Source organism: Argentina silus (genome assembly GCF_951799395.1).
Source record: "Argentina silus genome assembly, chromosome: 14".
Lineage (NCBI taxonomy): Eukaryota > Metazoa > Chordata > Actinopteri > Argentiniformes > Argentinidae > Argentina > Argentina silus.
In genome coordinates, this window is record NC_139668.1 from 15,672,964 (window position 1) to 15,955,463 (window position 282,500).

A 282,500-nucleotide genomic window follows, 5' to 3' on the forward strand; every position below is an offset into this window, starting at 1 on the left:
CTTCCTCTCTCTCTCTAACTCTCCCTCCACCTTCCTCCCTCTCTCCACCTTCCTCCCTCTCTCCACCTCTCCCTCCACCATCTCCCTCTCTCCACCTCTCCCTCCACCTTCCTCCCTCTCTCCACCTCTCCCTCCACCTTCCTCCCTCTCTCCACCTCTCCCTCCACCATCTCCCTCTCTCCACCTCTCCCTCCACCTTCCTCCCTCTCTCCACCTCTCCCTCCACCTTTCTCCCTCTCTCCACCTCTCCCTCCACCTTCCTCCCTCTCTCCACCTCTCCCTCCACCTTCCTCCCTCTCTCCACCTCTCCCACCACCGTGTCTTATCGCCTGCCTCTTGCTGCAGACTGACAACCACAAACAACCAAATGTTTACTAAACAGACATCCCAACAGTCTCCCGCCCTGACGTCCAAAGGACAACCTCTCTGGCTGTATGTCAAGGGTACGCAGTTCCACCCAGATGACACAGAAGAGGATAACGAGAGTGAAGTTCCTCATGTACGGATGATGAGCTAACCTGTCCTACCAATATCAGGAGTGTCTGTTACAGCTGTCCGATGATGAGCTAACCTGTCCTACCAATATCAGGAGTGTCTGTTACAACTGTCCGAACTGACAGATGTCTAGGCCAGCATGTTAGACGTATACACTGGCTCCTCTTGTCTGAAGGGTGAAACGAAATGAAGAAGCAAAACGTCACAATAGTGCTGCAAGCAGAAATAAAATAAAAGAAATCACTGTAATGTCAATGTAGATGTGTATTGTAAAGACAAGATCATCCACTATTCTTATATGAGATCAGGTTATCACGCATTCTCTCACTTCATTCATTGTTCATAGACTTTTTCCACCCCACTCCACTGTTTCTACTGTAAACTTTAGACATGGAGTCTTTCTCTTAGGGGACACGTCACAATGACCTACCTGAACAGATGAAGGTTGAATATATAAATAAATTAAATGCCACAGGCCCTTCCCCCCGCCCCCCCTTTGCTCCCCCCTCCACTCACCTTTCTAATTTCCCTCAGAGCTCCTCCCCCTTGGGCAGGTACACCGGACTGGTATAAAGCTATGCAAAACTGAGTTAACCATCCAGAGAGCTGTGGGGCATCTGCAGACAGCGGGATAGGAGAAGAAGGGGTGCAGGTGGAGTTCTAGGGATAAGGAGGAAAAACTTTTAAAAAGCAACAATGGGGCTTGGAGTAAGTTTGGTTTGGCATTTTGAATATCGAGATTTAGCTCGATTTTGCTTTTGGGGCATTTCTTGGTTGATGGTGGTTTTACTGTTTTGCTTCTCTCTCAAAAGTTGTGTCTTGCTTTTAGTTGAGTGCATAGAAATATATTGCAAACTCATTGTCTTCATGTGTGCCCTAAATAGGAAATAGGCCCTTAAAGAGGCACATAGTCTACTGAATATTCTCTCATCTCTTGCGTGCCCTTTCATACAGAAGGGGAAAGATGATTACAAACTGGCGGCGACCTCAGAGGATGGGGGAAAGAAGGGAAAGAAGGGAAAGAAGGCAAAGCAGCAGAAGGATATGGAAGAGCTAAAGAAGGAAGTCGACCTGGTGAGTAAAACCATAACTGAAAAAGTTTAATTCATTCATTCATTCATTATTTCTATGTAATTTCGTTGACAGGTAAAATGCTCTCTGATCAATATTTAGTTTACACATGCTTGAGACGGCTAAACAGGTTATTTTTGTCAACTCTGGGAAGGCTAAAATAAATTAAATGACAGCATCAATGACATGTGCATAGACATTTTCAGCAAGTGAGAAAAGTTCAAAATGCTACCATTTATATGGACCAGAATAAGCACAGCATACAACATATCATACATGAACTGTATCTGGCTCTTTGGTTTGTCATTTTGCATGTGGAATTCATTTCACATTCTCATGTCATAATTGACCTTCTACTTCGAAAGTTATTTTACATATTGGGTGCTGTTAATTAACAGCCTTAAGGCCTGTTAGATTTACACCACCAGTCTAGGAACCACTACGATTCCACTGAAATAAACCTACGTCATGATTTACCTGAAATCTAGACAGCACGACCTTTTAAGATTTATTTCTAAATGTACAGTCATTTCAGGAATGCATTGTACCATCCTACGTGTTCTGCACAAGCGTCCCACAGGGAAAAGACAAGAGAACTATCAGATGATAGTTTTACTGGGGTAAGATACGCTTTTCCAATGACAAGGATTTGTTTTGCTTCTCTCTCTCTCTCTCTCTCTCTCTCTCTCTCTCTCTCTCTCGCTCTCTCTCTCTGGCTCTCTGTCTGTGCTGTAGGATGATCATAAATTGACCTTGGATGAACTTCACAGGAAATACGGCACAGATTTAAGCAGGGTAAGTGAGTGAATGTAATGTCGTGTCTCCCACAGAGCTGCTAGGCATTCTGCACGTGAACCATTCAGTTGCTCAGTGGATCGTTGGTGTCAGTCCCACAAAAGCCATTGAGGTCATACAGGTTACTGCACAAGGTCATACAGTACAACTCCATTGACTAATAACTGTTTAAATGACAATTAATGGCACTCAAATGCACATTAACCATGCATCTAACAAGCAGTTGAGTAACTGGCATACAATATCTGTAACTTTTAATGCTATGTGTGGAAAGGATAACAATGAAACACTATTTTGGTGTGATGGAGCAAAGATAATGATATGCTGATATTTGATCTGAGGACTAAGCAGAATTTCCACTACAAGGGCCATATTCACACAGGAACATTGAAAGCATTATATAGTCAGGAGGAGGGGGTTGGGGGTGGAGGGAAGCTTGCCTTACAAGTTTTTCTACTTTCAGAGGACGTGAGGTAGTTTTATATCCATAAGCAAAATCTCTCTCTCTCTCTCTCTCTCTCTCTCTCTCTCTCTCTCTCTCTCTCTCTCTCTCTCTCTCTCTCTCTCTCTCTCTCTCTCTCTCTCTCTCTCTCTCTCTCTCTCCCACCTTACTCTCTCCATTGCTCCACCTCCCTCTCTCTCCACCTCTTTCCCACATCAAGGGTCTGTCTTCGGCTCGGGCAAAGGAGATCCTTATCCGTGATGGTCCCAATGCCCTGACTCCTCCTCCCACCACGCCAGAGTGGGTGAAGTTCTGCAGGCAGCTCTTCGGTGGGTTCTCCATGCTGCTGTGGACTGGAGCTATGCTCTGTTTCCTGGCCTACGGAATCCAGGCCGCCTCGGAAGATGAGCCAGCCAATGATAACGTAAGAACTGTGACAGAGTAACTTTTAACAAAGCTTCAATTTTAGAACACTATTTCTAATATAGTGTCATTGGTGATCAGTAATGATTTGAGTGGCAGGTCTAGTGTTAAATGTGATTCATCTGACAGAATCACAGAGATTTGTCATAACCTATCTGCCTCTTCCTCTCTGTCCCATGCAGTTGTACCTGGGTGTTGTACTCTCTGCTGTCGTCATGATCACTGGCTGTTTCTCCTACTACCAAGAGGCTAAGAGCTCAAAGATCATGGACTCCTTCAAGAACCTGGTCCCACAGGTACTGCTGTTTCTGAAACACTTCTAAGAATAACTTGACTTTGACAACACTGTTATGTCTACAGACACTAATCCTGCTGTCTGTCTTGTTGTCAGCAAGCCCTGGTTGTCCGTGACGGTGAGAAGAAGAACATCAATGCTGAGGAGGTTGTGGTTGGAGATCTGGTGGAGGTGAAAGGAGGAGACAGGATCCCAGCTGATCTTCGTATTGTTTCTGCCCATGGCTGCAAGGTGGGTACTTCAAAGTCCTCTTGACCCAAATACGTCATGTGCCACCTACTTCAGTGCCGTTCATTGTCTGATTTATTAAACCTCTCTTTTCTTCTCAGGTGGACAACTCCTCCCTCACTGGTGAATCTGAGCCCCAAACTCGTACTCCTGACTTCTCCAATGACAACCCCCTGGAGACCAGGAACATTGTATTCTTCTCTACCAACTGTGTTGAAGGTGCAGAACTCATTGCCCAAGATAATAGAAAAACAGAGGAAGGAAATATTTGGTTTAGCTTTCGTTCATGAAAATGTTGTGGATTATCTGACATCGTCAAACATATTCAGCCATTTTGTGAGCCATATGTCTCATGTCTCTCTTTTCATTCAAGGCACTGCTAGAGGCATCGTCATCAACACTGGTGACCACACCGTCATGGGTCGTATCGCCACCTTGGCCTCAAGCCTGGATTGCGGGAAGACTCCTATTGCCAAAGAAATTGAGCACTTCATCCAAATCATCACCGGTGTGGCCGTTTTTCTCGGTGTGTCCTTCTTCGTCCTCTCCCTTATCCTGGGATATGGGTGGCTGGAGGCTGTCATCTTCCTCATTGGAATCATTGTTGCTAACGTGCCAGAGGGCCTCTTGGCTACTGTCACTGTGAGTAAAGGTTCTAATTTCAACAGTGTCCTAATTAAATCGAGTACCTAAACATGATAGTATCCATTCCCAATTGTGTGTCCTGGTTGGTTGACACATTAGAGAGATTTTTGGAGGATATGTCAAAAACTGAAGATATGCTACTGTATATGAGGGTAAGTGAATTTTGTGACTTACGCAGTAAGTTAATCTTTATTAACTTTGAATTGCCCGACGGTTAGGCAGTATTAGACATTAACTTTGAGTTGTTAAGGTAAGGGGAAGTCGTCAGGGGAAGGCATTAGCAAACATTAGCATTAGCAACAATAAATACCAAATATTTGTGTCCATAGTGCAATTCAAACCGGTGTTGTGAGGGTTGCAAGGCAAGTTGTTAATGTCTCCACCACCCCACGAACCTCCTTTTATGGCATTCCGCCTTCCGTATTCACCTGCCATTATAGCTAAAAGCATCAACTACGACAGGCAATTGGGAATGCATATTATCATGTATAGGTACACGATTCATAAAAACAAAATTATTATATTGAAATGTGAGTCTTTAAATGTGTGACCCTTTAACTTTTGGGTATGGGCTGTCCACCAAAGGTGTGTCTGACCCTGACTGCCAAGCGTATGGCCAAGAAGAACTGCCTGGTGAAGAACCTTGAAGCTGTGGAGACCCTGGGCTCCACCTCCACCATCTGCTCTGACAAGACCGGCACCCTGACGCAGAACAGGATGACAGTGGCCCACATGTGGTTCGACAACCAGATCCATGAGGCCGACACCACAGAGAACCAGAGCGGGACCTCCTTCACCAGGAGCTCTGCCACCTGGACTGCCCTGTCAAGAGTCGCTGGCCTGTGCAACCGTGCCGTCTTCCTGGCAGAACAGAGCAATGTTCCTATCCTTAAGGTAAGTTCCCAGAGAGCTACTATTTCCACCCACATTCCACACAGATATTATATTGTTTAATGATGCTATTCATTTTTGTCTTTCACTCATTGAGGATTTAACACAATAAAACACTTTTAATCATTTTACAGCATAACATAATACAGTGTCAATAAACGTATCCCCTATTGAGGCTTTGAGCTTTGATGTGTCTGATCCACTAAACCTAGTGGTAAAATGATGCATATATTTAAATCATGGCAGATCCATTCCAAGCCCATTCATCCTCTTCCTTGTGTCCCTTTCATAGAGAGATGTGGCTGGTGATGCCTCAGAGTCTGCCCTGCTGAAGTGTATTGAGCTGTGCTGCGGATCTGTCAAAAGCATGAGAGACCAGTACAGCAAGATCTCTGAGATCCCCTTCAACTCCACCAACAAATACCAGGTAACCAGTTCATTTCTTTATCGTCTCTGTAGGCTAACGAAGGGTTAAATTGGGGTCTTAGAGTTGGTGTGATGGCCTTCAAAATAACAGCGGTATGTTCAACTGCCACTAAATTCAAAATTAGTGGAACTAACAAACCTTACATGTAGTGAATGTTGTATCTAAAATGGCCGCTCATGCCTTTTTGCCCCTCAGCTCTCCATCCATAAGAACTCCACGGTCGGGGAGTCCAAGCACCTGCTGGTGATGAAGGGAGCCCCTGAAAGGATCCTGGACCGCTGCTCCACCATTTTGCTCCAGGGCAAAGAGCAGCCCCTGGATGACGAGATGAAAGATGCCTTCCAGAACGCCTATGTAGAGCTAGGAGGACTGGGGGAGAGAGTACTGGGTATGACTTTCATACCAGTATGGTATGCTGTGTGCAGTATTTAGGGAATATTGGTCACAAAAATGTCTTGAGTATGCAGAATTCTAACACATGCTTGACATGTGTCTGTGTGTCACACTCAGGTTTCTGCCATTTCAACCTCCCTGATGAGCAGTTTGCTGATGGCTTCCAGTTCGACACTGAAGATTTAAACTTCCCCACTGAGAACCTGTGCTTCGTTGGCCTCATGTCCATGATTGACCCTCCCCGTGCCGCTGTGCCTGATGCTGTGGGCAAGTGCAGGAGTGCTGGAATCAAGGTTATTTTTCCCTCACAAACCTCTCACATATCTGACATGTTAACTAATAAGCATAAACAAGCACAAATAATGTCCTCAGTAAGTTTCTCTCAGAGATGATCCTACTGTGTTTCAAGGTGTGATGTTGGTCTTTATTAGGCTAACGACCAATCACCCCTTCCTCAGGTTATCATGGTGACTGGTGATCATCCAATCACTGCTAAGGCCATCGCTAAGGGAGTGGGTATCATCTCTGAAGGCAACGAGACTGTTGAGGACATCGCCGCTCGTCTGAACATCCCAGTGACAGAGGTCAACCCAAGGTACAGTATGTTAAAACACTGTTTAGGTTCTAAAGACCATAGCTTAACTTACATACTGTACCACACTGACATGATTTACCTCATTCTGATATGCAATTTATTTAACCTTTATTTATCCAGGTTAGTCTCATTGAGATTTTCTTTTTGTAAATGTGTCACGTATCATAAAAAATGCTCTTTTTGAGGTCTTTGTGCAGCAGATGTGAGCAAACGTGGGTATTTAGAGAACCAACACAAGTTAGTTATATTTCGTGTTCAGTACATTTCCATCGTTTCCCCATCCAGGGATGCCAAGGCCTGTGTAGTGCACGGAGGAGAGCTGAAGGAACTGACTACAGAGCAGCTGGATGATATCCTGCTGCATCACACTGAGATTGTGTTTGCCAGAACTTCCCCGCAGCAGAAGCTAATCATTGTGGAAGGCTGCCAGCGTCAGGTGACATTTCAAAACCAAATACAATACCGGACACATTGAATATTTCAGACACACTGTGTTTATGTCACAGACTGTCAATCCTTGTATCCAGAGTTCTGGTTATGAATGTGAGAGTGGTAGCATTTCTCCAAACCCAACTCTCAGCATTATGTGGTGGGGATGAAGTTGTATTGCTTTTCAACCAACAACTCTTGCCCATGAGTCTGGATGGATCGATCTTGCTTTCTGAGTTGATCTCTTGAGCTGATATCTCCTTATCCACAGGGTGCCATTGTGGCTGTGACAGGTGATGGTGTGAATGATTCTCCTGCTCTGAAGAAAGCTGACATTGGTGTTGCTATGGGTATCGCTGGATCTGACGTCTCCAAGCAGGCTGCTGATATGATCCTCCTGGATGACAACTTCGCTTCCATTGTGACTGGTGTTGAAGAGGGTAAAAGAAGCTGTGTGATAACCAGCATTTTGCCAGCTTATTTCATATCATAGCTCAACATCCTCTTAACCTTTTGTTTCTCTTTCTCCTGTCCTCCATTGTCACTCAGGCCGTCTGATCTTTGACAACTTGAAGAAGTCTATCGCCTACACCCTGACCAGTAACATTCCAGAGATCTCACCTTTCCTCCTTTTCATCATCGCCAACATCCCGCTGCCCCTGGGAACAGTCACCATCCTCTGTATCGACTTGGGAACTGACATGGTGAGGATTTGTTGATAAAAAGGTTTTTATTCCTAGTTTATTGTTTGTTGTGAGTCTAGTCTTTGAAACCACCTCTACCCTCAAGGTTCCCGCTATCTCCCTGGCCTACGAAGCAGCTGAGAGTGACATCATGAAGAGACAGCCAAGATGCCCCAAAACAGACAAACTGGTGAACGAGAGACTTATCAGCATAGCCTACGGTCAAATCGGTAAGGACAGCCAATGGTCTCTTAGCTGTAGTTTCAGTCTTCAGTCTCTGGAGGTCTCAATAAAGTCCTACATGGCTGCTACATCACTGGTGACTTTTAAAACTGCGAATGCCAATCAGAAAAAAAAACAAGCATCGACTTCACACTTCAGTAAAACATTGCAGTGAATGACCCGTCCCCTTCCATAGCCTATTTAATGTCTAAGAGACACAGTTATTCCTCACTGATGAAACCGTCCACTCCGCTCTCCACAGGCATGATGCAGGCCACCGCCGGGTTCTTCACCTACTTTGTGATCCTGGCTGAGAATGGCTTCCTGCCCATGGACCTGCTGGGCGTGAGAGTAAACTGGGACAACAAATTTATGAACGACTTAGAGGACAGCTACGGCCAGCAGTGGGTCAGTATCCAACTGCCAGTGGGCTTTGTGTTTGTGATGATTGCCATCTGTTGTGGTAAATCCCTAATCTATTGCACTTTCTCAATCTGTCTGTCTTCTCTATCCTTTTTGCCCCAAATCTCCTTCTCTGCACTCCATCTATCTCTCAGACATATGAGCGCAGAAAGATTGTAGAGTATACCTGCCACACAGCATTCTTTGCTAGTATTGTGGTTGTCCAGTGGGCTGATCTGATCATCTGTAAAACCAGGAGAAATTCCATCCTTCAGCAGGGAATGAAGTGAGTACACATTAGATATGCCTTGAATAAATATGGTCTTAGGTCTCAAGGAGTGTTAGGTGTCTTGGTCAGGGGTTTGAGGGCTCTGGGTCCATAAAGCAATGTTCATACAGTCCTGTTCAAACACCGCAGAATCAATATCCCTCTGTTGGTGTCAATCGATGAAAATAATTTAGTTTGCACCTCCCACCCCAGGAACAAGATCCTGATCTTCGGCCTGTTTGAGGAGACAGCCCTGGCTGTCTTCCTGTCCTATTGCCCTGGAATGGACGTTGCACTCAGAATGTACCCACTCAAGTGAGTAAAAACCCCTCAGTTAGATTAGCTTAATTTTCTTTGTACATCTACTTATCATGGACTTAACCAAAGCCTTGGTCGTTCTGGAAACAGTTCCTTTCATTTCACCTCACCCTCACTTTGTTGCCTTTGGAGGTTTTGTTCAACAAACACTGAATATCACACTTTTATTCAGCGTTTTATAAGACAATCTAAAAATGTCCGAAAAGATCACTCACAGATTAAAAGGAATGTCATGGTAAAAATATGTAGAGTTAAAATAGATAGATAGATGTTGAAAAGGAAGTAGACTTCTGTGTTCTGAGCTGTAGTCAGGTTTCACTACAGCAGCCTGACAAAGCCTGATAGAGTTTAACGCAATACCAAGAGAGAAAACTGCATTCGACCTTTATGTGCCCTTTAAGTGCATTAGCTACCAGTTTAACATATCCCTCCCCATTTGACCTTCTCTTGCCCTCTCTCTTTGCCTCTCTTTACACTTCTCTTTTCCTTTTCTCGTCATTTCTCTCTCTCTCTCTCTTTCTCTCTCTCTCTGTCTCTCTCTCTCTCTCTCTGTCTCTCTCTCTCTCTCTCTCTCTCCTCAGACCTTGCTGGTGGTTCTGTGCCTTCCCCTACTCCCTGCTCATCTTCCTCTACGATGAGGGTCGGAGATACATGCTGCGACGCTACCCAGGAGGTAAGACCTCGTGACGTTTCAGACAGGCACAGGAGCGCTGGTCACAACAACAAATCGGGGGGGGGGTCAAAACAAATCCACAGCAGACGTACACCGTCTGGGAAAAAAGCAATGATTCAAACAATAAAATAAAAATGTATAGCAAGGTCATGAAAGAAAAAAGAGCATCATGACACACATTAAGACAGGTATATGCCTGTCGATGTTGCCACAGTTGACTGAGTTCCTCTACACAGATCACTGGGCATCACTGGTTACCCCTGGTGTGTGATGTCTTACACAGCCCAACACACTGAGCTCCGTCACAAATAATACCATACGCAGCTAACTGACGGCTTACCGTGAACTCTGGATAGCTTATTCCCAGAAAATCAGTTTTGTTAGGCAGTATACAGTAATTACAAGACAAGTAGGATTGTGTTCCTGAATCAAATTACATGTCAAATGACATTATTTAGCTTTGCTGCTGGATGAATCACAACTCACAACTCAAATGTTCTCTTGTTTCAGGTTGGGTAGAACAGGAGACGTACTACTGAGGGAAAACAACAACCACGTGATCACCAGATCTCAACATTACCATGTTACACTTCATTTCAATCTGTCCCCATCATTGAGAATGTCTTGATTGTGACAATGTAATTTTGAATAAACATCACTTCATCACAAATGCTTAAGGCTATATTGCTTTTCTGTTGGTGTTGTGTGTGCTGGGATATGAGGCACGTAGGCTGTGTTGCTTCCCTATAAAACCTGAGGAGCACCGACAGCAATATTGTCCATTGTATTTGTACTGTTGGTTGGGGCAATGTGCTAGAAATATTAAGGTTGTAGGTCTGAATCCCACACAAGCCACATAATAAAATGCTAACACTAAGCAGTTAGTGTGTCAGTTAGTGTGCCAGTTAGTTAGTCAGTTAGTTAGTGTGTCAGTTAGTTAGTGTGTCAGTTAGTTAGTCAGTTAGTTAGTGTCCAGATAAACAGAACCAAAGTGTGGATTGAATTATATCCTTGTCCAAAGACTCCCTTTAGGGTAAGGAATCAAATATGTGATTTTGTAAAAAAAAAAAAAAAAAAAAAAAAAAAGAAACTATCCATTTAAAGTGCCCTTTTTAAAGGCTTTATGCATTATTTATAATTTCACTTACAAATCCTTTATAAATCATTAACAAACAGTTAATAGAAGTGTTGTGACACCCTCCCTATCATCACACCATGTCCACGTCCATGTTTGGTGGATTAGCTCGCTGGATTTGTTTGTTTTTCAACTAAAAGTTTGTTAGTCTCATCCTATTGCTTTTTTCCTTGCCTACTTGTATCATCTTAACCACGCTTTGGATATTAATAGCAGTTTTAGCTTGAGTGTTTTTAGCGTAAATGGCAAGTGTGGAGGTGTCTGCAAACTCTACAGAGGGGTAGTGGGGGGCGAAGAGGTTATAACTAATTTATAAACCCTTTATAAAGGACACCTAAATGTAAAGTGTTACTGAAAAGTGGGTATTGATCTAATATGCAGACAAAAAGTAATTTGCAAAAAACAGCTCTGTAGAGTCTGTCTTAACTTATGGTATTTGATGACCCAAGGAATTTCTATAAATAGCCTATGGATTCCAAGGAGAGAATCATTTTTGGACATGGAAAAACTTTCTGTGACCATGTTTTACTCATTGGGTTACTGGACAATGAATGGTGAATCCAGAATGTAGTTTTCTCCACTTTTTAACAGCAGGCTTCTCCCTACTGCATTCAAACTGTCCTTCACTCTTGTTTATTTTGTGTACGCCTTAGGAGAGTCCAGTTTCTGTTGACAGAGTGACTATCATCCCAACCCCCCTCCCTTGCCTGTCTCTCCTCCCCCTTCAGTCCCCATCTATCCATTTGATCCCCAGCCCTCTTCTCCTATCCTCATTGTCTAGGAGGGTGTAAAACAACGTCTGGGATGGGGTTTATGTTACGGGAAAGCAAACACTGTGGAGATAGCTGAGAGGGGATGGAGTTAATTATCACTAGGGGCGTTAGTAGTCAATGGGAAATACCATTCTGATAGACTGACCCTTGAGATAATGGAAAGTATGGGGTCAAATAAAGGAAAGTGGTCACCACATTCTTAAACCATAGCCAGAAAAGTCTGATTACAATGTATGTATGTATGTATGATAGCTAATGTAAAACACAAGCTGTTTCATATATTAATAGGCTCGAATACAAAAACAGAATAAAAAGTCAGAATAAATCATTAACCTGAATATTGGGCTAGACAATTCATGATACTGCTTTTCCTTTTGCAGCAGGGCTTGTTTATTCATCCCTAGGGCCAGCAAGAATTATATAGAGGCAGAATTTCCTCAAGCTTCCATGAATGATGGCGTGTGCCATAAGTCCTGAACACCAGGAGAATAAACTCAAATCAAATAGAATAAATAAATAAATAAATAAATAGAATACTATAAGTGTAGGCTAGGACCCGGTAGGATCTTCGGCATAACAAAGCAGGCAACTCCTTTTTCGTTGGTTCATGTGCAGTTATGGAACATGTCTTTTTTATTTTTATTTCTGCAAATAGAACTAAGTGCGTAACATAAATCTTGTTTGAAAGTGTAAAATAAATAATGAAGTTGCCCTCCGAAGAGAGGTGGTGGTGGGTGAATAAAACAATATATCTGCTGTGTGCAGATTAAAAAAAATCTCAGAATTGTTTTTCAAATCTTCAAGTCTTCTTCTTTATCATCCTTTCTGCCCAATTTTACACCCCCTTACGGTGACCAACCTCATTCATTGTCATCTTCATTTGCATCTGTCCTACACACCTCTTGTTGACAGTTTATCATTCAAGTATCCACCACTTCACATAACAATAGCCACACTATTGAGCCCAAGTGGTGGTGTGTTTGGATTGTTGGAAGTTCAGCTACAGAACTGTGCCACCACCCGGGACACATGAGAGTCACTCCTATGCCTGGAGCCAATGTTTGTGTGTGATGTTAATAGCTGGAGGGCAGGGCAGGGGTGTGGTGAGAGTGGGGCATTGTAGGGTCTTATAGACAGTGTTTTGAGGATGCATAGACCACGCAGGGGCAAAGATAGGTGTGGAGAGGCAACTTCTCTCTACTCCAAAGTGTTGACTCCACACTAGGGGGCAGCATACCGATGAAGAGCATCCTGCTCGCTCCGTGGGGGCTGGGACGTGATAGTTTCCATGGCAACTCATTTATAGGATCGGGCTCACAGCATGTAAATAAAATGTGAGATATTTTTAGTTCACTCTTTGAACATGCACACACAAACACAAAAACACACACACACACACACATTGTGCCTGCCATCTGTCCATCTGTCTGTCAAGTCTCTAACTCCAAATTGCATTGCAAAAGTTTTCAAGCACCGGGGGTCTAAGATGAAACCCCAAACCCAGAAACTGTGAAGCAAAATATTGTGTAAACATATTAAGTTCAGCTAATTAGGAAGAGACGTCATTTGATTTGACTTGGACAGAACATGGTAAAAATTACTAAATGTGATTTCATTGGAGTTTTGCAGAAATAGTATGTATGTATCTGTGTCCTTATGTAATTGTGTAGGCCTACTTTTAATATACATAGTAAGTATGTAATCCTAACTGTTTATAGTGTAAGACTATTCTATGTTACTTTTGAGGTCCAGCCAAAGGCATTTTTAATCTCACGGTGGACAATAAAACTGTGTTCTGTTCTGTTCTGTTCTCCCTCAGTCAGATATCATGTAAAGGCTCTCTACCCTGATCAAGGATTTGTTGGAAAACCAACACTGTAACAGTGCAGACTCACATTGCAAATAGTCATTATTCAAAATCCCTTATATCCAAACCTCCAAAGAAAATCTATGCAGATACAGAGATACCAGTCATTTTGTTAGGACGTGCTTGATTCAGCCTGTCACTGGTTCAGCCATGACATTCTTGAGCATAAACTGGCGTAAAGGGGGAGGTTAAGACATAAGACAGGACCTTGAGACAAGGGTTAATGGTTAGGACGACAACGTTAAGGAGTTAATCATTCATAGATATAACAACCTGCCATCTTGTCTCATGTCATGGAGGCTTCCATTATTCGTTTGACAAGGTCACATTGTCCAGAAAGTGTATACTATGACATGCTCAGGCAGAAACATGTAGATTCACAGTCTAGTTTAATCTGTTCTAGTTTAAACATCCTTGGGTTCAGTATAACATTTCATTAGTCATAGTCATATTGTCATAGTCGTAGTCTGTGTGTGTGTGTGTGTGTGTGTGTGTGTGTGTGTGTGTGTGTGTGTGTGTGTGTGTGTGTGTGTGTGTGTGTGTGTGTGTTCTTAGCCTGTAACACATAACGAAAATATTATATTAATAAATGACTGAATGACTGAATGACTGAAAGACTGAATGACTGAATGACTGAAAGACTGAATGACTGAAAGAAAAAAGAAAGAAAAAGAAAGTAAGAAAGAAAGAAAAAAAAGAAAGAAAGAAAGATGGTGAAAAATGGTGAGGGATATGGACAGAGATTGAAAAGAACAAGTGACTTTCCATTGGAAATATTTGAATTTGCAAGGATTAAAGTCCATTGTCACGCAACACAATTCTACATACTTTATGGAGGCCGATAATCGTAAAACACTCAATAATGGAGACTCCGCCCCTGCTTTCTATGTTACCATGGCAAAACTGCAGACGTCACAATCGAAGGAACACTGTCTATAAGTATTGGACCTTGTAACGGGAGGGAGCTTGGATGCGTGTCCGGGAGGAGTGACACGTGTGGATAAGGGCACATCCAGGGGCAATTCATTTTTTAGGGGAAAAAACTATTTGTTTGTAAATTGAATTGGGATTTGATTTGTCAAGAAGTTTTGTCATCCACAACATCGCAAACATGGGACGAGGAGTAAGTACACTTTTCCTTTACTTGCTTTAAAATGTGTTTCTTGCATGAGATGTGCTCTAATTTGTTCTGTAAATTGTGTTTTTGATCATACAGGTGGTTGTTAGTAACACAACTAATCGAAGTTTTTTTCCCAAAGTATCACATGTGCGTGTATGGCCGCATTCTTTCAAAATGCCTGCTATGGGAAAGTATCTTGACTTCCGCGTTTTGTTCTGAACAAAAGTTGCTTTCATTCAGTCTTAATCGAGTACAAATAGGTTAACACGTCTGATTTTGCATTATGATGCTTACGTTCTACAGGTTTTCGGGTTAGAGTCGTTGTACGCCCATTTCAAGGTATAGAAACCCATTTCAAGCACTGCGATGATAACATAACTGTCGCTGTAAGAAAGTTCAAAGATTGATACATGGGTGCAAAGCAAACTGCTATCGAGATGGCTACAATGTAGCGTGGCCTGTTTCAATTCGAATCGCGGGGACAAACATACAGCCTTGTGACTTTCTTTTTACGGCCACTTATAGCCTATTGCCAATATGATGTGATGTTGTCTTTGGGGGGAAATTCGTTTTTGACGGTGATTTGTTTAGCTTAGTCTAAGTATTGGCGGAATCCATTAAATTATTCGCAACAGTTACATGTTGCGATTGTGCGACTCTGTGTCTATGGGGTGGCTTATTCCAACAATTTACAAAGTTGTCCGACCCCGTGTCACAACAACAACGTAACCTGTTCGGCAGTGAAGATTTTTTACATGCGCGGAATTTCGTTATGACGTAGATAAGCTTCACGAAATGTCCATTGATTTGGCGGATTTGTATTTTACAGATGACCTATTTAAAAAAAAAAAAGAAGCAAAAAGGTCTTTGAATGTTTTTTTTGTTGATCCCTCAAAGGTCTACTGGGTCCGGGGATTTGGTTTCTGGCATTTTTTATTACGTGCATTCTGTGTACGAACATTTTAGGTAGACAGATCTGTGGAGTCTATTTAGCGCATCTTGTCACATACACTTTTTTTGTGTTCTCGACAGTGATGGCTCTACAGATTGTTTTAGCCTGTAGGTTGATCATGTCAAAACAGTTATATGAAATTGATACAAATTCTCTCCAGCGCCTCAATGGTGTAAAATACAGTCAGTCTACTTATTTTCCTCACTTGGCTTTTATGACATCACTGCCATAACGGTCTACCTGAGATTGTTGAATAATGCTCATGGGATATTGGGGTTGATTTGGTTCCTCCATTAGGCTACCCGTGTCTGCTATATTGAGTTGTTCTGTCTATCAACACTTGACTCTTGTATTGCAGGCTGGGTGGGTTTTTCAGGGTGTCGGGTGGGTGATATAAAAGGCACGCCACTCCCTGCTTTGCTGCGCATCGCGCACAGGGCTAAATTATGCATATCCAGCTGGAGGGAGAGATCTGATGTGAGATATGAATGGGAAGAAGCCAAACTGTCATTTGTGCTTTTTGCCCAGGTGTTTTTATTTTTTCTCGCGGCGAACACCCTGCCCCCACCCTACCCTACCCCTTCTCCTCTCATCTCCTCATTGCTCTGGTCCACTACACTGTTGGCACAGATGCCTGGACACAGCTAGGACAGCCGGACTAACGCTTTCCAAGAGTCCACAGGGGGGAGAGATGAGAGAGAGAGAAGCAGGCAGAGGGATGAGGGGATGAGAGAAAGTGAGGGAGGTATAGGGATGAGGGGGGGGGGGGGAGAAAGGGGGACGACGACGTCAGACAGATTGAAAGATGGATACCAGTTGCTGCATTGCTACCATTCATTAGTTCAGGCTCAGAGGCCCACAACAGCTCAATAGCCGGCTTTCCACAGCGGGGTTTGTGCCAGTGTGTGTCAAGGCCAATTGCTTTTCCACAGTCACTCCCGGGCTTCAGCGGTTCTCACTCCGGGCCTTTTCTACCCCGGCCCTTATGAGGCCAAACTGGGCTAGGAGCGCGGTTTTGAGCGAGGGTGCGATAGTCTTATCTTGTCTTATTAAGTGCTTTAATTGACTAGCGAACTTGGTGGGTGGCAAGCATAATCCAAGTTAGCTCGCTGTAGCTACACGATACAATTGATTTTGAATGGCGCTTTTTAGAAAAGCAATTACCATAAACTGGAAGGAGTTTAAATGTTTTGCTCGTGTCTCTGAGCTTGCCACCTCACGAACTGCAGAATGGAAACAAACTACATTACAGGGCGGGACTTGAAAGCCCAGCTGTGGAAATTAAAAAAAAAACGGCTTGTTCATTAGGGTTAGGAAGCGCCAGGCTTTGGGCACTAGCTGGCCACTTGGAAGCCGTGGCACGGGCACGCACTGGCACCGCTGTCGAAAAGCGGCTATTGTCAACCACTTCCAAGTCGGGTCATATGACATGACTATTTCCATTTATCAATCAGCTGAAAGGCACAACAAAACGAGGCTGTTCTGGTATATTATTAGGCCATTCTTTTTAGTTTTTTTAGTTTTTTTATGTTTGCTCTCTCGCCATGACCAAGAAAGGGGATCATTTTTAAGCTTTCACCACTTGGTGCAATGAAAGTGCCATGTGGGAATCTCCACTGTAAATGAATGAGGTTAGATATGTTAAAAACTAAGCCTTTCATGTAGTGGGAGTAATTAGGGAATTCTCTTTGTTATTTCTCTTGGCTGTTCCTTCCTACCTCAGAGGGGAGCTACTATCAGGTTGTGGCCCCAGCTGCCAGTGCTTATCCCCCAGGGGGCCAATGTGGAAGCCCCTCTCTCTCTCCTGAGGATTTAACATTCTTTCCGCTCGACAGTCACTATGTATTAGGCAGCCCTTTTGTCACACACCACCATCTCTGTGACAGAATATACATCTCACCCCCACCCCTCTCTCCCTCTCCCACCGTTGCTCTCTCTCCCCCTCTCTCTCTTTTTTTTTTTCACTCCTGACAAAACCTATATAATTGTAAGTTATACTGGGAGAGTAGAGCTCAGAGCGTTCCCACACCTTCAGTATCCTTCCCATTATTTTATCGCATTTCAATGATGGAACAACTGTCTCATCAGGCCACATGGCTAACTACATGAGCCTCCTGCAATCCAACATGTATTTCACAGTAACTGCGACAGAAGAAGTTGCCTTCCATTGATTTTGGCGCTTTTTTTTTCGTTAACCAAGTTTCTTTAGGACTTGGGAGTAACACCATTCACATCCTTTTGTTCTGGTTCTGAACACAGACTCTTCCAGAGGACGTGGGTGGAGTTTTAAACACTTCATGTGAATTAATGAACTTTTTCTCCAGAAGAAAGGGGGAGAGGGAGGGATGAGAGGAAAAGAGGGAGGAGAGTAACATGTGACTCTGCCCATTCAGATATCTGAGAGGTGTGGTTATGTCGCTGGTAGCAACGGGGCAAAGTCCCAGGACGAGGGGGAGCCAGTATGCTTGAGTGAGCAGCTTTTGTATTTGGCACACGTACAGGAACAGACCCAGGAATGGTGTTCACAGGAATTCGACCCTAGCTGTAAAATATGCACCCGCTCGACCGTCTCCTATGAACTTTTGTGGAGCTGGAGATGGTGTTGTTTTTTGAGCGTACAGAAAGAGGCCCCTCTCTCTGAAGCTCCGCTTTGTCGCCGTTGTTTTTCTGGGTAGGGTTGGTGTTCTTTCAAAGTTTTTATTTTTTTTATTAGTTTTTTTTATTTTTTATGTCCTTTTGAAAGGAAGTCTTGTCTCCACACTCTCCACCCGTGTTCTCTTGCTCTCTTTCACACGGACAGTTCTATCTCATGCTCCCCTTCCCTCACCACATGCAACCACCAGAAGCCATTGCACCATTTTAATATATTACTGTCAACTATTGCAGAAGTGACATGCAGACGCTAGCCTGGTTAACCACATAATGGTGTTGCTGGCTTCTAGATCAAGTCAGTACAGTAATCCCACATAAGAATGTGGTAAGCTCGGTATCGTAAGTGTTTTGCTAAGAGGGTCTGAATTCCATTTACTGTACAGTTCAAATCCAGAACAAAGTCACAAAAAAATGTCTCTGCCATTTTTTGTCCCCTTGTTTTGATGCAGACTGAGAGGCACAAAGGTTCATTGTTCTCTGGTTAGTGGTGAGAAAACTGTTGTGTGCTTGAAAGCTCTGTGTGAGATTCCACACAGTTCCAGTCATCCACGCATCTTTCCTGTTTTCAGTGCAGTGGCTTCCTGTTAACACTGACGAAACACTTTGACCCCTTTTGAAAATGTTTAAATGCTTCTTCCTCCCTTCCTTGAGGTTTCCACTTGTCTAGGAGAGCGGGAGAATGAAAGCGAGGGGTTGAAAAAGTGCGATAGATGGATAGATAGATGGATAGATAGAGTGGTAGAGCAGGACCAGTTAGTGATCTCAAATAATAGAAAGACCACAGGGGACTGCCACAACAGAGGGGGGGGGGGGGGGGGGGGGGGGGGGCAAAAACAACAGCAGAACCTGTTGATACAGATCCACCTCTCTTTCTCTGTCTTTCCCAACAGCAAGGAAATTAGGCTAGTGATCATGCATTTGGGTATAATCTAATGTCAAGATACTTGTGATATTCAGTCATGCCCTTTAGTTTGATTTCCTATTGTGAACCAGGGAATACTTGGTTACAATCAAGCTGCTTGTGAGTATTCCCATCGGGCCATTGTAAGGAGAAGCCTGCAGAGCTGTCTCTGGCAGCCAAAACCCCTCCAACCCTAGATCCTGAATTGTAAATGAGGGCTAACCGCTGACCGATGTTTATCTGGTAATGTGCATTGTCCTGTTGGTGTACCAGTCTGGTGCAGTGTTACACCACCCTCCCGGTTTCAGCAGTCTAGCCGATGCTCTCTTTGGCTGGCCTTTGTCCCTCCAGCAAAAGTGAAAGGTTGATCATGGAGAAAGGGAAGGCTTAACCAGGTGTTGTTTGTAGTCATTATTTTGGACTTTCTATTATCTTTGATGATAGGAGTCCAGAAGAAGCAACAGGTGTGTGTGTGTGTGTGTGTGTGTGTGTGTACACAAGACAAGAGATAATGTGCTGCCTCCAAACATTCAGTGAAGTGTTTGTCCTGTCCCCCTGGAGATCCAATTTTGCCCCCTTTCTGGACAAAGTACTCTGAAGAAAGTGTGGAATCATCTGACTCCTGAGGGAATAAACGTTTCAACATCGCCCTCCTGCCCCTCCCTTTGGCCCCTGTTATTGATGCAGATGAGCAAACTGACAGTCTCCTTGTGAACTTCAGACGCCATTTCCAAATGTCTTGTTTCTTCTGCTGAGCAGTGGAAATAATTGGCGTGTCACAGGTGATAATAGGCCAGGTGTTAGAAGGTTGAAGTCTGAGCGGTGGTGGTCGTTTCCATGATGTTTTGTAGCCCCTGCTCTTTGGACAGTCCTTGTTATAACATCATGCTTGTCCAAATAACTTTTCTTTTTAGCTATGTTGGTTCCATAGCAGCAGCAGGTGAGAATGAATGGAGTGTACCTACTTACTCCATTCCTGGTCAGGGGGTAACTTATGCCAGTTCACTTGTATGCATTCAATCCTTTATTCAAATGTGTGGCATTCAAGAAATCATTATCAGGATGATAAAAGTGAGTTTCCTTTTAAGAGAGTTTTTGGGTTCTAACCATAGGGCCACACACTACCTTATCTCCAGGAGTGATTAGCAAGAACACACAAACCGTATGTTCTGAATTTAAGGCAGGGTTTGGTGATTTTTCAAAATGTCAAGTCAAACTTGTGTTTTTGAAATCACTGTACATCTGTCCATCGTAGAATGGTCAAACGATGATGACTGGTGTTTGGGTAGGTCTGCTCTCGGTATAAGCTTTGAACAATCTCTCTGGTATCTTAACAGTCTTTTCCTCTCTCTCTCTGTAGGAAGGACGTGAACAGTATGAGCTCGCTGCGACCTCGGAGCAGGGCAACAAGAAGAAGGCCAAGGCCAAGAAGAAGGAGAAGGACATGGATGAGCTGAAAAAGGAAGTTGATCTGGTAAGTCATTCTCTCTCTTTTGCTTCCTTGCCTTGTGTATTTGATGTTACTGACCTTTTGCAATGACACATTGAGGTTTTATAATGATGTTCTGTGACTTGCTTTGCCATTCTTTGTATATGTTTGGATAATGGTTTTCATAGCCCATTTTTGCATTGAAGTACACAGAAGCAACACAGCTTGTACAGAGTCATATTATTGTCAAGTGACATGTTTCCCATCTGTGCCCCATAGGATGATCATAAACTAACCCTGGATGAGCTCAACCGCAAATATGGGACTGATCTGAGCAGGGTGAGTCACTGAAGCTTCGCCTCATGTTACTTCACTTGTTTCACTTTATTTAATTTATTCTGATGATTCATGCCTCTCAACATCCTGCTTTCTGTTAATAACTTTGTTGCTTATCAACCGTAGTTTAAGGTAGTTCATTAAAGTTTTACCCAACCTCTTACTGGAAGCTCTGCTTAAGTTAAGGGTTTTGGACTCTTGGATCTTTCTTAAGCAATTAGTCCTGGGTTATCATAGAATTGGAAGGGAATAACCTCCACTGGTGATCAGAGAGCAGCTAAGAGAAGAAACATGGTTTTTGTTGGCCTTTTTTCCTCCCTCCACCGCCATCCACCCCTGTTAACACCCATGCAAATGTGCTCTTGATCATGACGTGGAGATCAAGGAGAATGGTAGATTACCGCCTCTAAACTTCGTTGCACAGCTTAGCAGTAGAGTAGCTGTTAAATAATTCACAAGCAGCGGGATTGAAGCACCTCAGCCCAGATTTCAGATGCTCTCCCAATGGAGGAGATGGCCCTGTTTTCACTGTTTGCACTGCGTTGCCTGGCAACTGCTAGCACCTAGACACCCCAGAGCCCCACGACTTGTTTCTCCATTTTCTGCCTGAGTTAAAGTCGAGCGCTCGTTGAGGGCTATTATTGTAGTGACAAATGTCTTAATCTCTCTCCTTATGAAGCTTGAGATGATTTATTACATTGGAAAGATTCTTACCACATATGACGTAGGAATGTGTAGAAGAATAAGGGGGACAAATGATACCTCATGTCGTGTTAATTTATGTAACACCGCCATCTTGTTTTTCTACAGGGGTTGACCAATGCTAAGGCTGCAGAGAACCTTGCTCGTGATGGTCCCAACTCCCTGACTCCTCCCCCCACCACGCCAGAGTGGGTGAAGTTCTGCAAGCAAATGTTTGGTGGGTTCTCTATGCTGCTGTGGACTGGGGCTATCCTCTGCTTCCTCGCCTATGGAATCCAAGCCGCCATGGAGGATGAACCAGCCAATGATAACGTAAGAATCATAGAATGTTGAACATGTGGAATATGGCAATGAGAAGCTTGGGTGTTAGGCTGCATTGCTGTTTCTGTTGTACTAGTTCTCTTTTTCTGTCCCATACAGTTGTACCTGGGTGTTGTACTCTCTGCTGTCGTCATCATCACTGGCTGTTTCTCCTACTACCAAGAGGCTAAGAGCTCAAAGATCATGGACTCCTTCAAGAACCTGGTCCCACAGGTACTGCTGCTTCTGAATCACTTCTAAGAATAACGTTGTCTTGACAACACTGTTGTCTACAGATACTAATCCTGCTGTCTGTCTTACAGCAAGCCCTGGTTGTCCGTGATGGTGAGAAGAAGAACATCAATGCTGAGGAGGTTGTGGTTGGAGATCTGGTGGAGGTGAAGGGAGGAGACAGGATCCCTGCCGATCTGCGTATTATCTCTGCCAGTGGCTGCAAGGTGGGTACTTCAATGCCCTCTTGACCCAAATGTCATGTGCCACCTACCTCAGTGCTGTTCATTGTTAGATTTATTAAATCTCTCTTCCCCCTCAGGTGGACAACTCCTCCCTCACTGGTGAATCTGAACCCCAAACTCGTACTCCTGACTTCTCCAATGACAACCCCCTGGAGACCAGGAACATTGCTTTCTTCTCTACCAACTGTGTTGAAGGTACATCAATATAGCCAAGTTGTTTAGATGAGAAATGAAACAAACTAAAGAAATGGAGACAAACCCTAACTTAGATTTGAATGAAAGGGATCAAAAAAGTAGCTGAAACCTGTAGCTCAAAGTGTCACATCTGAGGTTTTAAAACTGCATGTTGTAGAACAGTTGTGTGGGTGTGTATATGGTAGTAGATTGGAGGATGCCTAAATGTTTACTTCATGTAATTTCCTACAGGAACTGCCCGTGGTATCGTCATTAACACTGGTGACCGCACTGTCATGGGTCGTATTGCCACCCTTGCCTCCGGTCTTGAAGTCGGACGTACCCCCATCTCCATTGAAATTGAGCACTTCATCCACATCATTACCGGTGTGGCCGTCTTCCTGGGACTGTCTTTCTTCGTCCTCTCCCTCATCCTTGGATATTCTTGGCTGGAAGCTGTCATCTTCCTCATTGGGATCATCGTCGCTAACGTACCAGAGGGTCTCCTGGCTACCGTAACTGTATGTAATTGCTTTCAGCAGTGCTTTTGTCTTCATTTGTTGTATGCTTAACATTTGATGAGTTGGCATCATGACTGATGATGCATTGTCTTACCAGGGTGTACCTTCGATAGAAGTTTGATATGGTCATTCTGACTCAAATGTATTTGATTATTACCCACTAGTTTTTTAGTACAAGCTGGTGAGTCGTCTGAATTTGTCAACCATACTGATCCCTGCCTTTCCATCAAAGGTGTGTCTGACCCTGACTGCCAAGCGTATGGCCAAGAAGAACTGCCTGGTGAAGAACCTTGAAGCTGTGGAGACCCTGGGCTCCACCTCCACCATCTGCTCTGACAAGACCGGCACCCTGACGCAGAACAGGATGACAGTGGCCCACATGTGGTTTGACAACCAGATCCACGAGGCTGACACCACAGAGAACCAGAGCGGGACCTCCTTTGACAGAAGCTCTGCCACCTGGGCTGCCCTGGCAAGAGTCGCTGGCCTGTGCAACCGTGCTGTCTTCCTGGCAGAACAGAGCAGTTTACCCATCCTCAAGGTTAGAGGCCGTTTTGTTTTTTTCTGTACCATTACCACTGGGTGTCGCTTGTTTGTGTCTACTGTGGAAGACAGACTTGCAATGGACAGTAATGTAGAAATAATGCAGTGGAGAGGATGTCAACATGCAATTCTGTTGAAAAGAGCCATACGATAAGATGACATACAATACACAAGCTCTTCTTATTGCATTTTTAAATTCAGTTTTCTTCTTGTGTGCTGTTTGCCACTTGTCAGGTTGTTTTTGTGCTCGTGCAATTTTGCCCCTCTCCCCTGGGCCCCCCCGTCGCCTAGTGCTTCTTGTTGCCTGAGTTCTCGCAATCCCCTGGAATATAACCTCTCATTTCCACTCACTGTTAATCACCTGTAAATGTCTCACCATGGACAAACTGTACATTTACCAGGCTTAATTTCACCCTTGTGGCTATTTTCAGTTTCTCTGTCAGTGTAACAAGGGTGTGGGTGAGGGAAGGTGCCTTTTGTTTTCTTCTGCTAGGCTTAATATAGAGACATTTATTTAAACAGCTATAACATCTGGATAAATAGATGGAGGAAATGTCATCTCCTGGGGCACGAAATGACACATTACGTGGCAGTTATCTGTTTGAGAGATGCTTGGCAGTGGTCACATAAATATTCCTTCTTGTTTGCCTCTCACAGAGAGATGTGGCTGGCGATGCCTCAGAGTCTGCCCTGCTGAAGTGTATTGAGCTGTGTTGTGGGTCTGTGCAAGGAATGAGAGACCAGTACAACAAAATTGCAGAGATCCCCTTCAACTCCACAAACAAATACCAGGTATGTCAATAGTACAGTAACACTATCTCAATGAGAGGGTGGGGGCGGGTGGGAGATGCAAGGTGAGAAATTCCCTCCTATGGGCACTGAGATGAAAATGGTGAACCCTCTTGTTCTGATCTGTGTTCAAAATCGCTGACCCTATATTTTGTGTCCATCAGCTCTCCATTCACAAGAACACCAACGAGGGTGCGTCCAATAACCTTCTGGTGATGAAGGGAGCCCCTGAGAGGATCCTGGACCGCTGCTCCACCATTTTGCTCCAGGGCAAAGAGCAGCCCCTGGATGATGAGATGAAAGAAGCCTTCTCGAATGCGTACCTGGAACTGGGTGGTCTGGGGGAAAGAGTGCTGGGTAAGAGTCCATTTCCTAAGAGAGGTGACCAAAGTGACTCCAAGCATTGTGATTCTATCTGTCATAGCATTAGGTTTAAAACTGCAGACGATCCAATGGTAATTGTATGATTTCTGAATTGCTTAATTATTTTTTTTTTTAATTGCTTACCGTTTGGTGTCCATGCAGGATTCTGTCATTTCAACCTTCCTGATGACCAGTTTGCTGAGGGCTTCCAGTTCGACACTGAGGAGGTGAACTTCCCCACTGAGAACCTGTGCTTCGTTGGCCTCATGTCCATGATTGACCCTCCCCGTGCCGCTGTGCCTGATGCTGTGGGCAAGTGCAGGAGTGCTGGAATCAAGGTATGGCAATAATCTTACTCAAGACTCTTCCTTCATCATACATGGTAGCAACTCTGATCAGAGCGCTTAGAGTAACTTATCTTCCCTCACTCAGGTTATCATGGTGACTGGTGATCATCCAATCACTGCTAAGGCCATCGCAAAGGGAGTGGGTATCATCTCTGAAGGCAACGAGACTGTTGAGGACATCGCCGCTCGTCTGAACATTCCAGTGACAGAGGTCAACCCAAGGTGATACTCAAAAAATATCTCGTCACTCCTTGCCAAGACTGATATGAAGAGGTCTTTTGTTGGAAACATCGAGCACACTCTGTAGTCTTGCTGTGTTATATTTCAAGGCCTTCTTTTAAAGATGATTATATTCATCTCCATCTTGAATGTAAGGTCATTCTGAACGAGGAGAAAAAATAAATGTCTGTGGGATATCCTGGTAAAATAATGGGTTTATTAAAATACTGTTGTTTTCCCCAGGGATGCCAAGGCCTGTGTGGTCCATGGCGGTGACCTCAAGGACCTGACAGCTGAACAGCTTGATGACATCCTGAAGTATCACACTGAGATTGTGTTTGCCAGAACTTCTCCTCAGCAGAAGCTAATCATTGTGGAAGGCTGCCAGCGTCAGGTAACATTGATTTCAATGCGATATTTGTATCTATTCATCTCACATGGGTAGATTGTGCGGGGAAAGCTGTGCGAATGCAGATAAATGTCATTCAAACCTTGGTTGAATATCCCTGCTTTTTTTTCGTGGAAATGTCTACCAAGAAGGTTACGATTTTTTAAACACCTTTCCTTCTTATCCACAGGGTGCCATTGTGGCTGTGACAGGTGATGGTGTGAACGACTCTCCTGCTCTGAAGAAAGCTGACATTGGTGTTGCTATGGGTATCGCTGGATCTGACGTCTCCAAGCAGGCTGCTGATATGATCCTGCTGGATGACAACTTCGCTTCCATTGTGACTGGTGTTGAAGAAGGTGGGGTTAAGTGAATTTACAAAATGGGAAGTGTTAAAAGTGTGCCTTTTCACTAACTAACATAACATGCATTTTCTAGGCCGTCTGATCTTTGACAACTTGAAGAAGTCTATCGCCTACACCCTGACCAGTAACATTCCAGAGATCACCCCCTTCCTCTTCTTCATCATCGCCAACATTCCACTGCCCCTGGGAACAGTCACCATCCTCTGTATCGACTTGGGAACTGACATGGTGAGGATTTGTTAATAAAAGGTGTTTTTTCTTTGTCTTAGTTTGTTTGTTGTGACTCTAATCTTTGAAACCACCTCTACCCTCAAGGTTCCCGCTATCTCCCTGGCCTACGAAGCAGCTGAGAGTGACATCATGAAGAGACAGCCCAGAAACCCCAAAACAGACAAACTGGTGAACGAGAGACTTATCAGCATAGCCTACGGTCAAATCGGTAAGGCCTGATTTCACTTGGGTTGGGGGGGGGGGGAGGGAGAGAGAGAGTGGTGGTTCTAACTAGGTTCTAGACACTTCTTGGAAAACAGTTGACTGTGGTCTTGGGATTTCTAGGAGTGGGGCATGAACCAGAAATAGCCTCCCTGGTGATAAGAGAATTGGGTCTGAGTAATGATGGGGCCAGGTCTCTGTCTCAAGAGTTTCCCCACATTGGTGGTGGGGGCCATACATCGTTTTCACCCAACGGTTTCCACAATAGCTGGAGGAGAAACTGTAGAATCTGATATAGAATTTGACACACCGTCTCCCCACTCTCCACAGGTATGATCCAGGCTTTGGCTGGATTCTTCGCATACTTTGTCATCCTTGCTGAGAACGGGTTCTTACCATCCAAACTGCTGGGTATCCGTGTGGACTGGGACAACAAACACTGCAATGACCTGGAGGACAGTTACGGCCAGCAGTGGGTCAGTATACAAACACTGTGTTTTGACGGTTAAAAAATATTTTAAAAAATGCTATATTTTCATATAGGATTATCACTCAACATGTTTGGGTTGTCAGCATTTACAACTGAAATGACAAACAGTTTATCTCTCCGTGTAATTCGCTGCGTTTCGATTGCTCCGCCCTCTAAATGCTTCCTTTGTTTTCCTCAGACCTATGAGCAGAGAAAGATTGTAGAGTTCACCTGCCACACCGCCTTCTTCACCAGTATTGTGGTTGTCCAATGGGCTGATCTGATCATCTGTAAGACCAGGAGGAACTCTGTCTTCCAGCAGGGAATGAAGTGAGTACAGCTGCCATTTTCAAGGACACTTGACTGTACTCTCGGCTCTCCAAGTGTGTCAAGGGAATGTGACTTGATTTTATGCCATTGACCCATTTATTCTGTATTCTGTGCACCCCAGGAACAAGATCCTGATCTTCGGTCTGTTTGAGGAGACAGCCCTGGCTGCTTTCCTGTCCTATTGCCCTGGAATGGATGTTGCACTCAGAATGTACCCACTCAAGTGAGTTTCAACACGTTGCAAGAAAGGTTGACATCTGTTTTGGCAGTTTCTGGTCTGATATCAATTCTAATATTGTTATTTTTTTCCTTCTGTGTTTTTTTTCCCCCTTTTTCTCCTCAGACCAACCTGGTGGTTCTGCGCCTTCCCCTACTCTCTCCTCATCTTTATTTATGATGAAATCCGAAAACTGATAATTCGACGCAGCCCAGGAGGTGAGCCTAAATCCTTTCATTTATTAAGTTCTATTTTATAGTTAAGTTGCTGTGCCCATGTGCCATATCTGTTCATAAAAAGGCCTAAGCTCTTCAGTTTAGCTCTCAAAACCACCCAAGAGCCTAGCCTCTACCCCCTGTTCTCACGCAGATTGTAAGACAAGGTATTATGCATAAGGTCTTTGGCAATGCCTGTAATTCTCAAAGAAGCAGCTGCATTTATTGCCAGTGGAGACGGCACAGTTCAAAGTTTTGTGGTCTAATCCTTTACATTTTATTATTTATCAAACTGCTCACTGAGACAAAGCTGTTTGTTAAAACTACAACCTTAATTTGACAATCTTATTGGACCTTGGTAAGTAAGTCATCTCACATGCCTTGTTTTCTGTTTTCTCCTCTGTTTCAGGTTGGGTGGAGAGGGAGACCTACTACTAGAAAGCATCCAGTCTGCATCGTTCGAGTTTTCCTGCATGGTTGTCTTGCTGCTCGGAATTTTAACCTCTGTCAAATTTGGATGTGTTTTTATATAGGGAATGCTTGATACTAAACTCTGAGATCGTGATGAACCAAGACAGTGACATTGCGTGCCTTGTTTCTGGAACAGGACCAATTTTATACATGTTTTTAACAGTAATATAAATAAATGCTCAGTCAGGTCCCACTTTGGCTTCTGTGGTTTGTTTGTGTGTGTGTGTGTGTGTGTGTGTGTGTGTGTGTGTGTGTGTGTGTGGTTGATTCCTTTAACTGTTGTACATTGCACGTAGCAGAGCTCTAAGTTGGTCATGAGCCAGAGGAAGCACAGTATCAACAGACCTCCAGGTCATAACTTTCCGAGCCCTATAACTTTAGGCTTATGAATTTCTCGACATCTTCACAAAAATGTCACTGTTATTTATAGTAGAGCATATCATAGCACCGTTTGAGATTTCTGCTCATTGACACCCTCTGCCATTTCCTGTATGTGGCATGACCTGACCTTAATGTTCATACTGGGACCTACAGTATTAGGGGGTTTTGCAGTATGCAAGATTAGAAAGTTTTGCAGTATGCAAAATGTATTGAAATTGACTGTAGAAAATGCCAGGATGTCATGCTAGAACCACCTTTCTGTGTAGTATGAATTCCCTGCACACTTCAGGAAGTCATTTCCGATATCTTTTCAATGGCGCAGATAAGGGAGGCGGGCAGTTGTGAAACTGAGCCAATTACCATGAACAACATGCTTGAGCTACGTGACTTTTTTTTCTCTATAAATGAGGTTCTGTATGTGTCAAATAAATGTGTCACTGTACTGCGTACATTTAAATAAACAGTAGCCTCTAAATAGTATGGTTAGTATGTACTAGATACTTTCAGTAAACAGGAGGCAGCATAAGCTTTCGATCATGACCTAATTTGATGTCAAAGGCAAACTGCTCCTATCAGTAGCACGAGGGCAAGTTTTATCAGCTAGCAACACTTGACTGAGGGCCCGCTGGTGACATTCCTTTGGCTTTTATTGTACTTCATTGAAGTCTGCACTGTAGTATAAAGTTTACAGTAGCAGTCTTCTCTCAGTGCACGGGTGGGCAATTCTTAAGTAGCTATGGAATGCCTAATCCCATGTCCTCAGCTTGAGGTTTGCAACAGAGCTAAATGGTTTCTATCCACCCACCGTTGGTGAACTCCCACTCCTGCCTCTGACAGCATGGCTGAGATAAGAGGTTAGAGGGGGGAGAGACTGAACGCAGGACCCCACTTAAACTCCACTTAAAGACCGCCAGGAGTTGACTGCTAGTTCAAGATCCTGACGCTGAATATTGACGAAAAGATAGGGCAAAAAGGACAAAAGATCAGGTGCAGCAATAGCATCAACAACAGGGATATGCAACGTCTATAATGTTGCTTTTCAAAAGCTGAAAGCTGGCTTAAATAAATGAGCAATTATCTACCCTACAGTTCAGGAATTCAATCAGAAACATTGATAAATCGGCATGTTTGCAGTCCCCATTCACTAAGCACATAGTTATTGAGCCTATCACAATGAAGTATGCTAGTCGCCTCCCGACTGACACTTGAGAGTCATTACACCATTTCCATCTGCAAGAAAATAAATGTTAATAATCCCTGTGCCATGTGTTTCTCTCATTGCAGACTTCTGCCAGCTTTGTCAGGTCACAGATCTGCATGTCAGCCTGTGTGTGACAGTGTGTGACAGTGTGTGAGCAGACAGCGCTGTGCTTGCTCCCCACACCTCCCGCTCCCCTCGCGCTCTCATAGGACAGCTATATGTGGCTTTCTATTAAAGGCCCACGCCCGCCAGTTTTGCTTCCTGGCTTTTCTTGAACAAAAATACCCAAAGAACAGAAACACCGAGTGGTGACTTTAGGCATTCGCTGAGCTATTTGGGAAAGCAACGGCAGATATAGCTAGGAGCAATTCTCAACAAATTGTGTCAAAAGGTTTTTTTTCCCTGTGAAGGGGGGTTCAGTGGGTTATGTTTGACTCTGGTTGCTAACTGTGCAAACAGGCTAGACATGTCACACTTGTTCTGGAGCTGTATGGAATGCCATACGTCACAGCAAGTGGGTTTTTAGTAGGAAATTAAAATATATATAATGTATAGTATGAACTCCTAACTTCTAGCAGTGCCACTGTCTCTGTACCAGATCTGGCGGGAGGACAAAAAGAGAAGGATGAGAGAGAGAAATTAGCATAGAAATAGAATGGAAATGGCAAGAAATCCTTTTGAACATTTCTAACGTTGCAGTTCTACCCAGTATCCATCTCTGGTAGTAGGGGTGAAGGTTGGTGCAATTCACACACAGTAGGCATGGATACCAATTTCCATCCTGCTGCTTGAGTATCGCAGGGGGTTTCTATAGTGATTTGTGTGAATAGAGCCCATTCACATTATGTTCATTCAAGACTGTTTGTGAATGCATAATAGCAAGATAGTAGGGTGCAAATACAAACCCAGGTCCTGAAGAAGATAAGAATGGGTAGTTTTTCAGTTGTGTCGTTACCCATTCACTGAAAATTGTGGTTAGAATTTTGCAACCAACCTTGGCAATGGGATGATCACGTGATGGTTGTTAATTTAAACATGCTATTTGACCAGACTAGGACAATTCCCTTCAATTTTGTCAATTCAATACATGGATTGAAATTCCGATTCAACAATATTTTAATAATGGCTTGTGTTTTCAGTGTTCTTTTGCTTATTCAGTTCAATAAAAAAGGGTGGTAAGACTGTGTTGATCATAACTTTAACGTAGGCCAACTTCATTGCGGTGAAATTGTCATAATTTATGGCCGTGCAGGGCAATAGCCTGTATACGTGATATCCCATGTAACTTTCTATTTGTGAATTAAATGGGGCATGATGACTGAGTTTGTCATAATCTACTTATTTTTGTCTAATCCAGTGATTTCATGTGATACTGAGTAGGCCTCTGTGACAATAATGTTTTTTACCAATAAGATACAATTAGACAGCTTTCCACAGGTCACAAAAGCATGCAAAGCATGCAAGGTAAACACTGCACACAGGTCTTTTCACATGCACTTTCCATGGGGAGTCATCTGATTTGCTTGCAATCACCCCTATGTATTAAAAAGACAGCAACTATTGGGGATGAATCTCTGTAGTATCTTTACTTCATGGTTCTGTTTGTCCTGGGTACTAACATGTCTTCCTTTGAAATTCACCAGAACTTCACGCGTACATCGTAAAGAACTGAGTGTTCCGGAACACCCTCAAGTGATACAAATGGTTATTTTGTAATCCCTATGAATGTGCCCTGTTTGATGACATCTTTCGAAAGGGTCAAGAAATGGTCACGTAGGTGGAGCATCTTTCCTTATTCAGTGGGAGTGAGGGACTTTTTGCAAATGCTCAACCCACGTCTTATCGACCACAGTGGGCGACATTTGTATTCAGTAAAGCTAGTTCTAAACTAATTTCACCTTTACTGTATTTTGAGGATCACTGGAAATCATTTGTGCTGTTCTGAAAACCCTGACTAGAATCGAACAGACTAACAATGGGTTTTAGCCTGGTGAAGTTGGAAAGAACTCCAGTGTGCCTGAGTTGTACAGTAGACAGTACATGTATGCCTTGATATGTATGTGTAGGCTATGGACTTCAGTATAAGGTGTGAAGACATTCAACTGCTTGTGTCATCCTCTACCTGTCAAACTGTGTCTGTTTCTCTGTAAGATTTCAGCTATATTCTAATGAGTACAGATAGAAGCAGTAAGGCATATCTCCGCCATGAAGGCTGCCTGTAGCCCATTAGAGCCACTGGCTCCACAGTAAAGATAGCCCCGGAGAGTGGAGGGAGAGAAACACATCCACCTGACGTAGCCCCCCGAGACACAACAGACACAACAAAGGGAGGGGTCCTCATCAGAACTCCCTCAGTGTTCTTCACCTCATTTGAGCCTTTTAGAAAAGCAATGAACACTATTTCTGGGGAAGCTGCAGAGACACTGGCTATGACTGTTGTGAACAGATGTGATTTATGTATATAAATACTTACATGAATTTTTAAACACGAAGTGACTCCTGCTAAGTACTCTGGATGCCAAATGGAACTCTCTGCGAATGGAACGGAACAAACCAATCAGAACAGTTGGCGCCCATGAGTACACAGTAACCCCTTTTTACCTCATTCTGAGCCGTAAGCAGCCTTCTCCTTCAGGGGTTCTGGTTCAGCAGGACCCCCCAGAGATTCAGTCAATGCCCCTGTTGAAATATGCAGCCATTTCCTGGAATTTGGATGAAGAAGCAGCAGGTGCTAATCAATAGGCAGTTACTGAAGGGGAAAGGTTGTTGTAGCCTCTCTAATGGGCATTGTCTTCTGCACGGCAGCATTTAAGATGGTCTGGTTTGTTTAACACGGCTGCAGGCATGGAATGAGTTTTACCATGACTGTGGATATGAGAGGATTGCTTCTACCTGACCAAAGTATAGGCTACTGCACTATAGCAGTTGTTCAGCACATGCCTGTGAGTTTGCTATTCAGAGCATATTGACTTCCCCCACCCTTTTGCGTAACAGTTTTATTTGAACTCTTTGTCATAAGGTCAACATCAGGTTGTCATGACAACTACAGTACATAGCATCATCTACGGTATTGTCACAACCGAGTCACTCATGTAGCTGACGTCAGCTTTCACCAAGTCCCCCTATACTGTCACCATGACACAATCTGCCGTTAACGCCAGCTAATGTCAACTAGACAATAACGGTCCTTGTAACTAACCCAGTCGCCATCTGACATCAGTAACGGCCGTCCATTGTTATTTCTGTTACTGCAAGCATTACGACTGCGGGTTCAAATAAAGTGTTAGCCTCTAACTCTTAACTGGTCTTGATGTCTCTCTGTAGCCAGGCCCATCTGATTATTGGTCATCCAGACCCCTCAGCTGGCTCTGGATTCCCTGTTTAGTGCTTCGTCTGGCGCTAGGCCTCTTTGTGGATAAGATAAACCGTCTCCTGTCCTTATATAGCCTGCTGCCATGCTAGTAGCTGCGTACAGCAGCAAGGCACCCTGATTCCATATAAAGTTTAGGTGGTTCAGCAAACTATGACTGCGTGATGACGATGAGTAACCTTGTCTGTGACTGACAGCCTTGTGTTAGCCCGGTCACACTTAACAATCTCGCGGTCACAGAGCAGGGCTACATGTTGGTATGGCTGTATGATCTAGAACAGACACAGTAGGCTTACTACGAGACAGATTAAGGGGGTGACTGCAGGTCACTCGTGTTTATCGGTGCTCTACACCTCTGGGCCAAAAGGAAATAATAGATGAAAGCAATACAAGGAAACTAGGAGAGAGCATACATCACATCTGTTTACAACAGTCGTAGCCAGTGTCTCTGCAGCTTCCCCAGAAATAGTGTTCATTGCTTTTCTAAAAGGCTCAAATGAGGTGAAGAACACTGAGGGAGTTCTGATGAGGACCCGTCCCTTTGTTGTGTCTGTTGTGTCTCGGGGGGCTACGTCAGGTGGATGTGTTTCTCTCCCTCCACTCTCCGGGGCTATCTTTACTGTGGAGCCAGTGGCTCTAATGGGCTACAGGCAGCCTTCATGGCAGAGATATGCCTTACTGCTTCTATCTGTACTCATTAAAATACAGAGAAACAGACACAGTTTAAACAGAGAAAAAACAGCACTATAGAGAATCTCCCTAATGATATTCTGAGTGTACTGTATAGTGCGGCGTGAAATGGATGGTAAAGGGAGTAATGGTGTCCCGAATAACGTTAACCTCGGGCCTTGTTCAAATCCATTCGTCCTTTCTTCTTTTCTCGAAGTAGTCACCACATGGATTGGTGAAAGCAATGGCTCCACAGCATAGCTTTAACCCATACAGTCATGTCAGAGCACTGATTAATTAAAGGAAAAAGGAGTCAAACATTTAAGAGCATAGCCTACACATAAGGTTCTATGTGTACAGCATGTAAACTTGGGCACCGAGATTTCTATATGTATGTATGTATGTGTCTCATTGAATCAATCCAATCCCTGGGCCTCTGGACTGTCCATTCTTGGCCATAGCCTCTGTCAGAGCAGGGTTTTGTCTGTCTCTCTGGATCAGAATTAATGGCTATGGAGCCAGAATGCATCAACTCAACATCCACCCCAGTGCAACACAGCAGGAGTTACCCCTAGAGGCACAGAACCACCGTCAATGATGGAGGACAGGCACATAGAGGCAGCTGATACTGTCTCTAGACCATCTTAAGAAGGATGTGAAAAAAGAAAGAAAGAAAGAAAGAGGGCGAAATGGAAAGGAGGGGAGTGTGCCAGCCCCAAACACCCAGAGGGCCTTACATTTCCTGCAGCTAAGAAGCTCGGAGAGGTGATTAAATTAACACTAGCTTGCTTTCCCTGCTACAGCTTGCTAATTACCTGCTCTATGCAAACAATTTTGTGATGTTCTAATGAGCAGTTTCGTTTGAAATGGATAAGAAACCGTACCACAGGCATAATAAACACTACTTTCCCCTTTGTTCCCAACCTAATGGAAAAAGACATCAGCTGTATTAAAGTCCCTCTTTTGGCAGTAAGAAGCGTTGACGAGAAAGACATTGGTGGAAGTGATGAATAGTGTCTTAGTACAAGTCGTTTATCTTAACTATACAAACGTCATCCCCGCTGGCCCACACATTTTCCAATGTACTTGCCAAAGTCTCCACCGAGCAGGCCTTTTATGAAATAAAGCAAGCCATAGCACAGCCTGGCCTCCGAAGGTGGCAGCAGGCTATGGTTGGTTGTTTTCTGGCTAAACGTAGCCTAGCTGGCTGGCACTGGCAGTGGCACCATGGCAAAGGGGGCAGCACCAAAACAATGGAGCTCTTGTGGAGCTCCGAACAGAAGCAGTGGGGGAATAGGGTTCACTTCTCCCGGACTGGGAGCGTTTTGTCTGTTGGAAGCTATTCATTATTGCAGTGGTGGTCTCGCTCTTCAACCAAGAGGCCTTTGTAAAAGGGGCTTCCCTCGCAGGGACTAGTAATGAGGAGACCCAACAACCTGGAAAACTACTGTAGTTGCTCAGTACATTGTGCACAGTTGAGGATCATCACCAATATAATTTGCTAAGTGGAAATGGGCAACTGTCAATTTGTCAGGCATAAAATTAAGACTGGTGCAAAACCAGATTTTCAAACGTTTCCATTTAATAATAGGCCTACTTCATATTGTGGATACTGTAGTGGATATTTTACACCGTCAAAGTAGAACTGTCTTTGACTAAGCTTTTGAGTATTTGACAAACCAATACGTTTCCAACACTTTTGGTCTAATCACACTGCAGAGTTGAACGGAGCGCCCACAATAGTTGCTGTAACAGTGCTAGAAAGGACAATGTGAAAAGAACATATCTGAGCCAGCACACTAGGCCTATGGCTCAGTGTAAAGGCCCTCCAGCCCCTTTTTATTGAGTTAAGGGTTTCCTTAGCCAAGGGTAGGCCTATATGTGTGCAGTCTTATCTTCGTTCCTTGTGTTTCTGGGAACTAGTGTGGTTTCCTGGTAGTGGCTAACCTCCATTAGAGTCAAAGAGGGGGAGATGAAATGAGATTTGAGGATAATTTCTGGACATCGCCACGGGCAACCCGGTCCATTGGTAAAGAATATGACCCATATGAGAGATTAATGATTAAGATGAAAATTGGTTTCGGATGAAAATGTCTCAAAGTTCTCTTATGCAGTTTCCTCACATGGAGGGATGCACTGGTCTTGAGAGACTGTGGTAGTCTTTTGTTTTCTTGACTGAATAACGAGATTAAAGGCCCTATACTAGGGTGACTAGGCTTTCCCATTTTCCAGGGACAGTCCCTAGATTGTGTGCTTGTCCCCGGCCAGAGCAGTCCCTGGAAATGTCCTTGGTTTGCCTACAGAGAGGAAAAACTAATTCTGAAGTGTATTCACATATAAAACGTGGAATTACCAAGCCCTTTAGTTAAATCTGGATGTTTATTTGTATTGTTAGGGCTGGCACTTGAAAGCTGTTTGTTTCTCCATTGATAATTTTCTCCTGTCTCTTGTCCAGTAAAGGCAACTGGTCTACTCAGCAACTGTTTGATAGTCACATAAAAAGAGTAATTAGCCAGCGACAGTCTTTTTCTACTGTAATCACATAAAAAGTGTAATTTATAGCCTGCAATAAGTAAGTACTATAATGCAACATTTTCTGTTTTTCCGTCCGTAATTTGAACATCGCCCGCGCCCCTCAGTTTTGTCTGCACTTTTGCTCTCAGAAATCTGGTCACGCTGGTCTAGTTACTCTATAGCTACAGGTATTGGCTAGCCACAGACGCCAAGTGAAATGGCAGACAGTCTGTTACAATTCACAGTTCCAGATAACAGTTGGTGATGCCAATGTAGCAGAGGTGACTCGGGAGACCTAGGTTTGTACCCCGCCTGCCACAACAATGTAATGACTAGGTGTACATGTGATAGAGGTTCACATGCAGGAGAACACTACAAGAACATTTTCCTTCCACCAACTAAGAAGAGGATTTGTACCACGAATAATTGCCAGCTTTTACATTTCTGTGTGTGTGTGGGGGGGGGGGGGGCTGTGTGTGTGTGTGTGTGTGTGTGTGTGTGTGTGTGTGTGTGTGTGTGTGTGTGTGTGTGTGTGTGTGTGTATGTGTGTGTGTGTGTGTGTGTGTGTGTGTGTACGCATGTTTCCATGCCTTAATAACTCTCCCTGTAAAGCATTGCCCGCCACCAGCCAGTGTAGCAGAAGTCAGGTTTGAGAGACAGCTATATCCTCACATATGCTCCTCAGAGCCTTGGCGCAGACAGGCCTTTCAATAGGAGAGCGAGTCCCACAGAGAATATCCCTTTTGCTTGGCATTTGGTAATTATCACGTTCACCATCTGTTACTGAGGAATACAGCATGACAAGGCGGGGAAAGTATCTGGGCCAACGCTGGTAGATTGTGGCGGTGAAACTGTCATGTTTGAGAGAAAGAGAGAGAGAGGGGATGTGTGTCTATGTGTGTGTCTGAGAGAGATGGCGGGGGGAGGGCGAAATAGTTATTTTTAGAACTATCGCCTGCTCAGGGGAGCTAACAGACCCTTACCTTGCATGGTTGGGTGTTTAGAATTGTATGATGAACCCAAAAGGGAATACAAAGACTCATAGAAGCACAACAGATATTTTGCAGGAGCGCGCGCGCACGCACACACACACACACACACACACACACACACACACACACACACACACACACACACACACACACACACACACACACACAGACACACACACGCAACGTTGAGTCTAGGAGATAAGTAACTGTAATCACAATATGGCTGACCTACCACTATTCTTTTACTGTTATCAAGCTTTGTATTCTCCCAGTTTAATGGGCCTCATGTGCATTATGCCATCTGCCATCTTTCATTAAAGGTGAAGCATGTCTTTTTGAGCTTTGCTGCCCTTTTTGGCCACATTGAAAATGAGAAAACTTATATGTGTTCTCTAATAGTAATTGTAATACGTACATATTCTTCTACAAACTACGCAGAAAATAGGTACCTACTGGACAGTAAAGGTTAGTGCTTGACCTCGACAACAGATTTGATTGGACCAACACGATCTCATTCGTTGATCACTACAGATTATCATGGCCATTTAGCACGATTTTAAAGCTCAAATCTACTTACTAGATCTTAATGAAATATAGTCATATTGTCAATCTTAATATGCTTTATCTATTTCTTGCCTACCTCTAGCTCCTTGGAAAACAATTGATCAACCAAGTTTATTTTCTCAATGCTAGGTACTTATAGTACATGGTTGTGGGTATATTCTGGGGACCTTTTAAGAACTTTCTCCGAACTTTTTAGAGGACATTTTCAGGACATATTTAATATCCTCTATTGTTAGGAATTTAAAATAACTACAATTGCTTCCCCTCGCTCAACTCAATTATTTCAATGAATGAAATTCAAGTATTATTTTCTAAGCTAATACTCAATTACATTCTGGACATTGAAGAGAGGCCATTCCAACTAAAATCTTAAATTACTGTAAATACCACCTTATTGATATTTGACTTACCTCTGTTCTAGTGCTATGTATTTTCAATGTTATTGTAACATATACCTGTATATGGAGTTCTTACCTTTCATCTCTAATAAAAATGACTCCAGACCATTTTTACATATGTTGCTGTCCTCTAAATGACCAAATAGAGGTACCATGAGTCATGTTAAATTGCGTAGAAATATGCTTAAAATTGCCAAAACAAAGCTGGGGGAGGACCCCCGTAAAAAACCCCCGAAAAAAACCCTAACCTACGCCCATGTCCTGGACGATACTGCTCTGTGTGGGTGGTGGTGTGTTGTGGCAGTGGTGTGGTCTTGGACCAGGTCTCTGGAATGACGCCTGGCTACACAGCAGGAGCTGGGACTGTGAATCTCTGAAAGGCTGAACCACATAGGAAAATAAAAAGAGAAAAAAAGTGAGCAGTAGAATGTGGAGGTTGCATGTCCCGTGATATTTTAATATTTTGGAGCTCCGTGGAGACTAATCTATAGCTGAATTGAGAATTGATTTGTTATGCAATGTGCAACAACACCCTGTCTGGTATGAGAGCGTGTCAGCAGCATTACAACAGCATACAGATACGGAGCCTCATCTGCCACAGATTCACGTGCCACCATGTAAATCTTTATTAATTTATATCTGTTCCACATTCATGAATAATAGATGATCTGGGAGAGAGAGGAGTCTGACAAGCCTCTCATTAATAACAATGTCAGCGACACCCACAACAACAACACAGGGACTGAGGAGAGGGGGAGGAGTGAGAGAGGAGAGAAAAGAGAGAAATAGAAGGAGGAAAGGAAATGAAGGATAGGGAGACCGAGAGCAAAACAAGAGTTTTAAAAGTTAGAGTAACAGTAAGATAAATAGAGAGTGACAAGGGAGGAAGAGAGATAAAGACAATGACAGAGGGAGCCTGTTCTGGAGAAACACATAATGCAGGCCTGCCTACACACAGAGAGAAAAACAACCATGAAGTTGCAAGAACATTTTTTTTTATATAATTGTTGATCGTTGTGTGTTTTCTCTCCCTCATCAGCAGTCATCACTCATCACCCTTTTTTTTTTTATACCATCATCAACAGAAAAGTGAAAGACGGAAAGAACAGTGATGAAAGAAGCCATTAAAACCCTCACTCTCTCTCTCACTCCCTCACTCCCTCTCTCTTTCCTGTGGGCTGAGAGTGCAGAGGCAGAGCTACATTAAATCCTATATATGTCAGATGTAGAAGAACAATGACATATCCTCAGACTTCTCCCTAATGCTCATAATTTAATAACCCCGGGTCATAAATTAATGTTTGTGGTTTTTCATCTTGGTCGGAAAGCTCAGCTGCACAGGCTCATTTCAGAGGGGTGTCTGGTTCGGGTTCTGATTTGATTTGTTTTGCTCTGTATGGTTGCTCCCTTGTATCTGCACAGTGCACATCCAAACAGACTGATGGAAGAATGAGGGAGGGAGCGAGAGAGAGAGAGAGAGAGAGAGAGAGAGAGAGAGAGAGAGAGAGAGACGCCACAGATGTTCCTGACAGTTTGCACTCAACACAACACAACAGAGAAACTGTGAGGATTCATCAGCTGCTACCACAGAGCCTGACATCAACTGTACCCTACAACGCTAGTCTTCACTACATGAGCATTCATCTCCTGGACAGGGCTCTCGTGGAAAATAGATTAATATCTCAATGGGACTGGGGCTGGATAAATAAAGGATACAAACAAATATCATACAGAAGTCTAACCCTGTTTGATTTATTGATTGCTTTCCTATCTGATGACGGCTGTAATTTTTTTTGTTCCTCAATAACAACGATGTCGTTCCTATAATTTGACAGTTCATCACCAATGCAATCCATCACTTCTTGGCTTGAAGCGGTAGTGATGGAGCCATGTGATCAATAAGAAAGGAAGTATCAATCTCATGTCCTTCCTACTTACGACCACGGCCACCATTCCACCACACAATTCATGCAGTGCATCATTTGCTCATTTGAGCAGTAGCTATGTGCAGCATTAGTTTTGCTCTGCTTCTCCATTTTCATTTCAGCGTAAGGCTACGGCACGTTAAAAAAATGTTGCTCCTGCGAATCTGAATTTTCCCATTTTTTTATTTTTTTACTTTTTTTTATTTTTATAAATGTTCTCCTACAATGTTTGTGTTGCACTTTGGCATCTGTGCAGAGGATGAATGGCAGCGATGGTAGGCGATGAGTGACATCACTTTTTTTTCAAATATGTTTTTAGGCCATTTCTGCTTTATTGGGACAGAGACAGTAGAGATGCCCCCTCATCCATTTACTGTATCAACTATTTCTGTCTGCCTTTTTGTGACAGCTAGCCTCTCTAGGCTTCATTGATTTTTTATCTGTGTTTGTTCTTACCACTGACTGCAGAACTGGCCCCTGGTGCTGACACGGTGAGGTCCATTCAAGCACTCTTAAACAGCTGTGAACAGATTTAAAACAAAATGCTATTTGAATTTACGGGACTCACAAAATATCCAGTCTATGAGGTGGAAGCTGAAATGTTGCACATCGATGTGCAGCATGTTGTTCCTGAATACGGCCCAGGTGCTCAATCCCATGCCTGATATGAGTCCATCCTAACTGGATTAAGTTGATTAGATTGAGCTCCAGCCCCGGGCTACATTTAAGGCCCACCACCCACCTTGCCACAAAAACCACAACACCACACAGGGTTTGATCCCTACCCAGCCCTCACTGAAAATCCTATTTTCAATAAACAGGTTGGGTAAATCCTCTCTTGAGTGAAAATGCACATGCAAGACAGCTTCGTGGGTGGTGTTTGTAGTGGGCTCTGAGAAGCTGTCAGCTTTGGTTTCAAGTGTTTCTTCTCTATATATACACAGTGCCATGCGTAAGTAATGGAACAGTGAAGCATTTGTTCTTCTTTCGGCTCGATACTCCAAAACAATTATTATGAGATTAAAGTAGAAATTCTCATCTTTTATTTGATTGGTATTTGTGTACATAATGGTTTCACCATGCATAGTCCCCCTATTTCATGGTACCCAAAAGTAATGGGACAGATTTATCAAATGTCCAAATTAAGCACTCATGTTTAGTATTTGGTTGACAATCCTTTGTATGCAACAACTGCCTGAAGTATGCGACCTATTGACTCCACCAGATGCTAGGTGTCTTCTCTGGTGATGCTCTGCGAGGCCTGTACTGCAGCCATCTTCAGTTGTTGTCTGTTTCGAGGTCTTTTTGCCTAAAATCTTATCATCAGGAATTGAAATGTATGTTCAATTGGATTTAAATCTGAAGATTGACTTGGCCAGTCAAGACCTTTCCACTTTTTGGCCCTGAAAAACCCCAAAACATACTCCTATGGCAGTATGTTTTGGGTAATTTGGGTATCTGTCCATAAGACCTTTTTCTGTACCTCGGCAAGCTTTTTAGGTACTTTTTAGCAAACTGTAACCTGACCATCCTTTTTGAGGAGAACTAGTGGTTTGCACCTTGCAGTGAAACGTTTGTAGTTGACAGACTACAATAGCTCCAAAGGCAAATTGTTTGATTCATTGCCAAAATAAGAAAAAGTGCTTCACTGTCCCATTACTTACGCAGGTCACTGTGTATATATATATATATATATATATATATATATATATATATATATATATATATATATATATATATGAATTATTATTGCTGTTCTAAACCTCATGTGGCATGTTTCATAACATTATCACAATAATGTTATATGTGTGACAGAAAGCAGTATCTTTAGGGTTAGTTTTTAAAGTGGGGTCTGAACAAGAATCTGTTGTGCCCTCATCCATTACAATTTGAGATTTCACTCTAACTGTAGAATGTACTGTATGTCAAGTAAAATTATGATCTTAGTTGGGACTCTCCACCACATAAAACGTTCAATGACTGAGCATACACATGAACTGTGCAAATAACCCGACAATTCTGTCTCTCCATACGTCATAAACTGCAGAATGTAAATAATTGAAGACACTTAGCATTTTTGGGGACAGGCAGGCTAAGATTGCTTGCAGAGTCGAAGCGGTTGCCTGTTAATGGTCAATACGTGTCAATACAAGTACAAGTCTAAATATTTAACTGGCAAACGTTGTTAACCTCGGGGTGAAACAGTCCACATACAAAGTTTGTGCACGTGTGTCCTGTGAGCTAAACAATCCGCAGGCAAACGCTATTACCTGGAGGTGAAACAGTCCACATCCTGTATCCCGTTTACTGACTACCGGTCTGACATGTCTCCAAAAGTCAGTTTCAAAGGTCTGCTGTTTGTGAGGTGGAGAACCCTGTCCTGCTCATATGATGATTTATTTTCTAAGCTCTACAAGATGCTAAATATGGCGGTTTTCATTAATTATTTCTGTGCAACTAATAATTCATACGCTGACGAATGCTCTTGCTCAACACATTTTAATTGTTGTTATGCAACAAACCAACAGAAAGATGCTCTGCATACATTTTTTATAATTCAAGTAACAAATGCCAACACTGATCATCAACCATACAGACAACACTTAAGTCTAATTTTTATATAAAGAATTAGCAACAAACATTCTGTAATACATCTTTAACCTTTATAGTAGAAAGAATGTCTTGAATTTTGGCTACCTATTGTTTGTGTTTTTCAATTAAATCGACTGTTTTCAAAAAGCACCTCTTATTTGACCCACTACCAATGCTGCGTATTTGAAAGAGCATGCGAAATAACATTTCGGTTCTTCAGACCGTTTATTTGCTAAAATCTGTAATGAAACCTGGCTAATGTTAGAGGAAGATGTTTGTTGGAGACTGCAGTTATTGCAAGTTGGGGTAGGCTATATCGGGCTGGTTTTATGGGGCCAGGCTATATCCCCACTGGTAACAATGGATTATTCATAACAGTGGGTGTGTGTCAAATAAATGCTGTGCTGCTATGAAAAAGGCTCTTATTTATAATTATACGGTCTACTTCATGCAAGTAATATACATCTACTGGGAGAATAGAAAAGATATTGAGGTGGCGGTCCACAGCCAGGGGAATGCTATATTTAGGGGCCTTGACATGAAAAAGTTCGAGAACCCCATATCTATTGTGCCTGATGATGAAGAGATGGAGAGATACTGTAGATAGACAGATACCGTATGATAGACAGACATATGGAATGAAAGGTAGAACGGGGGGGGGGGAGGCGGGGACAAACAGAGAGACATAGAGAGAGAGGCAGGAGACAAAGAAAGAGAAGGAGAAGAAAAAAAAGGATGAAAAGAGATTGAAAGAAAGCAGGAGACAGAGAGGGAGAGAGAAACAGAAAGAAATAGGACAGCAGAATGTAAATCAGCAACACACATACAGCTACTGCCTCTCTCTTTTTTTTTCTCACTCATCCTCTCTTCAGTCTCTTCCTTCCCCCTCTCCCTTTCCCAATCTCTCTAGGCCAACAGGATTTAAGTGCAGCAGCCTAAGGCAGTCAAAGGAAGTCTGCTGTTCACTCAGCGATGGTGTTTTCACAGAGCCAAGCACAAGCACCGTCTCTCCCCTGTGGCACAGCTCAGAAGTGGCTGCCTCCCCATGTCTCCTCATCTTCTTTCCTTCAACCGACATGTGAAAGAATCAGACAGGTGAAAGCCAACACTCTACCTCACTGATCCTGTCTTTACAGAGCAGTACAGATGAGAGGGGGGGCGGGAGGAGGAGGCAACCTCACACTTTTGAGATACACCCATTGTCTCCCTGGCTCCATCCTGGCTCCTCCCACACACCTCCGCTCAAGAAATTACGCGGCCTACGCCACTGCTCTTTTGGTGAACAGACTCTTTATTCTCCAGAGAGGAGCAAGCCTACGCTGTTATTCTCTGTAAATGAAGATAAACGCATCATCAACTAAATCAATTTACAATGTAGACCTGATCGGTAGAAGGCACATGTTGGGGGAAAAAATTTTAAGAGGGGAGAGATAATGGTTTTCGAAAAAGACAAGAAGAAAAAGAGCAGGGGGTGAGGCAGAGAGAAGGGAGAGAAAAAGAAAGAAATGGGGTGAAATGAGGGATGTCAATAATGTACTGTGGATATACCATCCACCCTCAGCTTCTGTGGGACCAACCCTTTCTCCCCCCATGTCAATCAGTTCTCATACAAGGCATCAATATTTTTCAAATAATTTCAAATAATAATATAATTTAACATAACATTTGTCACTCTGAGGGAACAAGCAGCCCCCTATTCCCAGCATGTCTGAGGTTGCACACGTAAGCGCTATTATAGATGAATGAAGAGCCTAATGGAAGCTGAAGGCCACAGCTGAGACATTACTAAACCATGGCCCCATACACATACACTGATAGTGTATGCAGGGAACAATGTGTATTTGACCAAAGTGGGAGAATTGTCTATGGTTGATCAATACCTTACGGATTCACCGATACATAAATCATCAGGATTATCTGGTGCTCTCCGTGGAGGGAAATCAATCGTTGCTGCATTAGGAACAACTTGACTCTCGGGGCGATTAATGCTGGGCATCGTAGGCTCCTGCACACGTCTTGCGCATACACATTCACACATTTACGTTGTACATACACACATAATCTCTCTCTCACACATATACACACACACACACACGTACACACACACACACACACACACACACACACACACACGTACACACACACACACACACACACACACACACACCATTGTTTTCACAGATTTCCCTCTGCATTAGGATGCTGTGCAGTGGGTCCCTATTGCTAGGATTCCCACAGATTCCACCAATGACTATCATTAGAGCTAATGTTTGTTTTGGTGGGAGCCTAGAGTGGGTGGGTTTCTGCCGCCATGCCAAGAGAGGATCTACTTGAGCTAATGAGTCTTCTCAAGGTAATATACAGTAAGAATGACAACAGCCTACACTGAGGGCTGGTGTTTCTTTCGACGATTATCTTTTTACTCAAAACAGCGATTGCGGTGGTGTGTGTGTGTGGGGGGGGGGTTAGGGTTCACTAACTCCCCACACATTCACTTCACTAAAACTTTTCCTTCAAGTTAAACAGCAAACAGCAGAAAAGGGTAAATCATCCATCAACACCCCTGATATGCCTTTCATAGTTTCCTATTTACCTAATAGCTTTTCCTTGTTCAACAACCAGCATGTTTACAAAAAAGCCAATCGGCAAAATCCTGCCGATCGTGGGTTTTCCCAATTCAAATAAACCCCCTTTAGCTCCCATTTCTTTCCATCTCCCATCCCCTCTCTCCTAAATCAACAGGCTACATTCCCTCAACACCTCTATAACACTCAGGCTAACATTAGAGCACTGCAGCAGGGGCGCTAGGTTTGTCGACAGGATGGACGACAGAACTGGAGTCTCTGCAGTGTTTTTTTCCCCTGAGTGTCGTAGACAGAGGCTGAGACAGCAAGCAACGCAGTGCAGCTGCTGTCTGGTGATGCACAAGCTAATACACCAATCACAGCCCAGCGATAACATGCTAATGCAGATATATACATTACATTACATTTATGGCATTTAGCAGACGCCTTTATACAAAGCGACTTACAACAATACATTTGTTTAAGTAAGTGAATCATCTATCCAACAGTCATCATAAGACAAAGTAATCAATGCTTTTTTTTTTTAAATATATTTTATTAGCAGGAGAGAACTTGTACAGGGGAGAAGAGGTCTCGGGGTTGGGGTTAGTATAGGGGGGGTAGTGAGGGTGAAGCGGTCTTTAGGAGGGACTGTTAAGATGTAGCTTGAAGAGATGGGTTTTCAATCTACGGCGGAAGATCGGAAGTGACTCTAAATGTAGGGAAACAGCCAGAGCAGGGCTTGAACCAGCAACCCCATGGTTCCCTACCCACACTGCACACCTAACCAGGACTGTGCTCACTGATGTTATTCTGATCGAGCCAAATCATCCTCAATCAAACCGTTTCCTGCTAAAACCCCATCCCATCCTATTCCCATCTCTGCTGTCTGCTCTCTGCTCTCATGATAATCCATCATTAATGATCCAGTCAAACTAGCACTGCAACACTCACGTATGAATTTTGCAGAAGCTGCTATCACAGCCAGTAAAACCGGCCTGTTAACTATAAAACAGCCCCACAGTAATATGCTAATGATGCTACCTTGCCATCTTTCATTGTTGGACCCCTCCTCCCTCACAGCTTTACCCATGTATTGTACTCTACTACAGTGGCTGGCATAATGGCTGATAACATGTACCCATAAACTACAGCCCCGCCCAAACACAAGCACTTACATAATAAACTAAAGCAGCTATAACAATCGAGATCTCTGACTATATTCATAAACAAACCATACTGTATGCCCCCCACCCCCACCCATAATCCCCTATCTAATCCTGATCCCTATTCCCAATCCCCAATCCCAACATCAGATCGTCCCCATGTCCTCTCTCTCTTCTAAGTCCATGTACTGTATGTCCCAATCCATCTTTAAGTTGTCGTCGTGACTTGACGTAGAATCGACTCCGGATATGAGTGAAGTTGTTTTTGACACCCTCCACCCGGTCAAGCCCCGCGACAATCCAGTGCCATGTTTCCAAGCGAACTGTAAAACGGTGAAGTCGGGGAGAGAGCGTAACGTGTTTGTGCCACTGAGCTGAGGCTATAATGGCCATTAAGGATTAATAATTAAATACCGAAAGTGTTTGGATACTGCAGCTGTTAACTAGAGCTTATGAGAGAGGGGGAGAACAGGGGGAGAACAGGGGAGAACAGGGGAGAACAGGGGAGAACAGGGGCTCCAGCTAAGAAATCATTACACTTCTACTACTACCCTCCAGAGGGTAAGGTGTGACACCCTGTCTTTGCATTTTGTTCCAGTATCTTTGTTCTTTTATCTCACTCTTTCATGAGTTTTGGAGAGGGCTGTAAGAGCGATGTGAGCCCTGTCTTGATAAGGCTATTACTTTACATGATTACATTGCATTATACACGTATTACATGACTTAATCTTAATCACATTACTCTATTACTGTCTCTTAGAGGCTTCCCTTCAAATTCACCACATCGCTTTTACTCTAAGTCTTCTGTGAAAATAATCTTTACATTAACAACACTGTGCATAGTACACACACACACACACACACACACACACACACACGCACACACACACACACGCACACACACACGCACACGCACACACACACACGCACGCACACACACACACACACACACGCACACACACAGAGTATATACACACACAAAGACAGAGTAGCAGCGGAGTGCCAACTATACGGCAGGTTGTTCATGCCACACTGTGATATCTGTCACCCTGAAGCTGGGGTCGCCGAGCTGTTAGCACAATTAGTTAACATGTCCCCTTGGCTGATCTACGAACTGATGATAGATGGTGGCAAGTCGCAAAATGGCCGCCGTGGCTGGACAGGGTCATTTACACATGATTAATGAGGCTGGGATGAGGTGGGGATTGTTTTGTGCACGGGTCGTGTGGAGGAGGGAAGAAGGGGTAGCCTTGCTTGCCGGGATTATAGTTATTACTTGTAGTAATAGTAGGCACCAGCACACAGGGCTAGGAACGTGATTAAGGAAGGGGTTAACAGTTGCACCCAGGTGAGGGAGGTGGGCCTCTAAATGACCTGACCTTGGCAGCGCTGACAAGAACGCTCTGTGCAGTTTGGACCCTCTCCTTCCTCCCTCCCCCTCCTCTCTCTATCTCTCTCTCGCTCTATCTCTCTCTCCCTCCCATCCTATCTCACCCTATCTCTTTCTTCTCCTCTCTTTCTTCCTTCCTTCACTACCACTCTCCCTCACAGCCACCTTGCATAGACATTTACTACTACGTCCTTGGAAGTCACATTCAGCCACAATGCTATAGTAGAGTCATCGGATCAGCATCCAATGACTTGTTGCTTGGCATGGACACTTGTCCATAACAACCTGCCAACTCAGCAGCAGTTCATTGTACCGGTATATAATGTCTCTTCTCCTCCCTCTGTATGTTTCTGCGCTCCCTCCGGCCCCCATGTTGGCATGCCTTTGCAGTTGACCTCTGACATTTTGTCACATGGATGTGAACAATGGGAGGTCTCTCTCAGATTCCAGGGGCCTAATCAGGTTACGCAATCCCACAGCCCTCAGCCAGACCCGGAGCCTGTGGATACACGCTCTCTGGAACCACTCCTGACTTGAGAAGTGCATGTATAACGCAAAGTTTTCTGTAAGTCAATTGTGTCAATGAGAATGAGAGAATGACGGTTTGAGAGAATGAGAGAATGATGGTTTTCATATCAATATCAGCACACACTGCATAGTCTGCCAAGTAATCAATAAAAGTGTTTTGTAGGTTAGCTTTTTGGACTCATTGTCTTCTCTTTCTCTCTTTCTCTCTCTCTCTCTTTCTCTCTCTCTACTACTCTCTCACTTTCTTTACTCAACCAGGCACTCACACACACACACACACACACACACACACACACACACACACACACACACACACACACACACACACAAACACCAGATAATGACATGAGCGTGCGTGGGTGTGGTATGGTGTGCCAAGGATGGGAGTCCGCATAGAGTGAGAATTGAATTGATTTCTCTTAGAAATTGCAAAAGCAACAAGTCCAGGGGACAAGTCCCAACAATTGCCAAAATCTCAATTTCATCCCTGCTGTATAAATGAGGGCTCCCACCTGTGGCTGGTCCATTGAAGTACCGTATTCCTGAGCATCACAGTTGATTACCAAGGACTGCATCCTTTTACAGGTGCAATATGTCGCCTAGTTCATCAAACACCGTAACTGATCTCTCTCTAAGTTATAATGTCATCACATCTCGCCACAAAGACCTGCCGGAATAGAACACAGGAATACAACGAGTGCAATGATAGTTAGGAACCCACTCTTTGCAGGGTGAAACCACAGCAGGCCTGCATCCCACATGCTGGCTTTACATTAGCTCATTTGTGGGCAGCGGAATCATCTGAGGATGCTCAAACTGTTACCATGGAGGCACTCCGTCCAGGGAAATGAGAGTAGGGATGTAGTCTGGTGGTTGCTAGATTTATTAATAGAAAGCCTGTTGAAAGAAGTGTTGAGCAGGCAACATTTTGGAGGATAACCCGTTGTGCAGTGTCTGGTTAACAATTTGCGACAGAGGGGGAAAAAGTCATTCATGTGGAACTTGTGATGCTGACACCTGAACCTGTGCTGTCAACAGCGGAAAATTGAGAGTTGGCCAATGGCTCTCATACTGATTCATAGGAAGAGATGAAGGAGGATTAAACATCAACTCCCAGGAGGAAGACTGAATTACATCAATGGAGCAGTTGCCTCCCATGTGTGCTACTTCCTGGTCTCTATTGGGACATAATCTCTGTCTAATCCTGCTTTATCTCAATCTAGATTTAACCAGGAAACAGAAATCATTACAAGGCAGTAATGCAAAATGTAATTGTAGGTTTGCAATATCTAGTCTATAGAAGTGTTTCGAAATACATGTATATATGGAGTATATATGGAGACTGGGATAGACTAGTCAGGCATACATAGTGAAGTATTACAGGCTCATACTAGCTGAGTCAAATGGCTGGGGCATGGATGACCAGATAAAGAGGAAGTGCTTTCATGTGAAGCTGGTATGAACCTGCTGCTAGTTACGGTACAGGAGAGTTGTGTTGGCACCGGTGCCAATGGTTGGCTGAGTACTGCCCCCTCCTGGTACTAATAAGAAACAGTCCTGTTCCCTTCAAGCACACTCTCTCTCTCTCTCTCTCTCTCTCTCTCTCTCTCTCTCTCTCTCTCTCTCTCTCTCTCTCTCTCTCTCTCTCTCCTTATTTGCAGTGAAAATTTGCTTTAGTGATACCCAACAGATGCCATGGTTGTGTGAGTGGGCAGCACCTTGTGCTCCTTGGCAGAACTTCACACACACGCGTGTGCACCCACACACACACACACACACACACACACACACACACACACACACACACACACACACACACACACACACACACACACACACACACAGTCCTATCATCAAGTTAGCTTTATTGCAGGAGGGTCAGCTGAACGACCAACCATAAAGCCAAAGAACAATTCAACCTGCCATATAACAGAGTAATACATTAATAAAGACAATTAGTACCAGGCTATAAAATCTCTATCAGCACGGTAGATGATATTCCACCTGAAGTCTATGACTTAGGATATTGGGTCAATATGTGAGTGGCTGTGAATCATACAATAGGTCAATAGACTCGATCATGGGGTGTAATGTTACGTGGTGGGTCATATTATAGTCTATAGCACACTGCCTGGAGCTGGAATCAGAGCTCAGTTGGAATCAGAGCTCAGCTGGAATCAGAGCTCAGCTGGAATCAGAGCTCAGTTGGAATCAGAGGCCCATATTAGGCATTACCTATCCTACAAAGAATGGAATAGATTTTCTAATATATTTTATTTTTCATCAGAGGAGGCTGCATTTCATTCATAAGAAAGCCCCATTGCAGTCCAAAACCTCAAAATGGATAGTCCAATGTCACTGAGACTTGTCTTGCAACAGAAGTATGAGATTGTACCTGTGGTGAACTGTTGGTCATAAACCTTGACTCTAGAAAGGTTCAGAAAAACAGCTCTTAACCTGTTCCTAGTCTAGAATTAACTAAGGGGGTCATAAATGTATAGAACACTTTGTCTGTTTGCTTTGAAAGATAACTCTAAGAAGGGTCAGCCGCTGGGAAGGACAAAGAGTCTTAAATGTTAAAACTGAATAGAAGGAGTGGTGAAATATCTAGGTATGTATGACTAGGACCTTTGTGGTTTATTAATCAATGAAGTAATGAATGGCACTTCAAGGTGAGTGAAGGGTAAGGACTCAAACAGGTGGGGCTCTACACACACGCACACGCACGCCGGCACGCAGACTCCTTCATCCACACACACACACCTGTTCTTCCAACAGGTAAAGTGCAACCATGTCCGTATTAGGACTTTAGGAGCTTAGGCAAGGACATTGGGTTAAAATGGAGCAAGGTGTTACGGTTCCCCCTCCTAACCAACCCTCTGGCACCACCTTGAGGCCGCGGCGGTCATCACTGGAGCGTCTTCCCAGTCGACAGCGCACCTGGACCCGATCCCCCATCATCACACCTGCGACACATCCCCAATCAGCACCATACATAAAACCCTGCCTGATCTTCTCTCCAGTGCCAGATCGTACTGCGTCCCACGGTAACCCTTCGAGTATTCCTTACGCTTCTAGCCCTAGATTACCTCTCTCGAGTATCCTGTGTTTGTTTGTGTTGTCACCGCGTTCCCTTGTGTCCACATCCAGATACCCCGTTCTCCCTGGTGCTTCCCCTCGTCGACCCTTCCACGGACCTAGCCCCCCCCGACTACTGGACCTCCCGGCTTCCCGACCATCTGCTCGTCTGACTACCCGCCTGCCTGCCGAACCCCTGGTCGTCTGACTACCCGCCTGCCTGCCGAACCCCTGCTCGTCCCGACTACCCGCCTGCCTGCCGAACCCTGGACCGACCCACAACTACTCTTTTGGATTATCCTTCTCTCCCCTACCCCTTTCCCCCCCTCTATAATTAAATACGCCTTCGGGCTAAACCCCCACCATCTCTGAGCGCCGTCATTTGGTTCCGCTGATGTTCTTGAGTAACACAAGGCCCAGCATTTCTTCTGATTTCTCTTGGACAACTCACATAAACTATAAACTGCGCATAGTGTCTATATAGCCAGCAGAGTGCATCTGAGAGCTATCTGAGTGAGTGCAGAGGGAGGCAACATGGACAATATTGAGAGAAATTGCTGCCAGAATTCTTGCCAGAATTGACAAGTAGGACTACACAAGTAGGCCCATAAGCTTCATGTTCTTGATTTTGGGTTTAAGTATGGGTAAGATTTTGAATTTGTGGTAAGAAAATCCCATTTGTGGTTTGAGAACACTATACATCTGTCGCCTCTGACAAGAATGGACAATGACAATAAGGCCACACCCTTCCTCTTCAGTAAACATGTTGCAGTGATAGTGAGGGTTCACTAGGAGGTGCAAAACAGTCAACTTGTCCACCTCCGCCCATAAGAAAATAACCTCTTACTTTTATTACAACTATTCTGAGTGTAACAATTTTACAGCTGCATATCAAAAGATTTTAGCCATTTTCTCTTCAAAAACTATTTGCAGTAATCCCTTACAGACAGCACATACAAAACAACCAACATTTACCCATATTCATGATATTCAACAACACAAATATTAGACTACAGGATATGACATTTTAAAATCATATCTACATTCCGCTTGAAAAGCACTGTGTACAAATAGGGACAAAAAGGGAAATTTGGGATGATAATGCTTTTTTAAGCATTTTGTCATCATGACATTAAAAAAGCACGCAAATACATTCACATAGAATATCAGCCAAAGTTGGAAGCATATGCATACATAAGAGTAGGACTTTTAAAATTAATGACAGTTAGCCATTGATTCTTGAAGAATATAACATGCCTCATGATCATAACTGTCTTACCCCATCAGAACATTTAATCCCAATTTACTCCATTGTTAGTAAACATTTTAAAACTATTTCGGCAACGAGAAGTAAAAAAAAAAAAAAAAAAAAAAAAAAAAACTTTCTAAATGTTAAAAACAAAAAACAAATTCCAATCCCACTTTTCCTTGGTTTCTTCAGTGCTGGGTAGAAATGATTAGACATGTTCCTCTCGCTCTCCATGATCCTCTGAGTTGTTCACAGCTCTCCGATCAGAGAGACATCGCTCATAAATATCCTCTTTTCACACTAACATCCTATAATACTGACGTTTACTCTGCTCCACTGTCGTGACGGTCCTTGTTTGGCATCATGACCTCTTCTGCAAGAAAACACAACAGGAGAGTTGGATAAAGATTGTAACTTTATTTTCCCGTCTCCTGCTACACACATTCACTCATTCCGAGTGTGGAAGTAAGCAGTGCTTCTACTTTGTTGATAACACTTCCTTCTTACCTTCAAGCAAAATCCCAAGTTCATGGAACAACAGGAAGGCAGGACTTCCCGTTGTCCATGAACTTGGGATTTCACTTAAGGTCAAAGCTGTATACGGCAGGGCACCCAGCCGATGGCATAGTCAGGTAGAACACCTGCTACACTCAAGAACACCTGTCTTACCTTCAGGCACACTGTCTTCTCTTGGACTGTTGGTTCCATTGGCTCTGGCTGCATGAAACCAATTTTAGTTAGTTGAGTTAGGAGCAATGCTAATCATTTGATTCCCTGTTTTCACTGATAAAATTACAGCAGTGTATGCCACTTGTAACACATTTCAGAGACATTTCTACACTATCCTTCAATGTTAGAAATGATTCAGTTACAGGAATCAAACAGGAGTCATACACCTTCATTAGCTTCCACCAACCGAGCGTCACTCCCACTTCTAGTGGTGGGCTTTTTCCTCAGAGTATAAACATAAACACAGTCTCTATATAAACTATCACTATCCCATCTGTAACCCTTCTATAAACCATATATAAACCATCTATAAACCCTCTACATTGCAAATATCCTGACTTTGGTGACTGGGGTGATGGTCACACTGTAATATTCAAAGACAGCATGTGCTTCCAAAATACAATGAATGAACCCTCTGTGATTGTTGTAAATTGATGGCTGTTGTAACATTGCACAGGCTGCAGAAAACATCAGAACAAGTGTTCGACAAACATGTTCCCTTACAGTTCACATAAGTTTGCGATGTGTGTCATGTGACATGGCTGCAGCATGCCCAGGTAGTAACTTATGCTCCCCAAAATGTACGTTGATGGAAACCAAACTTTTGTTACCATTCAGGGAACATTCTGGATTGTTGGGATCATTGCGCACACACACACACGTAGTGGTTAGCAGTATTTTATAGTAGTTAGTCTCCACCATATGAAAGACAGAAGAGATAAGGTCAGATAACCTTAGTATGGGTAGTACTAGTAGTATGGTTTGTGACCCGTTAGGTGAACACATACTTGCTGTCTTAGTTTTATCCCGCACACCAATTTAACAGGTTTGATTGATGGACAGGACCCCACATCAAGTCAAGGACTTACCATGCACCCCTGTCTTTTTTTTCCAAAAGTCTGTGGAAAAAAAGTATTCACATTTAGACATCCCATCAGGCCAATAAAGTCAGCATGGTCAACCAATCGAATGCAAGTATTACAAGTTAACAAATGGAATCAAACAATCAATTTCAGTTTTACACATTTTTTTTTTCAATAACTTTTCTTTTGAGTGGGCGCCTACTACTGTACCTCCTTCCCAAGGCATTGCTCCTGTGGTGAAAAACAGGAAAAAAAATGTTAGGGTTACAGTAAAGATGACGATGTGTCACTTGTTTTCGTGGAAAATCTCTAAACATTACTAGAAGAACTGGGTGAGAGGAAGAGAGAAAATGTTTGCAGAAAGAGGGAGGGAGGGAGGGAGGGAGGGAGGGAGAGTGAGTTATCTTACCTGCGTCAAAGAACCATACTCCTGAAAGACAAACAACAAATATTTTTAGGGTAAACCTTTGAGCAACATTTATAGAGATTCTGCGTATGATTCACAGTGAAATAACCATTTCATTCATTCTTTAAAAGGTGCAATCTGTAATTTAAACAACAACAAAGCGGGCTCCCCGCCACTTTTTTTGTAAACAGATGAGGGAATTCATAGACAGACTCTCAAATTCATAGACAGAGCTATGGATGCCAGGATAAAAAAAATATTTTTAACAATGTTTCGAAGCTATACAGTGTTTGTTTACAATTGCATTGTTTACAAACAACGGAGTAACAAAAGCTTATATTTTGGGTTCTTTAGACAGTTGAAATACGCTCATGAGGCATATATAAGTTATATTCTTCAAGAATCAATGACTATATATCATTCATTTAAAAGTCAAAAAATCTATGTACCAATGACACATTGCCCCTTTAAGGTTAACCTTTCCAAAACTGTGCATCAGATATCCAGCTGTGATCGTATTCTCTGTCAAGTACACCATTTAAAAACGATATATATATATATATATCAAAATATATATATAACATTTATATTGAATAAAAAATGGTGTTGTGTTTACCTGTCATAAATTTATGCACAAGGATGAACAATATGAGTCCAGCAAACAATAGAACAAAGACTATAATTCCGATCTTGGTCTTGGGTTCATCTGTAAAAAAAAGAAAAAAAAGAAAAAAAAAGTGATTACGTACATTACACGTTGCAACCCTGCTGTAGGGACAATTTCAAGAGTCTATTTTTCTATGATACACTCACGTAAACACCATGCAAAGTGTTTTAAATTATAGGTTTCAATGCTTTTTGGACGCTATTGATAATAGTAGTACATACACACAATAGTGGTACCTGTATGAAAAACAAGCTAATAAGCCTAAATACAGTGGTGTTTTATTTGGAGGTGGAGGACGTACCCCAACTAAAACATACTCAGATCTGACAGGGCTCTCAACATAAGAAAACAAGTTCCATGTCAGGAACCGTTTCATACATTTGAAGTTCCTTGCCAAAACAGACTAGGAGGGTGGATGCATTTATTCTGCATCAACACGCAAAACTGTTCAAGTCTCTGGTGTAGCAGGTTCGATGATCTTGCTGACGGGTATTTGCACATGCTGCATAGACTGTGTGGGAAACAGGGTGACAACCCTGTTGGTTACATATACTCAAACGTGTCTTTAAGGAGTGAGTGTGAAACGCACAAACATCCCACTCACCTTTCATGTAGTTTATCAACAGGTTTTTATCAAAGGGTCCACTGGTCTCCTCACTGACTGCATTCTTCAGCCCACAGGTGATCTCAACACTCAAGTCATCAGTTGCATCGACAGTCAGTCGTGGACCTTGAGTCTCGACCTGACCCCTTTTCCAGCTGTAGGCTACATTCCCGGCATCCATGCTGTTACCCTCACAGGTTAGATTGCAGGAAGTTTTGTCACTTTTGCAGGAATGTCTGATTGTGGGTTTGGGGACTGCATCTGTTTATGAAGGAAAGAGACAATGAAGGGAATCATTAGGAAAGTGCCCATGACATGCATGCATGCATGCATGCGCACACACACACACACACACACACACACACACACACACACACACAATGAAACAAACACACACTGTACATACAATGAAACAAACACTTACTAATAACAGACAGTGAATATGTCTTTTGCTGTGAATTGTGCCCATGACATACATGCGCGCACACACACACGCTGTACATACAATGAAACAAACACTTACTAATAACAGACAGTGAATATGTCTTTTGCAGTGAATTGCTGTTGACCTCCAGTGACAACTCTCCACTGTCCGCTTTAGTCAGGTTGTTGATTACCAACGCCCCGGTAACATTATCCAGCGTTGTGCGGCCAATGAATTCACCATAATAATCCAATGTTTTGTAGTCAGAGTCCCACTCTGCCAACTTGTTCTTGCCGTGCTTCCATAGGATGATTCTGATGTTGTCATTTACACTGGACAGACCTGGGGTCAGCTCAAGTTTGTCTCCCACTTTGCGGATCTCACCTGGAAAAAACACAGCCATCATAGAAGTAACAGAGGGCCACGCAATTACTGTGTAGGCTATACAACGCCTTCTGCAGTACAGAGAAGTGGAAATCCCCTAATTCCCTCTCAAGTGTTTGAACGCCTATGAATGACATAAACATTAACCCACCATTATCTTGATTCTCACATTCTTTATTTAAAGAAATCAACTAACTATGTTGCCCGATACACACAAATAATCTTCTGTAGGCCTGGTTGTTGTCTTGAATTACAACAGACCTATGCACAGAGATAAATAATATTAATAATAATGCATTTATTTTGTATAGCGGTTTTCTTAGTGGTCAACGAGACTACATTCCAAGGAGAGAACAAGACTAGATATATAGATAGAGATAGAACCATAGAGATAGAACAGTATTGAACAGTGTTCTCTATGTATGGGCCTATTCATGTGGGTTCATCACCGATATCTCAAGGTTTCCGTTCTGGTTTAGCTCTAAACACTTTAAAAGGGCGATCTGTGAACACGCAATAGACTAGTAATGTAGAATGCTTGTCGAAATGAATTTCCTCTTCGGAGGACATGTTAGGTAAAATTGTATGGAAAAAAAAAGCCGCACCCAAACAAAAAAAGCGACGTGCAACAAGTTGGACCTACCTGAAACAACGCCCACCGCCACCAATACGCAAAGTGCAATGAGACTTATGTCGGTCATCTTTTTGCTTGTTTATCGAGTTTACACAGATGTTAAAAGCACATTTGCAATATGGTGGCTACACTATCAGCCTGACATTTCTCCTCCCCTTCTGCGCCAAGTGCGATAGTGAAAGTAAGAGGTCAAATGCTTCCATTGCTTCCTGAGGTTAATGACTGAATTTGATTGACCCCCCCACCCCACCCCTCCCCTTTAAAATAAATCAATACCATACATTCCCTTCACAATTTATACCAACCCCAGATATTGTTAGATTTTTTAAAATATTTGTTGTCATTGCATGTCTTGTCTTTGTCTCCTCCCTGTGGCATTATAAATTGTGGCACATGGAGCATGGAAAATACACTTACCATAGAGGCCTCTAATGTACCCTAGTATGGATAAATATATTCTATAATTCATATACATTTCTTGGCATCCTGCTGGCATAATAGTCATAATAGTTTACATATGATTACAGTAAAACCTATTTTTATACTTTTATTTTTACAATCCTTCGCATTTTACACTTTCAAGACTTCATACAACTATAATTTTCATTGAGATGACAAGCCACAACTCACCATCCAGTACATTCCACCAGATAATGTATTGCTTTTGCAAAAATCTAAATAAACTACACACCACATTCTCAGGGACTTAAAAGTTTACAGTTTTAAGCGCTCTAATGCGCTTACCACGTAATCGCAAGGTTCCTGATTCGATTCCGACCCTCGACCTATCTTGCATGTCATCCCTCCTCTCTCTCCCATCCTTCCTGTCAATCTCTACTGTTTCTATCCCAATAAAGCAGAAATGCCCTAAAAACATTTAAAAAAAAAAAAAAGTGATTTTCTTTTTTTTTTAAATGTTGAACCCATTCACAATTCAGTTGTACTACAGGCAGCAGTCTTGGATGTCCGTTTTGGATTCGCTCACAGCTCAGTTCAGTGTTGCCTCCACTCAAATTCAACTATTCCCTAATCAGTGTTCACAGACGTCAAAGGTCCAGACTGAGGTAAGGAATATGGTGATGATCCACCTGGGCCTGCAGTGGGCTTTAACCTTTCACCTTAAAGCCAATTTTGTTAGTGTCAGGGTATTTAATTAATTAATCTTTAATTACCCTTTCATCTCAGTTACTCTTTCTGTAGCACATTCAAATGTTGTTGCGTAATGAAAAACACTAAAATACATTCATGAAAAATACAAAAAATACATTTGAAAAAGAAGAGCTATATTAGCCACTTTATTAGGTACACCTTGCTGGTACTGGGTTGGTGCCATGTGATTGGCTGATTAGATATTTGCGTTACCGAGCAGTAGAACAGGTGTACCTAATAAAGTGGCCGGTGAGTGTATCTACAGTGTTCAGCTGGCTTATATATGTGGTACAAAAGCAGCAGGCACAATAACACATCAATGCAGGGAAAAGCAGGAGCACATATTTACATGTATGGCATTTAGCATTTTGGCATTATCCAAAGTGACTTACAACAAATACATTTGTTTAAGTAAGTGAATCATCTGTCCACCATCGCCCGGTAGGCGAGCACCAGTGTCTTGAATCTGATGCAAGCTGCTACCGGGAGCCAGTGAAGGGTGCGAAGGAGGGGGGTGACATGGGAGAGCATACAGTACAAAGAGAAATTTGGAACACATTTGGTCAGGAACATATACAGGATTCCTAATAAACTAATAAAACTGTAATTCATCTGACAAAGGATGTTTAAAATGTATCTTATAAAATCATGACAAAGAGTGGAAGACAGCTTGGAGGAAAGTGGAACTAGAAATGTATTTGTGTAGATAAATATCCTATATCCTCCAAATATACTTTACCTATGTATGTACACACGCACACACACACACACACACACACACACACATAAATGACGTAATGTCTCAGATCTGCAGAGCTAGGGCTGAATTTCCCCCTGGGATAAATAAAGTTTCTATCTATCTATCTATCTATCTAGCTCTGAAGTCTGGCTTCCTGTGCTATCCACCAATTGGACTGTTTCCCTTATACTCACCCTTGACTAGCCCTGGTAGTATGAGGGGTGCATAAATACTGAGTAAGTATCCAATTTACAAACTACAGTCTACAGGGCCCAGAGTTGTTTTTAGTCAGGTCACATGGGATATTTTTTTGGGAGGGATTGTCTAGTTAAAACTAAAATGCTGCTTTCTGTAACAGGTCATGTTGATTGAAGGAGATTTGGCTCCACCTTTTTCATGAATCAAAATCAGAATACTGTGTTTTCTTCAGCTTGAGAATTTCCTGATCTTGTCTGGATGGCGATGTCAGAGTCAATGGCATCTCCGTTCAAACCTGTGTGGGGATATTGACATTTTGAAATTCAAACAATGCTAAAAAATATATATATTTACAAAACGTCAAGAGGAGGAGAGCCATTTTAAAGCAGGGGTCTCAAACTGGTGGCCCGGGTGCCAAATACGGACCATGACCTGCCTTCTTGTGGCCCCTAGGCTGAAACTGGCATCATATTGAAATCAGCACTCCAAAAGGAATTTCGCCACTTTCTTCTTCTCCTACCCATGTGCAAAACTAACAACCATGACACTGATCAGACTTAAATGTAACAGGAGTAGTCATAGACCACCAACATTTGTTTTTGTTAACAGTGGCTAAAAGTTATCTTAAATTAGTAGTGGCTATTTAAACAACTCTGAACCATGGATTACAGTTTCTACTGGCCCATAACTACTTTCAAGGTAAGGAACTATCTGATTATAAGGTGTAAAGTAGTGAATTATTCCTTTAATGTATACAGTGTGAATTTGTATGACTCGTGTTTATTTTAGACTCACATTTATGTACAAGGTGGAGGTTTTATATATCGCTAGTAATTTAACTGCGTCATGTTTCACATTCTCTATCACATTGGCGCTAAACCAGGTCATACAGAGCATCTCATTAGTACACTGTGGTACACTTCCTTGACTTAGACTGCCACCTTGTGGTATTAACGTGTAATTTTTTATTATTGCTAAAGGTTGTTTCTGCATTGGAAAATATAATTACAACATTGTGTAGATTATTGTGTAGAATATTCAGATTGTACTGCCTTGTTTCCTCCAAACTGACAATATGATTGTATTGCAATGTTATTTATATATATCTATATTCAAAAGTTATTGTATTCTATCTTCATTACCTTTACGCCATCCCTCACACAGACAAACATAGTACCTGTCAACTACCATCATGTGGAATAAACAAGTTCAAATTGAAGTCCAGGGGTTGTGGCATTCTTTCTGACAGAGGAAAAGGCCAGCTTTTGCACAGCCAGCTTCAGCTATGCGTACTATTCTGTACAATGACTATGTTTGTATCAGACTCACCATCATCCTCTTTTGAAACTCTTTCCTCTCTCTGTTCCCCTTCTTTGTCCACCTCTGCCAAAAAATAAAGAGAGTGGACTTAATCACACAGAAACACACACACATACACGGTAAAAAACTGGGATTTACTGGTTTACCTCCTCTTCAGTCAAACTGTACATCAAGTCAAACAAAAAGTAAGACAAAAATCCATATCTGCAGATAATATCACATCATCTCGGTAACCGTGGCGACTAACAGCACAGCAGCTAAAACGTTAAAGCCGACAGTGGAGCAAGGGAGATAATTAGTTTGGATTTACATTACCTGATCAATAAAAACACTAAACTACAGATTTCATATTTCGTAGCTCAACTACCTTAGAGCTGTGTTATCTGTTCAAGGCAAAATAGGCAAACTTGGTTGGCTGTGGTCTTAAAGAGGAAGTGTTGTATTTTAGGAAAGACAGTGAAACCGAAAGATTCATCATTACTCATCATTTGGCCACCATTTCATACGCTTTAGAGGTTTCAAGTCAAACATGGCCGACGTTTAAATAGCAGCATTTTCATTCAAGCCACAGTCTGGATTTTGATAAATATGAAACAGGGCTGTTAAATAAAAGGTTACCTGACATCTACCACAGATGGCATTCAAACACACCTCAGAAGTGGCTTTCTGTCTATAATACCACATTCAAATGTTCAGATCATGTGAAACTTTAAGCGTGCAGGGACCTAATAGGAAGCAGCATGGGAACAAAGCGTCAACTGCAGAAACAGCTCCTGTGGCAAAGAGCTCATGAGCTCATGATGCCAGTCTTATGTCGTATGTCAGTGGTCCACTCTGGTTAAAGCTGCAAATGATGGAAGGCTTTGTCATGCTGACTGTACTGCACTACCGATTATTATGGTAAATATCGACACATTCTTCAGTAGAATTTGGGTGGAATGATCTATGGGCAAAATTTGTGTCTTACCCTCAGCAGGCATTCCCGCATCTCTAGGACCGTGTGTTCCATTGGCACCAGCTGCACCTGAGGACAGAGGAGCAGTCAGTTTTTTCAGTCAGATTATTCACAAGTAAGAGATCTAAAATGACAATTTAGATTTAGGGGCCCCTTCAGATGGTCAAATATAGCAGGGGTAGGAGTTGGTACACACCTTCTGTTGACAGCACCTCTTTAAGTGCGTGATCATCACCATCTCCCTCTGCCATGCTGGGAGACTCAGTCGTCACTGTGGAACCACCAAGAAAATGAACAGCGTCTTGATAAACCGTCAAGCCTCTAAAAAGCCATCTACAGTATCAAGCCTCTAAAAAGCCATCTACAGTATCAAGCCTCAACCAACTCCTACTTGACATATTTCTGCGTCTGATACTGCTACTTCTGCTCAAATGAGCTCTATCATGACTTGCCTGCTTTTGGAGAATCTTCCTTTGGTGCAGCACCAACATCAGCTAATGAGAAGAAGAGAAACAAATTCAGCTTAGTATTCTCCCACACACACACACACACACACCTTTGTTGCGTTAACTTCTGGGAAGCTCGCTAGCTGGAAATCTACGAGTGCACCCATCTCTCAGCGACCTCACATGCGGACATTGGCTCATGTAGTAAAGTTTCATGTAGTAAAGAGCTGTACCTAAAATCTCTAAACATAATTTGTGGAGGATAAAATATAAACGGTTTAAAGTAGGCCTACTCAGGAGTATACAATGTTAACGAGGTGAATAGAGCTGTCCAGTGCCAATGTTTAAGTCAAATACTCGTATGTGTGGTGGACCCACGAACATCACTAGGATTATGCCTGTCTCCCATGTGCATCATAATCAAATGTTCAGATCATGTCAAACTTTAGATGTGCATGGACATAATAGAATGAATAAAGTGTCAACAGCAGAAACAGCTCCTGTGGCAAAGAGAAACATTTGTGTCTTACCCTCAGCAGGCATTCCCGCATCTCTAGGACCGTGTGTTCCGTTGGCACCAGCTGCACCTGAGGACAGAGGAGCAGTCAGTTTTTTCAGTCAGATTATTCACAAGTAAGAGATCTAAAATGACAATTTAGATTTAGGGGGCCCCTTCAGATGGTCAAATATAGCAGGGGTAGGAGTTGGTACACACCTTCTGTTGACAGCACCTCTTTAAGTGGGTGAGCATCACCATCTCCCTCTGCCTTGCTGGGAGGCTCATTCGTCACTGTGGAATCACCAAGAAAATGAACAGCGTCTCGATAAACCGTCAAGCCTCTAAAAAGCCATCTACAGTATCAAGCCTCTAAAAAGCCATCTATCAAGCCTCTAAAAAGCCATCTACAGTATCAAGCCTCTAAAAAGCCATATACAGTATCAAGCCTCTAAAAAGACATCTATCAAGCCTCTACAAAACATCTGTAAAATACATTCTGTGACAGACCATGGGACAAATACAGGATGAAGGTGATTGTGTCCAGTATGCCTACTGCACTGATTCAAGCTCAGTTACGTCAGCTTATGACATCTGTAGAATTAGATGAGGCTGATCATTCCTATTCATTTGGAATTGTGGCCTGAAGGTTTATCTTAATGCATGCAGAGGGATTTGGGGTTATATATCCCTTTGTCTTCATCATCCCCCCCCCCCCCCCCCCATGCTTAGCACTGACAACCCCCCCACACACACACACACCTACCACACACTTCAAATATCACTTCAAGCATCTGTCAACCAACTCCTACTTGACATATTACTGCTACTTCTGCTCAAATGAGCTCTATCATGACTTTTGTGTCTTACCCTCAGGAATTCCTGTATTTCCACCGGCACCAGCTGCACCTGAGGACGGAGGAGCAACGTTTTTTCAGTCAGATTATTCACAAGTAAGAGATCTAAAATGACAATTTAGATTTAGGGGGCCCCTTCAGATGGTCAAATATAGAAATAGGAGTTGGTACACACCTCCTGCTGACGGCACCTCATCCTCTTCGGCCTTGACCTTCTTGAAAACTGTAGAACCTAGAAAAGGAACCACAACTCTATAAACCATCAAGAGGCTGGGATTGTGGCCTGAAGGCTTATCTCGGTCCTCTGTGGCTCAGTTGGTAGAACATGGCGCTAACAACGCTTCGGTTGGGGGGGTTCGATTCGAACTGGGACCATATATACTGAAATGTACGCACTCACTGCAATGTTAGTTGCTTTGGATAAAAACGTCAGCTAAATGGCACATTTAATGCATGCAGGGAGATTTACATATGCCTTTGTTTCATATATCCTTTTGTTGTTGTCGTCGTCATCCCCCCCACCCATGCTTAAGCACTGACAAATTCAGCTTAGCATTCTTTGTTGTGTTAACTTCTAGGAAGCTTGTGATCTGGCAATCTACAAGTGGGTTTATCCTAATAGCCTTGTAGAACCAGCTGGATCATGCGATAGTTCACATTCCGTTTCACCTCATGTATCCCTCTGGCCTTTGGCAAATAAACTGGCCAAGGGACATTTAACCAAATATTAGCATTGCTGTATGTATATTTTTGACCCAGCAGATTTTGTCACATTTTCAGAAGACCCATAATAAATTCATAAAAGAACCAAACTTCATGAATGTTTTCTGTGACAAAGAAGTATGTGCTCCAATCAGTCCATCACAGAAAAATAAGAGTTGTAGAAATGATTGGAAACTCAAGACTGCCATGACATACATGTTCTTTACAAGTGTATGTAAACTTCTGACCACAACTGTAGATAGATAGATAGAGAGAGAGAGAGAGAGAGAGAGAGAGAGAGAAATCATCCTACCTTTCTTGGGTAACCAAACTCCTGGGGTTTAAAAAATAAATAAACAAGAAAGAACAAGAAAGTTTAGTTTGCAAGATTATCCATGTAAATGCCCTAGCTCACATGTTAGTTGGTGCATTTCCTGAGTAGTCTTCATCGAGTCTTCAAGTATTACCTCTGAAACTACTGTAAAACGGCATTTATTTTATTGACCCTTGGTTCTTCAACATCGCCTGTTTAAAACTCTGATGTAGACCTAAGAGATATAATCTATATTGTTATACTAAAAACATTGGGGGAGCACAAACTGCAATACAGTATTTGGGCTTTTCCTTTTTTGCTGAACATTAACGTTGATATCCAGCACCTACAGTACTGTACTCAGTCACTGTATCTGTGTGTGTTCTATCATTGCCTGTAATACAGTAATGAGACATTTTCTGAGGGCACATCGGAGTACGCCATTACACAACCTGCGTACTGTTCCTGAACACCCAGTCACCACTGTAAATACAGGTAGGTCAGGTATCACATTGCAAGGGTATTAGGTCACTGTTGTTACTGTGTAGTAACCTGTCATCTTACTAATTTATATGTCAAGAAGTGTCTTTTATAACAGAATAACAATTTGATGGCCTCACCTGTTTTCCACCGATGACATAATACAGCTGCTAGAACAACAGCTATAACAGCAACAAGAACAGCAGCAACAATACCACCAACAGGTGTTTTTCCTGAAATTAAAACAGAATTTCAAATGGATATTTACCATATGGAAACAAAACATTTACACCAAGCTATTTGTCGATCATGTCACCCTCAAACAATCCATTGGTATCACTTAATTGACAGTATATAATAATGATAACAATATTCAGTATATATCTTGATGGCAAAACATGGTCTTGGAGGGTTGCCGTGTAAGGGTTGTTCCACTTCAACATTAACACACCTGGTTTATATAACCAAATACTGTACGTTGTATGTTAGTATGGTGCGCTCGAGAGTGTGATGTGTTGAGTGTTTTCCGTTCAGAAATCAGACCACATTACATTAGAGCTGGGCTGGAACAAAAATCTGCACATACTTCTGGATAGGGCCACCCCTGTCCTATGGCATTGCTTTGGACAACTTTGAAAGCTCAATGGCACCCTTAACTGATAGAATTTGGCTTAAATTGAATCAATTTAAATTAAATAAATTACTCACCCGTAACATTTTCTTTGAAGGGTTCACTGGTCTCCTCGCTGACAGGGTTCTGGAGCTTACACGTGTACTTTGAGTACTTATCAGAAAGAATAATCTTTTGACCTAAAGTCTCCCAGTCTGCCTCATCCTTTCTCCAGCTGTAGGTGACAGGCTCGGCACCAGTGGTGTTTCCAACACAGGTGAGAGTGCAGGTGTTGTCCTCACAATAGTTTGAGATTGTGGGTTTCTGGACCGCATCTGTACAACACACATACACAATACTCAAGCCTCACACTTGCAGCGTACAGGCAACACTAACGTTCAGAAATGACTACAGCAGATCATCTTATACCAATCATATAATAACCCTTTTTGCTTTGTGACCTGTACATGCAAAAGTAGGGCTACTTAGCATGTGATAGGTACTGTGCAAGCACATGAACACATAACCACATAACCACGCACACACACACACACACACTCATAAAAGTATATTGACAAACTTACCTATAAGAGACAATCTATATGTCTTCAGAGGTTCTTTGTCGTCGAACTGAACTGTGTAATCGCCGTCGTCATCTTTTCGTAACTCAGTGATTGTGAGCATTGCGGTAGCCCTATCCACCTTGGTGCGTCCTTTATAATTACCGTAGTAAGAAACTTCTACACCATAAAAAGGGTCGTACTCTGCAACCTTGTTCTTGTTGAACTTCCATAAGATGGTCTTAAAGGATCCAAGCTTGGCGTCTGCAGAAAACTGACGCTGGCCTCCCACTTTACCATAAACGTCCTCACCTGGAAAACCATTCATTTACATGAAGGCATAGTTTGAGAAGCAAGGATCAGGGGTAGCACTTTATTTGAATTGGTAAACATTATCAGCAACATAAAATGCATGCCAGTTGAAACAAAGACGCAACAGTAAGCTGTGTCAGCAATGTATTCAGGATGTCTTCGGCTTCTTAGGAAAAACTCACTGTACACTTGTGGCACTGTCTGGTGCAGCCCCCACGCCTCTAAAAGTCCGACTTAGCCTCATTAGCCTGGGTGTGGTAATGTATTGTGCACTGTAGGAGTTTCCCTTTGTAATGCACGCTATTTAGACTAAATGTGATCGTCGTTACAACAAAAATGTCCTTCAAATTGTTTTGATAATTATGGTTATAATTCCACGTTAAGCTTATAATGAAAAAGTATAATATCACTGGTATCACAGTAACAGTAAGCAACCGATCAGAGGCCAAAAATGCACCATGTACTATAGCCCGGAAACTTCGACTGCAATAGCTGAATCGATTGTCAAAGGCAGAACCTACCTGAAACCTCTCCGTAGATTACCAGCGAGACGCACCACAGATAAATCCATATCTTTGAAGTCATGTTGTTATAGTACATATGACTAAATCCTCGTTAAACTAAATGATATTCGATGAAAACATCTAACAGTGACAGCGTCTTCCTCCTCGTCCTTTCGTCGAATTTGAAACTGAAAGTAAAGCCCTAGCGTTTTAGTCGGTCTGTGGCGCCACCTCCCTGATAATTACCAGAGTTGATGAGAGAAACTTGTACAGGGGAGAGTGGGGCTGAAGAGGTCTTTAGGAGGGACCGTTAAGATGTCGCCTGAAGAAATGGGTCTTCAATCTACGGCGGAAGATCGGTAGTGACTCTGCAGTCATGACAGCAGTGAGGGCGCCAGGACAGTGAAAAGCCATGAGCGAGTACTGCGGCTGCTGCATCCACGTAGAGGCGGCGGTGCCAGGCGGCCAGCCGAGGTGGAAGAGCGGAGTGATCGGGCAGGGATTTTGGGCAGACCATTGCTGTGAGTCAGAAGGCGGGGAAAAAGAGAAAGAGTTGAAGTTTACTTGTTCTAAGTCGCTTTGGATAAAAGCGTCTGCTAAATGTCAAAAAATTTAAATGTAATTCATAGGACGTTCTATTGGGGATTTAAATAGCGTTAAGAATGTTGTCACTGGCATATTTCAAGCTGTGCAGTCAGAATTTAAGACTGTACAGATGACACTGCCCTTGCCTGTTCTCTCCTCGCGTCATCAGAATTCCAGTCAGGTTCAATCATCTGGAACTCAAACAAGCCCAATAACTGTGATGGACAGATCACCTGTAGCCACCACTGGCGGGTGTCACTGAGGATGCGCATACATATCAAATTATACATCTTTGCAACTATATGCGGTGTTGCACATTATACCAATAAAAATAGAAGGGTAGCCTAACCGGCCGTTAGCTCAGGCACTGTTTCATTTCAGGCACCGTTTTCGTTTTTTGCATATTAAACAGTAATGCATGAATCATACATGACTGGTTCCATTGGTCTACCGGTGGGTAAATGATGAGCCTATAACAGTCTTTTTGCTAATAACAGTCATTTTTCTTTAACTTATGTAGGCTATCTATCTGTCTCAGACATACTCATACTGAGTAACAAGTGATTCATGAGGGCCAGGAATTTAAATGAATGATAAATCATAAATGTCTCTGTCTTGTAATACAGATTAATATTGCATTTTATTTTAATTTACATACAATTCAAAAATAGTAACATATTTAGATTACATCACAATACATACAGGATATATAGACTGACAGTGTATATGATACAAAATGGCCCAACTGAAAAACAAAGCTGAATAGTGCAAAGAGTCATAGATATATGTATAAATGTGATGAGGAACAAACCCCAAAGTGGCAACAGAATCTGACACTTCTCAAACCACTGTGTGTGTGTTGGCTATATTCTAATGAGAGCACGTCAACTGGCTTCTTCTGGGGTAGAGGTCGTAGCTGCCCTGGTCTCTACAGAGAGAGAGGATTTACCCACCCATTGCCCTGGAGTAGAGAGTGTGTCTGAGCCTGTCTCCACTGCACCACATGCTGCACCTAAACTGGTGTCTCCTTGTTCAAACTGTGCGCTTGAACTATTTTTCACTGGAGTGAGTGGCGTTCCTGAACTGGTTGCCATTGGTACAAATGGCTTGGCAGTCAGACCTGGCACTGAGCTGGATTCATCCTTCTGGTTGTCCGACCCTGGCTCAACGTCAGGGATGATGTCCTCTTGTTGGTTATCACATCCACCTTTTCTATTTCCCTCCCTGCCCTGCTCCCCTTCCAATCTCTCCTCTTCTTCCTCTATCCCCTCATCCTCTTCATCATTCCCATTTTCTCTGCTTCCTCTATTCGCCTCTTTCTCATCTCCACCACTTTCGTCCTTCTCCACTTTTTCATTATCCTGTCTCCTCTCCCCCTCTTCTCCCTTATCTGCGTCCTTTCCTTTCCCCTCATTTCCCTCTCCTTTTCCTTTGCCATGTGTCTCCCTTTCTGTCTCTTTCCCCTGTCCCTCATCATCCCTCTCTCCCTCCTCTCCAACCTCCTCTTTCTGTGACTCACCCCCCTCTGCTCCTTCCTTCTCCTTCCCTCTTTCGGTGGTCCTCGGAGTTATAATTTCTCCCTCTATTCCCGTGTCATTACCACCCAAACTTTGATCATTTGACCTCTGCTCAGATAGTTTCCCACAATCCTTTCCCCCCGAATGTGTGACCTGAGTGGGCTGAGTGTGTGTTGCATTGGTGTTCTGTCTGTGTCCACTGTTACCACGGTCAAGCTGTCTTGGGGGCTTCTGTGGGGGCCGGGCAGGGGATGCTGGTTGAAGGCATGCTGGTTGAGCCTGTCTTTTTATACAGGGCTGTTTTTCTCCCTCAGTCTCTCTGGTTCTCTGGTTGATCTCCATGACTCTATTCTTAATACTTACTCTATTGTCGATCTCCTTCAGTAATGGCTTCTCCTCATCCACGTTCAGCCTGTAGAGGGTGCTACAGGACCGTGGCCAAGGTGCGGAAGCGAGGCCGAGTGTACCTTTTTTGTAATATAATTAATATCATGGTTGATAAACAACATTTTCATTCTTCACATTGGATATGGGTATGTCAATTACAAATGTATCTAATGCCATGTCAATGGAGTGCTTTTCAAAGACCTGAGCCTACCTTTGCAATCCTTTTTTGCTGAACATTAACGTTGATATCCAGCACCTACAGTACAGTACTCACTAGTCACTGTATCTGTGTGTGTTCTATCATTGCCTGTAATACAGTAATGAGACATTTTCTGAGGGCACATCAGAGTACGCCATTACACAACCTGCGTACTGTTCCTGAACACCCAGTCACCACTGTAAATACAGGTAGGTCAGGTATCACATTGCAAGGGTATTAGGTCACTGTTGTTACTGTGTAGGAACCTGTCGTCTTACTAATTTATATGTCAAGAAGTGTCTTTTATAACAGAATAAGGATTTTATGGCCTCACCTGTTTTCTTCCGATGACATAATACAGCTGCTAGAACAACAGCTATAACAGGAACAAGAACAGCAGCAACAATACCACCAACAGGTGTTTTTCCTGAAATTAAAACAGAATTTCAAATGGATATTTCCCATATGGAAACAAAACATTTACACCAAGCTATTTGTCGATCATGTCATCCTCAAACAATCCATTGGTATCACTTAATTGACAGTATATAATAATGATAACAATATTCAGTATATATCTTGATGGCAGAAACATGGTCTTGGAGGGTTGCAGTGTAAGGGTTGTTCCACTTCAACATTAACACACCTGGTTTATATAACCAAATACTGTACATTGTATGTTAGTATGGTGCGCTCGAGAGTGTGATGTGTTGAGTGTTTTCCGTTCAGAAATCAGACCACATTACATTAGAGCTGGGCTGGAACAAAAATCTGCACATACTTCTGGATTGGCAGGACTGGCCACCCCTGTCCTATGGCATTGCTTTGGACAACTTTGAAAGCTCAATGGCACCCTTAACTGATATAATTTGGCTTAAATTGAATCAATTTAAATTAAATAAATTACTCACCCGTAACATCTTTGAAGGGTTCACTGGTCTCCTCGCTGACAGGGTTCTGGAGCTTACACGTGTACTCTGAGTACTTATCAGAAAGAGTCATCTTTTGACCTAAAGTCTCCCAGTCTGCCTCATCCTTTCTCCAGCTGTAGGTGACAGGCTCGGCACCAGTGGTGTTTCCAACACAGGTGAGAGTGCAGGTGTTGTCCTCACAATAGATTGAGATTGTGGGTTTCTGGACCGCATCTGTACAACACACATACACAATACTCAAGCCTCACACTTGCAGCGTACAGGCAACACTAACGTTCAGAAATGACTACAGCAGATCATCTTATACCAATCATATAATAACCCTTTTTGCTTTGTGACCTGTACATGCAAAAGTAGGGCTACTTAGCATGTGATAGGTACTGTGCAAGCACATGAACACATAACCACATAACCACGCACACACACACACACACACTCATAAAAGTATATTGACAAACTTACCTATAAGAGACAATCTATATGTCTTCAGAGGTTCTTTGTCGTCGAACTGAACTGTGTAATTGCCGTCGTCATCTTTTCGTAACTCAGTGATTGTGAGCATTGCGGTAGCCCTATCCACCTTGGTGCGTCCTTCATAATTACCGTAGTAAGAAACTTCTTCACCATAAAAAGGGTCGTACTCTGCAACCTTGTTCTTGTTGAACTTCCATAAGATGGTCTTAAAGGATCCAAGCTTGGCGTCTGCAGAAAACTGACGCTGGCCTCCCACTTTACCATAAACGTCCTCACCTGGAAAACCATTCATTTACATGAAGGCATAGTTTGAGAAGCAAGGATCAGGGGTAGCACTTTATTTGAATTGGTAAACATTATCAGCAACATAAAATGCATGCCAGTTGAAACAAAGACGCAACAGTAAGCTGTGTCAGCAATGTATTCAGGATGTCTTCGGCTTCTTAGGAAAAACTCACTGTACACTTGTGGCACTGTCTGGTGCAGCCCCCACGCCTCTAAAAGTCCGACTTAGCCTCATTAGCCTGGGTGTGGTAATGTATTGTGCACTGCAGGAGTTTCCTTTGTAATGCACGCTATTTAGACTAAATGTGATCGTCGTTACAACAAAAATGTACTTCAAATTGTTTTGATAATTATGGTGATAATTCCACGTTGAGCTTTGTAGTGTATTTTGCTCTGACCAGAAGAAGGCCTGATGTGTTAAGAATAGCCTACAGTGTTGTGCACAATGGAAGATGCAGCATGCAGTTGGCCACTGTAGATTGAGGAAACGATGCAAGAGAGACAGTGCTAGGAATAGCCTTATTTGGTTAAGGCTATGAACATCATCATAAGGAATAGCCTTATTTGGTTAAGGCTATGAACATCACCATAGTATAGGTTGAAAAGGTTTAGAGTAACGCGGGCCTAGGGATTCCATGCCCAAATCTGGAAGACAAAGCATGCTGTTTTGTATATAAGACTGAACGGCTAGACTAGACAGGAGGGGGACATCATTGACTGTATAGGAGCCCCCACATCTGGCCGTGGATTGTAACGATGAAGTTATGATTAATAAAAGACGATTAAACTGACTCATCCGGACCTCTGCAGCTTCCTTTCTTCATCTAAGTTTATTAACTACAGCTTATAATGAAAACGTATAATATCACTGGTATCACAGTAACAGTAAGCAACCGATCAGAGGCCAAAAATGCACCATGTACTACAGCCCGGAAACTTCGACTGCAATAGCTGAATCGATTGTCAAAGGCTGAACCTACCTGAAACCTCTCCGTAGATTTCCAGCGAGACGCACCACAGAATAGTCCATATCTTTGAAGTCATGTTGTTATAGTACATATGACTAAATCCTCGTTAAACTAAATGATATTCGATGAAAACATCTGACAGTGACAGTGTCTTCCTCCTCGCCCTTCCGTCTAAAACATTTGAAACTGAAAGGAAAGCCCTCGCGTTTTAGTCGGTCTGTGTCACGCCTGAGGTTGCTGTCTGGTGACGCTGGCGCTATCACACCTGTGTTCTGTCCCCTGTTTGTATATCTAGCCTGTGTAGTACGTATACGGACGAAAGCCTCTTCTGGCTATCCTGGCACCATGGCCGGTGTTCCAGCAATCAGAATGCAAAGATGGGGTCTCATCCTCATGGCGCACAACTACAACATCCTATACAGAGAGCCACCTGCACAGTTGCCATTACGCGCATCACGGAGTCAAGTTTAGGGTAGGCTACAGTATTAGATCTCAAGCTATAATATTTGTGCTTGACATGTCTAACTTAATACATATGAAACTGTTTTCGTTTTTTGCATATTAAACAGTAATGCATGAAGCATACATGACTGGTTCCATTGGTCTACCGGTGGGTAAATGATAAGCCTATAACAGTCTTTTTGCTATTAACAGTCATTTTTCTTTAACTTATGTAGGCTATCTATCTGTCTCAGACATACTCATACTGAGTAACAAGTGATTCATGAGGGCCAGGAATTTAAATGAATTATAAATCCTAAATGTCTCTGTCTTGTAATACAGATTAATATTGCATTTTATTTTAATTTACATACAATTCAAATTAGTAACATATTTACATTACATCACAATACATACAGGATACATAGACTGACAGCGTATATGATACAATATGGCCCAACAGAAAAACAAAGCTGAATAGTGCAAAGAGTCATAGAAATATGTATAAATGTGATGAGGAACAAACCCCAAAGTGGCAACAGAATCTGACAGTTCTCAAACCACTGTGTGTGTGTTGGCTGTATTCTAATGAGGGCACGTCAACTGGCTTCTTCTGGGGTAGAGGTCGTAGCTGCCCTGGTCTCTACAGAGAGAGAGACTGAGCGTGTCTGAGCCTGTCTCCCACATGCTGCACCTAAACTGGTGTCTCCTGGTTCAGCCTGTCTTTTTATACAGGGCTGTTTTTCTCCCTCAGTCTCTCTGGTCGATCTCCATGACCCTATTCTTAACACTTACTCTTTTCTCGATCTCCTTAAGTAATGGCTTCTCCTCATCCATACTACCTTCCTCTCCAATTCCCCCTTTCTTCTCTGTATCCTCCTCAGTACGGCTGACCCCGCCTGTCAGTTTGGAGCTGTCTGTCCCTGAGCTACAAACATCGGGAGAACCGGGGACGTCATAAACGGGTTGGGCAAATTCTCCAGATGAGGGGTCTCCTTTGCCTGGTTACCAAAACAAGGAAGATGAGAGAAGAGAGATTTAGTTCTTTATCCTGAGAGAAAGATCGGATTGTTGATATAACATACAAAATATGAATTAAACTACTGTAAGCCTACATACTGTATGATGCTATGTTACAAAAATATATATATGATAATGCCTACAATATAAATACAATATAGCATTGCAAATTACTTTTAGTGTACAACATTTTCATTCTTGAACTGGTTGCCATTGGTACAAATAGCTTGGCAATCAGACCTGGCACTAAGCTGGATTCATCCTTCTGGTTGTCCGACCCTGGCTCAACGTCAGGGATGATGTCCTCCTCTTGTTGGTTATCACATCCATCTTCTGGGGTAGAGGTCGTAGCTGCCCTGGTCTCTACAGAGAGAGAGGATTTATCCACCCATTGCCCTGGAGTAGAGAGTGTGTCTGAGCCTGTCTCCACTGCACCACATGCTGCACCTAAACTGGTGTCTCCTTGTTCAAACTGTGCGCTTGAACTATTTTTCACTGGAGTGAGTGGCGTTCCTGAACTGGTTGCCATTGGTACAAATGGCTTGGCAGTCAGACCTGGCACTAAGCTGGATTCATCCTTCTGGTTGTCCGACCCTGGCTCAACGTCAGGGATGATGTCCTCCTCTTGTTGGTTATCACATCCATCTTCTGGGGTAGAGGTCGTAGCTGCCCTGGTCTCTACAGAGAGAGAGGATTTATCCACCCATTGCCCTGGAGTAGAGAGTGTGTCTGAGCCTGTCTCCACTGCACCACATGCTGCACCTAAACTGGTGTCTCCTTGTTCAAACTGTGCGCTTGAACTATTTTTCACTGGAGTGAGTGGCGTTCCTGAACTGGTTGCCATTGGTACAAATGGCTTGGCAGTCAGACCTGGCACTAAGCTGGGTTCATCCTTCTGGTTGTCCGACCCTGGCTCAACGTCAGGGATGATGTCCTCCTCTTGTTGGTTATCACATCCATCTTCTGGGGTAGAGGTCGTAGCTGCCCTGGTCTCTACAGAGAGAGAGGATTTATCCACCCATTGCCCTGGAGTAGAGAGTGTGTCTGAGCCTGTCTCCACTGCACCACATGCTGCACCTAAACTGGTGTCTCCTTGTTCAAACTGTGCGCTTGAACTATTTTTCACTGGAGTGAGTGGCGTTCCTGAACTGGTTGCCATTGGTACAAATGGCTTGGCAGTCAGACCTGGCACTAAGCTGGGTTCATCCTTCTGGTTGTCCGACCCTGGCTCAACGTCAGGGATGATGTCCTCCTCTTGTTGGTTATCACATCCATCTTCTGGGGTAGAGGTCGTAGCTGCCCTGGTCTCTACAGAGAGAGAGGATTTATCCACCCATTGCCCTGGAGTAGAGAGTGTGTCTGAGCCTGTCTCCACTGCACCACATGCTGCACCTAAACTGGTGTCTCCTTGTTCAAACTGTGCGCTTGAACTATTTTTCACTGGAGTGAGTGGCGTTCCTGAACTGGTTGCCATTGGTACAAATGGCTTGGCAGTCAGACCTGGCACTAAGCTGGGTTCATCCTTCTGGTTGTCCGACCCTGGCTCAACTTCAGGGATGATGTCCTCTTGTTGGTTATCACATCCACCTTTTCTATTTCCCTCCCTGCCCTGCTCCCCTTCCAATCTCTCCTCTTCTTCCTCTATCCCCTCATCCTCTTCATCATTCCCATTTTCTCTGGGAATTTTTTTACCATAGTCAAGCTGTCTTGGGGGCTTCTGTGGGGGCCGGGCAGGGGACGCTGGTTGAAGGTGTCTTTTTAAATAGGGCTGTTTTTCTCCCTCAGTCTCTCTGGTTCTCTGGTCGATCTCCATGACCCTATTCTTAACCCTTACGCTTTTCTCGATCTCCTTCAGTAATGGCTTCTCCTCATCCATACTACCTTCCTCTCCAATTCCCCCTATCTTCTCTGTATCCTCCTCAGTACGGCTGACCCCGCCTGTCAGTTTGAAGCTGTCTGTCCCTGAGCTACAAACATCGGGAGAACCGGGGACGTCATAAACGGGTTGGGCAAATTCTCCAGATGAGGGGTCTCCTTTGCCTGGTTACCAAAACAAGGAAGATGAGAGAAGAGAGATTTAGTTCTTTATCCTGAGAGAAAGATCGGATTGTTGATATAACATACAAAATATGAATTAAACTACTGTAAGCCTACATACTGTATGATGCTATGTTACAAAAATATATATGATAATGCTACAATATAAATATAATATAGCATTGCAAATTACTTTTAGTGTACCTTTTTTGTAATATAATTTATATCATGGTTGATATACAACATTTTAATTCTTCACATTGGATATGGGTATATCAATTACAAATGTATCTAATGCCATGTCAATGGAGTGCTTTTCAAAGACCTGAGCCTACCTTTGCATTTCTTGTAGAGGTAATAGGCCATTATACCTCCAATTACAGCAGCAATGCCTACAATTACAGCAGCAATGACTGATACAGGGATCTCTGTAAAATACACACACACACACACACACACACACACACACACACACACACACACACACACACACACTTAGATAAGATAAATACAAATTACAGGCCATTTTACTCAGATTATTTATTGAATTATTTTGCTGAGATTACCTGAGGTTTGGCACTCCTTACTGTGGATCGTCTGTTTCCTCTCACTGACAGGGTTTCTGGCCCAACAGGTGTAGACTGAATCTGCGGAATGGGTGTTAAAGCTAAGTCCAGTGTGCTCCTCACTCCACGTCGCCCCCTCCTGGCCTGGCCCAGACCAGCGGTACTGGACCTGAGGACCACTCGCAGTGCAATGGAGTGTTCCCACGGTGCCGTTAAAACCACAGGTGATTTTAGGCTGTGTCACGGGATCTGTGGGGACAGGGAGAGTGGGCTTTGTAACAAACCAGTGAAGAAACATGCTGTTTGATTTTAGTGCTAGAGGGGAAGAAATTGTCATTAGAAACTGCTACTACTGCACCATTTTAATGTCTTCTCTCTCTCCCTCCCTCCCTCCCTCCCTCTGACACTCCAGGGAGGGTAACATTAGTGTGTGGAGAGCACTGTACAAGCCACCGTTAATATGACATTACTGTGTTGTACCTTGTTGTTGAATTTATTTGGTTTATTTTATTTCATGATCTTATCAGGTCTATATAGCTGTTGTGCTCCATTGTACCAACATTCCTTAAGTGTATAATAAAGGTGTGTTCAAAATCAAACTCTCTCTCTATCTCTCTCTCTCTCTCTCTCTCTCTCTCTCTCTCTCTCTCTCAATGGGAATGGCATGATGATTATGAAGGTCTTGGGCAATTGTAGAAGTTCCTCTCAAACCTCAATAACTGGTTCTGGTTACACACTCCTATCAGGGACTTTTGGAGAGCGTTAAAAAAATATTTAAAAAATCAATACCATCCACAGGCCAGCTTCTTAACAAGACAAATAACTTACCAATGACCTCTACTTTCTGCTCAAAGGTGTGTATTTCCCCACCAATCGTGAACTCTGCCTTGTACGTCCCACTCTGTTTCTTGGTCAATTGTCTGATTGTGACTGCTCCTGTCACGGTGTCCAAGGCCGTCTTTCCTACAAAATCACGAAATTCCATTTTCCCTGCCGAGTCCCATTCAACAGCCTTATGCAGCCCGTGTTTCCAGAGAATCTCCTGCAGAACTCCACTAACCCGAGGACTGAGAGTCACATTCCCGTTCGGGATGGCGTATAGAGTGTCTGATGCTCCAACTCCAACTGAGAACAGAGCCATAGCACAGAGTATTGTTAAATCACTCATTTTATTCACAGATAGCAATACAGTACATGGCAAGTCATTAACATGTAACTACAGAGGAATTTCAGTAGGCTACACATGTTACCAAGTATTATGTTTAATGTAATACGGATGTAAGGCACTGTGACCGTTTCGGTTCGGACATAGGCTCCAGAACGGCACTACTCCTGGTTCCCAGCAAATGTCCACCTCAAAGCACACACACTTCCGACTTAGCTCAACAGGTTTTACGTTTATGTTGGTTCGTCGTTATCCCAACACTATTGTTAAACCATGTTTGCGAGAAGTGTACACAACATTAATCGTGTCATTCAGGGAAAACTCTTAAGCGCGTCAACGTATCCCTCAAAATCGTTATGAACGGAAACAACCACGACCAGCAAATGAATGGTTAATATGGCATTATGATACACTCACCGAACACTTTATTAGGAACACAATACTAATACTGGGTAGGGCTTCCCTTTGCTCTCAAAACACCCTCAATTCTTCGTGGTATTGATTCCACAAGATGTTGGAAACATTCCATTGAGATTCTGGTCCATGATAACATGAATGCATCACGCAATTCCTGCAGATTTTTCAGGTGCACTTTCAAGCTGTGAATCTCCTGTTCTACCACATCCCAAAGGTGTTCTATTGGATTCAGATCCGGTGACTGGGAACGCCACTGAAGAACACTGAACTCATTGTCATGTTCATGAAACCAGTTTGAGGTGACTTTTGCTTTGTGACATTATCATGCTGGAAGTAGCCATTAGAAAATGGGTAAATTGTGGCCAGGAAGGGATGCACATGGTCAGCAACAATACTCAAATAGGCTGTGGTATTTAAGCGATGATTGGTTGGTATTAATGGGCCCAAAATGTGCCAAGAAAACATTCCCCACACCATTACACCACCTCCACCATGAGAAGGTGTACAGGTGTTCCTAATGAAGTGTTCGGTGAGTGTATGTTGTATGAGTGTACACCTCTCTGTTTAGTCGAAAATCTCTACTTTCACACAGCGAGTCTCAAATTACTTAAAATGTGTTTATATATACATATCCACTTACCTATGATGAATTCTCCGCCATAAATCCAATGAATTATAGTGATTATTAGGGCTACTGCTGATAAACGTAGAGAAGCCATCGCGTCAGTGTGAATAGCGAAAGTAAAACATTTAATGGGTGTGTATGGGTCTAAGGGTTGTGTTTACGACCTCTGGATGCGAAGGACATAACAGATTATACACAATTATAATAACAATATATACAGGTTATAACAATGTATAACAAGATTATAACAGGATAACTGAAGGCAAATTGCATTATTGAACACTAGATGTCAGCACAGCATCGAATTGTTTATCATAGACAGTAGCCACGTCAAATCTTTAATCCATGAGTCCTAGCTCCTACAAGGCACTCGATCTGAAAAGTTCGAGTGACTATTGCAGCTCAAACTACACTGTAGTAGCCTACTGTAGGCTGGATGAAAATTGCCCATCCTTTTATTTTAGATTGACAAGAGGTGCATGTAGGTGATATGAAAATTAATATGGAATCGGGCAAAGTGCTGAGTGAATAATGTATGCAATTTCGCTGACGCTTTCATCCAAAGCGACTTACATTGCAGTGAGTGCATACATTTCAGTATATATGGTCCCAGCAGGAGTCAAACCCACAACCTAAGCGTTGTTAGCGCCATGTTCTACCAACTGAGCCACAGAGGACCACAGAGGACCACAGAGGAGAGAAGTGTGGCTGCTCCCACCACCCCAGAGACCAGATCATTTTCATATTCTAGTTTTAATGTCTACTGGCATTTTTAGACTGAAGTAGGGAGAGCTGCTATGAGTAGGCTAATATCAAAATAGTTTTTTCCATTATCCACTTAGCTACCAAACATGGAGTTTTGTGGCATTTTATGTATCAGAATGAATGTAATTGCCTTTGCATGGTTCTTGTCACTCAGCAGGAAAGCTGTGTTTTACCAGACATGCCCAAGTAGATGCAACTGATTGGATCATTTCCTCTTAAAACACACACACACACAGACACAAACACACACACACACACACACACACACACACACAGACAAACAAACACACACACACACACACACACACACACACACACACACACACACACACACACACACAATCCAGGAAATCATCTAGTTTCACAGAACTAGCCAAAGTGTTCACAATGGCCTATACAATCCCTCTTACAATCATTGCCCTTTATGGATTTATCACCTTTTCAGGTAAGATACAGAGCCTTTTTTGCCTGTTTGCTTGTTTATTTGTTTGTTTGTTTTAAAAATAAAGAGAATTAATTGTTCATAATATTATTTATCATAATAAATTAGTTGCTTTAATACACCTACTGCACTCACTGCTCTTGTGTCCTTTCTATAAATCATCAAATAGGGTGTTAATGATTGTTTGGTTTCTATACTATGTTTAGGTGGCAGATATAGGCCATGGATATTTAGGTTAGGGTTATGGATTAATGTAGAGGGAGGAATTGCAAAGGTGTGTCCAATGAGGATTTTAACCTCTCTTGGTTTCAAAGGGTTTTAAAATGTGGTAGTTTAATCAGTTTTCAAATTTGTGATGTGTACGAATTGGTAGCTATTGCAATCTTAATCTTAATTAATGTTATTATGTTCTATCCATTGTTTGATTTGAGCGGTAATATGTGCTTACAACAGGCAACACTAGAATGATTTTATGGATGCAATTCTTTATTCAAATGTATTTCTCCCTTTTGTGTATTCGGGAAAACTCACTAATGATACAATAAAATAAAGTGTTTTTCTAAAGAAGTGATATTATGGATGATTTTATACATTTAATTTCTTAAAAACAGGTAGATATGTAAAGACATGTTTCCCAGCATGAAACTTGCATTTGTTTAAAGTAGGCAAATATTAGGTAAACAATGGACTGTAAAATAAAGTGCAAACAATAAAGTCAGAAATAGATACGCAATAAAATTCTAAATCTGAACTTTATATCCAGATATGGTGTTGGAGTATCTGTGGCCTTTTCAGACAGCTGCGGTTTGTCAGAAGGGTTCTGCGTTTGAGCCCTCAGAATAGAATAACAGGATGTTAGAATAAAGCACTTGCTTTCAGAAAGTATTCAGACCCCTTCACTTTTTCCACATCTTGTTGTCTTATAGACTCAATTTCAAATGGATTAAATTAAAAGAATTTGCCATCAATCCACATACAATACCCCAGAATGACAAAGTGAAAACACGTTTTTAGAAATTTCTGTAAATTTATTAAAATTGAAATACAGAAATACCTCATGTACATAAGTATTCAGACCCTTTGCTATGACACTCTTAAAATTAGCTAAAATGCAAAAAAAAATGCAATAAGTTGAATTGAGTCCATCTTACTGCAAGGATAATAGTTCATGTAATTTTGGAATTAATATCTTTGTTTTTATAGGGTCTCTGATTTACATAGGAATCAATTACACACTGTGTAGATTAAGATGTCACTACCAACTCAGCAAATTTCATAATTTTCTCTTGATCTTGACAAACTCCCCAGTCCCTGCCGGTGACAAACATACCCATAACTTGATGCAGCGACCACTATTCTTCACACGAGAGATGGAGCGGAAACTGCATTGCATGTGCTGGATTTGCACCAAATTTAATGCTTTGTAGTAAAACCAAATAAACACATTTCCAGCCACTTTCTTTGCTGTATCACTTGAACTAATTGTTGCAAACACAATTATGGATATGACATAGATTATTTTCTTTTAAGTGATTCTTTTTGGCCACTTGGTGATAGACCAGTTTTGTAGAGTGACTGAGATGATGTTGTCCCATCGACTGTGCTTTTTCCTCTCCACTATTCAACTTTGTAGATTTTTCTAAGTCTCCCCAGGCCTCAGGGTCGCATTACTGAGCAGTTTTGTAATGACAAACTGAATACTTATGTACATGAGGTATTTCTGTATTTCAATTTTAATAAATGTAATGACATTTCTTACAACCTGTTTTCTCTTTGTCATTCTGGGGTATTGTGTGTGGATTGATGGCAAATTCTTTTAATTTAATCCATTTACATTTTAGTCTATAATACAACAAAATGTGGAAAAGGTGAAGGGGTCTGAATACTTTCCGAAGGCACTGTAACTTGGTTGTTGCTAACCTAAAACTATGAAGATATATTTTCATATGGTACAGTTTGAATTTGACCATTAAGAACTTTTAAAATTCAAACTGTCAAATTAAGAACCCACTTTGAATACAGAGGCAGTGCTTTATTTTCACCTGTTTCGGGTGATATTTGCCCGGTTTAAACTCAGAGATTATGTGTCATTTCTTGTACTTACAGCACTGTACCTAAAAGAATGTAGTTACAGATGATCATTTAAAGTAGATTAATTTAAAGTAGATGAATACTAGGCAAACAATGGACTGTAAAATAGAGCACAACCAAAGTCAGAAATTGATACACAGTTAAATTCAAACCTAAAAATAAATCTTTGCGGACCCCAAAGGTAAATTGATTTATTATACAATTAAGAATAAGTAGTAAAACAGTGAGAATACACTTTTTAAAATGTATTTCTTACTATAATGCAGTAATGAAACCACATCCATTATGAATATGAAAAAACATTATATTTTTATTGTTGTGAATGTACAGTACAGTGTGTATATGAAACCGACCCTTTTTCTTTCCTTTTCTCTTTTCTCTTCTCTCCTTTTCTCTTTTCTCTTCTCTCATTCTCTCTTCAAGGTGCCTGTGACCACAACGCAGGCATTGGGGATACAATTACTATCCCCCTGGGCTCTGGGACTAAACTGACAGACGAATTAGAATGGAAACATGACACAGCGGTGATATTTAAGAGACGGGGTGGCAAAGCTAAACCTGGTGATCTTAAGGACATTGATGAGGCTGGATCTCTAAAACTCAGAGACCTTAAGTCAAAGAGCTCAGGGACTTATACAGCTAAGGTGTACGACAAAGATGGGACGTTTCTCAAGGAGATGAAGACCAAGCTGTGTGTGATGGGTGGGTAGCAGACGCAGGCCTAGCCTCTAACCACTTTTGTAGACCAGAAAAGATGAGATAAATGTACGCAATATGGCTACATATCCACTTGGCCTATCAGAGGGCATGGTGGTGTCACTATTATTATTAATATTATTATTAATTTAACAGTTCCATGTCTGACTGTAGAGTGTAGTGGTTTTATAGTTAACCTTAAAAGGGAGAAAAGGTTGATGAAGGTTTTCTATCTCAGTATCCCTCTTATAATCTTCCCTGGGGATTAATAGGCATGTGCTGTACGGTACCTGCTGCTAACCCCTTTGACATGTTTTGTGTTTCTGTTGACTACACTCATGGCTCAGTACTAGTTTCTGCGTTGAATATTTTCTGGGATTGACAAATAGATGTATCACAATTGTCTGAAATCTGAATCCACCACCTGAATCCACACCACCTCCACCATGAGAAGGTGTACAGGTGTTCCTAATAAAGTGTTCGGTGAGTGTAGACACGTGCAGGGAACTTTTCAGAATCTCACAGAACGCCTTGGCCCCTGCACTTTGTCTGTCAGTGAGTGTCGGTGTTGGAAAGGTAGTACGATGGAAGTTGGAAGTTGCTTTCCCCAGTTCTATCACCAATGTACAGTGCCCTGCGTAAGTAATGGGACAGTGCCCTGCGTAAGTAATGGGACAGTGAAGCATTGGTTCTACTTTGGCTCTACACCCCAAAAGTTTGGATTTTAAATCAATTACTGTGAGGTCAAAGTAGAGATTCAGCTGTTATTTGCTGGTATTTGCGTTCATATTAGTTTCACCATTCAGAAATTACAACACTTTTTATGCATAGTCCCCATATTTCAGAGCACTCAAAAGTAATGGGACAATTGGTTTGGCAGGTGTGTTCTGCCACATAATTTGTGCAGGCATAAGAGAGCTTTCAATGCCTAGTATTGATTCTAGGCTTTGCGTTTGCCTTTGGAGTCTGCTATTGGTCAACATGAGGACAAAAGCGCTGTCAATGAAAGTAATGGAAGTCTTTATTATTTATTATTAGGCTAAGAAATCTGAAAAAATCAGAAACATAGCCAAAACCTTAGGCTTGCCAAAATCAACAGTTTGGAACATCATTAAAAGAAAAAAGAAAAAAAGCACTGGTGAGCTCGCAAACGGGCTGGTAGGCCAAGGCAGACTTCAATAGTGGATGACTGAATAATGCTCACCATAATTAAGAAAACAGGTGTCCCACTGATCAGGAACACTCTCCAGGAGGTAGGCGTGAATGTGTCAGAGACTACCATTCGCAGAATACATCACAAGCCAACCTACACTGCAAGGTGCAAACCACTAGTTATGCTAAAATAGGATGGTCACCTCCAGTTCACTAAAAAAATACCTAAAAGGCCTGCAGAGGTCTGGAAAAAGGTATTGTGGACAGAGAAGATGAATACTATCATGTACCAGAGTGATTGCAAGTGGAAAGTTTGGAGAAAAAAGGATCTGCCAAAGATCTACAGCATACCACCTCATCTGTGAAACATGGTAGAGTGGGGTAGTGTGCTTAATTTGGACATTTGACAAATCTGTCCCATCACTTTTGGGTACCCTGAAGCAGGGGGACTATGCATAAAAAGAATTTCTGACTGGTGAAACCAATATGTACACAAATACCATCACATACAAGGCACTCTATTTCAACCTCATAGCAATTGTTTGACTTTGGAGTGTAGAGCCAAAAGAAGAAAAGATGTTTCCTTGCCCCATTACTTATGCAGGGCACTGTACAGGAAGAAAAGGAGATGAGAAGAGCCAGCTATTTTAGACTATTGAGATGCACCCAGTAACAGAGGCCATTTTTACTCTCTCCAGACAAACCCATGGTGACTTTTAAATGTTTATCTACGACAAAAGTCTCCTTCAACTGCACTGTGGCCAAACCTCAGGAAGTGACCTTCGAATGGAGCCAAAATGGGAAAACAGAGGGCACAGCTCAAACTCTGACCAAAGATCTGAAAAATCTGAAAAAAGATATCATTGTAACTTGCACTGTAACTGACATGGTCACTAAGGCGATCAGGAGTAATGCTGTCAACCAAAAGTGTGAAGGTATGTACTGTGTCAGTCAATCTATTTACACAGTAGAGTTTTTTCCAGTGGCCATGTGGGACTGCCAAATGATATTGTATTCATTGACATACAGTACCAGTCAAAAGTTTGGACACACCTTGCCAAGAGTGTGCAAAGCTGTCATCAAAGCAAAAGGTGGCTACTTTGAAGAATCTAAAATATAAAAAATATTCTGGTTTGATTAACACTTTTTTGTTTACTACATAATTCCATATGTGTTCCTTCATAGTTTTGATGTCTTCAATATTAATTTACAATGTAGAAAATAATTTTAAAAAAATAAAGAAAAACCATTGAATGAGAAGGTGTGTCCAAACTTTTGACTGGTACTGTATACTCAATTATTTTTTACACCACACTTCTGGAGGACCAAGGTGATGAGATGTATTTCAAGGAAAGGAAAAGTGAAATATATTTTCTGGCCAATTATCTTTTTGTAAAGATAACTCTCTAAATAAATAAATACATTTCTTTCTCTCTCTATCCCTCAACTATTTAAGTTGTGTTACTCCAAAAAGTCCCATTGGTTTACATGGAGTTAATAACGAAATAGGACTCCACTGAACTACCGCCAGGCTCTTTGACATTTTTAGAACCCCACTGCTCTTACGCTGTTGAAACTAGGAGCACCAAACCAACTTCATAATGTTCACAAAACAATAATTTTGATACTGTTCATATTGTACAACTCAACATGGGTATCATTTATCTTACTTGAAGATATCTCAAAGATAGAACAATCTCACTAAACTTCCTCCACTAGATAATTCGAACCTATTATTGTTCTATTTGTCCTTCCTCATTTGTTCTTACAAGCCCTGTTTCTTACAAGCCCTGTTTCTTACAAGCCCTGTTTCCTACTATCCTCTCTGAGTAGACTCCAGTCCTCTATTTGACCTGTTTGGGTTAGGGTGGGTCATGGTGGCCATCCTAGCCGGAGGAGGGACCTTCGTTCTTCTCCTCATCATCATCATCATCGTGTGCTGCTGCTGCCGTCGCCGTAGGAACCAGATGCATCTGGAGGGTAGGCAACGGAAATTCACACAAGAAATTATGTGATTTATGTTGATAGAAGCAAAGAAAATGGATGACTGCTGGTGCTCCCTGTTTCATGCCTGAAAGGGACAGATCAACTTAAAATAAAAGTTTGTCAGACGTTTCATACTTTATAAATGGTCTAGTTAAATTGGGTCAATCTTTGTCATTGGTTGTAGACTGAGGCCTGCAGATTTCTTCTAAAACATAACAAGATTCATGTACCGTGGAATGTGGATCCAGCCAGACTTTCTTTACATATGAAAATGTCTGAGAAACTTTGAACTTTCCTTCTAAGAAGTGCCCTACTGTAAATAACTATGTCTAAAGCTGCAGTAGCCAGGAGTCTGGAGAAAGCAAACTTTGATAGCAATAGAGCTAAGTAAGCTGGAACGCTGACGATTTTCAACATGACTGGTGCTATCTTGGCCAAAAAAACAAGCTTTGTTCAGTCACTTTACAAACTTTATTATCCAAATTAATGAAAAACATCAGGCATGTTACCAACAAACAGGCAAAAGTGAAAAAGTCGCTGCTCCGCCACCTGTTTTGTGTGTGTGTGTGTGTGTGTGTGTGTGTGTGTCTGTGTGTCTGTGTGTCTGTGTGTGTGTGCAAGCAAGTGGCTCAGCCACATAACTAGCTTTCCATGTGTTCTGCCTGCAGACAACCTTCTGAAATAATAATAATAAAAAAATAATAATATAAAAATGATATCTCATTATTCATGCACATTATTTGGGTACATCCCTAGTAGAGAGCCGGCCTGATTGGCTGGAACGGTCAGGAGCGCAGACATTTTTCAGAGCGAGGGGCAGTCATAGAACTGGATTTTCTCTCAGAACATTTTACATGCTGATAGCTGACGGCGTGTAGTGACAATTTCACCAAACTATAATGAAAAAATCTTACCGACTGCAGTTTTAAACCATTGCGGCCTACATTGGGTTCAGGTGAAACCTGATGAAAGCAGTGCTTGTCTTTTAGTTTCCGTTACATCATTGCAATATAGGGCGGTGCTGAAGGCATCAAACAGTGAACAGGTATTTAATGTCTTTGATTACATTATTCCACATGCATACCACAGCTCCTGTGGTTAATATTTCAGGTGCAACTTGTGTCTTTCTGTCTGCCTGCCTGCCTGCCTGCCTGCCTGCCTGTCTGTCTGTCTGCCTGCCTGCCTGCCTGTCTGCCTGCCTGCCTGTCTGTCTGTCTGTCTGTCTGCCTGCTTGCCTGCCTGCCTGCCTGCCTGCCTGCCTGCCTGCATGCCTGCATGTCTATATCTGTCTGTCCAGATCCAACCAACCAAGCATCCATCCATTCATTGGTTATTTTATTCATTCACCTCCACAGAGGAACATGAGCTCAGACTGGCACCATTGACCCAGCAGCAGCAGCACCACTACCAGCAGAAGCAGTCCCACCCAGCTGGCCCCCAGCACAAGCAAAAAGCCCCAACTGGGACCCACCCTACATCCAACCCTAGGCCCACCCAGGGGGACCGTGGCCAAGTCACTCCCCAACCCAGAGCCCAGGCTCGAGGGAGGCTTCCACAGACACCCAAGGATGATGAAGAGGAGCACCCCCCACCTCTACCTCAGCCCAGGAAGAAGGGTCCTCGCCCCCCAAGGCAATAGGTCTGCCCCCCACCTCCCAGGCACTATGGGTCCATCTCAACAGTCTAAATTGATTGGAAACCACTGATAGAGAGAGGACATGTGAAAGGTATTCATTTGCTTATATCTGTCAAGTTCTTTCAGATCCGTACAGATGAGGGAAAAGAAATGAGGAGAGGATGTATTTTCTGATTATAGGGACAGAACGCCTGTTTGCAGGAATGCATATGTTGGAAAAACAGCTCATGTGCAATTAGAACACAATAAGAAAAACCTTGCACACTGTTCAACTGTGGAAATGAACGTGGTTTGTGTTTACACTCTATTTCATGAATTACTTTTAACTTCCTCATTTGTAAGTTTAGTGTCCATTTGATTTCATAATTTCACAATTGTTTTATACTGTATATGCAGGCCACTGTAGTAAATGATCAAATTAGTTGACGGATGTAAAAGTATTAATTGAAGTACAAGCACATGTCTGTCTTGTCTGTATTTAATAAATGTACTGTACAGTATTTTGTACCTAATTTTAGTTTTGTACCCACCCCTACCAGTTCTTGAATTTGTGCCAGTATGATTTTGTGTTAATGCTTGTTGTTGTCTAGATTTAATAAAATATGTTAACAAAATAAATCCAGGCACATGGTAAATCACCTAAGAATATGTATCAGTCAATCACTAAGAAAAGGCTAAAAGATGAAAGGCCTACATGTACACAGTGTACTTATTTCAATAAACTCTCAGTCGAGAGATTTGAGAGTTCCGAGATGATTATTTCAACGAACCTAACTATTCAATTCAAGCTTTTAAAAGTCAAGTATGTCATCTTCTCAGATGAACAGTTATGACAATGTTTCTGTTCCTCCATTTGTGCACAGTGGTGTCAAGACGTAGGTGCGATCTATGTGGTTTTAGCATTTTGCACTGCACACAGGGATGTTTGGTGCTGAGAGCAGCATTATCTGAAGCCCTTACATCCAAACACCTTACCTCCTTTTCCTGTTTGTGGGGGAGGCATGTCACTGTGACAATGTGCGTGTGCAGTGGGGGTGGGGAGAGAGAGAGAGAGGGGGGGGGGGGGGGGAGAGAGAGAGAGAGAGAGAGGGGGGGGGGGGGAGAGAAAGAGAGAGTGTGTGTGTGTGTGTGTGTGTGTGTGTGTGTGTGTGTGTGTCTTTGCTCTTATGTGCACTGCTGCTATGGGCTCTGTCTGTTTTTTCTGTCTCGCGGCCATTCAAATGAACCACTAGATGGCGCTTAGGCTCCATAGCTATGTACCTGCATGATGCAAGCAAAAATAAAATGTAAAGAAGGCAAAAACACATAATATGTTGATAAAACTACTATTTTCATTATAGGACTTACTCAGCTTGAAGTTCTAACCCAACTCAAACCCAAAGCTGATACCACAGTATTCCTGAATAGGTCATTTAGTTATTCTTTAACAACATAACCTGACCTGACCAGAAAAAAACATGGGCCCTAGTTACAGTGAATTGAAGCCCATTCTGTGAATCACTTTTGGGTCAGATCTAAAGAATAGTTGATTTGTGTATTTGGTGGTAATCCTGAAATCCTGGTGGATGGATAACATGAATGGCTGAAAGAAAACAGCCACAATCTGTTAACACACTCAGATATACAACGGGGCATACTTTACAGTCTCTACTCTGACCCACCTGGGTAGATGTTGCCCTTAGGCACAGATCTGAGATCAGTGTCAATCCTAACCTTAACCATTAAGGGGAGGATGCAAAACTGACCTTAGAACAGTGTCAAGGACCAATGCCACTCTGCTTCATAAAACAAAGTGATTTTTTTTTTTTTTATGTTATTTGAATGGGACAGTCCCACTCAAATGTTCTATTTTTATTTTTATTTTTTTATTGGATAGAGATAGTGGAGAGAGACAGGAAAGAAAGGAGGAGAGAGTATGTCAACAGGGCAGGGGCTGCCCATGCCGACATGGGCATATGTGGGCACTTTAGGCCACCCCAAGGCCACCACACAGTTACTGATGGGTGAGAAGAAAATATATCTGTAGGATTAGTGTGTGTGTGTGTGTGTGTGTGTGTGTGTGTGTGTGTGTGTGCGTGCGGTCACTGGTCAGTCAATCTGAACTGCAGTGAGTCTGTCGCGTGGCTCAGTATAAATAGAGGGCGTGAGAACAGATGTCTGTGTGCTGTGTGACCATGCACACCCACCCTCTATTGGGCACCTGGCAGCCTTGGGCCTGTACACCGCACACGCACGCACGCACGCACAGACACACAGAGTAAGGTAAAAATAAAACATCTAAACGCAGCAGACTGAACATACAACCCCTGAGACCACATGCCCTTTAACCCCAGAGATTTTGAGTCCTGACCTTCCACCTCCTCTAACCCCAACTTCTCTCCCCCCTCCACCCACTTTGTCCACCCAAAGGCTGGTTCAAAGCTAGTTTCTTTCTATGCTGTGTGTCTGTGTGACTTACCGTATAATAGACTTTGATTGTTATTTGTCTTTGTCCTGCAGGAAATCAAGCAAGCAATTATAGTCCAGGGTTTGCCTCTCAAGGTGTATTCTGTGTGTGTGTGTGTGTGTGTGTGTGTGTGTGTGTGTGTGTGTGTGTGTGTGTGTGTGTGTGTGTGTGTGTGTGTGTACGGGTAGGGCAGGCAGCTGTAAACGTCAACCTTTGCTCTGCCTCACACAGCAGGACAGTCTTAGAGGTACAACAGTCGGTTAAGTTGCCCCTAATAACAGATCTAGGATCAGATCAAAATAGCCCAGTTTCAAGACATGTATTGTATCGAGATAGTCAAACGAGGCTTTCGGGTCTACATGGTAGATAATGTCCATTATGGGCGATAAATGACCCACCTAACAGCATTATTGTCGGCCCATCTTTGGTGATGTTGATGATGTCGTATTTTTGTGTGAGCACGAATTTAATAATAATTTGCTGACGCCTGTGCGAGTCATTGACAGGGCTACCTGTGAAGACACCGCCACACTGCCCTCTCCATCCAAAAACTAACTTCCGGACACGGCGACGCGTTCCTCTCTCTCCTTCGCCCTCCTCCCAGTTAAACCAAATACCGATTAACAGCAGTCAGTATGAATCATGCGAACGCTTGCGGTCGCTCCCACTGGACTGTCACTCCACGCATGTTCATTTAACGGATATCCGCACGTACACTCGTCCTCTATTCCCGAGTGCGGTAATTTTACGGAATTTCTGAACAGTCGCGGGTGGTTGAGTTTTTGCACAGAAGGTCCAAGCGGACTTCTTTCACACCGTGTCCGATTTGGATGACAAAGGAACGGGGAGACAGAAACACCCGCGCTTGCAAGATGGAAAATCTCCCTTATACATTTCTACTTTTCTTTTTATCTATTGGTAAGTTCTGCATATTGAGTTTATCAGTGAAATAGTCTGATAGCCTCACGTCGCGATAACGCGGGAAGAGCAAGCATACATTCTTTGATTGATTCGTAGCCTTTGACTTCATGCTGGCGGGTTAACACTCAAAATCAGAACAAGGCTATCAAATTCTCAATTTAGAGGTCATAGCCACTTATCTTGGTGACAGTGTTACAATTCACTCCACAGTGGGACTGTCGTTTCAAGATTCCCAGTTTATGTTTTTCCCTCTTTTGTAATGACGGTTTTCTCCGTCTTGATTTTCCCACGCCCAACTTCCTCCTCTTTACCTTTACCACCACCCTACAGGTGACAGGTCATTTTCGTTTTTCGCTGGGGAGTTCAAATCTGTCCATGCACGGGCAATCCCATTCTTTAATTGAGAAGAAATTATTAAAATCGTTTTTCGCTTTTGTTTTAGGACAGCGAACGAGATAATTTCGGTCCAAAAGGGCGAAGAAGTCATTAGTTTAATTAAGAGTCCTAATAAGGACAATTGTCCTGTAAACACGCAAGATGACCCGCCAGAGCACTTTAAGCTCAAGGGCTCTAGCCCGTCAAATGCGTATAACTCCCCCATTTCATCATTTGACAAATTGTCGAGGTTTTAAGCTCTTATCAAAAGGATATGTCGGTCCACTACTAAGGGTCTCCGCGTTAGTGATTGACAGCAAAGCATTTAGTTTTAGAAAATATTGTTAAGGTAAATTTCCAGTATCATACCAATTTTATTTAATTTAACAGGTTTATTTTATGAGTAAGAGAGACACTTCATTGTGTGTGTGTGTGTGTGTGTGTGTGTGTGTGTGTGTGTGTGTGTGTGTGTGTGTGTGTGTGTGTGTGTGTGTGTGTGTGTGTGTGTGTGTGCGCATGTCTAAAGCCTATTCTGTGTGTTATTTGTGAGTGTCTAGGCTGAATTTAAATAAGGTGTGTGTGTGTGTGTTTTGAAGTGGCTAAAGAGAGAGGGTATAGCCTGCACACTCCTCCCCAAACAACAGGGTTTCTGATGTACACTCCCATTCTTCCAATGTGTGTGCTTCCCATAGCCCACATAATAGTTTGGTGGCATGACACTGGATTGAATAATGAATAAAGGAGTCAGACTTTGGTCGGTTCAGATGCTGTGTATTGTGTTAGAGTATGGGTTCTCTACTCCTTCACTGCAATAGATCAGCGCAGTTCAGTCTCCCCCTCCCCTCAGCTAGACTCTTAGGACTGCCTGTGCACTCCATGGCCCTAAAGGAAAAGAGTTCGGGTGAGGGAAGGAGAGAGGGAAAAGGAGAGAGAGGGAAGGAGGGAGAGAGAGAGGGGGAGACAGACAGGGGGGGGGGGGGGAGACGGACAGACAGAGAGGGGGAGACGGACAGAGGGGGGGGGGGGAGACGGACAGACAGACAGAGAGGGGGGGAGAGAGAGAGCTGGCTCATCACACACAGTCCTAAGTGTCAAGCTCTATTGTAGCAGTTGTATAGCCTCCCTGAGTAGAGTCATTCAAAACACTCTTAACAGCTGATGTCACTAGAACCTTTCTGGCACATTCCGTGTGAATTTGGCACAAAAATCCCCATGATGTCTAAGATGGTTCTGAAAATATCTTCAAAGGAATATCCTGACTTGGTTGGAAGGAGTTTTGAAATGCATTTCTTATTTTCATCTAAATATTTAGTGAGAAACAATTCATCAAAGTTGGGGTATTCGTGATGTTTTGGCCTTACCCAGGCTTCCCCATTTAGTCAGGAGATGGTACCAAGAAAGTCACAATGGCTATTGAAACCTTATTTTATCCTCTGTAGTATGAGCAGCATCTGAATTTTGATGTCTTTATTCATATTGTCGTTTTTATAAGTATGAACATGAATAGTAAGCTATACTTTTTTAGTTTTTTGGATAAGAAATACAATTATAATATCCTTAAGATGTTTGAAATGGAATCGAAACTCATCAAATGCATTTGTGTGGGCATTATGGAAATGTTCTATGAATGCTGTTTTTTGGTTGGTTGAACTGACTCTGATGAGTGGTCAACTATTTCTAGGCTTCTGGTTTGTTCCTTGAAAGCTGCTAGTGCTGGAAGTCTTCTTTTTGTTCTTGCCAAATGATGCGGTGGGTGGGTGGGTGGGTCGGTGGGTGGGTGGGTGGGTGGGTGGGTGGTTGGGTGTGTAAGTGGGGGCTATATGGTGGCAATATGGTGGCAATATGGTGGCTATATGGTAGCTATATGGCATGTGGAGTTACGACAGATACTTCATTCTGGCCGAGGCATGTGCACACTGTTTCTGTGTGCTTGTTGAGACGGGCCTGCTGTGTGTGTGTGTGTGTGTGTGTGTGTGTGTGTGTGTGTGTGTGTGTGTGTGTGTGTGTGTGTGTGTGTGTGTGTGTGTGTGTGTGTGTGTGTGTGTGTGTGTGTGTGTGTGTGTGTGTGTGTGTGTGTGTGTGTGTGTGTGTGTGTGTGTGTGTGTGTGTGTGTGTGTGTGTGTGCACGTGTGCGCATGTGTGCACTCACACTTGCTGTTCTCTAATGCTCGTCCAAACAGGCCCAACAGAGGTGTTTTCTGTCTCCATTTAGAATGAGTGGTTTAGCCTGTTCCCTGCCTCTGCCGTCTCTTTCTGTCTAGAGCCTGAGGTAGCTTCCTCAACTTTTCCTTCATCAGCACTAATCTGAAAAGACGGGATAGGTGGAATCCTCGCTTTTCTCTCACTTGTCCCATTCTGTTTCCGCTGTCAGTGTGAATAAAGGAAAGGAGACTAGGAGATGTGCCCTTTGAGTGCAGCATTGTACCAGTTTCGCTGTGACGTGGATGTTTTCCAGGATCCACACACACATTCATCAGTGACACGTTCTGTGTGAATTTGGCCACGGAATTTCTATGATGTCGCAGATTGTTTCTGAAACTTCTCCTCGGAGGAAGGATTTGCAGGACCCGCACATGGACGACACTTACACACAACTACGTCATAAACACAACTCTTTTACACATCTCACCATAGGTAGTTATCGGAGAGGAACCAAACCAACTATTAAAGTATGATAAGCACAAGCTAAGAATAGAAACAGGTTTATCATCAGATACTTATAAAACAGAAAAGGTTGGAGGATGAGTCAGCGTGCTGTCAGCGTGCATGCGTGTGGATACATGTTTATAATGTGTTGGTTTCTTTTCTAGGCCTGGCCTCTGCTAGGGTGGTCTCTGTCTCTCCTGGTCCTCTAATCCGTGTAGAGGGCCAACCCGTGTCACTGCGCTGTGATGTCACAGCCTATGAGGGCCCCAGAGAGCAGGAATTCGAGTGGACGATGAAGCGGGGGGAATCACTTCCGATACAGATCATCTCAACCTTCGACCTCAGGTACTCAGACACGTCACTGAGAGACCGTGTTGCCAGCGGTGACATCACATTGGTGCGGCTGGACGACAATTCGGTGGAGCTGAGGATAAAGGAAGTGAAGTCATCAGACAGCGCCACCTACCAATGTACCACCACAAGTACTGACTCTGTCTTCAGCGGGAACTATGTAGCAGAGGTGCAGCTCACAGGTGAGTCACATCCAATCTAATTGTCTTATGCATGTGACAACATCACTCCCTCACTGAAGTGTGTGTGTGTGTGTGTGTGTGTGTGTGTGTGTGTGTGTGTGTGTGTGTCTGTGTGTGTCTGTGTGTGTGTGTGTGTGTGTGTGTGTGTGTGTGTGTGTGTGTGTGTGTGTGTGTGTGTGTGTGTGTGTGTGTGTGTGTGTGTGTGTGTATTAGATCACACACACTCGCTGCGTTGGAGCACAGTTGCAGTCCAGTGTGGTCTATTGAACATGGACCTCACAACTTAGTTATGTGTGACTTGCTCTCTACGGTTGTCAGCCCAGGCTCCCCCCTTTGTTAGGAGAGGTCTGGGGGGATGCCCCCCTGGGAACACTTTTTGTTTTGAGGGGGACCATGTTGCCTGCTTCTAACATTGGGGGGTGACATGTCCCCCCCCCCCCCCCCCCCCCTACTTCACTTGTTCCCCCCCCACTCACCAGCAACATTAAACTTGTGTCCAAGGTAGCAGTATGTTTCATGATGGGAGTACACTCTGATGGGTTTGTTCATTATTGTAAACGTGGTGGGGGGGGGGGGGGGGGGGGGGCTGATCAGATTTAGATCTGTACCCACGGTTGCCTGCGCTATATCTCAAACACACACAGCAGATGCCAGGTGGGTGTATTTGGCTCATGTCAAATGGGGGAGGGGAGGGGAGGGGAAAAAAAATCTAGAACCTGTCGGAGGTGTAGAGTGGTGAGATGATCAAATCTGCTGCAGTTAAGTCTGGTTGAGATTGTGAAACATGGGATTTTCATTATGCTGGAGCTGAACTAGACATGCTGGCCCAGGGTGTATCCTAACCCACCGTGAGTGGACCACCATGTAGGCTGTCTTTACAGAGTAGTGGAGCACCCTTTCTATGCTGCCGCCCTTCCACACTGAACAACATGCTATACTCAGAATGCTTGTTCTGCTATGACAACCACTCCGCTGAGTGGTTGCGTGACGTTCATGACCAATTATGCTTGTTCTGCCTCTTTCACTTTCTCTGTACCTGAGCATAATGGAGAACACGTTTAGCTGGTTGGAGAAAGGAGGATTTGTCATTGATGGTTTTGACAGTCTTTTGGCAGCTCCCTTTTAGCAACGATCAAGTGCTTTGTTTACAACGGCAGCTCAGAGGGAGAGAAAGAGCCATGTCAAAATATCAGAGTCTGAAAGCACAGTAACCGTTACTGAGGGAGGGAGACACCGAGTGAGTGAGGTGAGATTGCAGGACACTGGGATAAAAATACGAGCAGGAGAAGGAAGTCCCAGCTCTCTTTGGCCCCCCTCACAGTTTACCCAGCTGTGACGGTTCAGAGTAAACTGGGCCTCTCGCTCGTTTGATGGGATTATCACATCTAAATCCTCTCTTACACGCGTGTCGACATCACTCCTGCACTGAAAGGTGTGTGTGTGGCTATTTGTGTGTGTGTGTGTGGGGGGGGGGGGGGCGGCTGTGTGTGTGTGTGTGTGTGTGTGTGTGTGTGTGTGTGTGTGTGTGTGTGTGTGTGTGTGTGTGTCTGTCTGTCGGGCTGTATCTCCTTGTGTGTGCGTGTGCGTGTGTGTGTTCATTGGCATTTGTTTATCACAGCTTATGAAACCATAAATGACTTTTGGCGATGAGAGAGGATCATCGAAATGGAAGGAAATGAAAGGACACGGCATTTGATTGCCTAAGTGGTTCACGGCGGTATATCTCAGCATCTCCGTCGCCGTCTCCGTGACGTTTTATGTACTGTAGAGTTGATATTATAATATTTGTTTAATTTTATGGGTGCATTCAGCAGTCAAAGGTAGCTTTGTCTCCTCATCTTCCTTTCCTTCATTTGCATTTGTATCAAATGACAGAGGTAAAATAGCCACTTTCACGTGTTCTATTGCCAGTGTTTGAAGTGGATTGAATGAAGTGCCAAGACTCATTTACTGTAGGTAACCTACTGGTGGTCATATTGTACATTGGATAACCTATAAGAGACGTGTGTGTGTGTGTGGTGTGTGTGGTGTGTGTGGTGTGTGTGGTGTGTGTGTGTGTGTCCAGTAGTAACTGTCTCCTTTCCCTGCAGTGATCACTGACACCCTCAAGGTGTCCCCTGAAGCCCCCCAGCCTGTCGTCCCTGAGGGCGGTGACATCACCCTGTCCTGCAACCTCACCCGCCAGCTCACCCACCCCACCTACCTGTCAGTCACCTGGTCGCTAAGGAGAGGAGCTGCCCCATTGGAGGAGATCCTGACCTTTGGCCCAGAGGGGGGGGTGACCACCGGGACTGGCTCCGCCCAGCGTTACGCAGATGGAGGGATCCGATTGGCTCTTCGTGGTGACGGGGCCTTCGGATTGGTGGTGTCCGGGGTAACAGCGTCTGACGAAGGGGTGTACGAGTGCACGGGGAAAGAGTGGACGCACGAGGAGGGGCAGTGGAAGAGCATCGTAGAGAAGACTGTTAAGATGGGGGCGGTGACTGTCACACCTACAGGTAAGGGGGGGAGGGTGTGTGTCTTATGGCTGCATTGGAGGGAGGGGGAGGGACCTAGAGGGATGGTAGAGTCATTTTTGTCCATCACAGTCCTTTTTTCCCCCCCATCAGTGTTCCTGTCTGCTCAAGAGGCCCTTGACACAGAGCATCTTAGCCTTCTTCTACCCCCCTCTTCCCTTTGTTAGCACACTGAGGACCCCCCTCCCCCCCCCCCCCTCTCTCTCTCTCTCACACACACACACACACACACACACACACACACACACACACACACACACACACAGCACTGGTTGCGCTGCAGTTGCCTTGGACACTCTTACTGGGTAACCATATCCCCATAAAACTCTCCTGCATGGGCTTTCATTAAGCTGGGGGATAAGACTGAGAGTAGCTCTGTAAAGGCCAGAGAACAGATACGAGAGAGAGAGAGAGAGACAGGAGAGTGTTCTGGCTTTAGTCTTTTAGACTGTATCTAAGTACAGTGTAGCCAAGCAGCCAGTATTGACTTTTGAGAGACTCAAAGAAGTCAAGAGGATCGGAGGAGTCGCACAGTGTGAGCTTTGTTCACGGTTTTCTTTTCTAAACACACACCGCTCTCTTCCATAACACATCTATCCCACCTACTACCTGATATCCCAGGGTTGGTTATTGTTGAAGAGTCCAGGACTTTATTTGATATTCACCCTTCAAGAGGGCTTCACATTTTCCTGCAGTTCAGTCTCTGTCTCATATCAGACACTGTAAATGTTCCACTAGTCCTCAATGATGAACCAAGCGTTATTGGGGTTTTTTCTGTGAAGCCTGAAGCCTTTTTTCCACGTACAGCAGCTTTTAATTCTTACCCTTTCATACTTGACATTTCAACATTTTCTAGATGTTCACAATTGGCTTTTTAATAAACCATAATCCCTTTTTTCTATCTTTGGGTATTTAGACTCACTGCTGGCAGTTGGGACTTGGATTTAATCAAATTTGTATTAGATTTTAATCTCCCTTCTTCTCTATTTACTGTTTGGGGTATAAGACTTGGCACTCTGCACCGCTGTGGCAGAATGTTTCGTCACTTGGTCTCCACCAGAAATACAGTATATGACCAGTCACAAAGCATCCTCAAGCCCAGTGGTCTTCTCTGGTGGTCCCACTGGGGACCCACAGGGGTGTGCAGGCTTTTGTTCCTGCCCAGTTACACACATCTGATTCAACTAATCATCAAGCCATTCACCAGCTGAGCCAGGTGTGTTAGTACTTGGGATGGAACAAACTGTGCTCACCCTGTGAGGTTCTAGAATGAGGATGGAACACTGCTCTAGCCCCCTACCCCCTGTTGTTTGGTTCTAACGTCAGCCATGTTGTTGTTGTCCCCCTGCCTCCCTCCCCCCAGCCCAGTCCTTGCTTGTCTCCGCCCACTCCAACACCACCCTCAACATGGATGACACCCTGACCCTCACCTGCACCATCGCTGCTGGCAACCTGCCCTCCCTGGCCCTGGAGCTCATCTGGCTGGTAGATGATCGAGAGGTGGTCAGCCTGGGCCGGGATGGGGTGGTCTCAAACGGGTCTGCCCTAGTGGGGCTGGAGCGGGCGGGGCAGGGGGAGTTCAGGCTGTTGGTGAGGGGGGTGGGGAAATCCGACGAGGGGCTGTACACATGTAAGGTCCGTGCCTGGGTCAGGAGAGGAGGAAGAGGAGGGTGGTACCAGGCTTCTGAGAAGACCTCCAACCCAGTCCAGGTGCTGGTCACCCAGATAGGTGAGTCTGCCTTTTAAACTATCACTGTTTTGTCATGTTAGAATTCAATTAAGATGACCATGTATAGCTGACAGTTGATAGCTTGCTAAAGGTTTGACATTTACAGAATACACATTTTGTGCAATATAATCAACACAACATTGTTCATTATCAACCCACCCTCAGCGGTTTGCCAAAAAATATTGACCAAAGTGACTACTTTGTTGTTGTTTGAATCCCAGATTGGCCCTTGTGGTGGTTTTTAAGTGCTTACCTTTGTTCTTTAGTTATGTCCAGTAGCTGTGATCGCTCAACTTGGAGATAAATGAGAGAAAACGGGACAAGTTTCTTGCTCCATTAAGCACCAAAACATCCTTTTAGAAATTCCAACGCTACTTATGTAACAACTATATGTCCTCTGAGGGCTGTAACTAGGCAATTGGCATATTCGTAAAGTAATATTTAAATCAAAGAATATCTTCATATTTCTCTTCCTGGGTACAGTGTCTAAGGCCGCCCAGAATTCCTGCCAGAACTCTAGTGAGCTTCGCAAGAACACTAATAAAAACGAACCGTTATGCATTATGTGCTACAGCTAAAAGGATGTTGTGGTGCTTAATGGAAAACTACTAGAAACGACTTGCCCTGTTTACTCCCGTTCTGTCTACAACTTGAGGCTGCTAAGGTAAGCACTTAAAAACCATCTGGGTCGATCGTCAACATATACATCCCTCTATATAGGGCCTTAAAATGAATGGAGCTGTCAAAATAGTGAACCAACTGTCAAAATAGTGAACCGTCCCTTTAAGCATAAAGACTGATCCTTTGTTAGCCATACCCTCTACAGGCATGCTCAATCACACCATGCCTTTAATTAATGTATTGTCCTGTGTGTACACACACACACACACACACACACACACACACACACACCTCGCAGCAAGCCCAGTCCATTAGTCAGGCCTTTTGCTAACACCGCCCCCCCCCCCGCCCCCCCTGTGTGAAGAGGATTGATTAGTCATGCCTTCACTGTTCACTGCTGTGCTAACTCCTGTGTCTGGTCTCTGAGAATATTCTGCTCTTTCACTGTGTGTGTGTGTGTGTGTGTGTGTGTGTGTGTGTGTGTGTGTGTATTTCCTGTGGTGTAAGGTGTACAGTGTGATCTGACGGTGGTTCTAAAGACCCGTGGTGTCGCACGCGTACAGTACAACACCCCCAGCCATCCATCAGTGTCAGTCGGTGGTCTGGTTGCCTGGTGGATAGAGCTCTGGAGTCTGCACCCCAACACCACTGGTTGACTTGTTGTAGAGACAGTGGCGTGGAGGTTGTTTCGTGTGTCTAGACGTGTACCGAATTCAGATCGACACCGCTCCCTTTTTCTTTCAGTATCAGACGCTCCTCTTCTGACTATCACAGTCTGTATGAATGGAGCGGCGTCTGCCGGCAGGGTTAGTTAGACATTTACCGGAGGTGCGGACGGCTGCCTGCTGTATAATATGTCAGAAGGCACCGTGGGACCGTCGTGGGTCCGCGGGCGTATACAACGGACAGGCCTGTAGGCTGCATGTCGCATTTGGCTGCAAATGCCACTGAGATTCACGGTGTACAGTTAGGATAATAGAGGAGCGGTGCAGTCAGTCGTGTGTGCGTGTGTACGAGTAATGAGCACTCCGCGCTGCGCTGGTTGTGGCTGTTTCCAACGCTGCAGGGCGAAAGCCGGTGTGAAAGTTGTTCTGGTACGGATTCTCATGGGAGACAATAAAACATGATGCTTAGATACTGTATAGCCCTAACTCTCTCACACACACACACACACACACACACACACACACACACACACACACACTTCAAACACTGCTGCTAAAACATCTATATAGGGAAGGAATGCGTAGCCCAAGGCCAGAGTGTAGGAGTTCCTCTCTATCCCCATAGAGCCCTACACAAACACAGACGTACCACCTCTAAGCTTGGAGGGGTGGAGGGGTACTGGATGGTTGTTTCTGTCTGCCATTGTTTATTCTGGAGGCCAGTGCCCAGGGCAAAGCCGCGTGGGAGAGGGGCACGCTCAAGGCCAGACATCAATGGAGGAGGAACTGACTGTGCCTACACATTGCATACACACACACACACACACAATCAAGGCTTAGGAAGTGCACACTCTCCAGAATACGTCACAATGTACATCTTTCCATATACTGTAGCAGCAGAGGTGTAGTATTATGCTAAAGGAGGAAACCAACCGGGAGCCACAGTGGCCTTGGTAACTCCCTTTACTATGGTGGCCTTGACTCAGACCTCTACTACTACACGCTTTTAAATCAGTCAAACAAACAACAGTTCCTCTGTCTTGCGTACACAGTCACACAGCTGGTTGTTATTCATCCTCCTGGTGTGTCCCACAGCCCCCCTGGGGTGTGTTAGTATGCCTCCTGTAGAGTCACCACCAGAGTTCTGTCTGCTCTTGTCATGGTGTTCACTGTGCTCTGTTTCCATATGTAGATACCTGACTGATTTAGTGACTAAATATGTAGATACCTGACTGATTTAGTGACTATTTTCTCTTGTAGTTCAATCCCCCAGCACCAAGAGGATGACACAGCGTGCCCAACCCCCCCCCCCCCCCCCCACACACACACAAACCATGTGTTGATACACCACAAGTTGCAGACTTGTAATACTCACAGCACTTAAACCAGAATGCATACGCAACCATGCAGGTGGTCAAGACCTCTTCAGGTTCTTATCCATGCGCCATGCATTGGGTTAGGTTAGGTTATAGTGGAGATTGGGAAGAGGTGGGTGGAGGGGGAGGGGAGACTAACATGTAGTTATTGGGGGAATACACGATGATGATGATGATAAAGAAGAACGTTGTCAGAGGTTGTGCAACTTCTATACCAGCCACTCAAAGCTGTAAAAGTTGCTTTGCTTGATGGGATGGGATGGGGGGGGGGGAGAGGGGGGAGATGGAGAAGGGACAGAGAGAGTGTAGGAAAGGGGGATTTAGAGGGAGGTGTTGACAGGATGGAGACTAGGTGGAGGAATGCACTGACTCTCTGGGTCATATCTGGTTCACTTCATGCATACACACTCTCTCTCACTCACTCTCTCTCTCTACAGTGAAACCAGAGACACTGAAGCAGTGCACGTCAAAGCGTTTTGGCAGAGACGAGGGTCCCATGAAACTCCGTCTCTGCTCCTCGCCTCTGCCTTCTCTCCAGATAGAAGCTCGTCCCCGGGCTATTGCATGTAGGCCTTGAATAACAATGACTCAAACCTGGCCTCTGTGGAAGTGAACCTAAGTGAACTGAGTCAAGCATTTGTCTTTATTTGATTGTATTGACTCACACCACTGCAAGGCATGACTCTGAATCAGATGTGTGGTGTGCAAAGCAATAGGGAGCAAGTGTTGTGGGAGATGATTGATGTGAGGTAAAGCCAATGGCAATAGGTCTGGAGTTTTTCCCCGGTCTTTGTATTGGGTAACTGAAGGCCACATTTAGTCCACCAGACCTTCCACGCATATTTGGAAAAAGATAACTGAAGATCGAACATCTGCTCTTCTCTGTTGAAATGAATGAATCTCCCCTTGGCGTTTCGTTTGAGTCACTCTGTCTGTCTGTGTGTGTGTGTGTGTGTGTGTGTGTTCTGAATATACTCCTATAGGATGAGGTGTGCCTGTGACATTGGTATACGTGTGTGTAGAGACATGCAGGGCTACATTGTTTTTGTTGACACTTGTATTCAGAGCAAGGTGTCAAGTAAGGAAGTTGAAACAGCCCCACAATTAGTAGAAGGACTAAGTAAGCTTCAACACATTAGAGTGGAAAAGTAAAGTGAGAAATTCAACTCTAGTCTGTCAGACGCCGTTTGAGTTGAGACTGGCAGGTAGTTTTCGTCCGTTATAAACAGGTGTTTTCTCTATGGCAACGCGCCAAACCACAGAGCAGAACGTACCCTGAGTCTCACACCCTTTTGACTTCCAGAGGAGTGACTCCACTCCAATGGTTCCCTCACTAGTCAATGATTGTTCTTTTGTATTGTACAAGTCACAGCTTGGATTCTATTGTGTGTTTAGTCATTTTGTCAAACTTCCTGTTGTGTTGCTTAGTTCCAAAGTTGTGCGATTCTATGACCTATTTTCACCACACAAGTTGAGCCCAGACTTGTGTGTGTTTTACTTTTGAAACTCCAGTATGTTATCAGTGAATCACACACACCTTTGAGATTTCTCTGGCAGTTACAGTCGCTCAGTTCTGCTGTGTGTTTATGGAACTTGAGACGTCCCTTATCCAGCTGAAGTGAAATGAGAACCAGTTTTATCAGTTTTTTGGATCACCTGAAATATTTCCAAGTGGACCTATTGTTTTGGGAATGTGTTTGCAGCTGTACAGGCAGTCTTAGTTACTGCTCAAGGAAAACATTTTTCCGTTGCGTTACTTTTGTGGTTTAGTTTTTTCCAAGTAGATAGTTTCTGGTGTGATTTACCTTTTTGTACCATTTTTAAAACCATCTTGTGAGCCTCCAAATAACCAATGTTATGCTTTATACCCACACCAGACCGCCCAGTCTTGAGCTACGACCCCAGTAGAAATTAGCGAAGACACCGATCAGTGGCCCTCACCCACTACTTGAGAACCACTGGGCTGGATTCCATTCCAGAACGTTGTTCCCTCCAGTGTTCCCTCATTCACTTCCCTTCACAGTCTTCAACGTTCTGGAATGGAACACAGCCCTGGTGTAGAGTGATACTGCCGGAGCTCTGTGTGGTTGAGTTTAGACATTGGCAGTAACTAGCTTTTTTGAGGGTGGCCATCTTACCACCAGAGCTCAATAAGTGTCCTTCACTGGTATCAGTGGATCAGCTCTCAGTGGATATCGGTTTTCTTTTGTACCTTTTATTATTCTGTTAACAAATAGCCCTGGACCGGTTCCTGTGTCGTGTATAATGGGTCAGATTAGGGATTGTGTTGTGGAGCTGAGCTCCAGTTTTTGATATGCAGATTGTAACTGGAGCTGTGCTTTTCTCATCTGTAGTAAAATGAGATGCAGGGTCCGTTAGCGTTGTTTGGCTCACGATGGCGAAGGTGAAAGTGCAGTGCAGGGGAAGCTTACCCTCGATTGAATGTTCTACTGTCCCCATAACAACTGTCCCCATAACAACCCCCCCCCCCCCCCCCCCCCATTCTCCCAGAGACCCTGACCTTTTGGTGTCTCTATGCATGAGGTTCAGACTAAGTCACATCACTCAGTCTGTTTTTACAGCTTGTGGAAGACTGTGTTTTATTTCGTTCCATTTGTAGGCTCTTGCTGAAGATGGCATGCGTGTGTTTCCACAGTGGGAGAGTGTGTGTGTGCCTTTTGCTGTATTTTTAGAACAAAGGCGCACACACAGCGTGTCAGAAAGAGAGGGTGATAAGAGAGGGAGGGAGGGAGGAGGAGGAGGGATGAGCAAGGAGGGAACGGGCACATGGGTAATTGGCGGGGATCCTCTAGTCACGAAGGAAGTGGGGAGGAGGAGGAGGAGGAGGAGGTGTGTGTGTGTGTGTGTGTGTGTGTGTGTGTGTGGCAGATGGTGACAGTGCATGATTCAGCCCCTGTGACGTCCAAATGACACGATGCAAACACTGATCCACACACACACACACACACACACAGATGGAGCTAAACGAGGTCTTGGAACCGTGTGTGTGTGTGTGTGTGTGTGTGTGTGTGTGTGTGTGTACTGTCCAGTGGAGCATGAAGGGCCAATCTGTAGACTGGTGGTCTGACTTGAGACACCTGCCTCAGTGTTCACACCTACAGAGAACTCACATCCACCTCACCACAGACACTTAACACTGATATACTGATATTCTGCTGTCTGCTCTAACACACACACACACACACACACACACACAGACACACACACAAACTGCCTGTTGGAACCGTGCTTACACACAGGGAAGAGCTCACTGTCAGTGGATCTGAAGTAGCTTACAGATGGTGACTGCTCGGTGATCAGTGTGCTGCAGGAGAGTCTGTGTTGTTATTATTGAACACTAAATGCACTATAACGGCTGGTCTGTTGTGTCCATTGAAATATGCCCTCTTTCTTGATCTCTCTCTCTCTAGAGCCTGATTTCAGCGTGACCCTTGAACCTTCGTTGACACCCCAGGTCACCGGTGAACCCACTGAGCTGACGTGTCACGTGACCAACATCACCCACCTCCCTGCTGTGGGTCGGCTGGGCGTGGCCTGGGAGTACACGCCTCTTCCCGGCCCTCCCGGAGACCGCCCGGCAACCACAGAAACGAGCCAGCCCATTGGTTCCTTGGACGCCCAGGGCAACCTACAGCCGGGGATGTCGTACAAAGACAGGCTGGACTCTGGTCTCATCGCTCTGACGCGACTGGAACCTGATACATTCAAGCTCCGCTTCCTACGCACACAGGTGTGTGTGTGATGTGTGTGTGATGTGTGTGTGTGTGTGTGTGAAGTTACCCCTAACCACTGTTGAGAGCTGTGGTTGTTAGAGAGTGCTAACTAGTTGTATGTGTATCTGTGCCTACAGGAAGTGGATATGGGGGGGTATGCATGCAGCGTGGTGGCGTGGCGCCCATCCCGGCAGGGTGGGGTGGAGAGGGCAGCAGAGTACCTGACCCCTGCTGTCACCGTGCGCTGGGAGCCCAAACGTTAGTACTCATCTCTGTCTCTCTCTCTCTCTTTCCACCATTTCTCTCTCTCTCTCTCTCTCTCTCTCTCTCTCTCTATACATTTCTTTCAACCTCTCTCTCATGTCCCTCTTTCTCTCCCTACTTACATACTCTCTCTCTCTCTCTCTCTCTGTCTCTCTCTCTCTTTCTCTCTCTCTCTCTCTCTCTCTCTCTCTAATCCAGTTTTGCCAAAGCAGTTTTACAACAAGTTTTACAACAAGAGTACAGTATTACTACAGAGCTGCAGAGGTCAGATGTGGTTGATGTGTGACAGTCGAGGCCCGTAGATGTGAAGCCCTCCCGTGTTCCTCTCTTTCGTCTGGGCTGTGGTGATGTTGTTTTTTTGTAGATTGTTAAAGGCGCCACTGTTGGTCTGAGAATAGGAAGCTAGAACCATACCCACCAGAAGCCTGAGACAAACAAACACACTCCTCACACACACACACTCACACAAACACACTCCTCACACACACACACACACACACACACTCACCGACGGATGCAGCAGTCCCTAGCACACATCAGAGTCGGCGGTAGTCACAGTTTGATGTGAGTGACAGCGATGAGTCATATTTTCCAGAGCCTAAATGGTTCTTGTTGACTTGTGAACGCCACAAAAAGACCACTTGTTATAAACCACCGACACACACACACACTCACTCACACACATACACTCACTCACACACATACACTCACTCACACACATACACTCACACACACACATACACTCACACATAAACTCACACACACACACACACACTCATTCTGAACTCCATATGGCTAATTAGATCATTGAGTAGTTCTGCATAGCTATGAGTGTTGATGAGTGCGCAGGAAGTAGGAAGTCTGTTCTCATCTCTCTCTCTCTCTCTCTTTCTCTCTCTCTCTGTCCTTCTGGACACTGGTGGAATTCCCCTTCCACTCTCTCTCCCTCCCCAAAAGCTGTGCTCCTCAGTCAGTCTCTTTGTCCATTCATGTCCATTCATGAAGTCATGACGTCCAGGGTTTGATGATGTAGAGATGATCTCTCTGATGTCTGTCCCTGGGGTCACTGACAGCTGGTTGCTGTGCCCCAGCAGCTCACAACCAGACTCTATGGTTTATTGTTCATCCTGTGTCTGTGGAAACCCATTACCTACTCAGACGTGGTGGCATGGTTGCTTCCCCTAGTCCCCACCACCATTATCATGCCAGTCTCTGTTGCCCATCCTCTTGCAGAAACAGTTTTCACTTCCATTTTGCCCCCAGACCGCTGTGGAAGTTGATGCGAAGCCTCACATCCCTAGCCTAGAACATAGGGTAGCGCTCTGATTGATTGATTGACTGACAGGCTAATTGATTGATGGGTCAATAAACTTAGCTTGTCAATGTCCAGGTCCGTCTCTGAATGTGGTGGCCAAGCGTGTGCGTGAGGCTTCGGGGGGCGGAGCCACCTTTGAGATGAGCTGTTCCGTATCCAATGAGCACTTGCAGGACCCAGGCTACTCAGTGCTGGTGCAGAGCCAGGAGAGTGTGGAGGGGACCACCCGGACCATTGTCTCCCTCAGCCCTGACTCTGTCTTACAACATGGGGCTGCCACCGACCCCAGCCGCAGGTGGGCCTGGTGACACACACACACACACACACACACACACACACATACACACACACTGAACTGCAGGTATCTTGAGACACACACACACAGTATATAAGCCACACTATAGAAAAGGATTTAAATGAAGATGATGATAAACTTGGTGGTCCACAGGGATAGCTTGGTGCTGAGTAAGACTGGGCCGGCAGAGTTCCGGTTCCGTCTGGCAGGTGTCCAGCTGGCGGACACCGGGTTCTACTGGTGTATGATCACAGCCTGGACCAAACAGCCGGGCCAGGCTTGGACCAAAGTTGCCAACTCTGAGTCCAACAAGGTCCAAATCAACTTCCAGGAGACTGGTAGGTGGAACCACCAACACACACACACACACACACACACACACACTTAGTTGTCTCCCTCATGTAAGACTTTCTCCATGTCATAATTTACTCATTATGCACACACACACACACACACACACACGTACTGTAACACATTTTAATCTCACACACCATTGGCCTACTTTTTTTCTAGCTATGTTTGATGTTGTTGGTAGAGGGCTACAAATAAACCATCCCCTACCACTGTCCCTGGGAAGGTAGGCCCCTTGTGTCCCCCCCGCCCCCCCCGGCTCTCTCTGTCTCTCTCTCTCCCTTCCTCTCTCTCTCACGGATGGTAGCTTAAAAGTAGTACCCCATGGCAAATCTTTCCTGGACAAATCAATAAAAAGCTGCAAGTGTGTGTGTGTGTGTGTGTGTGTGTGTGTGTGTGTGTGTGTGTGTGTGTGTGTGCGTGTGTGCGTGTGTGCGTGTGTGCGTGTGTGCGTGTGTGCGTGTGTGTGTGTGCGTGTGTGACCCCCCACACTGTCCCTGTGCCTCATACTTATGTGTGTTCCTTCCTGTAGGTCCCTCTTTCCAAGTGGCCATCCGCTCCGACACCACCAGTGTGTATCCCTGGGAGACGGCCAAGATGGAATGTGACCTCAGTGTCTCTGGCTCCTCCCCCAAGACTGGTAAGGGATGGACATACACAGTGCACCACTACACACGCACACACACACACACACCCTCTCTACGATGTCAAGTGCTTTGAGACCTAGTGAAGATCTCAACAATGCATTAGATGTCTTTTTTGCAACATACACACACACACACACAAAAAATGAATTCCTTGCCATTAAAATGATCCTAATATATGCTGATGTCTTCATCTATTTCGTCAGGTGATTAGTCATTTACAACAGAAACTCATTCACACCTCGTTTATCATCGTCAGTGTTGAAAGACATGGTGCTGCATGGTAGATTCTCTTATCAGCTCTCCTGCTCAGATCTCACCCTCCCCCACACATGAGAACAGACCCTACCTGCCCCCCCCCTCCTCCACCACCCCCCCGCCCCCCCTCCATCTCTCATCACACATCACGCTCGTCTTTCTGCACACGTTCTTTCCTGTCCCCGGCAGCCCAGATCAGGGATTGGTGGAGTGTGAACCCCTCTCTCTGGAAGGCAGCGCCCTCAGTCACTCTGTGCTATTCTCTCTTTCTCCCCTCCTCCTTTTGGTTCCTTTTTTTTTTCTTTTTTTTTTTCTTTCTCTCTTTCAGACCTCTGTTTTCCGTCTCCCTCCCTTACGTTATTAGAACTAGAAGAAGACATCACACCCCACCTCTCGCTCTCTCTCTCCTTCCCTCCTTCCCTCCTTCCCTCCTTCCCTCCTTCCCTCCAGGGTTGAGAGGGAGGTTTCGTGCGTGCGCGTGCGTGCGTCTTTTAGGAGTGTGTCTTTATGTATGTATGAAGGTCTGTGTATTCTATGATGCACATGCTTGTATTCACATGCGTGTCGTAGATTATACAGGAATGTTGTGGTAATTTTCTCGGCAGTTGCAGCTGTTTCAGTACACTCACTGATATTGGAGCATGGCTAACATCCAGGGAAACCTGATTGGCTGGAATGGCATGATGGTTATGTAGCATGTTAGCCATAGAGTGGTGGACACCACCCTGGTCCCGGAGAGCTACAGAGCAAGCTTTTGTTTCAGACCAGCACTAACACACCTGACGCAGCTGAATCAACCATTCTAAAGCCACTATGTCGTTACAATGACAAACAGTCCCAGGTACATTGACGCACTTTAAATACCGGTAAGCCTGGTTGTATTGACACTGCCATGTCTCATTTCCTTCAGGAGTGGCAGTGGTTTCATTTCGGTTAGTCATGTGCCGGAAGGTATTGCCCAACCCTTGCCTCCGGTGTCCTAAATACACACAAGCGTGTACATGTGTGCGGTTATTTTGTTTTGTCATTTCACCTCTGGCAAGTTTTAGTTTCGTCATGGGATGTTTGGTATTACCCAACCCATATCACCTTTGTGTCTAAGTGTGTGCACACACACACACACACACACCAAAAAAAAATACACACAAAGGGAATACAGTAACTGAAGGTAATGGTTGAATGTTAAGTAGTACAGTGCAGCACCTCATCCAGCATTCCCACCTCAGTGGCAAGCCTGAACAGGAGCAGCCTTTTTCTCCACTGCTTGGAATGGAGCAAGAGGCCAAGAGTCAGGGAGAGAACTCCAAGGTTCCAATACTCACTTTAAGAGTGGAGAGAGAGAGAGGGGGGGGGGGGCAGAGAGTGGGGGGGACAGAGAGTGAGGGAGCACATGTTTTGGTGGTGTTGTTTGTTGCCCTTGTAAACTGATGTTGTTGAACACCGTTTTCACTGCCTGTTGATGCGTGCAGACACACAGACACAGACACTCAGTTCTTGGAATGCCAGGAAATATGTCAAGAATTGTGTGTGTGTGTGTGTGTCCTTCAATGTGTAAGAGCAGTTCTGACACAGAGGATGTAATCTTCAGATCTGGAGAGCAGTCAGAGCAGTAGAGTGACAGTTGTTATTCCACTAAATGTTGTTTCCAGGACCCAGTGTTCTGCCTTTTTCCTTGGAGTAAGTGAAGACTTTTACAAAATGAAAGGGAAAAATGAACTGTGAAATAAAGATCTGGAGACAGAGCATCGTGTTATGTGTTTTCAGCTGTACTGTTGTCTTTTTATTGCCCTTTGAAAAGAACAGATGCTCACTGTGCACAAAGTCATACATTTTAGTCAATCTGGCCCTGCTGAGTTGTCAAACTTTCCGTAGTCTTCAAGTCCTATCAGCAGCTCCCATCCCTCCTCCAGCGGTTAGACTTACCCAACAGAATCAAATTACCCAGCTGCCCCTGCCTAGCCCCAACAGCCTGCAATTAATTACACCATCCCATGGTCCATTACTCTCGGAGGGAGGAGAGGAGAATAGAGAGCTCTTAGGAGTGGCAAGAGGGAGAACAGGCCAATTCACTGGGAAAAGAGTCTCAGACCATTAAGTCCTCTTGTTAATAAGGAGAGGCAAGAAATAGAATGAGTAGAATGGACATGATCATGGCCCCTGGTCCACATATCATGGAACATTAATTGGGAGTGTCTGTTCTAGTCATTCTACCTCTGAGCCCAGTGTGGAAGCAGTCATTTAGTATTCCTGTGTGGTGTGCAGTAATAGGGCTTTATGGGGCAGATGTAACACACTTTGTTTCATTAGTATCCTTGTTGATTTCAGCGCTGTGTATCCTTGTGTGTCTGCACTGTTTGTCTGTGCTGCTGGTGGCCATTTTTGGGGGGGGGGGGGGAGAGAATCAATAAGGACAATTCATTTCTGCTCATTTGCACATGCAGCCACTGGTGAGATGTGTCTTCAGTGAGGCCACGTGTTAAAGAGGTGTATACGGGTGCAGTGGAGGGAATCGTGTAGGCGGCATCCCGATCGTTACTGGTGAGATCACACTGTTGATGGTGGTAATGTTCTCATTGGGCTGTCTTTGGTTGTTGTGCTACTTGTGGTGAAAAGACCAAGGAATGGTGGTTGTTCTAAAGGGGGGGGTACCGCGGCCGGGGCCATTCCTGTAGGTGAGGAGAGGGTTATCTACAGTGCCTGGTACAGGGGGTCTTGGCATGTCCAACCGAAACCCATGGAGTCTAGAATGGTCTTATCTGTGAGACAACCGAGTCAGGACATTCATATGACTCCTGTATGTCTTTATCCTCTCCCCCTGCATAGTGCTCGGTGTTGAGAGACACAGACACTCAAATGGACTAATCGTGACATAAGAACATACAGTATCTTAAGACAGATAGCTGTGTACCCTCACTCCCCTCTCCTCTCTCCCCATTGATTTGAACTTGACTGGTTTTAAACAACAGCTACCAAAGATCCCTTTATAAATACCAATGCATATACCAGGATCTACAGTTGACACAAAATGGGGTGGAATATAGGGCCTTCAGACCACTTTTTAGCTGTGATAACGTCTTACCCCACTTTTGATTTCTTGGAGGACTAGCCTCTCCCATAGTTCGGAGTAAGCGTTACTGGCCCATGGGAGCTCAATTAGAACCGGAGGAATCGTCCTGAGTGGCCCGAAATCCCTCTGGCCCTTTGCGCTGAGACCCATGTCACATCCCGTCACCCCTCGCCTCGGCACTCCGCGTTCACATCCACAGATACGAGACGTAACCTCTCCTCTCTCCACCACGTCCGCCCCCATCTTCATCACGATCATCAGACAGTAGCGATATCTTCGTCTTCGTCGTTATCAGAAAGTAGGCCTTGTATTATTAGCATTAGGGCAGTGTGGATATCAGGAACAGCACTCGGGGAGAGAAAGCACATAGTAATGTGGGACTGTATCTTCAAGTCTTTCTGCTTGACTTGCTCTAAGTAGCCTAGTCCAACTCCACAGTGTGGCCATGAGGTCCTTGCACAGTGGCCTAGTGAGTTGCGTTACATGGGGGGGAGGGTGCCACTGATGTGTTCATTGATGTTTAAAACTCTGAACAAAACTGTTTGTTTTCCACAATTCTTTTCCTTTTTTTCCAGCTCTTTAGCAAATTCAAAGAACACAATAAATAAGTGAATATACAAAACAAAAACAGTTCATACAGTATCATAAGTTATTAAATAATGTTATGGCGCATCCTAGAAGATGGTCCCACAAGGCCCCCAGGCATCAACACATCAACCTTCTCAATTACTGGAAAATGTGGGCTTCAAAGAAATCAAGCCTGCAATTGTTTCCCACATCTCATTATTACGTGAACCAACTTTGTTCACATTACAGGACACCACATTAGATTAAAAAAACTAACGTTTGTCAGGCGTTAATCCATGAAAAGATCCTAAACAACGGGTTCAGTTTGTACTTGGTCCTCTTCACACAAAGCTTCGTTCGTCATTTTGTCTTCAAATTATATCCTCCATGTTGGAATCAAACGATCCATGACTGTAACATTCTAATTTGCATTCTGATTCAGAATGTTATTGTCTTTGTCTCCTAGTTTAGCGCCAACATGGGGGCCATTAGACTGGATATCAAACCGAGCGAGCAGAGGCCCCGTACATGTTTATCACGCTGTGTGTCCACTGAGGTGGGGAAGCGGTAATTAGGAAGGCCACTGGAGAGGAGATCAGATGTGACTCTACCCTTCATTCTGGGTCACTGCTCTGCTTCCTCCGTCTTCTGTACCCGTCACCCTCTCTCTGTCCCTTTCTGTCTCTCGCTGTCCCTTTCTATTTTGCCGCTCATTGTTTTGCTGCTCATTGTTACCACTCTTCTCTTATTGCCTTTATCATCCCTTCCCTCTCTCTTTGTCTCCATCTCAGAGATGCCATGTCTCTAGCAGCTCACGGGGGTGGTGTGTGTGTGTGTGTGTGTGTGTGTGTGTGTGTGAGAGAGAGAATATGTGTGTGTGTGTGTGTGTGGGAGGGAGGGAGGGAGGGAGGAACAGTGCTAATAGCTCCTCTTTGACACATTAATGACCAGTTAGAGGTTCTCCGAGCCGCAGGCTCCAGCTCAGATCTCTCTGATAGAGAAGGAGAAATATGGAACAGCAATGTAACCATAATAGAAGACATGCCTGTTTTTGTTTTATAACCTCAGTGTGTGTGTGTGTGTGTGTGTGTGTGTGTGTGTGTGTGTGTGTGTGTGGCACCACAAACTACATTTTTTGCATTTGTATACGCCTCTCACTCTTGCCTCCACACATGTCCTGTGGTCCTCTGTGGCTCAGTTGGTAGAGCATGGCGCTAACAATGCTTTGGTTGTGGGTTTGATTCCCGCTGGGACCATATATACTGAGAAATGTATGCACTCACTGCAATATTTGGATAAAAGCATCAGCTAAATGGCATATATATATATATATATATATATATATATATATATATATATATGTATATGTGTATATATATATATATATATATATATATATATATATATATATATATATATATATATATATATATATATGTATATATATATATATATATATATATATGTATGTGTGTCAATAAGGTATAACAGTATAACAATGTAACAAAGCGTATATGCTGTTCTATACTGACCCAATGACAAAGTGGTTTTAGAATTCACATTTCTCCTCTCTATCTCCTCAGACGACCTGTCTTATGAGGTGCGTTGGTTCATGACGCGCCTTAGGGGAGGGGACAACGCCACCCCCCTCGCCAGCATCGACCGCTTCGGAGTCATCAAGAAGGGGGAGCGTAACTCCAGCAGCGACGTGTCCCTGGAGCGCACCGACACCCACGCCTACACCCTGAACGTCCACGCCACCCAGGACAGCGACTCGGGGGAGTACCACTGCTGTGCCACGCCCTGGTACCTGTCGGCCTCCACGGGGGCGTGGACGCAGGGCACAGAGCTCACTTCTGCCAGGGTGTTCCTCACCGTCCGCTTCGCCAGTGAGTAACTCACACTGAGTGCGTGTGCATGTGCGTGTGCGTATGTATGTATCAACTAACGGTGTCTCTCTCTCTCTCTCTCTCTCCCCCTCTCTCTCCCCCTCTCTCTCTCTCTCTGTCTGTATTTTCTCCACAGTGTGGGACTCTATGAAGCTGCCTCTGCTGTATGGGGCCGGGGCCTCGGTAGCCGTGGGGCTCTTCTCCCTCCTCCTGGGCCTCGTCTGTGCCCACTGCTGCTGCCGCAACACCACACACACACCCCGCTCACGCAACAAACTCATGGACCTGGAGATGGACTGACATACACTCACACACACGCACACACACACACACACAGACACTTTCTGGAACGACTACAACCCCGCAGCCGACGAAACCAAGAGCTCACGCTCACGCGCTGAGATGTTACCACGGCGACGGCAGCCAACTGACCAATCACAGTGCTTCTGGTGCGCCACGTTGAACTTTTTAAATGCACCGACGGGAGACGAGGAGGAGATGCTATAGGAAAATATACTGTGGAAGTGGGGAGGAAACAACCACTGAGCTGAACACACTGATCAAGAAGACTGCAGTGTTTGTCTGCAATGTGAACGCAACCTGAGGTATTGCACTAAAACCCTGGAGTAAACCTACCATAAAGTGTGGGCTCGCGGTCTACGTTCATCCTGAACACTAGTTTTTTTGAAATGAGACTTTTTAAAGCTTTAAATGGAGATTATGTGTATATTGTGTGAGTGTGATCACTGGGAAAGCCAGTTGTGTTACGTGTTGTGTCCCAGACCTGTCCCCTCCGCGCGCTCTCGTCCAGGTCACTTGAGAATGACCCAACAGCAACTGTCCGGGTTTCCTGGCGCACGGTGATGACATCAGGATACTCTCTTAAAGAGAGGAAGACTTCTGGACCCCACCTTCTTTCCCCTCCCTGTACACTGACTGTGGTGCTACCCCCACTGTGAATGACACTGATGTTGTGAGTTGTACACAGTGTGACCTGGAGCATAAGATGGGGAATGTTCGGAACTGTGAGAGAGAGAATGAGACACATGCTTGTGACTGAGAGGAGTGACGTGACTTAAAGGATAGTACCGGTTTTTTGATGCTATACCTCATTTTCCACTTACTTGGAATTTTGTTGACTCATCCGGTGACTTATTTTGATTAGTAGTCGTGCTGTATGTACTGCATGACTACTTAAAAACCAAACAGGAAGCTTTCTCGGGTCGAATATTATACTTGTAATAGTGGGAATAACTAAGTGTTTTTATATACGTGTGTGTGTATAGGCCACAACAATGAGATGGCTGTAGAATGTCTTGTGGAGATGTTTTTTAAGTAGTCATGCTGAGAGTGACGGTTGCTGTCCCTGTCCACTTCCACTAGCATTGCTAATGCTAGCCTTAAGCCCAGCAAACGTTGCTCAAGAACTCACTCCAAGTAAGTGGGGAAAATGAGGTATAACATCTACAAGAGAGAGAAATAATGTGCGAAATAAAGAGAAGAGAGAGAAATAATAGAGAGAAATAAACGTTTTTAAACACTATTCAAGGGGGAACTGCTATCTAGCCTGGCTCAGAGGGTCTAATGGAGGGCTTGGTGCTACGCCATAGGCCTTATCTACAGTATCTGCTTTCAACTGCTAGACTCACTCTACACTGGTCTGGAAAACACAAGATAAAGGAAAAGCCTACTTGTGGACACCCAGCAAGAGCCCTCCTACCGGGTTCTTTCACATCGGTACACAAGGAGGACGGGAGGTGACGTGAGGTGGCCATTTTAGACTATTGAGATGCACCCCAAGAATGAAGTGGGAGAAGGATGAGTCGAAACCCCAGTCCTCTAAGGGTTAAAGTGGCCTCCTTGTTTAGTAGGGCACAGCCCCTCAGGGGAGCGTCCTCCCCTCTTTCTCTGGTCCAGGCCTCTGTGGGCCCATAGAAAGGCCTGGACAGGCTCTGAGGGTTCTTGTCTATGTCCCTAGGGCATCGGTTAGTACAGCAGTATTTAACAGAGGGACAAAAACCTGCCCTACCCCCCCAACTAATAACCCCACCAGGTCTTTTAGAGGGTCCGATAGTTGATATCCTGCTCTTTCCACACACACACACACACGCGCACAGACAGACACATAATCAAAAGCATTCCTTATACTTCACACACACCCCAATATCAACACACACACAAAACTGTCACGAACACGCTGCTTAAACACACCCACCACCAGACCCTATATCCTGTATTCTGACCTTTTTACGAGCAAAATCATACTGCTCTCTCACCCACCCACACACACACACACACACACACACACAACCACACAACCCTAACACACTACACCAGCGTTCTCCAGTATGAATGCACTTCTTGTGACCAGCTGTGTCTGGGTTCTGGCAAGCCAGCGCCACCAACAGGAGAGGAGCCATAGTGCTGATCAACATAGGACTGTTTCTCCACAGGCCGACACAGAAGACGCCCCCCCCCCCCCCCCCCCCCGACACACAACACTGCAAGTTTTTATTAAGGATCATCCTTCCTATGCTGTTTTTATTTTTATTTTTGTAATTTTATTGTGTTTTATGTTTTTAAATAGATTTTTAAGTCCTTTATTTTGTAAATGACTATAAAGGCTGATATAAATTGTATCTGATTTTAAATATTGTACAGTTGTGCCGATGTTTCTCTGGGTAACGATCAATCAGGTTTTTATATGACCCACAGATGCTTCCAGTCCTCTGAAAAACTTCAAATATTTCTGCCAGAATAAATGTTTTATAACAGAGCATTGAGTGAAGCTGGTTTGTTGTATCACCCCTCCCTCCCTCCCTCCCTCCATCTTGTAGTTCTCCAGGGAGTAGTATCTATGTCCGCTCTCTTTCTCTCTCTCTCTCAATTAGAAATGCAGATTCATTTTATGTTTAGAACTGAGATTCTATCAGGCTTCAGTCTCTCGTGAGTTAATTTTCACACTTCCTCTCACACACTCTCTCTCTCTCTCTCTCCCCATCAATCAATCAGTCTCTTTTCTGCTTTCTCCTCTCTTTTGTGTTCCTTTTCTCTCCATGTCTCTCCCTCCCCTCTGTATCTCTCCCTCTCTTTCTTTCTTCTCTTCTTTTCTCCCTTTCTCTCCCCCTCATGATCTCTTGATGCTCTCTAATACATGGTCCAACTGACCCAGTTTTTGTTCCTCCCTTTGGTGATGTGTGTTTCCTCTGGACACAAATCATTTAATAACGCCTTGTTTGAACTGCCTGTTTATGGGCCTCCTACTTATCTCTGGGATCGGCTTGTTTGCCTGAAATCCATGAGCAGGAGTTTACAACAGCATCCGTGAGCGGTGTGTTGGAAGTCTAGGATTTGCCACTCTGTACTTTAGCTCTTCGGAGGTAAGAATCAAGAAATAAGTCCTGAGTAGCCACAATATCTGAGTCCGGTATTTATTGCTTGCAAACAAGAGGCAATTAACAGCAGCCCAGTGTAATTCCGGGGGTCTGTTCAGCACAAGACTGAAGAGGCGATTATCAGGGTTGTCTTTTATACAGAGTAAACATAATGGTAGGCGCCGCCAAGGCTATCACCGACAAGCTTGTGCTTACGTGAGAGGGGGCAGGAGAAAATGAACAATGGGAAGACTTTCTTACTGATCAATCAGCACTTTTTTACTGATCAATCGGCGTTCAACACTTCACACTTATCCACCTTCCTGGCGGCAATATGGGCCTGTTCCTTCGTTCTTGCTCTCCCCCCACTACTCCCTCCAAAACCACCGCTATCCATATTGTAATTATCCGCCATTTCTCAAAACAATGGCTATAGAACTTTAGAGGTGTGGCAAGAGAAAATGTAATCACAGTATTTACACAAGTTATATCAGTCATAAGAAAGTGTATAACCTGAAAACAGTTCTATCCGTGTATTTTCCATAACAGCAGCTCTTCCCCCGTGCAAGACCAGTGTGTTCTAGCCAGCTAGCATAGAATAAACAGTGTGTGTGTGTGTGTGTGTGTGTGTGTGTGTGTGTGCGCACTCCATCAGAGATCCTGGTTGTGGAACCTAGAGACAGTAACTTTGACCCCCATACAATGTGGGGGAGAGAAACACTAATTAGTGTAGTAACAAGCGTATTTCTTTTAGAGTGTGTTTACGAGGGCGAAGTGCTGATGGCTGACAGTCTTCTACTGTATTATATATAAATATAATTCTACTGTATTATATGTGTTAGTTCACCAGAATTCAGTGACGGTCACTCGCAGATCGAGCTTCTTGAAATCCCCCCCAAGATGACGCATACCTCACACACACAGACTGGTGTGAGCACAGAGTGGTGTCATGGTGCATACTGACTCCTTAGAGTAAATGTTAAACTTGAGAGGGGGGGGGGGAGGGGGGAGGAGGGGGGGGGGCCTTGCCCCGGAATGCGGCGGCGACTCGTCAACACCTCTTAGTCCCCATGGCAACTATGTCAACAGACTGCAAGTGTGTGGCTGAGGGGGGAAAGAGCAAGTTGAGGATAGGGTAGGACATATGGCTCCCCTCATACACACACACACACACACACACACACACACACACACACACACTCATGCGCATACACTGTATTAGTGTTGACTTTACACGCAGGCAGTTATGATACAGCTGTGATTCTCACAGTGCACACAATTTGACCACACACACACACACACACATATCCACATCCACACATTGCAGTAGTGTGACACTGCTTGGTGGAGTATGCCTTGTCCATGTATGGTTGTGTAGGACGGCTTACTCCCTGTGCCAACTTCTCCTGGGTCCTCGTGTCAGAGTCAAAACTCTACTGCGTGCTTCTCAGTCTAGTCTAAAGTGGCTTCCTCTCCCTGACTCCAGTATCTGTGTACAGTATGGACCAAGTCCATGACGCGTGGCCCATTGTTGGAGTTCGCAACGGCCACAAAGGGTATAGAAACTTCATCACAATGCAAGGAAATTAATTAACTTGAATGCAATGTGCACCTGAAATAAAGAGGCTGAAATGAGCTCGTTAATGCAGTACTAAAAATCCTATGGGTTTCCTATGGGTGGACATATTTCCTGTACCCTGTGTGAATCGTGTTGCCTGGGATGCATGGTTGGAATGTTACATACTTGACTTGGTCCATACATCATTCGCTATATGTCCCTTCAGGGTATAAACTCAAGTGACTATAGTAAAAGACATCATGTATAGAGCAAATTACACATCATGACCAAAGTCGAGATATTCCATTCATATTCAATGCACACACACACACACACACACACACACACACACACACACACACAGACTCAGTCGCCCTACCATCATCAATTTCCATGATCAAATGTATTCTTTTTTCAAACGTAGTTCTCTGAACCTCTGCTACTGTGGCTACGTCTGTGCAATGTTTATCGTACTGCAGATCCATTCATACGGTTGTCATAACCCATTATGAATGCTCTGTGACTGCTCATATCCTGCCTGGTGGTAAGGTATTGATTTGGCAATGCATTGCATACTAGCCCCTATTACCACACCACTGCGAGAGAGCGCCTCAGACCACAGCCCACACATAGTGGTGCTTATTAGCCGTCAATCGGGCCTACACACACACACACACACACACACATATATATACATATATATATATCAAGGCCTACGGTTACTCTGGCCATTGTTATGCCTTCTGGCCCCATGGGAATATTTAGGTCAGGTTCTCTGCATGGCTCAGCTGTTAGCATTGCGTCTCAGAGATGCACAGGATGGCTCAGTGAACCAAGGCCTCTTATTAGATTAACCCCACACTTACTCCCTCACAGGCTCTCTGCGGCCATGACCCATTCATCTAACCTAGCTTCCTTTCTTTGACTACTTTCCTTCAACACCGCCTGATCATTGTCCTGCGACAGATAGCGCTACTCTGTCCACACTGATAGCAGTTCAGGCATGGCGGCATCGCTCCAGAGTGACAACACCCGTCAAAAGACAATGACCCGCCTGGTTTGAGAGAATGGGACAGCTGGCTGCTTTAGGGTGCATCTCAATAGTGTAAAGTGGCATACTCTCTTTGTTTCCTCACCCTCATTTGGGGTTATCTGAGACCCTAGAGGTAGTGAAAGCAGTATGTGTTTACCTAACGTATGCCTACGAGGAACTGAGATAACCAGTTCAAGAGGAAGACGCCACTTCAGACAGCTGAGGAAAGGAAGCCATTTAACACTACTGGGACTATATAAAAGAGTATGAGCTCAACATACAGTAACAGTATGCTGCTTGTCCATCATTTCCTCCCACTCTTTTCTTTCACCATTTCTCCATATTTCTTTCTACCTCTCTTTCATCCTGTCTCTCATGTCCCTCTTTTTGATCCTACTCACATACTCTCTCTCTTTCTCTCTCTGTTTTTCTCCCCCTCCCCCCACACACACATACACTCTCTCTCTCTCCCTCCCCCTCCCCCTCCCCCCACACACACATACACTCTCTCTCTCTCGCCCCCCATCTTGCTGTGAGTTGAGTCTAGTCAGGGGGATCTGCGTGTTAAAACAGCTGACTCTCTAAGTTCCTCTGGTCAGTGAGCAGATCGGATGTCTCCAGACAACAAGACGCCCTCAAATCCCTTCTCCTTTAAAACAACTCTGTCTGGCTTAAGGGAAAGAGAGAGGGTGGACAAAGTGCCAGTAGACAAACCATTGTCTTATTGTTCTCCGCACATAATTGCATTGGGACAGCTTATCTTTGGGCATCTTACTTTTATTCACATTTTGTTTTATTTTATGCTAGAAACTAGAAAGTATTTTTGAAAAGGGGGTTTCTCTTGTGATGTTCATATAATATGCACTCTGCTCCAAAGTACCACAGATAAAGTATAGAACTGATCGTGCACTAACCCTAACCCTAACCCTAACACAGGACAGAAACATTCCCACACTAACAATGTTCTCCTCTATTGAGTGTTAAGGGTCTTAATAGTCTTGTGTATGTCTACATCAGATGGCATGTAAGGATGTCTGCACTGTCAGAAAGGCTTTCTCACACACACTTACACTGCTATGTAGGAAATTAATTCCGGACCGGGTTCACTGAGGTCAAAGGCCCTTTGTCTGTTCCTCAGCTATCCCTTTCTCCTGCTCAACGCTCCCAGACTGAGTATCAATATAGCCGATGTTGAATCTACTTTTCTGTGTCTGTCAGGTTTCTTTCTTCTTAATATTCTTTTCTATCTCTCCCGCTTTTTCCCATGGGCCTCTTGGTTCCCCTCACTGTCGTTGGGGGACGAAGGCAATGATATAATGTCAACACGCTTGTTTCCATGGTAACGGTGGACCATAAACATTGCATGACCTTTTGAAGTCGTCTCCCTGCTAGTGTGAGTGTAGAACATTTAATGTACAGTAAGTGAGTCAGACGTTGGTTAGTAAGTTGGTAGAGCATGGCGCTAACAACGCTTAGGTTGTGGGTTTGATTCCCGCTTGGACCATATATACTGAAAACTGTATGCACTCAATGTAAGTCACTTTGGATAAAAACGTCAGCTAAATGGTGTATATATGTTATTCTATTGCTATGGCCTGTGGTGAGAGAAAGACACTTGTTGTCTTCACAATCATTATAATAAGGGACTGTCTTGGTAAATACTGAGTAGTGTCAGTATTGTTTGTCCGCACATAAGTGAAACAATGAATGTACGCCTACCGTTTTGATCTGCCAATACTGTATATTACCCATGATGCACTGGATACCTTTAGACCTCTCACCTGTCACCACCTATAGTATACACAGACCGTAACTGACACCTGGCTCCTACTCTATATCTCTCTTATAGACTTCCTTTTACACAATAACGGTTGAGTTAAAAATAGCCACTTCCTGAACACAAGTGTTTCCTGCCTGCTCCACTTTTGTTCTCTGTATAGGCCTAGGTATAAGACATATTACCATTACTTACAGTCAAGGTGTTGACTACTGCTGTTATTAGCAAAGCAACACTGCCATCTAGTGTCTATCTGGTGACATTGATCAGCCAGAAGGACACTAGAAAATAGTCAACGGGGGGGGCTTCCTCTCACTCTCCGTTTTCCCTCATCTGCATTGATGTGATGGAGCTGAGTGGGTGATTCCCAGCTTTCACATCTCCTGACATCTAAATCAAAGAGAGAAGACTGTGAAAGGAGGCACACAGACTTGAGATGCGCCCAAGGAGAGGAAGCCTTTAGGTGTAGTTGGTGTGTCCTAAAGACCTCTTCACCCCCACTACCCCCCCTGTACAAGTTTCTCTCCTGCTAATAAAAAAGAATAATAATAAAATAATTTTAAAATCCTTCTTCTAGCATTGTGACTGCCTATGGCCCCTGGTCTGAGCATTGATTACTTTGTCTTATGATGACTGATGGATAGATGATTCACTTACTTAAACAAATGTATTTGTTGTAAGTCGCTTTGGATAAAGCCGTCTGCTAAATGCCATAAATGTAAATGTAAATGTAAATGTGTAGTGGAACTCAGCCCAGCTCTCCTGATCCAGGGAGGATGGAAGTACATTTACCATAAGGGTGCAGTCGAATGAAGTGTCACAAAATCTGGTCTCTTACAAATGGGACAAAACCAGAAAGGATTTAGCATGTTCTGTGTCTTAACTGTTTAACTGATGGAGAAGTGGTTGGTTACTGTGGTGTGGCTAGGGTGTGGTTGTAAAAATCAATCTCTATCTGAAAGACAGAATTGAAACTAAATAACTATGAGATTGCATGTATGAGCTTGTCACTGTGGGCCTGACAGAATATTGGAAACAGGCTCATTATTTGGAACTGCTATTAAGGTAAGTACAAGCTTGCATTTATTTTCGTTTCTGTGTGAAAGATGATCTAGACACACTGGGTCATTGAGCTAGGCTGCACACAACTCCATAGTAAGCAATGGTTGAGGGATGAAAAAATGCACATTCATGATGTAATAATGACTGACCAGGTCAGGGTAATAGGTAATAAGATGTAGGGGAGTTTATCAGTGACTAACTATGCCAGTGTGTGTGCTGTCTCAATTGGGAAAAAAAAAAGTTTGGTTTAGTGATTAAACCATTTTCGAGGGAATGGGATAACATTCTACATGTGTAACTTTAACTAACAGTTATGAAGTGTAAAGAGGTTACTGGCTGGCAGTTATGAAAGGATGTCAATAAAGGATGAAGGCCTGAATGCCCCAAATGATTATCAAGTGCAACCATGTTTGGAACTGTAATTCCATGGCCAATGACGTATTGTTCTCTACAGAACATTATGACAAGATGATTGTGTGCACCTGAGCACAGGAATATGAATTAGAAAATGAATGCATTTAACCCTGAGGAAATATTTAATTTCTAAAGCCACACAAAAACAAGCCAAACAAAAACTCGTACGATGGGAACTGATGGGGCTAAACCAAAATGTGGTTACAGTGAGAAGATCTCAGCAATTGTGCGTAAAACCTGCGTGCACTTACGTCATCGCCAAAGGTGGGGGACTGATCATCCTACATAAACGGAACGATGCTGTCAAACGAAATGTTGAAACGTCCAGTTGGAGCCGACATGGAGAGTCGTCCTACCTTGAGCTTGATTGATGCAGCGCGCACCTGGAGACGTTAGCGGTATCTGAGAGATCAGTCGGGGTTCTGGACAAGGTAAGTTCGATCAAAGATCGTATCAAAGATATAGTTAATTGTTGTATTGTCGTGAAAACATGCGATAAGACATATTGTGCTGAATGGGAAGAGCACCGGTAGTCTAAAATCCAATTTGGCACCCAGTTCTCAAACAAACGAGTTCTATTGTCACTTTTGTATCAGTTCAATAGATCGATCAACTCCGTCTATTCTTCACCCTGAGGGCGGGTGAGCGCCCTGGTTAGATGTGCGCGCTTTTACGCGCATTTACGCACAGAACGATTACAGTTCCAACGGAGAATTCCAACATTCCAACATTCCACATCTCAGTTGTTACCATTACTTCCTGAGTAGGGTTCGTTTGGGAGTAAATTATGAATACTGTATATGCTATAATATTGAAGTATTAGAACGCATTGATAGAGCGGAGAGAATTACTTTAGGTCTACACTTTTGTAAAGCTGATAAATAAATTACTGATGAATACATTCTAATTTTCAGGCATTGACTCCTCACTAATCCTGAACACCAAGTTGCTAGCCTGCAACATTTTAGCAAAACCAAAGGCAGGACACATACACTCTATAGCATCGTTGACCTATTTGACTTCTTGTAAGTGGGGGAAAAAGTAGAAAGATAGGCTAGTTGTTCAAGGCCATGATTGTCATACAGATAAACTTTATATAAGTCAACTGCAACACGTTGACTCCTACATCAGAGCCATTGATTCACGAGCACATTAGACTACAGTAAGTAAGACACATCGCTGTGTGACAGGCAGCTCCAAAAAATAACCCACGTGAACAAACAGCGTCCTCTGGCACTATTAGAGGAAACCTGAGTCACATCTGAATACAACAAATATGTACAAACTTTCTACAGTACCTCAAGACGATGGGCTAGTGTACGGTTATAATTGGCAGAATATTTGCACAGCTATGTAGAGCAGTCGTTGGTTAACCTTTGAGTGTTCAAATGTGAGGCAGTCTAAGGGTGAACCTATTGAACTGTGCAGAGCTTGTTGGTTTGAGTACACAAATGTGAGGAGGTGCCTTTGGGCTAAGGACATGCCCCATACTGTTATGTTTGATATTTCCGAAAGTGTATGCACTGTATTCATTGTGCTCAATCATTTGCGGTCTTTCTTTTGAAATAATTCTCATTTAGAGCTCCCACAGAAGAGTCTGTTGTCTTTAGATTATTGCAGTTGAAACGAATCATCAAAGCATGGCAGTGTTGTACAGGATTCCTTCTCCATATTTTCCTAACTTTTTTTCTGAGTGTTTTTGTGTTTGTGCTCTCTTGCAGGACTGTCAAGGATGACCTGCTTCCTCCAGTTAACTGATCTGACAATCCTCAGGTTATTGTATGGATATTGGAATACCTCACCAAAACTTGAACTGGCCCAGAAATAACAAGCTTCATGTGTCTTTCAACTTTCTCTTAATCTAAAAAATATATTTTGGCCATATATCCCATTGGCCGTGAACTGCATTTTATACAGTAACACAAAACAGTGGAGTTTGTGAATTTGACACTGTCATCTGACATAGAATTGGGATTGGTGGAAGAAGTGAATGACTAAAGTGGTAGGGGTCCTGATCACTAACTCAAGCAGCGATCTCCACAGCTACGTCCGGTGACTCCGCCACTGTCCAAGATGGCTCCCACTATGGAGGCAGCGGACATCGTAGTTGTGGTGCTGTACTTTATCCTGGTTCTCGCTATTGGCTTTTACGCCATGTGGAGAGCCAATCGGAGCACAGTCAGCGGTTACTTCCTGGCCGGCCGCTCTATGAACTGGGCCGTGATCGGTGCGTCTCTGTTCGTCAGCAACATCGGCAGTGAGCATTTCATTGGCCTGGCCGGTTCTGGAGCAGCTAGTGGATTTGGAGTTGCTGCCTGGGAGTTCAATGCCATCCTGTTACTCCAACTCCTGGGCTGGGTCTTTATCCCAGTGTACATCCAGTCTGGGGTCTACACCATGCCTGAGTACCTGGCCAAACGTTTCGGGGGTAGACGACTCAAAGTGTACTTCGCTGCTCTCTCTCTTCTGCTCTACATCTTTACCAAGCTCTCTGTGGACCTCTACTCTGGAGCGCTGTTCATCCAGGAGTCCCTGGGCTGGAACCTCTACCTGTCAGTCATCCTTCTCATCACCATGACCGCACTGCTAACCGTCACTGGTGGTTTGGTTGCGGTCATCTACACAGACACCCTCCAGGCGTTCCTGATGATTGGCGGAGCGCTATGCCTGACCGCTATAAGCCTGGTCAAAGTCGGTGGGCTGGAAGGGGTCATGACCAAGTACATGCAAGCCACCCCAAACATTACTGGCATATTATTAGCATCACCCAGCAACCTCACCTACACCAACTCGTGCCACATCGAGCCTAAACCCCAGTCTCTGAGGATCCTGAGAGGGCCTCTGGACCCTGATCTCCCCTGGCTAGGCTTCCTCCTGGGTCAGACCCCGGCCTCCATCTGGTACTGGTGTGCTGACCAGGTAATTGTTCAGAGGGTGCTAGCCGCACGTAACATCGCCCATGCTAAAGGCTCCACACTAATGGCTGGCTTCCTGAAGATCCTTCCCATGTTCATTATCGTCATCCCTGGGATGATCTCGCGGATCCTGTTTGCGGATGAGCTGATTTGCATCAGCCCAGAGCACTGCATGGAGGTGTGCGGCTCGAAGGCAGGATGTTCAAACGTGGCATATCCTCGCTTGGTGATGTCAGTGATGCCCGTTGGGCTGCGTGGTCTGATGATGGCCGTGATGATCGCAGCTCTCATGAGCGACCTGGACTCCATCTTTAACTCCGCCAGCACCATCTTTACCCTGGACATTTACAAAATGGTCCGTGAGCGAGCGTCGTCAAGGGAGTTGATGGTGGTCGGGCGTCTGTTTGTGGTTTTCATGGTGGCGATCAGCATCGCCTGGGTGCCCGTCATCATCGAGATGCAGGGGGGACAGATGTTCTACTACATCCAGGAAGTGTCAGACTACCTAACCCCGCCCATCGCTGCCCTCTTCTTGTTGGGCATCCTGTGGCGTCGCTGCAACGAGACAGGGGCATTCTGGGGAGGCATGACAGGGTTTGTGCTGGGGGCGATAAGGCTGGCCCTGGCGTTTGTGTACAGAGAGCCTCACTGCGATGAGCCTGATGATCGGCCATCTTTTATCAAAGACATCCATTTTATGTATGTGGCGGCTGGGCTGTTCTGGATCTCTGGGCTGGTGATGGTGGTGGTTAGTCTCTGTACCCCTCCACCCTGCAAAGAGCAGGTCCACACTACCACCTACTGGGGGCTACACACGAGGAATACAACCCCAAGCAAAGAGAAAGACAAGGAAGAAATGTGCAAGCTGAGCCCTCAAAACCACGCCCACAGCGATGGGAACGGCTGTCTGGGAAAAAATACGGCTAAAGACCTTGATAACGGTATCAATGGGCTGGATGACAATCTGCGGGTTCACACCGGTAAGGGTGACATCACACCCACAAATCTGGAGGCCCAAAATGGCGGCCATGCGACAACACTGACATGCCCTGGAATGGTGACGGAGGAAGAGGAGTTTGGGGAAGAGGAGAGCGGCCGGTGTATGAAGATTCTGGAGTGGTTCTGTGGGTTTAAGGAGAAGCTAGAAAAGGCCCCGCCCAGATCCGCCCAGGAGGAGGAGAGTCTGCTTCAGGAGATGCTCCACGAGCTGCCCAGAACCAAACTCATCCTCAACCTGGGCCTGCTACTGGTCTGCTCTGTGGGAGTCTTCCTCTTCATCTACTTCTCTTTATAGTATGTACTGTTGTATTGTTCATTACAAGCACAAGTTGCCCGAAGTGTTCAAACATGAATTTGCATTTTGACATCAAGCTTAGCAACCCCCTGACTAAATTAGCCCCAAGACAAAATGCTTAGTGTTTATTACATCAGAGATGATTAACAACTACTTTGACATATGCATTGAACAAAAGTAAACTAAAATGTATTCCTTTCAATTGTAAATGTCCTTTTTCAGTGCCCCAACAATGTACTTTCTTTAAGTTCCCTGAGGTTTTACATGGCTAAGTCTGTATCTACAGAAATACAGTGGATGATCAATCCTTTTTGAAGGATCCATTCTGATCATGTTGTTTATGTAATCATTTTCAATGTGTATACAGTATGTTGACGTGGTCTCAACTGTTTAACTTTGGTCTAAGTTGATGTAAGGTTTTTAATCTGAGGCCTGCAGTTTGTGGTCATGAACAAAAATGCTAAATGACTATTGTTGATGAAGCTAATGTCAACAGATTCTTTATGAGTTATAGCTGTCTTTGATAATTCCCAATGCAATATATTGTGTATGCAGAACGTGTCATTCAGAACATTTCTGTAGTGCAATAAGGACACATGCAATTTACATGAACTGTGCATATTTACCAAGATCCGTAGAACAATGGTCTCTTCTATAATAAAAAAGAATCTGATTCTTATATAGACCAATGCCCTATTGTTTTTTGTTGGGTGTATGTTTGCCTGTCCATGTGGGCTTTTGTACTATACACGTACCTGCATTCAGGGGCTTGTGGTTGCCCATGACCTAGATCAAGCGGAGGTAGAGAACTCCTGCTGTAGTAGGAGAGTACTGTGTTGGTGAGCTGTGGTGGAGTCTCAAAGTGTCAGTTGACTCAGTCATTCAGTTGTACTCAGAGGTCTTTTGACCAAAGATGAGCAGTGGGAATACTCCCATTACAGTGTAACATGTTATTGTTAAAAAGCTCTGACAATACACTACTATGTACAATCTTACCATGTAAGTCGCTTTGGATAAAAGGCATATATTATATTATTATATTACTATGTTAATCACTCTGACAATAATGTATGTGCTGCTAGACCACTGGCACGTGTATGAAAGAAATGAATAGTGGCATTGCAAAAAATATGCCTTGTGTGTATTAATCCTGTCAGCTCACACTGTCTCAGTGTGCCTGGGGTCATAAATAGCCCTGTGTAACCGGTGCCCTGAAAAGACCCAAGATGGCTTCCTGGCTCCAGTCTGTAGGGAACCACTAGTCTGTAGAAAGCCTCAGTCACTATATAAAGGGCTTGCATTTTCAAACTGTCGGTTGTGGTTTGTTCGTTCGTTAGACCCACCACCTCTTTCCCATCAATGTCTGTGGTTGTGGGGGTAGTTCCAAGTAAACCTACTCAGAATTCTGAGAAATAATAACCACCTCCAACAAGATGTTTCCATGTTATGTTCCACTATTGACCTATTTCATTGACACATACCATAATTAAAGGTTAAGTGCTGATATTATTGGTGCCTGTCAGATGTGTGACTTCTCAAAGGAAGTACCCTCGGTGACAGGGTGAGATTTCAAGACAGAGCTGGTAGCTGGTAAAAAAATCCTGAGAGTGACACATATTTGGTCCTACTTAGGACCAAATCAAGATTAGTTAATATTAGCCTTTATAACTAAGTAGGATAAACCGTAGGAAGCACAGACGCGTCCTCCATTGAAAAACAATGAGCTTGTTTGACTTAAAAACTACAATTCAGACTAGGCTAGGAGAACAGGTGGAGGCAGTGTATCTGTGCAGTCTCTCGTTGGACAATTAAGTGCAATTCTGATTGCAGGGCTATTGAAATCTTCAACAAAACATTGTTTCTCTTTGAATAACCACCAAATAACACAGCCATCAACTGATGGTTGGCCATGAGAAGTGCCTCCCGTAACGAAGACACTTGCTGCTTAATGCAGTTTGTGGCAGTGGTAACAGGTGAAGTTAGCACAGCGCTGGAATGCTGTCTCTGGGTGGAGTAGCGGTAATAGAAGCGTATTCATGACAATGAGCAGGCCGAGTGCCATCCGTTGTGCTGAAAAAATTCTGACCGTGAACATAGTAATAATATTTCGGACACACACCCTAGCGCCACCATCCACCGCCTGCGCCCGCGTTTGCGGTAAGACTGTTTTTTACGATGTTCAAATATAGCCCAAAGGCTCGTTCGGCACAACACCGTTCTTGCGCTTTTGCTGTGAATGCCAACTAAGAGTTCAAAAGAACGGCTGCCCCCCAACTGTTTATAGAACTGCATTGATTCCTCCAAACTCCTTTTACTCTCGTCTGATGCCGATTGCTTTGAGTCGCACAGTTGCAGCTCATGTCTCATGTAGAACCACTATCAATGGTAGGCTTATTATGCAGACTTAATTTATACATTAATTAAGAAATGTATAAATTCAATTTTATTATTATATGCATGACATGTTTATTTACAACAACAAAAAATGTAGTCATTAATTTATGCAGTCCAATAAAACATGCTTAACAAAAACATTGAACACCTTCCCATTGGCCATTTCCTTTAATATCTCAGCATAAACAGTCCTATCCTATTGCACACACAACATGAGGCCCCTCTCTCCACTGACTAAATGATTGTCATCTCAGGCACAGGATTGCATTGTCATTGCACATGTCTAGTTCAAATAAAACAATACCAAGCATTCATATTCAAGTATAATTCCCAAATTGATGCACATAATAATAACAATATCATTTCTCAGACATGCATGACAGCCATGTTGTTGTGCTGGGGACTATACACAGATTTCTTTAAACTTTCACTGAAAGTTCCATGTAATGCTGTTTTAGCTTCAGCAAACCCTAAACCAAAACTTCTCACAAAACACATGGAAATTGACAATAATGGAACAAAACAGCAGTACAACTTTAGCATGTGGCCATTTTGTTAAATATAACCCAACATGGAGATGGTTCTAAATCAGAAAAACAGACCAACATTAACTGTACATCCACAGTACAATTCAATCAAACAATTATGGACTCTTATCCTCGGTACTAAAAATGAACACATCTGGTATTTTCATGAGGAAACAAGACATTAAAGGATGACCCAAAGATAAAATAAAGATCAAAGGGAAAAATAAGAACATGAGGTCAAGTGTCAAGACAGTTTCATGTTTCTTCACTTTTGTTCTTTATTCCCTTCTGAAAATAAAATAACAAGTGCAAACTTTGCACTGGTGGTAGTGTTTAGGTAATCCAGCAATAGTTGCAATTAGAAATACAATTGCAAACCACATATTTATAATACAAACTCCAATTGGAAATGCTATCATATGTTTTACACTAACAAATTAGTCTCTGGAGTTACTATCTTGAGCGGTTTTTGATGTGTCCTTAATGTCACATCTCCCCCTCGTCGCTCCATGATTGGGGAGGGCTACTGTGCCATTCATACAGTACCTATCTGATCAGACCTACACATGGATCAAGTAAGTGTGCTATTCAGTTACATGCACAGGCAGGTAGTCACTCCTACACTCTTCTATATATTTCGGTGTCTTCCAACATCCTCCTCTTCATCCCATCCAACTTCCTCCTCATCTTCCCCCTGTGAGTGAGTGGAGTGGAGGGGATTGACCCTTTAACTGTGGGTGTCACAGTGTTTCCCTTCCCCCTCAGTGGTGTCACAGTAAATGTGTTCCCCTCTGCAAGGGGTCAGTAGCGTCCCCGGGTACCTCTGGACATAGTGAGTGGCAGCGTGACGGAGGAGAGAGAGGAGACCTCCCAGTACAGACTCCGAGACAGGAACAGTTGGTAGAGGATCACGACCGATATGGACTGGCACAGAATCACACCGATGGTTACCACCTATAGACACAAATACAACACGCCAACCAAAATGTATTCAATTTCATTAAATGTCTCGTACTTCGTAAACATACAGTGAGTGTTCTGTATGCAGAGTGTGTTTTCATCTCTCACCTTTTCTCTCTGATGCTCACTGAAGATGGCAGAAAGGAGCACTAGGACAGGATGGCACAGGAACCAGAGGAAACAGCCCTGAGAGAGAACATGTTGGAGTCAGGCAGATGGCATTGATTTTGTGTTAGATCGTCGGGTGCCTACAGTACATGGAGGACAGTTTGCTTAAGTCTGATCTGTACCCCTAAATGGGTCCAACATCACAAAGAAAGCTGAAGACGGGAATTCTATGCATTCTATTTCTCTGCGGCGTGCTTACCTTTGCAAAGCTGAGGTAGAAGTCTCTTTTGAGGGCGCTCCTCTCTGAGCTGATGATCTGGTACAGCACCGAGGCCAGAAGCAGAGCCAGACATATACGTAGAGCTATGAGTAATAGACCTGCTATGCTGCGCTGGGCATGGTAGCTGTGGTGTTCGGTCTCCTCATACTGCTCCCACAGCAGCAGCGCCCCCTGAAGGCCAGACAGGTGAACAGGCAGGGAGTCAAAAGGAGCATTGACAATCACAAGCATGCCCTGAGGAGGAACTAATCCAACTCACTACTACTACTACTACTGATACTGATATTAGTCATGGCAATGGGGAGCATGTTGAGTGTGGGGGTTATGGGTTAGAGTAGTATGAGAGTGTTGAACAGCTTAGGGTTTAAAGTGAGGGCCTGGGGGGTCAAAGGTCAGGGTTAAGGGTCATGGATAGGCTCTGACCTGTGTGGCGACCCCTCCCATTGCCAGGGCCTTGGATGCAGGGGAGGAGTCCCACTGTAGGGGTCTGCTCTGGGGCTTCCTGCCTCTGCTGAGGGTCCAACCCACACACAGACTCAGCAGCAGGTACAGCATGGACACCTGGGACACCATGTCAGAGACTGGAGAGGGAACCACATATGAGCACCGTCAGAAACTTTTTTTTTTCTCCATAAAATCGGAAGCAGGAGAAAAGAGGTGGTGGTGGTGGGGGGGGGGGGGCTAAAAGGTAAGAAACACTCACACTCAGCCAAGCTGCCCATGAGGGGTATGCCTACCCCATCCCTAGCATACCTGTGAGGAGACAAGAGTTTGGTTACTCACCATACACACACACAGCAAAAATGTACTCACAAAAACAACATAGTAAGACAGAAGTGAAACAGTTCAATACTTTGTGACCTTTCACACAGTAACAGATATAAACCAAAGCAGGGCTGTTGTTATGCAACTGTGGCTGTCTCTCACCTGGCCAGGTGCATGAAGTTGAAGAGGGAAGAGACCCCCTGCAGAGCCAGGGCTGTAGAGAGCACCTTCAGTACAGTGTGCATGGGACCACCCTTACGCAGGGCCTGCCATAGGGGCTGCACGTAGATACAGGACGCCACAAAGTACGCCAGGATCAACAGGAAGTAGAAACTATGCAGGCCTGAGACGAGAGGGAGAACAAAGGAAGAAGGGGGGGGGGGGTTGCGGAGTGAGGAGCGAGGACTCATCATACATGCTATCCTATTACCGCTATTTATGATGCAGTAGAATTGAGCGTGAAGCAAAACAGATCCCTTGCAATGTGAGGGACAGTTTGCCTAACTCTGAGTCGGTGTACGCCCCTGTTTGTAGGCATCGGGAGGTTATTGAAGCTGGCAGGGAGTTGTTAAGACTCTTGCTGACCTGCCTCCTCAGCACTGAAGTGTTCCAGGGGGTTCCCTGCAGCGTCCGGGTTGAACAGTAGGATGTGGAAGCTCAAGTCTCCCTGCGCAGGGATGACTTCACTCTCCTGGCAGGTGTAGCGGTCTGCGTAGAGGGCGTGCCACGCCTGGGGGGAGGACTGGTGGGGGATGGTCTGGTTGTGCTCCTCCTGACTCAGGTGGACTGAGGAGAGGGAGTGGACATGGAGAGGTACACCAGTTCATGACAGAGACAGTGAGGTCCTGAATGACACAGAGTGTTTCTTCTAAGATAGCTGTTACACACCCTGAGGAAGGCTATTGAGGCGGGTAGCTCTGTGGCTCAGCTGGTAGAGCATGGTGCTAACACCCTTGGGTTGTGGGTTTGATTCCTGCCGGGACCATACATACTGAAAAATGTGTGCAATCACTGCAATGTAAGTCGCTTTGGATAAGAGCGTCAGCTAAATGGCATATATAGGCGTAAGGTTAGCGGCGAATAAATGTCACAGCAATGAGGAGAGTGTGTGGCTTTCACTTTCATTACGTTTCAAGATAGCTGCTACTAACTGGGTATACAAATGCTCAATATCCAGTTAGTAAAACCCTGGTGACAGCAATATCGCTCAAGAACATGGTGTAAAAAAACACAAGGCAAAACAATATTGGCAAATGTTTAACTCCATTATGCTGCGTACAACTCACTGGAAAGCTCTGCTTTGGAGAGGCGGTCAAGGCAGCTGAGGTTGTCGAAGCCTTCCTCCATGTCCTGAAAGAGCAGCAGCCTAGACTCCTTCTCCACAGCCAGGGGAGCATTCTCCAGCCTGCACACTATCAGACCATTACCCCCTGGAAGAGTGAGACAGAGAGGGAGAAAAACAAGAGATGAGAAGAAGGAAAAAGTTGCCTATCAGACTATCAGGTTGCCTATCAGACTACCAGGTTGCCTATCAGACTACCAGGTTGCCTATCAGACTACCAGGTTGCCTATCAGACTTGGAAACCTGTTTCTCTCAGGGCCAGATTTGCATTTACTGTGATGGGTCTCTGAAACATAGGTCTGGACAGCAACCAGCTACAATCACTGCATTTGTGGTTTGAACTTTGAACCATGTGGAACCTGCAATTTCCCATAATCTGCACACAATGTGGATCGCTCCACGTCCTTAGTGAATGTGACTGTGACTAGACAGGGTAGGCTAAATTAAGAAAACATATACAACTCTTGTTGACTAGAGGTAACTCAAAGCAAGATGTGTTGCTTTTAACAAAGCACTGACAGCAATCACAGATCCGAGCATGGTATTTCTAAAATACCCTTCAAAAAGCATGCATCATCACAGCATTTCATTGATGTGTGCGCATCTATATATACCCGCAAGCCGCTCGCCACTACGTCAAGCTGCTGTCGCCAGCCGTAGACCTACCATGGTACATGAATTTTGTGATGTATTGCCCATTCTGCTCTCTCGCTGTATCGCTCTTGAAAAGTCCCGATACAGTTTTCCCAAATATAACCGGACTGCAGAGTAAGACAGCTGTAAGTGTGGCTATTAACCGATACATGGTCCACTAAATGCGTCTTCGCAATTTAGATATAAACAAATATCATAGCTACGACAATGAATCAATGGATTTGGGAGAGTTCCTTCTGCACTGACAGTTTGATGGATGTAGATTTTACCCAGTCATCGACGGACCTCTGCAGTACGTCAAACATGGGAACCAATTAGAGTGAGGAAAAAGCATGAGCAAAAAACGGACCAACCCAACGCAGGCCTCTGGTTTGATACGTGTCAACATTGCCGCATTACAGTATGTGACTGTCGCAAAAAATGCACTGCTTTTAGTTTGTCTGCCACCTAATCGATAACGCCGTGCTTTTATTAGTCTTTGACGTAACTGGTTGGTGATAGGAATGACAAGATGACAACTTTGATAGCCATCTTCTTATGACTATTGACTATGTCTTATCATAGTCGTATTGACCAAAAAGCTAGCTACCTATAGTTAGTTATGTCACTTGGACATGAAGCAAGGAAGCAGAAGACTGATGATCCTGTAGAAAACTACTCCAGCTTGTGCTGAGATGAACTTCAATAAAACTGTCCTCGTGACTGGGGGTTCAGGCTTTATGTGAGTAACAAATTGTACAATATGACAATCTTAAAACGTCATTGGAAAAATGAAATAACAATCACCATGTAAAGAAAAGATCAGATTGCATAACTGTCTTAACTCTTAACTGTTAGATGTTGTTATTACCACTGTTAGAACTGTTGCATATTGTCTCTACAGTGGATCCCACTTTGTCTGCTCCCTGGTCAACAGATACCCAGACTGGCACATCATGAACTTGGACAATGTGAGTCTTGTGTTGCATCCTCATATCCATATACTCAGCCATACCCATGGCATAGTAGGGTGATCGCCCTGTAACTGCAGGCACAATCAGTTGGTCACAGTGGAAAGCCATGATTGCTTCCCCATCTTTTCCTTAAAATTGGATTACATGGTCCATTTACCACATACTGTAGGAGTGTAGCTTTGCTCTTCCACTCTGACATCCCAGACACTTCCATTGTACACACACATTGACTGCATAATTATAAGGGCTTGTCACTATGATGTGGTTCTGCTGAGAAATGGCCTCATCCAGAACTTTTTCAATCCCTTACAGCTGGATTATTGTACCAATCCCAGGAGCCTGGAAAGTGTTGAAGACAGAGAGAACTACACATTTATCAGGGTGAAAACTGCCAAGTCATACACACTGTTGCGTAACCCCGCCGTAGACTATAAAGTGCCCGTGTAAATATTAATGTCAAGAGAGACTTCCAGTGCCAGTAGATATGTCACCTCTATCACGGTAAATGCAAAACACAGGCACAACACAACAATTCCTTCAGAGATTGATTCCCACAAACCCCCAATACTCATTTGTATCCTGAGATATTATTAGACAAGATATGTCATTATTTGAAATATGCTCCTTTTGTGTTAACAGGGGGACATATGCAACCCTTGCTTGGTGAACCACATCTTTGTTACAGAAAACATTGACATCGTCTTTCATTTTGCAGCAAAAACACATGTTGGTGAGAAGCAGTGCCTTTTAGTTTATTATTACACATAGTATATATTATTATTATAATTATTATATATAATTATTATTGTTATATATTATTATTATTATTATTATATATGATTATTATCATTAATATTATTAGTTTGTATTCTAAATGTGTTGTTACTACACCACCCGTGTTGGAGATAAAATCAGTCGTATAAAATCACAATAGGCAATGGCCAGTAGTTTGGCAGTGTGTGAGCCCAACGGCGCACGCTATATGGTTTGACTGAGTTCTTTCTTTGCTCTCTCTCCCAGAAACCTCCTTCATGTTCCCGTCCGTGTATCAGAGGGTGAACGTGGAAGGAACACGTGTGGTACTGAAAGGAGCTTTTGAGGCCAAGGTCGAGAAGTTAATTTACATAAGCACAGATGAAGTCTATGGAGAGAGTCTGGATGAGGTTAGTTCTATCCCTTTACTCTGATTTTCCACTGAGGGAAAGGGTAGGCCTGTGTCACTTTTTCTTTCTACAAGTTGTTGAGCATTCTTGGATCAGTTATCTGGACAAAAGTCTCTCCTGTTCCTTTGAAATTAAGGTTTCGTGATTTTGTGGATTCTGTTCAGCGCCCTTTCTTTATGCTCCTATAGAGTGTTCGGTAAAAGGAAGAGTGGTGTCATTGAAGGAGTCAATTTTCCTCTCATAGGGTGGAATCCTAACTCAAGATCTGCATGCATAACTCCGACATTCGTGTAAATCTTGCATTGATGTCAACAGGGAAATGTACGTGATGATTCAAGGCAGGATTCCACCCACAGAGACCGATCTCAAATATTTAGCCACAAGTTTGTTCACATATACTGTAGACTTAAGTTCAACTAACAAACTTTATATCTAGAATGGTTTGTTTGTGTAAAGTGTAGAGATACTGTCTCATCCTTAGTCACCCCTAACAGCTGTCTTTCACTCCAGGCATTTGAGGAAAGCAGCCCAAGGAGACCCACCAATCCATACTCTGCCTCTAAAGCAGCTGCAGAATCCCTCGTGTTGTCCTACTGGGAAAGGTACAAGGTAAATACTGTGAACAAACTGAGTACAATTATATAAATCTATTTCTACGCTCACTCATATTATACCTCAGAACATGGACCTACTGTACAGTTCCTCCTCCCTCCCTGTACGCCGATTGATATTTGTATTCTTTGTTTCAGTTTCCTGTTATTATAACAAGGAGCAATAATATCTATGGGCCCAGACAGTATATAGAGAAGGTAATCCAATATTCAAGCTCTATACATTTCGGTTGTATGTCTACCCTTTTAAGCTGTTTAAAAAATGTTTCCTGTATTTATTTTTTCAGGTCATTCCAAAATTTGTATCCCTCCTTCAAGTGAACAAAAAATGGTAATGACTGGACTGCCTTTGGGTCCTGTGTTCACAAAAGATTTTTCATGTGAATTTTAACCTTGCTCTCTGCTGCAAGGGGATAACCTTTCCCCCTTGATTTTAAGAGAGCAATATAGCACTGCTATCATTTCAGACTATGCCCCCTACATCTTATCCTCCTGCCATCTTATCCTCTTGTATAACACCTACACCGTAGATTGAAGAGCCATCTCTTCATCTTAACTGTCTTTCCTAAGGACCTCTTCATCCCCACTACCCCCCCTGTACAAGTTTCTCCCCTGTAAAATATATTTTAAATTCTTCCTTCTTCTAGCATTGTGACTGCCAATAGCCCCTGGTCCTAGCATAGATTACTTTTTCTCATGATGACTGATGGATAGATGATTCACTTACTTAAACAAATGTATTTGTTGTAAGTTGCTTTGGATAAAGGCGTCTGCTCAATGCCTAAAAATATAAAAAGAATTATGTATAAAAATGTAAACATATCCCATCCTCCTCCTTGCCACAGTACCATTCAGGGCAGAAGCCCTCAGTCTCGCCACTTCCTGTATGTGGATGATGTCACCGAGGCATTACTTACCATTCTGGAAAGGGGGGTTGTTGGGCACATCTACAACATCGGGAGCGATTTTGAGATTCCCATCATTCAGCTGGCGAGAGAGCTGATTAAAATGGTGGGTCAAGTGTGTGTGTGAGTGTATGTGTGTGAGTGTGTGTGTGAGTGTGTGTGTGAGAGAGATACATTAGTGCTTGTGTGTTTGTGCATGCATTTGTACTCCTTGTCCTTCGTTCTGGGCATCATTGCCAATGATAATGTATGTAGTCCTCCTCTGCTATTATCTGAACCACTGAAAAATATCCACTTCTCGGCAGAGTTGCACCTTATACAGTATGTGTCTGTGTGATTGTTACAGGTTAGGGATGTGCCTGACACAGATACGGACGATTGGTTGGAGTTTGTGGCTGACCGGTGAGTAAAGTATAACATCCTTACAATTTGACTGGATATAGTGTCTATGGTCCTGCTCAAATTCTTCCTCCCTCCCTGCCTTGAGTCAATCACTGATCTCAATGTACCGTCTCATATTTGTTAAATACATTTTTTTATTTTCATCAAATCTTGTCAGTTCAGCAACAACTTCAATGCAGGAATGGAGCATGCATTCTGAAAGAATAAGAACTGGGCCTGTATGACATATGTAGTGACTGTCACCTCTGACCTCCCCTCCCTAGTCCACAGGTCGACCTCAGGTACCCTGTCAACTCTGAGAAGTTGCGGAGACTGGGCTGGAAGCCTGCTGTGACCTGGGCAGAGGGCATCAGGAGGACAGGTGCATGAATTGCCATTTACTGTATAATATTGTTCTCTCACATGCATTTTAGTAGTACGAGGTGGTACACAGTGCCCTGCATAAGTAATGGGACATTTAAGCATTTCTTTCGGCTCTACATTTCAAAGGTTTGGATTTGAAATCGAACAAGTACCATGAGGTCAAAGTAGAGATTCTCAGGTTTTATTTAATGGTATTTGTGTACATATGTAACAGAGTTGAGATGGTAAACTCACTCCTCAAGTTCTTTTATATCTTTCATAGTCAAGTGGCACCAGGAGAACCCAGACTACTGGGCAGATGTCGCAGCAGAAGATGAACCAATCTGCTACGACCCTGACAACGGATCAATAAGCACACAGATCCCTGGAGAGCTGCAGGATCTACAAGGCTTTGCTGTTTGTACTAACACACTTGAACAACTTTGAGGGCTGGTGACCTCACCAGATCTATCCCAGCAGTCATTCTCAGTAACTCTGGGTGACACTTTTGTATCATTTTTGTATTTATTTTCACAAAATGTTTCTAATGACCAATGTTGAATGTATGATTATGCAACTGTTTACAGTCATTGTGAGTCAATAAAGAGAACAATAATGTAGATCCAACTGAATCTGTTACTTACTCAACAATAAAGAGCATAATAAACTTAAGGCTTTAAAAACCAAATCAAAGTCCAAAGACAGCATGGATAATTAGCTTTCTTTGCTGTCATACTGCATGTACAGTGCCTTCAGTAAGTATTCACCCCCCTGGACATTTTCCACATTTTGTTGACAACCACACTTATGCCGTTATGTAACACAAATATTTATTTGAGATTTGTTTGGTACTGATCTACACAAAACACTCCATAATGTCAAAGTAAAAATATTTTTTTCGAATTTAAAATGAAAATCTTAAATGTCTTGAGTCAATAACAATTCACCCCCTTTGCTATGACACAAATCAGGTTGTAACAACAATGTGGAAAAAGTCCAGGGGGGTTTATAACTAATAGATTGTAGCTAACATACTCAGTTGGACGGGTTGTCCACTTCAACAGCAAGGGTGGTTTAAGACTCATGGTCATTCCCTGGCAGCATTAAAGCTGACAACGGTTTGTGTTTCTCAATATGTACAGTGCCTTCGGAAAGTATTCAGACCCCTTTACTTTTTCCACATTTTGTTTTTATATTTTATTTTATGGACTCAATTTAAAATGGATTAAATTAAAAGAATTTGCCATCAATCCACAAACAACCCAGAATGACAAAGCATCAAAATTTCAGTAAATTTATTAGAATTGAAATACAGAAATACCTCATGTACATAAGTATTCAGACCCTTTGCTATGACACTCTTAAAATTAGCTAAGATGCAAAAATGTCATCAAGAAATCACTCAGTAAGTTGAATTGAGCCCATCTCAATGCAAGGATAATAGATATTAATTCCAAAATTACATGAACTTTGTTTTTATAGGGTCTCTGATTTGCATAGGAATCAATTGCACACTGTGTGGATCAGGTTGTCATTACAAATTGAGCAAATGGAGAGGAACAAAACTGAATGCGACCCTGAGGCCGGGGAGACTTACTGAGTGATTTGTTGATGACATTTTTGAATTTTAGCAAATTTTAAGAGTGTCATAGCAAAGGCTCTGAATACCTATGTACATGAGGTATTTCTGTATTTCAATTTTAATACATTTACTGAAATTTCTATTTGCTTTGTCATTCTGGGGTATTGTGTGTTAATTGATGGCAACTTCTTTTAATTTAATCCATTTTAAATTGAGTCTATAACAAAATGTGGAAAAAGTGAGGGGGTCTGAATACTTTCCGAAGGCACTGTATAACAGAGCATCCAAATAACACAAACACACAAAGTCAAGACAAAGAAAAACAGTTGGTTAAGTATTTGCAAGTCCAAACTTTTAATTTTGGTAAAATCATACAATAAATGCACAGATAAGTCTTTTCTCGTGCAGTGCACAGCCTCTAAACTAGTACATAAAGCAAATACTAACTAACGGGCAACTCATTGAGTTCAGGGGAGCGTTTGGCAATCTGAAGCCCTCCAACGTCTCCCATCAGCTACAGATTCCTATATTCACCTTTAAAATGCATTCCAATCTGTACACCCAGTCACCACCGTCTCTGTAACTGTAAGACCAATTGCTACAGTTAGCCAAACACTCCACAAAAAGAACACAGATGCCCAAATATGCAAATACAACAAGAGCAGAACCACATGTTTTTGTTTTTTTTAAGATTGCCATGTGCCAGACATTCGCTGGGGAAAGGGGTAGGAAAAAAAACTCAAAAACAAAGAAAATAAATGTAATTGGAGAGAATCTGGACACTTTTCACACTAGTACATGTTTTATTAGAAAATGGTTTTGATCATTTTTATCCAAACCTTGGCATTGGTTTGTTTCAAATTTTGATCGCCAATTTAACGTTTTATCACGGTTGATTAGACGTTGTGGCCGTGAGGCCAGTAGTAGTAGTAGTAACAGGTGTGGATTTTGATATTGAGTCCATTATGACTTTGACATTAAAAAGCTCACACTACCCCGAAAAATATAAATTTCCACGCATACCGGTGACATTCAACATTCAAGTGCCAGTGTTTTTGTACTGTCTTTTGGTCAAGTTTCTTAAACTATCACTTTAGGCTTATAAAAATAAATATTTCTCAAAAATGCTTAATAAATTACACAAACTAGCAGCAAAAGTAGAATCTAGAAATCTGTGTGCAAATAGCTAAATTCTGAGACTGCTACTGTACTAACCCCTGGTCCCAAATAAATCCTGGTTTTAAATAGTGATAACCCTTCCCCTTTCGTAAACAAGCTGCGTTTCTCACAATCTCCTCACACACAAAATTCGGAAGCTTTAAGGACACGCACTCAAGACATTTATATAAAACTAAATGTGCGATAAAATAATACCTTTTTTGTAAAACTTGATGGGCGTTAAGTAACATCACAAAGGGGCCTAGACCTAACTTCAGTAGCACCATTCAATCTTAAGTTATCACAATACTGTCAGTGCATCTGCTTCACAACCACCATCATGTCATTGTTATTCATTTAAATGTCAAGGCACGACACACTTTGAGAATATATATTTATCTATTGCACTTAAAGTTAAATGCCATTTCCTGCCAAAGTTGGGCCTTCCTCATTACAAGAGAAAGCCTGGATGCCAGCAATAGAAGTACACTGGCCAGTGATTTTACATAATACACCAAGGCAGCCCACCTTGACCCACAAAGGGAAGAATAGCTGCATTGGTTCTGTGTCAGGAATAAAGGACAGAGCACCCCGTCTTTGGCCAGGTCGCATGGGATAGACGCACCAGCCAGCGGACACTGGAAACCTCATCGCCTCTTTTTCCAGTAGTGTACCGGAAAATAAACAGCACTTCCCATCACCCCTTGCTACATATGTGTGCAGTTCTTCAGTTCGCTCATCTGTACATTACTGACCCTCTGCTGATCCCTAACCCTTGACCTACTAGCCCTATGCTCTCTGAGGGGAAGAGCTTGTGTCGTTAAACAGTTAACCCGAAAAGGTATTTTTCGGATTTGAACGCAGCTTGAAAAAGAGAAAGACGAAAATAAGGTGTAAGAGAACAACGTTTGTAATTAAATAAAAGCCTGCTGCAGAATTTCAGTTTGCTTATTTTAACTCCTTGACCAAAAAACAACAACACTTGCATGCGTATTTCGTCCCAGGATAGCCTTGACAAGCAAAGCCACCCAGGTACTGTGTGGTCCTATGGCAACCATTCGAACTTAACTTTCAATATGGCAAGTGTTGTTTGTTGAGAATTGAAATCAGTTCAATACGTTTAAGAAACATTCTATCAAAAGATTGATGGAGTTTATCCATATTTATCAATTGCCATCCTCCAAAATGGTTCAAGTAAAAAACTATATAAAAATCAAATTACTATTCACCCACTAGGCAGCTAGGATAAGTTGCTTTAACTAGCTGCCACAAAGTCAAGTCAGTTTTGCGAGTGGGATTTGAACTTCAAGCATAGAGTTGTCCAAATACCTTGCATGCATGGACTTTCCATTTCGATTTTAAACATTCCATTTCCAAATATTAAGATTGTTGAACTGGAATGACTTATTTAGTGAAGACTACCATATTCCTCTCCAGGATAGAGTGAGCGAGAAAATTTTGAACTCTTTTCTCCTTAAAATGCGCTTTGTCACACAAAGGTTTGAAAGCCTGTAGTGGAATTCTCCTATGATGGCTAAAACAGGCAGCTGGTGCTAGTTTGAGCCATCAGAATACCCTGTGACAAATTTGAAGCTCAAATGGGACGAATGACTAGCTAAAAGTCATGTCATCTCGGTGTTTGCCAAGGTTTGATTTAGTTCAAGTTTATTTTGTTTTCCTTCCAAATAAAAACAAAACAAAAACACGTTTAAACCCAAAACTCAACAAAAAACATAATTTAGTTCTTGTTGGCCAAGTTTCAGCCAGTAATGACGTTTTAAATAAAATAAAATGAAGAGAAAACAATCTAATTGTTAAAGGCACAGTACATTAACAAACAAATGATCCTCGGTTTTGTTAACAAAGAAAGAAAATGCAGTTGTAGTGAAGAAAAAACTACAAGTCCCAAGATTCTAAATTTGCTATTGTCGCTATGGGCGATCATCCAATAATTCTGGAGCCTGGCGTTGCTAGGTGTTGCTATGATACGCTCGGTGGCCTTGGCTCTCCTTCGGTCCCCCATCTCTCTCGCTCTCTCTCTCTCTCCTAGTTTCTCTCAGCTCCATTTTTGGAAAAGCGGTCAGAGAATCACAGCTGGTAATGTACTGCAGAGTCTGTTTGGAAGCTACACAGGGGTTTATATAGTCTGGCTTAGGTTACACATGTGGTTTCCATATCAGTGAGTTGGGCGTGGCGCGACCCACTGCGATCGTGGCGTGGGGGCAGGAGGAGGAAGGGTGGAGGAGGTGTATGGAGGGGGAGAGGGGGGGGGGAAATCAGGGTTGGCGGGAGTTTAGTTGCCCCACCAGTCCACCTGGGAGTGGGAGTAGTTTCCACCATAGCCATCGCTGCTGTAGAAGTTGCCAAAACCGCCTGTAGAGGGGGAAAGAGGACAGGAGGGCAGTGTAAGGCCAGGGTTTGAATTACACAATAACTATTAGGGTTGGGCTTTGACCAACCTTACTCCTTGTTTATACCGATGTCCATGTTACCATTCGCTGTATGTGAGAGTGCTCAGCAACAATGTAATTAAAACCATATTTAAGGAGGGGAACAGTCACGTATGATGCAAATATTTACATGTAGGCAAAGCAGTTTGGAAATAACGGCTGTGATCCTACATTGCTCACTATTGATATGTCCTGTAAGGACTTAGCCCATGTCTGCATAGGCGAGCGAGGGACAAAAAAAAAAGAAGACCAAAACGTTTATTTTACACCCTGCCGATGATCTAACAAGCGGACATGGACTGAAGCTGCATCACCCAATGATCTGACAGCACACATGGGACTGACGCGAGCGAGCGAGAGAAACAGAAACAAGGCGAAGAGCCGTACATCTTAATACCCCCGCTTCTGCTTCCCTGATCTGCTGAATTCAAATTAAGTCCAAAACCTAAAAAACCAAGTGAAACAGATACTGACCGCCACCAAATCCACGGTTTCCTCCATGTCCCCCGGGGTTACGTCCCCCACGGTTACCAAAACCACCAGTGCTGTTACCGCCACTACTCTGACGGTAGTCCCTGGCCCCAAAGCCACCAGAGAACCTGAGAGAGCGAAAGGCAATGAGAGAGAGAGAGAGAGAGAGGGGGGGAGGGGAAGAGAGAGACACTATCAGACTATTGAGTTAACACGTATTCTATGCTCTGTTCTATGTGATGTCATAGTAGGTGCTGTATAAGTAAGGCCGTGACCAAATGCTCATCCTGCTACCTATTACGTAGCCATTTTCAGTATGCAGGATTCAAACTACGTTTTCTTGATTTGCCTTTGCATGTACTATGATTTCACTGCACTAATCAGAAAGTAAATCCCACAGTCAGTCCCATAATTCAATGGAGCAGGTAAGGGGGGTGGGCTGTATAGAAATTGCTTTACCAACTGAGCCACAGAGGACCACAGGAACAGTAGGCACTAAATAGTGTGTCGTATGGTTAGCATGTAGTAGATACGTTTACTAAACAGTAGGCAGTGTGAGCTTTTCGGTCACAGCCTAAGGGGGTGTGTGTGTGTGTGTGTGTGTGTGTGTGTGTGTGTTTGAGTACCTCTTGGAGCGACCGCGGTTGGTGCTCTTGTGCTGGTGTTCATAGGCCAGGCTCTCCAGCCAAGAGGGCACTTCCTGTTTGGCTTCCACCAGGATGTCCAGGAGGTCTTTAGTGATGTTCCCGTTCTTATCATTGAAGAACGACGTGGCAAGACCTACACACACACACACACTTATTAAATTCAGAAGCACCCCTCCAATCAAATTCTCCCGTACACCTTTTCTGAATTAGCGTCTTGTGTGTTGAATGTACCGATACCACGATAGTGCCTAGATACAAAAAATAGTGTTCGGTCCAACACTGCTGTGCGTCCACGTTCAGTAGTACTCAATATTGTGGCTACTCAGGACTTTTATTTCTTGAATCTTACCTCCGAAGAGCTTAAGTACAGAGTGGTGAATCCTAGACATCTACCACAGGGGTGAGGCCTGTGCTGATGCTGCTCTCTCTCAGCCTAGACGCTGACAAATAAGCTATTTACATGAATTGTGTCTACCACTGAGTGCCCCATTTTTCACTGACAATGAGTGAAACGGAGACTTGGCAGCCCTGCGCGGAAAACCAGGGAAGACGTGCCGTTGCACTTAAGTCATTGTAATGAGGCAGTTTCCGCGTCTCTGCGCTGGGCATTATTCTCTCCTCTCCACCCACGAGGGGTGGAAACAAGCACCCAGACCTCACCGCAAGCAACTGTTGAAAGCGTCACAAAAGGTCGGGAACAATTAATCAGCTCCACGAAATCATTAACAGGCTGTATTGGACAAAACGTTGATATAACATCAGGCAATGATCATAAACAGAATGGCTGGTCGATAGGGAGGGCTGTGTAATTGCAACGGGGAGTGGCAGGAACCTGAGTGAGAGCGCACAACACACTTTCGGTAACAGGCTACGCAATTGGGGAGCCGGGGGGACAGCAAGAGTAAAAAGAGGGAGTCGGTTTGACGTTAATTACGGGCTGATTGATTAGGAAAACCGTGACGCCCACATCAGAATGGAAAGGCGGATTTACGTGCGAGGGGAGAGAGAGTGAGGGGTGTACAGTGCAGGTATGAAGTTAAAGAGAGATAGGCCCAGGGGTGTAGGGGGGGGCGCACCGGCACTTACTTTACGGATGAAGAACAGAGCTCGTATAAATATTTCTGTGAACAATTCCCATTAATAGTTGAACTGCACCCTGAGCTGAAACGTCGCCGCAGAGTGTAGGGGACACGATGTTCTCGGGAACAATAACGAAATGTATTTTGGGGGAGCGCGCCGGCACAAAAAGAAGTGGCGCTACACCCCTGGGTAGGCCTGGAGACGCACAGTGATCCAAGATCGCAGTCAAGCAAGCCAAAAACAGTGTGACGGATTTGCTTTGAGTTTCCCCATGCAGTGGACAACTAAGCTACATGTATACATGTAATATAAACATAATGCAGGCTTCTGCAGTACACCATTAAGTTGGGTCTATTTTTTAATGGGGTTTCTCTCTGCTGGTATCATGACACTAACCTGATATCAGTATCTTAGTTTACATTTCTGGTATCGTGACAACACCAATGTTCCTGGTATCGTGACAACACCAATGTTCCTGTGCAATCCTAGAGAGTTGTGTGTTCATCATCTTGGGTCTTCAATCTACAGGGGCTTACCCAGGTTCCCCACACGTCCAGTACGGCCGATGCGGTGAACGTACTCCTCGATGTCGCTGGGCAGGTCAAAGTTGATGACGTGCTTCACGTTGGAGATATCCAGGCCACGGGCAGCCACCTGTGCAGGAGACACAAATGGTACTTAATTGTGTGTTTTGTTGAAACTGATGTTTCGTTTGTCCTTTCCTTAAGGCAGAGTGACAAAATGTAGAACGTTTGAATCAGTTTCTCAACAGTTTCACAACTGCCCTTGATTGCTTTCCCCCCCCCGCCAAGACTGCGCATTGATTGTTTGGTTATGTTTAAATAATTTGAAAGAAAACAAAATGCCTCCTCACCGCTGTTGCCACGAGTATTGGGCAGCGTCCCGAGCGGAACTGGTGCAGAGCCTCCTCGCGGTCTCTCTGGGAACGATCGCCATGGATACTGGTGCAGGCATAGCCCTCACGGTACAGGAAATCCTCCAGGGCATCTGCTCCCTTCTTGGTTTCCACAAACACCAGCGTCAGCGAGTCCTTACCTGGGGAGGGGGGGAGGGGTTACAGCTTAACCAGGTAAGACATTCGCACCAAGTAGAAGTTGCTCAAAGGGAACAGCTTCGCTGTTCATCGTTGAAAAGATATGCGTTGTTGCAATACTGTGGGGATGAGAGCATCAACATCCAATTGGGCAACATTGGAAAGTGTGATGGTGCCCTGGTTAGGGTGGGTGACTAATGAACCAGGTTGGATCAGGGTGAGACAAGGCCAACAGAGGGAAAGCGGGAAAGGAGTAACAACAAAATGAAGCGGCCAGACAAGGATGAACGGAGCTCAACTCCTCTGTCTAATAGAACAGCAGCTTGACAACTGGGATCTAGTCTAGACGCATGATGACCCGCATCTCACGTAATCAATGAAGCAAAGGCCAAATTCTATGATAGTGCGTCCCATCCTTTCCTGCTTGAGTTGATTACAGGGCTAACATGCCTGGATTGGTGAAACCTGTGTCGAGGAAACGTCCAATCATGTTAGATCAATCATTGCACCAAGAAAGGGATGAGGAAAGCGTTGGAAGTGTCGGAACTGGGCCAAGAGCCTAAATTCCATTGGTGGATTGGAGTCACTGGCCGTTTGGATGTTTTAACATGCTGGCCATCATGCCAAAAACAGAAGCAGAGGGTAAAGCTGATGTAGCACACTAACAGGAGGAGGGGAGCAGGTGTAGGCACACAACAAAACTTTGGTCACTGATCACAAAATGATTTGTTACAATCGAACCCTCAAAACAAAAGAAATCCTTTCAAATAATATACAATAACTGACATCACAACGACAACACAGGATGGTCAAAGCTAACACCAAAACTAAAAGACCTCCATGTCTGCAAACAAATGAATGGCTAACATGGGTAACCAACTTAGGCCAAGCAAAATCAATAACATTGTAAATGATATATAGGCTTTAACATCCACTAAAGTAATAATAAATTCTTACTTACCGGGTCTCTCTATGTTTTCACCTGCATTGTCCTGAACCTCGCTTGGAATGACTTTGGATAAAACCAAACCCGGCGATAAACTTATTGCAGTTTGAAAAATCAGGCTCAACAATTCATAAGTCACATTTCAGTGGGTGGTCATGATAAGACTCATAGGAGTCAGATCAGCAAAGTCAAGTTTTAGATTTAGGGTTAGCTTCAATGGCCACTAAGAAGGGAGTCTGAGTTAAATTTAGCATGTTACAGTCATTGAAAGTTTGGTGCCAAGATAGCAGACGGTCTACCAAACCCCTCCGCTTAGGAGTATCTGGAGGTCGGTGGGGTCAGTTAATGACGACCTTCTTCCCTAGTCTTTTTTGGCAAGGTCTCAGAACGGTCAGTAGTTTGCATTCATTGGGCACAAAACGGTTTACTTGTTTTCAAACGGAAAAAGAAAAAGAAGTTAACAAAACGCATCAGCCGTGTCCCATTTCCTGCCTAATGAATGCAAACAACTAGGAAATGTAGGATAACATAATACCTAATGCAGTATTGACTATACCGGACCAACACAGCTGAATGGTTACCCATCATTTCTATCTTAAAAACAAGCTTAAACTATCCTAACACAAGATAAGCCAGATATAAATCTCCACTGCAGGGAGGTTCGATCAGTAACCATTTTAAATTCATTAAATAAAACACAACCTATTTTTTGCTTTGTAGCAGCATTTAGTTTGATCGATTCAACCAATTCCATCCTGTCATTGCAGGTTTCACTTGGCACCTAACACACCGTCAAATACATTAGCAACGGGGGCCACACCCACAGTACAGCAGTAATAGTTAGTAGCCAGCACACGCTAACAGTGAGGGGACAGGAGGGGCTGAGCAGGTGAGTTACCTGTGGCATTGAGCAGGTCCAGGAGGAAGGACCTCTTGTCACTCTCCTCCACCCACACCACCTTCTGGGTGATGTTCTCCGAGGTGGAGCCGACGCGCCCCACTGCCAAAAAGATGTACTCCTCCAGGAAGTCACGAGCCAGGATCTGAGAGTGAAAGACAGGAGAAAGTCAGATGGGCTTCAGGTGAATTTCATTAATTTCTCTCTCTTTAATTTATCGAGTCTCTTCTCGCAAAATCGAGATGTCTAAGAGTCTCGGTCACACGGTTCTGTGTGTGTGTGTGTGTGTGTGTGTGTGTGTGTGTGTGTGTGTGTTTGTACATTTCTGTCGACACCCCCACCTGGATCTCCTTGGGGAAGGTGGCGCTGAACATCATGGTCTGGCGGATGCCTTTGGGGGGCATAGTGTCCTGTTCCACAATGCGTCTGATCTGGGGCTCAAAACCCATGTCCAACATGCGGTCAGCCTCATCCAACACCAGATAGCTGACGGAAGGGAAAAGAGAGGAGGAGATCAGGCCTGCAGGCTTATATGAGATTCTGTGGTTGTGTGTTAGGGGCATGCAACCAAGGGTTTTCTTGAGGTTTGGGTGGAGACCAGTGTTTCCATGGGCCCTTTCTCAACTGTTAAAAACATGATTCCTCACATCCTCTCCTCGGTCCTCCACTTGCTTCCTACTCAAGACGCATTGGAAGAGGCTCCTCCCTCTAAGACACTCTCCTCCAATGCCTTTTGAGAAGGAGAGGACGCAAGGACTGTTAAGAGTTTCTAACAATTGAGGAAAGGAGCTGGAGTCTGGAAGGGTGAGTAGATCCACTTACTTGCAGAAGTCCAGGCCAACCTTGCCTCTTTCCATCATGTCCACCAGGCGCCCGGGTGTAGCCACCAGCAGATGGCAGCCTCTCTCCAGCTCTCTGATCTGCTGTCCGATGTCCGCCCCTCCGTACACCACACAGGGACGCACGCGCGAGCGGTAGGCAACCTAGAGAGGTAGGAGAGGAAGAGAGTGACGAGGAGAATTGAAGAGGGGGGGGGGGGGGGGGGGGGGGACACAGGGAGCGTATAAATGCGGGGTACAAAAAAAAAAGCGGGAGACAGAGAGAGAGAGCGAGAGAAGACAATGATTGTGTGTTACACTGCAGTTCCGTAATCCCAACCTTGGCTGTTTGGCAGTGAACACAAAAACACAGACAAAGAGGCAAGAGGCCCACTGCCAGACCGCAACTGGCCAGGCTGCTGCTGATGGTGGTGAGCGTATATATATTATATATACACACACACACAGCTGATGGTGTGTATGGCTGCGCGAGTGTTGCTGTTGGAGAGTGACATTGCGCTGACAGGTGTGTGTGTTGTGAAGGGGACACACGGGGGAGAGTGGCGTAGCTACCTTTCTGGCCTCCTCGTAGATCTGCAGGGCCAGTTCTCTGGTAGGAGCCAGGACCAGAGCGATGGGGAACTGCTTACGGCGGCCATATTTTCCATTGTCCTGCAGAAATAAATAAATAAATAAAAACATGGAATACTCCACTGCTGGAAGACTACCCGCTGTTAACTAAAGATGACGACATCTGTCTCCTGACTATGTGCACACAGGTGTGTTACCTGTCCTCCAGCTTTGGCAGCAGTCAGGGCCTCTCCTGGCCCCTCAGAAAACATCTGACTCAGCACAGGAAGCAGGAACGCAGCAGTCTTACCCGAGCCTGAGAGCATAACACGGTTATATACAATCCTCAATCTGCTTGCAGGCAAACAACATCCAGATGTCTCTTTGGTCATTTTCAAAAACCCTAAGTTCATATTATTGAATCCAGAAGTAAACGTTCAGCTTCCCCCCCACCCCTAGTTAAGGTTCTGACCTGTTTGGGCACAGGCCATCAGGTCCCGTTTGGACTTGATGATTGGAATGGCGTATTTCTGGACTGGAGTGGGTCGAGTGTAACGACTCAGGGCAATGTTACCCATGATGATATCTCCCATCTCCACGTCTTGGAACTGAGACACACACACACACACAAGATTCAATCAAGTGAACCCAAATCCAACACTAGTGCTTAAATCACATATCTACAAACATGTTAGAACAGTGCACGTTAGCCCTGGTCCAGAGAACTAACAGGTTTTTCCTTTTGCCTTGTACTAGAACACCTGATGCAGTAATCAAGGGCTTGATGATCAGTTAATCAGATGAATCGGGTGTCTTGGTACAGAGAGGAACAGGCCACCATGTGGGTCTCCGGGACCAGAATTGAAGAACCCCTCAAAAGTAGGCCATGCAAAAGTAATCATTTATTCAACGGACTTCATTTTCAGAAGAGTGAAGTGAGTGGAAAAAATAAAAATAACATCCAGTTTAAATACACAAGTCGGAAAAACAATCCATGGCTGTATTGATCGATGGAGCCTGAGGTTTTATAGGCTGTTAAAAATTTATCAAAGCCACAGACTTTCTGCATAGCATCAGAGTAAGCCACCACCAAAAATCTAACTAAGAGAAAAGGCATTAAACATGCAAATAGCACTTCTTTTTTTTCCCACCAAAAAAATAAAATGAAGCAGGTATTAATTTAACATTGAATCAACTTTGATACAAGGATACTTGGATCTGATCATAGCACAATTTGAACTCACACTTTCAATGTGATGGGGGCAGTTTTGGCCGGTGGCCTCAACAGGAATGTCGTCATATTTCTCAAAGTTAATTCCTGTGTTGCTTGCAGAGAACAGCTCCCTGTAGGGGAAAAAGACACAAACATGGCATGTCAGGGAAGAAAGATAGTCTTCCAGTTCATTTCAAATAACATGGGTATCGTGTGCTCAGGAAACAAAACATCACTAGGCGGAGAAGACTCACTGTTCCAGGCGCTCGTTGGAGGGAACAGGTTTTGACCAGTCCTCATCATCCCTGGAGTCTTCCACCCAGCGGCTGTTGCCACCCCCGCCGAAACCTCCGCGCTCGTACCTGACCACAACACACAACAGCATAGGGTTCAGACACGTGGAGTTAAATAGAACGGATATTCCCATTCAAAGCCGCATTCCAAGGTGGGAAACGCCAGACAAGACTCTGCATTCATTCAAGCTTCTGGACTTCACCAAACCATTAATGCCACTAGTTGGGCAGAATGCACCGAGCGGTTTTCCAGATCTAGTTGGCTCAATGATTGAGAGGGAAAGAAGCAATGCCAGTACTCATCCCTGGACAACAATGGTGGGTTGGTTTAGCTTAGGAGTGGGAGATAAAACACCAGTTTCCTTACCGTCCTCTAGACGCAGACCCGCGGTCATTGAAGAACGCAGACTTCCCCCTGTTCTGCCCGCCAAAGCTGTTGTAGGCGTCTTTAGCTGTGTTCCAGCCGCCGACATCTTTGTTCTCGTAGCCGCCGAACCCTCCCACGTTCTGCATGGGCTGGATCGGGTTGTAGGACCCGCCACCCCTGTTTCCACGGTAGCCTCCGCCCCGGCCCCTCTCCATGCGAGGGGGGCCGCGCACAAACCCGTTTCCGCCATTCATGCGGTTGTCGTGGTAACCATTCACAAACCCGTTGCTGCGTCCGCCATCCCAACCTCCTGGGGCATCTTGGGTAAAAGAAAGAAGAAGAGGAGATGGTGTTGGCACAGTCAAAAGGACAGCGTTGTGGGTGGAACCTGTGGAGAGATATTTGGACCCACTGAAATGCTCCAGGTGGAGGTTGACCATGGGCACAGGTGTAGGGTCAGCTTAGTTGTAGTGGGGTAGAGAACAGAACAAGCCAGCCACTTAGACCTTCTGGTTTCTTACATAAATATGCTATGCTGACATCCCAGACACCCACTTCTTACCGTTTGGCTGCCTCTGAAAAAAGAGATTGTGCATGTTACTAGGCCTGTTATGGCAATGCAAGTTGCTTTGTTTTGGTCAGGAGGACTTGCAATTACATATACAAACTTTTTTTCCTTTCCTCACTGAAATAATAATAATTTTAAAAAAAAGAAAGTAATCTGGGCAAGTAGTCATCAAGCCTCTAAGGAACACTCAAAGGAATTCGAGCTAAAAGCACAGCTGAGGCAAAAAACCACCCTCATAGCTCAGAGGAGGCAGCGAGAGTGAGTCATCAACCTTCTTACTCACTGTGTGAATAATGAGGAGGATCAACTCTTAATGAATAGATTTTACTACATATTTCGAGCCGCAAACAACATTTAGATGACATTCCTGTTCTCCTATATATTGGGTTCCAAACATTGAATACCCAATGGAGTCGTAGTGACACTCTAAATTAAAGTAATAACATGACTGATATACTACCTTGAGGGTAAATCAACGGTTTATTTCAAATAAAAGACCAAATTATCATGGTATCACAAAATGGTTATACGCTATGAAGTTTTTATTTTATTTATTACGGTTCAAGGGATTATGTTACACTGACATGCATAGGCAGATTGTTTGCGGATAATTTGGTGTTAAGTGCTGGGGAAATTAAAGTCTTCGGATGATGTTTGGCGCTGTAATTACTTAATGTTTGAGTTATTGCTGGTAATGGTCGTCTGTGATCGATCCAAATCGCTGCTATTGCACTGCTGCATTTTCCCTGATGCCAAAAAAAATTTTTAATTCTCCGGAGAGCGCAAAAGACCTCCCCGTCGATGGTGAAGTGACAAAAAAGATTCCATCTCTATCCAACCAGTATCTTTTAAGGAGCTCAGCGTTGCCAAATTGTGTCTAAAATATATGCATAGAATTAGGACCAAATGTGCACCACTCTCTGAATTTTCGAGCACTTATGAGAGGTTTCCTACTGAGAGGCTTGATACCTACCAGCCATGATCTTTCCTTAACAATCAGCTCACAAGCTAGGTCCCAATCAAGGGCATATCAGAGTTATGCAAGCAGCATTAATTTCATACAATAACCATCACATGGCCATACACAAAATGGAAATATAGCCATTAGGAAAGTGTGCTAGATCCCCCTCAATTCCATATGCATTAAGTTACCGTGACCTTTTCTCTGTCTGTGATGCCCGATAACGACAAATCTAAGAGGCTGTTTATGTAAGCAGGTGTGAGCGAAGGCAAACACTCTTGATGCAGGAAAAAAAGCCAGTCATGTCTTGGTTGGTTCCACCAATGAGAATTAGATTTACCCCCCCCCCCCCACCCCCAAGAGACACAATTTGAGTCTCCAGTGCCCTTGTTCAAATACATCACACTCGTTCTCCAATCCCATTAAGACCACTGTTTTAGTTAGTAATGAATTGAAACATGCATGGTGAAAAAAAAAAAGAAAGAAAGAAAAAAAGAATGCTGAAATAAAGAGAAATTGAAAACAAAATGCCAGAGCTCCCCCTCAGCCAAATAGCTGTCTAAAAAGGCACTTACAGCTCATTCCTGGTGCCATTGAGTAAGCGCTCTGTCTACCAGAGGAATACGAATTTCCTGCTGCAAGAAAAAAAACGAACAATGTCATGGGAGTGTAGTGACAAAAACCAAAGGCTTCATGATAAAGGAAAAAAATGTTGCTGCCGTTGCAAGTATTTGCCATAAAGAGCATGAGGATGGGTTTGTTGTTGAGTTCATCGATGCAATAATTTCCCCCCCGAAAAAGGACTCCAGGGTTCTATGTAAGGTACCTAACCTTCCTGTTAGATTTCATTTCAGTAGTGAAAATGCATTCATCCTGAACTTTGTCCTCGGAGGACCTGTGAAGATAAATCTGAAGCTTCCCGCCTAGTTTTTGTGTTGGGGCAATTCACTACAGCAGTGGTGAGAGCATTTGGTTGTGCAATCAATTGAGTGAAACGTTTCTGTGGGTCACTTTACACTGCGTTAAGACACCCGTGATCACCAGGGGGCGGGGTTATTTAACGGAGTCCAACTGGTACACCTCTGAGAGAGGTGGGTGGATGGGGCTGGTTGGGACTTACCATTTGAGGAAGCCTCGTTGTTCCGTAAATGAGGTGGAATGTAACGCCCTAGAGAGACAGACTTGTGAGAACAGGGGCAGCACTATTACACAAACTGACAGGCACTTTATAGGGAGCTATTGGGCGTCTTATCTTAGTCTAAGATCCCATTAATTCAATCTGAGTTAAATTAGGCTACTCTCTGTCTGTCTTCTTGACCAAACAAATAAACCAAAATATGGACTTTGCCAAATGAGGAAACTGACTGTGCTAGTGTCAGGTATGGCATTCAGTAAATGATAAAGGCACACTGAAAGAAATCAGCCCCGTTTGGGTCCCAATAGTTTAAAGTTTGCTCTGCTCGTCTCAGTTCCACAACCACCAGGACATGTCATAACTAAAAATGACCTCCAAATAATTAAATATTGAATTGGGGACTTAAAGGGACACTTCACCGATTTTTTTTTTAACCTCGAAATTGCTGTCCAGATCACGAACTCATCGACATGTGAAAACAGCTTCCAAATGCGATCCGCAGATCAAAACCTAGGTGTTGCTAGTTTGAGGATTTCACCCCCGAGTCACGTATTTGGGGTAATCACATGGTTTTGGAAAACGACGAAGGAGCTTTAGGGAGGCGTGAGGTTATCGGTTCTGAACTAGCTTCTGCCTGGTTTGTTTACGTCCATGCGCACCGCGCTACATCTGTCACTTGCGTTTACTAACATGCATCTTATCTTAGACGTGCCTCCGGGGCTGGCTGGGAGGCGCAAAGCACTACGGGCGTCGCAGGAGTTCATCATTCGGACCCCTAACAACTTGCTGCTGCGTCGGTGACAATCGGTGAAATTTTCCTTTAAGATATTTCCTAATATGGCGAGTTCTGCACAACAGATATGTACAGTACAACTCAGGTAGTCGTCAGATAACAATAAGGGTATGAAGACACCTGGGTGAAAAAAAACTTTGGGGGTTATCCAATCGTTTTAAGTGCATGTGGTGGATTCAGTCCTTTCACAACTCAGTGGCCATGAAGGGAAGGAGAAGAGGCTGAACAGGCTTCAGGCTGTTGGGACACAACCTAGATGTGGGTCTGCCCAAAGAGTAGAGATTACTTACTGCCAGTGCCACCACCCTGGCTGTCAGCAGAGGCCAAGTCTAGGACAGCAAGCTGCAAGAGAAGGACACAGTGTTAAGTATCACCTGAAACCAAACATGCATCTGCCTTACTGTAAGTTCACACAGCTCACAATTTCATCTTTTCATCGGCAAGCCTCCAGGTCTTCCGGGCAACGCAATCTGGGTGGCAGCCAATACAGCAGCTAGCTAGCGTGACATTCCCTCCCCTGTTTTGAAATCTTTTCATATATTCTGAATCGACAGATGAGATTCTGGGTTCTGAGATTAGACACACGTCTCGGATTCCCCAACATGGGTTGTCAGGCCGTTTCAAAGTGACTGTGCTCTGTAAGAAAAAGACCTGCCCCCCCCCCCCCCCACTGTCCCTTTTTTGATCCTGGGGTGATTAAGTCTCCTGCCCCAGAGGATCAAGGGCACGAACCGGTATATAGGGCTGAATGAGATCAGCCAACTAGGATGGTGCCAACCCATGAAGGGCTTTAAATGTGATTAGGGGCACTTTGAAAATCAACCCTGCCCCTTATAGAAAGCCAGGGCAGTGACTTAGGGACAGGGGTAACATGATGGCCAGTGCTATACAGTACCAGTCAGAAGTTTGGACAAGATCCATGTGTGACACGTCAGGACCATACACCATAAACCGCAGAATGCAAACATAAACAAACTGGGGACATCATTTTTGGAGACACCAGTGTTACAATGTTACCAGTCCTACTCGCTTCATCTTAGCAATCATAACATTCCTGCCTGTCTCCAAAAATAATACTTCAGACAAACATGAATGAGATCCCAGGTGGCGTCCTTGGTTGAACCCACACCCACTGTGATGTATAGCAACGCCCACTGGGTGAAATGGCATAACAGAGTCGCCATCAGACGTCACGTTTCAGAGCTCTATGCATGCGATTCTTTCACACAATAGACTATAATTTGATCGTGTGTGTATAGATGATAGAAAGCATTGCGCTTGCACAACATTGCTATTATATCAATCCTATATCTATTTGTGCTCTTGATTTGCCATTCAATTTCAGACAATACCATATCAAAACATTTTGAGTTGAGGATGGTAGCAGTCCAAGAATGTCTGCAGATTGTGAGTCAGGGCAGAATATATTAGCTAGAGAGAAGACTCTAGCTTTAATGCGTGTCAGGTGCATAGATGGTTGCATGGCCAAGAGTATATGCAATTCTCTCTAGAGCATGTTCAGGGCTAGTTTACAAGATATTACAAGCATGTTCAGGGCTAGTTTACAAGGTATTACAAGCATGTTCAGGGCTAGTTTACAAGGTATTACAAGCATGTTCAGGGCTAGTTTACAAGGTATAACAAGCATGTTCAGGGCTAGTTTACAAGGTATTGGAATCAGGAATCAATTAATGTTAAGGATGTAGGACGACTTAGTGAGGATAGCGGAAAAAGGACCAGTCAACAATTACACAACATTATGCTAATAGCTTGTAAACACCTGAATGCTAGATCAGTCATTTCTATGACTCAGAGTGAACATTGCCTGTACGTGGTAAGCTGCATGTCTGACGTGACACTCCATATCATTTCATAAAACAAGCCTGCATTCTAGTTGTAGCCCTTTGGCTAGTTAAATTGAAATCGGTAAATAAATGCCAATTATAGTAAGGTCTGCAGTCATTCTCTCAATTGTTAAGCATTGATTATTCTGGCTGCACAGCTGTAAAGAATATAGCTGTCTCCAACAGTATAGGCTAGTTATTCATTTACCAGTGATCATTGCCAAATATAAAGTACATTCTCGGGCAATTTATCTAGCTGTTAGTGCAACTTGCGATCTGTTTGACCGCTGGTGCAGTATCAGATAGCCGATAAACATGGATAGATATACTAGTGTCATGTCTCCATTTATGACAGAAAGATGTTTAATTGAGCAGAGTTGTACATTATGAGAGGACCAGAGAACGCTGCCCTTGCCCCCCAGACAGAACGTTCGCAACCTATAGTGCCATGTGATCAATAAGGAAGGAAGTGTCCATCTCACGTCTTTCCTACCAAAAGTGATTGATTTCACAGGTGATGAAATGTGTACTACAACGGCACGATTGACATGACAATTGCTTACACAACAGGATTTTGTCAACAAACGCTATTATGACAACTATTCACCGTCATATTAATGAATAATGATCATTTGCTGACTATAGTCTGGACTATTCATTGTTGAATAAATAGCTAGCTAGCGCATGTGGCTACAATCCCGTCGTTACTAACCAGCAACAAGGGCCATGGCAAAGCATACAATTACTTGACAGTGACGCAGAAGAAAATGTGTTGCTAGGCTAGCCACCTAGTAGCTTGCAAACTTAGGTATAATTTGGTACCAAGTAAGCCGACAAGTTACAGACAGTGCAATGGCACTCAAACCAGGCATAGTTAGTGAATGTTAATCAACGTAGCAAGCTAACTATTCGTATTTATTTGTGTTTTCATGATTCAGCAATGAGCATGGGGCAGTGAGATTAAAGGTAGCTATTGTCACTTAGCTACCTTAAAACCTAGCAAGCAATGAGCTCACTGTGTCAAACGCCGCATTGTTGGACGTGAAACACCGCCATCGTCACCATTATCCCCCACTACACCAGCACCACCGACCTCCATTTTAACCAGATTAGACAACACACGCACGCAGACAGTAGCTAGTTAACTAGCTAGCCAACTAGCTTGGTGTCCACGACTGCACATTTTCCAGACATGTTTTAGTCCATTTGCACAACAGTAAATGAAACAAACACAATGGCAAAATAAACTCTCACCTGCTGCTCTAGACCGTGTATATTTTCGACGGCCACATGACTCATAACTAAAGAATATTGAGGAAAAATGTTGTCGTCTAGAAAGGATTTCTTTGTTTGCCGGCTTGGTATCGTCCTGATGCGTTCCGCCTGTCTTATTTCCTCCTTGTGTTTATTGAATCGTTAGTTGGATGGTAAAGGAACAGTTTAAACACTCAGTTATTAAATATTATTGCTTATCCTTATTTTGACGTAATTAGCTAGCTACTATGTTGCTTAAGGCCGTATCTGAACTTGACTGAAGCCTTGGCTTGACTGACACCGCAAACTGATGGTGCGCGCTGTGGCGTGGTGAAGTGGGGCACTGACAGTGAGGTTTTATTGGTCGAGCCATCCGGATAAGGCTTTGCGCATATCGCGACATTTTGGCGCAAGTCCTTACCCATCATCAAAAGTCATACAAATAGCACAATGTATTACAGTAAACACAATGCAAATGTTTTTGTCATCAATATTTATTTTATGAACATATTTATTTAGCTCGCCATCCCATTCTTTATAGTAGCCTGAATACAAGGTCAATTTCCACTACTGTACATGTGTTTCTCATTCCTCATGTGACATAAGTGAGGCTACTGACAGACACTCCCAAGTTACGATTTCCGTAATAATAGGTTTATGATTATTTCGTGTACTCCTGTCTTGCCATGTGATGTGACTAGGAAAATATCATCATTGCAGGGAAACCCGTTACGTCACAAAGACACATCTGACTACGAAGATATTGTGATGTCATAATTATGAGATAGTAAGTCATAATAACAATAATTATGAGAAACATATTGCCTAAATGTATCCCAAAATGCACTTCGCATCAGGCCCTCCTCAACTTCCATATAACACACTCAATTCTACTAAGACCTTGTTGAATAAAGATCACCAGGCTTTCCATTTCATAAACATTAGGATGAATTGGACAATGGATTTACATGATTAGGGTATTTGTCTCTTCAATAGTTACCCAACCAGGCTGTGCTGATCTAGGATTTCTGTAGTGGGGCTTGCGTTACATATTTAATAATGGGTGGCTGTGAAAGGCAAGGTTTAAGATAACAAGGTGTGCATTAACATAAGGTGTTTGTTCATTTATTACCTACCTGGCATCAGATATGTTTACTAAACTATCAACAAGGATTGTAATTGCCCCCATTAACAGTGATTAATTGCATTTTCTATCTTGGACTGGACCAAAGCTTTGCATAGAATGAATGTTATTACTTGCCATGCCAATCTCTGCCAGCCAGAGATTGTTAGAGACAGTATGCCCACACATGCATATCCCCGGAGAGATCATCGAGATCCCCAAAGCCTGGATTCCTTTTTCACTATCATACGATCTGGGTTGTATTTTTTGGTTATTAAGGTAATAACATTACGGCAGTGTAATCTTCAATTTAAGGCTTAGTTTACATGTGTGCGGGATGGATAATGTGCTGTAAATGCAGAACTGTATCTCATAAGTCTGATTTACTATCGCATAATTATGATTTACCATCTCATAACTTCTAGTCAGATATATTTTTTGGGAGGTGGGATTGGGCTTCCATATTGGGAGTCTTTCTGGCCTTCTGGCTACGACAGCTGATGGAGAAACAGCAGACTGCGACACAATGAACTCCTGTCTGTAAGTGCCACAATCACAGTCCACAATCCAGTGCATTGGAGGGCAGATTCATAGCATCAGTGGCGTTTGTCCGGAAGAGAGGGAGACGTGCCATTTAGGACACTGCTGAAAAACTGAAATTGATACGGTGTATTCCGTAGAGACGCTAAATCTTAAAAGTCATTGCCTCATTACTTATACAGCTAGAGACATTTAGGTCATACCTGCACTGTGAACAAATCATGCTGAACAAAAACGTAGTCTTGAGCTAGTGGATTCATGCATACAGTATGTGAGAATAACAGTCTCCTCTTGCACCAGTCTTCTGGGCACCCCTACAACGGACACTGTTAGTCAGACGCAGCTGATGAAAGATACAGATACTATGAATGAATGACTCCTCTAAAGTCTGTCCCCCTGTGTCAACAACACATCCTCTCTTTGCCTTTTTATCACTGATTTGACATTCCTCTCACTGGTCACTACGGTCCTCCACTGCTGGTCACCTCGACCCCAAATCCAACCTGCAGTTTTGGCGAGAGGGCTTTCTCCAGGGCTGCACCCCCACTGGTATATACTGTAGATAAGTGCCCTACCCAGGCTCTTAAACCTACCCCCCCCCCTCCCCCCGCCCCCCCCCATCTGTCCATAACTCTGAATCCATAACCATCTTTCAGTTCCACCTCAAAACCCACCCGTTCTCCCTAGCCTGTTCATAAATTCCATGTCATTGCAGATCACGCCCCCCCCCGCTATATAAAGAGCTATATATGTTTGATGTATTATCATTATTATTATTATTATTATGATAATGAATGCATTAGATAGAATGGTAGAATGACTGCCGCGTAGTTTAATGAAGTGGCCCCTTAGGAACATGTCCCGATGTTCAAGGGTATGATTGGGTTAGGTATAGCTGACTGTGGATCAGCTGTTAAAGGATTACTGTTGGCAGGCTGAGCTGATCATAGAGATAGAACAGTTTTCTATATCCATGGAGCAGATGCTCAGAAGGGATCAGCCGAAGTGAGCCAAAGCTTACAGGTGGCATTTTAAAGCTGTGTTTAATGCCTTAGTTGGGACAGGGAGATGGTTATTGTAAAGGAGGCAAAATAAGGCTGACTCCCCTTGCTTATATCCACTCAGCTGTGATGAGGACAGACACCCATGTATGCTCCCTTCTGTACAGCTTTCATCTGTGCTGTCTTTTTAGCCCAGACACTGCTGCTGACAATCCATCTTAAAACTCTTCATCTCAGACAAAACCCCATCGACCATCAGCCAAACAAACATGACATTAAGCAGCTACATTCAAGTTATCATCTCATATGGCATTGTCCGCATCGAGCCATGCAGATCTCATACCATGGTATCTACATGACAGATGGGGTGGAACATGGAGTAAGCTCTACTTCAGGCCACTTTAGAAGAGTGAAAACGTCTGACATAACTTCTGATCTTGAGGTGAACTATCCCTTAAATCAGTTCAGCTACAAAGACAACCACGCAACTCTCTGAAAGACGCAATAGTGTGGCAATGAGTGGATACGTACGGCAGAGAAATAATAATTCAAATACCATTTATTCTTCCTTTTCTTAAAGTATAATTTTACAGTGTGCTGGGTTTGTACAGTGCTCTAAGGCAGATTGGGGGGCTTAATAACCATCCATGCATGTTTCTCAAAAAAAAAAAAAAAAAAAAAGAACTTTAGAATTATTCAAAATCAAAAATCAGAAGGAAGATCTGATCCTGAATTGACACTTTACAAAAAGAAAACAAACATAAAAGGAAAGACTTTGCCGTCTTAAAATGATAAAGCATTCTTAAATGGAAGAAGAGAAAGGAGAGGTGACCTGTAGTGCTTTGGGGCAGGGCCTTGGAAGGGTGACATCAGCCCTTATGGCTTTCTTATAATGCCCCCTTATAGGTTCGAGACTCATTAGACTCAACTCCCCTGTTGTGAGGGTCCGGGGCTGCCCATTTTCTCCCAGGATGCTTTGGGAGGTGGTGGTGGGGGGGTGGGGGAGGGGGGGGCAGTTCACTCTTCACTCTTCGTGCTTCCACAGCTTGTCTGTATAGGCCACAGTTTTGGTTTTGGCAGACATGTTGTCGGTCCCTGGGGCAACGCCATTTAATGTTGGCAATTACACTCAATAAGATCTGGTTTCTCCACCAGGAGATCTCCTGTTTATGACTTCTTTTTTTTTTGCGTGCATTACGTATTTACAATGTACCATAGATGAAGTATCAGAAAAGCTACAATGTCAAGATTGCTTTTTCCATGCATTCTTGGTAGTGGGCGCATGGCTGTACTTCTGTGCCAAAAAGAGCAAAAAAACGTTTAAGTGTCAACCGAAGCTCCGGAGTTCAACGTCACACCATAGTCAAAACTATAGTCTGCGAAAACAGTTCAGGGCAGATAGAACTCGGAACAGTTAATAAGTCTTTTAAAAATAATAGACAATAATAGACAAAAAAAAAAAAAGTTCCTCTTCAAGTCATTTCTATTACCTTTCTTCTGCTCAGCAAAAACAACATCTATGACATTCAAATAAAACAGCCTAAGAGTCTTCATATCCTGGGCTTATCTTTAAACTGGGAGTTTGGTAATTTCAGACAATTATACCCCAAAACAGAAGAATTACAAACAAACCACACATTCATGTTGCCAATGAAACACAGTATCTACTGGTGTTGACAAAGGGAACCGAAAAAAACACTCAAAAAGCACTTTGCTTAGCGAGTCAGTTTACCAGCAGTTATTCCAGAACACAACCCCGCTTAGTACGTTTCATCTGTTACTCTTAACCGACAAAGAGTTGTAAGACTGCAGCTTGTGTTCAAGTAGGACAATAGAAGAAATAAGAAAGACAACCAAGAATCAGCAGGGGTAAATCTGAGAAGTTCCTCTTGCTTCAAAATATGTGCAACCACGCACCCCGCCACTGTAAACTTGTTCACACGCGGGTGACACTGTTTCATCACCCTTGAGTCAAAACGTCCTCTCACTTTTAAATGACAAAAAGAAAGTGGCTCTGGATGGGGAGGGGGGGGTGGGGGGTGGGGGGGTAGGATAACGACTAAGGTTTCAGAATCACTCAATTCTCTAATCCAAGGCCACCCAGCCTAATGACGATACACAGTATAGTGGTAAAGAAGACGACTACGCATCGGACATGGAAGTAGTCAAAAAGACCCTGTCAGCTAAACGGTCGGCCAGACCTCACCTCCATGCATTAAGTACAAAGCAGAAAAAAAAAATGGTTGTTCTTTCCTTCCTTTGTGGTTTTTTTTGTTATCGTTGTTTCGTCCACCGTTTTAGAGTCAGAGGAGTGACTGCAGCGACCAGCATTGCTGCTTCGTTAGAGTGAGGTCGGGCAGGGGACACAGGGTTGGAAGGTTGTTAAACTGTCCAAAACATGAACATACTATGTACACCTTCATCCATGTTGTTTAAGCTTGCTGTCCCATACACCGTCGCCTCTTGTCTCCATGGTACTGAAAACACATTGTACGTTGTCGCCTGCGGGCGGGCAGAGGTTCGTTCCTCTGTTTTCTGACAGCAGCACTGTCTCTCTGTATGGGGCAGGGAGAGAGAGAGAGAGAGTCAAGGCTCTTCCCGCTCTGGAATATAGAAAGGCTCAACGAGCAACGAATATGGTCCAGGGGTCAGAGGTCACGGGATGTGGTTTCCCAGTAGAGAAAGTGGGGGAGCGGGTGCTACGGCCTGGGTCTCCTCTCAATCAATCAATCAATCAATCAAGTCAGATGGTCGGTGAAGAGATCAGGCGAAAATGGTGCACAGACAAGTTTTGCGATCTGTGGGGAGGTGGAAGTTGAGGTTGGACATGGTTGCTGTTGTGTTGCTACTCTTTCGTCTGGACGGGAGGGGCTACCCCCTCCTCAGTGGTCTCCCAGGTCTCCTGTGCTCTCTGGGGGGGTCGCTGGGGGGTGTTCATGTGCTGAGCAGCCGGACCCGTATATGGCTGGGCGTGGGGATGGTTATTCTGCTGCAGGGAGGGGGAGAGAGAGACAGGATGGGACAGTCAGCACTGGGGAGAAATAGGCATTTTCAGTACAGAAATACTGTGAGGTCTGGGTCCTGAAGTGCGGTGTGTGTGTGTGTGTGTGTGTGTGTGTGTGTTACCTGCTGATACTGTGTGCCTGGAGAGTGGGGATACAGTGCAGTGTCCTCAGGTGGAGAGGAGTCGTGATCGTCTGGTGCCTCCTGATCATCTGGCTCCTGAAGAACAAGACCAAAGGAATCAGCCTGATTCATTACAGTACCATTCCAGAAAACAATCAACAACTAATTCATCATTGTCATTTGTTTGTACGATAGTTGACAATGGCATTTTGCTCTCCCCCCGCCTCCCCTCTCTCCCCCCTCTCTCTCCCCCCTGCCCTCTCTGTTTACCTCTTCAGGGCAGAGTTCGCAGGCCTTGGCCAGGGTCATGCGTGCGCTGTGTGAGCGCTCCAGGAAGTAACCGTTGGAGGTCTCGTTGCTCTGGACGGGAGGGGACCAGTTGTTGTAGGTGTACTGGGGGTTCCCCGTGTACGGCCTCCTCTCCAGCTCATCCCCCAGCCACTCCACCGCCCACGTCCACTTACGCTTCAGGTCCCCGTTACTCTGCGCACGCGCACACACATACATACGCACGTGTCACACACACACACACAAACACAAACACACACACTTCAAACGTTAAACTTTGCACACGCGTTTGCACAAACGTTTAACTTCTGCACATGGGCACAGCATTCAAAATGTGTCATGCCTGGTCTACTATTCCCACTGTATATCTGGGTGATCTGATAGGCCACAGGGAGGGTACCTGAAGTATCTGGTAGGCCACAGAGCAGTTGCTGAAGAGGGCCACCATGCACTTGATGCACTGGTAGGCCCGTTTCTGGTAGTGGTTCTTGGAGCGCTGGATGGTGTCAAACAGCCCGTCCCGGTCGTCAGGGATGCCCTTCAGAACGTTGTGGATCCTGAGCAGAGGTTGCATTCAGTATTGCTATAACAGAACATAACATTCACATTTCTCATGGAAATATTGACTACAGGAGGTTTGAGGAAGGGCCTTTCTCCGGAGCTCACCTGTGTGTGTGTGTGTGTGCATGTGTGTGTGTGTGGTCACCTGTGTGTCTGCCAGGAGTCTTCGATAAGTAGGATCTGAAGCAGCAGGTCCAGGTAGGGCCTCAGCTCATAGGTGTAGGAGTATGCCACCTAAAGGCCAACAGGTAGACAGGTAAAGGAAACACACTACTCACCTGGACATAATCAACTGCATTGATACAAAGAGCACATATCTACACAGTAAGATGAAACTAAAATAATGGCTTCAACCACCACTTTTAACGATTTAAAGAAAAGGCATTACCGTACCTCTCTTTGTGCACAAATCTGGTAAATTCTTAGTATGTTGATACAATGTTGGCATACACGACACTTAAGCGTCAACTCCCACCTGTATAAAGCCAGGCCTGTATGGAGCCAGTAACCCCTTACCTGCCAGAGCAGTTCACTGAGAACAGTGGATGAGAACTGGGGGTTTTCCCAGCAGCTGAAGCGCAGCAGTTTAACAGTCTCCTCAGAGTTGCTACAGTCCTCAATGATCTTCTTCACGTAGCTGGTCCGCACAAACAGGATCTCTGCCACCAGCTGCTGTAGTGGCATAATGGGAGCAGTCAGGTTGGGGTCTCCATACAGGTTGGCTAGAGCCACGTTACCTAGAGAGGGGAGGGAGAGAGGAGGGGTGGAAATGTGTGTAAGCCATAATCACATACTAATACATTCTTAATTTCCTATAATTAACCATATTGCTTTGCTTTCATATGTCTACCGATCATCTCGTCAGGTAGCACTTGTGGCACTTTATCTGCATTGGACTGTCTCGTAAAAAAACACGAAAGATGATCAAAAGCAGCCCGGCTAAAAATTTGATGTCATATCGTTGGTAGATTACTTTTTTTCTACATTTTTCTCCAATTCAGAGAAAGTGAGAGGGAGAAAAGGAGAAGTAGAGAGCGTTTATAGCAGCAAAATGGTATAGAGTGAGACAGACAGACAGACAGAGACAGACAGACAGAGAGAGAGAGATAGACAGACAGACAGACAGACAGACAGACACCACAAGGGAGGGAGTGATAGAGAGACTGACCGTTGATGGAGGACTGCATGCGTGTGGACAAGTCACAGCAGCGCAGCAGCTGGGAGACCACGGTGTAGAGCTTTCCCAGTTCAGCATACTGGTACTTAATGGGAGGGCCTGGCCCCTCATCCAGAGCCACCAGCATGAAGGTAGAAGGAACACTCAGCTTCAACAGCTGGGTCTTCTCTGCTAGACCTGCGGAGGGTGGGAGGAAGAGAAGGAGGGAAGGAGGGAGGAGGGAAGAGCGTGGCGAGAGGGAAGGGAAGAGTGAAAGAGGGATAAGAGATGGAGGAGGGAAGAGGAACGTAAACAGGGAGAGAGATGTTATTAATAATTCACCACAAACATTCATTAATAGCGTTTTTTTTCTTCTAAATTTCCAAGTGATCTGGTAAAAAAAAAAGAAAAAAAAAAGTAATTTCACTATGAGAACTAGTATGTCATTAGAGATTTAGTCAGTCCTTCAACCACAAATGACGACATGACATGACACACACACACTTACCCAGATTAGCATACATGACGAAGAGGTTGAAGTACTGTTGGAGGTGGCGTCCATGTTCAGACACCTCCCTCCTCAGCAGGTTCAGCACAGCTCTCAGCAGGTGGTCACTCATGCTCAGGTTTTCGCATGCCTAACACGGGGGTCAAAGGTTAAAATATTATTAGCATTATACTGTATATGACTAGTGGCACACCGTCCTACGGATGGTCAAAAATCACTGGATCTGATTCCTGTGACTAAATGTTATCAGGCTACCTGTATTTCAGGCCTCACCATTTTGACAATGGCATTGTCAAAAAAGCAGAAAAAAAAGCAGACAGTGGAAATGAACAACCCTCCAAAGGTGTCATGTCATTCTAAGAACAGGTCACAGAAAAGGTGTGTTTCACATCCCCTGGCTATCAGCAATTTTCCCTCCTGTCTCGTCAAGTACATTTTGCACTGACCGTGTAGGCAAAAAGAAAAAAGAAAGAAAAAAAACAAAACATTTCTAGCTCTTATAGACATACAAGAGCCTATTATTTAAAAGCAGCCCAGGGACAGTATTATTTGAAAGCCATTAACCAATAACCCTAACCGAAGTATGAGCTCCTAAAATAGGAGCATTAAAAAGAGCATCCTGCAGAGTAGGTCTCTCTCCACCTCACAGTCTCGCACCCTGGGCCCAAAATTGCTTCTGCTAAAGAGTGCTGCGCACCACTAAAAAATTAATGAAATTTCAAAACAGCGGAAATTCGTAGCCCAAAAAGTAGCCCAGTCACTGCTCACGGGCAGCCCAGTTTATTTGAGCCCAAAATCACGACAATCGGCTTAGAATTATAGGAGGAGATCCGTTGCATTCCCCTTGAGCTTACAACATTATATCATAGATTATTACACACACACACACACAGAGCTGCATCATTTTGTTTTCTGCAGGTTCCCTTCAATGGTCTTAACTGTTAAATGCTTAACTTTATCTTCTCTCCTTCATCTGCACTGATCTGACATCCAGCAGTAGGTGGAACCAACATGTCTACTGGGAATCGTCCACGTCAGACACCCATTTAGAGCACTGAGATGCACTCTCCCTCCCTCCCTCCCTTCCTCTGTACCTGTGTGGTCCCCCCTGGTGAGCTGGCGGGTGCAGGGCACGGCCCGTCCTGCAGGGAGAAGTGGGCGACGAAGACGATGAGTTTTGAGAAGGCCCCCCTGACCTCGGCGCTGGGGCACTCCAGCAGGTACTCGGAGAAGCGCGTGGGGTACGCAAACAGAACGTTGTGAGCAAACCAGCAGCGGACGTTCTTACTGTGGCGCAACAGGATGCATAGGGCGTCGTACCTAAGGGAGGGTAGAGAGAGAGAGGGAGAGAGAGAGAGAGGGAGAGAGAGAGAGAGAGAGAGAGGGAGAGAGGGAGAGAGGGAGAGAGAGAGAGAGAGAGAGAGAGAGAGAGAGAGAGAGAGAGAGAGAGAGAAGAGGAATAAAGGTTGCGTGGAGAAAGACAGAGAACATTTTATTCAAAAGCTCTAGTTTTGAACAACTAGTGTCCATGGAGTTAATGGTTAATTATTGTCACAAGCAATGTTAATCCTCGTCACCCACTCACCAGTCACTGGCAGGACCCCGGACTACTTTCTTTGTGTGGAATCCTGTACTGAACAGGAACCTAGCAGCCAGCTGTATGCTGATCATAGCGATCTCCTCCGCCTCGGGCAGCAAGTGATCCTGACCTGGTGACACCAGAGACAGAAGGCTATGAAGACAACAGAGGTGTTTCACACCATAGAAGGTGGAAGGGAATTCAGACTGCAGCGTTGCCATCTGTACAGTACATAGGGGCTTCCTCTCCTCATCTCTTCTCCCTATTCTGCACTGACATGAAAACAAAGAAGAGGTGAAAGCAATATTGTGGACGCCACCTAGCTCTGGTCCGGGGGCATCCGTGTGGCAGATTGCTTTCACCAGTCCGCTTCCTTAAAATCAGTGCACATAAAGGAAGTAGCACTACTTCCCAATGGTTTAGGAGTATCGGTAGGGTAACCTGATCCCGAGATCGGTGGTTAGGGGGCAGGTACCTGGGGGTGGGTTGAGGTAGACGCTGTTGCAGGTGAGCAGCTTCTTGACGAACTGGAAGTACTCCAGGCTGAACTGCATGCGGCTGTGCATGAACTGCACGTTCTGCTTCCTCACGCTGCACTCGATGACCCCGGGCATCTTCATCTGGCAGGGGTCAAAGGCAAGGTTAAGAACATCACATCAGTCATTTGTGCACACACACACACACACAGTCACACAGAGGGTCACACACACACACACACAGTATCGTCACCTGTCTTGCCGTGGTCGGCTGCGACACCGTCAGCTCCGAGATGCACCTGGCCAGCTCCGAGTCGGCCTCAGCCCCTCCCACCACGTCCATGCGTTCGTAGAAGAGGATGTAGGCGTTCCACCAGCGCTTCTGCCTCCTGTACGACATCCTCTTCATCATGTGGTCGAACACCTCGCCCATGTACTCCCCTCCGAAGCACTGGCTCTTCATCTCCTCGTCGTCGTCCATCTTGCATTCCGTCACGTCCCCGTCGTCAAACTTGTACCAGCGGTCCCTCTGGCCGCTGTCGCCTCCGCTGAGGTCGCGCTGGATGATGTAGGAGTAGTAATGGCCACCGCTGGCCTGGCCAGAGTGGACCAGCACCCCCACCAGGCGATACCGGGAACTGCAGCCCGGAGGGTCGGGCTCCGACGGCTCATTCTGCTGGATCATCTGAGAGAAGGGAAAACAGACGGGAGGGGTTGAATGAGTAAAGTGACCCCTGGCTAAAACTGTAAAATACATATTGGTGATGTTGGGGTGAATATGGGTGATGCTGTGCTGTATGAGATTATATGACATTGTATTAGTTCTCTACCTGGCTCTCAGGGTTAGGGTTAGGGTTATACATTGTATTAGTTCTCTACCTGGCTCTCAGGGTTAGGGTTAGGGTTATACATTGTATTAGTGTTCTCTACCTGGCTCTCAGGGGTAGGGTTAGGGTTATACATTGTATTAGTGTTCTCTACCTGGCTCTCAGGGTCAGGGTCAGGGTTAGGGTTATAAATTGTATTAGTTCTCTACCTGGCTCTCAGGGTTGCCATCGTCCCCCTCGAGCTTGGCCACCCCTGCAACGGTGTAGGGCTCCATATCCAACTCCCTAGGAAACTCAAAGTAGTCGTTGAACTTGATGGCACACTCCCTCTCCCAGTCGTAGTCAAAGCGCTTTAGCTGGATGGCCAGGACTGGGGGCAACTTCTTGATGAGCAGGCGCTTCACTGTGTCCACCTGTAGGGGGCGATAGAGAAACAAAACAGAGCAATAAGAACCACATAGGAGTGTACTATAAATTATCAATCTAACGCACTTGCTACACTACAAATCTGATAATGTTCTCATATACCATTGTCACATTTAGCAGATGCTTTGGATAAAAGTAAAAAATGTAAAATGTTGCAATGTCAAAAATGTAAAATGTAAATGTAATATTGCTAATGAAATTATTAAGAATCAAAAGGCCCATACACAGAGCGCAAAAAAAAGTCATAATCTCACTCGACCCTACTCCTCATGAATGCAAATCTTGCCGGCTGAACTAGTAAAGCGCAGGTCAGCTGATAAACACAAGATGGGGAGAGAGCAGTCAAGCACCTTCTTGTTGCACTTCTCACAGTGGTATGCATTCGCTCCCTCCAGCAGATCTCCTTTGACGTACTGCTCCATGGAGTCCAGGAGGTTCTGATGATTCCTGATGTCCACATTCAACGTAGTGAAGGACTCCTCACACTCATACCTGTGAATGGAGAATGTGTCCAGAAAATGAGACCCATGTTTCAGAAACCAGAGGCCGTGTGGGATCCATGTTGAATCCACCCCGCTGTTGGAAAGAGAGTTACATTTTGGCTAAAAGTCACCTGTGTGGGCAACCCTGGCAGATCTTCTGGTCGGCAAAGGAGCCACCCAGAACCCGGCTGAGCATGGAGGAGTGACCCATGGCCTTCAGCGCCTCGTCCAGACTGTCCACCAAAGAGTTAAAGAACTCCAGAGCATCATGTTGCTCCCGTAGGTTCACTGGCTCTCCCCATAACCTGCAGGGGGAGGGGGGTTATTTTATACAAGTCATTAACAATTGATATGTTGAAAGCCTGCACCATAGACAGTTTCTTGAACTTCTTCTCAGGCATGATATTCACTTCAGACACAAATGTAAATGTATGTAAATGTATGTAAATTATGTAAATGTATAAATGTATGTAAAATATGTAAATGTGTAAATGTATGTAAATTATGTAAATGTGTGTCATAGATTTCAAATGTATTTTAACCGCGCGTGCTCATGTCAACTCACCTAAACTTTTTCCAGAACCCTCTGGGCACGTAGTATTGTAGCCTGGAGGACGCCAAGTGGCCGAATATGACCTGTAGGTGGCGCAACACCCCGATGTTGTACTCCTTCCGGTCTTCTGACTTGCTACCCGGCTTGTCGTCAAACTGGTGGTGGTAGCTGAACACCTCGTCGCGTTGGTCAGCGTTGCTCTGAAGGGGAAAAAACAACCCAAAAAAAGCACTGCCGTCACCACACAAATGATTACTCTGAATGCCTCCAGGCAAGATCGTTCCCTGACCCTAATCATACCACACACTGTCGCTTTGGATAAAGGCGTCTGCTAAAAGCCATAAATGTAATGGAACGATGACTGGTGGATAGATGATTCACTTACTTAAACAAATGTATTTGCTCTAAGTCGCTTTGGATAGAGGCGTCTGCGCTAAATGCCATAAATGATTACTCTGAATGCCTCCAGGTAAGGTCACTCCCTGACCCTGTTCCTACGGTGTTCAAAATCACCTCGTTCTCCTGCTTCTCGTCACCGGACATCTCGTCGTCCACGTCGCTGCCGGTGCCCTCGATGGCCAGGATGCCGTTGCGGATGGGCGGGATCATGTAGAGCTGCTGGATGACCGAGTTCATGTAGCAGGTGGCCCCGGCGTTCTTCAACCCCACAAAGCCTTTAGTGGGCCGCGGCCCCACAGGGGGCAGGTACTCCCACTCTGTCAGGGTCTCAGAACCTGAGAATGAATGAATGAATGAATGAATGAATGTCATCATCCTTCCAGGGAAAAAAACTATTCTATCTGGAGTTCACTACGGACAACACATACACGGCCCGAAGCGTCCCTCACACTCACAAACACACATTTGAGTAAAGACGAAGGAAAGAGGAACGCGGTCTAATAAAACATCCATTAACACATACGCTATTTGAGTGCTTACCTAAATAATACATGTCTGTGAGTGTTTCAACGATCTGCTTGAGGTTCCTGACGCAGCCAACCGCAAGCGCCACCAGCAGCTCAAAGCCAGCGTTGATGGAGGCTGGGCTGCTGCAGACAGGGATGGCCTGCTCTGTGGGAAACTCCCCACTCTTCACATACTGCAGGTACACGTTTGAAGCAGGGAAGATGAAGTCATCTATCAGCTCCTGGAGTGAGAGAGGGAAGGAGGAGGAGGAGGGGGGGGGTTACCCAGAGAACTAACTATACAGTCTTGGCCACCAGATTGAGCACCAGAAATCTCAAAGATCAGTCCATCAAGAGGCTGTAAAGAGGAGAGGTAATCTCAACAGTGACACAGTTGTATTTGTATTCACAATAACGTGCCACACACACCCTAATGAGGTTGGCCCCGCCTTTCTCACAGCCGATGTAGAACTTCTTCTCTGGAGTCTGGAAAGCTAGCAGCTCCTTGGTGACCCCCAGGTGACCTTCTAGAATGGTCTCTTCCACCCCGGTCTCTCCCGTCCGCTTCACTTCATCCTGGGATCAGACATGAACCAGAGACAACGTGATGAGCCTAACCCTAATGCTCGCCTTGATGATTTCCATATGGTTTCCTTGGTTGAAACACAATCACAAGGTAAAAGAGGCTAACGTCATCTGCAGGAGTCATGTCTACAAATGAATGACTAGATATACTGTAGATACTCTGATGTCAGGCAAGGCAATGCAAGTTTACTTATATAGCACATTTCATACACAGAGCCAATTCAAAGTGCTTTACATAAAATAGATAAAAAGGAAAGATAAAAAAATAAAATAAAAAAAAGCATATACATATATAAAAAAAAAATAATAATAATAATAAAACTCAGTGCATTTTAGGGTCAGAGTGCAATTATTAGCATCACGTACCCTGATCCGTTTGAGCCAGTCGATCTCGTTGTTGAGCAGCACCTCTGCGTTGGGCAGGTTGATGTTGCTGTTGTAGGCGTAGTTCAGTAAGTGCCTGAGCAGGGTGAAGTAGTCCCCAGCGTGCTTCGCCCTCTCCTTCGCAGTGGTCTGGAGGTGAGAGGGAAGACATACTGAATTGAGGGGGAAAAAAATAATACGTGGCGCAGTGCAATGATTTTGCTGTGGCAGGACGAATACAGGGGAATACAGGGGAATATAGGGGAATACAGGGGAAACACCGAAGGCTGATTCTCACCCCTAGGACTGTGAAGAGAAGGGTGATGAAGAAGAGGAGAGGCCTGTGTCCCATACAACACCTAGTGGCCATGAGGAAGAACTGCTCCTGGGCCATCTGCCGAACAGACCTGCAGAACACAACAGAGGTAAGTCAGAGGGACGAAGAGAAGAGCAAGCGTACCTTTTCAAAACAATATATCGATAGATGGATGGTGCTAGAACAATGACAGGCAGGCAGGCAGGCAGGCAGACAGACAGACAGACAGACGTACTTGCTGTGGCAGTGCAGTAGCAGGTCTATGATGAAGGTCTGCCAGGCCTTCTCTTTACCGAGCGTGTCCAGAGCCGTGGGCAGGAGGGCAAAGCAGAGGGTCATGACCTCCAATGCCTCACAGCACACCTGCTCATCCTCCCCATCTGGCTCCTTACCTGCGTTGGTCTACAGAGACGCACACACACACACACACATACACACATACACACATACACACACATACACACACATACACACACATACACACACACATACACACACACATACACACACACATACACACACACATACACACACACATACACACACATACACACACACACACATACACATACACACACACACATACACACACACATACACACACACACACACACACACACAAATGTATAAGACACCCTGACTGCCAGGGTCTAATAATTAAGATTAACAATCTATCCAAAAGACTGGATCCTGGCTAGAAGCATTGGTTTGTTAACTTTATATAGTTAACAGCGTAAAAAAGAGAACCACGACTGTTTCATCACCTTCTCGTAGATCTGGCTGATCTCGTCGTTGGAGCTGAAGACAAGCTGGACAGTGCCGCAGCCCGACGCCCAAACAATCTTCTGCACCGCCCGGATCACACAGATGTCTGGGATGTACTTAGATGCCTGGAAGAAGTTCTAGGGGGACACATCCAAATGAGGTTGAATCAGGGTGATGCTCTGAAGAAGGCCTTGCAACAGCTTAGCAGAGTAAAAGTATTTAATTTGCATTGATTCAAAGTGTGCAGAGAAGGAAATTAGTAAAGAACAGCAGACAGATAGAAGACACACTTCTGGTTTAGATTAGGCTTGCTCTCTGGAGACCTGGCACATATTGCCAACACCTGCACTGCAGCAGGTAAATAGAAGCAGCAGACGACGCCTCTCTCACCTCGTCAGAGATCTGCTGGGCCAGGCATATGGCCACGTTGCGAAGCATGCACTCGGAGGCGGGGTTGGGGATGTTCTTCAGGGCACTCTGGAGAACCAGGGCCTGATCATGAGTGGCCTGGTTAATCTGGACCCAACACAGATTAGGATTAGGAATAGCAGGTGACTGTTCACTGACTTCGCTTGAAACATTGACATTGGTGCTAGAAGCCAGACAAGGAGGAGGCTCCGAGTGACACACCAGGCCCACCTTAACTACTGGGATGAGATCTAAGGGCGATAATTTACCGGTGATGCGGGGCTTGTGCCCTCCACTACGGGTTGGCAGGCCTCGGCCACAGCCTTAACGTGTCCGAAGCCCACGGCGGTGAGCAGCAGCTTGGCGATCTTCAGCGCGTTGAGGTACGCCCCCCTCCGCGTCTCCATGTCGGCGCTCGGCAGGAAGTTGTTGCGCGTGAGCATGCTCAGCACGAGCGGGAGGCCACCGCTCTTCAGGAAGTTGTACTGGAAATCGCTGGCATCCTCTCCCAGCGTGCCACTGGCAGGCATGAGCAGCGCATATACCACCTGGGGGGGGGGGGGGGTAAGAGCAAGAGCAAGACACAACCAATCACACCACTGAGTAGACAAATGGCCCACTGAAGACCATGGTGATCAAGACCTGGAAGACATACATACAGTACCAGTCAAAGGTTTGGACACAAACTTGCCAAGAGTGTACAAAGCTGTCATCAAAGCAAAAGGTGGCTACTTTGAAGAATCTAAAATATAAAACATATTCTGGTTTGCTTAACACTTTTTTTGTTTACTACATAATTCCATATGTGTTCCGTCATAGTTTTGATGTCTTCAATATTAATCTACAATGTAGAAAAAAAAAGAAAAAAAGAAGAAAGAAAAACCATTGAATGAGAAGATGTGTCCAAACTTCTGACTGGTACTGTACATGCGACACAGTGTGGTGCTTGTTACCCACCTCGGTGAGATAGAGCACTTGTGAGGGTGAGGGGCCAAAGAAGCGCGAGTCCAGTGTGGGACTGAGGCTGTTCTCCCCCAGCTTGGCATGGTCCAGGCAGATGGCACGCAGGTTCTCCACTGTGCTGTTATCTACACAGACAATAATTAAATCAGTCAGTCAAGACTCATGACCTTCATTGGTACTCACAGTGTGTGAGTGCGTGTGTGTGTGTGTGTGTGTGAGTGTGTGTGTGTGTGTGTGTGTGTGAGTGTGAGTGTGAGTGTGAGTGTGTGAGTGTGAGTGTGTGTGTGTTTACCTGGGGGCATGAGCTTCATGAGCAGCCTGGCCCCGTCTCGGAGCAGAGGCATGTTGAGGGTGCAGCCCAGATCTGCCACCTGCCACAGGAAGGAGATGTAGCGCAGGTGCAGAGACATGATCTGGAGGGAGAGACGTGGAGATGGTGAGGTGGAGAAAGATGTTACTCTGAGGACTGAAGAAAGTCCAATAGACAAAGTAATTTAGGTTTCTGTAAGGTGTGTGTGTGTGTGTGTGTGTGTGTCTCACCACTCCAGGTAGGCAGCTCTCCACCTCGGGGTTGGGGCCTTCGCTGAAGTGGTTGCCATGGTTACCGGGCGAGCCGGTGGAGGAGTCCGAGGAGCTGTCGGGGCTGGAGGGCATGTTGGGGCTCACCTGGGTCAGCTTGGCCGTGATCAACTACAGGAGAGAGTGAGAGAGAGAGAGAGAGAGAGAGAGGGAGAGGGAGAGAGAGAGAGGGTATTTTATAAACAGTAAATACACGTGTAAAGGATTCATCCTGTAACATAACATTCTCCAGTGGTAATTAGGAGGTACCCCAAATCACATGGTTTCAATCCAATGGCTTTGAAGCCGAGGATTGCTCACCGTCTTGTCTTTGAGGTTGAGCTGACCAATCAACTTCCTGTCGTCGGCCGGATCGACAACCTCCCCACCAATGAAGAGCTCTATCTTGGTGTGTGTGGCATTGGCCTTGAGCCTGGTGAGGATTCCGCGGCGCACAGAGCCGATGGTGTCGTTGGTGTGGGACCAGATGTCCAGGTCGTCCACCTGGCGGCCCTGGTTAGGGAAACGCATAATCAACGTGATGTGCTTCCCACGGAACGCCCTGAGAGAGAGAGAGAGAGAGAGAGAGAGAGAGAAAATGGTAGGGGGACGATAGGAGAGGGGTAAGTTAGAAATTTAGGCAGCCAAAAAACTCTCAACAACCAAAATGGATGGCAATCCTCAGTTGGAGAAGGAACTTGAGTGCAACCCCTCCATGTACTATAATAAACTACATAAGCGGGGGCACACAGAAAGGCAAGTTTCTGTCTGTGTCTGTGTCTGTGTGTGTGGGGGTCTGTGTGTGTGTGTGTCTGTGTGTGTGGGGTCCTACCTGGACATGGGCAGTATGGTTCTCTCCTCGTGGTAGTCGCTGTCACACTCGTTGATGTACTCTTTGAGTACGGTGAGCACTCGGACCATGCGGATGGCCTCCTGGCGGGCGCAGTTGATGCTGTCCTTGTCTCCGTCCAGCACACACAGCGTGTCGTAGGACGCCTTCAGACGGTCGAAGCACGACTGGATGAAATCCTCATGGATCTCCACCTGGTTCACCACGCACACACAGGGTACACCGTTAGCAGTCTTAAAGCAGTGTAAAAAAAACTGCAAACCATGTGCTCACTTCAAGTTAGTCATGTGTCTTCGGTAAGGAACAGGGGTGCTGCTGAACGTCCTTGACACCACTTTACCTGGTTGACTTGGAGCTTGGGGCCCAGGTTAGTGTAGATCTCCTTCAGCAGGTCGATGGCTCTGCTGGCGATGTCGTCACTGCCCTGGATCACCACCTAGAGGGAGGGCAAGGGGGTAAATGACGCAAGTCTCCCTCCCTTCCAACAATGCAAAGCCTCTTGGCTGTTCGTGGAGGATTAACAGGACACCCAGGAATCCTCTGGTGACAGTGTCCACTCTCCCTCCAGAGGTAGCTCAGGCCTATGAGTGTTGGGTTTATAAAGCTTTATAACACAGTGCTATAAAAGACATTATAACAATGACAAGAGGCTACATAACTCACCCTCCAGAGGTAGTCCAGGCCTATGAGCTCCAGGTCGTCCATCATGTAAGCCTTGCGTTTGGCCACCAGCTTGCCCTCCCTGCAGTTGACAGCCTTGAAGAACCTCTCGAAGCACTTCATGCCGTTCTCCGTCAGCAGAGACGGGTCCAGCTGCAGAACGTTGTTCTCAAAGAAGTCCTTGTTGATGTCCGGGTCCAGGTCGGGCTCATCTCCCATCAGCTTGGAGTACCTGTGTAAGGTACAAGCATGTTGGTAACCTGTTCTGGAGCCGTGTTTGTGTGTGTGTGTGTGTGTGTGTGAGAGAGAGTGTGTGTGTGTTCTTGGAAAGTACCATTTGAAGCAGGCCTCGCGGTCACACAGGAAGACGGCGCTTTCGGCCAGACACCTCCAGATCTGCTTGGCCTGTGGAGCACACAGCCACAGCTGGCCGTCCTTCAGCAGGAACCTGGAGAAGGCAGAGACAAAGTGGAAGACGTCAGAAACAGACAGTCAAACACACACATAGAGAAACACGACATTAACCTACACACGCCTCAGAAACAGACAGTCAAACACACACACACACAGAGACATGAACCTACACACACACACACACCTCAGAAAGTTGAGTCTCTCCTGGACCTCCTGCACATGACTGTAGCGACTGCCCACCCGCACTGTCTGGGGGTCGAAGTCTGGATGCTCTCCTGAGGACAGGACACACACACACACACAGACACACACAGACACACACACAGTTTCTTGGTAAACACAAGGTAAATGCCACCTGAAGCGGGACTATGCACAACAGTGTTGACCAGGCCCTTCTAGACCCACCTTTAGAGAACTGCCTCATGGTCTCCATGTAGGCAGACAGGTTCTCAGCCACCAAGGTGACCAGGGCGTGATTGTGCTGCAACTGGTTGATCAGGTCATGACGATAGAACACATGAGGACTCCTCTGTGTCTGACTACAGGATGGAGGGAAGGAGAGAGAGGGGGGGGGGGGGTAGAGAGGGAGACAGAGAGTCAATGAAATGATCATCTCTATGCAACATTCAGTCGCGTATCAGTCACAATAATCAAGTGTCCTCCATAACGATGTAACCTTCTAGGTCCACCATGTGTCATAGCCAAAATCTTCTCACCAAATAACTAACTTATCAACAAATCCTTACCTGAGGTTCTGAGGTGCTTCACCGAACAGACTACATATCTCTCTGATCTGCTTCAGGGCAGGTATGACCCATTTCTCGTTGGTGCGTAGCTCCTCAATAAAGCGATCTATCCACTGGATCTTCTGTGTGTCTCTGTCCTGTTGGCAGAACATAGAGCAGATGTCATGTGGTGAAGAGGACGCCATGCACATACTGGCTATACATGCCCAGTCATCATTTCCACATGAGCAACGGTGGTTGCGTATCTTGCCCTCATTCGAGTATCTTTGGTGGTGTAAGTCTGTGTAACTCCCACCTGTGAGCAGCTGTAGTCCAGCATCTTGATATCATTAGAGTATCTTTGGTGGTGTAAGTCTGTGTAACTCACCTGTGAGCAGCTGTAGTCCAGCATCTTGATATCATTAGAGTATCTTTGGTGGTGTAAGTCTGTGTAACTCACCTGTGAACAGCTGTAGTCCAGTATCTTGATGTGGGCGCTGAGGGCCTGGTCCATGATGTCTACCGGCACGTCGTCGCTGTGAGCCAGGTTCCACAGCAGGTTCAGGACCTTGTGAGCCATCACCCCATCCTTATCGTCCTCCGCAAGACGCCTGATCAGCTCCAACAGCTTCTCACGCTGCTTCTTGCTCGCATTCGTCCAACTCGCCTATACACACACACACACACACACACACACACACACACACACACACACACACACAAACATAAGCCTCAGGTGAAGTGTGTGTGTATGTGTGTTAGTCTTTAAACTAGGGCTGTGACAGTCATGGATTATTATTTATTTTTTTCCACCTAGAACCATGTAACCGACGGTTACCGTGTCAGACAGACACACACACGATACAGAACTCATGGGGTGGTAGCAATATGGTGTGACAGCCCATTTGGTTCTGCAACATAACATTAGACAGTGTGAATAGTGACCGAGCCTCTCCTCACCTTGAAGCAGTCGAAGAGGTGATCAAGCTGCTCTGGAGAGAAGTCCCAAGCCAGCTTAGCCAGAAGGTCATGAACGTTCTTCACAATGGCCTCGTGCTTCCCAGCCTACCATTGTGAGAAAAGAAGTTAGGGATACCGGGGAGTGAGTGAGTGAGAGAGAGAACACACACACACACACACACACACACACACACACACACACACACACACACACACACACACACACACACACACACACACACACACACACACACACACACACACACACACACACACACACACACACACACACACACACACACACACACACACACACACACACACACACACACACACACACACACACACACCTGTGCAGCCCAGATGTTGTCCAGGTCCTGCATAGTCAGGGCTTTCTCCTTGATGACGAAGCGAAGGATCTTCTCCAGTTTCTCCACATACTGCGGCTGGTGCAGGCTGTCCCTCAACACGATGGACAGAATGTGGTTCTGCTGGATCCACTCCTGAGAGAGAGAGAGAGAGAGAGGGAGACAGAGATGATGGATCCCCTTGTCAGTTCTATCATGGCCATCTAGCAATGGCAGGTTAAGAAGTGAGTGAGGCTCACCGCCATGCGTTCTGCTGTCAGCCACTCCTCCTCCTCCGGGTTGCCATGCCGATGCGTGTAGTAGGACACGCTGGAGATGACCTTGTTGACCTCGTTTAGTGCATTCATTTTACCGTTGAAGGAGGAAATTTGCAATAACCTGTGAAGGAGCCAATCAAGGACGTGACAGGTTGGGATTACCGTTTACATAGTGAAAAAATGAATAGGCAGAACTAGTTTTGAATACACAACACAATCGAAACAAAAGACAAAATTACTCTTACCTAAGAATCATCTTTAACCTGAAGATTTCTAGGTTCTTCACTGTCTCCTCCTGCCCGGGTACCCTGGAAGCCAGGTTCTTCAGGGACTTGATGATCATCGACAGGGCATCGTTCTTGGCCTCGTTCTTGGCCTCTTTCTTCAGCTCCTCGTCCGTGAGGTTCTCCAGGAACTGAGGAACCATCTCGATGACAGGGAGGAAGTACTTCTTTACAGTGTGCAGTGTCAGGAACTCGTAACACTGCCCAAAAGGCCTGGAGGGAGGACATGGACGGACACAGACAGACACAGACAGTTAAAGAATTGACAAATTAAATAAGTGAATGAGCCCAATTCCATTTCAGTGCTTAGTGCATGTGCGTACTTGATGAGGGCAGCGATGATCTGTACGTTGAGCACCTGACCACTTATGAAGCGATCGTGCAGAGTCTGAAACCCGTTCAGTGTGCCAAATTTATTGATCAGGTCTACCAGCCAGCCCTTAGAGAGTACGGGAGAGAGAGAGAAAGAAAGAGAGAGACATCAGTCACAGCTCAATAACATTTAGTGGTACTGAGAAGACTTTAATTTTTACTTCAAGTACAGAAATTATACTGGATTTCACATTTGCAAAATCTCTCTTCCGTTGTTATGAGATCTGTACCTTGGGTGAGCGGGGGTCGGGGGGACGGGCGAAGAGCTCGTCATCGGCCAGCTGAGCCCCAGCAGGGATGGTCTCGGAGGGGCGCGTGCCGTTGTAGATGTGGAACTTGCAGTGGGGGTTGGCGGCCATGGCGAGCAGCTCCAGTAAGGGAAACCAGTCCTGCGAGAGCTTGGCCACACACAACTCCACCAGCCGGTGTGTGTTATTGATGATGCACCTCTGGAACATTTGATGAAATGATGCAATCAAACACACATTACGTTTATCCTCTGGCGCTGGGTGGTGAGAGACTTAAAAAAAGGCGAATAGATTATACCGCTTCTATACAACGATATACAACCTGTTTATTTGTTTTATTGATCTTTCATTTATACAGCTAAAATCAGCTTATGGGGTCATAAGTCAGGTCGAACACCACTCAAAGTGCATTTCTCTGTGTGTGTGTTCTGGTCTCGGACCTCAGAGGACGGCACTTACGTGAATCTCAAATTTCCAGCCACTCACTGCCTCGTCAGTGAGGATCTTCGTGAACGAGATGGTCAGGCCGTCCCTGAAAAACCTCTGGCACGCCTCACACTTCACATCCAGCCCTGGAGGGAGGGAGGGGGGGAGGGAGGGAGGGGGGGAGGAGAGAGAAAGAAAGAGAGAGAGAGAGAGAGAAAGAAAGACAATAAAAGAAGGAAAGAAAACATAAATGCCAATGTTCCTCCATCAACTCCTGGAGGGCTATAGGGTGTGCAAGTTAAGTCAAGCCCAGCATTAACACACCTGATTCAACCAATGAAGAACTTGAGGCTTACCTTTTTTACAAAGGTCTATAGCAGCTTCAAGCAGAACCTCTAGTTCCCCCTTTGGCAAGACTGGCACCACCCAACGAGGCCTAAAGACAAAAGATAAGAAAAAGATGAGCACACATGACAAACGGACAACAAGACTAGCTATGAAATTTGGCCTTCAACTGTTTATCAAACTCCTTCAAAAGGCCTCTATAAAAGCACTAATTACCCCCTAGGCTTCCTTTGAAGCTGCATGACTGTCCAGAGCTCAATCTATACACCTAAGCTGTTTTAGGCATGTTCTCAGAAGCAAAATGTGTAAGGAGGTATTGAAGACAGGTGGGTGAAGAGTTATCCAGATCTGTGTGTGTGTGTGTGTGTACCTGTTGATCATGTCGTCCAGCTTGGCCAGGTCTGTGTGAGGAAAGGCTGGCTCCTCCTCCTCCAGAACAGGCGCGGCATCGCCCTGTCCCTGCTCCTCTGCCGGGCTCACTGGAGACGGCTCAGTGGATGAGTTAGGGGGCGTCTGAAACACACAGACAATGGCACATTCAGAACAAACACACAAATACTACAAACACACACAACATCCACACACACACACACACACACACACACACACACACACTCTCATACCTACAGACACACGCTCACTGACACACAATTTAAGACAAAGATACACTCTCTTAACATGAACACACAACAAGCCCTCAGTCGGTCACACATCAACAACACACACACACTCGGGGCTCCAATTAGCTTCGGCTAAAGAGCGCTGTGCAACACTAAAACCATGTGCAAAGTGCATCTGCCCCGACCAACACAAACTTTGCACCAATATAGGCAGGGCAGTAGATGGACGTTTTTGGAGGCCACAGGGAGCTGGTATATTCAAGCACCTACAGTATGACATTCCACGTTCAATCATTATACTTATTATATAATTACCAATAGGCGAAAATAGACACTTCTTTGATCATAACGGCAGCCGTTGTCTCCTGACGGGGATTATCCCTCATGCCACCAGTACATCCTCTAGAAATATTCGTAAATAGGCCAAGTGTATATTCTCGCATTACAACATTCTGTGAAGCCTAAAACATCGAAGGACCAATTTCGCACACATCATTTGCTCTCTGTGCCAATTAAATCACGGAAACGTGTCTAATCCATGTCTTTGATGGGGAATAAAATCAACTCGCATATCAGGCCTACGTAAGTCCACCCCCACACTGCATGATCACCCACACTGACTATTGAAATCACGCGCATCGCTGTCTTAACAGGTTCGAACAATGCGCTACACACTGATCCAGCAACCCTGAGAAGGCCCACAATAGGTTATTGTAATAACAACCATACAGCCCTGACGGGGATTACAGAGAAGAACCAAGGAAGTAGGCTACGAAGTGACATAAATAAATGCATGTATGCAGCTGTGAGACTTCACTAAAGTGGCAGGAAATGACGGTTATGAGTGGGGGTGGCGAGAGATAAAGGATAATTGCCTATTTATTTAGCCGAGCTCAAACGATAAGAAACATGAGAAAAGTCGTGACAGGCTCGTTAAACCATTACAGCACTTGGAGACGCACAGCAGGTTGAATCTGGCACGCCACTGGGGGTCCGTTGAGTGCGTGGATTATGATGTCACAGGCATCATAAGGGGGGCATTTTATCTGACAAAAATGCTTATTCCATTCCAACAGTCGCAGTGAAATCCTGATTGTCGAGCACAATGGACGTCTTCGTATAACAGTGAATTATCCCCAGCCCACTCATTGCCGAAGAGTTTGCTGCATGAAATTAGCAACCGAAACTTTGCTGAATAAAATGAGCAACTAGGTAGTGTTTAGTGGTGTTGCGCAGCGCTCCTTAGCGGAAGCAAAGCCTCTATAAAGGAAGCCAGTTTAGTCCGTCGGGCATCTTGAGACGAATTAGAAACTTTTCCTTTCAGTTTTTCATATCACTGAAGTGTACAGAAACATTTTGCGCGGTCATTTGACCATGTCTTAAAAAGATACTTCATTTGTCTCTGTCCTATCCTTCCTAGCCTCCCACTCTACTCTTACACACACGTTGCCAGGGGAAACGGCGCGAGAAAAATGCAATCCTAGCAACGCAAACCTAGCAATGACAACTGTCAGCAATGCTAATCTGTAACCGCATGATAACTGGTCAGAAATGTATCCCCACATGGGACTGGCACCATCTTCCCAGTGTCTTGCAAAGTGGAGTGGCATATCTCAATACAATCTCTAGTGGATGCAAATTGAGAGACTAAGCCTTACTTGCCAGCGCACACGCACACACACACGCACGGGAAGGCGTGAAATGGGCCTTTAAAGTTCAGACAAATCTTAAAATCAAACACTCTAAATTCACAGAGCGTGGAGGATTGCTTCATTATTAAAAAGTGATTGATTAGAAATGAAGCCCAGCGGCATCGCCCTACACCCCCCCCCTTAACGTAGCTTATTAAATTCTGTGACAGTGATTAGGCTTCCGCCATTGATCCTGTTCACAGCTCAGTGCCTCTTTAAATTACAAAGAGCTTCCCACAACTTTATAGGATGAACCAGCCGTGAGTAACCCAACATGAGTAATGCTGTTTCATACAAAAGCACATAGGACATGCCATGGCATTCTCGTAGACAGGAAGACATTTTGGAAAGACAATCACTCTGCGTAGGATAGGACAGATATAGAAACAGACAGACAGACAGACAGACAGACAGACAGACTCACCTGGTTCTGGGTGGGCGGGGCCTGGCTCTGAGCGTCGGGTGCCTGGCCCTGGCTGTCATTGCCGCCCACAGGAGAGCCGCGGGTGGTGGCCGTCATACTCGCCACAGGGCAGATCTTTGCAATCTTGTCTGCTTTAGGAGGCCCTGGCCAGGGGGAGAATCACTGCCTGCTCCTGGGCAGGGACGGAGAACCAGCGGCCAACCAAGAGGGAAAGCTCCACCTGAGGCTCAGGGAGGGTTGCAGAGACCATTGCAGAACCTGAGGGAGGGACAGAGAAATGGGGAGACATTCATTTGACCATTAATTTGGGAAGCCTGCACTGACATAGACAGTCAATCTCTTGTCTATGTTATTCAACAAGAGGCAATGATTGGAAGGTAGGTCAGGGCAGTTTTCCCCAACTGCAAACACAGGTGCACTCAAAGGCCATGGGGTTGTCTATGTCTCAGTGTCCAACTCCACACGATCAAAGAGTGAGAAGACCAGCTCAAATGACTCTCACTCAGTCACTATATGGGTCTGCTAGACCACATGCTAATCTGCAAGCTTGATTACAAGGGTGAGAGGTTCGCGCGCACACACACACACACACACACACACACACCCTAAGGCAGATTGGCAGACACACCACCACCTTAGTGTTACCTCTCATATTTCCAGTTTAGCACTGCTTTTTTTTTTTTTTTATTATTCGTACGTAAAGTACCTTATACTCCCGTATAACCCAAAGGGTTCCAGGGTTCTGTGGATTTTTTTTCTGCTGGATTGCATAACAAATAAAATGACGCTGAATTAACGTGAATAAAAACATCATAACGCTTTCACTTTCGTTTTTAATAAGCCTCAAAAAACCCGTCCAGCCAATACACTATACTGAAACTAGTGGCAAAGACAGTTTGACTAATTAAGACATATTTACATGTTGAGATATTTGGACAGCTAATAATGGTTTAACAAGAGCTTGCCACAAACCGTCAACAATGTGTGAGGCAAAATGAGACCGTCATAACTGAATGATCATATGTATAAACTACTGATAAGTGGCAAGCGAAAGCGTGAAATTATTCCTGTCACAATCCACTTCTTTGATCCACTGTTTTCGTTCTGGCGACATGGACAGATATCATGAAGTAACCTGAATCATGTCGGTTATTTCAGGAATGTGTCTTCAGAGAAATACAGCGGCCGCAAATAAGCCCAGAAACAAATGTCAAGTACTTCATGAATGTACACTTTCCAAACATAGTACATACTGTTTGGAGCCTGCTGTTCAGTAAAATGTATGCAGTAATCCCCACATTTTAACATACTACACCTCATTCACTGAGAAACCGTCAACTGTAGCTCAACCATGTTGTTCAAAGTAATTGGTTCACTTTCGCTAGTACTGCCCCCCTGTTTACCTGCTCCATTGAACTGTGGCACTAAAATAGGAAAGGACTTCCTGAATAGTGTGCAGTGAATTCATACCACATGGAAAGGCGAATCTAGTATGACATCCTGGCATTTTATAGATATTCCACTTATTTAAATTTCGCATACTGCAAAACTTTCTAATCTTGCGTAAAGAAAACGCCTACTAAAATAAATAGGTCGCAGTATGAGCATTCGGACGTGGCCAGACACTCAGTAAATCTAATGTGACTAAACTATTAGTGCAATTTTAGAAGATCAGGACAATAGCCTATGAATATAGCCAACTTAGTTAGCTAACACCAAGGCCCTGTTTGACCCAAATGCAGCTAGCTAGCACTACACAGCTGTGTTGGGCCTGCTACTGGCTGCTGCTTCACACCGTTCAGCCTGGCTAGCGCAACCAGCGCAGCTAGCCAGCTCTAGCTGTCGCTCCGGCGGTGTAACAACAACAGTCAGTGCATAGGTGGCTGAACAAACACAAACTACTGGCCCCGTACCTTTCAATCCTACTACTGCCCCACGAAGTAGGCGTCTTGTTGTCAGCTTTGAACTGACCTTGAACTCTTAAAACCGTCACATTCAGCCCCAAATGCAAACATTTAACAGGTTGGTAGGGAGACGTCAGCCATTTTGCCACAGACAAAAATAATACCGAAAACAAACCGGCATCTCAACACTTCCTAACACAGACAGCACACTCTTTCTGTCAATGTCAGGCACCTTGTATGTCGTTTTTCAAATGCGTGCTACACCTCACCCCATTAATCTGTTGTTAGTGAGTGTACACTGTAGAAAATTGCAGAAATAAAACAAAGACATTTAGCTAACTAACGTTAGCTAACCAGCTACCATCACTGCCTGGCCAGTTAGCCAGCTGACAAATGTTACTTACCAGAAATTTGATGCAACTTCCTTGTGTTCACTTTAATCCCGTTAATAAATGAATCTCTTTATTTGGGTTTCTCTACGTCAACGTGTCTTATGTAGATAGTCTTGCATTCATTCGGGACCATGGCAAAGATCTTGCTTCCTTGTGTTTTTGGTCTGCACTTGGGTGTTTTTCCTGCGTCACCATAGACCCCCCCTCTCTCTACTTAATCTAGCTCCGCTCCTGACAGTTTTCTCAGCCACTCAGCTTCAATATGGCGGCAGCGCAGCTTTTGACAGAACGTTATATTATCCGCAGTTATGAAGGCAAAAGTGACCACAAACTTGTGCCATCTTGCTACTAACACATAAGGTGTCAAACCTCTATGACCTCTCGTTAGATCGATTTCAAGACCCCTCAACCCAAGCAAGTGCTCTACTGTAAAGTCGAGGCAACAACAACACTTCGGATTGTCGGTTTGCAAGCAAAGTAGTTGTGAGCGGTCTTGAAATTCATGTGATATATTTGGTTGACTTGAGTTTGCACTGTCTTCAGAGTTCCCCCCCTTAAGAAAGATTCGAAGTAAGATGTATGCTTTATAGTTTAGCATTTAATTTGTTGAATACCTTGTGCACAGTCTTGGAAAAGAAACAGAGGAATACATATTGGTTAACACAATTCATCTTTCTTTTTTTTTTTCCCCCGATTATCCAACTGCATGTAAAAAGCATGGCTGCTACTGAGTGGTTATGAACATGTCATATAAGAGACACACGTGTGAAAACCCCTTGATGAAACACATCCAGTGAAAACATGATATGAACAATTTCATTGGAATGGTTGAAGATGATTGGTGGCCATAACATACACAATAAATAATGTCATCAATGTGATGATGATGATGATGATGATGATGATGATGATGATGATGATGATGATGATGGTGTGTGTGTGTGTGTGTGTGTGGAGAGCACTTGACAATAAACAAGCTATCAGAGGGTATTCAGATTTTTTTAAAGAAGTACCTGAGTGTGTGTTGTACATGTGCTTGATGTTTTGTCATACTGATAATACTGAATTTGAGAACAGAGCAGCATTTGTTTGCTTGAAGGGAAAGCCTACTCAAATATGATTGTTTCTTTGGAGTTGCGATTTAAAACATAACAGCACAGTTTCTATTGCCTCAATAAATAAATAAATAAAGCCTTGTGTCCAATAACTTAAAGGCTTGGAAACTAACTGTTATTATCTTTTATGGTTATTGTGGACAATACAAAGCCATGTCATACACCAGGAAGAAAGAAATCCCAGCTAAATAGGCCAGAGGAAAGCATTATGAAGTCATTTAACCCTTCACCTCCAATGTTGCAATATTGACTTTGCCTCTATTTCAGAACCATGGACAAGGCTACTAGACAAACAGAACCCACGCATTCAGGCTACTGTGCTGTTGATGAGGTCTTTTTTATCACTGCCTACACTGAGCCAACTTTAATCCATTATTTAAAAATAATTATAATACAAAATATTTCACAGTATTAGATTGGTGCAATTGGTAGACGCAGTGCTAATTCTGACCATATGGTGGCAGAATAAAATCGTCTCCTTACATGTACTCCCCCTTTTCTCCCTGTGTGTGTGTGTGTTTGTGTGCGTATGTGTGTGTGTGTGTGTGTGTGTGTGTGAGAGAGAGAGAGAATTGATTGAGTTAGAGGCTCTGTTCATAGGAGTACAATCCAACCAGAGAGCGAGACATTGACAGAGAGATACCAGAGACATGGTGAGTACCTCCCTTAAGATCTCTACAAACTCTCTCAGCTGTTGTTTTTTTAAATTTTACATTACATTTTGAATGTTTCATACTTTTCAACGCACTGGTTTGTGGAACAAATTATTACTATTCAGTCTGGCTATTTGACTGATCAATCAGTGGATAGAGCACAGATTTGTTCCCTAGGTGAAGTCAATGTAGGTTTGCTTTTTCACTTCCTTTGTGCTTGAGTTTGCAGTATGGATTCATAAACACCTGCCTTAAATCTCTGGTAATTGAGAAATTTGGAGAAGAAGCATGGGAGAAATTGAGGTCTGGCGTTTTACCTATTTGTGCACTAAACATTTAGTATTTTTAAATTGTGAAATAGGCTATTTTGTGATCAATTGTGTATATCATACAACAAAAGTCCTGTTTGAATTTTGTTTTGGACTGATTTCCAAAACACTGTTTGTGCAGCATTACAGTGGTGAAAAGACTGAAAACATGTCCATTTACTCTCTCTCTCCCTAGGACACTAGCTGAGGTCCAGGATACTTTCATGACCTATGAGATATATGATGATGTCCTGACTCTGCGTCTGGTGCAGGAGGCCTGTACGATGCTGGGTTAGTGCCATACACTCTTCATTTTACTGAAAAGGTCTCAAAATCCTGTTACATGTTTGTGAAAGGCAACCGTTACTGGTAAGGAAACAGATAAAGTACAAATCAAGATTCAAGATTCAAGATTCTTTATTTGTCACGTGTATACAAGTATACAGTGAAATGCAAAAGTGACAGTGCCACAGAGTAGTGCAACAATAAGTTTAAAAATAAAATAAATAGAATATAAGCAGCAGTATAAACAGCGGTGAAGCAATGTACACAATGGAATGGCTATATACAATGGCAATGACAGGTGAGTCATACACTTTAGCATGGACAGGTGAGTGTTGTTGGAGGGTTGTTTTGGTCAGCGTCTGGAGAACAGCTGATCAGTGTCTATCAGAGGTGGAGGTCCCTGTCCCTCCACCTTTGCCTCCTCTGCATGTCTCTGATAGAGAGGTGTTAACAATGTCCCTGCTGAGGCTCTCAGGTGAGACCCAGGGGACCTAGGTGTCACCCAATCCCTGCATCTACAGTCACTCTGGTTTAGGGCCAAAATACATCGCTGACTTGCTTCCACACTATGAACCCTCTAGACTTCTTAGGTCATCAGGGACCGGTCTACTAACTGTTCCTAGGATTAAAACAAAACATGGTGAAGCAGCTTTCAGTTATTATGCTACACATAGGTGGAATAAACTTTCGGAAGATCTTGGATCTGCCCCAACTCTAGCTACTTTCAAAAATGGGCTAAAAACCTTCATGTTCGCCTTTGCCTTAAATTGTTTAACTAAGGTATTTGGGTTAGAGTCCCAAATAGGGGTTAGAGTCCCAAATAAAATTTGGTTTGGAGTCCCAAATAAGCCTGTGGATGACAGAAGTTGTTAGGGTTGAAATCACAGGAGTGGCTGGGGGTGCTGGGAATCCCCTTCAGGGATCAACATTTATCCAGCCTTATAAAGCCAGTGTAATTCAATACACCAGGCTGACTGGCTGTAGCCCACACCTGAGTGTAGTTCAGGGATGGTACCTGCATAGTTGGTGATGTTGTTGTCATAGCCTATGCATCAGAGTAAATCAGTCCCAAATGAATAGGAGAGGTTGACACTGACTGATTGGCTTTGTGCCTGCAGGCGTGTCTTCAGAGGTGGTCCTAAAGCTTTTTGGGGAGTACTTCTTCAGCTTCTGTAAGATGGCAGGGTACGACACTATGCTCCGTACACTTGGGGGAAACCTGGTGGAGTTCATTGAGAACCTGGATGCACTTCACAGCTACCTGGCCCTCTCCTACCAGGTAGTGTACTCTACTGTACCATACCCTACTCCATTATTCAACCCTGTTATGAAATGATTACTAAGTAATGACAAAGCAATAATTATATTACTACATAACACTGTTACTAGAGTTATTACGGTAAAGTGTAACCCACTTTCAATCTTTTTCAGGAGATGAATGCTCCCTCTTTCCGTGTGGAAAAGAATGATGATGGAAAGATGCTTCTCCATTACTACTCTGACAGGAAAGGCCTATTTCATATTGTGCCAGGTAACATACAGGGCTGGCCCATTTCTAAGATAATACCCTTGCCTCAACCCAAGGAAATGTCATGTAGATTTGAAAAGTGTTGTAGAAAAAGACTAGATAGGTATTGTTAGCTTTAGGCTATGATAGTGGAATTCTAACGGTAAGAATATTTAGAAGTATAAAAGCTTACACTAAATTGTTGTTAATTGTTGAGACTAATGATCATAGTTTGTCATTACTGACATTGCGCTTTAACTGCTCTTTCTACCCAGGCATCATCGAAGCAGTGGCCAAAGACTTCTTTGACAGTGAAGTGAGCATGACCATTCTCAACCAATCAGAGGAAGATGAACGTACAGGGAAGAAAGAGCATGTGGTCTTCCTGGTTTCTCAGAGACCCAGAGGGTCAAAGGGTGATTCCCAGCCTAAAAAGGACAACATTAAGGAGGTGGGGGAGATGGACAAGAGGGTGAGGGTCAGAAGATATAGATTTCTCCTTACATGATTCAAAACAATAATACAGAGGTTTGCACTAAGTATGATGTGCTAGAATAACATATTTAATTTTGTAATTATTATTTCATCTGCAACAAGTGGTTGTCATAAAGGGGTAAAAAGGGGGATGGGGCTGGAGAGATGTAACCACTCTCAAATTGTTAGAAGGAGCAATGGATGCAGAGTAAAACCTATATTTTGGGTTCTGATGGGGTAATACAATTGAAGTAAGCTCATGAGGCATTTGTAAATTATATTCTTCAAGAATCAATGGCTATTTATCATTCATTTAAAAGTCAAAAAATGTATATGTACCAATCTCAGACTGGCCCTTTAACTCTTCGAGGGCTGTAGTATCAGTGAGTTTTCATCTCTCCCCTGCACTTAAATGACAAAAACTGCACTGCAGACAGGAACCCAGGAATTGAGTCTAAGAGCCCTGGTGTAAACTGTTTCTCTGGTTGGTAATGCAGCAGCAGGAGGACACACTGAAGAGGATGAGGGAGAGGTGTGCCTGCCTGCCCCGCTGCCCTGGTGGGAAAATGACACCTTGGGATCTGGTCAGGACTGTTGTTAGGTTTGGGAAAGGTTTGGGATCTCTGGTTACTATTTATTTATGTGTGAATTCATTACCTTTATTTATCCAGTTAGGTTATTCAGAACACATTGTCTTTTACAATAACGGCCTGGTAAGTCATTACTCAAAGTGATTGTTTACATCCAAATTCATGTTGAAATGAGTGTACAGTACATGCCAATCAAGATCTCCCGTAGCTATATAGAGAGATCTACACAACAGATGGTGTATGTGGCATGCTTATTTCTCAAGTTATAATACTGTATATCTTTTACTTTTACTTTTATCCGGAGAATGACTGTCCATTTTTCCCCATAGGCAATCTCCTGAAAAAAACATTCACCGCGTGCTATCCAGACAAGCTGTGGATTGAGGAGCAAGCATTCTGCAACGCCTTCCCTTTCCACATTGTCTTTGATAAAGATGTAAACATTTTTCTTCTACTTCCAATCCTACCCCCAGTAGGGGGTGAAAAGTACACGTGGTTGGGGTAAAATTCTCCCTACTCCTACTGGGTGGACAGTGTCAGTGACACTGACATTCTTCTCACTCAGTTAAAGGTGAAGCAGACTGGGGTGAACATCCAGAAGTTCGTCCCTGGGCTACAGACATTTGGCATCCGCCTGGACGAGTACTTCACCATCGTCCACCCGCAGGTGACATTCAACATCGAGAGCATCAGGAAGTTCATCAACAGCCAGTTTGTGCTGAAAACCCGCCGTGAGATGGTGCCACTGGCCACCCAGCACCAGTCCATGCTCAAACTCCGAGGTACCGAGGCTTTATGGATGTAGCAGAGCACAGTCGGTGAACTATGCTCCCAAGTATCTCTTTGGCAATAGGGTCTTTAAGGGTACGTGATTATTGACCTAAGTGCTCTGTTCCTAGGTCAGATGGTGTGGATGGAGTCTCTGGGCTGCATGGTGTACCTGTGTTCCCCAAAGCTGCGCAGCCTGCAGGAGTTGGAGGAGAAGGGGCTGCACATTGCTGACATCGCCCAGCATGACACCACTCGTGACCTTATCCTCCTAAATCAGCAGCGCCTCGCTGAGATGGAGCTGTCCAACCAGCTGGAGCGCAAGAAGGCAGATATCTCACCCTATTTATACGTATAGATTATAGCAGTGCTTGCTAACAATTCGGCTATACTCTTCTTCAGATGGGCTAATCTTCAGTATTTAGCTATGGACAAAATAAACAAGAGTGTGTGTGTGTGTGTGTGTGTGTGTGTGTGTGTGTGTGTGTGTGTGTGTGTGTGTGTGTGTGTGTGTGTGTGTGAAACAAAAGGAGGAGCTGAGGATACTCTCGCGCCACCTAGAGGCTGAGAAGAAGAAAACAGAGACGTTGCTTTATGCGATGCTGCCTCGCCATGTGGCCAACCAGCTCAAGGAGGGGAAGAGGGTAGAGGCAGGTATGCTGGCATCTTCTTCTTCTCTACCCCCTAGGCACTTGTGTAGGTATGACAAATATGACATAATTCTCCCGTCCCCCCGTCTCTCATTAGGTGAGTTTCAGGTATGCACCATTCTGTTCAGTGATGTTGTCACCTTCACCAACATCTGTGCTGCCTGTGAGCCCATCCAAATCGTCAACATGCTCAACTCCATGTACTCCAAATTCGACCGTCTCACCAGCGTCCATGATGTGTACAAGGTACAGAGAGAAACAGTTGAGACATTCATTATTGAGATGCAACCAAACTTTTAATGAAAATTGTGAGTGTGCTTCCCCCCCTACCAGGTTGAGACTATTGGAGATGCATATATGGTGGTGGGTGGAGTACCCATTCCAACCGACAGCCATGCAGAGCGGGTCGCAAACTTTGCCCTGGGAATGCGTATCGCAGCCCGGGAGGTGACCAACCCCATCACTGGGAAGCCGATTCAGGTGACCTGCCAGTGCAAAATTGTTGATCAAATTGTGAATACCCACTTTTGTAATAATAATAAATAAATAAGTAAATGAATAAACAAACAAAAGTATATACAAGAGTGTGCTGTGTTCCAGATACGGGTGGGTCTGCATACAGGTCCAGTGCTAGCTGGTGTCGTAGGAGAAAAGATGCCGCGATACTGCTTGTTTGGGGACACGGTTAACACCGCATCTCGCATGGAGAGTCATGGAATCCCTGACCACATACACCTCAGCCCCTTCACATACAGGTAAACAAACATATACACACACACACGCACGCACGCACGCACGCACATACACACACACAGGTTTCCCAAACCCTGTTCATATCATATGGCTGTGATTGAATCTAGTGCTCTGGAGAATAAAGGCTTTGACATCCTGGAGAGAGGAGAGATCCAGGTGAAAGGAAAAGGCCTGATGGTCACATACTTCCTGCTTCAAAACCCATGCGCCTCTGAGGACGCCATCATGGGTCGTGGAACGGGAGAGCCCTGCAGGTACAGGGACAACCAGCATGGGACGGAAGAAAGTGAGAAAGGTGAGGAATCAGGGGCCTTATTTAGGAGGAGGGTGTCATGTTACAAATACTCAGGTAGAAAGGTATGGTGTTGAACAGATGTGTGATTCTCATTGTGATCCAGTGAATTGGCCCAGGATTTGTTTGGAAAACCAGAGGCCATGGTGGTCTCTTTCAAGTGCCTGGTCACAAACAAACAGGAACAATTATCTTTCACATGGATCACATATGAGAAAGCCACACACTAATCTATAAATAGCCTATTAATTTATAGTGAACCAATCTTAATCAGGGAGTGTGCGATTTTCTTTGTCACTCATGATCTATCATTACTCAGTCTGCCCCACCTAGTCCAAGTATTTTTTGTTGTTGTTGTGCATCTTACGCTCCTTTCACTAATGGTCAAAATAAAACAGGTTTTCTTCTTGGATAGGTTCAGGTAGTGTCTCAGGTAGTAAATATTTAGCGTTATGCCTGCTGAACCAAAACTATGTGTTTCTTAGTGTGCCTATTTACATTACAACCTGTCAGGGCAGGAGTATTCAAATCCAGGCCTCAAGGTCTGTAGGTAGCACTGCTGGTTTCCATCCTTCCCCTCTAAACATGGACTGTTAGAGTTTCTATATGACTGTCTGGGAGGGGCTTACATTACAGATCAAAAAGGTTATGATTTAGGGTTAGGGTTAGACTCACAGAACACTTTATTAGGAACACTATACTAATACTGGGTAGGGCCTCCCTTTGCTCTCAAAACAGCCTCAATTCTTCGTGGCATTGATTCCACAAAATGTTGGAAACATTCCTTTGAGATTCTGGTCCATGATGACATGATTGCATCACGCAATTCCTGCAGATTTTTCAGGTGCACTTTCAAGCTGTGAATCTCCCGTTCTACCACACCCCAAAGGTGTTCTATTGGATTCAGATCTGGTGACTGGGGAGGCCACTGAAGAACACTGAACTCATTGTCATGTTCATGAAACCAGTTTGAGACAACTTTTGCTTTGTGACATGGTGCATTATCATGCTGGAAGTAGCCATTAGAAGGTGGGTAAATTGTGGCCAAGAAGGGATGCACATGGTCAGCAACAATACTCAAATAGGCTGTGGCATTCAAGTGATGATTGATTGGTAATAACAGGCCCAAAGTGTGCCAAGAAAACATTCCCCACACCATTACACCATCATGAGAAAGTGTACAGGTGTTCCTAATAAAGTGTTCGGTGTGTGTACATTTCATATGAATAATGGATACCTGAAGACTTAGCTCCGCATGCTGATGCCTAGGCTTTAGCTCAGCAAGCTAACAGTCTTGTGCGCAGACGACCTGGTCGGTGAATGAGAAACATACCCTTTTTCTCCCATTTAGAATCTGAAGAGCTGGAGAGTCAAAAAAAGAATGAAACATTGACAAATGGCCAAGGCACAGAGTCAGATATCCCTGCTTCTCCTAGTGACCTACCCAATGAAGACCCTCCCCCACAAATGGACACCAATTCTGATACCACAACCTTTCAAAATGGCCGTCTGTATGACATGAACTCACGATTCTGTCACCTGCTCTAGTTCTGTAAGATTAAACTCTTTGTTCGATTGTTGTTGTTTTGTCACACTTACTTTTTTGCCTATGTATTAGAAGTCGTGAGACAATTTTGCAATTACAACTGTTTTGAAAAATATAGAAATGTAATGCTTCAAGATGTTTTTAGTAATCTATGTAATATATTTGCTATATGTATCTTGAAAACCACATGGATAATTGGGGGGTTTGTTATAAACAATGTTGATTCAACTTGTCTGATTTCCTGTCTCTGCTCCCTCACTGTTGGAAAAGGTACACTGGGACTTGTGAGTAAATGAAGGAAAGGAGTCAGGAGAGAAAGACAGTTTGAGTTACTGATGTGATGCGCCCATCTGAAGAGACACAATTCATGAGCAGCTGCTGAAGCCATGTCTTGTCATCTGTGTTTGTCATCATGCCAGCAACTCCCCTGCCATCTACAATACATGCATTACAAGCAACTCCCTGCCTTATGAATTTACATTGGAGAGCAGGAGCTGCTGAATAGAAATGCACATGAGTACAGCATGGGGTCCACTACTAGAACACAACAACAGAAAGCCACGGTTCTGGTTCAAATTGAGCTTCCGAATTGTCTCCTCTCAGCCCTTTCAGAAAAACATGTTGGGGGAGTATTTAGTTCCTCATTTTCCAATTCCCTGTGGTAGTTTGTGCTGAGTAAATAAACACGGGACAACAGTTGAGCAAAAGGTCGTGTGCGAGTGTATCATGTTAGTGGAGCGGTTGAGCAGCAATATTTGAATATTTTTATAAAAGAGAGAGAGATAGATACAGTAGCAGTGACCAAGATAGAGAGAAAGAGAGAGAGGGGATCAATGACCAATCACTGGTCAATCAGCATTGTTGCATCATTGAGAGAAAAACAAGGGGATACTTGCGATGCGAAAGTAGATTGTGTCTGTGGATGGGTGTGGGTCATTTAAAAAACTCGTACAAAGTCAGCACAATAGCCTAGTTGTCACGTGAGCGATAAAAGTCAATACTGTTTACTAAGGAGACTCACCACAAAAGCAAGGCGCAGAAGATCATTTTCAAGTGCGATCGTGCAGAGATGAAGAGGGCCACGCAAGAAGTATTGCAGCACAAATCTTTGGCGCACCAAACTGATGCGCTTAAATTTCTACAGAATATGCGCTCGCAACTAACAGCGAGGAGTGACCTGACTACCAAACCGCCATCAGTGATTGTTCACTGTTCAGATCGACCAAAAGTTCGGACGATAGCAGAGACGGCGCGAGAAAGTCTCTTCACGCAATTAATAGATATTCTTACTCAAATACTTTCGGTCGAAGACGAAATCAGTCGTCTTTCGCTACAGGATCTGAAAACTTTACTGCCTCCTAAAGTGAGTCTGATTTCAACACCTGAATGGGTCTTTGAAAAGTCTTAATTCTCAATTGTCTTTGCCATCAATAGTTGTTGTTTGCACTTTACTTTGTTGTTGAAATGATTGAAATTTTGTATATTTCGAATTGATCTAGTCAGTGAAATGCTAGCTCACAAATTTCTGGGTGAGTAATTACAATACGTTGATAGGATTAAAGGATTAGGCAATTGTAACTCAATTATTATCTTCTCCTTATCAGGACAGCATCGAACTAAGGAACGTCTGCTTGCGAATGGCAGTTAATGATGATGGATGTCAGTCGGACCGGGACTTGAAAGAACTACAGGACTGTTTAAAGGTCGTGATCGATAGCCTGTTGTCCTCTCTTGTACACTTCAACGAACAATGGGCTATCAAGGGATTGAGCAGGCTTCGGGAGATCTATAGGGGCTTCCCAGAATAACATGCAGAATCTGAAGATACACTGAAAGTATTATTATTATGACAGTATTATTTTAGAGGTTGCCAATCAAGACTGTTTTAGTGAGACGCAATAGCCTTCAAAGTTACCACTGGTGTTTTAAATTATTGGATTTACAATGTCCGCTATTTTTGTCAAAAGGAGTGTTGCGCCTATACACACACTCACATTCTCTCTCTTTCTACACACACACACATGTCAGGTTAAAGCCTCGAATAGCAGGTTTTTCTTTTTATTATCCTCCTTAGGGCAGTCGTCAGAAGACGCCTATGTTCCACACCCTCTTGAAGAAATGTGGGTGACAAAACAGCACAAACTACAATTGCCTGACGATGCTTGTATTTCCGGTTCAAGATCTATACCTGTATTTCCGGTTCAAGATCTCCCTGTGGTGGAGCCAATTATAATCCATACTTTACATAACTGGCAAAAAAAATATGAATGGAATTTAGCCTACCTGAATCAGACATTGGGCTTAGGCCTAAATAAAGACAAAAGCCATCGGCTGCGTGGATTTGATCGTCTTTCAAATAAAGACCGGACTACAACTTCTCTGCTGTGAATGAAATAAATTAACTTGGACTTCACCAATTCTTGAAAAATGTGTTTTCTTTGATTCGATTACTTTTTGTTGAGTGGATGGTATTGCCTAGGCCTGTAGTAGCTAATACATGATACAGAGAGGATTGCACAGGTGTGTACTCAATAGTTCCCCGGGAAAAGATGCTCACAAACCGCGAACAGTCCTGTTCTACATGGATGTACATAGGTTCTATCTCCATGGTGACGCCAAATTCAGCGTCCTCAGCGCAACGTTTAGGGGGCGTTTCTACATTTGAGTGACATTTGCTTTACTCAATCGAGAAATGTGAAGTAATGACATTAGTGTCAGACCCGCCAATGATACTCATGGAAAATATCATAGCATCGTTTTCATTGGTGAAGTGAATGCTTCCTGTTTCAAACAAACCCGCCGTCTGCGCTGATTGACTTTTTCTCAACTGTGGATTTCATAGTCAACAAAGTTTGCCAACAAGATAAGTAACAACAAAACTAGCTAGCTAATACAGCTTTCAATATCACAACAATAATCCTCATTGCCAGAGCCTGAGATGATGATCGCGTTTACTCAGGGAAGAAGACTTTAGCTACTGCTTGCTAGTAGTAAGCATACTATATTGCAACACATATTTTTCAAATCCCCCAACTAGGACAACAACAGTAAACTAGCTAACAGGCTATGACACGACGAGGGCTTACCAAACACAAGGTAAGACAACTTCTCACTGGTTCCCCCGTGTTTCCATGCAAAACTGTTAACTTAGTATTACGGTAAATCGGCATTTCAATCATTGCAACCACGACCTAGAACATACTTGGAGCATCTCAAATATAATATAAGCCGGTTTTCTCTCCTATAATCATCCCTACACCTGCACTGATCTGAGAAGAAATGTTATGTAGCATAGGCTCTTTCTACAATACAGGTGAGATAGACCTCCAGAAAAGGAAGCTAGTATAGAGTCTCTAGACGATTGACCATCGGTCCTGTTTTTGTTTGAAAGGTGATTTCGTCCGGGAGGCTCACAGGAGTGGGTAGGGGCCAGACTGCAATGAAGAGGTGGGTGAATAGGGGTTTAAAGTGGGCCCCTACTGTCCCATCCTCTGCTCCGCCTAGCCCATACCTCTTTGATGTTTGCTGACCTGAAGCCACTGGATTATAATTATAATGATCTCTGTGGAGTAGGTATTATTCCCAACTATTGGAGTTCTAGGAGTGTGCCATAGTTTAACCGACACACTCTGCTCCGTAGGGTAACCAGACATACCCTGCCTTCTGCCGAGCCTGGCTATTCACTCTACTCCACTGACTCAGAGGACCAGGTAACGACACTGTAGTATCTGAGCAAAGAGTTGATAGTTGATAAAATGACAATGAATATCTGGCTATCTTTACTTTCAAAGGGTATTGGACAGATTTACTGTCACTGTTCAAATGATATTCATCCTCCTTGAAATAATCTCTGCTCTAACATTTGGACTGCTGAACTGAAAGCAAATGTTCAGTCTTTCACCAATTCAGTCATGTCAGATAGCTTTAGCCATTTTCAGACTATCAAGCTGTACTGTGCTAGCACAGATGTTTTCCTTTCACATTGCAAACAGCTGTAATGGGCAAAGTAAAATGAAAGCAGGCTGTTCTATACCGTATATACTAAAAAGGAGTTCCGGCACGGGTTAGAATCAGAATCAGAATTATTTTATTTAGCCAAGTATATTTGCACATACAGGAAATTGACTTGGTGAGGTTGGTGCATGGGACATAATAAACAAAATAGCGATAACAAATTTACAATAAAACAATACATTTTGTAGGCTGTGCGAGGCTAAGTGGCAATGAGGCTAGAGGCTGTGAAATGGGTATGGGGCATGTACACTATAAATTAGAATAATAATGTGTAATAGGCTCTTGAGGGGAGAAAGCAAGGATGGAAGGAAACTATTCTAAGTATCTTTGCTCTCTCCAAGGTGACCACCATACACCAGGGATTGGATCGCTGTGCTGCACTGCTCAATGGCATCATGCAGGCTGAGAAAACAGGTACCAGTCATCAGCAAATTAGTATTTAGGAAGTTCCTCCTGAAAATGTAAGTTTACATGTTGCCCAGCTACAAAAACAACAAATACAATTGTCTGACAAAGGAGTGTAGAATTGGCTGCTGTTGGAAATGTATCTCAAACAAGCTTTCTTTGTGTGTGTGTGTGTGTGTGTGTGGGTGTGTGGGTGTGTGGGTGTGTGGGTGTGTATGTGTGTGTCTGTCCGACAGAGGCCAAGCTGAGCTCTAGCAGAGCCGGAAGGACGGGAATGGCCAAACCCCGATCCCAGAGCACTTTGGGAAAGGAGAGAAAAGACACACACGGGAGGAAGCAGACAAAGAAATCAGTCAAAAGGCCATGTGTGACCTCTGACCCTGTGTGTGAGAGAATCTCAGTTCCAGTTCCAGCTCCAGTGCAGAAGACAATCCTGTCCTCCCAGTCTTTTCCCGGAATAAGGAACAGAGGTCCAATCGGAACGACAGAGATGGGGTCAGATGCTCAGTTTAACTGTCGCCTGACCACATCCACACCCACCCTGAGCCCTCAAAGACTCTCCTCCAATATTATGAGACATCCAGCCACCACACTCCCCTTAGTCCCCCCCGTTCCACAAGCCCAGCATACAGGCTCCTTCTCTGGGATGGTGTCAGCCCGCCAGGGCGGTTCAGTAACCCTTGAACCCTCAGGCCCCTCCATAGGCACAGCCTTCTCTCTAGCCCAGCCTGGAGGATCCATGGCTGGGGCTGGGGCTGGGGCTGGGGCTGGGGCTAAGGCAGCTCAGGATATCCCTGGGCCCAGTAACCTGCCCCTCAGTGCTCCATCTGTGGGGAGACTAGCCCAGTGTGCCCCCCTGCCCTCTTACAGCTCTGGGACTGGGGAATCTGTCCCTCCAGCCCCTTTCTCCTGTTCTTGCTCCTCTCCAGCGCAGGGTACACCAGCACACATCTCTCAAATCGAAACAACCCCTCATACTAATCCACAGCTTAAGCCACAACCCCAACCACAACCCCAACCTCAACCCCAAAGTCATCCTCAACCACCCTCTCACTCCCAACCTCCTCCCATTGCCATCTTCCAGTCCCAGCACCAACCTCATCCTCTCCCCCAGCCCCAGCTTCCCTCTCACCCTCACTCTGCACCTCACCCCAACCCCCAGCTGGGCTCCCACATCCACATCCACCCTAACCCCCAGTCCCAAATCCAATCTCACCCCCTTCCCCAGCCCCAAACCCAGTCTGACCCAGAAGCTCCATCCCAGGCTTGGCCAGGCAAGGGGAGCCAGTGGGTTTGTAGCCAGGATAGAGGCGCCTTGTCTGGAGAAGGCCGGGGTACCAGGGATGGCATCGCTGGAGAGGAGGAAGAGAGGGAGGAGGAAGAGCAGTGTGTGGACACCAAGCCTGTAAGGGACACTAGTGTCCAGGCTTTTGACAAACATTCACGCACACACAACCCACTTGCATTCTCTTGCACACAGACGCATGCACAGGAGGTACAGATAAACTCAAACACACACCTTGGAGTGGTGCCCATACAGACCCACACACAACCACATACACACACCCCTTTGATGGCAGGCTCTGAGGGCTGTAGTCAAGAGAGGACTGCTTGCAAGGTGATGACAGTCCACTACCTCATTGGCGAACTGAAGGCTCTGCTCGCTGGTCAAGGTAATAATCAATCAATAAATTAGCCAGTCAATCAATTGGATAATAAGTAATTAAATACATCTCAGAGCTGTTACTCTGTGGCTCTAAATGGCGATATCCCGCTCTCATTTTCCCATCCTCTCTGTAGACGGTGTAGCAGAACGTTTGGTGTCTGATCTGGAGCAGACTGTTTCTCTGCTTCCTGTCATGGTGGGCAGCACCAACATCCAGGCCGAGATCGCTCTGGTCCTCCAGCCACTCCGCAGCGAAAACGCACAGCTACGCAGGTCACTACTATCACATTAATCCTGCTGTGTGTGTGTCTAACTGTGTTTGCCATGCACCCATTATGTTTATGCGTCTCATAAGAAGCCTGTTTGTGTGTCTGTTTGTTTGTGTTTGTGTGTGTGTGTGTGTGTCCGTCCGTTTCCCTCAGGCGTCTGAGGATACTGAATCAGCAGCTGCATGAGAGAGAGAGAGCAGAAAGGGAGGCCACAGGCCCGCAGTGTGACAGTGAGAGTAAGCCAGCCTCTGTGTTGTTTGAGCTCCCATTGTCTGACTGCCTGGGGCTGTAGGTGTGTCTGTCAAGGGAGGCTGGTGGAGGCAGAAATCGGAGGACGGGCTCATTGTAATGCATGGAAGGGAAGGAGGAATGGTATCAACACACATGCATTCCTCATTCCATTAAATGCATTATGATACCATTCCTCATTCCATTCCATGCATTATGATACCATTCCTCATTCCATTCCATGCATTATAATGAGCCTGTCCTCTGATTTCTAACTCCACTCTACCTCTATGTCTTTACTTAGTGTCAGCTCTGCAGACAGAGCTCAGTGACGCTCAAACACATCTACAGGAGCTACAGGATGAAAACACACAGCTACGGCGAGCCCTGGAGGACACACAGAGCCAGCTGCAGCAGAGTGAGGCTGAGAGCAACCACACCAGCACAGGTAACCATACAACTACTGCCTCAGTGCCTTGTTGCGCAAATGTCTAAATCTTCCAAACAACTGTCACAAACAGATATGTATTTAGAGATGTGTGTGTGTGTGTGTGTGTGTGTGTGTGTGTGTGTGTGTGTGTGTGTGTGTGTGTGTGTGTGTGTGTGTGTGTGTGTGTGTGTGTGTGTGTGTGTGTGTGTGTGTGTGTGTGTATAGAGTTGCAGGGACGTAATAGCAGGCTGGAGGAGAGTCAGAGAGAGAATGCTGTACTGGTGCTCAATGCTCAGCAGAAGGAAGCAGAGATCTGCAGACTACAGGAGCTCGTCAGGTATGTGTGTGTGTCTGTGTGCGTGTGCGTGTGTGTGTCAGGATTTATGAATACCTCTTTATTAATACCTTTCTTTTTCTCATTCTCTCTCTCTTCCCCTCTCAGAGCTCTACAGTGCCCTGTCTCAGTGTCTTTAGAGTCTCCAGCAGTGACGGACATCCCTAAGTCCCGCCCCATCCTCACAAAGCAAGCTTTGGACCAATACCAGGACCGGCAGGGCCCATCCGATGTAAACCCTGACCCTGTCAGTCAATACCTGAGGTCACTGGATTGGATGGGTTGTGGTTCTATGTCCCCACCCTGTAAAGGCCCCCCTAACCCAGCTGGAGGTAACAACACACATCAGGGAGACGCTGTGTGTGTGTCCCTGCAAAAGAGTGTGTGCGTACCAGTGGACCAGGATCTCCGTGTGTGTCCCCCTGTGGGTCAGAATGTGTGTGTGCCTGTTGATCAGGACTTGGGTGTGAGAGTGACACAGGAGAGAGAGGATAGGGGGACAACCTTTTCCCCTCTGAGAGAGACCATGAGGTCACAGAGGGGAGGAGGGGCTCCTGATCAGGGTCATATTTCACCGACGGGTCATCAAAGCCTGGGCGTGATCCTTGAGGGGCTCCGCCAATCAAAAAGACTCTCCTCTCTCCTCAACCAATCAAACAGCATCTACTCTCATGGCCCCGCTCCCTCGGGCACACCTCAGAATCCCCGGCGGCGGCTGGAGATGGGGCGGGCCCCTGTGCTTGACCACTCCTTCTCCGTCTATGAGAACAAATCACTGGCGTCTGATTGGAGCGCAGGGTCGAGTTCGACCTTTGACACCCGGGACGAAGAGGAGTTTCGGGATGGGCTGGCCGCCCTGGACGCCAGCATCGCCAGCCTCCAGAGAACCATCCAGCAGGACCTGAGGAGATAACACACTCACCCACTCACACACCATGCAGTGCCTCTCTCATAGCAAGACACAGTGCGGATCCACCACCACTACCTATATATTATGTGTTTGTCTCTTTGTTACTTTTTTTTTAATCAATGTGCTTGAATCAGTTAATAAAGAAGTGATTTATTATTGCCATTTGTATGTAGTGTGTTGATAATGTGTTAGTACTATAGTGATTGCAAAGGTCCTATTGACGTATGCATGAGGGACGCTGATTGGTCAACGCTGAACATTGGTCAACGCTCCCGAGACAACAACAGGTGGGTAAACGCTCTGATCCCATTCTGAGAGGTGGTAAACCGTGTTTATATGCGTTTAGCTTCCACTTGATAACTACCTGCCCTGGACTCGACTTCATCAAGTCATTGACATTAGCAGTCAATGAGCGCCACCTTTTGGCGATGTGGCAAACTGTCTTCGGAGAACATGTCTTGGGCTACGCAAAATGTTAGATATCTGGTATCCACGGAGTGTAGAACCGTGACAAACACCGCTAGCCTATGCAGATTTTCTTGCAATAGACCCCTTTCAGTGTTTACTTTTCAACTGACAAGCTAGCCTCTTGGCAAGCAATCTGGAGCAATGGGAACTGTTATAATCTCGAAAGTTAAAAGCATCTTTGTTAAAACGCCAGCTAGATGAAATTCCTTTTTGATCAGGTATTTTTTATTAGATAAACAGGGATATTCATAGAAGAGAGCAAGTAAAAACAAGCCCATCAGCTAAACCCATCGGTAGTTCCTCAACTAACGCTTCGTCGCTCGCGATAGACTCGTCTCTCCAGGCTCAGTCTGAGACAATTTATTACGCGGATACATATGAAGCTTCCTATAGGCGTTCTCCCAGATGTACTGCCTCAACTTCTCTTTTTACTGTCTGGAATTATTATCTGTTCGTCACTGTACCGACTAATCAAAGCTATATACTGTTCTCCCCCAAAACATTTGCGGAGTCACGGTGGCCGAGAGGTTAAGGCGTTGGACTCGAAATCCAATGGGGTTTCCCCGCACAGGTTCGAATCCTGTTCGTGACGATTGTACATTTTTGTATCCGATTTCTCATGAAAGAAATGAATGGTAAGAATTTAGATAGTTCCATGTGTAATTAGTCCAGTACTCAAGTACGTTTGCTTGCAGTGTGCAAAGAGTATTTTTCTTCTCGTCTGTTTTTCACTTGCACTGATCTGCAAAGCATAAGGCAATACCGCGGATACCTACAGGCCAGTAAATTGTTTTCACCTGCCAAGTTTTTTCAAATGTGAAGAAGGGGAAAGGGTGAAGAAGAATGGAAAGTAGAGCGCTGCTCATATATTCCTTGCAGAGAGCAAATTGTTGTGCAATTTGCGAGTGTCCTCCCAATCAAAAATTTATTCATTTATCGTCATAATTCCTATTTTTCTACGGGAATATGACATAATGTTAAGTATTGCCGCCCAAACAGCTGGCGTTGGGAGTTAATTGGTTAATTTGAACCTTTTGGAATCCATTTACCTGACTATTTTACACGCACTCAGTAATGTCTGCTATTCTCCCAAACGAGTTCCTGTTCTTGATGAAAGATATTAAACCAGGGTCGAAAAATGTAAATGTCATCTTTATCGTGTTGGAAATTGGTGAGTTGTAATTTGAACCTCATTTCCAGATTTGAATGTAGTGGACCAGTTGTGGCTGCAGAAAAACACAGCATTGATCATGTCCTCAGATCACCTGGTGGTGTATTGACTTTGCTATCTATTCTCTCCATATTTCTCCATCACATCTACCTGAAGGACGGGTGACAAAAACAAAGGATGGGCATGAAGTTCGCTCCTGTAAGGTGAAGGATGAATTCTCTCTCTCTCTCTCTCTCTCTCTCTCTCTCTCTCTCTCTCACTCACTCACCCACAGACTGATGCACATACTCTCTCCCTCTACCCCACATACTGCTGGATAATTCCTCACCTTTCTCTCCCTCTCCTGTAAGGTGGCTGACAAGAGCGGAAGCATCATGCTTTCCGTGTGGGATGAGGTTGGTGGACTCATCCAGCCGGGAGACATCATCCGCCTCACACGAGGGTGCATTCATCAATCTATCCATCTACTCATTCATTCACTCATCCATCCATCCATCCATCCATGCAACCACAGTCATCCATTTGAAATTGCATTGCATGTGTTTTGTTGCATGTCAATGTTAGTCTCTCTTTTTGTGTGTGTGTGTGTGTATAGGTACGCGTCGCTGTGGAAGGGCTGTCTGACTCTCTACACAGGCAGAGCAGGAGACCTACAGAAGATCGGGGAGTAAGAAATGCACACCAGGTTTAGATTTGCGTCTGCTGTGCATCAGGCTATTTGAGGGGTCTTACACTGGCACTCCCATAGGTTTCTCATGCACATCATAGGCCAATACATGCCAGATTCATGTTCCAAAAGTCTGATTATTGCGGTGCTTTGGAGGGTGCTTTTGTGGTTTTGTATTGTGTCACAGCAAAATAGAGGCGATAGCCATGCTCTTACCCATACAGAATTGATATAGTCACCTTCAATAGTCCATGTCAATGTTGCCTTTGTACGTTTGTCAGGTTTTGCATGATCTTCTCGGAGGTGCCAAACTTCAGCGAGCCAAACCAGGAGGTACTGGTCCAGCCTAACCAGCTTAACAGAACCGTGAGTACACACCAGAAGTGTGCCGGAACATCTTTAAACCAGTATTCCATTGATGACCACAATTAGAATAGTTACTCACACACTCTATTAGTTGTAAATGTGTTTAGTTCTCAGGAACCCGTGTCCCATCTATTTGTTTTTGTTGTTCCTCTTTCCTTTCTACTGTTTCCTTTCCTCCCCTCCTCCTCTCTTTTCCTTCTTGTTCCATTCCCCTTTCACCTCTATTCCCCTTCTCCAGTCAAAAGTTGAGCCTGTCACAAGTTCCCCAGTGAGCCCAAACCCTGCCCCTGCTATGACTTACTCCTCCAATGGTTGCTCTCCTCTCTCTCGGGACCTGGCCCACGGCAGTGCAGGGCAGCCAACGTGGCGCGGCGCAGGGAGACCCAGTAATGGCTCAAAGCCAGCGGTCTCCATTGGCAATGGCAGGGACCCACGTCGAGCACTGAAGAGATGAGAGGGGATGAAATGCCATCTCCAACCACCAGATGTCAGCGTCTTCCTTTTCTCCTTGCCTTAAAGGTAGATGGCATGTCCTTAAGTTCATACTGCCAACTGATTACGTAGATACTGCATACTAACCATACTGCATACTATTTAGTAAAATGTATTCAGTAAGGACTGAAGCTAAACCATGTTAACAGTAAATTTCCCTATATATCCTAACCCACTCCATTGAACTGTGGGACTAAAATTGGAAAGGACTTCCCGAATAGTGTGCAGTGAATTCATACTACATGAAAGGGCAAATCTAGTATGATGTCCTGGCATTTTGAGTATACTACACATTTGCATACTGCAAAACTTCCTAGTCATTCATACTGAAAACACCTACTATACAGGTCGCAGTATGACCTCCCAGACATGGCCAGATGTGTACATGACGTCATGCCAGGATGTCACAGCAAAAGTAAAGATGTGAACAATGGTAGGCACTCATTAGATGTTGGTGCATGCACACCGTTGCAACATGCGCTTCCCACGCTTCCCACGCTTTCCCATGCGTCATGTCCCAGAATCTACCTTTTAAGATTAGATTTGTTTTTGTTGTGGGGGGGGGGGGGGGGGGGGTGAGGTTGCCCATGGTATAGAGACTGACCTAAAATCCGTTTTGCGTTTCTCTTCCTAATCGTTAATTTTCCAAGTCTAATTCTAGATCTTTACCCGATGAGAACTTCTACTATGAACATTAGATTTATCTCTTTGGCTAGTTTACTAATTTCATCAGGTGCCACCAGTTAGAGACTGTTAGTAGTTTTTCCAATTCTTTGATCCTGTACTTGTCTGTGAGTCAGTGAGTAGACTTAATTGTCAGTAACATTTCAATGGGATGCTATGGATTCACGATGTTGTCAATAAAAACATTATATACAAAGAATGCATTACTTTGTGTACACCACCTCCCCTGTTGTAGTCATTTACCACTTCAGTACCACTTCGTAACGTGAAAGACGACCGTTTGAAAGAGTTAAATTCATAGGTCACATGTACCCCTCTTTAACCTTAAGCATATGACTATATATACCACATGACTCCTGATATAACCACCAAACCGCACACCTCTAAAGTAGCCCTCTACTTTGAGCTCTGCTGTAAGCAGTATGCCATTGTAGTATGGGGTTAACAAGTGTAAAGCTAATTGGGACTGGCACTAATATCACATCAAAGGGTTATCTCGAGGTATTTTGTATGGCTAAAATGAACGCAGAGTTCACTAATGAGGCATAGAGAGGGATTACTGCTATAGGTGGTCTGTGACTATTGGTACAGATGTTCCCTAGTTTTAGTCGAGTCTTTCTGCTTACTGGTGGAGAAATAGGGCAGCATCACGGAGAGAGGGACACAGATTTTTCTCTCGATACTTGACACTCATTCTTTTTGACAGCATAAATCCTCTGTTTTTACTAGTCCACCCCCTTCTGTTGCTAAAACATTTAGCGCATAATGGATGTTTTCCCAGGACCTGACAAAGAACATCTCTGAAAGATAACAATAGTTAGAGCGCTGGAGCGTATCGTGTGATGGTGCTGATACCGGGTTGTGATGTGCTGAAAAAAGCACGTCTTTTAGCAGGACTGACCCCATAGAAGGACAACACAAACAACAGAAGTGTCTGTGTGAGCGTGGAGTCGAACGACAACACAGACGGGATCTCCGTGTTCTTACAGGATTGTGATGTATAAGCATGTCTTAAATGGGCATGAGCATGACCACGGAGAGCTTTATAAGTTAGCGGTAGTATTTTGTAATCTGAGCGATAACAGACGGGCAGCCAATGGAGTCGAGACTATGATTACGTTTTCTGGTTTTAAAAAAATGTCACCACCGCCACACACTAACCATCAGCAGCTATGAACCATTGTTCTGTCTTCCTGAAAGGATTCACCCTCTCAAGCAGAGCTCCTCTAAATGTAAAAAATGGCTCCATGGACACAATTACTAATGTAATAACCAGACCCGCAGTCGGAAGTTAACAGTAACAGTGTACTCTTTGTAGCCTGTAGTTCACCGTAGCAGTGTATAGGCTAGACTAAGCTGAGGGACTGGGATAGCCTGCTGTTTTCCATTAGTCTGCCGGTCTGAATGGCATGTCCTGCTGCCTGGTGGAGGTTTTTACAGTCAGGCAGCCAAACACCAGGGGGAGGACGAGCATGGCCAGTGGCCACCCTCCCACAGCCCAGACCTCCCCTCCTACTGGGCCACGCAGGCAGTCAACAAGCCCTCGGGACTGTCTGCACTGTTTACAGACATATGATAATAAGGAGGGGAGGATACACAAAGGGAAGGAGAGAGAGGGGGGACAAGGAGGGAGATGGGGATGGTTGAGGGAAAGAGGGCTATAGGAGAGAAGAAGAAGACGGAGGAGTTGAGGGAGATAGAGGGGGGGGGTTGTAGGAGGGAGAAAGGAAGGAAGAGAGAGGGGTTGAAGGGGTTAAGGAAGAGAGGGAGAGGCACGATCAATAAGCCTGTATCTTAACTATCAGATTGTGTAAATCTGGATTTGAGGACTTTCATTTTAAACATTCAGGAGAAAGGGACATAATCTGACATATTTCAGGGAAGGAACTGCCTATTTCTGGCCAAAGGAAACCCTGAGTTTTACAGTCTTTTAGTGCCCGTCCTCTGTCTCCACATGGGGAAAGAATGCAACAATAAAAAGGAAGTGTCTACTACAAACTGCAAACAAATAAGAAGTCAGAGTATGAAAGCCATTACCACAGCACAGCAAGGGACCACAAACTAATGGACTTTTTCTGTCAGAGATGGTCTTGGCTCCAGGCCAAGCATGCAAAAGGAAGCAGCTGCCCATTTGGAGTTAGTCATTTGATTTCTGCCTTACTCACCAGTGTTCCTCGGACTGCTACGCGTGGACAGAATCTATCATTGCAAATACGTTTAAATAGTACCTAGTTAGGTCTGACGCAGAAGATCAACAAGACAGTAATACGTTAAAAACACCCATGCTCCCGACAAAAGGATGATAGAATACCTACTGACTGTCCAGACCACATTAGGGATATGGATAATTTGTAGAGATAGTTTAATTGTGAGTCACATTAAGGATAATGGGGGCATGACTCAACTCTATTTTCTTTTTATGACTTATGTATCAGACTGTGTATCAGCTCCAATCCAAACACAACTTACAGAGTGAAGTACTATGACCGTATACTGATACATTCATCGGATGTAATGTAAAATAATGAGTAAAACTTTCCTTGGAGTGGAGCTGATGTCATGAAGAGAACATACAGTTGGCTTGCTATTTTTAGTTTGACTAACCTAACATGCAGCTTCAATGTGTGTTTCTAGCGCCGCCCTGAAATGTGGTCTAAACGGCGGTGCAGTCAAAGGAAAGAGCCTGAGATTTCCACTCGTCTCGGGACAATGGGACAGTCTCATTGGAGTCCTTCCTGACAGAGCTATCTTGGGCTCTCTGAACGAAAACATGAAATTATGATCATCAGAGCCACTCACATGATTGAAATAAATGCGTTTATGGTGAACGTGGGACATGTGTCCGAAGACTGGCCTACATCAATGTAAACTGACACAGTAAAACAGATTTATTTGAAACATAATAGGTATTAAAACACAAGTTCACAAACAGAAATAGGCACATGATTTATACATAAATCTATATGTTAAAGAGAAGATGCATGGAAGTGTGCTTATTCACCCTATTGACATTCTGTGGCTTTTTAAGAATTCTGTCTTTTATTGCAAATATCCTGAGCCAAGTTTATTTCAGACATTTTGTTCTTTTGAGTTATACCATCTAGTTTCACACTTTTACGATATTCTCGGTACATACTGTTGTTATGCAATGTATAAAAGTTATCCAGTCTTGTCGTAAGTGTTACAGAGCACTTTTGAGACAGTATGACTTTGCGATTGCCATTTTTCTCTCTCCACCCCTACCATGTGTGGTGAGGAGAGCTTTGCCCAGACATATGTTTTTATTTAGCTTTGTGAATAAATAGGAAACTTTTAGGGCGGGGGAATAGCGGGTTCATTTCACTTAATTTAGTTTTCAGTCTCTTAAGCCTTTTCAAACATTCATTTATCATCAACAGGCATTCAATTTGTTCCTAATGTTGCATACAGCATTAGGTTAAGCCTGTGTTACCGGACTCAAGGTTAAGTAAACAAATTGCCATAGCAGACAACTAACTGTGAGTTTTAGGTCAAAGGTGCTGTTTGAACTTTGTTCTTAATTGGCAAAGAGAGACGTGGAATGGAGTGAAGGAGCGAATAGGGGCTCAGATTGAGTCTTACTGTTTTTAAGACCTCCTTTTCCTTGGCACACACCTACATTTTCACACTTTCTCAGATTCATACTTGTCTGTAACTTGAGTGCTGGTATATTTGATTTGTTAGAATCTCTACTGCAGCAGTAGTTAACATTAATTCTAAAAACCACTCACACCAAGAAAAATATGACACAAATGTTTGCATTGGACAACTTGCTAGAACACACAAGACAGAAATAGTAGTGCTATCCAGCAACAATTCGAAGTCTATCAGGATCATAATAATACTAATACATTATTATATATACTCTTCAATAAAAATGCTTCTATCAGATGTTTCTAATTCCTAATAAATACATATTTACTAATTAATTAGAACATAAAGTACGGTGTGATTGATGATATTCTTGAAAACATGGAGGAAGACATGAAATAGTTATACTGCATATCATATAAGGAGCTGATTTTAGTTTGTGTAGGGTAGAATGTTAGGCAATATAAAGTTTCCGCGAAGAGTCTTACATTTCTTGATGTTTGAAAAATGACACTTTTCGACCCCTTAGTGTCATTATCAAAACTGGAATGTACCATTTGCGGTGTAAACACTTTACACTTCTTTTCAGTTTTTAAGTGGTTGTTAGTAACAGTCAATTGGAATGTTTCATTCACTGGTCTGTGACCCCTATTGGTCTGTAGTCCAAACTCCTACTCTGCTGGTGACTTAACCCAGTAGAGGGAGATCTCTGGTCAGATGTCCAGATCATCTGGCCGTGCGCGGCTACTAGCCTGACTGCTAGGCCGAGCTTCAATCTGTTTTAGAAGGTGAAGCTCCTTTCCCAGAGTCATTTTCCCAGGGTAGTCAAACCCCTGGGTGTGGCAGTTTGAGTTGTTGGGCCCTGTTTGGCCCAACTGGTTTTGTTCTGTGCTGTAATTAGTCCAGTTTTGCTCGTTGGCCTGCTTGTTGTAGTTGTTGCAGGAGTTGGTCTTTTCGGCTGTATCCAGGTTATAGCCCAGGTTGGCCATGGGTGCAGTGGGAGGTGGGCATCCGTTGCAATAAACATACGACATGTCTTGAGTGCTGGGCCTGAGCCCACCGCTGTGTTGAAAATTACCATCTGGCCTCTTAATCCAATCTTTTATCCTCTTGAAAAAGATATAGACCAACTCGATCACATTCAAAGCCACAGAGACTAGGGACACCACCAACATGAAGATGATGAAGACGGTTTTCTCTGTGGGGCGAGAGAGGAAACAGTCAACCTTGTGAGGGCAGGGGAAACGTTCGCACTCGTAACGGGCAGCCAGGCTGAAACCATAGATGTACCACTGGATCACCAAGAAGCCCACCTCCAAGACGGACTTAAACACAATGCTAATGACGTAGGTCTGGAGGAGGGCGCCCTTCATTTTGATCTTCCCATGTTCCTCCAGGCCGTACTTGACCTTCTTCACCTCGATCTTCCTGAGGGGTCCGTCCACGTCCCCTCCACTGCTCTGAATGGCCCTCAGCCTCTCCTCCTTCATGGTAAGCTTCTCCTCCTTATTCGTCAGGTATAAGATGTGGCAAAGGTATAGGAGGGTGGGCGTAGAGACAAAGATGATCTGCAGCACCCAGAAGCGCACGTGGGAGATAGGGAAGGATTTGTCGTAACACACATTCTCACAGCCGGGCTGCAGGGTGTTGCATCTGAAAGCAGACTGCTCGTCCCCCCAGGCAGACTCTACTGCTGTTCCCAGGACCAGGATACGGAAGATGAAGAGGACAGACAGCCACACCTTTCCTCCCGCAGTGGAGTATGCTTGCACCTTGTCTAGAAGTTTTCCTAACGCACTCCAGTCCCCCATATTGAGTAAGGTCTATCTGTAGAGAGTAGGAGAAAGCTATGAGTCATGCTTCCAAAGAGAGAAAATAGTTTCAGTAGGAATACTGCCAAGTATAACCACATAGATTCATATTTAAGGGGGTAAACAAGATGTCCAACGTATTTATACTGTCATGAATAATGATGGAATATCTCAAAAGTGTCTGATTTTGTGATTTCTGTGATTTCTCAAGCATGTTAGACTTCCAATACGTTCCACGAACATAACACACCATTACCAAACTTTGTTTTTCATTATATTTACACTGTAAATGTTTTATTTTCGCTGTTATTTGGCCTTATTTTAGGATACTATCAAAAGTATTTTACAGTAGGCTATGCTACTGCCTGAAGGCTGTAATGCACTCTCGCTGAACATCGGGAACTCTCACTACAGGCAATGCTAATATTGATTTATGAATCTTGAATGGTGTCATCTGGTGAATCTTTCCGAAATGTGTTTTAAACTCATTCCTGAGCAAATAAAGGCAGCGCGAAAATAAATGGTCAGACACTGTCTTTTTGGTGATAAGTTCAACTGAGATCCAATGTCACTATAAAAAGGTAAACTATTTGAGTTTATTATGTGTATGCACAGGTCTATTCGTTAAAAGCTCTATTAAACCAACTTTTTTGTCATATTTATTTTGTTTTTCAAGACTTACCTGGAAGACTCCAAAAGCAAGTAACGGGACCAAACGGACTTCGTCCAGGAATGTTTGAAAAATGTATCCGGAGTGGAAAAATACATTAGACTATATCAGACATTATAACTCCAATATGTAGCCCATATTCATATACATTTCTAAAGTGTATGAGCAGCTCCGTAACTATGCGTTTGAGGATTTGGGATCGCACACAGAAATGTTTGGTAACCTCTGACGTGGGCTGCTTCTTCTGGACGATAAATGCTAACTGGAATCCTTGGGCCGGCCCAAATGGCAGGGTCGTTCCAAGGATCCCATTTAGCATCTACCCTCGTGGATTTGGAAGGTTACTCAAACTTTTGCCATTCTGAGTAATTCCTCATTATTTGGATGCGTCTATGGCGCCACCTAGCGTAGGCTATAGGTTAGAACGTAGATGAATAGTGTTCTTACAGGTTAACTATATCTCAATCATTTCAACACGAGAGTTTACAGAATAAGTCCTGAATAATTTTTACATTCAAATAAATATTTGAAAGAATCTCCTTTTTTCTGTTATGAACAAATTATTGTTCTCAACAAAGGGGTGTGAGAGGGCAGAATGAATTGGGAAACATGGACTGAGGACCAACTGTGCATTTCCATTTATTTTCATCATAGTTAGGGCCCTGAGTTTTTCCATACCAACTGGTCAGGAAAAACTCGGGTCCCTGATGAGATGGATTTGCAGCATACAAGTTTGTACACACAGAGGATAAAGGGTTAGGCTTGTTTAAAACGTTTACATTTTGGCACCTCTGTAACATTCTTGTCAATTTACTGTTTTAAGGAGCAGCAGGTAATGGAACACAGGAGCAGTTTTCCATTAGCTTCCCTCCCTGCACACACATCCCACATAACACCTGAACAAAGATTTATAACAAAACAAAGGCATCTGAAAAGGGGCAATCTGGGATTCACACAACAACAAAGCGGTCACCCTGCCACTTTTTTAGGCAGACGCTGAGGGATGGTTACTGTACCAAAACCAGATCGCCCCTTTAACATTTCATGTAGTACATATTGTTCTGAAAAGACTAATTTCTAAATACCTCATAGTTCCTAATTCTGATGATCCTGGTGAAATGCACAGCTTGGCACAAGGATGTTATTTTCCCTCTGGAAATTGGTTTTATCTTATAAACTATTAAATTGTGTAAATTGTAAACCTTTTTTTTTTTGGCAAAACATTTTCTGTTTTAAATGATAGAGTGAAAAAAGTATTACTTTTTTGAAAGATTGTGGCTTTTTCATGTTTTCATTATTGGGTCTGGCCAGACACCTCTTGGTAAACAATGTATGCGAAATACAGTTCCCTGCATAAGTAGTGGGACAGTGAAGCATTCTTTCTTCTTTTAGCTCTACATTCCAAAATTTTGGGTTTTAAATCAAACATCATCACATCATTTGTGCAGGCATAAGGGAGCTGTCAATGTCTAGTTTTGATTCTAGGCTTTGCATTTGCCTTTGGCATTTGCTATTGGTGTCAACATGAGGACCAAAGAGGTGTCAATGAAAGTCAAGGAAGCCATTATTCGGCTGAAAAAAACGGAAAAAAATCTAACGATCAGAAACAAAGCCAAAACCTTAGGCATGCCAAAATAAAATCAACAGCAATCACAAACGGGCTGGTAGGCCAAGGAACACTTCCACAGTGGAGGACCAAAGAAGGCTCTCCATAATTAAGAAAAACCCGAAAACAAATGTCCCACAGATTACAGATTACAGACTACAGATGCTTCATTGCAAGGTGCAAACCACTAGTTATCCTCAAAATGGATGGTCAGGTTACAGTTTGCTAAAAAGTACCAAAAAAGACTGCAGAGGTCTGGAAAAAGGTCTTGTGGACAAGATTAATATGATCATGTACCAGAGTGATTGCAAGTGGAAAGTTTGGAGAAAAAAGGATCTGCCCAAGCACCATACCACCTCATCTGTGAAACATGGTGGAGGGGGTGTTAATGTTAGGGCATGTATAGCTGCCACTAGAACTGGCTAACTTGTCTTAATTGGTGAAGCAAATGCCTCCAAATTCATTGGATGAGAGTCAAAGTAAGAAAAAAAATGCTTCACTGTCACATTACTTACGTAGGGCACTGTATGTTGATAGTTTGAGGGATTAATGTCGGAACTTCCCACATATCATCATTCACCGAACACAGAAGCTGATTACACATACACACACACAACTCCCGATTGTTCAGTACCCTAATCACCACACCAAAGTATAAGAGTCTGATTATTTTTCCTGGGGGAGTCTATTTCCTGGGGGTCATTGAAGAGCGAAGAGGGATCTCTCCATCGACCCAAACGTTTGGGCTGGATAGCATCTTTTCCCACAGTTGAATCTCTTGGTTGACAGAATCCATCCAGTCGACTTTCTTGCCATAGCTTTGTCCTGGAATCAAACAGGAAAACAAGGCATTGCACAAGATTGAATGACTGACTATACCAAAAAAACAAAGACCTCTACCTTAACTTCCAAACTCATAGTCAAATGCGACCAGGCCAATCATCAAGTCCTAGGCCAGGATTACAGAACACTGGTCTAAATAGTGTTAAACAGTCACCTGTGCCCAGACTGAGTCGCACCCCTCCCAGGAACTGATTGGAGAGTTTGTTGTGGTCCCAGATGGTCAGCTCGCAGCACGCCTCTCTGACCTCAGTGCTACGGAAACCGTCGTACACCATGGCGTGGTTATACACAGGCTCCTGACTCTTCTTCATCACCCGTGTCTTCTGACGACTCTTCTTACTCGTGTCTGGCAACATGTAACTACAACAAAAGAAAAGTGAACACATAGGGGTGTGAGAATTTAAGCCTAATTCTTAATGAGGAAGACCTACAATGTAATGGTTGAAACATTGTAACTAATGTAACGAATGTAATAAAGGAGAAAATAATTAGTGGACATTTCTTTCTTATTCGTGTCTGGCAACATGTAATTGACACAAACGCGTACTGACCTAGTGTTGTGAAACCATGGTATCATAGTACCATGAAACGGGCTGAGCACACGGACAAGAAAACACACTGACGTTCACAGGAAATTGCATGAGAGATAGTAGAGCAAACACAGTGACACATCTGCCCTTGTGCACTGAGTTTCCTGCCTTATTACAAGAAAGAGAGGGGCAGATAAGATACACACCCATGAGGCCCTTGATACGCATCAAAGCAAAACACACACAGAAATACTGTCTGAGCCGCTTTGTACAAAGTCTGGTTTGAATCCGATGCCAGGAAAATGAGTAAAATACCACAGTGAAAACAATCCCGTTGGAGGTGCTATGCCTTAGGGCTATTATTATTATTATTATTATTTTTTAAATATGTTTTTAGGGCATTTCTGCTTTTTTATTGCGATAGAGACAGTAGAGATTGACAGGAAGGATGGGTGGGAGAGAGGAGGGATGACATGCAAGATATGTCGAGGGTCGGAATCGAACCAGGAACCTTGCGATTACGTGGTATGCACATTAGTGTGCTACGCCACTAAGCGCCCCCTTGGGGCAATTATTTCACAGGTCTGCTGCTCACCCACCATTTGACAAAGGAGTCGACGCCCTGCGGCTTCAGCCTCTTCAGCTCCCTGGCCTCCTTCAGCCACACATGGATCTCCCCTGAGGTGGCCTGAGCTCCGCCTGCAATATCCATCACAAGAACACTGAAGGCCAGAGAGCTATATGCTATATTGTACAGTGTCTCATACGTACAGCACTTCAGTAATGTGACACTGGTGTCTGGACAGTGCGGCGTGACCCTGTATACTTAAAAGAAAGTGTTGCAAAACCCCAAAATGAAACACTGAAAGCATTCAAAACCTTTCTTTCGCTGGTGCTTGCAGACCATACATAACGTATCATTAAATGTTATTTAAAAAAGGCTTACGAGTCATTTTGTTTGCTCAGCTAATTATATGCAACGGGAAGCATTATAACGCATGGACACGCCTCTGGTGCTGACAGAATGCAGTTGTAGAGTGTACTCAAGAATCTCCCAACTTTGCTTTTTGAGGTTTTACTACCGTGTGTGCACAGTTGCACTGATTAAGTGTGTGTGTGTGTGTGCACATAACCAGTAAGTACTGAAATGCATTGATAGATCTACAATCTACTATATGCTATGGTATGGTTAACTGTCAATGTGGTTTTTTTTTATCCTGGTTTGCAAAGGAACAAGTTAGCATACCTATACACACATATACAAGAGATACAGGAACTATCAATGAATCCAAGGACTTAATGTAATCAATGTAATCAAACTTGGTCACTTGCAACTACAAGCAGTATAAAAGCCTAAAAAAGCAACAATGTTGGAGACTACTTGGCCTCACACTCAACTCTCTGACAGAGAAATGGCGGAGTGTCCATATTTATTATATTTTTAATAAAGATATGCTACGGAAGTTTAATTTTCAAATAGTTTACCTGCATTTTTTGCTTCAGTGTTGAGTGTATGGTTATCATATTCATATGATGTAATTTATAAACTACACAATTCATAGTTGTAAGGCTATAGTTATAGGGCTATAAAAATACATTCCCACACCCGATACCACTTTTTATGGTTTTAAAACACAATACGCATGCTTTTCTTCTAACAGTGAGGATTGTGGGAAAGCCAAGGGGCTGTGCAGATTGATGGGAGGTACAGTTGAGTGGCTGCCTGTACCTGTAGATCCTGGAGGGACGTATTTCAGTGCAACTGTCAACAGCCCATGATATTCAGGACACTCCTGGCCTTCAGGGTTCTGGAAAAAAACAAACACAATATACATGACTCAAATACCTGGTGGCATTTAGCACCATGACATGTACAGTAGTATTTCACCTCGAGGATCAATGTTGATCTTGGAGGGTTAGTGTCCAGTTGAGTTTGTCCATATTATTCTCTTCTTAACTAAACAGTCTTGAAACTTGAGGTTTTCTCCTCCCCCATCAGGAAGTGAATGATGTTTTATAACCAGGGTGGACAAGGAGCTTCTCAGAAATAATGAGCACCCTTGCTAAATTTCTCTTCTCTGGTCAGGTCACTGTCAGGACAACTGGCAGAGTGCCAAACAGGGTCTGGATATTATCCACCACTTACAGAACACAGTGTGCAGTGAACTCGAAGTTCAAATCACTGTTACTCTCACTCAGTCCATGCTTGAGTTTAGTGCAGGCACATACAGTACGACATTTCTCAGTAGTGTTCTATCCTGTATGTGATTTACCTTGGGCTGTAGGTTGTACCAGGTCAGAGCCTCGTGCCCCCAGTCCCAAGTCTTCAGGTTGATCTCTACCTGACCCAGAAAGACATTTCTGCCTCTGGAGTCATTGTGCCAAACAGACAGGTTCAGTGTCCTGCCTTTCAGGTCATCCATCTTTAGTTTGTACTGGAGGGAGAGGTTAAAACGCTGTAATATCTGTAATGCAATCGCAGCATTTTGATCTGTTCCTGTCTAACAAATCCTAACATCTTTCATTTGCAATGGGGTCAGATATTGTTAAGTGGCACGTATTGACTGGGCAAATAAAAAGAACAAGACAGTGTCTTATCATATTTGTGGATATTTCATATCATGTCTTGCAATATGGCACAACCTACTTTCAGTGTCTCTCCACCATAGATTGGGTTAACAGTACGTTTTTTGATGGAGGTCTTCTTCTTGCTGTGGCGGGATTTGTCAGGGTAGAGATAGGTCTTCACATAACTGCAGAACAGAGGGTGTATTGTCCATCATTTAATGCAGATGCCATGGCCAGAAGATAATCTGGTGTGTTGAGCTAACAGATTGTGTGTGTGTGTATGTGTGTGTGTGTGTGTGTGTGTGTGGTGCATTGAGCTCACGGGTCTGTGCGTAGTTTGCGAGCGTTGCCATAGGCCAGGTCCTGACACTGCTCTATGCTGATGATGAATTCCCCAGCCTTACTGTGTCTCAGAGCAAACTCCACCGCCCCCTGGACCGTCACGTTCCCAAAGTCCCCCGCGTCACTGTACACACTCAGCAAACTCCCTGTGCGCTACGGGAGAACGGGAGGGACATTTAAAAGTTTATCCACATTTTACTTTAACCCTCGGTCATAAGGCCTATAACTGTAATAGTAACAAATTATGTTTCTGGAGGTGTTACTTAAAGTTCCTTTCTTGACAAAACAAACGTGTTGATGCCTAGAAACAATACAGAAAGATCTCAGCTTAATAAACAATTATTTAATCAAATAGATAGACTAGGCCTTTGAGAATGGTCTTCCTCTCTTTATTTGAGGCCATATCTTCCACACCTCCATGTGTTCAGTGATAACAGTCTTTGTGCAGAAGTCTTACCCCAGAGACAGACAAAGCATTGGAGGAGCCAAAACCTCTTCTATTAGAGAATTCAGAGCCTAAGCTGGAGACAGAGCTATGGTCATCCTCTGAGTCCAAAGCCTCGTCCTGAGGAGAGAACAGCAGAGGAGAAAAGGGAACATGAAAGTCTTCAGCCTGTGTTCAGTGCATGTGTGTGCACGTGTGCATGTATGCATGAGTTTCTATGAGTGTATGCATTTATCCATGTTTGCTTGTTTAGACATGCGTTCTTGTGTTCTTGTGAGTATTCAGACATCTAACCTCCAAGGTCTCCATAGGTTTGCCTCCCTCTGAAGGTTTTTTCTGAGTTGCATCAGGTCGTCCTAAACCAGAGCGGAAACAAGCACACAAAGCATCAACAACCCGTTTGCCATGTGAGTTTCCTTAATCGGCATTTGTGAAATTCCTTGTCTCAAACTCTGGCATAGTGAATCTCTGAAAGTGTCAGATAACATCAAACAGGCATGACGGGTGGCAGAACAGCGGGGTGTGATGTTGCTGCTCCTCAAATATCATAGCCACAGGCTGTCTCATACAAGGAAATGTTACTCTCAAACACATTGTTCTTTACCTCTGACAGCTTGTGCCTCTCTGCAGAAAAGCACATCCGTAATATCTAGGCTGTGACTAAGGATTTCTTTTAGCAGCAAAACACATTCTTGTTGCCAAAGCTTTGGGCAAGGAAAGAGATCCTTTCAACTGTACTATGACAGTTGGGCAAACAACAACATCACATCTAGGGAAGCCACAGCTTGAGCTGTACATCAGCTTTGAAGGAAATCCCACAAACACTACATAGCAAAATGCCTCATACATAGCAAAATGCCACATACATAGCAAAATCCCAAATCCCACATACATAGCATAGTAAATGAAGAATAAAGAAAACGCTTGAATACCTTCTGTCTCGTCTGTGGCTGGGGATTCAGAAGAAAACACCACTATTTGGGGAATGGGGTAGTTCACTCTCTCCAGATTAACATCTTGTGTGGTGATGAATTCCTCAGAGGCAGATGACTTTGACTTTACAGGGCTTTTATCCAAAGTTGAGGACAGTTTGTCCTCAGTTTCTTCCTCAGACTTCTCAATTTCATCTACATCTAAAGAAGATGTCTGACCATCCACAGCTTTGCTAAGTGATTCCTTTTTATACGTTTGATTTAGAAACTGCATCGGTTTCATGTTTTCTTCACCCAAAACTCCTGTAGAAACTCTTGGGTCCATCTCTATGTCATGGGTCATGTCCTCCACCTTTTCAGTCTCAGGGAGACGTTTCTTGCTTAACTCTTTGAGTTTCTCCTCTTTCTCCACACCAGTGTCCTCCTTGGGTTTATAGGGATCACTGGGTAAAACTATGTCTTCTTCTACAGAACGCACAGCAAATGGAGAACATCTATCTGAAGAGACAATGCTGTCCATCCCAGGTTCAGCCTCCTCTTTTGTAGATGAATCATCTACAGAAATTTGTGTTCCTATGGCTACAGCCTTTAAGGTCTCTTGGAGTGACTGCTGGGGGTGTTTCGTAGTTTCAGATGCCTCAATGATAGGCAAGGGGTAATTTCTGCCAAGAGATTGTGTTTCATCAAGCAATGGAGGCTCACCGAAGCTCTGGTCCATGGCCAGTTGAGGTTCCTGACAATCTGTTATTGAAACATCTTGGCCGAGCTTTAAAGGGTCATTGTTCCACACATCTTCATAATCAAGCTTTAATGGATCACTCTGATTCAGGATTTCTGAAAAGGGAGAACCAGGAGACTCCTCATGCTCTCTAAGTTCACCATCACGACTCCTGTTGTTCTCTGATCTATCCAGTAAATCATCACCTTGGGGCTTCTCCACGGTGTACATCGCTCCTGTGGTCACATCCTCCTTAGGCTTAGGCCTTATGCGGCTGCTCTGCACCGAAATCTCTAAAGACGGAGTATCCTCTGTCCTATCCTGTTCCCCAGTATGAGCCTTTGCTGGGGTCATCTCTCTGTCTTCTTCTATGAAGCTGTCTTCCACCTCTGGTGGTGTCCATGTGTTTGGGTCCTTAGGCTTAGGCCTTATGCGGCTGCTCTGCACCGAAATCTCTAAAGATGGAGTATCCTCTGTCCTATCCTGTTCCCCAGTATGAGCCTTTGCTGGGGTCATCTCTCTGTCTTCTTCTATGAAGCTGTCTTCCACCTCTGGTGGTGTCCATGTGTTTGGGTCCTTAGGCTTAGGCCTTATGCGGCTGCTCTGCACCGAAATCTCTAAAGATGGAGTATCCTCTGTCCTATCCTGTTCCCCAGTATGAGCCTTTGCTGGGGTCATCTCTCTGTCTTCTTCTATGAAGCTGTCTTCCACCTCTGGTGGTGTCCATGTGTTTGGGACCTTAGACTTAGGCCTTATGCGGCTGCTCTGCACCAATATCTTTAAAGATGGAGTATCCTCTGTCCTATCTTGTTCCTCACCACTGGGTGATAAAACCCCAGTATGAACCTTTGCTGGGGTCATCTCTCTGTCTTCTTTGAAGCTGTCTTCCACCTCTGGTACCACCCCAGTAAGAGCGTTCTTCTCTCTGTCTTCCACCTCTGGTACCACCCCAGTAAGAGCGTTCTTCTCTCTGTCTTCCACCTCTGGTACCACCCCAGTAAGAGCGTTCTTCTCTCTGTCTTCCACCTCTGGTACCACCCCAGTAAGAGCGTTCTTCTCTCTGTCTTCCACCTCTGGTAGTGTCCGTGTGTTTGGGTCCACAGACGCGCTGCTCTGCTTTTTTCCATCCCTTATTTCTGGAGGCACAGCCAATCCCCCGCTGGATTCCAGGTATGTGATGGTGTCAGAAGCCTCTGTTATCGGTTTGGTTAGAAAGTCGGGACAAGACAGCGCGGTAGGACCGGTCTGAGACTCAATGTCTGCGTTTCCAGCATGAGAAGATTCTCCCTCTAGGTTTTCGCCAGACTTCAGGTTCAGAGATTGGTGATCAGTGTCAGTTGTACTAAAGTAAGGCGTCTCTGGGTTTGAAAATATAAAAGGGTTAGTGCTTATTTCCTCACTGGCAGTTTCTTTGTGAGGCCTGTGGAGAGAGAGCTTCTCTTCAGAAACATCAACAGAGGTGGTTTCTGTAATAAAGGATCAGTTAGTTAGTTTCCTCTATGCACACAGTATATACTGTAGGTCTGAGGAGCTACATGATTTGTACTCACTGGTCTCAGTGATTTTCTCATTGATACGTTCCCGATTAGCCTGTGGATTACAAAATTATCACTGTCAGTATACAGCATACTGTATGCAGTCAAGTTGAAAAGGTGAATACTCACTCCTCAAACTGTAATACCCCCACTCGTGCCATCCAATTGCTACCTTTTCGGTGGCGTAACTGGTTAACATTGGGTATTTTGGCCACTGTCACGTGTTGGCAATACAATGGTTCGAGACTTGTGTGAGCAACTTGGAGTGCAGTAAGACCTACCTCTTCACGAAAAGCAGGGTTCAGGAAACTGGTATATGGTGTCTGACTATGAGTGGAAAAAGAGGAAATGCTAAGTTTTGTGCTAAAATAATTGAGAAAAGTGCAAGTACATTACGACAGTCTGTTAAAACGATCACATGACTAGAAATCACTTCAAAAGTACAAGTTATTATCTTTGAGTAATCTTACATGCCAGATGTCTTGGTTTGTGGCTCATTTTTCTCCTTTTCTCCTTCTTTATTGTCTGCTTGTCTGACATCACTGTGGAAATTACCCCTGGGAGCTACAAAGCAGACAATACATACAACCATTACGCCTCTTCGATGAGTCCAGGTTTCAGAATGGATTATCGAACTACAATCATTATCCTTCTTTCTGGAGAGTGAAAGAGAGAACAAGAGAGCTGTCAATGGTGGGTATTCAGCAGATTGAAAAAGGGGAGACTAGGTTTTTTCATTTACAGTTCAAATGATGAATAATTACAGTTATTTTACTGATATAGGCCTAAGAACCTATAAGCTACGAAAGACAGAATAAAATATATTCATATTATGTATCATAACCACACAACACGTGTGAATGTTAGAGATGTGCAGGCTTTTGTTCCAGCCCAACATTACCACACCTGATTCAACCAATCAAGGGCTTAATGATTAGGTAAAGCATGTGTGGAATGGTGTGTTTGTTTGGTTCTTGGGAACTCAGCTGCCAGTTGGTAAAGTCATAACTCCGACATGAATGCATTTGAGTGCTTTTAGTGCGAACAACTCTTCAACCAATGAGATTTTGTTTGCATTTTATAATGAACGTGAAAAAACTACAAACATACATTATACACTCACGGAACACTTTATTAGGAACACTTGTACGCCTTCTCATGGTGGAGGTGGTGTAATGGTGTGGGGAATTTTTCTTGGCACACTTTGGGCCGTTAATACCAATCAATCATCGCTTGAATGCCACAGCCTATTTGAGTATTGTTGTTGACCATGTGACCATGATAATGCACCACAAAGCAAAAGTCGTCTCAAACTGGTTTCATGAACATGACAATGAGTTCAGTGTTCTTCAGTGGCCAGTACCCAGTATTAGTATAGTGTTCCTCATGAAGTGCTCAGTGAGTGTACATACGAGTGATTGTTAACAATGAAATATGTTTAAATTGTACAGAAATTGAATACTATTGACATTTTTACCATTTACTGTCAAAATCAGTATCTATTTTCTGAAGAGAAGGTAAAAGGCTACAGTGGATAAGCCACAACTCGTCAACACAGGTATCATCATCCCACTTGGAACTCCGACCTGGAGGGTAGTTCTAGTGTTCATTCCCCACTTGGGAACTCGTATCTCTGAGTTTCCCACAGCTACCGAACGCACCATTAATGCTTGACTGGAACAATTCCCAGGACCAGGACTTAAGCACACATACTTTGGCAGCAACACCAAAGGTAAACAACAAATCTATCAAGTATACCTGGTGTCTTCTTTTTCCTCATTGATGACCTGACAACTTCTGTCGGCTCACTCTGACGTCCGTAGCGACGGGTCCGGAGCTCTTGGAACCACTCCCCTGACTTAAATCTGAGTTGCCCGGGGTCATTAATGGAGTGTCGCAATCGCCTGCCATCAAAAGACAGTGATGTAGAGGGAGAGTTAGAAGTAGTAAAAATAACCGAGACAAACCATTTACAACCATTTAATTAATATATCTTCTACTTTTACTATACATTACATTATAATATGATACTTTTATCAGCAAAGCAATCAATTCAAATTATTAGATCATTAGATTAATAATTATTCGATCTTGATTATATATGTATTTACATTAGGATGTCGTGTGTGTTGTAAATATTTATATCATCCTAGTCAGATGGGGCGAATGGAACATATGTCCAAGATCTATGAATCATGCAAAAATAATGTACCATTTCAGGATGGGTTCGAAAATATTTAAATCAACAACTATATATATATTATTTTGCATCAGTAGCCTATCTGGCAAGGCCATATGTATTCATTACCTTATGCGCCCTGTCTCTCGCTGCCTGAGGTTGTCATCTCGGTGAAGCACCTGTCGAATTGCCAACTCCTCATCGGCTGAGAGAAAGGTCAGATCCAAATACTCGGAGACCTCTCTTGAGGACTTCATCATGACATGAAACCTGAGTCAGGTAAACTCGATGCAGCAATGATTGCTGTGTAGTTCCCAGAGAATTCTATAAATAAATGAACAAGACTTCACTGTGCATACACAGTCAAACACCGCACATAAACACACAATAATGCCAAACCGGTTTATCTAGTTGGAGAAAGAAGAGAAAAAGGACATCTTGAATGGTGAAAATCACTGTCGAAATGCCTGATCATTTAAAACAGCGAACTTAATTGAAGGCGCTGTCGCACTGCGTTCCAACACATGCACCAAACTGTTTTGTCAGACTCTGGGTGACTCAATGCTTTGTCAATATGCAGTTAATGATTCACTTGTCCTGAAGCTTTGTCTTTGAAAAACGCCCTCTCACTGGAAAAGCCACAGCATGAGGTAGCCACAACTGGTAATTAATCTCGTAATTTCATGAAAATTTGCTTGGTCTTAAAAGTCAGCCGTTTCTGAATGCTACTTACCCAGTCTTTCTCTTTGTGGAAATGAAAGCTGAAGGCGACTGAATGTAGGCCTATTCATTTACAACTGGCAGAGCTATTTCGGCAGGTTATGCTTTGAATACTCTAATAGGGATTAACCTTTTTGCAGAGTAAACGCCCTTGTCCTAGTCCTTGCTTTATGAAAACACTTGAAACCCAACCTCAAGGCACATGGAACTATGCACTGACAAGACACACCCAATTCCTGTGGAAACATGCAAGCCATGTTTCCTGATACACCCACAGAACACCTGATATTGACCCATTTGTGAGTTGTCTGATCTATCGTTGCATTTCGATTATCGCCATCTGTCCCTGAAGAACTTGCTGAATACATCCCTGATAATGATCTTAGGGAGACCCTCCAGTACATCTTTAGGCAGGGCCATCTTTTGGAGCTTGGACTTCAGTTGTAGTATGTACAGCTCTCTGGACTGCAAATATAGCTGGTGAATATAATTTTTAGGCATCTGAGGCACCTTGTTTCTCTGGAACTGGGCCAGTCCACAGTGATAATGGTATGGGATCCATTCAGGGTTGTGGGTCTGGTATAAAGCCTATTTCAGGAGACTGTGAACTCTGTTAAACTGGGCCAGCTCACACAGGATATCTGGTCTGCCTGTTGGCCACTTCCTTTGTTTAGATGAAATGCACAATTCACCTTCTGCCTTTTCATGTTCCTCAGTACAGATCAAAAGTGATTAATTATTGGTATTAATTGGTACTGTGTGAGACTGAGTAGGTGCAGTGTTGCATGCAGTTGATTATATATGTATATATCCGTTAATATAGCACTGGCCAAAGAACTTATTCTAATTCTATGGATAGAACCATACCTATAGAACATACTATATAGATAGAACTTTCTCCACACATCATCGGCCTACTAAATTATCAGGGTGGTACTGTATGTGACCAGCAGGTGGCATACCGGAACCACAGTAGGCCATTATGCGCAATGTTTTGCAGCCCTCGTCAGTTTTGATGAAAATTATCATTACTGGAAGGATGTTATCTGAACAACCACACAGTGAATCAAAAAGTCCCCATTGGCAATGAATAACAGTTTGTCTGAGGGAAATGAAATAGCAATGTTATGACAGTTAAACATAAACTGCATTTTCTCTTTATGCCTCCCCTCATGTCAGTGGCATTTGCTGACTAGCAATGCATAAATCTGTTCCACAACAACCATAATCTCGAAACCCAAAATCTCATGAGACTACCGCCCAGAACCAACTCAATTGGCAATAAGTTTACACTTTGGGAGTGTTTGGCATTCCAAACTACAGATCCTCGTATCGACAATTATCACCGAACAGTAAACGTCACCGACGTATGCTGTAAAATTGCTATAGAAATGCGACTACTAGATTGGGGATTATGTTCTCTACTGTGGTCCCGATATAGATACCAGAATCTGTTTCACTGTTTCCATCTGCTGTCCATACTCTCATGGAAGCCCGTATAGTCCGAGGGGTGTCAGCCTATAACTGAAAGCTCATAAAGGAATAAAAAGAAACTGGATAATTAGGTGAAAAAGATTTTAGGCTTCTGGACCTCATTTGGTTTAGGACCATGCGCATACAGTGGACGCTCTAGCCTGTGCGATCCGGGATGGGAACAGACTGAAGCAGTGCACCCGCTTCTCAAACAGATGACGATGCTGTGAAAGAGCTTGACGGGGTTGCCGTTTCCCGGTAATTATGAACAGATAAAGGTAATGAAACGACTCAACGTTTATTAACCTGGTTGCCAGGAATTGTTTACTGACAGGCTTTCGTGACAGTACGGTGGAAGATGGCGACTGGAACTGGTTGGCAGCAAACGTACAATACCGCATCTGGTAACCCGTCCGTTATCACCGGTACAGGGAAATATAATTCATCTCCAACGTCGTTTTACGAGGGAGGTGGAGGTCTGACAATGGAGTATACTCAAGACCTACATCTGAAAATGAGTAAGAAAATTGCTCAACTGACAAAGGTTTGTAGATGCGCATCCTTCTAGGTGTCACAGCCTTTATGCTACATCATTATGCAATTCTTGTAACACCTGTCTGACAATTATTTGCGGGTAGCCTGTATGTTCCACTCAAAATTTAATTAGGCCGTTATAGTTCAAATTATTATCTGTGGTGATACCTGAATAAACAAAGACAAACAACGTGGCTTCCTTTGTGCAGTTTGATTAAGTTACGGCTACAAATGAGGGACTTATTGGTGTTAAGTGTTCATTCAACTGTAACTTGAGTAAACACGCACGGCAATGTTTTTGTTGTGCCACCCAGGAATACTGCAACTCTGTAGATTTATCAATGATTGATTTGCTGAAGTAGCATGGTTTTATATAATAATTAATTTGACATGATTGTGTTATAGCACATAGTAGGGTATGTTGCTTTGAGGATATTAATTTATGCTATAGGCCTATTCAGAATGTCCCTTATTATGCACATGATTATAAAACATACAGTATATGAATTATACATGATTATGTTGGATTCTGCAGATCACTTAATTCAATGAATGACATACAGCAGGTGTAGGCTATTTCAAACGTTGGTTGTAGTGGAAACAATTCATTTTTTCTTATTTTAGAGGAAATATGTTTTGTATCTGCTGGTTGGCTTGGGAATATGTAATTTGTACTGAGCCAGCATAGAGTTGGCTTGCATCCTCTTCATATCCACTTTTTGATACCATTGTAATACTTAAACCCTTTAATACTGTCAGGATAATGTCATAAAAGATAAATGTCAACAGACGTCATCATGTCAGCTGATATCAGCAGCTGTCAGCTTGTGGCAAGGTATGCCATTATTATGGTAAATGTATCCCTTTATGACACAGGGTCCACCAAGTGCAACCCGTGTCACAATGTCAAAGAACCTACACTTTAGTATCAGTCAATTCCTTCAGGTCTTTGCTGTTGAACAAATTGTCATGAGGACAATTTGTTCTGATTAGGCAATTCAATCAGGCGGTGTAGTGGATTGGGTCTATGGCACTCTGTGGATGAGTGAAGTGCTGTTCATAGGAATAAATGTGATTGATGAGAATAATGAATGTGATTGATTATATCCCTCACATAAAACACACAAAATGAGCTCCATCTACATAGAATTCTACATAAAACACACAAAATGAGCTCCATCTGTAATCAGGGTCCTTTGTGAGGACTGAGCAATTTGGGTCTCAGCAACATGATTGCACCCTGGCACTGAAATTACCAAATGCGGATTGGAGATGCAGAAAATTCTTTATCAAAAAGCAAACTTTATCTAGATAAAGATGACAAATGTTGTGATACAGTATCTTGACGGATAACGATCTTCATCAGACATGACATTTCAGTAATTCCTTCCAACTGCAACTGGTTTAGCTGCTGCTCTGTGTTCAGGAGATTTAAATAACCTCTCTGCCATGTATGATGCATTATGGTTTGTAATTCATGACAGACACCGAGTGGCAAAAGTATTGACCCAGTTATCCTATTTTGTTGAGGAGATTGATATAATATAATATATATGCCATTTAACTGACGCTTTTATCCAAAGTGACTTACATTGCAGTGAGAGCATACATTTCAGTATATATGGTCTCAGCAGGAATCAAGCCCACAACCCAAGCGTTGTTAGCGCCATGCTCTACCAACTGAGCCACAGGGGACCACTCAGATTGTCAGATTGATCTGTCAAGCACCTCACTAATGCTATCCATCATTTGCATGAGGGACGTGGGCCATCATTAGGCCTATACACAGTTTAATTCGTATGATGAAATTGGACAGAGTAGGACCCTTGAAGGTTCATTTATGCTTTGTCAATTGACCCTTACGACAACTGTCGATCAACAGAAATGACGTCTTGTTGGCACTTTTGCGCCCCTCCCGAAGTTTCTTATGATGCTGATGCCGTCACAAAGATTATATGACATGGCGAGCGACAATTTGTTTTTGTCGAGCTGCGATATGACTCATATTAAAAAAGCAGAAAACAGCCTTCAGATCGCCAGGATATAAATTCCATCCATCATAGCCAAATCCTACATAGACATGTCATTGTCCATCACAGTAAAAAAAAACAAAAAAACAAAAAAAACCTTTTAAAACCAAATGAATAAAAGAGGATGTGTGGAGTGTGTTCATACTCTGTTGACGTCTCAAGCGTGTCTGTCAGTGTTTTGATGGGTTCATGTTATAGAGGAATGTCCCACTGGCCCCACTGATTGACAGAGACCCATACTGGCCGTGACTTGAAGAGCTGACCTAACGTTTTGCTGTCAGCTGAGATCTGAGGGAAAGTTTGACGCCCTCCGACACTCTTGGTTGTGATCTTTGTTTCTCACCCTTTATCTGTCACTTCCTTCACACACACACACAAACGCGCGCACACATACACATACACACATACACACACACACACACACACACAAACGCGCACACACACACACACACACACACACACACACACACACACACACACACACAAACAATCTCTTTCATGCTGCTGGCATGCTGTCAATACCGCCTTTATGGCGATTTCCATATAATCTGATTATATAACTTCAATCCAAGATAATCAATCAAAACTCGCTTAATGAGCTTAGTCTTAAATACATTGGATTAATTCATGTTTGCAGTGGAGGGGATAGAGTTGAAAGAGTCCTAGAACCTAGGAGCTGGAGGAGATCTGACGAAGAGTCTCGCAAAGCAGCAAGCCTGCCAGAAGCAGTGGATCTTCAGTGACATTAATAAAAATGTAGGATGAATTAAAGATAAAGATGAGAGCAATTTGGCACAAGACTGTGAGGCTCAGGGTTTTGAAGCAAATCTCATGAGCGGCAGGGAGCCAGGCAGGGAATTCAGTTGTGAAGAAGTGGCTTGAGTGCGAGGAAATGAGAAATACAGTGCCAATCAGCTGCATCGTTATCTGTAACTGGAGATAAATATGCAGAGCCGTAAAAGGTTGGTTATTGAACATACAGTAGTTGTTTGAAGTATGATCTTTTTAATTTGTAAGGCTTAATTTCCTCTTTACAAATGTCAGAGGACTAACAAATAATGAATAGATTAATCACAACTGCTACGACTCTCTGTAACTCTACCTTCACCAATCCCCCCCCTCCTCTTCCTCGTCCAGGTCATCTACGCCCTCAACACCAAGAATGACGAGCACGAGGAGGAGATCGAGTCGCTGCGCGACGCCCACGAGGACGAGGTGCAACACATCGTCACGGAAACGCGCGACAAGATCATGCAGTACAAGAGCAAGATGGCCGACGAGGCCGACCTGAAGCGGCGGCTGCAGTCCCTGGAGGAGTCGGTGGAGCTGCATGAGCACATGAAGCGGCAGGCCCTGGCCGAGTTTGAGATGTACCGCCAGCGCATGGAGGACTCCCAGCTGTGCACCGAGGCCCAGCACACGCAGCGTGTGGTCTCCATGTCGCGCGAGGTGGAGGAGATGCGGCGGGACTTTGAGGAGAAGCTGCGCTCCTTCGGCCAGGCGCAGGCCCAGTTCGAGCAGGACAAGCGGCGGACCATCGAGGAGCTGCGGGCCAACCACCGCCATGAGATCCAGGAGCTGCTGCACAGCCAGCAGAACCAGAGCGCCAACTCCACCGTGGACCAGGAGAAGCTGGCCGAGCTGCACAGGGCGGAGGTGGAGGCTCTGATGGAGCGGGTGGAGGAGCTGACCAAGGACAAGGTGCGTGTGGTGGAGGAATACGAGTCCAAGCTGACCAAGGCCCAGGGGTACTACGAGCGTGAACTGGAGGCCATGAGACGCACACAGCAGATAACAGCCGAGAACCTGCTGGCCTGGAAGAGGACAGAGGTAATCCCATCAGTCTAGCAGTGTGGCAACATCCAGCAGACTTCTCAGCCCATTGAATTGAATTTGAATTGGAATAAATTAAATTAAATTGGTTTGAATTGAATTTGGTTTGAATTGAGGTGGAGCTGAGGAAGGAGTTCCAGGCACAGGAGGCAGCTCTGCAAAGGGTGCTGGGAAAGTTGCGTTGTGAGCTGCAGAGGGCACAGGAGGATGCCAGAGAGAGCAGGGACAAGACCAACAGGCTGCATACCTCACTCACCAATGCAGAGGGCACTATTAAGGTACAGTGGAAAGGTGTGTGTGTGTGTGTGTGTGTGTGTGTGTGTGTGTGTGTGTATGTGTATGTGTATGTGTGTGTGTGTGTATGTGTATGTGTGTGTGTGTGTGTGTGTGTGTGTGTGTGTGTGTGTGTCTTTCTGAATGTATTAATGTGTCTGATGTGCTCATTCTTTCACCCTATGTGGATTCTTGCCTTCAGATCTCTTTATTCTACATTGGTATTGGAACTTGGAATTGTACATTGGAATTATTCTACATTCTACTACTCACTTCGTTTCCTCAATGTGTGTGTCAGAACCTTCACAAGCAGCTGGAGGAGGCCATCCAGGATGGAGAGATCTGGGTGATGCAGCTGAAGGACACTGAGTACGAGCTGGAGGGAAGCAGGGATCGAGTACAGCAGCAGGCCACAGAGATCCTCCACAAAGCCAGTGAGATACTAATCCTTCTCTGGTTTTCATTTGTCAATGGTGTTGGGCCAAGACTCAAATACTGTATGTTTGATGTACCTCAACCCCAACGGGCATACGAGTGACCTGCGCCCCCACTGCAGCCCCCTGGATCCACCAACTGCAGCTTGTGGGTCCACCCCCTGCCTTTGCGGGGGTGGTGCAATCAGTAGCACACAGGAAACCGACCCAAATCCTCATAGTGGAAATCTCCTCTCTGTTGGCCAAGAGCGCGATCCAAGTGGTTCCCGAGGAAGAATCCCAGATGGGGTTCTACAGCCGTTACTTGTGTTTTCAAAGACATGGGGGGTGCGCGCCCCATACTGGACCTGCAACACCTCAACAGCCGCAATACCCTGTTGGGAGCCACTCGCCTAAACATTGGTTCACAACTGTCACCCTCAAAGATGGGTATTTCCACATCGCGTTTGGCAGACACACAGAAGGTTTCCGAGGTTTCGCCCAGGGGTCGAACCAAGTCGACTGAAGGAGAACTAGAGGTTATGAGTGTAACCCAGGTTCTCTGAAGGAGATGAGGGAGACCCCTCCACTTGTTGCCCCTCTCATGCTGAGCTTGTGAAGAGTGGTTCACTGGATAAAATGAGCACACATATATATAGGACGGGCGGTAAGCCGGGCTATATGCCTGCAAGCGTGGCCTGTACCGTAACCTCTAGTTTTATACCCTCTGTGGAAGTTCTAAGTGCTACCTTATTGTATTTCACTTCACAGCGCTATGCATAATTCATGCAAAAAAAGCAGTAAGACCTCATAGAAAAAAACAGCTCACTTTGAAGTTAACTTGGCATTTTATAGGGCCAGTACAGTAATGCACATACTGTACGGATGCTGGCTGACTGAATGTTCGTCTCGCTTCCAAATTTCCTCACATAGCAGATGTTTGAGTGCCTGATATGAAAACGCTGCCTGTTTCAACCCCCCCCCCCCCCGCCCCCCCGTCACTCCCTCAACGCCCGCCTGCTTGCCTGTGTCTACTTGGTCTTCCTCATTTGTCTGTAAGCACACTCATTAAGACTATATCCCAAAACATGTTGGTTTTAACCATTGAACAGTATTTTCCCCTCCAACATTTATTCACCTCCAAACAAGAGGGTGTTAACGTCCTCTCCGTGCCCTGCTTGCCTCCCCAAGGTCAGATCGGCTCTCTACAGGCCGCCCAGGTGAGCCACGAGGCCACCATCCGGGACCTGGACTCAGAGCAGAGCCGTCTGAGGGAGAAGATCCTGAGGCTTGAGGAGGAGAGGGAGTGTCTGCTCAACCAGAGCCAGGCTACAGATGAGCAGCACAAACAGCAGGTCCTCTCCCTGGAGCAGGTACCAAAACACAGAGACACTGTCAACCCTCTCTCATGATGAAGTCCAAAACAACGCGTAGTCTGATCTGAAATGGTTTGAGCAATGTAGGAAAAAGTCCATCCAGCAAATCAAGATGGCAAATTGAAACAATATCCATGTTGATCTATTTGATCTTTCTAGATGCAAGTGATGTTGTGCTGTTGTGGAGGTGCTTTGGAACTAATAGTGCATTCGGAATTCTGCAAACAGTGGTGTTTCACTTGATTCTAACACCGGGAAGGCAGTTGAAGCTTCCAAGTGAGAACGCATGCACAGGGCTAACGTATGACAGACAGAATCGTTAACACTGGTACTGTGTGACATTTGTAGCCTGAGGCTTCTTAGCCTGAGGCTTGCATCAGAGCCAGTGTTGATAGATGGCACAACTTTAGCTTATCTGGGTTATTCCTTTACTCTGGTCCTGTTCCTGGAACAGAACAGTGCGGTTGTTCAAGGTGTTGTTGATACTGGGCCAGGTACAGTGACGTTTCTCATTGTTTTACGCTAGATTCAAGCACTGGGAAAGAGTAAGGATAGAGGCTGAGCCCATGTGCCAGTAGGCATCTGTTCCAACAGCATGTTTTTCCTCAGATCTGTGATTTGTCTTGTCCTCGGGCAGTTTTTTTTTACTTGTTTGTTTACGCCCTTCCTGTGACAGTAGCGTCAGAAGTGTTGTTGGGACAGCAGAACTGACCATCTGACCATCCAGCTAGTGGTCAAAGCCAAAGGACAGGGAAGCCAAGCTGGCATTAATTGGAAGGCAAAAATCCCTGGCAGTCCCTCGCCTTATGTCCATACTCATATTTCAGCTTTCTGAGAGCTATATTCTATTCTATATGTATTACAAATATCAACTGGCCAATGTCCCCACTGTTATTTGTTGGTTGAATACACTGCATTGTCCGTTCTTGTGCATTGCAGAATTGGCACACAGGTCCGATTAGTAGGTCCCAAAAGGACGTCTTGCTGTCCTTTTTTTTTTGAATATATTTTGGAGTGCTGCCTTTTTCCGTTGTCCCATTACCCCATGAACTTGGGATTTCATTTGAAGTCCCATTAGTAACACTCCGTAGAAGCAGCTGCTGAAAGACGCACATCTGCTGTTCAGGGAGAGGCCATTTATTAATCAGGATTCAGCTGTAGTTCATTTCATAACAGTCACCACATTTGCATTTCTTATTGATATCTACAGCTCTGGCAGGGTCTCCGGGGGCTAAAATCAATCTGGTCTCTTTCTCTCTCTCTTCCTCCTCTCTCAGTCCCTGCGAGAGGAGAGGCAGGGCTACGAAAAGGAGCTGGGGCGTCTGAGGGCCAAATACGAGGAGGAGGCGCTGCGTTTTAAAGAGGCCCAGGCTCGGGCGCTGGAGGAGCTGTCTGAGAAGCACATGGCCATGCAGGAGGATGCACAGAGTGCCGCAGAGAGGGAAAAAAACCTACTGATGGCTGTGAGTGTCGTACACATACAGGACATGCGGTCCTCTGTGGCTCAGTTGGTAGAGCTTTGCACTAGCAACGATTAGGTTGTGGGTTCGATTCCCGCTGGGACCATATATACCGGAAAATGTATGCACTCACTGCAATGTAAGTTGCTTTTGATAAAAGCGTCAGCTAAATTGCGTATATATTATATGTGCCTTGACTGTGTCACATATTACATAGTGATCTATTTACACTATCCTCTTATTTTGTGCTGTGTTAAACCGTGCTGTAAGGATTACATTTTTCACTCCCGTTCACTCAGTGCCTATGGCTTAGTCTTAGCATTTACATTGTCACGTGTGTAGGGGTTAAAGTCGCCTTTGTAAGGTTTGTGGTCCTATTATCATTTCATCCTATTCACATAGCTATCCATGATATTCTGTCATATTACATACAACCGGATCCTTAGTGCTCATCACAGTTACTGTTAATGGTCGCACACTAGCCCTCAATTAAATTACTAATCGAGAGCAATTTACCATATGCTTAAGGAAAATATATGTATCTCGGAAATTAACAACCATCTTGCATGAATCCACAGATTTAATTAGGTCAAGCCTTTATTCAACCCACTGCTCACATAAATACCCCTCATTCAGGATTTATTTTCTCTCTTCATAAGAGCAGACTTGCAGATAAAGATAAAAATGACTAGGCACCAGGCCCCTCTGGGTTATGTAAGCCGACAATCACATCTACATTGTTCACTAAAGCTCTGTCCCCCTCTCCCAAGTTGAGCAGTGAAATGTCAATGACGATCGGGCAATTAAAGTTCTACTTCAAACAGCAGTCAGGGTGCATGACTGGAAAGAAGCTCGGTACAAAGACAGAATGCTTCTAGAGCGATGATATGAATCTCAAAGTAACATTGCTATCTCAAACATAATCTCTCTTATTGTTGAATTTTAAAAAAGCAAAGATAAGGAGATGAATTGTATGAATTGCTCGTGGTGTAGTTAGTTAGTATAACTGTATCTGTACATTCATGAGAATCCATTTTGACAGCGTTAAAGAACCCCCAATTATTAAGTTCCCCTTGATGATATGATCTGAACAGTGTTTTTGTCTTGATAATCTCTGAGGTGTGTTTAGTATGGGTTGACTTCATAGCTCAAATACACCTGGGCTTGTCGGGAGATAGAAGTTGCCCACTATATAACCACTGATACAGGCTCAGATATGTTTCATCTTCCAGGTGGAGGTTAGGATTGGTGATAGGGGAGTCTGACCGCAGTTAAGGGCAACTTTGAGCATTTGTATCTGCCTCTATAGAAAATGGGACAGGAGTTTGAGATTAAGCGACTCTCATTGGAGGAGCAGAGGAACCGCCTTCAACAGCAACTGGATAACCTGAAGGAGGAGCTTTCTGCCAAGCTCAATATTGTCAATCAGGAGGTACGTTAATTGGCAACTTTCTTTCACAAATCACCAACAGGGTATTTGCATTTAATTGATCGGTGTGAAATTAGATCCCTTTCAAATGTAAACAATAAGATAAAGCCAACACCAATGGAATTACATGGTGTTGCATACTCTGAAATATTTACTGACAGATTTAACCATCTGTCACTCACCACAGTGTGTTAACTTCTTTGGGTGTGAGTCTTTGGCTCCTCCTGAACTATTACTCCTACCTGATTGGTCTTTGAGTTGCAGGAAGTGCCCTGATCTCGTATCCTGTCCCCTGTAGGTGTCTCATCAGCAGGAGATAGTGAGGGAGGGGGAGCAGAACCTGAGCTCCGCCCACAATCAGATCTCCAGCCTGAAGGAGACGCAGGAGAAACTGCGCATTGAGCTGGACGCCACCAGAGCCAGGGTTAGGGAGACCAGCAACCTGCTCACAGACCTTCAGGTAAGGCGGCCTGGGTAAATTTCCCAGATACAGATCGATGATCAGTTTAACCCCTCAACCCCACCCCACTCCACCCCACCCCCCCTTCCCTAACACTGTCCTTTAATCAGCGTCCGGGGGTAACTTCATCCTAGTCACCAGGGAAGACTTTCTGGATGCTATTTTAATTGTACAACAATGCAGAGATACATGCTGTTAACTTGAATATACCTTTATAGGTTATCTCTATCTTCTAATGGATGTCACAAAAATAGTTTTGACTTCTAATAAAAGTAGTGTGAGTAATAGCCTACGTTTTTTTCTTTGGTGTTGATGTTAATCGGAACTGAATCTCTTCCTCACTGACAACCTAAATGTGCACTGGAGCTGTTCATATTGCCTTTCCCTTCCCAGATTTCATCTTTTTCTTCTCACTGATAACTGCTATACTGACCTGTCAACCTCAGCTTCCCTGACTTATCTCCGGCTTGTCCACATATCCAGGAGGAGATAGAGACCCAGAAGCAGCAGCATGATGCCAGGGTAATGTCAATAAGGACCGAGGAGAAGCAGAAGATGGACAAGATGGCCGAAGACCTGGACCAGAAATGGACAGATGCTCTGAGGTAGTTGTCACGTCACCTGCCATCTGGCCTCTCTCAGAAAACGCTGAGATGGTGTCTGACAGAGTCTCCTTCACAGGCTTCAAGACATCACCTCATGTCTCTGTCTTCATCTCCCCTGCAGGGAGGAGTTGAGGCTCCTGAGGGAGGAATTGGCGGAAGAGTACGAGGCTGACAGACAGGCCTCTCTCACCCAGCTGTCTCAGCAGAAGGAGCTGGAGATGATGGCGGCCAAGGAGGGCTGGCAGAGGAAAGTAGAGGACCTGCTGGAACAGGTAACCTGGCCTAGCATACTCATCCTGTATCAAACACCTCCACATACATTAAATCATGCATACAGTCACACACTCTCACTGACCACTTGTTCATTGGTTTGAGGTCAGATCAGGTGCAGCACAAATCCACAGGTCTTCACATCACATGGATTGCCTGACACTTAACTCAACTCAAATAAACGACACAAATCCATATTGTATGCATTGTTCCATTTGAGACATTTATGGTGTTTTAGATTGTTATGATTGCACAATCACGCACACACACGCACACACACACACACACACACACACTGTGACTGTGTAAGTATGTCAATGCTCTATGACTGTGTCTGTCCCCATGTCTTTTTTCTCACCCTTCAATCTCCAATCCCTGTGTGTCTGTCCCAGTCCCACACTTACTGCATCATCCTGTCTGCTGCACTGTGCTCACCTGTCAATCAAATCACTCAGGAACAAAGACAGTGCAGCCTAACAGAGATATACAACTTAACCTCACACAAGGGGGATTTCTGAAGTCGCTTACACTGGATCTCTTTAATTGCTGGTCTTTCTCTCTATATATCATCTTTAATGGCAATGTCTGTGAAAGTGATATGATTAAACCAATGAAATGTGATTAAATTTCAGTCCAGGAAAGCACTTGGTTCATAACCCCTGTTTCCAATTTGTTAAGTGTGACATCAAAGAGGGTTTATCTGAAATTCTGTTATTTTTTTGTTGGATTTTCCCTAGCCTGCAAAACAAAACAAAAAAAAAACATTTTGCAGGTTCTGTTTTTTAATTGGATTTTCCTCAACGATATTTACCCCCCATCCATGTGATTTCTCCCCTATAGCGCCAAGCTATAGGGGTGGCAGGTAGCCTGGGGGGCGGCAGGTAGCCTGGGGGGCGGCAGGTAGCCTGGGGGGCGGCAGGTAGCCTGGGGGTTAGAAAGGCTGACCAGCAATCGGAAGGTGGCTGGTTTGATCCCCGCTCCAGGAGGAGCTGGATGTGAGCCAGTAACTAGAAGGTTGCTGGCATCATATTCTGGTGCCTACCACAGAAATGCCCTAAAAAACATATTAAAAAAAAAGAAAAAAATATATTTTATGAAACATTGTATACTGTAGATTATAGGAAAATATGCATAGCCTACCTACTTCATAGAAAATACGCTTGGAGAGCCTTTACACACAAACTAAAAAGATGGTTGAATCATCCTGAAAGTTAGGGTTAGGGTTCAATCCGCGGTAATGTTTGGAGCGTAATGTAAACTAGCATACCATAGGCTTATGTAAATCCACCCCTCACACTGCATCAGCCCCACTGAACCACTGATCATTGGAAATGTGTGCATCGCTGTCTTAACAGATTCAAACAATGCCCTCCAATGATTCCACAATGTATTTCCTTTTACGTTGAATATTAGCCACTGTTGCCAGTGACCCTAAGAAGACCTACAATAATTGTATTTGTCCAAAAAATGTATGATTATCCATTCCGACATTCGCAGTGAAGTCCTGATTGGTGAAGACAATACGTATTCAATTATCCCCATCTGCTCATTGTCATAGACCTGCCCGATGATAATTGAAACTTTGCGGAATGAAATTACCAATTCAGCAGCCATGCCCACTACAACTGCACAACGCTCTTTGGCAGAAGCAAATCGGGGCCCACTGTATGCCTCTTTGTGTTCCTCTTATTTCTTCCAAAAACAGTCATAGGTATTGTGATTATAATACTTATGGTGGATGAGTCTTTTTATTATTTTTAGTTTTCTCATAATACCTTTAATTTTCATCTCGTCTGCTGCAGCAGTAGACTTTCCCATTAGTGTTTACCACACATTTGACCTTTTGGTCGACTGCAGCAGCTTAACAAGGGTGATTGATCAATTCGTCATGGTTACACAGTTTATTTGTTTGTGTTGTCTTCACTGTTCCTATTTTCAGGCTTTCACTGGGTGCACACTGGGGACGTCCTCTGCTTCATATTTGTGTTTTTATTCTAGCTCCCAGTACCACCGTACCACCGAAATGCTTCAGTTCATTTCTTTCCTAATCACGTCCAGAGCTGATTTTATGTGATGGGGGGGAATTGAGTTCAGTAGATAGGCGCTGTGTGCTTGCCTACCGCTGGCCATTATGGTGAGACTCCTACAGCTGTTATCTTTTTTTATATAACTGCACAGCACAGGGAGATTAGACTGCTGCAGAACACCATGAGTTGATATTCCATGTACAGAACAGCCTCTTCAATGCCACCTACGACACTTAATATCCTGCCGGAGCTGATATATGGTTTATGAGGCTCTGAAGTGCAGTGTTGCTGTGGTATGAGGCAAAGGTTCACGTTTCAGTCCCTTTTATGTTTTTGTTGACCACAGTCGACGGTCAGTAATTGAAAATGTATGTGAATTAAGTTACATTAAGTAGGATCATATAATGGCTGTTCATACAGCCAAGAGATTCTGAACCTCAACCCTTCCCTCTACTTGACCTCCTCCACTCTTAGTGATAATACATGGGCAATGGTTAATAAAAACAGAGACAACCGTCACTTGGTCTGGATGCTATCCCAACCACTTTGCTGCATAAATGTTTTTAAAAATCCCAAAAATCTGTGTGCGGTCCACATTATCGTGATATACCTCCCTCCCTCCCCCTTCCCTCCCTCTCTCACTCCCTCTCACTCCCTCCCTCCCTCCCTCCCCAGATCTCTTTGCTGAAGCAAAGCCTGGAGCTGCAGCTGTCCCAGTCCCAGGCTGCCCTGCAGCAGCTCCAAGCCCAGTTCAGCCAGGAGCGCGAGCACCTGAGCCAGCAGCTCCACAACCTACAGCACGAGCACCAGAGACGGGAGCACCGGCTGCAGGAGGCCCAACACTGTGCCCTGGGCACCATGGAGGAGGCTCGTCAGCACCAGATCAGGGTAGGCCACTGGAACCATACCCGGATGCGCACACATGCGTTTTCTCTCTCTCTCTCACACACACACACACACACACATACACACACACACACACACACACACACACACACACACACACACACACACACACACACACACACACATACACACACACACACACACACACACACACACACACACACACACACACATACACACACACACACAAACAGACATACCTCATATCTCTATATCCCCTCTGGATTTTTTGTCACCCCCCACCCCCCCAGCTCTTTCTTCTTTCTCACTGTCTTTTCATGCATCCTGCCTGTTTTCGTTGGCTCTTTATCAGATTTCACAGAATGGAAAATTAACTTTATCGCGATAACAGCCATTGTTGCAATTGTTATCATGTCAAAAAGTAATTTGATGGTTTTATCGCCCAGTTCGACTCATTCCAATCCCTGTGGTATCACTGTCACCATCTGGATGCCTCGTCTGATCTCTAACCCGAGTCACCAAACCACACGGCAGGGAGTCCAGTCAAACACTACAGTACTGCTGTGCCACCAGACATGTCTTGGTAAAACACCATCTGAAACCACTGCTGGATTGTGACCACCAGACCGGTTCATGTCTTGGTAAAACACCATCTGAAACCACTGCTGGATTGTGACCACCAGACCGGTTCATGTCTTGGTAAAACACCATCTGAAACCACTGCTGGATTGTGACCACCAGACCGGTTCATGTCTTGGTAAAACACCATCTGAAACCACTGCTGGATTGTGACCACCAGACCGGTTCATGTCTTGGTAAAACACCATCTGAAACCACTGCTGGATTGTGACCACCAGACCGGTTCATGTCTTGGTAAAACACCATCTGAAACCGCTGCTGGATTGTGACCACCAGACCGGTTCATGTCTTGGTAAAACACCATTTGAAACCACTGCTGGATTGTAAACCATTGCACTTGTGGCTGTACTCTGTAATAGGTACAGAATTGTCCCTGGGGTCAAAAACAAGATTTTCCTTGAGCCTTGGTAACACTCATCTGGATTGATGCACTCAATAAAGCAATGTTTACAGCGTGAAATGAAAGGAAACTCATCTGCATATTAATTCAAACACACCCTCTCATAGCACAGGGAGCATGTTGATTTAGTTTTACCTCCTAATCTTGGGTAATTGCCGTAGACTCATAATTGGATGACAGTCGCCTACTGGCCTTCAACGATTATTATCTCATATGTATTATTTGACTACAGTCGTAGTTTATCTGCCGGCACCTCTCTCTCTCTGGAGGCCAGTGTCTGTTACGGTGGCATAGAGAGCAGGTCCATGTTGCTGTGGAGGAGCACCTCGGTAAATTAAATTGTGCCTTGGAGAAAGCCTTTGATGTAGAATAAGCAATGTACGGAGGCTAACTGGCTTTTCTTTATTCCTCCTCACTGAGGGGCTGCAGCCTTGAACGATACCTCCTAAGCTACTTTAACATCCGTAGGATTACCCACCGATAAATAAATAAACAATACATATGCAGCTGCCTCTTATCGTTAAAAAATTATTTTTTTTCTCTCGAAAACTAAGAGTATGTGTTTTTCACGGTGCATTGTGTTACGTTCGTCTTTTAAAGTCACTCTTAAAATGGCAGGAGGTTGGGGTTGTTTTTGACACCCCTGTGTGGGTAAGTTTAAATTCCTTGGTGGCCATGGTTATCCTGTTCAAGTGAAGCAGGGGTGCCCTACATAAGCATCCATGTGCCTGAATGCGTGTGATTGAAGCATGTGGTTTGTTGTTTTCCCTATGGGTAGTTTTCTGTATTGCCATCAGCTCATCTAACAGTAATGTCAGGCTCTGTCACACCTGTGTGCCCTTCTGAGGGCAGCTGGGGTCTGCCAGGGGCGACATACTATGGAGGCCTTGTTGTGTGTCAGTGTTGGTTTTCAGGGCTAAGTAGTCATTTATATGTTCAGACTGGATAAGTGTGTGTGTGCACATGTGTGTGTGTGTGCATGTCCAGTTATATACCCCTCCTGACCTAAGTGTGTGTGTGTGTGCGCGCCCAGGCTCTGGAGGACCGCCTGAAGCAGGAGCAGAGAGAGGAGGTGCTGGCTCTGAAGGAGGCCCACAGACGCACCCTGGACATCCTGAGACAGCAGTCCGAGCAGGAGCTCCAGACCCTGCGCTTCGAGCTGGAGGACGAGGGCAAAGCCATGCTCGGTAGGAGCCTTAACACACTGTCACGCTTAAACCCGTGATCAGGCTTTCATTTAACTTTCGTTTTGAATTTCAGTTTTTCTGTCATTAAGTAGAATCAGTGAGCCATATTGTGCCCGTGCTCTCTCCCCTACAGCCTCCCTGCGCTCTGAGCTGAACCACCTCCATGCTACTGCCATAGAGCATCTCCGGCAGATCCACCTGAAGGAAAACACTGCCGCCAAGCTGGAGCTGGAGCACGCTCTAGAGCAGAGCCTGGAACAGGTGAGCGCTGACACGGGCACTTGAGTGTGAGTATTTGTTGGTTCTTGAGGAGGGACGACTTCAGATCTAGGGTTCTTTCCATTCCAAATTTCTACACCCCCTCTTCCGTTACTCCCTCCTACTGAGTGAGCCCTCCGGTGACGTTTTAAAACAGATTGTTTCATACCTGACTGGGCACGTCAAAAGACAGGTATGAAACAGCGACTAACGGCTGTTCGGCCATGATGAATGAATTGCAATGAATTGTGGGATACGCTTCGTGCCAAAGGGATGTTTCTTGTTGACTTGGTGAAGGGGGTATTTGGAGGGGGATGGCCTCACTTTCAGGGATTCCCCGCTCAAGTGAAGGGAAGGGAACGCACTGAAGGAAACATTTCTTAACCCTAACCCTAACCCTAGCCCTAACCCTAGTGTTAGGTTGCCCTTCCTCCAATAACTATCACCATTCAGGGGAGGAAAATATCTTGGGAACCTTCTGCTCCATTTAGATAGATAGATAGAAACTTTATTTATCCCTAGGGGAAATTCAGGTTCCAAGTAGCTTACAGACATATAGACATCACACATAACATACACATACAACATACAACATAAGCAGGATTGTGGACAGGCGAGGTGCAGTTGTAAACGTCTTTGCAGTTAGGTGAGGTGCAAAAAGGTAAGGCAGACAGTGCAATTATAGGACAGTGCAAATTATAGCATTAAATACTAAATACTAAATATGGGCAAAAAAAGGCTGTTGTATGAGGAGGACCAATAGGGCGATGTTGGGTGTGTTGATGATGTATTGAGGAGCTGTAGCTGACTGTATGCCACTGTATGCAACTGGTGTTGTCACCAAACTCTCTGTACACTTTTCCTCAACATGGCACAAAGATGTCTCAAGGCATAACTAACGCAGTGGGATAGGATGAGAAGTGGGACAGACTTCACTGGACCAAAAATACCCTTTTTCTCATCAAAGTCATTATTCTTCAAATAGATATGGTTTATGTTTGGAAATTTGGGGCAGATGATGTTGAATAACTTCACGAAAACAAAGGTTTTGGCAGAATTGTGTGTATTGTTTCCAAGTACTTGTATTGTACGGCATTGAGACAACATTGGACAGCACTCTCCTAATTTTGCTATCCCAACCACTCTTTTTTTGTCTTTCTCTCTCAAAACTACAACTGACTTCAGTTAATAAAGCAAAAACGCCTTTTTTTGTGACCTAGTTAAAAATGTAAGCCTCAGGGATAGCTGCAAATCTACCACTGGTCTTGGTAAGCAGATACTGCGGATATCTTCCAAATCAAATGAATTACACTCATTGCATACCTTTACATTTGAACACACAGTGAGCTAAAACGTCATGTGTTGAATGATTGGAGACGAATATTTGAAATTTCAATTGGAAAAAATACTTTGAAAAAGTTATTTTGCGACCTCTGATTTGCTTTTCTGACTTGGTTGTGGTTGTTGTATACTCTCCAGTTACAGAATTGCTACAGTATTGTAACTCTGTGTGTGTGTGTGTGTGTGTGTGTGTGTGTGTGTGTGTGTGTGTGTGTGTGTGTGTGTGTGTGTGTGTGTGTGTATATGTGTGTGTGTGCGCGTGCGTGCGTGTGTGCGTGCGTGTGTCCAGGAACAGGACCTTCTGGGGCGTATCTCAGACCTGCAGCAGGAGGTGTTCTGTCGGACCAACCGCATCACTGACCTGGACCACGAGATCCACTCCCTTAATGAGACCATCAGCACCCTCACCAGGGAGCTGGAGCTCAAGGGCAAGGAGGTGCTCCGGGTCCGCAGCGAGGCCAACCAGCAGATCAGGTACAGGAATGTGGTCCGCCATCTTGTACAGAAGAACAAGGTGGAACAGAATAGAAAACAATAGAATAGAATAGAAAATAATAGAATAGAATACTGCATCTCAGAACTCTCTCTAAATAGAATGCTCTGCTTTGTCCACATGACACATGGCCATGTTTGAAATGCATGACTCTTTTCAAATGCATGTGTCTTTACTTGGATGTACCTTTGGAGTATCAAACCTCAATAACATTTTGGTTGTAGTTAAATGTCTACCAGGTAGGCCTTAGGTTTAATTAGACTACACTTTGTACTCATGCTCTTGGGAAGTTTGTGTTGACAGCAGTACCTAGAATTGGGTTCTAATGAGGCCCATAGAGCTCCTCTTCAAGCTGTTCACAGTTCCTAAAACACGACACATGGCAGGATTTTCCCTCGTTTTATACAATTTATGTTAGCCACGTTGCCTCTTGAGATTTCAAGCCTTACATGAACATTGTAAAAAAGCAGCCGAGACAAAGATAGTCTTAGGGAACCCTTTGTTTCTCTTTTTAAATCCAGTCGCATTCCAGATAAAGCCAAGGACAGCGTCGCATACACTGAGAGCTGAAGGGGAAGCCATCAACATTTCATCTGGCGCCTGTATTAATATTTCAAAAATACACCATCAATAAATGATGTGTGAGGAGATTTCGGGCAGCCGCTATTCTCGTCACCATAGTTTTGGGCTGTTTGTCGGATTAGAAAAGGCTAAAACAGGTTAATATGAACGGAGACGCTGCTCATATGCATCTGAAGATGACTAGAGAGCGCCGTCTGGGACAGCGTTGGATGCTGAATGACTCAGACGCAATTGTACTGTGTCCTACGTAAGACTCTTAAGATATAAATAAAGGACAGCGGATCCCAGGACAGCGGAAATGTTCTTTTTGAGGAGGCTAAGATATCCATCTGTTTGATCAACAGCATCAACAGACAAATGAGACAGTACGGTGGTTAGGCATTGGAGACGTTGCAGGCGTTGCATGCAGATGTATTTGATGTTTGATGACTAGATACACAGAGAGAGAGAGAGAGAGAGACAGAGAGAGAGAGAGAGAGACAGAGAGAGAGAGAGAGAGAGACAGAGAGAGAGAGAGAGAGAGAGGGAGAGAGAGAGAGAGAGAGAGAGAGACAGAGAGAGAGAGGGAGAGAGAGAGAGAGAGAGAGAGAGGGGGAGAGAGAGGGGGAGAGAGAGAGAGAGAGAGAGAGAGAGAGGTCAAACGTGGAGAGGAACTGTCAGTGCTGCTCATTGGGATCACGACAACAGAGGAGGAAAAGCAAAACTGACTGATTACTGCAAATGAATGTTGTTGTTTTTGAGCGACCGTATTCATTATTCATTAGTGATTGTCTAATCTACTGAAGCTCATGCTAATGCTCTGTGGGCTTGGCTCTCGCCAGCCGTTGGGACCAATACCATTCAAAATCCTGTCAACTCAGGGCAAGGTGTTCTATGATGATGCTTTTCTCAATTTAGAAAGGCCATTGTTCCTCTTGAGGTGTGTGTGTGTGTGTGTGTGTGTGTGTGTGTGTGTGTGTGTGTGTGTGTGTGTGTGTGTGTGTGTGTGTGTGTGTGTGTGTGTGTGTGTGTGTGTGTGTGTGTGTGAGGTTCAGATTTTTCCAAACAATAGGTTGTTATGCGTGCAATCTCAAGTGAAATGGCATTTAATTTGACAGACTGACAAAGAAATGGCTTTTGAATGGGATAGACATAAAGGCTAAACCCGGGTTGTAACCTGCGTGTGTGTGTGCGTGTGTCTCTCTCTCGCTCTCTCTCTCTCTCTCTCTCTCTCTCTCTTTCTCTCTCTCTCTCTCTCTCTCTCTCTCTTTCTCTCTCTCTTTCTCTCTCTTTCTCTCTCTCTCTCTCTCTCTCTCTGTGAGCAGGGCTCATGAACAGGACCTGACGAAGAGACATGAGAGAGAGCTGGGGGAGTTGAGTGTTGCTCACCACAGAGAAACCCACATCATGCTCTCAGACTTCAACAAGGCCCAGGAGCTGCTGAAGGACAAGATCTCCGCCCTCCAGATACTGTAGGGGCACTGTGTGTGTGTGTGTTTGTGTGTGTGTGTGTGTGTGTGTGTGTGTGTGTGATCAAAGCCAGGAATCTGGTATTCAATGTTTATTTAGTATCATATGCTTTGATGTGTTTAAATGTTGTACTGTGTATTGAAATGGTGATAAAGCCAGACATATGTACGATTCTCCTCCTTTGTTCTGCTTGCATGGTTAATGCCATCTGTGGTGACCTATTTTAGAGCCCCTTGAATATGAGCGCCATCTAGACGCCTTCCAAGGTACTGCAGGAAAGGCGCAATTATGTTAGATCTCTCTGAAAACATTTATTTTGATACGGTTCTTTGATGATGTGGGCCGACTAAGTAATTTGAATTGCTGCTTGAAGGTCTTATCTGGGCTATGATTATCTGAGCTTTTCAATTAAAACCATGGTTTCCAGTCACTAGATGGCCATGCTAGAAAGAACGTTACGTTGTCAGAAGTGATAAGCAAGTGTTTGGTTGAAGCACATTTGAGAGCACTCTGCTTTTGCCCTTCCCAGCATGGCAACAAAGCAACTAGTGATTGTGATTGGTGTCACCCTGATCCAGGTTGGAGGGGACAGAGGACAAGTTTCGGAACAGGGACAGTCGTCCCGAGGACCTGCAGGTCATCGCTGAGCTCAAGGACATGGTGACGGAGAGGGAGGCCCTCGTGAAGAAACTGGTGGTGGGTGTTCAAGTACGGAAACCCCAAAGACACATCAGAACCTCACAGCTTGCTCCATCTCTTTTTTTTTTTTAAATGTATATGATTTTTAGGGCCTTTCTGCTTTATTGGGATAGAGACAGTAGAGGTTGACAGGAAGGATGGGTGAGAGAGAGGAGGGATGACATGCAAGATGTGTCGAGGGTCGGAATCGAACCAGGAACCTTGCGGTTACGTGGTATGCGCATTCGTGTGCTACGCCACTAAGCGCTCCACTCCATTGCTTTTTTTTTTTTTTTTTTTCAATGACCAGGAACAAATTCCTGGTCATTGATACTCTGACTGGGAGCCTCAAACTGTGAAGAAGCTCTGAGTTTCTTTGATTGTATGCTATGATTCATCCATTTGTCTGAGTCTCTGTGGTTCTGTTTGATGTGTGTAATATCACTTGGCATCTCAATGCCGCGCATCAAGTACACAGTGAGAGTAGAATATGCCCTCTCAGCATCTGTCGAAGATGTGAGATGTCTCGAGACCGGGGGATGTTCTTGAGTGATATTTTTCTACGGTTTTGAATACTGTGTAGTTACTTTGAATGTAGTGCAATGGAAACATTTTATTAATTTCAAACCTTTTACTGTAGTTTATTTATGTCATTTATCTTTGTTTGTTTGCTTGTTTGCTTGTTTACTGGTTACAGGTCCTCATAATAAGTGGTTATATATATATATATATATATATATATATATATATATATATATATATATATATATGTATATACAGTATATGTACAGTACCAGTCAAAAGTTTGGACACACCTTGCCAAGAGTGTGCAAAGCTGTCATCAAAGCAAAAGGTGGCTACTTTGAAGAATCTAAAATATAAAACATATTCTGAACAATATGTAAAAACAAAATATAAAACAATATGTGTTCCTTCATAGTTTTGATGTCTTCAATATTAACCTACAATGTAGAAAATAATAAAAATAAAGAAAAACCATTGAATGAGAAGGTGTGTCCAAACTTTTGACTGGTACTGTATATATAATATTATTATTTGTAACTGTGTATTGCTGGTTAAACATGTATTTTATATATATATATATATATATATAGAATATTATTATTTTTAACTTTGTATTGCTGGTTAAAAATGTATTAATGCTTCATAAACTGTTTTGAATTAGACTCTGATGTGATGCCTTTACCCTGACCTGTCCACCCTCTGTTGTTGGTAGGATGATAAGAAGTTTTACCAGCTGGAGCTTGTTAACAGAGAGACAGGCTTCAACAAGGTGTTCAACACCAGCCCCAACATTGGCGTCATCAATCCTCTCATTAAGGTGAGCTGCCCAGTGAATGCTCAATGACACGCGTGAATCATTTGTATTCACTAAATACAAATGAATGACACATACAGAATCATTTGTATTCACTAAAAAATAATAAGTAAAAAAAAAATGAAGAAAATAGGAAAAAAAAAAAAATGCTTTGATAGATGTTTTGATAGATAAAAGAGGTATCACTAGAGTTTGTTAAAACCTACGTTTCTCATGCCTATGGATTATGGAGAAAGCACTCCTCTTGTGCCAATTCATCCATTCTAAAGGAATGATTTTCTCGACATGCATGACCAGAATTAATTTTTCCCTTGTCCAAGCTTTGCTTTTTGTGCAGTGTTAACTGTGCACAGTCTGTCTGAGTGGTTGTGAATCATTGGTCTTGTCTATATTTTCTATACATGTTCAGGCATCATATTCAAACCTTGCTTTCCAAGCCATCTATCACCATCCAATCCAAGCACAATCTTTTTGTCTTCTTGATCAATATAATAATCACATATGAAAGAGAGTTGAGTTTAAAGATACATCATACACCGGCGGTCACCAACTATGGATCTGGAGAGCTACTGATTGTGCAGGCTTTTGTTCCAACTCTGCTCAAACGCCTGATTTGAACCAGTCAAGGTCATGATGATCGGTAGGGCATTAGTTGAATCAGGTCCAGTCCTGGACTGGAACAGAGCTTTCGCATCAAGTAGCTCCCCAGATTCAAGTTTGGTTGCTATCGTCAGATATTGTAATACTAACTAAAGAGAAAGTAAGAAAGACTGAAATAGCAACTCCCCGTACCTTTTTGTCTGTGTTTTGATGTAGCTAAAGAGTAACAAATCAGGGAACCTCTACGTCAGCTCTCCAAACCTAAATGTTGTGGAAGAGGAGGGGTTAGGGAACGGCTCTGTCCCCCCCTCCCCCCTACACACCGGCATACCCTGCTGTAGTAAACCTCTACCCCCATCGAGCCTTCCTCCGACCCCCCAGCCAGAGCTTGAGACCCCCCGGAGGTGAGCCTGCCCCCCCTCCCACCTTCGTGTCCCCTCCTGCCTCTCACCTCTTCACCCACCAACTCTGTCCTTACCACACATACTGTCACCTTGGCAACAGACGTGGCCAAACTCCACTTGACAATCTGTCTGCCTTCGGTTTGGTGGCATTGTGTCTCCAGAGTCCTGTATCAGTCAGCCATCCAAGCAAGCAGTGTCAGTGTGTGTGTGTGTGTGTGTGAGTGTGTGTGTGTGTGTGTGTGTGTGTGTGTGTGTGTGTGTGTGTGTGTGTGTGTGTGTGTGTGTGTGTGTGTGTGTGTGTGTGTGTGTGTGTGTGTGTGGGTATGTGTATGCGTGCGTGCGTGCGTGCCTGTGCATTGTAAATCCACAATGAACTGTAGATTTGCTTGTTTTCATGTTCCTTCTTGTGCGTCTTGTTGCCAGTCAGTGAACACAGTCAGTCTTGGTTACACTAATCTGGGTGCCAGCTTGAAGAATGTGCTTTGAACAAAGTCTCAGGCTGGCACCCTGGCTAGGCTTATTACGGTCCTTATGCATGGAGCAACCTGCATATCCCACAGAGGTATGTTTTACTATCAACTGTCGACCCACGGTTGATTACACAAACCACCACAAATCACAAATCACACTGAAAATCCCCATGAGAAAATTGCAATAATTGGAAGCCTCCTCGGTTGCCACCCAACAAAGTCACTGTACATAATACTTGTCCGGTAGACGCACACACGCTCTTGAAATGGTCTTGGAATGCCATGGTCGCATGCTCCGCCACGTCACATCACAGTGTCTGTACATGGGGCGTGCGGTGACAGAATGACTGACATTTCCCATCATTCCACTTGCCTGTTGCTTGGTGCTGTGAATCACATACGGTGGTCTCCTTTGTCATGGATCATTTTTATTGGTGTGACCGTGAGTGTGTACCTTTTTAAAGGGGCAATCTGTAATTGTCAATCATCAAATTGATCAATTTGGACTTTCAAATGAATTATATACAGCAGTTGATTGTTGAAGAATATAACTGATACGTTCCTTTTGAGTTGACAGTGATTCAGTGTAGAGTACAGCAGCTAATGGGATCCTGATAAACAAATACAATTCCACTGTCGTACCCCATCAGAACCCAAAATATAAGCTTGTTTTACTCCATTGTTTGTAAACAATGCAATTGTAAACAAACACTGTACAGCTTCAACCCATCAATCCATAGCTCTGTCTATGAAATTGAGAGTGGTTACATTTCTCCAGGCCCGTCCCTCAGCTGTTTACCAAAAAGGTGTTGGGTACCCCCGCCTTATTGTTGTTTGAATTACAGATTGCACCTTTAACTGTTTCTCATTTTACAAATAAATGCCTTCTGATTCCTCATCTGATGTTTTTACAATTGTAATATAATGACTGTATGGTATCATGTAATGACATTGATTGCACTTTATGTTCATTCTACTCTATTAAGAGCTTTCGAAGCTGGTGAGAGAGCACCCAACACTTCCAATGAGACATTCCTCAGACTAGAGCATGTCGTATAACGCTAGCTACTGTATAGCCTGTTGCTGATATGAAACGGCTATAGTGGGATTTCGAGGGGCCAAGCAATAACAAAACCTCATTAGTAAAGCTCTACAGAGTCGGATGATGGTGCCCAATTACGCTCATTGTTAGTGTAGACCCCAGAGATGGGGATGGCGGTATTTATTTTTATCATAATAATGTGCATCAGCGCCATGCTTTGAATATGCATAAGCTGCTTATACGAGGCTGCCCTCCATTGGGAATGGATGTGTGCGTCAGTGTGCGCATGCTGTTTGGCTGGCAGACATTTACTACACACAGCCACACTCTCCTTCAGCCCAAGCCCATGATGGAGCTCAGCTCGTATCCACACTTTGTGGTGTTCAGAATTAAGTTGTGCCTTAGGGTTCATGAAAACATCAGTTCAGGCTAATACCAAGTGTTGGGCCTTCTGAGCCACTGATATTTTAGTTTGTGCGTAAGGGAGCCTTCTTAGGAGAAGTGAAATGACTGATCATGGCTCCAGATTATTTCTCAGCAATCAAAATGGAGTCCTAGCTCCCAGTGTATTAACTGGGGCACAAATGTGGCAAAATTGAGTTTGAAACGCTTTCACTGTTAGACTATATGTAAGACTAAATACGAACATATTGTGTCGTCGGTGCATTGTTTAAGGACACTCTGTAATGTATATTTCTGGCTCTTTGGTTCTGATACTCTCTTCTGGCTTTGTGTCTCGGCGTTGTGTGTAACTGTTATTTCAACCTCCCGTCTAGCCTTCCTGAAACCGACGCCTCCGCCGTAGAAGAAGAGGAACCAGAGCAGCAAGAGGAGCTGTTCGCCCAATACTTTACTTTCTGACTCCTTCTGTCGGAGCCCAAGAGCATGTGAAAAAAAAAACAACCAACCATTAATAACACACCTTGCTTTTCTGTTCAATCATACACTGTGAACTGTCCAGTTTGTTACTTTGTTTGTTTAAGAAACAATTATAACGATGTTTGATATGGCCTATTATGCAATGTCTGCATTTGTGCAGATGTATTGTCTTTTCTCAGTACGTTGTCGGAGGACGGCGCTGTGCGGTTGTGGTCAATTCCATTTACAGATGCGGGCGTAAAAAAGTTGCATTTTTTCATGAATTTGCTGCAGTTCATAAATAATCTTCCTAAAAGAACCTGTAATGAAATACATCTTCCCCCGATGGTGCAGTTACAATCCACTATGTGATTGTTGTTTGGACAGTACAGCAGTAAATGTATTGACTGCAGTGCAGCGTAACTTTCTTACGCCCGAAACTGTATATTCCAGTCAGTTCCAAAAGTGAATTAGAATTCTAAAATCCTTTTCAATTACATTTCTTCTGTGAACTGACTGAAATGGTTTTGAAATAGACCCCAGTGTTGTTGACTTGTTTTTGAGTGTTACTTGCAACTGGATTAACCAGTCAAGGTCGACCTGAACTGTTATGAACACAAATATGATGTCTTGCAAGATTTGAAATAAATAGCACAATATATCTATATTTATATTATACATCTGTGTACTGTATGTTATAAACAATAAATAACGATTGTGAGAGATGTTTGAACATGTATTATTTGTTATGATTTCATTTTGGAGGAGGAACAGATGCAGCTAGATGCAGTGGTATGTCCCTGTAGGATGATTGTCATTTACAATTGAGAAAGAGTGCAATAAATTTGTGTGTGTGTGGGTGTGTGTGCGTGTGTGTGTGTGTCACAGGCTTCAACACCTCAGGGCAGAAATGCATGCCTGGTCGGCATCCTAATGTTGCCCTGTCCCAGTACTGTGTTCACGGCTCCACTCCTAATGAATCATTATTTTTCTCTGGTGATCTCATTATTTTCACATTCATGATGACGAATATCTCAAATGGGGCAACTGATGCAATATGGTGTGAATACTGTAGGTTCAGATAGTCGCTACTATTCTAAATCACTAGCACTTCTGTTAAAAATCACTAAAACATACCTCTACAGTACTGTCTTATTAGTTGTGTAGTTGTTAAATATATTCTGTGTACAATATCAGTTTAATGTTTTGTTGTTGCACAATATCTGTTTACAGTATTCCATCACAGCACAAGTGTCGATAATACAAGACAGAAAACTCCACTACACTATACACACACACACACACACGCACGCACACACACACACACACACACACACACACACAAACACACACACACACACAAGCACACACACACACACACACACACACACACGCACACACACAAACACGCACACACACAGACACAAACACGCACACACACAGACACACACACACGCACGCACACACACACACACACACACACATAGAATGTGGCACATAGCACATGAGGATCACGGTACGATAAGAGGACATTCTGCTCTGGGAAGTGATAAGGCAACACTTGGCTCTCACGGGTCAGTTGGGCGGTCAGTTTAGTGGCTGTCTGACCTCAACCCAACGGCAGAGAAACTGAAGTGGGGCTCCTACACTCCTTAAGCCAGCTTCTACACTTCGTCTGCCAAAAAACACAATTCCTCGCCCCATTCATTCAACATCCAGCTCCTTCTATTGACAAACTTCTTCAGTTGTTTGATTTCTTTATGGTTTAGAGTCAACTCCAGCCCCAGTTCTAACAATGAATGGCAAGCGAACTGAACAGGCTCTGGATCAGTTAATTGGGGCGGAAAGCATCCACATGCCACAACCTGAATTCAGGTGAAGTCTATACAGGTGAAATAAAATGCACTGTACAGTAGAACAACCATCACGTAGACGTTAAACCTATGTATTTCACGTTTTAAAACCCTATAGCGTAAGTGACATATAAGCGTGTCCAACCAAATCATGCAATGTGGAGGGATTTCACTTTCTTGGTCGATATAACACAGACACCATAAACTAAGATCGGTGTATTCTTGTGAAGGGTAGTAGTAACATTATATAACTCATCATGAGCAGCATCACCTTCCCCTTTTTGCTTGTCTTAGTTTACATTCTCATCCCTCCCTCCCCTTCCTCCCTGGCCCTTCGTCCATTGGCTCCTGCACAGTCCATCTCCTCGCTGATTGGTCGAGGGGGGGGGGGGTCACACACAAGGAGGTCACATGAGCAGGACGATGATGTAGATGAGCAGCAGGCAGATGAGGATGAGGGAGAAGTTGACGAAGAGCTCCTGCAGGTTGCGTTTGGTCTGGGGGTTCACCTCGATGTTGGAAGCCCTCCGGATGGCCGAGCGCGTCATGTGCTGGACTCTCTCCATGGCTAGAGCTGGGCTGGAGTGGGCTGGGCTTGGGGGGCCACGGATAAGAGTGCCTACAACTGGCCGTATGGGGAGGTCAGTGCAGAAAGTGTGGCTCTCTGGGAGATGGAGTCCTCTGATGTCGACTGTCTTAACACCTGGGCGAGAGAGAGGGCACAGAGAGAAACAGAGTGGTAAAGACATTCGTTGGGAAGGGTTTTTGGGTGTTAAAGAATTAGGCTACACTGATGTATTGTATCAGTGTAACTCATTTCGTAAGCTGGTGTTCGTGCCACCCTCACCCATGCCTGAGTCAGTTTTGCCTTTATCTCCTCCAACGCCTTTGCCCTCGCTGAGACATACAATAATCCCCTCTCGTACTAGCAGAGTGACATTCTCATGTCCTCTGGCTGGCTGAGGGGGGGTCCTGTCAGGCTCTGGAGCGAGGAGGTGGTGGTGATTTGACAATAGGGGGTGAGGGGCTGATGCCTGGCAGCTTACATACCTGACCTCTGACCCCTCTCACTGCTCTAGGTGCCTGCACTTGAGTCCCAGATATCCCTGTCTGCTCCTCCATCTGTCGAAGTATGTGACAGGTACTTTGGGAGACTGCCAGTATGGGCCAGTCTGTCAGTCCCCCTTCAGTGAGTGGCCTTAATGTCCTCTCTCGTCTGTAAGTTTTTTTTTATTTTATTTTTTTATCCCAGTCCAATTCCATCACTGATCAGTGCTCAACTATTCTCAGGGTTTAGTGTCTATTCTCAGCACAGCTACATCCATCCATCAATCCCCCTGGCGTTCGTCTCAGGAGATTTCATTTCCTATAATTAACCTTCTGTGCTTTGTGTTGGGGTTTACTGTTCTTTTTATACAGAGGCTGGTATTTACATGGTATTGGCATGGCTCTTTTGATATCTATTTTCGGGTTATTCATTTTTGTATTCTACTATGGTGATCCTGTTATGGTCAATCACTTCACTCTCTGCTTCCTTGACTGTATAATTGCTTTTCAAAACGTACATTTTAATGTTAAAGTAAAGCGCCGTTGCCCTAACTTATAAACCCTCTCAGAGGCGGCACACCTCTTCATAGTTTCCAGTTCTGAGTGAGGGATACCATGCGATGGCGGGCAGCTGGCCGTGCCCTCTCCCGCCAGAGTCATGAGACCCAGGGATGACAGACATGCCACAGCAACCATGGCAGGGCTGCTAAGCGCTGTTTGTCAACACCAGAAGATGTGACTAATAAAGAGCCGTGCTCCAGGGCTCATCAGGGGCAGGCGGTCGTCTGAGCCGAAACAGACCATAATAATCCCCCAGAGCCGTGTGGGGAGTTCAGGTCACTTACATGTATGGTGTTTCCACTATTTTGTAACGTAACATGTTAAAATAAAGAAACAAGTCAAGTGTTGATTTGCTGTAATTTGTTAAAGGCTCACTTTCAGATTCCCAAATGGTGGTTCGGGTCCCACTGGTGGGTCAAACATGAATGCTGTTGGGTCGCTGTGTAAGGCTGGGACTGGCTAGAAGATTTGGTTTTGTTTACTTGGTGAGAACTTCAGGTTGGTTACGGCACACTGCCCAGAGGACACACAGTGTACAACTTCTGCTGTGGGATAAACCCCATTAACTGTAGGCTACATGCAGATGTCATACTTACAGTATGTGACAAGATCTACTGTGCTGTCCATAGACACCTTTGATATCCGAATATTATATACATGCATGTCCATATGATGCAAAAGTACGCGGTATGAATTAACCCCTGCAAGCAGTATTTTTTTTTTTTTTAACCGATAACTACCCCTAAACAAATCCCAAACATGATGACCTTTGCTTATACAGAAGATCCCTTTGTGTGAAATTCACTCATTTGAATTTTAAGAGAGCTCAACACGCAAATGCAAATGTAGACAGTGTTACTGTCCAGCTGTTATTGATCCCGTCACTTTTAATGACAGTCATGTTACTGTAGGCTATTTGTTGACTGCAAGTCACAACTCAATGCCTGTCGAACGATCTGAGGCAGTTGATTTTACACTTTTAAGAAAAGATCCACTCTGAACTTATGCCACTTATTTTCATCTATAATTTATATTTGAGTTGTAATAATTTTTAATAACATTGATAACATTATACATCAATGTTCCTCAGAGAGGATATGGAATCCAAGTATTTCTAAAGGTACGCATATATGAATAAACAAATTGCCATGCAGCTACAATACCAGTGCTTTCTCTTTCTTTAAAGGTCACATATACATGTACCGTGCCACCAACCTTCAGTCCAAACTAATCCTCAATGTCTTTTCCCATATTTGTTCTGATGAAGAAGGACAGCGCTGACCTGTTCAAAACGTTGGCAGAGTTTGCTTACCTGGCACAGAAGGTGAGATGGTTGAGGAGCCAGAGACGCAGGTTGTGAGAAAACTGTAGACTGTAAAGAGAAAGTCCTCTCAGACCAGTAGGATATGAGAGGAGGGCATTGGGCACTCTATCAGAACATCCCCCAAAGTTCATAGGAGGAAAGTGAGGGGGTGGGGAAACCAATGGAGTCCATAAGAGAGAACGAGATGAGCAGTGTTTTTGTACCGTGTGTGTGTGTGTGTGTGTGTGTGTGTGTGTGTGTGTGTGTGTGTGAGAGTGTGTGTGTGTGTGTGTGTGTGTGTGTGTGTGTGTGTGTATGTGTGTGTGTGTGTGTGTGAGTGTGTGTGTGAGAGTGTGTGTGTGTGTGTGTGTGTGTGTGTGTGTGTGTGTGTTTGCTTGTTTGTTTGTTTTTGTGTCAGAGAGCGATGGACAGAGAGAGAGAGTGGATATGCAGTAGGATGAGCCTGTTTCACTGCCATCAGTGTCTGCTGGATGTTTGTTGTGAAGACTCCACTTATGCAGGCGGGGCAGGCATACACACAAATGAAGGGTGTACACAAAGGAACATGACAACTTTGTGCTGCTTTAGTCTCACTGATATTTTGGTGGTAATGCCGTCGGTAATTGTAAACATTTTTGCAATCAACTCTATCAACTCAGAGGCCACTCAACCTAGACCAGTCATTGATATTGGAAGCTTCTTCTAATCATGTATACATTATTGATACAGTATTGATTTTTTAAATCCAAGTCTGACATATTCAATTGTAACAGTAGGCAGGGGTAAATGTAACACCTTTAATATGTGTTATCTGAGGCCAAAAATACTTGACTTTTGCGAGGCAATTTGCGATTGGGAGTAAGGCAGAGAGTAAACCTAACCGTGCATGTACTGAGTGAGTTTCATCTCTCTAACTTGCTTCTGATTGGAGAAAAGCAGGGTGTCACAATGGACCCCTATGACACCCGTCCCCGGTTTCCCCTATAGCTTTGATTGAAGGATTCTTACTTCTTTGAAGGATCCTTGCCAACATTGATCAGCACTGTTTGTTATTTACTCTAAATAACATTGGTCAATGCAACAAGTATTTCTAGAGTGCAATTCCTTGTGAAGATAAGGATACCTTATGAAGTGAAGAACCTCAACACATTTTACAGGTAGAAACAGAGACACAGTTTCAATCATATAGGTCATGATTAGCATTTGGGCTAGCTAATTATGGCCCGGGTCAATTGGCAGGTCTCTTTCAGTTGGCTTCATAAACATGGAGTCACAAGGGAGATGAGATGAGAAGCTGTTTTTCAGTTCAGCTAAAAAATGTTCTGGGAAAAAAAAGTTTGGTGGCCCAGAAAGCACTTCTCCTGCCTTACATGGAGCTCCACGGCGTTCTCTGACCTAAAACCTCTGCCGACAGAGCCTGTTAAAGCCACAGCGCTGAGGTTTACCCATATCAGTTGTGTTTTCTCTGGATGGGGCGTTGCTGCTGTTGGCAGGAGGTGCAGCTCCTATGCAATTTCCCAGCTATGCAGGGGTACAAGTGCAGCAATCCAGCCCTGAGCCCCGGTAGCATAACCACAGGATTCTGATAAATGAGCAGGTGACAGTATGAGCTCTTTACAAACAAGTATAAATGGTAAAACTGCGCAACAAGCACTGTCACTTTTTTCTCTTTTTTTTTCTTTCTTTCAAATGCACAGGAACGATACATTTACCAAATCAACTGTCTCGGCCTACTGTATCATACAACCATGTGGTCCTCCATGTGGCTCAGTTGGTAGAGCATGGCGCTAACAACGCTTAGGTTGTGGGTTTGTTGTGGGGCCGTATATATACTGAAATGTATTCCCCTCACTGCAATGTAAGTCGCTTTGGATAAAAGCGTCAGCTAAATGGCGTACAGTATATACACAACCAATGTATGCAGTAGACTGCCAAAACAAAGACAATGAACACCTCCCTTTAGTGTTGAGTGATATTTTGACCACAAACATTTGTGTCTCTTTTAACCACTAAAGTGGACCAGTTGTCCCAACCTGTCACAGCAGCAGAGGGGTGACACTGCGATGCCTCCGGAGGTGAGGGGGTCTAAAAAGGGAAAGTCTAGGACCCATGCAGCTGATGACATGCTGAACACAGGACGGCCGAGCCTTCGTCCAGCAAGAGGCCGACACCGATAACATTCTGGGAATTGGCACATTCCCAGTATGAGTATGTGAGAGGGGGAGATTCACTGTGCTGGTGAGATATGATGGCTCCTCCATCTCAATAAAGGCCATGTTAACAACTGCCGTCCAAAGACAATCTCTCTGAAGACAATGCAGTATGACTTTTACATACAGTAGGGAAGCTGTCTAGAAACCTCCTAGAGACAATGCAACATTCCTTTCTGATTTTTTTCAAGCCTCCCCCAGCTACTCAAAACCTTCCTATGACACAGTAACGACTCATAATGTCTCAACTGTTTACAATCTGTCCACGCACAGCACAATGTTTTGACACAGTCGGTCTAAACACAACATAACTACTGCTCAGAATGAATGGAAAAACCTGCTTACTAATTCTCTGAGGAAAGACCTCCAACAGCTAAGGCATGACCATACATATCCATAATACAGTAGGTAGCAGCAGGACAACATATAATGTACATTGTACAGTGTGACGAAAATCATAATAACTCCTTATGCTTCTGTACCATAGACGTATTCATTACGTTCTATACATGTAGCGCTTTTCTTTACATGGGCGTGCTTCAGAGAGCGTGCGGTGCGTCATGCAAGTGTGCTGTCAACAGGGGCCTGTAAATGCGTGTCTGGTACAAACCCAAAAGATTAGCACAGCCATCAACCCTGTATAAACTCACAGAGTACTGGATGAGTCACACTGCTCTGCAAATTAGAGGCCACTTCACGGGATTAAGACCATCCTGTCAGCTAGAATGCCTTGAACTATTTATACACTGTGCTGCGCAGTGCCGTCTTGTGCTGTTCTGTGCCGCGCACAAACTGCCTGTGATACTATGGCAGCCTTCAGCCTTGGATTGTTTATCGGCTCCCTGTATGTTTAAGACTGTTATCTTACGATAGCGACAGTAAATACTGTCGGTAGTTGTGGAATTTGTAATCTGTCAGTGAACTGATGTGACAAGTGGAATGTTCTGACAGTGACATTAGACATGGAGAAATTCACTGAAACTGCCCAGAAATTCAATTCTACATTTATGAGATGGCTGACAATTCAATTAGGCTGCTGAGTGGTCAAGCTCGGTAGTCAGAAATAAAACCTTTTTGCTATTCAAGTGTCCTCCTCGACTCCTGCTGCTTTTTTCTGTTTTCATTCCCCACAAATAATTCAGCAAATCCACCACACTTGAAATAAACCATGTGCTCAAAAGGCTTGGCATTACTGTGGGAGGCTGATCCTCTCCTAGCTTGCTTTTCTTTTTTTTTCCTTTTTTTTTTATTACAGATACATTCCATCCAGCATGCTACTCTAAATCCATCTGAAAACACTCCTCTGGGTTTGGTGCTAGCAGGTGCCTCCAGCAATCACTGGAATCTCTATTGCCTCTTTTGTTCTCTGTGTGTATGGGCTTCCCAACACGTGCTGTATGCGCTACTGTACATGTGCTGCATTGCAGGAAACGCAACCAGGAACCATAGTTTAACAGTTCCGATTGCATACACCTTTAAAAGGGCTTTGTCTCAACTCACTGTTACTGTACAGTACATTCAGCAAGCACTCGAAACAGACTGTCACACAATAGCACATTCCTGTAAGGCAGGACGTTTTCACTAAAGGAGCCTCGGTGGCGTGAAACACATCTTAGATGTGGCGGCTTGGCAGTGTAGATGTGAGCCTCCGTTATTGCCTATGACATCACAGAGGCCTATAGCTAGATCCATGCGTGGGCACTAGCCAGCGAGGAATGAGTGTTATGTTAGAGACGGCTCCCCCGGGGGTTAGAGTAAACCCACCTTCTATCCTCCCAGGCAGCTCCAGACTGTATGGCGCTGATATAGGCCCCTGGTCAGGAAGGGGTTTTGAGGGTAAGAGGCTGGTGAAGTTGCGTGGATGAGGCTGGAGGATGAGGTGCACTGTGTGGTTGTTGACTGGGGATTTTTACTAGGCATGGATGAGGAATGCCACCACATAGGGATGTTTATTTGCTTCAACAAAATTCAACAAAATGTAATACTGCATATTATAAATATAATAAGTATGCTGAAAAGGTAACACAGCAGTCCAACTACAAATTAGACAGCTTGCAGAGTCTGCAGTCGTATCTACCCTCTGCACCTTATCCTCCCCCATCTGCATGCAGTCTATCATTAGAAGACATTAGCATTGAACAGCACCGACTGAAATACTAAAAACACACAAAGCACAAGACACACATTCATTATCTGCTCTCTGCTAATTATTATCATTTTTGATAAGTATTGATAATGACCAGAGCTTCAGAGGTTGTAATTAGTGTTCTTTTATGAGTTTAGAAAGAGATAATTGCGGTAGATGTTGTTGTAAGTAGATGTTGAAGTTCCTTTGCTGTGTGAAAGCGGATCAACATCCTTTGGGGGCCCTGTTAGCCAGTTATTTCTAGAGAGAGCAGTTTGCAGCAGATAGAGTATGCAGATTGAATACAGAGGTATTTTCGGCCTGGCGGTGGGACAACTTGGACAAAGTCAATGGAAAAATGTTTCGGCTATTAATAATGGGGGCCATTAAAAGAAGGTTATTCACAACTGATAAAAACATAAACAAATAGATGTAGTTCATTGTTATGTCCTCTAGTGCTGCCTCGCAGTAGAGACCACGCTTTGCCATCTAGTGGCTATATATGGCATAACCATCAAGTATGGTATAACCACCAAGTGGTTTTATAGTGGCATACTTGACTACATTCCAGTTATACCAATTGAAGTCATGCCCAGTACAATACAATGGTGAACAAACAATTTCTCTGCCTGTCTGAGTTCCTGTCTATTTGTCAGTCTTTCTGTCTGCGCACAGGCACGCACGCACACGCGCACACATACACACACACACACACACACACACACACACACACACACACACACACACACACACACACACACACACACCTGTGTTGACCCACAGTAAAATAAGAACTTCCTGGTTGGTTTAGTCACAAAGTCCACATTCTATACACTGGACTTTATCTTTTGAATCAGCTACCTTTGGTATGACACAGCCTTCAGTGAAGGTCTGGTTAACTGGCTGGTTGGTTCCTAGCAGCAGTATTAACAGATCATTAAGAGAGACAGGTGATTGTCACCATGAGGGAACATAGACAGTCCTGTCTAAAGCAGAAATGGCCTTCACCGTAACACCTGACTGAGATTTTGTCAATTTGACAGAAGACAAAGATATCACTATCTGTGATTTCTCACTCTACAGGAGGAAGGAACTGTTGGTTATTCTGTATGTCAATGAAATGGAGGACAAAAGGAAGGGGAGTGCATTGATTATCCTTGTTTTGGTGTTTCTCTCTCTCTGTGTAACCTCTGGATGTGTCTCTACAAGCAAGATACCTCCCAACAGCCCACAAGAGAAGTGTTTGGTAAGTTACTGTGTCATATCTAACCCTAACCCTAACCCTAACCCTCTATTTTGGTCACTATTTGTCCACTGGTGTGGCATGATCTACTGCATTAGCTGTACTGTAACAGTAAACCACCACCTCCTCAATGCGATGTATTGTAGCATAAAGAGAAACCATGACTCAGTCAGCTCTAACTGTGCTTCAGATTAGAAACCAAGACACAGCTTTCTCTGTTCAGCACACGGAATATTTGGAATATTTGTCATTTGAATGTGTTTGATAGTCCAATCATGTACTTGTTAATGGTTTCATTCTCATACTGTATTTAGAGTGGCTCCTCTGACTGTGCAGACCGAAGCCAGACTCCCACAGATAACAGCTCAGGTAACAGTTCAGATAACAGCTCAGGTAACAGTTCAGATAACAGCTCAGGTGAGTTAGTCACAACACAGAGCATTTCACAATTCACAAACAACAAACAACTTGTCTGGAGGCATCATAAAAAAATAAATCAATTTCATTCTACCACTAAAGCGTCAGTTGAGTGCTTGAGTCCATAACACGTAAGGATGTATTTGCAGTCATAAACTCAGCAGTGCGTATTTGCGTCCTAAATGTACCATGTCATTCATTGCAATGCGCCGATAGTTGCAGGTGAGAATTGCTACAGTATAGCTTGCAACGCAACAGTGACACATACACATAACACTGAAATTAACAATATAATGGTGATGTCATTTTGTCTCAATACATCTGTCTGCCGCCTGCCCAGCTACACTTCCGTCTAGCCCAGGTATAGTCAGTGTGGACAGCCTAGGAGAAAGCATTGAGGTTCGCTGGTCAGCTCCAGTCAAACCGGGGGGACTCATCATTGGCTACAACCTCAACCTCACAGACCAATGGGGCACCATCAGCTCTACAGCAGGAGCCAATGAATTCAGTACCTCATTCTTCCCTACAGCACCCAACACAACATACAGGTGGGGGATGTGATTGAGTCTCTACTGTAACGATATTTTCTCTGGTATGATTCAATATTGCATACAGTCAAAAAAACGTACATTAATAAATACCGACGAGCTTTGCTCAACCGAAAGTGGATTGCAACAATTTAAATGTATGATTGCTGTGTCTTAGAAGAGCGTTTTTATTCCTGTAGAATCTATGTAGCAGCTGTGAACAGGGAGGGCCAGGGCCCTGCAGCAGCGGTTACCTTGACAACACCACCCAGAGAAGGTTAGTGTCCCACAGAGGAACACTGAGCCAAGTAGCCCTCAGTGATACATCCCATCATAAACAACCCCCTAAAAACCCCCTACAGTGGTAAGAGCCTCTAAACTGGGGAATGATATCATGAACCGTTTCCTGTGTTCGATAGTTTAGGGAACATAATGATGCTGATGTGTGATGTCATGTGACGATAACAGTGAAATGTTTAAAAGTATAAAAGTCCCTCTTCTGAAAACAGACCAAAGTACTGTATGCAGTCAATAGAAAGCACTGCTCTAGATCTCAGTAATGTGATGTCCATGTGTTTCAGTGCAGAATGGAAACCGCTGGCTCTTTCTGTCCAGGCTGAGGTCACTGAGGAAGAAGGAGGTGGCTGCTGGGATTCTAGCTCTGGCTGATTGTCTCCCTGAGGGACAGATTGAAGCCAACATCACTGGTCAGTCAAAACTTTACTCTCTCTCTCTCTCACTCTCTCCCCGCCCCCCTCTCTCTTGATCTAGATATATAGTGCCCTGTGTAAGTAATGGGACAGTGAAGCATTTTTTTCTGATTTTGGCTCTACAAGTTTGGATTTTAAACCAAACAATTACCATGAGGCTAAAGTAGAGATTCTCAGCTTTTACTGATGGCAATTGTGTACATATTGGTTTCACCATTCAGAAATTGCAATATTTTGGGTCCCCCTATTTCAGGGTACCCAAAAGTGATGAGACAGATTTATCAAATGTCCTAAAAACCTCCCTAGTTGCCATGGAAGTATGTGGAATGTGATGTGAAATTACAAAAGGGATTGCATTAAAAACTCTTGTTGTCTCATGATCTTGTGATGTAGGGGTGGCTGTACATCACAACTCCAGCCAAGTGTACTTCTCTGAGGGGGTCCACATCTGGGTGAAAGGGGCTGGGAATTTAAAGGACCTCTCAGACCTGAGGCTGTTCTACTCCGCTCCACTAGAGGTCACTGCTCTGTCTGTGGACTGGCTGTACAGGAAGCTCTACTTCATCTCTGATGGGAAGGTATAGAACTGGATGCAATTTAAGATACCCTGAATCACAGAATAGACACAGGATCAGATTACCCAAATGTAAATCTTAATCAATTGTCAAGGGGCACCTTCGTTGTACCTGCATGAACCTCTTTTTGGGTGCAGGTGTTTCATTGCAGATTAGACAGCTGTTCTGACCTTGCGGACATCATTCCTTCTGTTCCCGGTGTTCCATCTAGGATTGTTGCTGATCCATACAATGGGTGAGATCAAGATTTTCAAAACACCTTTCCGGTGTTGAATTTCTGATTTCCTCGTTTGCCTTGTAGTAGAACTACACCAGTGGAGGCAGAAATCAGAGGACAGGCTCATTGGAATGATCCATCCATTCCAATCCATGCATAACAATGAGCCCGTCCTCCGATTTCTACCTCCACCAGCCTGCACTGAACTACACAATATCACTCAGACTTTGTATCATCCTCCCTCTCACCCATTAGGTACCTCTTCTTGCTCTTCCCTGATGGGATATACCGCACCACACTGCCCGTGAGCGCTGGTCTGAACCACAACCTGACCCGCGTGGTGCTCCGCCCTTTACTGCACGACATGGCAGTCAGCTTCACCAACAAGAGATTGGTGTTCTTCGACCAGGGCAAGATGACGGTCTCCGCCACCTCTCTGGGCGGTTCGAGCCTCGTGACCCTGCGCCCTCAGGTGGGCTCTTTAAGCACGGTCCAGAGCCTGACCTATGAGGATGACCTCTTCATGCTCACTGACGGCAGGGCCGTGTACCAGGAAGTGAAGCGGGGAAGTGTCACTGCCTATAATGAGTTTCTGGTGGACTGTGATGACTTCAGTTATATGGGCTTTGATAACCTGCGCTACTTCAGCCCGACGTCCCAGCCCTGTCCAGTACCCAGGAGACCAAGAGGACTCCAGGTGGTGTTTGGATCAGACAAGGCCACTGGGAAGTGGGAGGAGCCTGGACTGAGGCTAGGAACCAGTGAGTATAAGTCGAGCTACATGACTGTAGATGGCGGAATCCTATAGCCCATACACTAGTATAGGCTACTTAATGTACAACAGGCTACTTCTGTCAACTTGGCAACACGCAACACATGTGATGTCACCACGTTACTTAGTGACAGAGGACCACGTATTATCCAGCATGTCTATCCATTGCATGGAAGTATGCTTTCTCCAAAAAGCAGTCATCACAAGTATATGATGAGAGGCTGCCATGTTTTTTGTACCCATAAGGTCCGTCTGCATGGCAGAACTGGACGTACACAGTGACGATCTCCCCAGTGAATGGTTCCATGGTGCAGAGCTTCCATGATGTCACAGAGACACAGGTGACAGTGCCTGGGCTGCAATCTGATCGTGGTTACTTGATGACAGTGTGGGCGGAGTCTCCCGGGGGACACTCCGCCTCTGTAACTTTCGAGGGGACGGCACTGAAGCACGGTAGGGCAGGTGTCTTCCTAAGTCATTCTAATGAGTCCACTTTATGCCACTGCCGTATAAATCTGCTATGGATTACTGATGACATCAGATAACAGTAAATGTATTGTTTTCATGTCAAAGTCATTTACTCTCAGTGTTGATTTTCTGTTCCTCGTATTATCCAGTGGACGATGCTCCATTCATACTTGGTGCTGGACCCGACGGCTTTTGGAAACAAGATCTGGATACGTTTGATCATCTCCAACCAGTAGCTCTCAATATCCCAGCTATAAGAGGTACAACAGATAGACATACAGCATAAGCTTCCGTCTTAGCGACTGTGTACGGTAATGACATGCCATACATTTGACAGTTAATGTACAGTATATGCCCTCATTACCTTTGTATTCAGATGTATTGAAGTAAAGGAAACTGATCCTTGATAACACAGCCAACCACTGTTGTGGGTGTCTTGCAGATATGGACTGGTATAACAGCACTGTGTTCTGGAGTAACACGTCAGGTCACATCAACATCTTGGAGCTGAAGGATAGGAGGCCTTATGGCCCAGGAGTTTCTACCCTGCCTCTGGCTAGAAGCGCTGGGGTTGTAGCCTTTGACTGGCTGGGGAAACAGCTCTACTATAGCTGCAATTCAACGATGGTATGTTTCCCCTCTAAACCTGGTGTCAGATATGGCCCTGATTCACCCATTGTCTGTGAGAATGAGTCTTTTATCAAAGGGTTTGGGTTAGGGGGTTTTCATTAAAGTATGTTGCCGTGACATCTAGATTTTCTTATTAATTAACAGCTCATGAAGGCATGTAATCAACAAAAGTGAAATCAAGTTAGGTCAAGATACTGCGCCTGTGTAGTGATGCTGTAATTACTGTAGTATTACCCTAGTCATTTAAGAACTGCATTGTCATTACATAGTGATGGAGCTGAGCGGTTTTCATAACCTTCATAGATCTGCAGAACATCAGTGCTGTCCATTGAGCCTCCTGAGGTGTTTCTGAATAGCAGCCGTAACATCTCCAGTCTGGTGATAGACTCTCTCCACGCCTTCATCTACTGGGCCACAGAACACACGGTGGAACGAGCCAGACTGGACGGGGAGTGGCACGTCGCTCTACAACAGCTTCATGCTCTCTCTGGCAACAGGGTAGGACAACCAGTAGGACTTGTCGTAGATTATGATGAATCGTATTACTGCTTGTTCATATTATAACATCTGGTTGGTCATATTTCCAAAGGCAGTGTAAGTGGAATGCCGTGTGTGTGTGTGTGTGTGTGTGTGTGTGTGTGTGTGTGTGTGTGTGTGTGTGTGTGTGTGTGTGTGTCTCTCTCTCTCTCTCTCCTTCTCTCTCTCTCTCCCCCTCTCTCTCTCAGGTGGCTGGTATCACCATAGATATCCCTGAGGGAATCCTATATTGGCTGGTGCAGGACGCCTCTGTATTACACCTCTACAGAGCGAGTGTCCTAAGGTACGAGTCAATAACAACATACAACATACAGCCCACTTTCTTATAACATATCCTGACTACCACGTCGACTGTCATACAGTAGCATATTCTATCCACCCTGCCACTGTAAGCGAGTGCACAACACCACATTTTTGTTGTATTTATTTTCAGGTTGGTAGAGATGAGACCGGAGGACATCAAGGCAACAGTTATTGGATGGAGCTCCTCTGAGGTATCCCATCATGCATTGGTTTACTACAGTGGGCGCCTCGTCTGGTTGGATGGGAGCCGGGAGCTGAGGGTTCAGGAAGTAGGCCAGAAAAAGAGTGTTGTTCTCGCCTCCAACAGCACACTGACCACTTTCTCTCTACTGCAGAGTACACTCAAACCGCTCCCAGGTTGGCAAACTAAGATTGTGATGTTTTGTTTACACGCCCGTTAATATTATTTTATTGCTTTCATATCCGTCTGACTGGTTTATGGTTTTATCATTCCCTTATGCAATTGCTTTTTAATAAACACTGTCTCAAGTTTATGTGTGTGTGTGTGTGTGTGTGTGTGTGTGTGTGTGTGTGTGTGCGTGTGTGCGTGCGCGTGCGCGTGCGTGTGCATGTGCATGTGTGTGTGCGTGCGTGTGTGTGTGTGTGTGTGTGTGCGTGTGTGTTCAGACGGTTTTGTGTCCCCACCCATCGTGATTCCTCAGGCTGTTGAAAAGACATCGATCCGATTGGAGGAGAACCACACTGTATTGAGGATCCAATGGGAACCAAGCAGCAACGTTGAGTTTGGGTCAGTGTTCTACTGTGTTGAGACTGACATATTAACCTGGCAACTGGAACTAACCAATCAGAAGGTATAGCTTTATGACATTTTATTAACTCATTCCAAGTATAATTCCGAGTACATCATTGATACTATAGTGGCAGGAGTTTTTCCTGACCATGTGAGCTGAGAAGGAAAAACTGAACTCTCAGATCAAGTGGTCAGAAAAAAACTCTGGCCCCCCATGTAATCAGACCTGAACCATGGCCACACAAGTGCGTCAGTAGACTTACAAAAACATTATACAGTTTGTATGAAGTCACTGTCTGATGTGATCTGTGGAATTCGGGCGTAAACAAACGCATGTCAAAGGTTCAACTCCTCCGAACATTTCTGTACGGCAAACAATATGAAAATGAACACTAACAGACCCTTGTCATCTCTGTTGTCCATCTACGAATGACTCCCATAGAGAAACCATTGGCTCAAACATTACTGTATGATTAGTGTGGGCAGACTAGTGTGGGCACAGCCTTAATCACAACACATTTCTAACCTACAGAATCTCCACAGCTTGTGTCACCCATTGAAAACACTATCTGAACCCTATTTGGAAGTGAGAAGCATCAACCCATACAATAACTTTAATATCACCATCACCCCCTTCACGTACTGGGGACAAGGTGACCCTACATCCAAGCTTCTCTATTTGGCTGAGTCGGGTAAGACCTGTCATGTTGATTTTACTCAATTATATGCATGTTTACACATGAATTCGGAGTAATGTTCTTATTTTTTTATTATAACATATTTCAGATGATTTAACAGACAGAACCTTGGTCATTAGTTTGAGTACTGTGACCGGTATCCTACTTGCTCTACTGATGATAGTTGTACTAGGTAAGTGTTGAAGTGGTAGCTTCAAAAGTATAACAGTAGTATCAATATATCTAATGCATACAGTACGTTCAACGGTTTCTTTCCTTTGCCTGTAGTTTGGCACAGGCGACGACAGAAGAAAGAACTAGAGCAGCCTAATACTGTGGTTATCTCCCTCGGCCCTGATGAGGAACTTGAGGAGATCAGGGGTTTGGTGGGGCTGGCTAATGCTTGCTATGCTATCAGGTACTTAGACAAAGTGTAGCTCTTTTGTTGCATATGGCTTGTGTTATCACAGTGTAGATCTCCACTGGAAAATTGTCCGTTTCTGGACGTTCACTCATATTTGTTTAAGGATCTCTCGTCTGTGTTTCTGGTCCTTTCCTCCTCCTCTTGGCCCAGTCCCCTTCCTGTCCACAATGAGACAGGTTCCCTCCCAGTGTTCCCTCGCGAGTGTCTGACTCTGAAGAGGCTTCTGGGTAGTGGGGCGTTCGGGGAGGTCTATGAGGGCATCACAGTGGGCCACCCCACCAAAGAGGTCATACCTCAAACCAGAGTGGCTGTGAAGGTCAATGAACCTAAGTACTCATTTGAATTAAAACAGAACGTCTTTTGCCGATTTGATATCTTCTCATTGATGATTTTGGTGACTTGGCAACAATAAAATAATTATGATGGAATGTGTGATCGTTTTTGAATGATTTGGATGACATCATTATTTCTTGATTTTGAGCAGACTCTGAGGAAGGATGCGACAGACAACGACAAGGTTGAATTTCTGAAAGAAGCTCACTTGATGAGGTAAATGCATTGACCATTATTCAATGACCATTTCATTTATTTATAATGTCTCACAGACCACCTTTGTCATGCCTTTATAGAGTGTATGTATTTTTTATCCTGTTTATCCTGAGTGTACAGTATGTGTGTGTCCTCAGTCAGTTTGATCACTCCAACATCTTGCGTCTGTTGGGTGTGTGTGTGTTGAACGAACCCCAGTATCTGATCCTGGAGCTGATGGAAGGGGGGGACCTGCGCTCCTATCTCAGGGGGGCTCGTCCATCTGCGGTGCGTAGAAACACACAGACAGGTCTTAAATATGTGGTACAACCGTAGTAGAGAAGAATATCTGTTGTTGCTCAGTCGGTTCATGTGATCTTGGGATTCACAGAGCCATGATGTGCTGCTCAGTCTACCAGACCTCCTGGATATCTGCTGTGACACTGCCAAAGGGTGTGCCTACCTAGAAAAGATGCACTTTGTCCATAGGTATGGCACGGTATTACCATGTATATAGAGGCCAGATTTTAAATGGTAAAAATGTAATACCTGTACAGTATATAGACTGTCAATCGTAAAGCAATTTGTCATGTTTTTAATCATAGATTATGATTACTTTTAATATACAGTGTCAGAGCTCATTGTGCCAAATGTACAATCATATGATATGATACATGACATACAGTCATATTCATTACCAAGCAGGGACATTGATGTGAATGACCCCTATCTATCCACAGGGATCTGGCTGCCAGGAACTGTCTTGTGTCGGTCAGAGCCTACACTGACCCCAGTAGGACAGTGAAGATAGGAGACTTTGGTTTGGCCCGTGACGTCTATAAGAATGACTACTACAGGAAGAGGGGAGAGGGCCTGCTGCCTGTGCGTTGGATGTCACCTGAAAGTCTGTCAGACGGCGTCTTCAACAAGCACACAGACGTCTGGTAGGTCTGGTACTGTCTGGTGCTGTCTGGTACTGTCTGGTACTGTCTGGTACTGTCTGGTACTGTCTGGTACTGTCTGGTACTGTCTGTGTCAATGTGTTCCTAACTGACAGCTTGCATGCTGTGCAGCACACTACTTTGTGAACTCAATGCCTCCCTTAAGAAGTGTTGCTTGTATTTTGGAATGTGTAGTCAGTGTGTGTGTGTGTATGAACTTCCTCTCCTCCTTATTCTTTGGTTGGTAATCTTGCCATGCGTTTAAACTATTCACAGGGCCTTTGGAGTGCTCCTTTGGGAGGTGGCAACATTAGGACAACATCCATATCCAGCCTATTCCAACCTAGAGGTCCTGCACCATATTAACTCTGGAGGGAGACTCCAAGCTCCGGCAGACTGTCCTCAGAGACTGTAAGTGTTCTGATAATTTCATAATTCATTATGGGAGTGAAAATACACTACAGACATCTGAAAATTAATCCAGTTCATTGTACCTATTGTACAGGTTCATTGAATAATACATATGATACTGCACGTAGGTTGTTAGCACAAGGATGTACCATACAAATTGAATGGGGAACAGTCTAAAACAGACAGACTGATAGCGACTCTGACCAATGTTGAACGTCTCTCTATCCAAGGTATGAGCTGATGTTGCGGTGCTGGAGTAAGGCGCCCAGTGAGAGGCCGAGCTTCCGCTCCCTCAAGGAGAGTCTGACTCAGCGAGAAGAATCTGAGACTCACAGCAGCCAGCATGGTGCCAGAGGCTTGGTTAACCAGGGTTACCAGGAAGATGGTGAGTACCAGTCACGACGGTAATGATGCAGATAAACACCAGTGTTCAAGTCTTGTTGCGAGAATGCTTGGTTTTAAAGGGTAATACTCTTAGCAACAGTCGTTATTGGTTCTTAGAGCTACGCGCGTTTTTGTTCATAGCATAGCCATGTAACGATGTTGTAACGTGATGTAGGTTATGAATGATGACTTTATGCATGGCTTCTATTGTCCTCTCTAGATGAGGAGTGCTGCGGGATCGATGAGGATGAGTGCCCAGGAGCAGGCCTGACTCACGTGCTCAGTGAGGAAGGACTTAACTACCTGATGTTTACTGTGGACGGATTGGCAGTGACTGGCTCTGAAGAAACGGACGCACCTGAAGACGCACCTGAAGACGCACCTGAAGACAGCTAGTGTGCTGAGGAGCATGAAGTCGACTGTTACTAATGACAGTGCCAGAAGAGACGCTGAACACTTTCGAAGAGGCTTTTCCTCAATCCAAATTAATCTGGAGTTTAACGTCACAGTGAACACTTTCAAAGAAAGAGCAGTTTAATGTCAGTGTTGAGTCACAAAATAAAGCAAAAGGATAAGTAGCATAACTGACTTTCATTAAATGTTTAAAACCTGTGAAATGTATTACATTTAGCAGAATGAGTTGCAGAAAGGATTAGGAAGAGACACCTAATCCAATCTGCAACTCATTCTGCTAAATGTAATACATTTCACAGGTTTTGAACAGTTATCTTTCTTTCTTTCTTTCTTTTTTTCACTCACACACACACACACACACACACACACACACACACACACACACACACACACACACACACACACACACACACAGAGACAGCACAATGAATTCCGAAGACATATTGATAAGCTAGCATTTTCAGAACATCAGTGACAATATTGTAGCAATTCTGTAATTGGAGAGTATAGGCTATGTCAACCACAACCAAGTCAGACAACCAAACCAGAGGTGCAAAATAACGGTATGTGGTCGCCCGTGTGACCAGCAGGATGTTAAAGTGAAATGCCGGTGTGGTTGATAAAGCCTAACTGTTTAAACATGATGATCACAGCTGCAATGTAAATACATGGAACATTATTTTTTTGTCAAAATTAGCTCATCTAACTTAGCCTACTGTATAACACCTTTGGCCCCCAGTGACAATCTGTAGGAAGCGTTTCTGATATCAAAGACTTTAGTAGACATTCTCAGGATGTGATTTTATTCTCAGGACCTGTTTTATTGAGAAAACTTCGACTTTTTAGACAGGAAAGCTTTCTTTACACTGCTTGTGGGAGTTATTCTGTCTGTCTGTCATTTTAAATGGTTTAGGCAGCACGCTGTCTGATTGGTAGATTGGATTCTTTGGACGACTCGGACGACCTAACCTGATTGGCACTACTAGATTTGACGATGTGATCGGATTGGTTGAGTGGGCGGGCCATCCGGATATAGAGCATGAGACAAGCTGCCTACAACACACGCACTAGATAACTAGGGAGCTGTGAGATAGCTACAAATTGCTTTATAAATCGCATGTCAATATGTTTCGGAGGAAACTGACATCTTTGGATTATCATAATCCCTCTGGATTTGACTGTAAAGGTATGATAAAACTACGAAAAATGAGCTGTTTTCAACGAGTATGAACGTGCTATGAACACCACCAGCGAACACAGGCAAAGCTAGCAAGCTAACTAACTTGCTGACAGTCAACGTCAGCTAGTTAGCCGGTCCTGCAGTGTAACAGACAGGTTTTGCATTGACATAATCATGCCACATCTATGACATTATTTACGTAAATATGTTTGACTATTTCACTTCCTATTCCTCCAATACCAAACTAAATAGGGCTCGCTAGTACAGTAGTATGCTTATGATGCAAACATAGCCATGTAGCTACAACCTGTACGGTCGGCATCAGAGAGCGACTAGCCTCACGCCATTGAGGGACTAGGCGTACCCCATTTGTGTTTAGACGTACTACTTTTTACGTTTGGATGTTGTAGATGTCTACAACATCCAAATGTAAGAAGTAGTACGTCTAGTCACATGTGGCTGTTATTGAGCCACTGCACCACCTTGCCATACAATTTAGTGCTACTGTATAGATAGGTGTGGATGCCGGTCATCTACATTGTACCACTGTGTTTTCATTATTTGCCCCGCACAGACGAGACTGAATTCAGGAACTTCATTGTCTGGCTGGAGGACCAGAAAATCAGACACTACAAAATTGAAGATCGGGGCAACCTGAGGAACATTCCCAGCTCGGAATGGCCCAAGTACTTTGAACAGGTGAGCAAGACAACCTGTGCAGTCATATGACCGTGATGCACTATGCTAATGATGTGTCTATATGTTTCTGTATTCGATTCCCAGATGTCACTAAAGAAAAAAACATGTTCCCCAAAGAGTCGAAGACTGAGAAAGAAGTCTAGTTAGGCCATATGTCACATCACATCACATCTCAGTATCTTGATAGGCCTATTCATTCTTTGTTCCGTTTCCTTGACTACCATCGCCTCACCCCAGCCCTGTCCTGATAATCAATCAGTCAATCTTAATCAACAATCAAGCTTGCCCTCCAGCAGTTGTCACATGTGCATTGTGTTTCTGCCATTCATTTTATTTATTTTTGGTACTGCTCCTGCATATCAACCCTTCTGGAGTAAGAATGGTTAGATCCCTCAGATACATTTGTGAAACTATGTCTGTGTCCCTGATGATTCTGTGGGGACAAGCTATAAATAGTTCGATTTAACTCTGTTTCCTATGCAGTATCTACAAGATGTGAATTGCCCATTCAGTGTCCAAGAGAGACCAGAGGCAGTTGACTGGTTGCTGGGTCTTGCGGTTCGTTTTGAGTACGGCGACAATGGTACAGTTTTTAGATATAAAATACAGAATTGTGATACGTTGTCCTAGTTTTATTGAACAGATCTGTCGAAGGTGTTATTCTTGAAGTGTTTAACTCAGTTCCCACAATTGTGTGAATTTAGCAACATGGTTCACGCTGCACATTATCACTTTGACTGCATTGTTTAGACAGTGCCACTAGATGGCAACCTTGTCACAGCGGTGGCAGCTGGCAAAAGTCAATTCATCTTGATCTCGCTCCCACTGCAATATGTTTGTCATCTTCAGAGTGCAGGAATGTAAATTCATGAGATTAATATCCACTCTTAAAGTAAAGCTGTGCTGTACAGATGGGTTAGCTCTTAGTTATTTTGGACTGACAACATGAGTAGTAAAGCCAATCATGCATGCTGACCAGGGTCCTGTCAGTGTCCTTCTACACGTACCATGTTGCTGAGACTGTATTTATTTGAATAAATAGGTTCCGCATTGATGTCAGTGGGAGTTTGGGTTATAAATTGAAATTCAGCCCTGAGTAAGTTTTTGTATTTGTAAGTAATTGTATAGCTGTGTGTCCCACTCCCTCCACAGTTGACAAGTACAAGAACTGTCCACCGGCCACAGCCTGCATCAGCACTGAGAAACCTTCTGATCCCCTCATTCATCTGGACAGTGAGTAAAGCCACTCTTTTACACTTCTCCTTTACACCTCTCCTTTCCTCCCTCTCTTCCTCCCTCCCTCTCTTCCTCTGTCCATCCTCTTCTCTCCCTTTACTCATGTCTCCCTAACTCCTCCTCCTCTTCGTCTTTCTCCCCTATGATTTCCTGTGATGGAGTTGTGTGATTAAAGAACCCGGGTAGGCACTGAAGTGGGTTAGCCAGCCCAAGCATGTGGAAACCACTGTTTACTCGCACCCCCAAATCGTGTGTGTGTGTGTCTTTTTTTGCTCCTTTAGGCAACAACCCTGACTTCAAGGCTGGTGTCATGGCCCTTGCTAACATTTTAAAGATTCAGCGTCATGACGACTATCTGGTTATGCTAAAGGTGAGTGTCACTCAAAAGCTCAGAAACGCAGCAATGTCAAATCAATGAAACAGTGGTCTGGTACTTGTGGTCAAGATTTCAGATTTAAAGCAGATTTGGTGTTTGTGATCTGTGATTTCTCTCACCTGACAGGCTATAAGGATCCTCATCCAAGAGAGGCTAAATCCAGAAGCCATTGCCAAGGCCAGCCAGGCAAAAGAGGTGAGAACTTTGTCCAAGCCTTACAGTACATGCGTCTCATTGCTGAAAATGTACAAACATTAATTGAATGAGTCCCTCCAGTACATTCTCTCAACCACACATACATACATACACATGTATGTGTATGTATGTAGACATACACGCAGAATCTAAGCACACGCATTATATCAGGTTTCTGTCAGAGTGTGATACGTATGGCCTATTTGCCTCAGAACTGTCTTTTTTTTTCTCTCCCCAGAGCCTGCACTGTATTTGCACTCCTGTCTCTTGATTGCCTTTTAATTGCTATGATGTATCTCTTCCTGTTTTGCCTTCTCTTGTCTAGGGTCTCCCTGTGGCCCTGGACAAGCACGTCCTGGGCTTTGATACTGGAGGTCAGTCCTTGACTTGTCTGCCACTATATTATGTCTATTATCCTTCACACAGTAATTATGAGCCATACGTGCACTCACTGAGTAACACATCCACTCTGTTCACTCTGCCTTCCTTGCAGCTTGTCAGCTTGTTAGCAGCTTGTCAGCTTGTTAGCAGCTTGTCTCATGCGCCAAAATGACTAGTCATCCTAATGGACTACACACACACACACCGCTCTGTCGTATTGGCATGATTTATAGAATTTTAACAGAGTTAAAAATTCTTTATTTCTAGACTACATCAATATCCGTTAAATGTTTCCACATCCGTGCCAACATTGGGCAAAAGGCTTTTCTATTTATCATCGCTATTGATGTTTTAATTTTTATTGTCTATTATTCAATGTGTAGCTGAAAATGTCACGGTATTGTTTTTCACATAATAAATGTAGGTTCATTGTGCTGATGTACATTATGAGGTCTCTGATAGTTAAGCATACAGTAGGCTATGGCTTGAATTCATTTTCTGGGAGAACACAAAACAGCTATTATGAACAGAGGTGTGTGACATTGTAGGAACCAAGTTTAACATTTTCAACTTGCATCAAAGTGTACATTTATTGATCGGATGTGAGCGAACCCGGGCAGCTACTGTGTACGACTTGGCATACAACACTCCAGTTTAGGTGCAAAACAAACGGGGCACATTACAAGCTTTGAACCTTGCGCAGCAAGTTCCAGACAGACAGCTGTCTAGACATCGTATTGGGCTAACTAATCTTGAGTCCTTATTTTCATTGCAAGCGGGATAAATTGTTACCAGGGCAGTGGTTTATCCTCGGGCCGTTACTGAAACTTTGAGGAAGTTACGGCAATTTAGCTGCCAGCATGCTAGCGATGTTGCAAGTGGCCCATCTCCTCCCAGGAAGCACTACGTGGGACTTGTCATTGTGGAGAGTAATGTGTCATTTCCCTGTGAACCACTGGCTTGTCATCCTCTTAAGATCCTTTCATGCTGTCAGGGGTTGTATCACTCTTGTGAAGACTGTTTAGAAGTAATCAGCCCAGGGCTGAAACATCGTCCACATGCTATCATTGGTTTATATTGACACAGGACCGCCAGAATGTGCAGTAAAAGGATCATTAACTGTGTCCTATCGCTGCAGATGCCACCCTGAACGAAGCTGCTCAGATCCTGCGTCTGCTCCACATCGAGGAGCTGCGAGACCTGCAGACCAGGATCAACGAGGCCATCGTAGCAGTCCAGGCCATCATCGCTGACCCCAGGACAGACCACCGTCTGGGCAAGGTTGGCAGATGACCTGCCCCCCAGCCAGCTTGACCCCCAAACTCCACCCCATGACCTCTAAAAATACCCTAACCCCACACATATGGTCTTCGTCAACACAGACCATTGACAACGTCAGTCAACCAAACTATGAACGTACAGCGGTCAAAGACCCTGTCATTATTTTCATTTCTCCCCAGACAACCATGAAGAAGCCTTTGTTGGATTGTTTGTTTTCTGAAGGATTGTGGAAAGATTGGAGTGAAGTGGACATGTTCTTTTGTTTTCTAACAACAAAGCCCTTTCTTTAATGTATGGAATGAGTGGGGATGAATATGTATGAAATACATTTCAAACAAGAAATGTGTGGTTTGTTTGTGTTTGTAAGAAACTGGAAGTGGGTTATCTGATCTTGCTTTGAAATGAAGCTTGAGTGGGAGAATGTGTTGAGTTGGAGCCAAACCAAAGATTGAGTAAGACACTCAGTCAGAAGGTATATGTACAAGTCCTGAATCACATTTTATTGTTATAAATATCACATCTTACAAAAGATACAAAAGGATTAAAAAAAGAACTGGTAAAAACAAGTATTTGGCAAAACGTGTGTGTTCATTCATACACATTAACAGTTACAACAGGACTTGTGGCTCAATGATATTATTTTTTAAAGCTCTTATTTTCTTTGGCTTTTTGTAAAAAAAAAAAAAAAAACTCATACAAAAATACAGTAGAAAGAAATGAGGTATAAAACAAATTTACAAAACTTTATTTGGAAGGGAAATAGTCACGGTTCGCATTTGTAAATTTGCTCTGGTGGTCGTGGTTGCAGGAGTCTTTGCTCCTCCGTCAGTGTCCTCTTGTCTCTGTAGCAGTCTATGAAGGGTTCTCACACGGCAAGCACTTCAAGACTCGCCCAGAAATAGCACCATGAGACATTGTCTCTGTCATTAGTGTCTCCCTGTAACAGATAATAACCACATTAGGTCACTGACTCCTTCAGAAACCCTGGGCAGAACACCTCACATCTTAAAACCCGCTCGGTTGACAGCTGACTCCACAGAACAAACATCACATCCAAAGTTGTCATTTTTACCCCCCGTAACAGTAAATACCCTCTTTTAAAATGGGAGTGTAGTGCCACAAACGCAGACTGTGATCTCTTCGGCTGTTGCCACAGGTTTCCACGGCTTTGAAGTGCTTTGAAGCCTCGACGATGACCGGTCACATTTCGTCACCTGGGTCTGAAGTACAGTGATTTGGCAGCAGGTGCCTTCTACTTCTTCCAGTGGAGTTTCCTGGTTGACTGTGTTCTGTGTGCAAGGCCTCTGTGTGCCTCTGTCTGTCATTTACCTTCTAGGTTTATTTTTTTTTGCAGGTGTCAAGTCAGCTCAGACGTAGTACTGTAACACTTAAACTAAGTATGCCCCAGCGTACTGGATCTGCCAATACGTATTTCCCGCCATAGGGATTTATCGAACAGAACTTACACACCTTGTCCATAGAGAAGGCAACAGTGAACGATATTACTCACGATGTGAGGTATGACGTTTGGTGTTACCTGATAGGCAGTGGGCAGTTGCTATGGTGATGCCGTACAGGTGAGACCTCTGTTCAGGTAGATACTCGTCTGTGAACAGGCTGCTGTCCCGACTCAGAGCGATGACTCCGTCCCTACAAACACCAGAGGAGACACATCAATCAACTGTGTCAGACTCCTCACACAATAACTACATAGATATTTTCCAAATACCAATCTACACCTGAATGAACAAAACTGTACTGATATTGCCGCTTGGGGATGAATACAATTGTATAGAATGGAACAGAATTTAATTGTATAAACAACTATTGCAGTCTGTCTGTTATAGTCATTAAAATATGGATGCTATAATAATAATAATAAATGCCATTTAGCTGACGCTTTTATCCAAAGCGACTTACATTGCAGTGAGCGCATACATTTCAGTATATACGGTCCCAGCAGGAATCAAACCCACAACCCAAGCGTTGTTAGCGCCATGCTCTACCAACTGAGCCACAGAGGACCACGCTTTGAGTCAATAACTATCTCAACTCGAGGAAGAAAGTTCCAGAGGCAAAAACCGTAGTATCATTGTCACCATGAAGAACCCCCCTCTCTTACCTCCTCCAGTCTGTGTAGTAGAAGTGGTTGGCATAGAACACCATACTGAAGGGGTAGTTCATGTTGTTGCTGACCACCCTCCTGCCCGACCCATCTGGAGCAATGCACTCCAGACGCTTGGTCCCTGAGAGAGAGAGAGAGAGAGAGAGAGAGAGAGAGAGAGAGAGAGAGAGAGAGAGAGAGAGAGAGGTCCATCAGATTAGCTTGCAGTGTTTCTCAACCTCCAGTCCTCCTGGGCAACAGCATAAAACTTTCACAGAAATAGACACTGTGCAGGAATTCCTCTTTCTTTTTAAAATATGTTTTTAGGGCATTTCTGCTTTATTGGGATAGAGACGGTAGAGATTGACAGGAAGGATGGGAGAGAGAGGAAGGATGACATGCAAGACGTGTCGAGGGTTGGATTCGAACCAGGAACCTCGTGATTATGTGGTATGCGCATTAGTGTGCCTCATGAATCCTTCTTTCTGACGACTCCAACAAATCTTGGCCTCTTTCCAACTTTAACATCTGTGCGCGCGCGCGTGTGTGTGTGTGTGCGTGCGTGCGTGTGTGCTGTTGCCGGACCAATACATTTCATAATTTTTCCTGCATGATCACTCAGGCAAGCTCTCCAGTGTCATCTCCTGTCTGTGATAAGAAGGCAGACGTGCTTACCCGCATCCGCCCAGCACACCTGCCGTGTGGCTTGGTCAAAGGTCAAGGCGTTGGGCAGGCCAATCCCGTCCTTCACCAGCACCTTCCTGTTGCTGCCGTCCAACGATGAGCTCTCGATCTTCGGAGCCTCCCTGTTCCAGTCTGTCCAGTACAGGGTCCTAAAGACAAGACAAAGGCACCGGTTGAATGTTAAATGACCCCGGTGATCCTGGTGGCTCAGTTGGTTTGTGAATAATGCTGGAAACAACAAGCTTGTAATTTAAATTCCCGTATGGACTGCGTATAATAACCATGTCAGAAATGGGACATGGGTAATTACGCATACTGTCTCTTTGCTTGAGGAACCCAAAATATGAAGCTTTGGTCATTACATTGGTCAAGACTTTGCAATAGCATTTAAGTGCTGTTTTCGTTTTGCGTAACATTGATGGGTGCCAAGATACCCTGCATGGATTTACAAATGCTATTATGGTCACACATTTCACAACCACTTTGAGTTAAAAACCCTTGCGTGATAAAACAAATATTTGTTTGCCACATTATCAGATAATACTGAGGGAGAAATTCAACTGCAGGGATTGTGTGTGTGTGTGTGTTCAGCCTTAGAAATCATGAAGGTACATGCTCAATCATGAATGCAGCAATTACACTCTACCAGACATAAACACATAACCTTGCTGAATATCTAACATTTACATGCACACACACACACACACACACACACACACACACACACACACACACACACACACACACACACACACACACACACACACACACACACACACACACACACACACACACACACACACACACACACACACACACACACACACACTGTAGCTGTGCTGATTGCCCATGCTGTTTGAATTACACATGCTCTCCTGTGGGCCAGGCAGGCCTGCAG

General features: G+C 44.2%; 22 protein-coding genes across 36 annotated transcripts in view; 11 read left to right on the forward strand and 11 right to left on the reverse strand.

Moving 5' to 3' along the window:
- The first annotated feature begins 1,093 nt into the window (after window positions 1-1,093).
- LOC310814881 (sodium/potassium-transporting ATPase subunit alpha-1) lies at window positions 1,094-10,365 on the forward strand. Its single transcript, XM_083684431.1, has 22 exons — window positions 1,094-1,203; window positions 1,450-1,569; window positions 2,302-2,361; window positions 3,024-3,227; window positions 3,409-3,522; window positions 3,618-3,752; window positions 3,851-3,968; window positions 4,123-4,391; window positions 4,980-5,288; window positions 5,578-5,712; window positions 5,908-6,100; window positions 6,223-6,398; window positions 6,564-6,700; window positions 6,986-7,136; window positions 7,401-7,569; window positions 7,679-7,833; window positions 7,919-8,042; window positions 8,297-8,442; window positions 8,592-8,722; window positions 8,918-9,019; window positions 9,604-9,695; window positions 10,206-10,365. Exons 1-22 carry the CDS (start codon window positions 1,192-1,194, stop codon window positions 10,232-10,234), a joined length of 3,081 nt encoding a protein of 1,026 aa, XP_083540557.1. The 5' UTR covers window positions 1,094-1,191; the 3' UTR covers window positions 10,235-10,365.
- Window positions 10,366-14,417: 4,052 nt separating this feature from the next.
- Window positions 14,418-28,374, forward strand: LOC310814882 (sodium/potassium-transporting ATPase subunit alpha-1). The gene is made up of 22 exons (XM_083684432.1): window positions 14,418-14,593; window positions 20,456-20,569; window positions 20,804-20,863; window positions 21,671-21,874; window positions 21,983-22,096; window positions 22,186-22,320; window positions 22,416-22,533; window positions 22,765-23,033; window positions 23,266-23,574; window positions 24,234-24,368; window positions 24,530-24,722; window positions 24,891-25,066; window positions 25,161-25,297; window positions 25,538-25,688; window positions 25,873-26,041; window positions 26,121-26,275; window positions 26,363-26,486; window positions 26,810-26,955; window positions 27,148-27,278; window positions 27,400-27,501; window positions 27,622-27,713; window positions 28,120-28,374. The coding sequence occupies exons 1-22, from the start codon at window positions 14,582-14,584 to the stop codon at window positions 28,146-28,148; spliced, it is 3,075 nt and encodes a 1,024-aa protein (XP_083540558.1). The 5' UTR covers window positions 14,418-14,581; the 3' UTR covers window positions 28,149-28,374.
- Window positions 28,375-52,339: 23,965 nt separating this feature from the next.
- On the reverse strand, window positions 52,340-57,623 carry LOC310814860 (lymphocyte function-associated antigen 3-like). Its single transcript, XM_083684403.1, has 9 exons — window positions 57,483-57,623; window positions 56,555-56,839; window positions 56,032-56,292; window positions 55,377-55,466; window positions 54,764-54,784; window positions 54,565-54,585; window positions 54,361-54,390; window positions 53,432-53,479; window positions 52,340-53,135 (listed from the first exon to the last, which is right to left on the reverse strand). The coding sequence occupies exons 1-9, from the start codon at window positions 57,538-57,540 to the stop codon at window positions 53,086-53,088; spliced, it is 864 nt and encodes a 287-aa protein (XP_083540529.1). The 5' UTR covers window positions 57,541-57,623; the 3' UTR covers window positions 52,340-53,085.
- Window positions 57,624-58,006: 383 nt separating this feature from the next.
- LOC310815150 (T-lymphocyte surface antigen Ly-9-like) lies at window positions 58,007-67,983 on the reverse strand. Of its 4 annotated transcripts, none has more exons than XM_083684808.1 (14): window positions 67,360-67,983; window positions 66,323-66,610; window positions 65,837-66,073; window positions 65,269-65,361; window positions 64,649-64,669; window positions 63,809-63,865; window positions 63,647-63,685; window positions 62,996-63,070; window positions 62,811-62,867; window positions 62,287-62,328; window positions 62,031-62,105; window positions 61,847-61,903; window positions 60,889-60,942; window positions 58,007-59,854 (listed from the first exon to the last, which is right to left on the reverse strand). In XM_083684808.1, exons 2-14 carry the CDS (start codon window positions 66,420-66,422, stop codon window positions 59,769-59,771), a joined length of 993 nt encoding a protein of 330 aa, XP_083540934.1. In that variant the 5' UTR covers window positions 66,423-66,610; window positions 67,360-67,983; the 3' UTR covers window positions 58,007-59,768. The 4 variants fall into 4 exon arrangements, with proteins under 4 accessions (XP_083540934.1, XP_083540932.1, XP_083540931.1 ...); XM_083684806.1 differs by lacking the exon at window positions 67,360-67,983 and adding an exon at window positions 67,132-67,347 and having other exon boundaries at window positions 66,464-66,610; XM_083684805.1 differs by lacking the exon at window positions 67,360-67,983 and adding an exon at window positions 67,132-67,347.
- Window positions 67,984-68,319: 336 nt separating this feature from the next.
- Window positions 68,320-72,625, reverse strand: LOC310814931 (T-lymphocyte surface antigen Ly-9-like). Of its 5 annotated transcripts, none has more exons than XM_083684500.1 (6): window positions 72,473-72,625; window positions 71,196-71,483; window positions 70,713-70,946; window positions 70,136-70,228; window positions 69,814-69,909; window positions 68,320-69,682 (listed from the first exon to the last, which is right to left on the reverse strand). In XM_083684500.1, the coding sequence occupies exon 6, from the start codon at window positions 69,555-69,557 to the stop codon at window positions 68,583-68,585; it is 975 nt and encodes a 324-aa protein (XP_083540626.1). In that variant the 5' UTR covers window positions 69,558-69,682; window positions 69,814-69,909; window positions 70,136-70,228; window positions 70,713-70,946; window positions 71,196-71,483; window positions 72,473-72,625; the 3' UTR covers window positions 68,320-68,582. The 5 variants fall into 4 exon arrangements, with proteins under 5 accessions (XP_083540626.1, XP_083540630.1, XP_083540629.1 ...); XM_083684503.1 differs by having other exon boundaries at window positions 68,320-69,909; XM_083684501.1 differs by having other exon boundaries at window positions 69,814-70,228.
- A 613-nt stretch (window positions 72,626-73,238) lies between these two features.
- LOC310814896 (uncharacterized protein) lies at window positions 73,239-78,810 on the reverse strand. Its single transcript, XM_083684450.1, has 6 exons — window positions 78,747-78,810; window positions 77,353-77,649; window positions 76,525-76,773; window positions 76,294-76,386; window positions 74,162-75,961; window positions 73,239-73,902 (listed from the first exon to the last, which is right to left on the reverse strand). Exons 2-6 carry the CDS (start codon window positions 77,507-77,509, stop codon window positions 73,652-73,654), a joined length of 2,550 nt encoding a protein of 849 aa, XP_083540576.1. The 5' UTR covers window positions 77,510-77,649; window positions 78,747-78,810; the 3' UTR covers window positions 73,239-73,651.
- Window positions 78,811-79,848: 1,038 nt separating this feature from the next.
- LOC310815250 (uncharacterized protein) lies at window positions 79,849-88,147 on the forward strand. The gene is made up of 5 exons (XM_083684990.1): window positions 79,849-79,941; window positions 82,453-82,731; window positions 84,576-84,812; window positions 85,711-85,857; window positions 87,219-88,147. Exons 1-5 carry the CDS (start codon window positions 79,884-79,886, stop codon window positions 87,500-87,502), a joined length of 1,005 nt encoding a protein of 334 aa, XP_083541116.1. The 5' UTR covers window positions 79,849-79,883; the 3' UTR covers window positions 87,503-88,147.
- Window positions 88,148-90,561: 2,414 nt separating this feature from the next.
- ptgfrnb (prostaglandin F2 receptor inhibitor b) lies at window positions 90,562-116,488 on the forward strand. Its single transcript, XM_083685251.1, has 11 exons — window positions 90,562-90,863; window positions 94,052-94,420; window positions 96,511-96,918; window positions 98,300-98,665; window positions 104,759-105,078; window positions 105,199-105,319; window positions 106,716-106,935; window positions 107,089-107,273; window positions 107,819-107,926; window positions 113,406-113,711; window positions 113,848-116,488. Exons 1-11 carry the CDS (start codon window positions 90,776-90,778, stop codon window positions 114,009-114,011), a joined length of 2,655 nt encoding a protein of 884 aa, XP_083541377.1. The 5' UTR covers window positions 90,562-90,775; the 3' UTR covers window positions 114,012-116,488.
- Window positions 116,489-124,833: 8,345 nt separating this feature from the next.
- On the forward strand, window positions 124,834-127,361 carry LOC310815048 (sodium/myo-inositol cotransporter-like). The gene has a single exon (XM_083684659.1). The coding sequence runs from the start codon at window positions 125,003-125,005 to the stop codon at window positions 127,136-127,138; it is 2,136 nt and encodes a 711-aa protein (XP_083540785.1). The 5' UTR covers window positions 124,834-125,002; the 3' UTR covers window positions 127,139-127,361.
- Window positions 127,362-129,579: 2,218 nt separating this feature from the next.
- Window positions 129,580-134,388, reverse strand: gpr180 (G protein-coupled receptor 180). The gene is made up of 9 exons (XM_083684629.1): window positions 134,181-134,388; window positions 133,459-133,602; window positions 132,758-132,958; window positions 132,335-132,515; window positions 132,111-132,160; window positions 131,831-131,988; window positions 131,387-131,578; window positions 131,128-131,205; window positions 129,580-131,013 (listed from the first exon to the last, which is right to left on the reverse strand). Exons 1-9 carry the CDS (start codon window positions 134,317-134,319, stop codon window positions 130,861-130,863), a joined length of 1,296 nt encoding a protein of 431 aa, XP_083540755.1. The 5' UTR covers window positions 134,320-134,388; the 3' UTR covers window positions 129,580-130,860.
- A 237-nt stretch (window positions 134,389-134,625) lies between these two features.
- On the forward strand, window positions 134,626-140,326 carry tgds (TDP-glucose 4,6-dehydratase). Of its 2 annotated transcripts, XM_083684919.1 has the most exons (12): window positions 134,626-134,889; window positions 135,052-135,118; window positions 135,434-135,502; window positions 135,761-135,851; window positions 136,142-136,284; window positions 136,795-136,893; window positions 137,034-137,093; window positions 137,183-137,226; window positions 137,741-137,906; window positions 138,147-138,202; window positions 138,466-138,563; window positions 138,828-140,326. In XM_083684919.1, the coding sequence occupies exons 1-12, from the start codon at window positions 134,843-134,845 to the stop codon at window positions 138,989-138,991; spliced, it is 1,104 nt and encodes a 367-aa protein (XP_083541045.1). In that variant the 5' UTR covers window positions 134,626-134,842; the 3' UTR covers window positions 138,992-140,326. The 2 variants fall into 2 exon arrangements, with proteins under 2 accessions (XP_083541045.1, XP_083541046.1); XM_083684920.1 differs by lacking the exons at window positions 134,626-134,889; window positions 135,052-135,118 and having other exon boundaries at window positions 135,442-135,622.
- Window positions 140,327-140,463: 137 nt separating this feature from the next.
- On the reverse strand, window positions 140,464-158,956 carry LOC310815216 (ATP-dependent RNA helicase DDX3X-like). Of its 6 annotated transcripts, XM_083684913.1 has the most exons (19): window positions 158,647-158,956; window positions 155,839-155,890; window positions 154,741-154,788; window positions 154,196-154,255; window positions 152,092-152,410; window positions 151,686-151,793; window positions 151,463-151,562; window positions 150,691-150,826; window positions 150,437-150,534; window positions 150,222-150,320; window positions 149,653-149,813; window positions 149,172-149,316; window positions 148,831-148,975; window positions 147,948-147,998; window positions 146,807-146,988; window positions 146,469-146,586; window positions 144,832-144,985; window positions 144,209-144,333; window positions 140,464-143,657 (listed from the first exon to the last, which is right to left on the reverse strand). In XM_083684913.1, exons 1-19 carry the CDS (start codon window positions 158,689-158,691, stop codon window positions 143,578-143,580), a joined length of 2,226 nt encoding a protein of 741 aa, XP_083541039.1. In that variant the 5' UTR covers window positions 158,692-158,956; the 3' UTR covers window positions 140,464-143,577. The 6 variants fall into 6 exon arrangements, with proteins under 6 accessions (XP_083541039.1, XP_083541040.1, XP_083541042.1 ...); XM_083684914.1 differs by lacking the exon at window positions 154,741-154,788; XM_083684916.1 differs by lacking the exon at window positions 154,196-154,255.
- Window positions 158,957-161,851: 2,895 nt separating this feature from the next.
- LOC310815174 (ubiquitin carboxyl-terminal hydrolase 9X-like) lies at window positions 161,852-187,251 on the reverse strand. Its single transcript, XM_083684846.1, has 48 exons — window positions 187,108-187,251; window positions 184,800-185,057; window positions 182,435-182,577; window positions 182,076-182,155; window positions 181,753-181,865; window positions 181,276-181,494; window positions 180,997-181,112; window positions 180,635-180,886; window positions 180,372-180,510; window positions 180,115-180,267; window positions 179,765-179,869; window positions 179,265-179,471; window positions 178,826-178,962; window positions 178,485-178,618; window positions 178,264-178,354; window positions 178,000-178,113; window positions 177,669-177,897; window positions 177,346-177,441; window positions 176,988-177,199; window positions 176,477-176,717; window positions 176,138-176,287; window positions 175,890-176,010; window positions 175,592-175,722; window positions 174,904-175,182; window positions 174,617-174,742; window positions 174,226-174,363; window positions 173,697-173,863; window positions 173,444-173,552; window positions 173,149-173,295; window positions 172,627-172,773; window positions 172,232-172,439; window positions 171,806-172,026; window positions 171,305-171,492; window positions 170,871-171,044; window positions 170,608-170,749; window positions 170,041-170,244; window positions 169,258-169,689; window positions 169,004-169,148; window positions 168,535-168,658; window positions 168,044-168,269; window positions 166,950-167,079; window positions 166,454-166,639; window positions 165,802-166,022; window positions 165,431-165,519; window positions 165,125-165,281; window positions 164,707-164,919; window positions 164,437-164,532; window positions 161,852-164,299 (listed from the first exon to the last, which is right to left on the reverse strand). Exons 2-48 carry the CDS (start codon window positions 184,893-184,895, stop codon window positions 164,156-164,158), a joined length of 7,692 nt encoding a protein of 2,563 aa, XP_083540972.1. The 5' UTR covers window positions 184,896-185,057; window positions 187,108-187,251; the 3' UTR covers window positions 161,852-164,155.
- A 2,144-nt stretch (window positions 187,252-189,395) lies between these two features.
- On the forward strand, window positions 189,396-196,046 carry gucy1b2 (guanylate cyclase 1, soluble, beta 2; the record flags this gene model as incomplete). The annotated part of the gene is made up of 14 exons (XM_083684217.1): window positions 189,396-189,462; window positions 190,575-190,735; window positions 190,888-190,987; window positions 191,239-191,435; window positions 191,935-192,049; window positions 192,357-192,463; window positions 192,593-192,809; window positions 192,927-193,123; window positions 193,326-193,449; window positions 193,543-193,691; window positions 193,779-193,925; window positions 194,046-194,200; window positions 194,306-194,493; window positions 196,039-196,046. The coding sequence occupies 14 exons, from the start codon at window positions 189,396-189,398 to the stop codon at window positions 196,044-196,046; spliced, it is 1,932 nt and encodes a 643-aa protein (XP_083540343.1).
- Window positions 196,047-199,102: 3,056 nt separating this feature from the next.
- Window positions 199,103-204,444, forward strand: ccdc14 (coiled-coil domain containing 14; the record flags this gene model as incomplete). Its single annotated transcript, XM_083684218.1, has 10 exons — window positions 199,103-199,132; window positions 199,428-199,483; window positions 199,677-199,746; window positions 200,392-200,464; window positions 200,692-202,128; window positions 202,256-202,394; window positions 202,544-202,626; window positions 202,923-203,066; window positions 203,274-203,385; window positions 203,491-204,444. The coding sequence occupies 10 exons, from the start codon at window positions 199,103-199,105 to the stop codon at window positions 204,293-204,295; spliced, it is 2,949 nt and encodes a 982-aa protein (XP_083540344.1). The 3' UTR covers window positions 204,296-204,444.
- Window positions 204,445-205,834: 1,390 nt separating this feature from the next.
- On the forward strand, window positions 205,835-207,418 carry LOC310814720 (SOSS complex subunit B2-like; the record flags this gene model as incomplete). The annotated part of the gene is made up of 6 exons (XM_083684220.1): window positions 205,835-205,931; window positions 206,088-206,134; window positions 206,282-206,373; window positions 206,527-206,598; window positions 206,880-206,964; window positions 207,203-207,418. The coding sequence occupies 6 exons, from the start codon at window positions 205,835-205,837 to the stop codon at window positions 207,416-207,418; spliced, it is 609 nt and encodes a 202-aa protein (XP_083540346.1).
- Window positions 207,419-211,013: 3,595 nt separating this feature from the next.
- gja1a (gap junction protein alpha 1a) lies at window positions 211,014-213,560 on the reverse strand (the record flags this gene model as incomplete). The annotated part of the gene is made up of 1 exon (XM_083684826.1): window positions 211,014-213,560. The coding sequence occupies one exon, from the start codon at window positions 213,558-213,560 to the stop codon at window positions 212,463-212,465; it is 1,098 nt and encodes a 365-aa protein (XP_083540952.1). The 3' UTR covers window positions 211,014-212,462.
- A 2,821-nt stretch (window positions 213,561-216,381) lies between these two features.
- On the reverse strand, window positions 216,382-226,802 carry LOC310815585 (uncharacterized protein). 2 transcript variants are annotated; one of them, XM_083685424.1, is made up of 16 exons: window positions 226,662-226,802; window positions 226,058-226,252; window positions 225,508-225,653; window positions 224,220-224,313; window positions 224,031-224,076; window positions 223,765-223,804; window positions 221,497-223,572; window positions 220,859-220,920; window positions 220,577-220,684; window positions 220,100-220,272; window positions 219,857-219,962; window positions 219,483-219,644; window positions 218,939-219,017; window positions 217,809-217,908; window positions 216,834-217,039; window positions 216,382-216,661 (listed from the first exon to the last, which is right to left on the reverse strand). In XM_083685424.1, exons 2-16 carry the CDS (start codon window positions 226,186-226,188, stop codon window positions 216,522-216,524), a joined length of 3,669 nt encoding a protein of 1,222 aa, XP_083541550.1. In that variant the 5' UTR covers window positions 226,189-226,252; window positions 226,662-226,802; the 3' UTR covers window positions 216,382-216,521. The 2 variants fall into 2 exon arrangements, with proteins under 2 accessions (XP_083541550.1, XP_083541549.1); XM_083685423.1 differs by having other exon boundaries at window positions 221,497-223,680.
- Window positions 226,803-232,008: 5,206 nt separating this feature from the next.
- fam184aa (family with sequence similarity 184 member Aa) lies at window positions 232,009-253,441 on the forward strand (the record flags this gene model as incomplete). Its single annotated transcript, XM_083684221.1, has 18 exons — window positions 232,009-232,515; window positions 232,635-232,796; window positions 233,090-233,225; window positions 234,396-234,577; window positions 235,858-236,043; window positions 237,350-237,472; window positions 237,768-237,929; window positions 238,413-238,534; window positions 238,656-238,806; window positions 241,507-241,719; window positions 243,771-243,924; window positions 244,058-244,185; window positions 245,813-245,997; window positions 247,903-248,049; window positions 248,626-248,743; window positions 249,963-250,067; window positions 250,881-251,068; window positions 253,357-253,441. Exons 1-18 carry the CDS (start codon window positions 232,024-232,026, stop codon window positions 253,439-253,441), a joined length of 3,039 nt encoding a protein of 1,012 aa, XP_083540347.1. The 5' UTR covers window positions 232,009-232,023.
- Window positions 253,442-254,395: 954 nt separating this feature from the next.
- On the reverse strand, window positions 254,396-258,331 carry pln2 (phospholamban 2). The gene is made up of 2 exons (XM_083685363.1): window positions 258,212-258,331; window positions 254,396-255,994 (listed from the first exon to the last, which is right to left on the reverse strand). Exon 2 carries the CDS (start codon window positions 255,855-255,857, stop codon window positions 255,699-255,701), a length of 159 nt encoding a protein of 52 aa, XP_083541489.1. The 5' UTR covers window positions 255,858-255,994; window positions 258,212-258,331; the 3' UTR covers window positions 254,396-255,698.
- A 16,180-nt stretch (window positions 258,332-274,511) lies between these two features.
- rtraf (RNA transcription, translation and transport factor) lies at window positions 274,512-278,878 on the forward strand. The gene is made up of 8 exons (XM_083685303.1): window positions 274,512-274,652; window positions 275,221-275,345; window positions 275,829-275,928; window positions 276,498-276,578; window positions 276,863-276,951; window positions 277,084-277,152; window positions 277,478-277,526; window positions 278,672-278,878. The coding sequence occupies exons 1-8, from the start codon at window positions 274,592-274,594 to the stop codon at window positions 278,824-278,826; spliced, it is 729 nt and encodes a 242-aa protein (XP_083541429.1). The 5' UTR covers window positions 274,512-274,591; the 3' UTR covers window positions 278,827-278,878.
- A 409-nt stretch (window positions 278,879-279,287) lies between these two features.
- Window positions 279,288-282,500, reverse strand: part of nid2a (nidogen 2a (osteonidogen)) — a gene marked incomplete at its 5' end in the record, with an annotated part of 33,129 nt that continues 29,916 nt past the window's right edge. The window contains 4 exons of the mRNA XM_083684222.1: window positions 279,288-279,751; window positions 280,352-280,464; window positions 280,937-281,060; window positions 281,594-281,751. Of these exons, the coding sequence (XP_083540348.1) occupies window positions 279,741-279,751; window positions 280,352-280,464; window positions 280,937-281,060; window positions 281,594-281,751 (406 nt within the window). The 3' untranslated portion in view covers window positions 279,288-279,740. The remainder of the gene's footprint in view (window positions 279,752-280,351; window positions 280,465-280,936; window positions 281,061-281,593; window positions 281,752-282,500) is intronic.

Coding starts and splice junctions, on each gene's coding strand:
- LOC310814881 (XM_083684431.1), top strand. Junction 3,228..3,408: donor ATGAGCCAGCCAATGATAAC/GTAAGAACTGTG, acceptor TGTCCCATGCAG/TTGTACCTGGGTGTTGTACT. Junction 6,101..6,222: donor ACTGGGGGAGAGAGTACTGG/GTATGACTTTCA, acceptor TGTCACACTCAG/GTTTCTGCCATTTCAACCTC.
- LOC310814882 (XM_083684432.1), top strand. Junction 22,534..22,764: donor CTCTACCAACTGTGTTGAAG/GTACATCAATAT, acceptor AATTTCCTACAG/GAACTGCCCGTGGTATCGTC. Junction 23,034..23,265: donor GTCTCCTGGCTACCGTAACT/GTATGTAATTGC, acceptor TTTCCATCAAAG/GTGTGTCTGACCCTGACTGC.
- LOC310814860 (XM_083684403.1), bottom strand. CDS start 57,540: ATGACCGACATAAGTCTCATTGCACTTTGCGTATTGGTGGCGGTGGGC. Junction 54,785..55,376: donor TGTGCATAAATTTATGACAG/GTAAACACAACA, acceptor TTTGTCTTTCAG/GAGTATGGTTCTTTGACGCA. Junction 53,136..53,431: donor AGAAGACAGTGTGCCTGAAG/GTAAGACAGGTG, acceptor GTTTTCTTGCAG/AAGAGGTCATGATGCCAAAC.
- LOC310815150 (XM_083684805.1), bottom strand. CDS start 67,210: ATGTACTATAACAACATGACTTCAAAGATATGGATTTATCTGTGGTGC. Junction 63,686..63,808: donor TGAGGTGCCGTCAGCAGGAG/GTGTGTACCAAC, acceptor CTCCGTCCTCAG/GTGCAGCTGGTGCCGGTGGA. Junction 62,329..62,810: donor TGCGGGAATGCCTGCTGAGG/GTAAGACACAAA, acceptor TCTTCTCATTAG/CTGATGTTGGTGCTGCACCA.
- LOC310814931 (XM_083684500.1), bottom strand. CDS start 69,557: ATGGAGATCAACCAGAGAACCAGAGAGACTGAGGGAGAAAAACAGCCC.
- LOC310814896 (XM_083684450.1), bottom strand. CDS start 77,509: ATGGAATTTCGTGATTTTGTAGGAAAGACGGCCTTGGACACCGTGACA. Junction 76,774..77,352: donor GCAGAAAGTAGAGGTCATTG/GTAAGTTATTTG, acceptor CTGTCCCCACAG/ATCCCGTGACACAGCCTAAA. Junction 76,387..76,524: donor TAAGGAGTGCCAAACCTCAG/GTAATCTCAGCA, acceptor TGTATTTTACAG/AGATCCCTGTATCAGTCATT.
- LOC310815250 (XM_083684990.1), top strand. CDS start 79,884: ATGGCCTATACAATCCCTCTTACAATCATTGCCCTTTATGGATTTATC. Junction 79,942..82,452: donor TGGATTTATCACCTTTTCAG/GTAAGATACAGA, acceptor TCTCTCTTCAAG/GTGCCTGTGACCACAACGCA. Junction 82,732..84,575: donor GACCAAGCTGTGTGTGATGG/GTGGGTAGCAGA, acceptor TACTCTCTCCAG/ACAAACCCATGGTGACTTTT.
- ptgfrnb (XM_083685251.1), top strand. CDS start 90,776: ATGACAAAGGAACGGGGAGACAGAAACACCCGCGCTTGCAAGATGGAA. Junction 96,919..98,299: donor GGTGACTGTCACACCTACAG/GTAAGGGGGGGA, acceptor CCCTCCCCCCAG/CCCAGTCCTTGCTTGTCTCC. Junction 105,320..106,715: donor CGTGCGCTGGGAGCCCAAAC/GTTAGTACTCAT, acceptor GTCAATGTCCAG/GTCCGTCTCTGAATGTGGTG.
- LOC310815048 (XM_083684659.1), top strand. CDS start 125,003: ATGGCTCCCACTATGGAGGCAGCGGACATCGTAGTTGTGGTGCTGTAC.
- gpr180 (XM_083684629.1), bottom strand. CDS start 134,319: ATGTATCGGTTAATAGCCACACTTACAGCTGTCTTACTCTGCAGTCCG. Junction 133,603..134,180: donor CACAAAATTCATGTACCATG/GTAGGTCTACGG, acceptor TCACTCTTCCAG/GGGGTAATGGTCTGATAGTG. Junction 131,014..131,127: donor GTGAGCATCAGAGAGAAAAG/GTGAGAGATGAA, acceptor TTGTGTCTATAG/GTGGTAACCATCGGTGTGAT.
- tgds (XM_083684919.1), top strand. CDS start 134,843: ATGAACTTCAATAAAACTGTCCTCGTGACTGGGGGTTCAGGCTTTAT. Junction 135,852..136,141: donor TGCAGCAAAAACACATGTTG/GTGAGAAGCAGT, acceptor TCTCTCTCCCAG/AAACCTCCTTCATGTTCCCG. Junction 138,564..138,827: donor AGAGGGCATCAGGAGGACAG/GTGCATGAATTG, acceptor TATCTTTCATAG/TCAAGTGGCACCAGGAGAAC.
- LOC310815216 (XM_083684913.1), bottom strand. CDS start 158,691: ATGAGTCATGTGGCCGTCGAAAATATACACGGTCTAGAGCAGCAG. Junction 155,891..158,646: donor TACACGGTCTAGAGCAGCAG/GTGAGAGTTTAT, acceptor CTTCTCTTGCAG/CTTGCTGTCCTAGACTTGGC. Junction 149,317..149,652: donor GTTGGCCTGGACTTCTGCAA/GTAAGTGGATCT, acceptor CCCTTCCGTCAG/CTATCTGGTGTTGGATGAGG.
- LOC310815174 (XM_083684846.1), bottom strand. CDS start 184,895: ATGACGGCCACCACCCGCGGCTCTCCTGTGGGCGGCAATGACAGCCAG. Junction 176,718..176,987: donor ACCATACTGCCCATGTCCAG/GTAGGACCCCAC, acceptor TCTCTCTCTCAG/GGCGTTCCGTGGGAAGCACA. Junction 168,270..168,534: donor CGGGGTCCTGCCAGTGACTG/GTGAGTGGGTGA, acceptor ACCCTCCCTTAG/GTACGACGCCCTATGCATCC.
- LOC310815585 (XM_083685423.1), bottom strand. CDS start 226,188: ATGATGAAGTCCTCAAGAGAGGTCTCCGAGTATTTGGATCTGACCTTT. Junction 219,963..220,099: donor CGCAAACTACGCACAGACCC/GTGAGCTCAATG, acceptor TCTGTTCTGCAG/TTATGTGAAGACCTATCTCT. Junction 219,645..219,856: donor ATGGTGGAGAGACACTGAAA/GTAGGTTGTGCC, acceptor CTCTCCCTCCAG/TACAAACTAAAGATGGATGA.
- pln2 (XM_083685363.1), bottom strand. CDS start 255,857: ATGGAGAGAGTCCAGCACATGACGCGCTCGGCCATCCGGAGGGCTTCC.
- rtraf (XM_083685303.1), top strand. CDS start 274,592: ATGTTTCGGAGGAAACTGACATCTTTGGATTATCATAATCCCTCTGGA. Junction 274,653..275,220: donor CTCTGGATTTGACTGTAAAG/GTATGATAAAAC, acceptor TGCCCCGCACAG/ACGAGACTGAATTCAGGAAC. Junction 276,579..276,862: donor TCCCCTCATTCATCTGGACA/GTGAGTAAAGCC, acceptor TTGCTCCTTTAG/GCAACAACCCTGACTTCAAG.